This window comes from Puma concolor, chromosome F2 (assembly GCF_028749965.1).
Source record: "Puma concolor isolate L17-30 chromosome F2, mPumCon1.1.hap2, whole genome shotgun sequence".
Lineage (NCBI taxonomy): Eukaryota > Metazoa > Chordata > Mammalia > Carnivora > Felidae > Puma > Puma concolor.
The window spans coordinates 42,050,129-42,337,179 of record NC_141684.1 but is presented as its reverse complement, the minus strand read 5'-3'; the positions used below and the strand labels follow the sequence as shown (position 1 = coordinate 42,337,179).

The following is a 287,051-nucleotide window of genomic DNA, read 5'->3' as shown; positions in this document are numbered from 1 at the left end:
TGTTGTTGTAATATTAATACTATCTAATTAAGTTTATCATATCGGCATTTAGGAACTGCTATGTTGCAATAAGACGAGTCTTATGTTCAGTTAGGAATCGGACTCTTGAAAACAAGGAATACGTCACAGTCCTCAGAGGCAACACCATCCATCCTATTGGTTGAGACGCGTTTTGCACAGGTGTGCTGTGACAGGCAGCATTGTCCAATGAATGCCTTGTGGAGATGGATGACAGATATGACAGGATTCTCATGATGGAATTTCCCCCACTGGGAGTTGGAAATGGTGAGGTATGCCAGAGTTTTAGGGATTACAAAGAACAGAAACTGTCATGGTCATGGAAAGAAACAAATCTCCAGGAATCTGAGGATAGGAAACTCAGGGTAGGAACAAAACTGCTCAGAATCTCTAATTCTATACCCAGCAATAGGCCTGAAATGGATACTAAAAAAATCTTCAAGGTGAACCTGGCTGGCTCAGTCAGAAGAGCAGGTGACTCTTGGGACGACTGGGGGGCTCAGTCCGTTGAGGGTCCAACTTTGTTTCAGGTTATGATCTCGTGGTTCCTGAGGTTGAGCCCCGCATCAAGCTCTGTCAGCTCAGAGCCTGGAGACTGCTTCGGATTCTGTGTCTCCCTCTTTCTCTGCCCTTCCCCTGCTCTGCTCTGTCTCTGTCTGTCTGTCTGTCTCTCTCTCTCAAGAAATAAACATTAAAAACAAAAAAACAAAAAAAGAGCAGGCAACTCTTGATCTTAGGGCCATGAGTTTGAGCATCACGTTGGGTGTAGAGATTACTTAAATAAAGAAACTTTTAAAAAAATCTTCAAGCAGTTACCTACTCTTTCTCATTGGAGTTAAACTTGGTGTCTTATCTCTGCTTCTCTTTGTATGTCTGCTGCATTCAATTTTCTCTGTAGACCTGCTTCCTCTGATCAGAGATGACTGCTTCCGACCCCTCATCCTTATGATCTTCCAGGTTCAGTGCCAACTACAAGCTAGTGTTAGTCTCTGAGCCTCTTAGTGCATGCATTGAAGGCATGTGGCAACCGGCTGACCAGCCAATGGACGGCCTGCTTTTGGAGACTTGACTGTCCCTGGTTCTCCCAGGTGTTCTTGGGAGGGAACACCACTGGGACGGTCAGGGTCCCAGAAGTGACCTGCTTCTATTGTCAGCACAGAAGTCACCAAAAGAACAAGTGCCCTGCTCCTAGTTAGGGCCAAAATTTGCAAAAGGGACATGGCTCTTGGTGATAGCGCTGCTGGGTTGGAGTTATTCCAGCATGGAGGTTTCTAGTTCCCCATGACAGTCTGGTGGTTCCTCGTCCCCAGCCCTTTGTTTTTCTCTTGTAATGTAAGTTGCACACATGGTGTGCAGCTAATTGAAAGAGCTTGCCTCCGGACAGTAAGAATTGGGAGTTCACCGAGCGCATGGGCAGGCACACATCACAACTGGTTGCTACTCCTCTGTCTGCCACACGAAATCCTTTGCACCGTGTGGGCTTGGAGAAAGCACGAGTACTCTTCTTTCCTGCCTCACTGCTGACCTTGCCTCCAGACCAAGGATACGAGGTCACATGGCTCCCAAAGAAGCATATGAAGGAGTAGAGATTACTTAGAAAACACAAGAAAAGCCATACACAGAGAAGTATCTGAAGGAATTCTGGCAGTTCTGGTTTTGCTGGAATGACAAAGTGAATTATTTTTTTTTTGTAGAAGGTTCATTGTGGATTTTGTTGTTTATTGGGCACAGTGAACTTCAAGCTTGTTGAATGTGGCCGAGAATATTTTTCTTTTTTTCCCTTTTTTATTATTTTTTAATGTTTTTATTTATTTTTTTAATTTTTTAATGTTTATTTTACTTTTTGAGAGAGAGAGTGTGAGCAGGGGAGGGGAAGAGACAGAGTGAGGCACAGAATCTGAAGCAGGCTCCGGGCTCTGAGCTGTCAGCACAGAGCCCAATGCAGGGCTTGAACCCACAAACTGTGAGATCATGACCTAGGCCAAAGTTGGACACTTAAATGACTGAGCCACCCAGGTGCCCCAAACCCATTCCTTTTCTTAAGTGAATAGGGTCTACATTCAGTTATCCATTCAGCTAGAAATTTTGTAAGAGTATTACAAAGACAGAAGTTTATGACATGAACACTGCCTTCTAAGAGCTTTAAGTTCACTGCTGTTTGTAAAACATAGACCACAGCAGTGAATCATATCTTAGGAGCAATTAGTAAAGGTGTAGGTCAGATAAAGGAGAGATTAAGTAAAGGTTTATAGTTCTGGTTTATACTGTTTGCATGCATGTGAAATGTAGGTGCTACATGTTCAATCAAACTATTTATTTAGTAAGTATTTATTGGGTGCCTGTTATGTGCCAAGGACTGACCTAGGTAAACACTGCAACCACTCTCCTGCTCCTCCCTGCCCCACCTCCCAGGAGCTTAGAGTCTAGCAGGGAAGTTAGGCTGCTAATTAATTGCAAGAAGATGAGCCGAGGGCCAGAATGAGGACATGCAGTGTTATGGCAGCGTCTAATAGGGTGTCTACTTGGTCCAAAGTCCCTAGAGGAAATAAATAGAAGCGTAAGGAAGTAATTTTTGATAGCTAAAGGACTCATTATCTTTCTTTGGAGATGTGATTCAGTTAGATGTAGCCAGATAGCTTATGTAAGGAATAGATAACTTCCAAGCATAAGCCTCCAGTCATGTTTCTTTCTTTCACGCTGGGGAAGTATCAGGAAAAGGTGATCTAGTACAACCGGTAGATATGGACACTACCCCCAAAGGCCACAAGATGGCAGTGTAACCATTAACATAGTTCTTTACACAAACGAAACACTATATTTTAAAGTAACTTCTATGCCCAACGTGGGGCTTGAACTCTTGATCAGAGTTGTGTATTCTACGACTGAGCCAGCCAGATGCCCCACCCCCAAGATACTTATTGAATAAAGTTTTAAATTAGCTGCTCATATTGAATTGTAGTGCATTTGCTTTTTAAAAAATATTAAGTATGTGGGGCACCTGGGTGGCTCAGTCAGTAAAGCATCCGACTTCGGCTCAGGCTATGATCTCCCGGTCCATGAGTTCAAGCCCTTTGTCAGGCTCTGTACTGACAGCTCAGAGCCTGGAGCCTGCTTCGGATTCTATGTCTCCCTCTCTCTCTGCCCCTCCCCTGCTGATGATCTGTCTCTCTCTGTCTTTCAAAAATAAACAAACGTTAAAATTAAAAAAAAAAAAAGAAATGTTAAACATCTGAACTGAATTCAAATTGATTTTTACTGATGTGATTCTCAGATGATGTAAAAAACATCTTCATCTTTAGGTTGCATAATAGTAATAACATCTCTATGCATTTTTTTTTTCATTGCAGCTCTAGTTTCCTATGCTGTGTTGTCAGTGGCCCAAATTTCAGAAGGGAAGAGTTTGTGACCTACCTGAAGAATCAGAATGCTGGGAGGATGTAAGGGAAAATACTTTAAACTCTCCTAAAGAAGGAAGAGGAGACTATGACCAGGTACTGCAATTTATTACCAGCATAAAACAGAGACGCCTACTTGAATAATTGTTGAACACAGACAGCATATGAACCTTGCAAGGTGTTCTGTAATTACGTAATGATCATTGTAAAAATGTTTGCTAGAATTCCACTCATGCTTATGATATTACTAAGTCTGGAACCATTGAATTTGTGATTTTCCCTTATTCTAGCTAGAGTTAAGCATTCTGGCACCTTTCAGGCCCTTTGCTTAATTAATAATTAACTACAGGCTTCTCTTCCCATCCTCCTTTTACTTCCCATCTTCCTTCTCCAAGTAGAGATGGCAGCCCCCAGCACCCAAGCAACCGGAAGCAAATTGAGGGGTGCTGTTGCACAGGCAACATGCCTAATGCTAGGGTTTGTCCGGAAGGAGGGGAAGGAGGTGCTGGGATGTAGGATTTTCACTGTTAAAACTGGGGCAGGCCTGGCCAAATGAAGATAAGTTGGTATCTAAGGAAGCAGGGTGATACACAGAGGGGTTGTAGAGAGAGGGTGATGGAGAAAATGTGGTAAGATATTAACAACTGAGACATCTGGGCAAAGGGGGTGTAAGAGTTCTTTATATTGTTCTTGCAACTTTTTCGTAGGCTTATGACTATTTAAAAAACAAAAAAGTCAACAGCAAGATATCTTTTTGATGGAATGGTAAGTTTGGGCTCTGCGATCAGATAAAACAGGGACTCAAATCCCTATTTTACTACTAAATAGGTGTATGATACTGGGCAAGTCACTTAACTCCTCTGAGACACTGTTTTCTCATTTATAAGGTGGGCATAGTACTATTAATAGTACCTTTTTATTGTGTGGTTGTTATGAGGCTTAGATGAGATGGTGTGTGTGAGATACTTGGCACAGTGCCTGTTTCATAACTGATAAAGAGCCTTTATTTATGAGCTATGTCTATTGATATTTACCATATTAAAAACTAAAATTGAGAAATTAAAACAAAATTTAATTCTTGGGGCACCTGGGTGGCTCAGTCAGTTAAGTGTCTGACTTTGGCTCAGGTCATGATCTCACAGTTTGTGAGTTCAAGCCTTGCATTGGCCCTTGCGCTGACAACATGGAGCCTGCTTTGGATCCTCTGTCTTCCTCTGTCTCTGCCCCTCCCCTACTCTCACTCTCTCTCTCTCTCTCTCTCTCTCAAAAATAAAAATAAATATTTAAAAAATATATTTAATTCCTTTAAAAACCTCAGGGATCTAGGGATGAAGGCCAGGTTTAGGACACCCTGGAAACCCACACAATCCAAAATGGTGGCATGGCCCAATGGAGCTGGGGATCCTGAATTCATTAAAAATAAAAATCTGTTGGGGCACCTGGGTGGCTCAGTCAGTTAAGCGTCCAACTTCGGCTCAGGTCTGATCTCACCATTTTTGAGTTCCAGCCCACGTCAGGCTATGTGCTGACAGCTCACAGCCTGGAACCTGCTTCAAATTCTGTCTCCCTCTCTCTGGCACTCTGTGTCTCTTCTCTCTCAAAAATAAATAAACATTTTTTAAAAATTTAGATAAAAAAGTCTGTTGAATCATAATTTTGTACACCTGAAATTAACATAACAATGTGTGTTAACTACACTGGAATTAAAATAAATAAATAATGGATAATAAATAAAAATAATGAAAAAAACCATAAGCCTATTATATGTTGACATAAGTTTATACAAAATAACTTTATTTTCATTAAAAAATCTGGTAAGAAGATGGCTTTGTTTTACACTTTTGCTAATCTCTTTCTCATGTATAGAAATCAGTGGGCTCTTATATCTGCTTTTGTACCAAACTAGTACTATATGTCCTTTTGGTAGAAATATATGAAGAAAATCCAGCTTCACATAGATAGGTAGTTGAAAAAGGAATATTTTTGGGTGCCTGCCTGGTTTAGTTGGTAGAGCGTGCAACTCTTGACGGTGGGATCATGAGTTCGAGCCCCATGTTGAACACAGAACTTACTTAAAACTTTTTTTTTGAAAATGGACTCTCATTAAGAGTCTTTTCAGATAATTGTGTATTTTCTTCTTTGACACTACACCAAAACTCAAGAAAAGTGGTTTCTTGGCTTAGTCAGTTAAGCATCCAACTCTTGATTTTGGCTCAGGTCATGATCTCATGGTTTGTGGGTTTGAGCTGTCAGCCCAGAGCCTGCCTGGGATTCTCTCTCTTCCTCTCTCTGCCCCTCCTTGTATGTGTGTCTCTCTCAAATAAATAAACATTAAAAAAAAAAAAAAAAAGGTTAGTTGCAGTTTGGAATCTGCAATCATGTCAATTAACTTTTCAAACTGTGCTTATTGATTGTTGATGAGCCTGAATATTTCATTCAGTGTTTATCTGGGATTCATATATCTTCTTTTATAGATTGCATTTTCCTGACCTCAGCCCAGTTTTCTATTGGACTGGGTTTTTTTTTTTTTTTTTTTTTTTTTTTGGTCTTTTCTTAGAGAGGTATATATTTGGTGCATGGGGTAAGATTTCAGTCTCTGAGGTCATGCTGCTTAAATTCATGCTTAGCATCTGGCACTTAATAGCTATGCGACCTTGGGAACTGTTTTAAAAAATATCTCTGTGCCTGTTTTATCACCTGAAAAAGAAGATGATAATGAAACCCACCTCACAGGGCTTGAATAAGAGAATATGCATATTAGGGACTGAATGTTTGTGCTCCCGCCATTCATATGTTGAAATGTTGAAACTCTACCACCTAACCTGATGGTATTAGTAGGCAGGACCTTTATTTGGGAAATAATTAGGATTAGATGAGTTCATCGGATTGAGATGAGTGAGTGAGATTAGTGCCCTTCTGAGTGAGATTAGTGCCCTTCTGAAAGAACTTGCTCCCTTTCTGATTTGTCAACTGAGGATACCATGAGAAATTGGTAGTCTACACTCCAGAAGAGGGCTGTTACTGGAACTTAACCATATTGGCACCCTGATCTTGGACTCTGAGTCTCTAGAACTGTGAGAAATACATTTCTGTTGTTTACAAGCCATTCAGTTTATGGTATTTTGTTATAGCAGCCTGGATAGACTAAGACAATGCATAAATCAGTGTCCACATATAGTGAGTTCACAAATGAGCAGGTGATACTCTTAGATTTTTTTTTCCTATATACTAGTTATCTAAAATTCAGTACCCTCTGGACATTTCCATTCTGACACCCCACAAGTGATGCATATTCAAACATTTCCAACATGAATTGCAAACCTGTCCCTTAGCTATTCACTATACTGATAAAGGATCAAGACATAGGTAATCTACCCTTTTCACTGGAGTGGGGAACATGGGATCCATCCTTTCTCCCCTCATCTTTTTATGCCTAAGTGAGTAAAACACACCAAATCTTCCATGAAAATAACTCTTTAATCTCCCTATTGGTATCTTCTTAGTCTTCAGGCTTTTATTAGTCTCATACATGATTTCTTTAGAGGCTAGGACAGAATTGCAGGAGTTGGGGGGGAGTGACCCAGGGATGGCTTCTATAGTGAGAAGAGGGCAAGGCACAGGACCCAGGGAACACTAAAATGAAAGAGGAGACGCAGCACACAGCCCAGAAAGAGGACTGAGCAGGAAGAGAATAAGGCAATGATTGCCACTGAAGCATTTGGATTTACTTTCACTTAGGGAGGAGTTACTTCCATTTATTTTTCTTAAAACTTGTGAATGCCTTCCTTCTTCATTCTGGAAAAGACCATAAGTGATTGATCTTATCCTTGCTATCTATCCTATGGTGGAAGCAACCTGGGTACAACTGAAAGTTCATCAAAGCTGTAGTTTAGCCCCTTCTTTGTTGGGAAATCTTGGGCAAATGATAACTCTGAAACCTCAGTTTCTTCATTGGTTAAAAGGTGTGTAATGAGTTTGTTTATGGGAGAAAATTAGACTCGTGTATGAAAATAATTTGCAAAAACAGCACTATATGAGATCAGGTAATATTTATCAATGCTTCGCCAGGCCTTGTCTAAAAAGCTGAACTATATTAATTCATTTACCTGTATTATCTCAAGCTCCGCCTTGAATTTTCTTATCAATCCTAAGATAAAGCACAAATATGGAAACAAAGGTCCAGCGAGGTTAAATAGCTTAACCTAGAGTCCACACTCTTAGGGCGTGTGCACCATCTTTGAATACACTTTTTCCTCTTTTAATTGGTAATTAAAAACACACAAGAATATTACAAAATGGAGGTAAAAGTAAAATGGGGTTAACAATATCCCTAGCTGGTATATCAAAAGGATTAATTAGGCGCTAAATACTGAGAGATGATCCTGAAAAATAACAGAAAAGCTGGGCCATCATTCTCATCCTTCGAGGAAGGGGATTGGGGCGCAGGTGCCCAAGACAGCAGGGCGCCTCCGCCTAGAGGACCTAAGTGCAAAGAAATCTAGAAAATGGAAATAGGGAAATTAAAGCACCGAAGAAGACAAGCTTTGTCTGGATCACGTTTAAACATGTAGTGTTCGCTGTCTTTTATGAGGACATCGAGGTCCACTGTAATCCTAGATGAGACTGTTCCATTTTCTCGCTGAGAATCCCCAGGAAAAGGGGAAACTCCACCGGCGATCCAGCTTCTTTGCTAGACGTCTCCTATGGCAACCAGGACAAGGCGTTATTTACGGATTGGCCCCGCCCTCTTTCTCTACAAATCGAACAACGATTGGTCCGGAGGCGCGGCGCTGGCGCAGGGAGGCGGACTTAGGTCCCTCAGCTCAGGCTGGGCCCCGCCGCCATTTTGGGTTGTGTGGGTTTCCGAGACGCTCTGAGCTGGGCCTCGCCCGCGGAGGTTCCGCAAATCGCCGGCCAGTGGTACGCGTCCGAGTGTCAGGTTGGAGCCGGGAAGCGTCCCTGGGGGTACCGGCGGCGGGGGCAGGATGAGCGCGGAGGCGGCGGACCGGGAGGCAGCCACCTCCAGCCGGCCCTGCACCCCGCCGCAGACCTGCTGGTTCGAGTTCCTGCTAGAGGAGTCGCTGCTGGAGAAACATCTGCGCAAGCCCTGCCCGGGTAAGCGCGGCGCCTACACCCGGAGGGAAGCGGGACCCGTCCACCGGCACCTGGCTCGCCGGGCTCTCAGGACCCGCGCCTCCTCGGCCACATAGCTGGGGGGCCCAGGAGGCGCGAATTCGAGCCAAGCTCTGGCGGGGTTCCCTCGCTAAACATTAAGCATCCCAGTGCGGGGGCACCGCCGGGAAGGGTTTAAAAACGCAAAACAAAGGCCTTCCCGCTTCCCTCCCCTTGGTCCTTTTACCGTTTTGCGGTTTTAGCTCCTTTGAGGTGGTCTTGTGAGATTGAGTGTGTCGGGGAGGCTGGATCTGACACACCCCTACAGAACTCCGGGCTGTGATCAATTTAGAGACGGAGAGTAATTGCTGTTCTAGTGCTGATCCTGATGCTAATTTTTTATATTTTAGGTTCTTATTTAAATGTTTTGTTTCTCAACGAGGGGATTTTACCGACTCCTAATTATTTTTTTCCCCCAAGTTGGTCTATAAATTAAAAGGAGAAAACCTCCGAGAGCAGGGAATGTTACACATTTGTAACATGGTTGTTTAATGATGATCATGATTAATATCCCAATTAGTGGGTGCTGTTAGAGAAGGAGAGAAACGGCAGGCATTTCTGGAAAGAGGTACTGGTATGACCAGGTAAGTTTCTTGAATAGTATTTTGCTGATACAGTTCAAATCCAGATGTAGCTTGTTGAATCTATGTTAGCCTTAACTGATGGAGACAACTGTGGAGAAGTTAGTGGTTTCATTCAAGCAGTTTTACCACCTGTATGATGTTATGTTCTTTTAATTCTTTGCTTTTCATATTTATTGAATGTTCTGGGTGCCATGCTTAATACTTCACATCTGTTATCTCATTTAATTCGGTGTTCATAATCACAGGTAGGTGGTGGTATTCTCTATTTGCATTGATGGAAACAGGTGCAGAGAGGTAATTTGATGCAGGTCGCACTAATTGTTAAAACAGTAATTCCAAAGATGACATCTCTGTTCTCTTTCCTCTAATTGATATTGGTTATTTGCTAAACTGGAAATCTATAGTCATCATGTTCTTACTTCTAAAGTGTTTTCTTCTTCATGATTCTGTTAACCCTTTTTTCCTTACGTACCACCCTTCCTTCTTACTTACCACCCTTCCTGATCTTTCATGTAATCCCTAGGCACTCTTATAAATCATATTCCTTAGTCATCATAACTACACAGCTGTTGGGATTTTTTTTTTTGTGGCCAAAAGCCAGTATAGTGAAACCTTTCGCATCTTTCTAATTGAAAGTTAAAGTTAAATTTATTTTCTTTTAAACCCTAGATCCTGCACCAGTTCAACTTATTGTTCAGTTTTTGGAACAGGCTTCCAAACCTTCAGTAAATGAACAAAACCAGGTGCAGCCTCCACCTGATAACAAGAGAAATCGTATTTTAAAGCTACTTGCTCTTAAAGTTGCTGCACATCTGAAGTGGGACTTAGACATATTAGAGAAAAGGTATACAAGATTTAAAAGAAATTTATTTTGAAATACTATTTCGATTTTTTGTTTTATTTTTATATATGCTTTTCTGATACCAGCCCTTAAAATGCAACTTATATTTCTGTATGTTCCTGGTAATATATGCACCTGTTTTTCAAAAGGTATAAAAAAGTATTTGAATGTTACGTGAATTTAAATCACCTTTTCATTTTTTTTTTTTATTTGTTTATTTTTGAGAGAGAGCGCACAAGCAGGGGAGGCTCAGAGAGAGATGGAGTCAGAATCTGAAGCAGGCTCCAGGCTCCGAGCTGTCAGCACAGAGCCTGATGTGGGGCTCGATCCCATGACGCTGGGACCGTGACCTGAGCCAAAATCGAGTTGGATGCTCAACACACTGAGCCATCCAAGCACCCCCTCACAATTTTAAAAGAACTCCTTGTAAGGGCATCTGGGTGGCTCAGATGGTTAAGCATCTGACTCTTGATCTCAGCTCAGGTCTTGGTTTTAGGGTCATGAGTTCAAGCCCCACATTGGGCTCCACACTGGGCATGGAGCCTACTTAAAAAAACAAAAAAAAAAGTACCTTGTAAAATTCAGAAATCAGAAATAATACAGGAGGGAGACAAGTACTTTTAACGTTTTTGTGTAGTTTTTGAAGTTTTTCTCTCTATTTTTTAGAAGTACTCTTTATACCCACTGTGGGGTCCAAACTCCTAACCCTGAGATCGGTAGTTGGATGCTCTACTGACAGCCAGCCAGGCACCCTTCTTCCTATATTTTTAAACAAAGTTGTGATCATACCCTAACCTGTATACACTGTTGTGATTTCTTTGTTTCTTTTTTTCCCATATAACAGTAACATGAACATTTCCCCATTTTGTTTTTTGGAGATAATTCCATCATGTGGATAATTGATTAACTGTCTTCCATTGATGTTTAGTTTGTTTCTACTTTTTAATTTTAATAAATCACAGAGCCTTAAATACCTTCATCATTAAATTTCATCTGAGTTTTTGGTTACATCCTTAGTACAGATTATTAAATTGCTGACTCAGGTGGTATAAACATTTTTAAATCCCATGGTGTATACTGCCAGATTGCATTCCAAGAGAGTTGTACTAGTTCACGTTCTCACTGGTAGTGTTTAAACACTTTGTTTTCACCACCCTTCTCCAGATTAAAGAATTCTTTAATCTAAGGTGAGGCTATACATTAATAGACTTGAGGCCTGTCAAGAGGTAGTAATGTGGACCCAAAAAGTATGATGTATATGATGCAGTTGGAAATTGAACACTGGGATATTTGATAAGCAACTGAAAACTTTTTGTAAGGTATTTAAAAATTTTTTAATGTTTATTTTTGAGAAAGAATGTGTGTGTGGGGGGGAGGGGCAGATAGGACAGGATCTGAAGCTGGCTCTGTGCTGACAGCAGACAACCCGATGCAGGGCTTGAACGCATAAACCTTGAGATCATGACCTGAGCTGAAGTTGGATGCTTAACCAGCTGAGCCACCCAGATGCCCCGTAAGACTTTCTAAGTTTATTTTTACTTATTTCTTTGAGAGAGAGAACAAGCAGAGGAGAGAGAGAGAGAAAGGGACAGAGGATCTGAGGCAGGCTCTGTGCTGACAGCAGAGAGCCCTGTGTGGGGCTCGAACTCATAAACTGTGATATCATGATCTGTGCTGAAGTCAGAAGCTTAACTGAGCTACCCAGGCACCCCCAGCTGAAATATATTTAGATGTGAAATTAATACAGTGACTATATTGAGTTAATGTTTTAAAAGTTTTATTTAAGTAAACTCTACACCCAACGTGGGGCTCAAACTCACAACCCCAAGATCAAGTTGCATGCCCTTCTGACTGAGCCAGCCACGTGCCACTATTGAATTAATTTTTTGAGATCAATTCTGAAACACGGAAGAAATTATTTAATGTTAAAAATTTGCTTTATGATAGTATGGGAAGGGGAGGAAGTGAGCAAGAGTAGAGATGAAAGCATATTAGCCATCAGTCCATAATTGTTGAAACTAGATGATGGCACATGGGGGTTCATTATATTCTGACTGCTTTTGTGTATGTTTAAGTTGTTTTCATAAAGAAAATTTTAAAAACCTTTAAAAACATAGTATTTTTTTAAAGGTTCATTTGGAGGCAGAGAGGGAGCGAGAATCCCAAGCAGGCAATGCAGGGCTTGATCTCATGAACCATGCTTGAGATCATGACCTGAGCTGAAATCAGGAGTTGGATGCTTAACCAACTGAGCCACCCAGGCACCCCTGAAATTTAATATTTTCATACAAGTTGTTGAGACAGATTAATAAAATAGCCTCAGATTTAGTCCTTTAACAATGTATTTATTTTCAGTGAAAATACTGAGTTGTGTATTTTATGCTTCTTATGCAGATGTGTACCTTTTGTTTCTTTAAGTTTGTCTGTTCCAGTATTGAATATGCTGCTAAATGAACTGCTGTGCATCAGTAAAGTTCCTCCTGGGACAAAGCATGTGGATATGGATCTGGCCACTTTACCTCCGACCACTGCCATGGCTATCCTTCTCTACAATAGATGGTAAATTTTTTCATAGACCTCAAATGTGTTGGGCAGCCTGTGTGTAATTGCCCTCTGGCTTTCAGGGATGTGCTTTTAAGGGTCCCCTATACCCTGGAGAGCTCTTGGAGGATCTTGGAAACTGGGAGTCTGATGGTAGAGAAAATTATGACTGCATATATGAGAAAAGCATTCTGATAAAAATGTGGATGATTTATGAAGGTTTTATTACATATCGATTAAAAGTTCAGCTAATTTATAATAACAAATGTTCTAAGTAGTACTTAAAAAATAATTTAAGTGACATTTGCAATGTGTTAAATTTTCTTTTTCTTGTCTGTCCTTCAGGGCAATTAGGACAATTGTTCAAAGCAGTTTTCCTGTCAAGCAAGCCAAACCTGGACCTCCTCAGTTAAGTGTGTAAGTCGGCAGATGGGACCCTTGGTTGACACTTTTTGTCATCAGAATTAAAAAAATTTTATTTGCATGTTTTTAATAACCTCTGGTACCGAAGGAGTAGAGTTAGAGGAGGGCACAAGGCCTACGTGCAGGTAGGTTTGGGGAGTAAGAAGGGTGACAGAATCAGGCAGTGCTCTGGATATCTATAGTAGAGAGCTCTGGAAAAAGGAATGCATTGTGACTTGTGCCTTTCATCTTAGTGTTAATTCCCCTGCTCCAAAGTATTAAGATTTTTTTCATTTAATTAAATTTACATAAAGTTATATTTGTTCTGTATGTAGGGAAATTGTTTTAATATGTAAAATTAGTTTAGGATACGAAAAATTACCAGAGTTATCATCTGTGGAGTTTTAAACCTAATTCTTACAATTTTTTTTAATGTTTATTTTTGAGAGCGCACGGGCAGGGGAGGGGCAGAGACAGAGAAGGAGACGCAGAATTTGAAGTAGGCTCCAGGCTCTGAGCTTCAGCACAGAGTCTGACATGGGGCTCAAATCTGTGGACCATGAGGACGTGACCTGAGCCAAAGTTGGATGCTTAACCAACTGAGCCACTCAGGCACCCCTAAACCTAATTCTTAAATTCTAGGTTAGCAGCTTACCCAAATTTGGAGCTAGAGAGCATAGTTTCTAACTTGATAGAAATGAGCTTTTGCTGCCAATAAGGTTTAGTCTTAAATTGAGGGTTTTGTTTTTGTTTTTTCAACACAAAGCAAATGAAAAAATAATGGTAAATGAACATCATAATTGAGTTTTTGTTTTTTCAAGAGTGAAAAGAAGTAGTATTACCATTTTTGTTTAAATTCTGCCTCATTTTGAAGAATGATGCTCTAAAGTTTAGAATTTTTAGTCTTGAAAAATGTTAAATACTTCTCAATCTTTTCTCTTTTAGCATGAATCAGATGCAACAGGAGAAAGAACTAACAGAAAATATTTTGAAAGTAGTGAGTATCAGCATCAGTTACACATTTCTGGGGTGCATTCAGAGCATGTTCACATGCTTCCTCTAACCTTAGATATGCAAGAGTTGGCAGGGTCTGGAAGCAGTGATGTATAGGTTTTTATTGTTAGAACATAGTTTGGTAACAATTGTAAATCATACAGCTTTTCAGTGTAGTGCTTTACCACCAATTCTGTTGTCCAATTTTTATACTTTTAGCAGATAAGAGAAATCACAGTTACAGATGATATCTTCATATTTTTTCCCCGAAATTTTATAATTAACATAGATTTTATTTTTCTTTACAACAAAGACTTTATTTTATATTATGTTATTTTATTTTATGTTATTTTATTTTATTTTATATTATTTTATGTTCTGTTGTTTTATGTGATTTTATGTTATTTTACTTTATGTTATTTTATGTTATGTTTTATTTTACTTTATGTTATGTTTTATTTTATTTTACGTTATGTTATGTTATTTTATGTTATTTTATTTTATGTTATGTTATTTTATGTTATGTTATCTTGTGTTATGTTTTATTTTGTTATGTTTTATTTTGTTATGTTATTTTATTTTATTTTATGTTATGTTATTTTATGTTATTCTATTTTATGTTATTTTATTTTGTTATTTTATTTTTTTATTTTATGAAATTTATTGTCAAATTGGTTTCCATACAACACCCAGTGCTCATCCCAACAGGTGCCCTCCTCCATGCCCATCAGCCACTTTCCCCTCCCCCCCCCCCCCACATGTATTATATTTTAAAATTACTTTTGCAGGGGCGCCTGGGTGGCTCAGTTGGTTGAGTGTCCAACTTCGGCTCAGGTCATGATCTCCTGGTCTGTGAGTTCGAGCCCCGCATCAGGCTCTGCGCTAACAGCTCAGAACCTGGAGCCTGCTTCCGATTCTGTGTCTCCCTGTCTCTCTGCCCCTCCACCACGCGTCCTCTCTGTCTCTCAAAAACTAAATAAACATAAAAAAAAATTTTTAAAAATTACTTTGCAGTCACAAAAATACAGTAGTTATTGTTTAAAAGAATTTTTTTTAAGTTAACTTGTTTTGAGAGAGAAAGTGTGAGCAACGGAGGGGCAGAGAGGAGATAGAGAATCCCATGCAGGCTCCATGCTGTCAGCGCAGAGCCTCACACAGGGCTTGATCTCATAAACCCGGAAGATTATGACCTGAGCCAAAACCGGGAGTTGGACGCCCAACCGACTGAGACACCTAGGCACCCCATAGCAGTTATTATTATTATTTTTTTCAACGTTTATTTATTTTTGGGACAGAGACAGAGCATGAACGGGGGAGGGGCAGAGAGAGAGGGAGACACAGAATCGGAAACGGGCTCTAGGCTCTGAGCCATCAGCCCAGAGCCTGATGCGGGGCTCGAACTCACGGACCGCGAGATCGTGACCTGGCTGAAGTCGGACGCTTAACCGACTGCGCCACCCAGGCGCCCCTATAGCAGTTATTTTTTTAATGTAGTTAATATAAAAGTAGAAATGTGGGAGTTTCCATAATTTAAAAATAATCTCTGTAATTCCATGACACCTACAGTGCACCAGAAACACTGTGTAAAGTCTAAGGGCTGGGAGAGGAGAGAAACATTCTATATTTATATAAAGTTAATGTGCTGTAGTATTTTGAATGCTTATTTATATTTTTTGTGAGACATAGAGCAAGTGGAGGGGCAGAGAGAGAGGGAGAGAGCCTCTGTCAGCACAGAGCCTGATGCAGGGCTTGACTCAACAACCACGAGATCATGGCCTGAGCTATAATCAAGAGTCCAGGACCCTTAACCGACTGAGCCACCGAGGCGCCCCATTATGCTGTAGTATTTTGAATGTGGAGAAAAAAAACCCTGCATCATTTTATTTTTGTTACTAGTGCCTACTAAAACGGTGGGTGACACATTGATGCATATAAACATTTCTTGAATAAATCAGTGGAAGCAAATCTTTAGAGCACTTTTATCTTTTTTTGTAAAAAAAATAAATAAAAAGGTACTTTTTCTACTTTGTATTTTCTAATTTCTAAATAGGAACTTTTACTGTATTTTTAAAAATTTAACTATTTCAGCAGACTTAATTGCACTCTTGCTGTGTTAAATTTTTTTAATAGCTTAGTACACCAAGTTATTGAGTGTCCTGTGTATATATTTTGGTTAGTTTTCTGTGATGTTTGTATTTTAATAATTTGTTTATTGAATTTTTGTAGCTAAAAGAGCAAGCTTCTGATTCTATTTTGGTACTAGAGGCAGCCCTTAAATTAGACAAGGATCTTTATGTCCACACAATGAGAACACTAGATTTGTTGGCAATGGAGCCAGGCATGGTAAATGGAGAAACTGAGAGTTCTACTGCTGGATTGAAAATCAGAACTGAGGAGATGCAGTGCCAGGTACTTATTTCAGTATTCAATCAATGCATGGCAAAGTTTTAGAAAATCTTACATGAGGTCATTCTAGTATTTTTAATTAGAATTCCTCCCTTTGTCTTTTCGATTTTTGACTTAAGATGCTATTAAAATTTTGACTCATAATTAATTTGTAAATTTTATGACTTAACTTGAAATTTTCCTGAAAGAAATGGAAGGGAAATTCCATTTGATTTGTGGTCTCTGAGATAGTTTCCCAATTGTGTTTAAGAGACAGACTCTGAATACTGAGAATGCAGTGAGTATGTAAACAATTCTACAGTTCATTCATATTGTTAGATAATTAAACCAAAAAAAACCCTGAACCCCAAAACAAATACTATGCTAGACTTTGAAAAATGTTGGCCCCTAGAGAAAATAACTAGTTTTTCAAGGGTCTTCATTGAAGGTGGTTCTATAACTCTGGGCTCTAGTTCCTTTGAAAGCTTTCAGTTGATATTGTTGTGAGATACTGCGTATTTGTGTTGTCTTTTTCTCCGCTGGATTGTAAACTCTCTGAGATCTCTCTTTTTTAACGTGTATTTTGCATCTTCCTCACTTTTTAGCAGAGAACCTTAGGTATAACAAATTTTAAAATATTCAAAAACTGCGTAAAAAGGGCCACGAAAATAGTGTGTTTTATATTCTGTATTCTCTTCTTTGTGGGAGTTGGCGCGTCATCTTCTGTTTTTAAACAGGCAGTTCTTTTTTTAAGTAAATTAATTAATTAAATTCTGCCCCCAAAGTGGGGCTTGAGCTCACAACCCTGAGATCAAGAGTCACGTGTTCTACCGACTAAGCCAGCCAAGCACCCCTTGCGTGATTTCTTTTTTTTAAGTGTATTTATTTCTTTTGAGAGTGCACGTGTAGGAGAGGGGCAGGTGAGAGAAAGAGAATTCCAATCAGCTCTGCGCTGATAGCACAGATCCTGTTGTGGGGCTCAATTCCACGGACCGTGAATTCATGACTTGAGCCAGAATCAAGAGTAGGACGCTTAACTGACTGAGCCGTCCAGGCACCTGCTGATTTCTTCAGTCACTGTTTCCCATTCCTGAAATGGGCAGAAGTAGCTATGACAATGTGTAGGGAGGTGCCTTTTCAGATTAGCTGGTTGTAGAGTTTAAGATAATCATTTTTTCAGTACCTGATGAGATGGCAGTCACAGTTGGAATAGGAGTAATGAGGATTGACAATTGGGAACATCTTTAAATAGTAGTGAAACTTACATATAAGAGGGTTTATGGTACTATATTGTAGTCACAGAGTCTATTTAAAAATAATTGGTAATGTTTCTGATTTTCACGATCTAGTGGGTGATGCAATCTGAAAAACAAAACAGCTGTTAATAAAACATGTCAGTGTGCTAGGTAAACTATCAAATACTTTCTTAATTATATAGCTGACTCCTAATTCTGTGCCTTGAATGGCAAATTAGCAGCAATACTTATTTCCCAGCACGTTAATATTTAAAGCACATTCTTTACATTACTAAAATTTACCTGATTCTAAAGGAAAATCTTTAAATTCTTTTCCCAGTAAAAGCAAAAATATTTGCTGTCAGGGCAACTTTGTTATCAGGCTTTTTGTTTAACTTATTAACTACCTCTTAATTATAGAATTTAAACTTGTTTTATGTATTTATGTGGGGCTCAAACTCATACCCTGAGATCAGGAGTTACATGCTGTATGGAGCCAGCCGGGCATGCCTAGAATTTAAACTTGTTTTAATGGGGGTGCTTGGCTGGCTCAGTTGGTAAAGCATTTGACTCTTGATCTCAGAGTTGTAAGTTGGAGGCCCACTTTGGGTATAGAGATTTCTTAAAAAAGAAATCTGAAAAAAAAAAACACAAAAAAAACCCCTTGTTTTAATGTTAGTATAGTGATGCTTGAAAATACCTTTTTGGTATCTTGCACTGTCTGCCTGGAAAGGGGAATTACATGTAACTGTAATGTCTGTGTGTGTATAAATACCTGTATATCCTTTTTCTGTCTTTCTTTCTCTTTGTCTTTCTTTTCTTTCTTCCTTCCTTTCTTTCTTTTCTTTCTTTTGTTTCTCACCCTTTGATCCAGATGGGAGGAAGCACTCTAGAATGAAAATCAGCCACACATTTAATGTGGACTAAATAGTAAGAAGCAGTATCCTACAGGCTGAGAAGAATTCATCTTGATTAGCTCAAGAGGACAGAATATGTATATATGATACATATCAGTAAAGAGTAGTTCTGTGATGTGTATCAGACTTAGAGGTTAGAAGTTTGGAGGAGGAATAAGTATCTGTTTGCTAAGATTGGTTTGATGTAGATGGAAATAAGAGATAGGGAATGAAGTTTATTTCCAGGATCTGATAAGAATTGGGAATTGAGAAGACTGGTATGGTTGAAATAGAGGAGAATAGAGAGTTTTGAAGAGAGAAGTTAGTCCAGATTCTGAGATCGTTAAAGATTGGGCCCAAGGGGTTTGAACTTTATCTTACTTGGGATAATTTGAAGACTTTTTAAGAAAGATCTGTCAGCACTGTGTAGAATAAACTTTTGAGGCAGGATATTAGGAGCCTTAGGGATCTGGGTTCGAGCCTGGGCTCTGCCAGTACTTGGTTATATGCCTTTTAGCAGACATTGTCACTTCTGAGCCTTATTCCTGTCCATAAAATGTTCAAGTTGAATTAAACAATCTGGGTCCTTGAATTCTGCATTTAGTGAGTCTAGGCATTGATTGAAGAAGGTTCTTGAAGAAATACACAATTTTTTTTTTTTTAAATAGGCTCCACACCCATCATGGGGCTCAGACTCACGACCCTGAGATCAAGAGTCGCATGCCCTATCAACTGAGCCATCCAGGTGCCCCAGAAATTACAGATTCCATTAGTACTTTTTTAGTTGTTTTTTTCTATCCTTTCATTGTCATTAATTCAGATTTTTCTCAGTGTTCACTCTGGTCAGGCAGTTACTCTCCCCCACTTTGAAAGAAGCATAGATGATAGAGAATCCGTCGTGATGTTGAATAGCAGCAACAGTGACAGTAAAATCTAGTTGACAGGGGCAGCCCGAGCAAGAGTCTAGCTAGCTGCTGCTCTTGGCATGTAGTGCTGGTGGCTGCAGGTGATAAGAGTCCAGTGTTGAGATGACCGCAGCACTCACTAGGTCAGTTTTGGCTCTTATCTTGGCTGTTTGCATCCCTTGCCCTTTTGTTTCCAAAGGTCGATCCTTGGGCCAAGTAATTCTGTAGACCACCCTAAATCTTACCATTTAAATCTGTTTTCTCCTTAAATCAGTCCACTGGATTCTGTTTCTTGTGACTAAGAACATTGACTATTCCGTTGCTTGCTGAAATACAGTTTTTTTCCTGTATATGTACTAGCGTTTTGCTGAGATAAACATAATTTTGAGTTTTGTTAGCTTTTCAGTTCATGAAAATTTACTAAGCAAATTGGTATTCATTACCATTTTAGGTGTGTTATGATTTGGGTGCAGCATACTTCCAGCAAGGCTCTACAAATGCAGCTGTTTATGAAAATGCCAGAGAAAAATTTTTTAGAACCAAAGAACTAATTACAGAGGTAAATACAGTGATAACAGGCACGTAATATTTAGTTCTTAAAGAGTCTATATATGTTTTTGGGTTTAATTTTTCTGATGATTAAAAAAACAAATGTTCATTGTGGTACATTTGGCAAGTTTTAGAAAGTACTAAAAAGCATTTTGAAAATCTGTATTACTACTGCCTAGTAATTACCCCTTTTGCCATTTTAGCTTATTTTCTTCCAGGTTTCAGTCTTTGTTTTTCTACAGTTAAGGTTATATTAACTATATATACTATATTGTTATCATGCTTAAATCTTTGAATAGACATTTAAAGATCTTCATGTAGATGTGCTGTGATTTACTTCATTTCTCTAATGTTTGGGCATTTATGTTTACTGTTTTTATTTATCATAAAGCTATAATATTTCTGTCTCCAAGCGTAAGACTTTTTTTGGTTTTTAGATGCTTTCAAGTTAAATTCCTACACGTAGAATCATCATGTCAGTAAATTGTAATGTCAGTAATCATCATGTCAGTAATTTTGTAAAGGCTGTGAAACATAAAACCAAATTGCTTTCCAGGTACATTTCTCTCGGTACTCCGATCAGCAGTGAGGGTTTTTTTGTTTTTGTTTTTTTCCTCCAGTTGCTAATTTGGTGGGTGAAATACATGAACTTTAACACATTTACATTTCCTTAATTCCTGGTAAAGGTGAACTTTTCATATGTTTAATACTTGCATTTTTCTTCTTATGATTCTGACAACTGAATTTTAAAATATGTAACTAGGTTTTTGTTTGGTGCCTAGAAAAATTCCCACTTCAGTCTCTCCTCTTCAGAAAAATTGATTAAATGCTCAAGAGATTTGCTTTAAATCTATTCTAGATCTTTTGGGAATCCACATTTTACTTTGCCCAGGCAGCTCATCAGATTTGCTCTGTTCTTACATATTTTTAAATGTTTTAAGCTTGTTTTAAACAGTGTTCACTCTTTTTTAATGTCTAAATTGTTATACATACTTTGATGATGATGTTTACCTTTTGTATGTTGGCCTGAAGTCTGCAGACTTTTTGGTAAAGGACCAAATAGTAGATATTTTAGGCTTTGTGGGCTATATGCAGTTTATGTTGCATATTCTCATTTGTTACTGTGTTTTTTCCCCTTTACAACCTTAAGTATGATTCTCATCTCAAAGGCTGTATAAAAATAGGCCACAGGCCAAATGCCTGTGAACAATAGTTTGCTGACCCTTGCTCTAAACTTTCAACTTTTTCATTTTTTATGGTACTTCCAGCCCTGAATTTTCCATTACATTTTATTGTACTGTTAAAATGCATTGAATGGGTACTATACTATTGTTTTCTGTTACATTGATGGATAATGATGTATACCTCTTACTTTACAGATAGGTTCATTATCTCTTCATTGTACCATAGATGAGAAGCGGTTAGCGGGCTATTGTCAAGCGTGTGATGTTCTTGTACCTTCTTCTGATAGTACATCTCAACAGTTGACACCATATAGTCAAGTCCATATTTGTTTGAGATCTGGCAACTATCAGGTAAGATATCTGATAAGGAAGTAATAGGGTGATTGGAAAGCTTTGGAAGCCAGACAGAACTCATTTTAAATTCTGGCATCGCCATTTACCAGTTGTGTGATTTGGGGCATGTAAAACTGTCAGATTGGCCTATAAAATGGTAATAATTACCCCATGTCATAGGTCTTAGGAGAATCAAGTGACAAGTTATAAAGTCTAAGCAGTGCACTGTAGAGATGTTGAGTCATTATTGATCATTTTTCTTGAAGGTACAGAATTTGCCTGTGTTAAGTAAATTCTTCAAGAAACTGTAAGCAGGACTTTTAACTTTTAAAATTACAGGTAAAGAATTGTTAGTTTTATGGAGCCTTAAGTCTGGTGTCTGACTTGAAAGTGTGGCTTTTGTAGCCCAGCCTTATTAGCCACTGTAAGACTGGGGGTAAAAATGAGCAAAGTGGTATTTGTAGGTTTGAATGGTCTACTCTAGAGACTGCTTTACCAGTGAGCGTGGTTATTGTCTCGATTTTTACCCCATGGAAGACACTTAAATTAATCTGTTTATGTTCATTGCCTTCTGTGGATATATATTTTTAGGTTTGTAATGAAAATTACTGGGAATTAGAAATTGTACTTTTCAGGGGCACCTGGGTGGCTTAGTGAGTTAAGTGTTTGACTTCAGCTCAGGTCACGATCTCATGGTTCGTGAGTTTGAGCCTCATGTCGGGCTCTGTGCTGATAGCTCAGAGCCTGGAGCCTGCTTCAGATTCTATGTCTGTCTGTCTGTCTCTCTGTCTCTCTCTCTCTCTGCCCCTCCCCTGCTCACACTCTGTCTCTCTCTCTCTCTCAAAAATATATAAATATTAAAAAAATGTTTTTAATTTTTTTAAATGTTAAAAAAAAATTTGTAGTTTTGAAATCTTTATCAGAAAGCCTTCATGCTAGAAAATGAATAGTGCCTTCATGTTACTTCACTCAAAGTAGGAGTCATGAAATGACAAAGCTACAGCCTATCTTTCTTTATTTCTAAGAAAAAAAAAATTTTTTAATTTTTAAATATTTATTTATTTTTGAGAGAGAGAGAGTGAGTGGGGTAGGGGCAAAGAGAGAGGAAGACCCAGAATCCAAAGCAGGCTCCAGGCCCTGAGCTGTCAGCACAGTGCCCGATGAGGGTCTTGAACTCCCAAACCATGAGATCATGACCTGAGCTGAAGTTGGATGCTTAACCGACTGAGCCACCCAGGCGCCCCTTGAATTTCCTCTTATTGATTGATTCTTCACCTCTCATTTTTGGTCTGTGGTCTTCAATTTAAAAAGGCAGGGATGCGGGGCAGGTGAGATTTTTACCCTCAATCTTCATTTTAATATTTTAGAAAAGAGTTTTGTAGTAAGTTATTTTCATGATTTTCTTCAATATATATTTTCCATTGTAGAAAGACTTTTTTTTCTTTTTGGGAAGACTTTTAAAGTAAACAAGCTTTGCCATGATTTTTGAATTGGATACAATTTTATGTCTTGTGTTCTAGGATGTAGTGAAGATTTTTATTGAAGATAACTTAACCTTCAGTTTACCTGTCCAGTTCCGGCAGTCAGTACTAAGGGAACTCTTTCAGAAAGCTCAACAGGGGTAAGTAAGTAAATTGAAGAACTACCTTCTTATTTTTGAATAAAAGAGCAAATGCATTTCGGGTGTATAACAATAGACCTCCAAATCACCTGTAAATCTGTGACAGTACTTTCATCTTTGTTAGTATATGGGAAATTAACATAGCCAGAAGAGCCACTTTAATGTTCATCTGATCCTTAGTAAAAGCATTTGGGGGACAGAAATTAGTGGAATTTGATTCTATTACCTAATCTGTAGTTTAATTGTCCCTTGACAGATTAAAAACTTTCCTTTTCTGCGCTACCCTCCCACCCCGTGTGTGCCTGAATAACCTAAACTTTTACCTCTCAAGAATAAATAACTCATTCTAGTGAGTGATTTTGGTTTTGTGAAATGTACCTTACTTTTTTTTTTATTAAAGAGAATGTATTAGTAGATCTACTTTTGTATTCTACAGAAATGAAGCTCTAGATGAAATCTGTTTTAAAGTCTGTGCCTGTAACACAGTCCGTGATATATTGGAAGGTAGAACGATTAGTGTTCAATTTAACCAGCTATTTATTAGACCTAATAAAGAGAAAATAGACTTTCTTCTTGAGGTAAGACATTTTTTCCCTTTTTGATTTGTAATTTTGCTGTAGGCTTACCAGTGACCTCTTAGTTGCCAAATCTAGTGCCCTCTTTTCTGTCTTCATCTGACTTGCTAATAGTTGATACTGCTTACAGACTCTCCAACCTTCTCTTCTGCCAGAGCTCTTTGCTCGTTCTCTGTTACTGCGTTTTCCTTCATCCTTCATCAAGACCTCTTTTGCTCTCCCTTTAGTGTTTCTGTTTACAGTAGTTCTGTTTTTGGTGCACTCATCTTCTCATATCATTTTTTATTCTCATTTAAAGCTTCAGTCATCAGGGGCGCCTGGGTGGCTCAGTCAGTTGGGCACCCGACTTCGGCTCAGGTCATGATCTCACAGCTCATGAGTTCGAGCCTCGCATCGGGCTCTGTGCTGACAGCTGGGAGCTCGGAGCCTGGAGCCTGCTTCGGATTCTGTGTCCCTCTTTCTCTGCCCCTCCCCTACTCGCATTCTGTCTCAGTCTCTCTCAGAAATAAATAAACATTAAAGCTTCAGTCATCTGTTTATTGAACATTCCCAAATTATAATTCTGACCTCTCCTGTGAGCTCCAGAATCTGTGTTTCTGTTGGGTTTTTTGATGTCTGTCTTTAACTGTTTTAATATAAAAGATACTGAGAGAAATACATAAGCATAATTAATATCAGTTTCAAAAATACTATATTGTCAACATTCTAGAAGTCCTTTTTTTTTTTTTTTTTTTTTTAGGATTTTATTTTTAAATAATCACTATACCCAATGTGGGGGCTCGAACTTACATCCCTGAGACTAAGAGTCACATGTTCCACTGACTGAGCCAGTCAGGAAACCCTCTAGAAGTCCTTTTTTTTTTAATGCTCTTTACTAAACCCTCTCCATCTCTGCTTGAGAAAATCACTGTCCTGCCTTTTGTGATCATTTCCTTGTTTTTCTTTGTACTTGTATCACCTTTGCATCCTTAAGGAATATTCTTTGTTTTGAACTTGATATAAAAGCATACAAAATACTTTTTTAATTTTCCTTCACTAAACAGGTTTATGAGCTTTTTTCCCAAGTTGTATGCATTTATAGTTTGATTTTTTTCATTGTTGTGTTACAACATGACTATTGTGCAATTCATCCGTTCTTATGACATTTATGTTGTTTACATAATGTAAATGGCTATTTTGCTGCTTGGAACATTATGTATATCTTGGTGTACACATATATCAGATGTCTACAGAAAATATATCTCTAACATTACTTTGTAATATCAGTGTTTTTGTCGCCAGCATTCATTGGTCACCATCCTTGTCAACACTTGGTATTGTCAAATTTACCTATGAGGTCATTAAGATTTCAAATTCCATTTCTCTTATTACTAAGGAACTTAGCAGCATTTCTTTTACTTTTTGCTCATAATGAATTTTGTCTTTTGAGGAACCTGTTCCAAGTGAAATGCCTTGTTTTTTCTTTTGGATTGTCTGTTTTTGTCTTTTTTTGGTGCAAGTTCTTCATGTATTTTGTCCTTTACTGATTTTAAGTACTGCAGGTATCTTCTCTGAGTTTGACTTCTCTTTTAACTTTCTTTATATTGCTTTAAAAACTCTTAATTTTAGTATAATAAAATTTATCAGTCTTTCCCATAAAGGAAAAGATTAGTGAACTCTCTCTTGTTTAAGGAAGCTTCCTATCCTGTGGTCATGAAGATAGTGTTATATCTTCTAAAAGCTTTGTAGCTTAGCCTTCCTTTCACATTTAGGTCTTTAATCTACTTATCGTTGGTTTTTGTGTATCATGTGAAGTAGATGGTCTGGTGTTATTTTTTTCTCCTATGACTATCCATTTCTTCCAGCGCCAGTTTTTTTTGTTTTGTTTTGTTTTTTTTAAGTTTCTTTTTAAGAGAGAGTACGCACGTACATGGGTGAGGGGCAGAGAGGGAGAGAATCCCAAGCAGGCTTCGCACAGTCATCACACAGCCCGATGCAGACTTGATCTTGTGAACCTGAGCCAAAATCAAGAGTCAGACGCGTAAGCAACTGAGCCACCCAGGGGCCCGTCCAGTACCACTATTTTGAAAGGCTTTTTTTTCCCTACTGATCTGCAGTGCTTTACCTCTACGGAATGCCAGGTGTCAATGCATGTGTGGGCCTGTTACTGGGATCTATTCTGTACTACTTTTCTGTTTGTTCACAGGTCAGCATCCCTGTCATGATAACATTTAAACATAAGCCTTGTTTTTCAAAGTTGTATTGGTTTATGCTTATCCTTTGCGTTTTCTTTGCATAGACTCAAATTGTCAAGTTCCACAAATAAGCCTGTTGGATTTTTGTTTGAAGCTATGTAATGTTTAAAAACCAGTTTGAGAAAAGTTAATATCTTCATAGTATTGAGAATCCTGTGAACTGGTACAGTTCTTCATTTATTTAGACATTGCTTGATGTCCTTCAGAGCTTTAGAATTTTTTCCTTAGAAGTCTTTTTTGGTTTATGAACTTGAAAATGAAAGTAGTTTATGCATTGGCATAGAGGTAGAATTGAACTTTGTGTAATGATTTTGTTTCCAACTACTGTGCTAAACTTTTTTTTCTTTTTTAAGTTTATTTTCGAGAGAGCGAGTGAGAGCACAAGCAAGGGAGGGGCAGAGAGGTAGTATATTTTTCCTGATTAGTTTTAAGAGGTTTTATAAGAATTTGTCCACGTAAGGCAAACTATAAGAGACTCTTAAATACAGAGAACAAACTGAGGGTTGATGCGGGGGATAGGGGAGAGAGGAAAATGGGTGCTGGGCAGTGAGGAGAACCCTTGTTGGGATGAGCAAGTGCCAGTGGGTGTTGTAAGTGATGAACTACAGGAATCTACCCCAAAAACCAAGAGCACATGTTACACACTGTATGTTAGCTGTTTGACAATAAATTAAATTGAAAAGTAATAAAATCGGGGGGCCTGGGTGGCGCAGTGGGTTAAGCGTCCGACTTCAGCCAGGTCACGATCTCGCGGTCCGTGAGTTCGAGCCCCGCGTCGGGCTCTGGGCTGATGGCTCAGAGCCTGGAGCCTGTTTCAGATTCTGTGTCTCCCTCTCTCTCTGCCCCTCCCCCGTTCATGCTCTGTCTCTCTCTGTCCCAAAAATAAATAAACGTTGAAAAAAAAAAATTAAAAAAAAAAAAAAAGAAAAGTAATAAAATCAGAAGAAATGAAAAAAATAACTGATTAAAAAAAGAATTTGCACACTTAATCTAAATATTTAAGTTTATTAAGTTTTTTTTTAATGTTTACAGCATTCATAAAGATGTCCCCTATTTCATGTTCTAAGTAAAGAATTCAGCTTAATTAACATTTGTTCTATCGCTTATTAAAAGTAACACCTGGGGCGCCTGGGTGGCGCAGTCGGTTAAGCTCCCGACTTCAGCCAGGTCACGATCTCGCGGTCCGTGAGTTCGAGCCCCGCGTCGGGCTCTGGGCTGATGGCTCAGAGCCTGGAGCCTGTTTCCGATTCTGTGCCCCCTCTCTCTCTGCCCCTCCCCCGTTCATGCTCTGTCTCTCTCTGTCCCAAAAATAAATAAACGTTGAAAAAAAAAAAAAAAAAAAGTAACACCTATTCCCTTTGTTTCATGACATGTTTACAGTGCATCACTGTGTATGAATAAGTTGTTACGAAAGCATATTTGGGTATTACTTATTAATATTATTACTTATTAATATTATGATCATTAATATTAATTTATAGTGTGGAGCACAATTATTACAGTGTAAATATTTTATACATCAAGATGCTCAGATGTGATATATGCTATTAGGGTAACCTGTTCATTTGAACATAGTACTTTTACAATACTCTTCCTGAGTATGGTACTTTAAAAATTACAATTTTTTTTCCTTTTAATAACAGTTTCATTGAGGTATAGTTCACATATCATACTGTTTACCCATTTAAAGTGTACAATCCAGGGTGCCTAGGAGGTTCAGTCAGTTGAATTTCCAATTTTGTCTCAGCTCATAATCTCGTGGTTCGTGAGTTTGAGCCTCGCATTGGGCTCTGTGCTGATGGCTCAGAACCTGGAGCCTGCTTCAGATTCTGTGTCTCCCTTGGTCTCTCTCTGCCTTTCCCCCGTGTTCGTTTGTTCTCTCTCTCTCTCTCTCTCTCTCAAACATTAAAAAAATTGTTTTTAATTAAAAAAAAAAGTGTACAATCCAGTGATGTTTTAGTGTGTGCCTTGATTTGTACAGCCACCACCTCAGTCAGTTTTAGAACATTTTCATCCTCCCTCTTCTACCCCACAACAAAATCTCTTATCTGTTAGCAGTCGTCCCTCATTTTCTCCTAGTCCCTTAACCTCAGGCATCTACAGATCCACTTTTGTGTCTCTAGATTTGCCTGTTGCCTATGCTGGGCATTTCATATAAACAAAAATATAGGTGGTGTTTTGTTTTTGTTTTTGTTTTTGTTTTTGTTTTTGTTTTTTTTTTGCTGGCTCTTTACTAAATGTTTTCAAGGTTCATCCATGTTATAGCATGTATCAGTGCTTCATTTTTTATGACTGAATAATACTCCATTAAGTGGATATACTATTCATTGTTCATTTTGTGTATCCGTCAGTTGATGGGCTTTAGGGTTATTTCCACTCCTTGACTATTACGAATAATGCTGCTGTGAACATTCTAGGATTTATTTTTTTATGTTAACATGTTAGAGAATATTTGACAATTTCCTTAGGTTAGGGACTTTGATACTTATTGCTTTATTTTGGCTTCTTGTAAGTAATCTATGGGAGAAATCCTAATCTGATGAATAAACTCAGAATATTACGAGACTGTTATTTGTAAATAATATTTCCATGACTAGTTTTTGTCATTCTTTTCATTTCACTGGTTATTTTAAAACCTTGGTTACTCTTAATTGTTGGGTCTATGTACATTAGCCATTACGTATCATTCAGTTCTCTAAGATGAATCTTCTCTCACTTTTCTGACTGGAGCTGCTGCAGAGTTCATCACCTCATATAATTGGTTAGTGTACTTTATACATTCTGGGAGAACTCTATGCCAGGCTAGATAGCTGCTTTATTTCATAGAAATGACTGCAGTTGTTGAAATGATCACATTCCACTCCCTTTCCCCATGATGATTCTTAATTCACAGTCTCATCTTTTAAATTACTGAACTAAATCTGTGATTGATAGGTGGCTGAAGAAGGAATATTTGGTTGTTTTTAAATCGAAACTTTTCTAACTGTAGCGTGCATTTTTAAAAGTGCCAGTATTCAAATAAAAATTACTCAAATTCCTAGGTGTGTTCAAGATCAATAAATTTAGAAAAAGCTTCAGATTCTTTGAAAGGAAACATGGCTGCTTTTCTAAAGTAAGTGCCCTTTTCTCCTTAATTTGAATTTAGTCTTGTGAGAAAAATAACTTTTGTTACTTTTTGTGTTTGTCCTGCATGTCTTATAAAGAGGCAGTCATTTGAGAGCCAGTTAAGTTCAGATTTGTATAGTGACACAAAATTTAGAATTCTGTTACTCTTTTTGTGTATCGTGACATGGACATCACAATTTTAGGACCAAAAAATTTTTAAATCTGTTTCAAATATTGTTACATAGTTTATGAAATGGTAGCTTGTTAAATGGCTTATTAATAAAGATTCGTTAATATGATTGTTTTTCCCAAACTAAATTATAAACTTTTTTTGTTTTACACTATTTTTACTGATCTAGGAATGTGTGTCTGGGGTTGGAAGATCTGCAGTATGTTTTCATGATTTCTTCACATGAGCTTTTCATTACATTGTTGAAAGATGAAGAACGAAAGCTACTTGTTGATCAGATGAGGAAGAGATCCCCTAGAGTAAATCTGTGCATTAAACCTGTAACTTCATTTTATGATATCCCAGGTTAGCTCTCTAGTCTGCTAGCAAAAATGGCACATTTTGCACTTGTGTTATATTTGCCCCTCAGTGTATTTGAGGATGCCCTCTCATGTGTTTTAGTTTATATTTATGTCCATAATTAATTCAAAATTTACCAGTCTTCTGTAGTCCTATTTCTGTCTAAGCAGTGAAGTGCTGGGATGCTGCTCAGTCTGTGTTTAATGGAGATTGAGGCCTAGATATACAAAACTTTTAGTTGGTGAAAATAGACCAAGGTTCTATTGCTGATACATTCTTGGAGGTAGAATGAGAGCTGGGAGGGGTGCCTGGGTGGCTCAGTTGGTTAAACATCTGACTTCGGTTCAGGTCTTGATCTCGTGGTTTATGAGTTTGAGACCCTTGTCGGGCTCTGTGCTGACAGCTCAGCTTGGAGCCTGCTTCGGATTCTGTGTCTCCCTCTCTCTCTGGCCTTCCCCCCCCTTCTCAAAAATAAACATTAAATTTTTTTCAAAAATTAAAAACAATTAAGAGCTGGGAGGGGAGTCCTGAGACTCAGGGAAAGTACAGGCTTTCATGGATTTGAGCTTGCATCACTGATCTGCTGGCTAAGCTTCCACTTGGACGACATTGCCATTTGTTACCTTGTTTTTTTGATGATTTTTTTTTTTCCATTTTTGGTTTTATTTTACAAATACAAGTAGAAAACGTAGTGCTATTCATTAATAAGAAACACAATCTTTAGAGCTTAATATAAATGAGACCGAATTCAGTCAGTTTAACAAAACAGAATTGTAGCTGCTGTGAACCTCGCTACATTTAAACTGGTTGACCAGTTGTAAAGAAAAATGACATTAGACCTAAAATGCTGGGGATGGATTAATGAAGACTATCTGAAAGTTGAGTTGTAATTAGGGATTTTAATGATCTTTTTGGTTTCTCTGGGAAGTCAGTCCCTCCTTCTCTTCTTCTCCCTTTAAAAAACATTTTTAGTGTTTAATTTTTTTTTAATGTTTATTTTTGAGGAGGGGGAGGGAGACAGAGTGCAAGTGGGGGAGAGCCAGAGAGAGGGAGGTACAGAATCCAAAGCAGGCTCCAGGCTCCGAGTTTTCAGCACCAGTGTGGGGCTTGAACCCACAAACCATGAGATTATGACCTGAGCCGAAGTCAGGCGCTTAACCGACTGAGCCAGCCAGGCGCCCTCCCCACCCTTTTTAAAAAAAAATTTTTTTTTTTTAACGTTTAGTTATTTTTGAGAGCGAGCACGAGTGGGGGAGGGGCTGAGAGAATAATTTTTAAAATGAAAATATTTTTATACATGCTTTTGTTAACACATAATGTTTGAAAGTAGGAGACTATCTACATAAGTGAATTTTTCCATGTAGCCCACCTAGTTCTTTCTATAGCCAGTTACTGATTTTATTTTTTTTAAGTTTATTTATTTATTTTGAAAGAGTGTGAGTGAGCAGGGGAGGGGCAGAGGGAGGGAGAGAGAGAATCCCAAGCAGTCCCGCACTGTCAGCCTACAGCCTGATGCAAGGCTTGATTCCACAACCCTGGGATCATGGTCTGAGCTGAAATCAAGAATCAGACCCGTAACCAGCTGAGCCACCTAGGCGCCCCCCAGTTACTACTAATTTTTATCTTCGTTTATAGTGTCATCTTTATTGAATGCAGACCTAATACATATTGTTACATTTTTCTATGTGAGGATAAAATTAATATATAATTTATACTATATTGAATTCTCTATATTGAGTTCTCAAGATGAGAGTGGTATTTCACTTATAGATATAATACTTAAACACAGTTTGAACAAATTATTCTTATATTTGTAGGATTCCTTTGAATTGTCATTATTGAAACAAATCTTTCTTTCTTAGCCTCAGCAAGTGTCAACATTGGCCAGTTGGAGCATCAGCTGATATTGTCAGTGGATCCCTGGAGGATTCGACAGATTTTAATTGAATTACATGGTATGACTTCAGAGCGCCAGTTCTGGACAGTGTCTAACAAGGTTAGAAACGCTTTGTCAACAGCAGATAAGAAAGTTACTCTTTTTTTCTGATGTAATTTAATAGAAGAGTTATTCCCTGAACTTCTTAAGAATAAAGACCCCTATTTGTCAACAATATTAGGACCTTTACATGACAATAATTACACTTTGAACATCTATTGTTGGAGAAAATACAAAATGTCAAAAAGGATACTTTTAAATCCGTAACCTCTAAAAATAAGTTTGTTATATTGTCGTGGCATCTCCATATATTTTAAATACAGCTGTAAGTGTATGTATAAGGTATATTTACACAGTCTGTAGCTGCTACTTCCTATGTGTTTATAGAGTATTTTTGTTTTTATTAATGCCCTCTTGAAGTCTAAAGCCTAAAGGTTGGAACCGATTCATTAAAACTTTTTTATAGGGCATTTCTGGCTTTACCTGTTCATTTAAAAATTCCCAGCTAATGTATTTACCTGATTCTGAAGTTATGTATTTAAAACCTTTCCTGCATGCAAAGTGCGGATGAAGATAGCTTTTCGAACACCATTTCAGTGGAACGGAGCTAAAGCTACAGGGAAAGAGTCCGTGTATGCAGGAGAGAAGTATGGCGGTACTTCTAACTCACTGCGTACCGCTCTGCTGAAAGTGTAGGAGAAAAGCAGCCGGGCATTCATGTATATTTTATGGGATTTGAACACAAAACTGCAGTGAAATGAAAAATTTCTCTGAACGTTAGTGTTGGGCATCATTAGTGTTTTTTTTTTTTTTTTAAATTTTTTTTTTTTCAACGTTTTTTATTTATTTTTGGGACAGAGAGAGACAGAGCATGAACGGGGGAGGGGCAGAGAGAGAGGGAGACACAGAATCGGAAACAGGCTCCAGGCTCCGAGCCATCAGCCCAGAGCCTGACGCGGGGCCCGAACTCCCGGACCGCGAGATCGTGACCTGGCTGAAGTCGGACGCTTAACCGACTGCGCCACCCAGGCGCCCCATGGCATCATTAGTGTTGACATTGTTAGTGCTCATTTTATAGATGAAGTAGAATAGCATAGAGGGAGTTCTGATCTGAATGCCTGAGTTTGAATCCCAGCCTCTATACTTATTAGCTGTATAATCAATCTTGTGCAAGTTAACTTGACATCTGTGTGCTTCACTTTTCTTATCTGTAAAATGAGGTTAATAGTACCTACTTCATAGTGTTGTGGTGAGGATCACATAAGTTAATATATAGTCCTTGTGCTTTTTTTCCTTCTTTTTTCCTGTGGACTATCCTTTAGAAAGTTCCAACCCATTTAATTTATTACTGGCTTATAGTGAATATGTCTGTTTTGATTAACATTTCATTATAGCTGTCATTTTCCTTTTTCTATGAAAGTGATCTTTGCATGATTATTTTATTTTATTTTATTTTATTTTATTTTATTTTATTTTATTTTATTTTTAACGTTTATTTATTTTTGGGACAGAGAGAGACAGAGCGTGAATGGGGGAGGGGCAGAGAGAGAGGGAGACACAGAATCGTAAGCAGGCTCCAGGCTCTGAGCCATCAGCCCAGAGCCTGACGCGGGGCTTGAACTCACGGACCGTGAGATCGTGACCTGAGCCGAAGTCGGACGCTCAACCGACTGAGCCACCCAGGCGCCCCAATTTGCATGATTATTTTAAATGTGGTTGAAGATTATTGAAAGATTCTTCTCTAGATTTGGCTTTCTGTGTGTATTGTGTGCATGTGTATTTATATATTTTTATTTCTTCTAGTGGGAAGTACCTTCTGTTTATAGTGGGGTCATCCTGGGAATTAAAGACAATTTAACAAGAGATTTGGTTTACATTCTGTTGGCCAAAGGTTTACACTGCAGTACTGTTAAGGTGAGTAAAAGCATATGTCAATTACTGGTTAAAATATGCTTTATCAATTTTATCGTGAAACCCAGGAATCAGAATCTCCTATATTTTCCTTGATCTTAAAAATACAGCCCTAGGCCTAAAGGGTCTTTTCTCCCCGCTCTTAAAGGATATTGTAAAAGGTGTTTTGGTTCTTTTTCCTCTACCCTCACAACTGTACCAAAGTGGTTTTGGATATACAGATACTGCTCCATTCCTTGAGACCATGAAAAATTATTTAGTGTATCTTTTAGGATTAACTTAGTAAAATTGTGTTCCAGGCTGTAAGAACAAAACAAAATCCCTTAAGATTACTTTTGTAGTTTATTTTACACAAGGAGTTTGTAACCTGTTTGGGAAGTTGAGACCTAAGTGAAATGTTAAATGATATAAGATGGTAAAATTGCACGAGTAATAGTATAGTAAATTCTATAGGCAGGTTAATAGCATTTCCAAATTTAGTTCCAGCAGAAATCCTGCACTAAAGCCTGAAGCATGAATAAGTTAGCGAGGTAAAGGGGGGGATGGCACCATGTGGAAAAGCTCAAAGATAAGAAATAGGATGGTATACAAGGGGACCGGAAGCAGTAAGCTGATGTTAAGAGTATCATTTGGTATGTGAGGCTAGAAGGGGAAATAAGATGTAGCCTGTACAGACCCCGTGAGCATTGCTAAGGTGGTTGGTTTTTCTAGATGAGCACTCTTCCAGCTAGAAGTCAAGTGTGTAGACATCACAGTTTGTTTGGTTTTGTTAGATATAACTTATTGTCAAATTGGGATACATACAACACCCAGTGCTCATCCCAACAAGTGCTCTCCTCAGTGCCCATTAGACATTACAGTTTTAAGGGAAGCGGTATCCAGCCTTTTTTCTTGTCTTTCCTAAAATTGATCTGCCTGAAAAACTCTTTATGGTTCATGTGTCCTGTTGTTTTTCCTTTTCACATTCCGTTCTTTTTTCACAATTGCCCTTTTCTAGCTTACTTTAAAAAGGTGGAGGGAGGGGTGCTTGGGTGTCTCAGTCGGTTAAGCGTCTAACTCTTGATTTTGGCTCAGGTCATGACCTTGTCCTGACATGGAGCCCTATGTTGGCCCCGAACGGAGTGTGGAGCCTGCTTGGGATTCTATCTCTCTGCCCCTCCCTGCTCGCTCTTGCTCTCTCTCACATTCTCTCTCTTTTTCATTCTCTCTCATTCTCTCTCTTTTTCATTCTCTCTCTAAATATTTAAAAAAAAAAGGGGGGGGCCATATTTTAGCTTTAGAGTAAGTTTTGAAACCAAGTGCTGTCAAGGCTTCCTTTGCAAATGATTTTGGCTAGTCTAGGTCTTTTGCTTTCTTATTTATTTTTAAGATTTTATTTAAGTAAACTCTACACCAAATGTGGGGCTTAAATTTATAACCTTGAGATGAAGATTGGCATGTTCTACCAACTGAGCCAGCCAAGTGCCCCTCCCCTTGGCTTTTTTAATATAAATTTTAGAATCAGCTTTTCAGTATTTACTGGAGAAAAAAAAAAAAAGCCTGCTGGGATTTTGATTCAGATTGCAATGAATCTATAAATCAGTTTGGAGACAATTGATAACAATATTATGTCTTTCAGTCCATGAACTTGGTATAGGTCTTCATTTATTTAGGCCTCTATTTATTTATGTCCTTATCTTGTTAAGTTCGGTAATTTTCAGCATACAAATCTTGCATGTATTTTGTTAGATCTATCCCTAAAGGCATGTATATTTTAAAATAAAAATAATGTAGTTCATTATTCAAAAAGTATTTGCACTACACTTTAGCATCTCCTTAAACTCTTCCTAAAACAATGCTTTTTATTTATTGTTATTATTTTCTGAAGTTTATTTTGTGAGACAGCAGGAGAGTGCATGTGTACGGAGTTGGGGCAGAGAGAGAGAATTCCAAGCAAGTTCTGAGCTGCTGGCGAGGAGCCCGTTACGGGGCTTGATCCCATGAACCGTGAGATCATGAGCCAAAATCAAGAGATGGATGCTTAAATGACTGAACCACCCAGGCATCCCTCCAAAATTACTTCTAAGCTTAAAAATTTATATCAGGAAGTGAATATTATATAAAACTTTTTAAGAGGGCATTGAGCAAAGAACCTTTTGTAGATAGTGCTGTAAACCAGAGGTTCTCAAAGTCTGACCCCCCACACCAGCAGCATTGGTTATATTTGGGAACTTGTTAGAAACGCAAAATGTTGGACCGCACTTAGACCTACTGAATCAGAAACTGCAGATGGGGCACAGCAGTTTGTTTTAATAAGCCCTCCAGGTAATTTCTGATGCATGCTAAAGTTTGAGCACTATTTCTAGACCAGTACTGTCCAGTGGAAGTACCATGCAAGCCACATATGTAATTTATGATTTTCTTGTAGCCACATTTTTAGAAGTACAAAAGTGATTTTAATACATTTGAACCCACTATATCTAAACTATTATTTCAACAAATAAGCAATATAAAAATTGAGTTGTTTTTTTTTAAATGTGTGTGCTAGGTTTTCACTCAAAATCCAGTGTTTTATGCTCAGAGCACCTCCCAGTTTGGACTGGTCACAATTCACATGCTCAGTAGACACATGTAGCTCATGGCTACCATATTGGAATGTACAGCTCTAGACACTAGTGAGCTGTTGAAAAGTTTATAATGGGGCATGCCATTAGCCCCTTTTCTCCTTCCACCCCTAAAATAACTAACATTTATTGAGCATGGAGACTGTTCTGCAGTTTTCTTATATATTTATTCTTTGACTTATTGGTCACACACACAGCTGTGTAGAACGTGTTAGCTCAGTTTTATAGGTGAAAAATCAGAGACTCAGGTAATAAATTGAGGTCACACAGCTAGTAAGTGGCACAAGTATTAGAAAGGGTAGAAGCGAACAGACAGACGTTAAGGTAAAATCTAGAATTGATTGTTTCCTCATGTGCTGTGGAAGGCAAGAGGGAGAAAAGAATGGAGAGAGATGTTCAGATTTCTGCTTAGGTTTCTGCCAGCTTGCGAAAATGTAGAAAAACATTTTTGAAGGACTGATTATCCATTTTAAAATGTTTAGTTTGGGCCTGCAGTTGGAAACAGCCTGAAGCTTGGGAAATGGTCTGGGCTAGATATAGAGATTTGGGAGACATCAGAGATCACCCAGGGAGAATATACAGAGCCTAGGGGATACGACATTGTGTCCCAGAAACAGTGGCAGGATGCGTATGAGGACCAGACACAGGTGGAGTCGTGATAGCCAAGGGAATAGAGAGAATGTCAGGCACAAGGGAGTGGGCAGCACGGGGATGCAGCCCCTGGGTTCTGTAAGATAACTAAAGAGTGTTTAGTCAGTTGAACAGTTAGAAGGTCTTTGTTTAGTGGGAGATATTTCTTCATCGTGATGGGGGTAGGAGTAAAGGAGACAACTGTGGGGAGGGAGAGAGAACAAACAAAGACCGCTCTTCGGAAAAATTAGAAGCGGACATGTAAGAAAGGGATTGGATTGTAGTGAGTTTGATTTATTAGTCAATTATGTGGACTAAGGTCGTGTACAGAGATTTTAGAATGTAAAACCTTGTTGGGGCACCCAGGTGGCTCAGTCAGTGAAACGTCTGACTTTGGCTCAGGTCATCATCTCCCGATTTGTGGGTTCGAGCATTGGGCTTTGTGCTGACAGCTCAGAGCCTGGAGCCTACTTTAGATTCTGTGTCTCCCTGTGTCTCTGCCCCTCCCCATTCATGCTCTCTCTTTCAAAAATAAACATTAAAAAAATTTTCTAGAATGTAAAACCTTGTTGAAGAGTATAAGATCCAATTCTTAATAGACTAGGTATAGAAGGGTACTTGTCATGGAATCTGTATGGATTTTGTGTATATGTATGTATAGAAGATGTATAATTTATGTGTATTCTATATATGTATATAACATGTATGGCTCGTATGTATAAGATAGGCATATAGGTATATAATATACATTATGTATATGTAATATGTGTAGCTTATATAAAATGTATGTGATGTGTATATAATTATGTAAAAGTTTTTTGGTTTTACCATTTATATAAAACTTGTTTGATAATACAGCATATTTTTATGCTGTTTATTGGATTTTTTAAAAAATTATTTAAATTCAAATTAGTTAACATACCACTTATATCAGGAAGTGAATATTATATAAAACTTTTTAAGAGGGCATTGAGCAATGTCGTATCCCCTAGGCTCACGTATAGTATTGGTTTCAGGAGTAGAACCCAGTGATTCATCACTTCCATATAACCCCAGATGTTCATCCCAGCAAGTGCCTTCCTTAATCCCCATCACCCATTTAACCCATCCCCTGCCTACCTCCCTTCCAGCAACCTTCAATTTGTTCTCTGTATTTAAGAGTCTCGTATGGTTTGCCTCCCTCTCTGTTTTTATCTTATTTTTCCTTCGCTTCCCCTGTGTCATCTGTTTTGTTTCTTAAATTCCACGGATTTTTTTTAGACTACAAAAGAATTAAGTATTGGAATAAATCAGTGACACAGATGATAAAGAAAAAGATAATCTGGCCTCTTTCCAAGACATCCGGTGTTAACCATTTAAATTAATCCTCCTCCTCTTTGCTCCGTTCTCATAAAGATGCACATTTTTCGATTCCAGAGGAAAAGCAATCCAGTGATTTCTTTCTTTCTCTAGGACTTTTCCCACGCCAAACAGTTGTTTGCTGCTTGTTTGGAGTTGGTAACAGAGTTCTCGCCAAAACTCCGTCAGGTCATGCTGAATGAGATGCTGCTTTTGGATATTCATACGCATGAAGCTGGAACAGGGCAATCAGGAGAGAGACCTCCTTCTGATCTTATTAGTAGGGTGCGAGGATATCTGGAAATGAGGCTTCCTGGTAAGACTTTCACAAAGCCAAAGTTCAGAAATACAGTACTCAGGTAATTGTGGGGAAGAATCTAAAAAAAACATTTGCTTGACTTTTTGCCATCTATAAAAAAGTTACCTGTCTCCTAAAACAGAAATCTGACGTGGAGTTCACTTAAGAACATTGAGGATAATGTAGGAAACTATTCATTTCCAAGAATTTCCATAACAAAGTACCACAAGCTAAATGATGAAAACAGCAGAAATTTATTCTCTTATACTTTTGAAGGCCAGAGATCGGAAATCAAGGTGTCAGCATGGCCATGCTCCCTCTGAAGGCTCTGGAGAAGAAGCCTTCTAGCTTCAGGTGGCTCCCAGCAATCTTTTATTCACTCCCATCTCTGCCTCCTTTGTTACGTGGCCTTCTCAGGGAGTGAGAGTGTGAGTGTGTGTGTGTCTTACAAAGGCACCAGTTATTGGATTTAGGGTGTGTGCTAATTCAGTATGATTTCATTTTAACTAAGTAGATATGTGAAGGTCCTGTTGTCAAGTGAGGAAACTCTGAGGTCTTAGGTGGAAATGAATTTTGAGGGGACACTGTTCAACACATTACAAAATTATATTGCAGTTTTAAGATACTTTGTTAAAGAATCAAAATGTCATTGAAAGTACAGATTGAAAGTTTAATTCCTCATTACTATCATAGAAATAATCAGAATGGTTGCCACTGGGTCAGGAACTCAATTGTCACTTCAGGAACAAACCTTGTGTGTCCAGTTCTAAGTATAAATATGCCATTATGAAAAGGGCTTATCATAAAAATTATCTCTGTTGTATGTAAATCTTAAAGTAGTTTCTTAATTTTACATGTTTTAGAGCAATTAAATCATACTATACACATTTAAAGCTGTAAGCAGTAAAATTGAAGTGTAACGGAAGGTGCTAGTAATGTGTCAAAGCACAAATGGCCACTGGCCCTCTTGGGTCTTTTGGAGTAAGTTAATTGTTAATACATTCTGATTTCTAGCAGAAATTACAACCATGGGTCAGGATAAGGGAGGGGTGCAAAAAGGTGTTATCTGCCATCATCTCCTCCCTCTCTTTTTAGGGAAAAAAATTGTTCCCTGGTGATACTGGGCTGATTTTGATCAAATTAAATGCATACGCTCTGTAAAAGACAGAGGGTGTTAATGTGGCTTGGTCTGGCTCTACTATCAGGAACAGGAAGTGATCTTTTTGTGTGTGTGTGTGTTTATTTTTGAGAGAGCATGAGGGAGGGGGTGGGCACAGAGAGAGAGGGGGACAGAGGATCCAAAGCAGGCTCCATGTTTACAGCGACAAGCAGTCCTTTATGTGGGGCTCGAGCTCATGAACAATGAGATCATGACCTGAGCTGAAATTGGACGCTTAACACTGAGCCACCCAGGCATCCAAAGGAAGAGGAAGTGGTATTCATTGACAACAAATCCAACCTTCATTTATAAATAAGGGCTACTTCTTCTAAATTAATTATTTAGATTAATTATTCTAAAACCACTGATGTCTTTTGGGAGAAATTCCCTAACTTTTAATACTTTGTAACTTTGTGTTGAGACGCGTGTCTTAGTTATGTTCCTTGGATTTCAGCAAATTTGAATTCTAGGCCTGGTAGAGATAATGATGAATTGTATATTGCAGATGCTTAAAGGGAAGTTTAAGCTCCAAATCATTGCTTCTCAGGCTGTATCAGAATTCTCCCTATATTCTGATTTATCTTTAAGAATTGTTGCTGTACCCTCCCCCACTCATGCTCCCTCAAAAAATTAAAAAAGCGCACCTGGGGGCTCAGTTCGTTAAGTGTCTGATTTCAGCTCAAGTCATGATCTCATGGTTCATGGGATTGAACCCCCTATCAGGCTCCATGCTGGGTGTGGAGCCTGCTAACATTCTCTCTCTCCTTCTGCCCTTCCCCTGCACACGGGTGCAGTCGTTCTCTCTCTCTCTCAAAAAAAAAAAAAAAAAAAAATTAAGGGCGTCTAGGTGACTCAGTTGGTTAAGCTTCCAACACTTGGTTTCGGGTCAAGTCTGATCTCACGGTCATTGAGATCAAGCCCTGCATGGGACTCTGCGCTAGTAGCATGGAACCTACTTGGGATTCTGTCTCCCCTCTCTGCCCCTCCCCTGCTGATGCTCTCTCTCTCAAAATACACTTTATGGAAAAAAAAAAAAAAGATTTAAAAAAATTAAAATTAACAAAAAATCCAAACCATTGCTGTATTATTAATGGGGAATGTGGGTGAATAAATGAAGCCTTGGAGTCAAATGCTATGTGGTCTGCCTTTGGCAAAATGTAAAGAACTCAATGACATGCATGTGTCGGAGATACCAGTTTCACTTCTGTCTTTGTTCTTGAAGGTGATGCAAATAGTATATTTTGTTTTGCTGTGTTCCTATGCCTGTCTTTGTTGTTGCAAATCCTCTTTCGGGTAAGGTGAGATATAAACAAATAGCCATAGGCAGTTTTTTTTTTTCTTTTTTAGAAAGACTAAACAAAATATATTTACCTGAGAAGTTTAATAGCTCTCCCTATTTCAAGTGAACGTTGTTATTTAGCATTCTTTGGGATTTTTCTTTTTGCTGAAGTATGTTTAAACCTGAATATTATATACTTTGAGCTACAAAAATTTGCAACATATTTAATACTAAGGTATATTTATTTATTTCAAAAGAAACGATGTGCGAAACTTTTTTTATTTTTTTTTTTTGGTCCAAAAGTTCTGAGTGATTTTTTTTTTTTTTCTTCTCATTACTTTTTGCTTAAAATTGTTTCTGGGGTGTCTGGGTGGCTTAGTCGGTTAAGCAGCTGATTCTTGATTTCGGCCCAGGTCATGATCTCAAGGTTTGTGACTTTAAGCCCCACATCTGGCTCTTTGCTCACAGTGCTGGGTCCGCTTCGGATCCTTTGTCTCCCTCTCTCTGCTACTCCCCCATGCGTGCACGCGTGCGTTCTTTCTTTCACAAAAATAAATGTTAAAAAAATTGAAAACTAAAAATGTTTTTGGTACAGTAAATATTTTTTGAAAGTAAATGATTTCGTAGAATGCTTATTACATTTTAATCAGAAGAAATATTTAAAATGATACATTCACTCAGATTTGTTAGTTTTATTATATGGTATAGCTATTTCTGTGCTCTAAATGTGCTAAAAGTTTATACTGTACCATCGTACTTGTTTTGTGTGTTCTCTGCTCATTTGGGTTACAAATTTTATAGAGGACAGGTAATGCGGACTTCCACAAGAGAGTGTAAAGTATTCTTAGTAGGTGAGTTTGTTAATTAGTAAATAGTAGGGACCATGCAGTCTGTTGTTGGGAAAACTTAACTTTTTTAAAAAAATTTTTAACGTTTATTTATTTTTGAGAGAGAGAGAGTGGGGGAGGGCCACAGAGAGGGGAGACACAGAATCTGAAGCAGGCTCCCGGCTCTGAGCTGTCAGCACAAAATCCCACACAGGCCTCAAACTCTGACCTGAGGCAAAGTCAGATGCTTAACTGACTGAACCACACAGGCACCCCGAGAAACCTTAACTTTCTAAAGAAAAGTATAAAACATTAGAATTTTTCTGTTGTTTCATCTGTAACTGTTGTTTTTAATTTGTTCAACTGAAATCTGAGTACATGTTTGCTTTGTTCTGTTTTTTGTTTTTTTTTTTTTAATTTTTTTTTTTTTTCAACGTTTATTTATTTTTGGGACAGAGAGAGACAGAGCATGAACGGGGAAGGGGCAGAGAGAGAGGGAGACACAGAATCGGAAACAGGCTCCAGGCTCTGAGCCATCAGCCCAGAGCCCGACGCGGGGCTCGAACTCACGGACCGCGAGATCGTGACCTGGCTGAAGTCGGACGCTTAACCGACTGCGCCACCCAGGCGCCCCTGCTTTGTTCTGTTTTAATGTTATGATGGTAATTCCAACTATTTTCTTTGTCTTTTTAGATATTCCTCTTCGTCAAGTTATAGCTGAGGAATGTGTTGCTTTTATGTTAAACTGGAGGGAAAATGAATACCTTACACTGCAAGTTCCCGCATTTCTGCTTCAGAGTAATCCATATGTAAAGGTAATTTGTGTTTAATCTAAAAGGATTATTAGGATGAGATCATTGTACCTGTTTCTTTAGATCTATACTAAGGGAACTTGTCCAATTTCTATGATACAGTGGAAGATGGGACAAATGTTTGTTGGTGTGTGGTTAAAAGTATAGTTTTGAGATAATTTGGGTGCTTGGGTTTGCCCTCTGATATTTTTTTCAATATCCAGTAGTTCATGAGAATGCAAACAAAAATTAGTTAACAGACATTTTGGTATAACCGTAAGCTAGTGAGAGGTTAGTTCTCTTTTCTTGTTTTGATCAGTAAAATCAAACTCTAGTGTTAACCTCTGGCATACATGGGTGTACCTGCAAGTGAGGGGTGCACTTCCAGCTTTTTTCCATCTGAGCACCTGACCCTTCCTTAGAGCTTATTTCCTCCTCTCGATTTGTGCGTGGTCCTTGGTCATGTAAATGTTTGTTAGTAATTACACCCAAATGAAAGAATCCATTCAGTGAATTGGTGGTGAGTTGTTTAGTCACCTTTCTTAATTATATCTCTCTTGTGCAACTGAAAATGTTTCTGGATGGAGAAAATAAAAACAGAAACTTGAATTTTCCCCTAAGACTGTGTTTGTCATGTGTTAATATTATGTGTACCTGAACAAGCAGTGGACTTTTCTCCCTTTCTGGTCTTCAGTTAAAACAAAACAAAACAAACAAAAAACAAAAAAAACCATGTAGTGGTTTAACATTTCTTTGTGTGTACGTTTGGTTTTTCAGATTTCCTTATTGCTTGTATGCTTTATGTTTATCTCCTCTTACCTTTAGTACATAGTCTCTTCAGTCAGTGGTTATCTGAGAACTCTTGCAAGACTCCCTGTTTTACATTTGTCTTGGTTATTTGTTTTTTCCTCCTAATTTCCTATATGTCCTTTAAAAAACTGAGATCATTTCATTTCAGCCCTTTGAAGGTTTGCTGATTTCTTTTGTGTTTTTACTCCTTTTTGTCTTCTCTATAATTGTTCACAAAATTTATCCCATAACTTGAATCATCCTTCTCTTTGGAATTTTAGACATTGGATTAGATCTGTTTTTTCACTGAATTTTCTAAAATGTGAGTTCCTCCTATCTGGGATACTTGTCTGATTATGCCCAGTAGTCTTGGTCTTTGCTGAACCCTCAGATGAAAGAACCATTTCGTTCCAAGACAGTAATTTCCACTTAGGATTGTAGCTTGTTGTTCAGCATTAGGACCGTACAGTAGCTTTTCTTTGCTTTTCTCAGCAATGAATTCTGTGGAACTGTGCACCAGCAGGGCTGGGTGCGTGTTTCAGGGCCTGCAGTGTGGAAGGGTACGAGATACTGTGCTGGAAGTTGCCTGAACTTGGGCTGGGTTATGTCACTGCTTCCTGTAGCCCCCTGATCTCGCCCAAAAGGAGGAAAGATATGTGGTGACCTTGCTGAAGAGTCATTGAAGTGTTTCATCATCTTATCTGGTTAGGGTTTATGTGTCCCCTTTCCTAGTTTGGCCCTGTGCTCCCTTGTTTATGTCAGGGAAAAAGGAATCAGAGAAAGAGGTCTAGAGTAAGGGATCGTGTTTTGGAAATGCTATAATTTGGAGCAATTTCCAAACTTGGAATTTGGCGTGGAATACATATACATATGCATAGGGAAAAGTTTAGAAGGATGTTAACAGTTACCATCTCTGGATAGTGGAATAGTAGGTGGTTTTAATCAGCTTATTTTCCATTTTATTTTCTTACTTATTTGAATATTCTGTAATCACAAAAGGAAAGGGAAAAATCTTAAACATGTAGCTAAAATATGACCTTTTGAAATAACACAGAACTGTATAGTCTCCCCTTTGGATCAGGATAGGAGGCAGTGTAGCTAGCATATCGGAAAATGCACAGGATTTACGGAGCTCGGTGGTAATAGTAGTAATAGCATCAGATAAAGACCAAAGTTTGTAATGTAGCCTCCAAGGCCTTTTAAGGTGCAGGTGCTTCTTCCTCTGTTTGCTCTCTCTTCCTCCTTGTCCTGCTGTTCTGTGCTCGTGGTTCCACATTACTCACAGCTCTCTATGCAGGATGCTTTCTCTACTTCTGCACTTGAGCATGTGCTGTGAATCACTTCGCCGGGATGCCCTTCCCACTTGTGCCTGTTGGTGTGGTTTCTTGGAAGCTTAGCCTTATTTCTTTCTCTGCAAAGGAGTAAATCACTTTCTCCTTTGTTACCTTTGAACTGTGTTACTAAGTAGTCCTGCTACTTTTGGGGAGGCATATATTTTTGTTGCACTTACACTATGTAATAAGTTATTTTTCACTTGTCTTCTTATAGAACAGTGAGCTTCTTGAGGACAGTTACTTTTTATATTCTCAGTGCTTTATTTGATGTCCACACACAGTAGATGCTTAAGAGTGTTTGTGGAATTCAGTTGACTTCGAGGGGCCTAAGACTTTTTTCTTTCCTTTTCTTTTCTTTTTTTTAAAGTAATCTCTATACCCAGTGTGGGGCTCAAACTCAAGGACCCTGAGATCAAGTCATAGGTTTTTTTCTGAGCTGGCCAGATGCCCCTGGGGCCTAAAACTTCTGAAAATTCTTACTTTTAAGTAAATTAGTGCAGTGACCTCAACCAAGCATGTGATTCTTAACAACAGAAAATGAATGGAGACAAGGAGCTACTCTAGCCCTGTATTGCACTACAGTAAATAGCTGCATATATGGTGGTCTTAGTTGATGGAGCAGACTTGTATTCAATAGGCATGCAAGATGAAATGTTTTTTTTTTTTTAATTTTCTTGTGGTTTTTTTTTTTTAATGTTTATTTATTTTAGAGACAGAGAGAGCACCAATGGGGGAGGGGCAGAGAGAGCCGGAGACAGAATCTGAAGCAGGCTGCAGCTCTGAGCTGTCAGCACAGAAAACACATTCCCATAGCACAGCTAGGGTTTTCACATTGTTTTTACTACCTTTAGGAAGCACAAGTGTTATAAATTTTCTTAGGTGTGATCATGGAGTTATGGTTATGCAGGAGAATCTTCTAGCTCTTAGAAGATACATAGTAAAGTCTTTAGGGATGAAGTGTGGTGTCTGCGGCTTATTAGTTAACAAAGAGCATATGTAGGTATATAAAGTAAATACAGTAGAATATTCACAGTAAGTCCAATATACAGATATTACTGAATTCTTCAAGTTTTCCATGTTTGTAATTTTTTATTATAAAAAATAAGGAAAAGTATCAGTTTTCATCTTTGTCATAATACTGCTGCCTCCTTAAAGAAGTTACCTGAGGTGATGGGGACCTCCTTATGAATGTTTTCTAGGTCCAGTTAGGGATCTGGGCTTTCCTGATGGACTTGAAATGATCTTTGCCATTCACTGTTGAAAAGAGCAATGATGTATAAGAGTTAATATGAACAAAAGATAGAGGGGTCCTCTTTTGTTTGAATTTACAGAGAGAAACACTGAATTTGACATTAGCCTGTTTTTTTCCTCTGCATTTTGGGCGTTTTCTCTGCCTTTTGCTTTTAGCCCTTCCACTCTTTTATTTGTGTGTTCTTCCAGCATTTTTGGTCCTTTTGAAGTCGCCTTTATTCAGATCATTCACTTTCAGTAAGCTGTCCTTCCTTCCTTCTTCCTCACATCAGTAACTCCATCTCCAATTGCTCCCATTTTTTTTTAGAGAAAGGTGGTTCTACATCTTATTCCCTTATCCTGCCAACTTCAGTTTCCAGATTTCTCCCCTTATTTTTTCATTAAAAAAGAATTTTTTAAATTTATTTTTATTAAAAAAATTTTTTTTTACATTTATTTATTTTTGAGAGAGAGCACAAGTGGGAAAGGGGCAGAGAGAGAATAAGACACAGAATCGGAAGTAAGCTCCAGACTCTGAGCTGTCAGCACAGAGCCTGACGTGGGGCTTGAACTCACAGACTGTGAGATCATCACCCGAGCCCAAGTCAGATGCTTAACTGACTGAGCCACCCAGCTGCACCACCTCCCCCACCACAACTTTTTTTTAAATGATTACAGTGTGTGTAAAGTTAAAGCACTATTTTAATTGCACTTCTGGGCTTTTACCACAGTTAACATTGTGTGTGTATATATACTTCCCATTACATACACCACATACCCTGCCCCCTTCTTAAGTGGGATCATACTATTTACTAGCTAGGTGCCCCTCCCACACACACTCTTAATAAATCACATACCTCTTTGCATTGTCTCAGTTTTGTTCTTATTAGACTATACTTGTTTTTGCCCTGATTAGACTTTTATTGAAGGAAACAGTGAGCTTTATAATATGGCAGAACCAAAGCATCCTCTTCCCCAGTCAGATTCCAGTCTGTTAGACAGTGAACTCTAAATTCCTCCGTGGTTGAATGGAAGGTATAGCATAACATACGTGTTGGTATGTTTGGGTCACTATCCTTTCTTTAAGTGCACCTTAAAATAGAACTTACACGTATATTACAGATTATCTTTTGTGTATTTTCTGTTTTTCGTGTTACAGCTTGGACAGCTTTTAGCAGCTACATGCAAAGAACTTCCAGGCCCTAAAGAAAGTAGACGGACTGCTAAAGACCTTTGGGAAGTTGTTGTTCAGATCTGTAGTGTATCCAGTCAACACAAACGAGGAAATGATGGCAGAGTTAGTTTAATAAAGCAGAGGGAATCTACATTAGGTATAATGTATCGGTACGTTTCTATCAGTTTATTTTTTGTACTCAGTTTGTACTGTTTCAAGAACATCTACCATTATCCTTGTATATCCTAAAGATGGACAGTGTAAGAGTTCTCTGGTGCTGATCTCTGATGGACTAACATGGCCACCTTTGGAAATACCTCTTATTTATGTGTTATTTTAAGAGATTGTTAACCATTTAATATCTACTGGAGTTCAAAGTCGTTGATGTCTATGATTGCATAGTACTGAAGAAGTCATATGTGATTAAAACAGAAGAAATTGTATTAGGTTATTATGACAATAGAATGTTATACTCTTTCATGCATGCAGAATTGGAGAGTTAGGTGTAAACCTTCACCTATAATTTACTTTCTTTTTAATTTCTGATAGTAAATACGTACAAAATTTGTTTTTTGTAGGAGTGAACTACTTTCTTTTATCAAAAAATTACGGGTAAGTTTCATTAAAAGTTATCTAATTCTCATTTTTGTAAAATATGACCGAAAATATTGAGTGCTTAAATGCTGGTTGTTTAAGTGCTCTCTCTGTATGATGTGCTCATTATCTTCAGTGATCATTTCTGAAGATGGGATAGTCTGAATGGAGAGGTTTATTTTGCATTTATCTTAACATGTGTTAGTGAATAATTAGTTGTTTTTTTTTTTTTTTTTTAAGTTTGTTTTGAGAGAGACCGAGACTGCATGAGTGGGGGAGGGGCAGAGAGAGAGGGAGACAGAATCCCAAGCATGCTCTGCACTGTGAGAGCAGAGCCTGACACGGGGCTCAAACTCATGAAACAGTGAGATCATGACCTGAGCTGAAACCAAGAGTCAGACGCTTGACTGAGGCACCTAGGTGCCCCAAAGGAGGTATTTTTTTAATTTTAAGGAAGTTTTCATAATAGGGCAGGATGTGTGAAGCCTAGCCTTAATTTTTGATGATAGGATTAATGTTACACTTATTTACTGACATAACCTAGATTCCATCCTTTAAGTATTATTTTAAGGAATAAAAATTTGATTTTTTTAGAGCTAGCTGGAAGTACTAATTGGAAAGAGATGTATTTACTCAATTTCAAAAGTCATTTGAGGAGTTGAGCACCATAAGCCAGTCACCTAAATATGCTAATTTTTGTGTAAGTGTGTGCTGTGACTTCTTTCATGAGATTAAAAATAAAGTTGACCTGTAGTGTGCGCTTTAAACTAAAGCAGATGGTAGATTTCAAAAGTGAAAGAATCTTTTTTTAAATGTCTTTTTGAGAGAGTGAGTGCGTGTGCATGCTGGCTAAGTGGGGGAGAGGCAGAGAGGGAGACAGAATCTGAAGCAGGCTCTGTGCTGACAGCACAGAGCCTGATACAGGGCTCGAACTTCTGAACCGTGAGATCAAGACCTGAGCTGAAGTTGGACTTTTAACTGACTGAGCCACCCAGGCTCCCTAGAGTCTTTTGACAGAAAGTCTTTTGACTTTGTGGGGGAGCACCTGGAGGGGCTCGGTTGGTTAAGCATTTAACTTTGGCTCAGGTTCCGGAGCCTACTTCCAGATTCTGTGTCTCCCCCTCTCTCTGCCCCACTGCCGCTCACACTGTCTCTCTCAAAAATAAACATTAAAAAAAAAAAACAAAACCCTTGGTATCCCTGAGGTTGACAGGAGGAATGTTAAATATATATAATATTTAATGATTCTGTATTTTTTTCTCATAGGAACCTTTGGTTTTGACTATTATTTTATCACTCTTTGTGAAACTTCACAATGTTCGGGTCAGTATTTCATAATTTCATTAAAAAAATCTTCGAAAGAAATTTCCTTTAAAAAAAAATCAACTTAAAAATCACTTTTTTTTTTTTTTTTTTTTTTTTTTTTAGGAGGACATTGTGAACGATATTACAGCTGAACACATTTCTATTTGGCCATCCTCCATCCCGAAGTAAGAAGTATTATAGCTTGAATTTATTTTTTATGTATTTAGAGATCATCCTGATACAGATAATCTTGAATAATTTCACTAAAAGGCTGCAATCTATAAGGATTCTACAGCCAACTTCATTTCTCTGTTGCAGTAATTATTTCTTAAAAATGAATAAGGCATAACTCTAAGAGCTAAGGTACACCAGCCTTAAGTTGAACAAAAGATCCCTAAGTGGTCCTGATGACTTGTCAGTGGGTAGAGTTAGAGCATCGAGGTAAAAACGATCTTCTGTTAGGGTTCCTTCATCTTACCTCTTTTATAAATATCTATTTGAAAAGGGCATCAATAAAAAAAGTTTATTTTGAGAGATAGTGTGCATGTGGGGGAGGGACAGAGAGCAGGGAGAATCCCAAGCAGGCTCTGTGCTGTCAGCACAGGTCAGTGTGGAGCCTGATGCAGGATTGGTGAACTGTGAGGTCATGACTTGAGCCAAAACCAGGAGTCGGCTATTTAACCCAGGCGTCCCGAAAATGACTTCTTTATAATTATTCTTTGTAGGTCTCTTCTAACACTGTGACTGTCAGAGGGTCCCAACCCCTTTTAGTTACTAAGAAGTTCTTGGATACTTTAAGAAATATTCCCTCTTTCTTTCATCTCCTGAAAAGCACAGTAATATGGGGAGAAGAAAACGTTCTTTTTCTGGAAGAAGAAACCATTCACATATTTCTTTTCCTACACATAGCAACTTCTCATTCAAGAGTCCCATTTCTTCCCTCCTAAAAGTTATTTTTCCTATCCTCCCTACCCCCAATTTTTTTTTTTTTTTGACTTTGTGCCTGAAGGGCAGGACTAGGCCTTATTTTATTGCCCTTAGTGGCATCTTTGAAGAAGAAAAGATTTTAGTAGGTAGATAAGCAGGCAATAGAATGAGAGTAATTTGCTTTCATCTTAATCCTAGAGATTGAAAGCAGTTGTGCATCTCCTATAGAGGCTTGGAAGGTCAAAAGTGAGTGAGTGACCTCATATTGAGGCTTGTTTCCCAAAGGATCACCATGCTTCAGAAGCAAATGTGCATCCTAAATGACATTGTAACTGCAGATTTCTTTTTAAGATTTTATTTTTAAGTAATCTCTACACCCATGATGGGGCTCAAATTTACAAACGAGAAGAGTCACGTGCTCTACTGACAGGGCCAGCCAGGTTCTCGGACTGCAGGTTTTTCTGTAATATTTAGTATGTTACATAGCAGTCCAAAAATCAGATAGAGATCCTTCTGCCTAACTGATGGTTGGTAGCATCTCTGGGGTGTTGCTTCTTTATCCCAATGGTTGATTTTCAGTGTGTGTTTATAAATGAGGCAAAAGAATAGTTTACCATAGAGGCTCTGAGCTAGATTGGTGGAGTTTGAGTCCCAGCCTCTTCTTCACTTACCTGGTATCAAACCCTGTATAAGTTGCTTTCTTTGCTAGTTTCCTCATTTATTAAATGGATATAAGAAGAGTATCTACCTCAGATTTGTGAGGATTAAATAAAATAGTACGTTTCCAAGGTAGGTGTTTATAAGGACTGGCTTGTAATAGGCTTAACTGTTACCTTCGTGATAAAGTTACTTTAATGTAAGTTGACACAGAGAAAATGTGACTAAATGTTTGAAAAGAAAAAGTATCTCTCTCAGAGTTTTTATTAACTCTAAGAATAGTGTGAGAATGGTATGGATTGAGCATGACTATGTTAAGATCAGTTGTTTAATATGTAGATCGAATTCTTGTTAACATTTCATAAATTTCTATAAAATCACAAACCAGTTTAACTCATTTAGCTGTAAATGAATAATTGAGTATTTGCTAATAATACCACAGTTCTGTTCCTACTACACTGGGAACATTGGTGAATTATGGTTAGATCTAACTCTGGGCAACAGGAGGACTTTGTCCAAGTTCACCTTGTAAGCGACAGAGCTAGGACTTGAACCTTTTATGTGTCTGAATCCAGAGCATACGTTCTCTACCTCTATGCCTTACTGCTTCCGGGAGATAGGCACTATGAGCTTTGTTTCTTGTGTGCTGGGCTGGCTTTTATCCTTACAGCTCCATCCTCTAATTCTGTATCACAGGACTTCAGGTTTAACGAGGCTCACAGCGGCTGGCCCCGTTCCCTCCCCTCCTCTGCTTCTTTACAGGCACTTGAATATACTCAAGTGGTACACTTGCCACAGGTAGCCCCCGACCCTGTGAGGGCCAAGTGAAGCCTCTAATCCAGGGGACTTTGTTATTCTCACTAGGAGTCATAAGGTGGACTCGAGGCTGCATAGTATTGTTAGTATTCAGGCCCTTTAAGAGTGACATTTGGGGGGAAAAAAGGAAACAAAAATCAGATTTGTTTTCAACTTCTTATAAAAAGTGAAGCTTATCACACTTCATACTTCCTGGACTCAGCTGTTATAGTTTTAATAAACAGTACTTTTACTAATAATTGGCATTATATTTATGGTCACTTAAATTTTGGCTAACTCTTTTTGTTTTTAATAAATGTGCATGGAATTTGAAGTTGCAAAATAGAGATTAATGTTCGTTGTCTTTTTTTTTTTTTAAGCCTCCAGTCAGTGGACTTCGAAGCTGTGGCAATCACAGTGAAAGAGCTAGTTCGGTATGCCCTCAGTATAAGTCCAAACAACCATTCCTGGTTAATTATTCAGGCAGACATTTATTTTGGTAAGTGAGATGTATGGTTCTTTTGCATTTTGTTTTCGTAGCACTTTTAGAAGTGAAAATAAATACATATTTTTCCTAATAGTTATTAAACTGGTCTTGTTTTTGATGTCTATTCTTCCTAGATACATTGCTATACATTCATTTTCTGTATTGTGCCTTTGGTTCAGATACTTCGAATTTTTATGTTGACTACGTTTTTTTTTTAAGTTTATTTATTTTGAGAGAGTGTGTGTGTGTGTGTGTGTGTGAGTGAGTGGGGAAGGGGCAGTGCAGAGCCCAACACGGGGCTTGTTTCCACGAACCATGAGATGATGACCTGAGCCAAAATAGTCGAATGCTCCACCGACTGAGCCACCTAGGTGCCCCTGATAATTGCCAATTTTAATGCTCATTTTCATCCTGACCCTCCGAAGAATTTGCTAAGTTTGACAAGAAATCTGTGCTAAATTTTTGGCTCATCAGTTTTAGAAAGCAAGGAATATATTACTTCTTTTAAAGTAGTTTTAAAAAATGTGGTTTTTCTGTGTTGTCCCAGATAAGTGTTATCCCTAGCCCTGTGGTTTGAATCTGCTTTTGTCAACTCATGAAGTAATCATACCCTGCTCTTCACAAAAGAGTCCATGTTTGTCTTTCCGGCTGTTATGTCTAACGTTAGGTCATTCTCTATTATTTTCTGCTTCAGCAACAAACCAGTATTCGGCAGCTCTTCACTATTACCTACAGGCAGGAGCCGTGTGTTCTGATTTCTTCAATAAGGCTGTGCCTCCTGATGTTTATACAGACCAGGTAAGTTGTCTCATGGGCTCTCTTTCTTGTCTACCTTTACATGTTCCTTTTTCCCAGCCCCTTTTGGGTGAGCTGATTCATTTCCATATATGTGGTAAATTGAATGCTCTAGACCTGATTGCTCTCCATATTTCCAGTGCCCATAGATCATTGCTGCTTTGATTTCTCAAAACACCTAAAACTCAACCTGAGTTGAGTCCAAAACTGATTTCAGCATTTTACTTTACAGTCTCCCTCCTGATGCCCTTTTCTCACATACATGAAAACACACACACACACACACACGCACACGCCAAAATACCAAACGCCTTGTTCAGCCATTTAAGTTGACCAAGCCCAAATCCTCAGTATCCTCTTTTCTTTATTGATGGCTCCCACTGAAATCCATTCAGCCTTTAAGACATAGTGATTTTATCTCCTAAATCTCAAATTTATTTCATTTTCTTTTATACGTGTCGCTCTTTCCTGTTTTATGCCATCAATATCAGAATCTATTAAATGGTAGATTATAATACGTGGCTTTTAAATTAGATCTTAAATATTTTAGTAATGTGTTATTTTTAATTAAAAATTCTATTTTTCAGCGCATTTTTAGATTCACAGCAAAATTGAGCAAAAAGCGGAGTTTTCTATACCTGCTGTTCCCACATACGCACAATTTTCGCCACTGTTGCCATTCCACATCAGAGCAGTACATTGGTTACAACTGGTGTTAACTAGTTTTTGAAAATAATCAGGATTTGTTTTTGTAGGTAATAAAACGAATGATAAAATGCTGTTCTTTGCTGAATTGCCACACACAGGTTAGTTTATGATATGTTGGTTTATTTTCATGTATATTGGAATTTGCAGTAAATATAAAGCATTGGACTGGGAAATCGCCTTTATTTTCTTTACCATAATTGCTTAAGTTTACGGTATTTAAGAATTTGGCATATTAAATTTTTTTTTTTTTAAGTTTTTTAATTTATTTTGAGAGAGAAGCAGTGTGAGTAGGGGAGGGGCAGAGAGAATCCCAAGCCGCCTCCACACTGTCAGCCCAGAGCCCAGTGTGGGGCTCAAATTTATGAAACCATGAGATCATGACCAGAGAGCCAAAACCAAGAGTCGGATGCTTAACCAACAGAGCCACCCAGGCACCCCTTAATTTTTTTTCTAGGAAATTTTAACTAAAATGAAAGTATGAATTAGAAAACATTGGTCTTAGAACCTTCTAAATGGAAAAGAAGCATTTTTAAGGTGTGTGGGGTTTTTTTTTAATATTTAAGAGTCGATATGCATGTGAGTCACTAGGGAAATACAGATCAGCACCACATGAGGTACCACTTCACACTTGATGGAATGGCTGTAATTGAAAGACAGGCGCCTTGGTGGCTCAGTCAGTTAAGTATCCAACTCTTGATCTCAGCTCACGTCATGATATCATGGCTCGTGGGTTCAAGCCCCATGTCGCGCTCTGTGCTGATGGCACAGAGCCGGCTTGGGATTCTGTCTCTCCCTCTGCCCCTCCCCCACTCGTGCAGCCACGCTCTCTCTCTCTCTGAAGATAAACTTTAAAAAAATAGTAACAGTATTGGTGAAGGTGTGGAGAAATTGTAACCTTCATACGTTGCTGGTAGGAATATAAAATGGCATGGCCTGCCAAACAATTTGGCAGTTCCTCAAAAATTTAAGCATAAAATTACCATGTGACATAGACCTAACAGTTCCATCCCTAGGTTTGTAACTAAGAAAATTGAAAACATGTCCACAGAAAAATTTGCACACAAATGTTCACAGTAGTGTTACTCATCTTTTTTTTTTTTTTTTAATTTTTTTTTTTCAACGTTTATTTATTTTTGGGACAGAGAGAGAGCATGAACGGGGGAGGGGCAGAGAGAGAGGGAGACACAGAATCGGAAACAGGCTCCAGGCTCTGAGCCATCAGGCCAGAGCCCGACGCGGGGCTCGAACTCGCGGACCGCGAGATCGTGACCTGGCTGAAGTCGGACGCTTAACCGACTGCGCCACCCAGGCGCCCCTAGTGTTACTCATCTTAGCCAAAAAGTTGAAATAACCCAGATGTCCATCAGTTGAGGAATGGATAAATAAAATTTGGTAGATCCTACGGTGGAATATTATTTAGCCAGAGAAACAAATGAAGTGCCGATACATGCTACAACAGGGGTGAATCTTGGAAGTATTAGGTTGAGTGGAAAAAAGCCAGATACACATGGCCTTGTTATTATGATTTCATTCATATGAAATGTTCAGAATAGGCAAATCTATAATCAGAATGTAGATTAGCAGTTGCCAGAGACTGAGGGTGGAGAAATGGACTAGCTGTGACAGGTCTGATTGCAGGTTCTGTATGTCCTTGAAAGGCATTATGTAATTTTTGAATGGGCTTTTAAAATGAACAAAGCTCTAAAAATTTATGATTTAGATCATTGATTTAAAAATTGGGCAGACGGGCACCTGGGTAGCTCAGTCGGTTAAGCATCTGACTTTGACTCAGGTCGTGATCTCCTGGTGTGTGAGTTCAAGCCCTGTGTCGGGCTCTGTGCTGACAGCTCAGAGCGTGAAGCCTGCTTCAGATTGTCTCCCTTTCTCTTTGCTCCTTCCCCACTTGCAGTCTGTCTCTTTCCTCTCAAAAATAAACATTAAAAAAAATTTTTTTAAATGGGCAGATGCGTATGTAAAGGTTTTTGCAATTAAAATTAGATGGGATCCATAATTATGAGCTGATCTACTCAGTATGATCTGCAAGCCCTCTTTAGTGTGTTCTTGATGTAAGAATCATTAAAAATTGCCCTTCCCAGGGGCACTCAGTCAAAAGAGCCAAACCCATGCTGGGTGTACAGATTACTAAGAGAATTAAATAAACTTAAAAAAAAAAAAAATTAGGCCTCCCAAACCAGGAGAGTCCTTGTTGACACTGGTTACGTTAAATCATTTTCTTTGTTTATGTAGGTGGCAATTTTATGTCAGTTCCTCAGAGAAATTGACTACAAAACAGCCTTTAAATCATTGCAGGAACAAAACAGGTATGAATGATTTTTAAAATAAAACGAAGTTGAAATTTTTCTGCTTAATAAAGAGGAAGTAACTAAAATCTGTTTTTCAGTCATGATGCTATGGACTCCTACTATGACTACATATGGGACGTTACCATTTTGGAATACTTGACCTGTATCCTTCTATCAACATATGTGATATTAGGACAGTTCACTTCTGTAAATTAAAAAAGTACTGTAAATAAACAGTTGAGATTTTGTCATGGTATTTAATAATATCAGATTTATTCTTAACTGATTTGTTTAGATCTTCATCATAAAAGAGGAGAAACTGATAAAAGACAAATTGCGGTAAGTTATTTTATGCCTTTCTTCAGTAATACACTTAATTTCCCTGATTGTAAACCGTCGTTAAGATTTGGACCCCTCACCCCCCCAAAAAAGATTCTGTATGCCTAGTTACTGTCAGATTTTGGTTATCAGTGTTTACTTTTTAACAGACCTATTTTCATCTAGAGCTTTATCTCTCTTTTATTTTAAAATATTGGATCACGTCCTTTCTCTGCTCCAAGCTTTTATTTTTATTATTTTTTTTTTCAACGTTTATTTATTTTTGGGACAGAGAGAGAGCATGAACAGGGGAGGGGCAGAGAGAGAGGGAGACACAGAATCGGAAACAGGCTCCAGGCTCTGAGCCATCAGCCCAGAGCCTGACGCGGGGCTCGAACTCACGGACCGCGAGATCGTGACCTGGCTGAAGTCGGACGCTTAACCGACTGCGCCACCCAGGCGCCCCTGCTCCAAACTTTTGAATGGTTTCCTATCTCCTATAATCTCAAAGTCTTTATAATAGCTTACAAGCCTGCATATGACCTCTAGCTGTCCATCCGACTTTCTTGCTAACTTTTGCTACGCTATTAGCCCTACTGTTCTTTGAACATGCTGAAAACATTCACCACCTGAAGGGCCTTTGAAATTTTATTTTCCATAAACATTCTTTAACTTCCCTCAGGTCTCCTGGAATGTCATCTTAGTCTTCCACTCAGGTCATGATCTGGCAGTTCATGGGTTTGAGCCCCACGTTGGGCTCTGTGCCGATAGCTCAGAGTCTATGCTTCAGATTCTATGTCTCCCTCTCTCTCTCTGTCCCTCCCCTGCTCATGCTCGCTCGCTCTCTCAAAAATAAACAAATGTTTAAAAAGAAGAAATTAAAAAAAAAAAAGTCATCTTAGTGATCATTTCCTGACCATCTTCTAAAATAGCCATGTCTTTCTCTACCCTTTTTTCTCCAACACTTTTTCTCATTTCCCTTTTGAAAATGTCCTCCATTATACTTCTGATTTACATCTGACATACTATATATTTGCTAATTTATTGGCTGTTTCCCCACCAAAAACTTGGCTTTGTCATAGCTGATACCTAGAATGGTGCCTGGCACATTATAGATGCTCAGTAGTTACTGATAGATGAGTTATCTGTTTTTAAGTTTGACTTATAAGCCAAAGTATTCTAAAATTTTTTAGTGTTTATTTAGAGAGAGAGGGAGAGAAAGAATACCAAGCAGGCTCCACACTGTCAGTGCAGAGCCCAACACGGGGCTCAAACTCACAAACCATAAGATCATGACCTGAGCCAAAATCAAGAGTCAGGTGCTTAACGGACTGAGCCACCCAGGCACCCCAAAGCATTATAAATTTATGGCCATTTTTACTTGACTAATACTTGCTGCATCAGTATCACCACAGATAATTTTTCTTGTTGCTTTCGCTCATACTAACAAAATTATGTGCTATTGTATATCTTTTAAAGCTTTCTGCATGGACTAAGTTGTATGGGCATTATTTGCAGGGGGAAAATAATAGTATGTTTTTTTAAAAATCAAAAGGAAAAAGAACATGAAGCCAGCCTACTTGATTGGAGGCAAGTCATTCTCCATTGCAAGCTTATCCACAGCTGGTAGGCATACTGAAGTTGTCATGTCTCCAGTGCTATTTCCAGACCGTCTCTACTTGTATCATTTTAAGCCCTTTCTCCTTAAAAGTTTACACTTGTCTCTTTAGTAGGTCATCTAACCAAGCTACTGGTTATTCCTCCACATGCATCAAAATATACGTGATTATTTACCCAACATCCTTATCCATAGCTTTCCAAGTTTGATTGTTACCTTTACTTAGCATCAGCCACCCACACCCGTAGCCGTGTCTTATTGTCAGAATTGTTCTACCTAAGATCCATCTGCCGGTAATTTATCCTTCTCTTACTTCCTGGCTCCCATGTTCCTCATGATCAGTGAGATATTCAGGTTTGTGACCAATTTTTCCCCAGTCTGTCAGCCCCTTCCCAGCTTCCCTTCCTTCCCTACTCACTTTGAATATGGCAAATACCTATGTGTACACTATCAAGAGGTGCTGATTCTGCTGGTCTGAGATAAGGTCTTGGAATCCAAATTGTAAGTTTCCCAGCTAGTTCTGATTATGACAAACCAGGTTTGGGCACCCCTGCTTATCTATGACTGTCAAAACTACCCTTTGGTCAATATTTTCAGCATTTTGGGGCACCTGGCTGGCTCAGTTGGAGTGTGCTAATCTTGGGGTCGTGGGTTCGAGCCCCACATTGGGTGTAGAGATTACTTAAATAAGTAAAATGTGAAAAAAAAAATGTATATTCAGCATCTTTGCATTTTTGTCTTTCACTTCACCTGGAAAAATTCCAACCCTGAATCGGTTCAAAGATTTTGCTTTTTTCCCCGAGCCACTGAGTTTGGTTGGAAAAAATCCTGCCACCATATAAACTGTGGTGCCATTACCAAACCATGGTCTCAGAGCTTAGCTGGCTCCTTATCTCTTTTGTGTTATGGGCCAGCAGTCAGTGGTCTGCTTTCTTTTCAGGAACTATTTTAGACATTCCCTGTGTTCAGCCCCCTCTCCTTTCTCCCTGTTCCATACTTCCTTGCCTGTGTTTGGAATAGACCAGAAAAGACTATCAGCTCCTGTCCACATGGAGTTGTAGTTTTGGGAATTGTGGCCTTATAAGTACCAGCTTCAAATCCCTCTTTAAAATTCTACCTCTGTGCTCATTGTTAAGTGTACTCTTAGTAGGAGGTTATGTTACTTTTTTTTTTTTTTTTTAAGGAAATTTATTAAGGGAGGAAAGGGTATTTGGTTTTTTAAGTTACTTAAATTCAACTTAGTTAACATGCAATGTAATATTATCTTCAGGTGTATAATGAACTCATCACAGTAAGTGCACTCCTTAATCCCCATCTTTTTTACTCATCCCTCACCCACCTTTCCTCTGGTAGCCATCAGTTTGCTATAATTAGGAGTCTGTGTCTTGGTTTGCCTCTCTCTCTTTTCCCTATTTTCTCTCTGATCATTTGTTTTGTATCTTAAATTTCACATGTGAGGTATTTCGTATGGTATTTATCTTTGATTTATTTCACTAAGCATATTACTCTCTAGCTGCATCCACATCATTGCAAATGGCAAGATTTCATTCTTTATGGCTAATATTCCATGGTATTATACATATATATATATATATATACACACACACACACACACATATGTATATGTATATACACATACATACACACACACACACATATGCACACATACTACATCATCATTATCCATTCATCAGTCAGTGGACACTGGGCTGTTTCCTTAGTTGGGCTATTATAGATAATGCTGCTATAAACATAAACATAGAGGTACATATATTTTTTTTTCCCCAAATTTTTATTTGAATTCTAATTAACATACATGCAATATTGGTTTCAGGGGTAGAATTCAGTGATTCATCACTTATATACAACACCCAGCAAGGCTCTCCTTAATACCCATCACCCATCTAGCCCACCCCTCACCCACCTCCCTCCAGCAAACCTTAGTTTGTTCTCTGTTGTTAAGAGTCTGTTATGGTTGGGGTGCCTGGATGGCTTAGTTGGTTAAGCACCTGCCTCTTGATTTTGGCTCAAGTCATGATCTTGCAGCTCATGAGATTGAGCCCTACATCAGACTCTGTGTGGACAGTGTTGAGCCTGCTTGGGATTCTCTCTTTTGCTCTCTCTGCCCCTCCCCCCCCCCAAAATAAACTTAAAAAAAAAGAGAGTCTGTTATGGTTTCCCTCTTTTTTTTCTTCCCCTCCCTTATATTCATCTGTTTTTTTTAAATTCCACATATGAGTGAAATCCTGTTGCATTTTTCCTCTGATTTCACTTAGCATAATACAGTTTAGCTCTGTGTCGTTGCAAATAGCAAGATTTCATTCTTTTTGATGGCTGATTATTCCATTGTACGTATATATGTATATCTGTGTGTGTGTGTGCGCGCGCGTGCACGTGTATACACACACACACACACACACACACACACAGAGACACCATTATCTTTGTCCATTAGTCAATGGACATTTGGGCCCTCTCCATAGTTTGACTATTGTTGGTAATGTTACTCCTTGATGAAGGCAAGTTTTTAGGCTTTTGATTCAACCTGTTCAGTGACCTTTAATTAGTTGTCTCCTCTCCTGTATTGTCAGCCTCTCCCATAGCTTATAAACTATTTCATCCTTGACTGTACCTCTACTTCCCTTGTCCCTTCTCTGTCCAGTTCTGTGACGCTCTCGACCCATTGTAATTTGACTTCTGCTCTTATCACTCTTAACCGTTCTCTCAAGGATCACCAATATCAAAGTCAGTGGATGCTTTTCAGTCTTTATGGTGTTGACCTCTCACTTCTTAAAATTCTTTATTCCTTTGGCTTCCCTGACATTATTTTCTCTCAATTTTTTTCACTGACTCTTCTGCCTTTTCTTCTGTCCATTTCTTCATGAGCATCTCCCTCTGTCTCCCCCTTAATCTTGGTTTCCTCAGAGTTTAGTCCTTTGGTTATTTTCAGATTGCCCTACATTCTCCCTAGGTAGTCTCATCCACTCATGGGTTTAATTACTACCCACAGTGTACATTATTTCTCTCAAATCTCTGGCTCCAATTCCAACTTCTGTCTTATACTTTGGATTTTTATAGCCAGTCATCTTTGTGTTATTTTATCTGTTGGAAATCATTCTTTAGTCATATACCCTATGACTAGGTTTTTCCACATGCACTCCTTCATGTTGAAATGGTGTTGACAGTCTTTGTTGTTTAAAGAAGTTATAATAGGGTTTCTTTTTAGAAAATACATGATTTATTTGAGAGAGAATCCCCATAGGCTCCACATTGTCAGTGTGGAGCCCCAGGTGGGGTTGGAACTCCTGAACTGTGAGATAATGACCTGACACCAGGAGTTGGATACTTAACCATCTGAGCAATCCAGGCACCGCTGGGCTTCTTTCTTTTTTTATCTAAGGATGTAGATTGCCTTTTAATCTAAAGGTAATTCTAAGATCCTAAAATACATTCTAACAAAATGCTCTTTGGCAGATTATACTATAGATTTTTAGTAGGCTGAGGTATTCTAGTTATGAAAGAAATGAACCACTTTATATAGGCTGTCATAATGCTGAGCAACTACCTATTTTTGCATATTAAACAAGTAAAGCCTTTCCTGAAACATGAATTTTGATTTTTCAAACTATTTTGTAGGAGCCTCAATTAACTGTAAAAATGTGTTGGATGATATGTAGAGCTTATTTGCTGGTATTTTTAGTCAAATAAACTTACATGAATTAATGTTCCTATAGATAGTCTTTTCTTATCCACAGGGGATATGTTGTAAGACCCAGGTGGATGCCTGAAACCATAGGGAGTACTGAACCCTATATATAGATATTTATGTAATTATTAAAAATATTGCTACAAATGTTACAAATATTATTACAAATATCAAAATATTGTACTCCCTCTTCTTGGGATGATGTGAGGTGAATGATGTAGGCATTGTGGTAAAGCATTAGATTACTTTTGACTCTGAGACCTGTTAGGAGGAGGATCATCTTCTGGACCATGCTGGACTTCAGATAAGGGGGAACCTACTGTAATTCCATGAACAGTGGCTAGGCATTTGATCTTTAAGAGTGGCTCTGAGTCTGTCTTTGTTAATTTCTTCTACACCTCCCATCATTTACAGTTGACTTTGTTAGCATGTAGGTAGTTTTGTATTATGTATACTAGCAAGACTTTGTTTTTGACCACACCTGTAATAACATCACCTTTCTGTTTTGGAAGATCAAAGCCATCGGTCAGACAGAATTGAACGCAAGCAACCCAGAAGAAGTGTTACAGCTGGCAGCGCAGAGAAGGAAAAAAAAGTTTCTCCAAGCAATGGCAAAACTTTACTTTTAAACAGTTAGTTAAAAATTTTTAATTTTTATTTTTTAAACAATGGGCTAAAAATAAACAGTATTAGATTATATAATACATATTTACACATTTAGTGGTGTTTTCTTTTCAGACAAAATACTGAAACAATTTAAAAACAAAAACTGTACAGAAGACTTCATACCATAACCACAGCTTAAATTTATAATTTCTTCAAAAGGAGATTCATGTATCCAGTAAGAGAATAAACTAGCAATCTGGTATGCTTTGTTTTCTAACTAGACCCACTTTCGAGGTTGAAATTTCATTAAAAAACTAAAATATGTAGAAGTAGCTAGTCTATACACAGCAAGTTCTTATGTCAGGGTTTTGTTTTTAATAAATAATCTAGGAGTCAGTATACATTTACTACTTTTTCTGCCTTATGAAAACAGAAGTTTAGGCCAAGTGTTAAGCTTTATCACTTTGTCCTTAACTCAGTGTAGGAATTTAAAAACGACCTTAACAGTTTTGCAAACATAAATAAAGTCTTAGTCACACTAAATTAAGAAAAAATCCTTAGGGATGTCTTGGAGTTAGTAAAGTGACTTTCTCATATAAATAGGTTGAAAGCGTACTTTTTCACTTAAATTGTGATGTACAAAAAGTCATTATAAAGCAACCTCTGTGTCAAAGCCCAAAGTAGGAGCTACACATTTATCTTGTTTAAAATTTCTTTGGTATTCCCCCTGTTTAGACCACAGTTTAAACACCATGTTCATTTAAGCCTTACTGGTTAAAAAATGTTATGGCAAGGCAGATGAAATAAAAAACAGATTAAAGTTCACCTTTTGTAAAAATTCAAGTTTTATAATAGCTTGCTACAGCAGCTGTAGATAAATTAGTCACCTTATTACAAAACTAAATCTTTGTAAACAAGTTTAAATTTTATTTTCAAAAACCAAATTGCACTAGTCAAGACAATATGAATTTTGAGAATCTAAAAACTAGATTCAAAGTATTGTATTAATGTCGCCTTTAAGGTGGCGCACTTACCTAGTCTAAAACTCCAATGATAAAATTCTTAGTTTATCACAATAACACAGTAATACTGGATCAAAAAAAAAAAAAAAATTATGGCATAAAGCGTGGCTATCTTCTATCTAGTCACCTTGGGAATGAAGTCATCTTTGTAAACAAGTCCCGCTGTTTAAACAGCTAATGTAGGAATTTCTTCCTTAATGCCAATTTTAAGTGGTTTTTTAAAATCGAAGAATGGCAGTGAAACTTCTGAATTGGCTAGGACAGTCATAGCACTATTTTCCTGAAAACTTTAGTAGTTCAGTTCTAGGAAATTCTACCAATGGTCATTTCCAACTTGTTTGCTTAGTTAACCTTCGTTAGTATTTTCCTGGTGGTTTTTCAGTGCTCTTCGGTGGTGTCATAATGCCTCCACTGCACACTGGTGACAACTGTCCCCCCTTTTGAAAGGTGTTTACATAATTTACTTCATCCTATACATGTGAAGAAATCATGCAGAGATTAACAGGTAAGGTAAAGCACTGATAGAGTAAAACAAAGTCAAACCAGACTGGGATATTAATTTGAGACTACTTAGACCTCATGAAATGGTCTCTTTATGTCTTTGCAATCATGACTAGTCCTATTCTAGAGGTGCAACAGTTTGAACTGAATATAGCTGTATTTTTAAAAAACTCTTACTTGGACTACTGGCATTAATCTTGAGACATTCCACAAATTTTGCTGTGACATCAGTGTGCCCATTAGAGCTTTCTATCTTGTATCACTGCCCTAAAGTATTTCTAGTATCCTTATTAGTTTCAGTAACTTACTAGATATAAAATGAAAAGCCCCACAAGAAACATACCAGCATAGCCAGATAATTTGTATGTGTCTGGATATTGTGTCTGTCTTCCATAGAAATCTTCTTAAAAATCTTCAGCTTCACAGGACTAGTACTTTTTACTACACTGGCAAAAGGCACCATCCAGTCTACACATTCAGAAATGTTGTCCCATTCCAAACCTAGATAGAGGAAAGTTAGGAAAATGTGAAGGTTACAAGAGAAATTGTCAATATATTGGCTTGTCCTTCCGATTTTAAAGATAGTTTGAGAATGCTAATCTGCTTTAACTTCTTAGAATTGGATTTTGGCCTTCTAATAACTGTTCATAAGGTGACTTATTTTGTGGGAGAAAAAGACTTAGAGCTTCTTAACCCGTACCTTCTACATACGAAACTGAAGTTGTCAAAACCCAAAGAACTCTTAAAGCAGGGCAATGACCATGCTGACTGACTTCAAACGGATTTAAATTCCATTTGACCTTATTTTTTGTTTATGGATATATACTGAAGATGAGGAGGGACTTCTAACAAAAGAGAAGGTAATTGCTAACCTAATGTTTTCCATTAAAATTTTAAACTGTTTAATAGGAAGCTAAAGTTGATAAATTAATAGTCCCTTGTGAACATGTAAGAAGATAACAAAATATAGTGCCTTACCTGAGGCTTTCTTAACCACTTCAATAGAGGTAAAATGGCACAAGGCAGCGGCAGCCAGGATTCTGTACTGGAATTCTAATGAGTCGATGGCTAGAATACACAGATCTAAAAGCTAGCAAAGGAAAAAGCAAACGCACATGTAATTAGGAGGAGAAAGGATGAGTAATCAATGTTGCTACTAAAGATCAGTCAGCTATAATTTTAGAGTACTTATGATGTGGACCCATGTGCCAAGAATTGCTAAAACTACAGGGATCCAAAGATAATTTCCTTCAGAGTGGTGGCTCAAGCCAGGAAGTGAATAGACAAGGATTGTTATGATGCAGTGTGGTGTGTAGCAGTAGGAAAGGCACCTAATCCAGAGTGGGGAAGACCTGTGCTGCTTAAATCTTAAAAGACGCAGTAGCCACGAAGATTGGGAGGTAGAGAGTATTCTAGGTGTAGGGAATAGCATTTGCAAAGATAAATGAAATATTACTTTCCCTTGGAACCTCTAGTTCAGAACAAAGGAATTCCTTTCCTTCATTCCTTATTTTAAAAGGGAGAGGGGCGTAGGTAGAGAGGCACAGATTAGATCATAGATTAGCCTAGATTAGATCATAAAGGGTCTGTAAATTTAGTTCTGATTACTGAAATTATTGGAACATTTTAAATCAGGAAAGATACATTTTAAGAATGATCCTTTAGAAACATGTTCCTTTCTGTGTATCTGCTTTACTGTAATCTAAACAGTGAGATTATTTAAAAGGCAATATAATCTAGGTAATAAAGAGTATAGTAGAATTGTGTAAAAGGGCTAGATTTCAGAGGCTAAGGTAATACTGTCCATGGAATAAACAAATTATGTTTGCTCCCATTGTCCAGAAGGTAGAAACATGAGAAGAGTTAGAAATAAACAATGTAGAAATAGTAATTATTAGCTTATCAGATTTTTGTTCTCTATCAAAAAGGCATAGCTGCCTGTGATAATTTAGGATGCTGGCAATTCTGACAGAAAAAATAAGCCCTCATTAGAAAGTTTTACAAAATGAACCAATTCTAATTCAGTTTTAGTTCATAAGGTGTTTACTAGATTTAAAATACAAATTAAATTTCAACCTAGGTTATTTAAAACCCAACCCAAAATACCACAGTTCCTTCAGTTCCTTATGTAAGCTTTTCATATTCTACATAGAATTCGAACATAGATTTTTCTCACTTATATATGGTAGTACAGCAACCTTTAAGATACATACGAGAAGTAAGCAGGAAAGAACATTTGCTATGTTGGCCTACAAAAGCATAATTTGAAATTAGATTTTTTTTTTTTAATTTTTTTTTTTTTCAACGTTTATTTATTTTTGGGACAGAGAGAGACAGAGCATGAACGGGGGAGGGGCAGAGAGAGAGGGAGACACAGAATCGGAAACAGGCTCCAGGCTCTGAGCCATCAGCCCAGAGCCCGACGCGGGGCTCGAACTCACGCACCGCGAGATCGTGACCTGGCTGAAGTCGGACGCTTAACCGACTGCGCCACCCAGGCGCCCCGAAATTAGATTTTTTAAAAATGTTATAACTTATCTTAATTCTAATGTATAAAATAGGTACAGTGTGTTCAAATATGAGGATAAGATTATCATACAGAATAATTTCCTATCATACTAAAGACAGCTGGCTGCTAAATACCAAAAAGAGGTATTTAACACTCTAAACCCCTAAAGAATGAAGAGTACTCATAACACATTTAAACTGAAAGTTTAAAGTCTGTTCTCTAGAATTATTAAGCAATGTAAATACTGGGAACAGAATTTTATGCATCAGTTTTGTTCTAGTCAATTAAGGAGTGAATTTAATTCATTACGATTTTTCTTGTATAATTTATTTAAGACTGTAAATGCACTACAGTTACAATAAACATTAGCATATCTGCAGTGAAAATACCTGAGCTATTTGAATGAACTTTTCCTGAGAATACTGAGGTAGAAGAACTTTAGGAGCATCTTTAAGAGCATCAACTTGGAGGAAGAGATTTAGCCAGGAGATGACTGTTACAGGACAGAGTTCCCATTTTAAAGCCTGTTAATAGTATGAAAACACCTGTTAGTAAATGTAAGTATATATACACTGTAATATATAGCTAATTTACTAATAGTCCTTTAAAAGCTTTCTGCTTTAGGCCTATTTCTTCCTAGGAATTTTATTCTGACCCTTATTTTATTAAAAGTACTTGTAGATACTTCAAAATGTAAAGCTGCTTGTATTTTACAGTTTATTAATCTAGTTCCCTTTTTTATTCTCTATCTTAATCTCATTGAGCCTAATATTCATTCCTTCTTTTCTCATTTCTTGCAGCCCCTGGTCTTCCAAATCTATTCTCTACTTTATTGAAACTGCCATTTTAAAATTATATTCAGTGAACAAAACGAATTCCATTCAGATCTTCCAAAAACTGATCTAGACTTTTTCTTTCCATGATCTTTAATGGCTCCGGTCAAAATGTAAAAGTTCAAAACAAAAAAGGCAAATCTTAATGTATCATATCTTTTTCTTCATGAAGCTTTGGGACTTTACCATTTACAAGCAGTCTAAAGTAATTAGGGGAGAACAAGAGAGTATTGCAGAGAGTTCCGTCTTCTCTTTACATCCTCATACTGTGCTTCACGTCTGAATCTGAGTAAGTTTATTGTTAGAACAATATCAACATGCCAGCAAGGTCCCATTCTAATAGAGCTATCAATATGAATGTTTACAGACTGTAAGCATAATTTAGAAGACATAAATTTGTAATTTACAACACATAGTAAATGAAAATCATTGTGTTTTCTTGTGTGTCCTGTATACAAAGTTATGATGTCCAAATTTAATAACATACTTTCTAGTAGCTAACACTCAGCCTTTACTCTAATTCAGAGCCTGATTAAACACCTTTAGGGTTTTTTTCTCCACCATTTTGCTTAATAGCCCTTTTTGGCATATAGAAAGGAAAAAAGGCAGTGAAATAATTCTCATTCTCTGTTGGAAGAGGGGAACATCAGAATATTTGAGTGTCACTGTTGGAATTCATTGATACATACACATGGTATGGTAATTATACTTTTCAAAGCATTTCCTTAATCACTTTTAAAGCAGTATATTCTCATTATAGAAAACTTGAAAGACACAGAAAAATGGTCTACAGGTTAAGTAAATTCTCCCCCCCCACCCCCATTTATCCATACCATTGTCAATATATTGATGCATTATTAACCTCTTTGAACTGGATCTTAATGCTGAATGAAATCTGTTTTGACTACTTACAGTGTGTTGAGATTCAGTAGTTAACTGTTAAGTTACTAAAACTGCAACTAGAATCACTTAATACCTTTAATATAATAAGTTCCATTCTTAAGATATCCTCTTCACTGCAGGCACCATCAGTGACATAAGCAAACTCTTGGAGCTTAGGAGCATAGATTTCCTTTAAAATGGATTTAAAAAAAACATTAGGTGTAGTTGAGACCGAGATTAAAACAAAAAGAATTCTACAGAAACCACTTAACAGGCTTTGTTTTTAAGGATAGCTTCGTAAAGTGATTTTAAATCTTAGTAATGATATGTTTCTCAGATGTAGGAGGTGAAATTAGCCAACTACATTGAAACTTATTTTCATAGGCTTGATCGTGAATTTCAGTTAATAAACAACTAGAATATTTTAACCAGCCATTTCAGTTAAAAAATAAGAAGCCAAACTTGTTTTAAGCAAAATTGCGTAGTATATTGGCCAGACCAGAACAAGACTCTTAATGAGGTCTAAAAACTACTGAAAACCATTCCTTTACCCTAGTATAAAAGTATGGTACGTCAACATTGTGCAGTTTCGCTGACAAGTCGGTCTGAACAGTCCAGAGAACAAATAGAATGATCAGAGTAGAAGAGAGGCCTGGTACAGATGAGAACAGGCTAAAAATCAAGATTTCAGTCTAGAAAGCTACCTGAAACACACAGTTGAATTCCAGAGAAGGGTAGACTAAATATAAAGTTATTCACCAAATTTGGCAGGATTGGGAGATAGCCCTTAAAGCTCAGAACAAAAATAAGGAAGAAAAAAATAAATTCAAGGAAATTAAGGCATGTTTCACAGTCCTCCTCCTGCCCTCAAGATGATAAAGGTTTCAAAAATCTCGAAAGAAATTATGATAATCCAAAATATATTGTTTAAGAAAACCAGATGGAGATTGTGTGAAGGAAAACCTCAGGCAAGAAAAGAGCTGCTTTCTATCCTGGCACCGCCAGCAGACACAGATAGAGACCATTATTCTAACCCAGCAGAGCTATTTATTTCATTTGATTGGTCAGTTTTCAAAGACCATTCTATTGAATCCAAGTGCCATAACTATGTATTGGGACCACACTGGTATATTTTGTTTGGCAGAATGAGACATGGACTATTTGCCTACATTACATTTCCGGAATCTAAACCAGACACTTAGAATAGGCTCAGATACTACAAAAGGAAGTATATTTATCCCTCCATACAAATCAAGAATGTTCAAAAAATGTTTTAGGGGAAAAATAAATCCACTTATCTTAGAGTTCATATCCAAAGTTGTAGGGATTGATGTGATGTAAAAAGAGTTTAAGGTAAATCTATCTGTGGATAAACTTTGAGAACTTACCTCAAGTTTGGAAGCAATGAATAATGAGGTAATTCCAATGAGCTGAAGCATATTTTTATTTATATCCTTTTGTGTCAACATAAATCTGTCAAAAAAGTCTTGTGCGAGGTAAAATGTTTCTCTATGAAGTGTGTATACTTCACATACCTAGAGAAGGATCCAAATATTTACATCATCATTTGATGAATTTCTTCAAATTAGAAAGATCCTAACATACCAGTCTTTAGAATACTTTTTTTTTTAAATGTTTATTTTAGTGGTTGGGGGGAGCGGGTAGGAGTGGAGTGGGGGGGGGGGGGTGGGTAGAAAGAGAATCCCAAGCAGGCTCTGTGTTGTCAGCGCCAGAGCCTGATGCAGGGCTCGAACTCACAAAGTGTGAAATCAGGACCTGAGCCAAAATCCAGAGTCGGAGGCTTAACGGACTGAGCCACCCAGGTGCCCCTGAAATTTTAAGCCCAACTTTGTTTTTTAGGATACCAAAGCTGAGATTGGGCAAGGGTGAGGAGGGAGACAGATGTTAACATGTACTAATAGGATAAAAAGAATCTATTACCATCCTCATTTACTAGTTTTATTGTTTTTTTTTTTTTTTTTTTGCCCATATGGACTTTATTCCCAGATTCATTTACACTTTTACTGACTATGAGCAAACTTTTGTATTAATTTCCTGTTTATTGCTGATAAATGGGTAAGTTCTCATGCTTAGTTTATATTTTTAATTCTAACAGCCCTAAATGATGGTCTTCACTGTTCTAGGCAGACCTTTAACGACAAAATAACTGTTCCCTTTAATATTTTAACTTTTTTCCATGTTTTACTGCATTGGCTAAGAATTTTTATAGACAAAAACTGGATGAACAACATTGGTGACATATAAAGTCTTGATCACATCCCTTGTTTCTGACTGTACTGGGAATTTCCCAAATGTTTCACTACTGCTCTTAATAATAAACAATGTCTGTCATTTCCACACTTATTACAGGCAAAGCTTTAAATTCTCAAAATAACTCCAGAAAGTGACCATTATCCCCATTTTGAGGATGAGAAAACAGGGATAGAAATACAGGAGGGTTTTGTTATTGTTTTTAATGTTCATTTATTTTGAGAAGGAGCACGTAGGTGTACGAGCAGGGGAGGGGCAGAGAGAGGGATCCCAAGCAGGCTTCAGGCTGTCAGTGCAGAGCCGATGCGGGGCTCGATCTCACAAACCATGAGATCATGACCTGAGCTGAAGTTAGGAGTCAGATACATAACTGACTGAGCCACTCAGGAGTCCTGAAATACAGGAGTTCTAATAATGTGTTTAGGAAATCTCTTAGTTTACTACATATTTTGAAATGAGGAATAGAAACTGAATTTCAAAAAATGTCTTTCACATCTATTGAGACTTGATGATTTTTTTTCCTTTAAACTATTATGGTAACATTTAACCTATTTTTATGTTTCTAGACTGAAAAGATATACTAAGAAAAAGAATTTAATGCTCTACTCTGTTTATTCTACCCAGTTTTGCATATAATCCTATTTAAGGGAAAATAGCAATAAATTTGGACAGTCCAATCCAATTCGGATTGGATAAAAAGTCAATGTAACAAAAAGGAAAAAAATTAAAAATCTGTATGATTGTGTTTAGGTTGTTTCCATGATCACTAGGTACTCCCAAAAGTCAAAACCCAATCACCTCCTTGTACCCATATGATTGAAATATAATCTTGTCTTCCAGTCAGAGTAAGAGATAGATAACCTGACTGCAAAGAACACCATTTTATAGTCCTTTTTAAAAAACTTTTCTGATAGCTTCTGAGATTTACTCTCGCGTTGTTGCACCAAAAAGCCTAGTATTTCTCCCTTAGAATGCCTCATTTCTATCTTAAACACAGGGAGACTACAGAACAAATATCCAAGGGCTGGAGGAAAATAGGTTTGTTATCAACACAAGTAAATTCTTGGAATTATTATCCAAAGAATGGGAATGGGCCTAAACGAGAACGTTTTGGGCATAGATCTTTAGGGACTTCAAAATCACTGTAATTCCTTTAGATTAATGGTACAGTGTATTTCTGAAAGGAATAAAAGTATATAATAAAGGGAAACAATTGAGCGTAGAGGGCTTGGTACTTCTGGATATTTAAAGCCTCCTTATTTAGGACTTAGAAATCAAGATCCCAAGTCATAATTTGGATTTTGGTGATGCAGAAAAGGACTTCTGAGGGCCCTGAAGCCTAGTCCTGGTTCTTCACTTTGTATAGCAGAATGTAAAACCTTGTCAATTATATATTCTGTTCATCTTGATTATCCTCAGCACCTAGTGCCTGGTACACAGCAATACTAACAGGTACCAGGAATTCCTAATTGGGTTTGGGTTATATGGGGTGTAGTGGCTGTGTTAGGATTTTACTCTCACAAAGTAGACATTTGCCATTTTGGTACCATCAACTACAGTAAGGACCCCCAAAAATATTTGCTGCTGGCCATGAATAATATACCAAGGGCACCTGAAAAGCACATTTACATCTTAAATATTTTTCCATCCTACAGAGACAAAGGTATTAATGGAACATACCTCTAAAAGCCAGTCTAGAAGTATTGACCTCATCTGTGGTTCCAGGTCAGAATGCAGAACTTCAAAATGTTTGTCATGAACATATCTAGTCTCTTTTTTTAGCATGTTTAGCCAAACATCATTTGAGCATCCCCAACTATGGAAAGGGGTAGAAAAGAATCACTATGTGACCTACATAATATACAACATAAATTTTCAGACACTGAAATCCAACTTTCAATTAGAACTTGAAAGGAGCTCTTTAGAAACCAGTTCTTTAGCATGAAAAAACAGAGGCTTGAAATTATACAGCAAGAACTTAGACTAGACTTCAAGAGTACTTTCCCCAGAGCAACACTGAAATTTTAAATATTTAAGCATATAATCCCAGTAGAGACAAATCTCATCATCTCCAAACAGATCATCAATAGTAGAATCACCTAAAGTGGTGGTAGTTGGCAGAGTATAGTGAAGGGGCAGGTTGGCAAATTTAAATGTCTTAGTCCACTAATTTGCATATAGAGCCAAATAATACTACACTATGTGCTTTGTATAAGCTGTACCTCTTAGTCCTATTCATTAACTAAAAACATATAGACCTTACTAAGCTTGGTAGGAAGTAAATACGGTTGATACATCAAATGAAAATGTCGTATGTTAAAATGCTTCCATCTTAATTTAGAAAAATCATTTAAACTCCATTTAAAAGGTGTTCAGCTCCCCTCTCCCACTCATGCTCTGTCTCGCTCCAAGCTCTCAAAATAAATGTTAAAAAAAGTTTTTTTTTTTTTAGTGGGGGGGGGCGCACCTGGGTGGCTCAGTTGGTTAAGTGACTGACTGCGGCTCAGGTCATGATCTCACAGTTTGTGAGTTCGAGCCCCGCATCAGGCTCTGTGCTGACAGCTCAGAGCCTGGAGCCTACTTCAGATTCTGTGTCTCCCCTTCTCCCTACCCCTCCCCTGCTCATGCTGTGTCTGTCTCTCAATAAATAAACGTCACAGAAATTTTTGTTGTTGTTTTTAAAAAAAAGGGTGCCTGGGTGGCTTGGTCAATTAGGCGACCGACTTCGGTTCAGGTCATGATCTCACAGTCCAGGAGTTCGAGTTCCGTGACAGGCTCTGTGCTGACAGCTCAGAGCCAGGAGCCTGCTTCGGATTCTGTGTCCCCCCCCCCCCCCCCCCCCCCCCCCCCCCCCCGTCTCTGCCTGCCCCTCCCCCACTTGTGCTCTGTCTTCTGTGTCTCAAAAATAAATGTTAAAAAAATTTTTTTAAAGGTGTTCAGCTCCTCTAATGAGGCTTGCGGTATTGAAAGAAATGAAAATAAATTCAAAAAATCAGTATTTTAAATACCCATATCCTTTGTGAACAGCAAAGTATTCTCAAAATAATACATGCATAAATATCAGAGCAATTTTTGTATGTTTTTATAGTGAAGGCAAAATAGGACTCAAAATAGTACAATATATTAAATTAGTACAATTTTAATTGACATTAAATTCAAAAAAAATATTCTTACCTTAAATCAGGCAAAGGTGAAGGATTAATAAAAAGATTTTTAAATCTGTAATTTGTAAATCTGGAGAAGTCACTTGTTCCTAATTCTTTGTGGGGTGTTTCAATGATTATACAAGGACTGATCCCTCCAGATAATACAGGTGGCCAACAATTCTGTCATTAAAGAAAAATTTGTGCAATAGAAAATCACCTTTTTGTCTTGGATCTTTCATAAATAGAAGCTAATATCTCTAAACCGACTATAGTTCTTCCCAAACACCATCGTTAACATTGCTGATAATCTAGTTGACATTTTATAAATAAGCCATACAGCTCCTACTGATCTTCAAACAGTTTAACAGGTGGGGTGTTTTAGAGAACAATATAATTCTGAAAATACAAGACATTCGGCATTGGGGGAGGAGAGGAATAAAAATTCATCTGTGGTCACATCACTTTCAAGATTAAAAAACTGAAGTTCTTCCCTTTTTACAATAGTAGCAAGGGCACCTTGTTTTATAAAAAGCTCCTCCCTCATCCCTACCCCCCAACCCTTTAAGCCTGCTCCCATCCTTCAGAGTACTATAAGGCAAAACCTTAAAAATGGAATCAACCAAAGTCAATTACTTTAATATTTAAAGGACCTTTTCCCCAACCAATGCTGGTTTCAAAGAGAACCACGTCTCTAGTGTTCTCTGTACCACACACAGAATAGGTAGCAAAGGGCTGGGTGCCAGTCTGTCAGTGACTTCACATCCTATTTATGCCCAAAGGAGCAGCTATTAGGACCCTCCACTAGCCAGAGAGGGAACAAAGAGCAGTACATTGGACAGATTAGGCGGGCCCTGGTGCACCAGGCGATTCCAAGAGGGAGGGATTTACAAAGAGGAACCAGCTGCTTCAAGGCAAACTTATTCTGCAGCTGTAGTAGGATTTAGGCACATGCAAACCACCTAAAGATCAGCACCTTCCTGCTGACCTCGGGTCATTCAGAGTAAGAGTGTCAGAGGTATCTTTCTGTTGCACAGCAATAACGCAATTCAATTTTTATTTGTCCTGCATTCGTTTCACCCAACTCCCCCCCCCCCCCCCAGTCCAGTTCTGCATTACCCTAATCTCATACTGATGTCTCTTGGTGACCTCCTCTTTTCTTTTTTTGACATCCTGGAAAATAGAAAAGACCACTGTTAAACTAAAGTCCCAGCAAAGAAGTTCTTCTCTCCTCCCTCTCCCCTTAACTCACCTGGGCTGTTTTTCTCTTCTTGGCCTGAATTATCTGGGCTTCTGGAGGGGAATCCGTCTGGCTGGGCTGGGGTTGCTGCTGCTGCTTAGCTTGTAAACGGCTACTACAGTGAATTTTTTAAAAGGAAGTTTTATAAGTCAAGAGTTTCAAACGCAGCAGCTAACTTTTAAACACATCTCCAAGACAATGTTACCTGCGTCTTGACATTCTCTTCTTTCAGGTGTGTGAAAGCTCTGGAGAGGAGAGAGGAAAAATGAGAGTCAAATATATTGTCACCCATATTCTCCCAGGTGCCAGTCAGATGCTCATTCAGGGGTTGCAGCTGGGTCCTTCAGGAGGTGGCCTGAGTCATTTCACCGTGCTGTCTTACGCACTACAATGGTTACTTCACGGGATTAATTTTGGACACATGCCTGCGTCTCAACTGAACGTACAGTCGGGACGCGAGTGTCTTTGAGAATTTACAAAGCACCCCCAGCAAGGAGGGAGATCTCCCCCAAATGGGTCTTTTCTGCGCCCTCCATCCTCTCTCCCGTAACCCCTAGAGGGGCCTGGGCAGCGCCCCCACGTCCCCCCCTTCCATCCCGGACAAGCAGCGGAGAGAGAGGGGGTTGTGGAGGCGAAACGCTGTGGAGAAGCCGGTTCCGCGCCAATTTGGAGAGCGGCGGTGGCGGGGAAGCAGGGGGAGGAGGGAACTGAGACTTGTGTCACGTCCTTCAGTCTCCTTTCCCTCCTTCCCAGCCCCACTGGGCCCTGCCTGTCGCTTGGAGGGGCACTGGGACCCCGACTCCAGATAAGGGCTGGGAGCGAAGGAAAGAGAGTTAAAGAAAGGGGAAAACTGGGCTGGTCGGGGAGGTTTTCTCTCCGCGAAGGGGACCCAGACCCCGATCCTCTATCGCGCGGTAGAGCTCCCCTAACCAGGGTGGGAGGGAGAAGCCCCTGCAATGAGGGTATTTTCCTTGGCCTCCCCTTCGGGCAGCCCTCCACCCCCGCCACTTCCCCGGCCCCCTGCCAAAGATCCTGACAGGAACGGAACGCGGGGAGCCATCCTCCCGACCCCCCAGCCGCCTAATTCTCAGCCTTCCCATATTTCCTCCCGCAGGCTCCCGCCCGCGGGAAGAATCGGCCCTGGGGGCTTTCTCTCCTCCCTCACTCCTCCCTACGCCCAGCAGCTCCTCACCGCTAGACCCGCTACCGCTCCTCTCTCAGCTGGCGCCGGCGCCAACCCAATATATAGGCCAGGCCGGGCCCGCCCCGCACGCATGCGCCTCAGACTGACACCTCCGGACTGCGCGCTCCCCTCTCCCGCGCGCCCGCCCCGCAGGCCCGCGCGCCGCGCCCTGCTCTCAGTCCGCGCCCGCCCACCCCGAGAGGCCAGGGCCCGCTAGCCTAGGCCCTCAGTTCGCGTTCACCTGCTCTCCACTTCACCTGCCTGCGATGCCTGGCGGCGGGAGGGAGTCTCTGAGAGGCCCCTCCTCCAAGGTTCGGCTCCCCACCGCCCTGCTTCCGCGTCTCCCGCCAGTAGTTTCCAGTTCCCTCCCGCCCTCAACTCCCGGATCCCTTCGGTGTCGGGCAGCGGCTCAATCCCGGCTTACGACCAGGTGGAGGCGACATGGGTGAGCACAGAGTAGCCAGGAAGTGGCCATCCTGTGGTGCTCTGGGGCTGTCCCGCTAAGTGCTCAAGGAACCCGGTTATTGCGGATGAGACGCCGGGACCAGCAGGACCCGCCCCTGAGGGAGGAGCGCCACTTTGGCTGCCGAACTGGCCAATGGGAGGCGAGGACGGCAGCACAACGTGGAGAGGCTGCAGAATGTAAACACAGCCGGGCGCACTGCTAGCCACGTGTGTCTCCGCGCAGCCCGTCGGGTCTGGGACCACCGGGGCCAGCCGTGGCACCCCAGGAAAGCCAAACTCAGGGATGTCTGTCTTGCACTTTGCTCCAGCCCGCCGACGGAGGAGGTTCGTATCAACCCTGTTTTCCCGCTCCCTGCTCCGCCAACCCGGTTGCCTCCCGGGGGTGGGTCTCTCTGCACTCCGCCGCCCTGCCTCTGCCAGGCGGATTCCCACTGCGAAGTCCCCGCGCGCAGGAAACGCTCGCGCTAGGCTTCACCCTCCCTTCCTGTCTACCGGACCTGCAGTTCCGGGGTTCCCCAAAAGTAAAATGTGTCTCAAGAGCAGGGCCGGGGCGGGATTCCACCCCACAGCTCTCTGGGTCTGACCGGGAAAACTGCCCCACCACGTGCCCGCCCGGGGCCCGCCCGGCCGGCCCCGCCCCGCCGCCGCCAGCGCGCCCTGCGGAGCCCGCGCGAGTTGCCCGCGCGGGAGGGAGCCGCTCGCCTCCGTACTATAATGGCAGGAGGCGGGCCCGACGCGTTTCGTTCTCTTCCCACCTACCCCCTTGGCTAAACCTGGGGGAACCCTCGTTGTCCTTATTACCGCCCCGCTCCATCGCGACCCAAGACTGGACATCTCCCAGCAGGACATGCCATTGATACTTCGCAAACAGGTTTTGCGGCGGGAGCAGTGGGGCGGGGACGCCTACGGGAACAAAGACCCCCGCGGTGGAGGAGCCGAGCGCAGGCTCCCTGGAACTCGCGGCAGCTCGGGCCGGACGCTGAGCGACCAGGTTGGGTGCTTTGCCCTGGCCCGGCCCGAGCCGCCGGCGTAGGGCGGGGGAGACCCAGGTGCCGAGGCTGGCGCTGCGGCGCGGCCCAGGCGGGAGCCCTTCCCGAGATGCACCAGGAGGCGGCGGCCGGGACCGACCCGGGACCCCTCCCGCACCCCCGCCCCGCGCCCTTTGTGCCGCTCCGCCTGTTCCGCGGAGCGTGGAAATAACGGCTGCTCTGCGGGGTTTTGGGCCCGCAAGGCCAACTCTTTTTCACGCTTTCCTTTTGGGTTCTTACTCATGCGACAGCCTTGGGACCCCGGCAAAGTAATTCTTTTTCTCCCGTCTTTATGCCTGAGGAAATAGTAAGAGTCTTTCTTGCCTCAGGTGCCATAGAATTAGGAGAGGCCCAGAATCTTGTCAGTGCCCAGAAGCTTGATACCATTTATAATGCTTCTGATGGCGCTCTCGTTAGGGGAGGAGTTGCCTCCCTTTCGCAGTCACCTCAAAACACTTTCGGTGTAAAGCTTAGAGATAGTAAGAAAGGGGAGGTCTTCCAACAAGTGTGTTACCTTGACATACGAAAACTGGTGTGGCCTAAATGAATGAATTTGATAAAATGTACAGAAAACTAGGTACATCGATTAATATTTGTAGGATTAACTTTGGTGTATGTATTGTATGCTCAACACTAGGCTAATTAATATATTACCTGTAAACAAGACTGTAATTAGAAGTGTACTTTGGTCAGTGCCCTTGACTAGGAAGTGAATAGAGTGCAGTCATAGTAAAGGAGAAATTAGAAGCCATCTCAAGACTGCTTTGTCTGGAAACCAACAGGGTGAATTCTGCCATGTTACAAGTACGTGACCAATAGTTAAGTGGGATTAAAAAGAACGTGAGTTTACCTTTCAGATGGATCCAGATTCCAGCCCTGCTCTGTTGCAAGTTACTGAATTCCTCTGAGCATGGATTTTCTCTGGAAAAGATAGAAGGCACCCATTTCAAGGCTCTTTTTAAAGGTTACGTTTGATAATGTATTAGAGACCCTCTCTTGTGTATGTAACTGTCACAGAGCACATGCTCAGTGCTCTTTGCTCACCTGTCCACCTCCCTTACTCGTTTACACCTGAAGAAATTGAGTTTGAAGGCTCCTGAATAACACAGAAAGCTGAATTATAAAATTGCTGTTTCCCAGAGTTTTGTTCATATAGTTGTCCTTTTAGGTAGTTACTTTAGACATCGTCTTTTTTTTTTTTTTTTTTTTTAGTTTTATTAATTAACTTAATCTCTACACTCAAGGGGGGCTTGAACTCAGGACCCTGAGATCAAGAGTCCCACACTCTTCTGACTGAGTCAGCCAGGCCCCATAGACATCATCTTTCAATATGTTATCTTGTTTATCAATATGTTATCTTGTTTCATATTTTTACACATTCCTTTAGCTCCCTCTTTTCCCAGTGACCCTAGTTTTGTTTTGTTTTTTTTTAATTTTTTTTTTCAACGTTTATTTATTTTTTTGGGGGGGGACAGAGAGAGACAGAGCATGAATGGGGGAGGGGCAGAGAGAGAGGGAGACACAGAATCGGAAACAGGCTCCAGGCTCTGAGCCATCAGCCCAGAGCCCGACGCGGGGCTCGAACTCACGGACCGCGAGATCGTGACCTGGCTGAAGTCGGACGCTTAACCAACTGCGCCACCCAGGCGCCCCATAGTTTTAAAATTCACTTTGAAGTATATGAAATTCTTTCATACATACATGTAATAATTTTAGAAATTTTGGCATTTTCTAAAGTATTTTCCCCCATGGTTCATGCAAAGTTAAAATACCATAGTAAATAAACTAGTGGCCTCTACAGTGCTTTCATTTTCAGGAAAAAACAGGGAGAAAACAAAGGTTTTTAGAAGCACAGGTTTAAAAAAATCAGGCCCAGCCCACTTATTTCTTGCTTCTATGCCTTTCTTTGCCGTACCTTCTGTGAAACCTTCCCAAATCCCTGTCTCTGTGCTCTTCAGTTCTGCTCACCTCACAGGACAATAATTACCTATGAAAATGTCTTTTATCTCCAACTAGTCCTTGAATTTTGTTTTGTTCATCTTTTTCTAGCATCTACCCAGCAGTTCAGAGGCATACAAAGAGGACCTTGGTAAATACTGAATTGAGTTATGCATAGGATATCCCATTATAGAACTTTAATTCTCTAAGGCTAGAGTGATGGATGGTAGAATTGTTCCCAATGAATAATAAGGTTTTTAAAAAATTAATCAACTCTTTTTTAGAAGTTTTTAGATTCAGGGGCACCTGGGTGGCTTGGTGGGTTAAGTGTATGACTTCATGATCTGGTATCTGTGAGAGTAGACAAAGAGAGCCTGGCTCTGTGAGAGCTGCCGTTGGCTACCCGCTAGAGGTCTGGGGGGAGAAGAGAGGCATCTTAAGGTGTGGAAGCTAGAGCCCTTTAGAGATGGTTGGTTCAGGTGTGCAAGATTTGTGATACTCCACAGTGCAGAGAAAGAACAGGGATAAACAGGGCAGTATTAGAAATCCAGAAGCTCTAGGTTGAGGTTGAAGTTGGCAGGTGGATGCAGGGTGGATCAGCCTGCTCGGGGCCAGACACTGTTCCTGTTAACTACTGGGGAACATGACAATTAAGAAATCGCCCCTATCTGTAAGAGCTCACATATCTACTGGGGTGGGGGACAGAATAAATGTGTAGCAAATAATTATCATTAAGCAATATAGAAAAGAAAAAAACAGAATATGACAGAGGAGACTATTAAGCTGTAGGAGGTAGGAAGTGATCTGGGAAGGACTCAGGAGGTGACATTTTATCCTTTCAGTAATTCAACAAACACTAGGACACAGTAGTGAAGCAAAAATTACTGCCCCCTTGGAGCTTAATTCTAGTTGTGTGTGCGTGTGGGCAGGGGTGGGGGAATAGAAAACAAACAGGTAGCAGTAATAAGAAGTAAGAAAAATAAAAACAGCATAAGGGATGTGATGTGAGTTGCTACATTAGATACAAGTTCAGTGAACACTTTTTGGTGTGACATTTGATCTGAGACCTGTGAAGTGAGAGAACCAGCCATGCAGGTAAGGAGGAAGAACATTCCAGGCAGGGGAACAGGAAGTCCAGGAGACCTTGGCTTATTTAATGGACAAGGAAGTGAGTATGGCTGGAAATGTAGTGAGAGAGGGAGGAAAGGCAGCATTTTAAATGCTCCCATTTAAAAATGACCCATGGGACTGCTGTGTGGAGAAGAGACGCCAGCAGGGAGAGGAGTGAGTGGACTGGAGTGACCCAGGTGAGAGCTAGTGACACCTTGGAACAGGCTAGGGTGGCAAGGTGATGAAAGGTGGGTGCATTCAGGATGTATATTGAAAGTATAGCAGAAAGGATGTAGTGATGGATTTGATGAATGGGACAGGGACAGCTCAAGGGTGAACAGCTAGCTGAGTGACTGTCATTTACTGGTGCTGGGCTGGGTAGATGAAGGGAGGAGCAGTTTTAGGGCAGGATGAAATCAGGAGTTGGTTTTGGACAGGTTAAATGTTAAAATTTTCCCCTGCATTTTATTATGAAATTTAAAAATATCCATTAAAGTTGAAAGGAATTTATAATGAATAGCCATATGCCCACCACCCAAATCCCATCAATATTTTTGCTGCGCTTACTTTATCACAGATTCTTTCCGTCTGTCCATACCTCTATCCATCTATTATTCCACCTTATTTTTTCATGCATTTCCAACAAAACTGGAGATATCAGTATACTTCCCCTCAAATACTTTACTATGCATACATAGCATTAGCAGAATTCAATATTTGTTTAGTTTTGAGATAAAACTTACTGTCAATGAAGAGTACAAATGCTAACTATACATTCTTAATGGATACACTTGTGTTACACAAACTCCTGTCAAGTTATAAAACATTACCATCATCCTCCGGAAGCTTCCTTTCCCTGGCAATGCCCATTTCCACCTACCACCATTAGGGAGCCAGTGTTGTGATTTTTTTCCACCATAGATTGGTTTTACTAGTTCTGTAATAGAACTTCGTGTTATATATAAATTGTATTATATGTGTATAAATACATACACATATGGAATCACACATATATATTAATTTTTTTTAATTTACACCCAAATTAGTTAGCATATAGTACAACAATGACTTCAGGAGTAGATTCCTTAGTTCCCCTTACCCATTTAGCCCATCCCCCCTCCCACAACCCCTCCAGCAACCCTCAGTTTGTTCTCCATATTTATGAGTCTCTTCTGTTTTGTCCCCGTTTTTATATTATTTTTGTTTCCCTTCCCTTACGCTCATCTATTTTGTCTCTTAAAGTCCTCATATGAGTGAAGTCATATGATTTTTGTCTTTCTCTAATTTCACTTAGCATAATACCCTCCAGTTCCATCCACGTAGTTGCAAATGGCAAGATTTCATTCTTTTTGATTGCTGACTAATAGTCCATTGCATGTATGTACCACGTCTTCTTTATCCATTCATCCATCGATGGACATTTGGGCTCTTTCCATACTTTGGCTATTGTTGATAGTGCTGCTATAAACATGGGGGTGCATGTGTCCCTTGGAAAAAGCACATCTGTATCCCGTGGGTAAATGCCTAGTGCAATTGCTGGCTCGTAGGGTAGCTCTATTTTTAGTTTTTTGAGGAACCTCCAGATTGTTTTCCAGAGTGGCCGCACTGGCTTGCATTCCCAACACATATATATTCTTGTGTGACTCCTTTCATTTAACACGTTTTTGACTTTCATCCATGCTACTGCATATATCATTACTTTCTTTTTATTGCTGAGTAGTATTCCACTGTGTCTATACACCCGTTTATTTTTTATTTTTTGGCTGTTACAAATAAAGGTGCTGTGAACATTCTTGTTGTGAACACTTTTTTGTGGACAAACATATTCATTCCTTTTGGGTATATACCTAAGATTGGAATTTTGGGGTCATAGAGTAGGTATATATTTTAGTTTTATTTAAAAAACAAAAATAATGGGGTGCCTGAGTGACTCGGTTAAGCATCTGACTCTTGATTTCGGCTCAGGTCATGATCCCAGTGTCATGGGATCAAGTCCCATGCTTAAGATTCTCTTTCTCTCCCTCTGCCCCTCTCCCCTGCTTGTGCTTTCTCTCAAAATAAAATATAAAATAAATAAAATAACCAACTTGTGATGAGTACTGGTGTTGTATGTAACTGTTGAATCAATTCTACACCTGAAATATTACACAGTATGTTAACTAGCTGGAATTTAAATAAAAACTTGAAAAAAACAAAAACGAAACCTGTCAGACCTTTTTTGAAAGGTCCATCTACAAATGAATGGGTAAATACATTGTGGTATAGTCCTATTATGGAATACCGTGTTGTAGTTAAAATGAAGTAGAACCACATGTATCAACATGGATAAGTTTCAAAAATATAATGTTTGGGAAAAAAGTAAATTGTAACATTCGGTATGATACCATTTATATAAAGTTCAAAAGCATATGAAACAAATATTACATATAGTTATTGGTACATACTTAGAATAGCATAAAAGCATATTTTGCAAAAATAATCATTGATTTTTACTATCCAAAGGTAATAGTACCTTGGGATGGGGCAGGAAGATGAACGGGATCATATCAATCTCTGTACTTTCTGGTTCTCTGATTTCTAACTTTGTCTAAGGAGCTTCTCCTGAAGTATTTATCTCATTTACTCCTCCACCCCTGGCCTGTACTTCTGTACTAGTTAAGATTGGGCAGAATCAGGATTCAGGAAACAGGAGCTGCTCACTCGGCTTCTGAGCCCCCTCTGGTGGCAGCGTGGTGCTGGAGGGGCCCCAGGAGGCCCCAGCAGGCCCCAGCAGGGCAGGTCCTGGCTGAGGCCGCCCCTGACCTGCCCGCTACCACAGCCTCCAGATGACTTCCAGCCCTTCCTTCCCACCTACTTCCTAAACTTAGGTCTGTGATCTGGCCCAAGCTCTCCACCCAACCCCAAGTACAAACCCTCTTAAAATTGAGCTGTATCTTAAAATGTTTTGTTCCATTCGGGTTTTTTTTTTCTTCAGGGACTCTCAGTTTACATTTGTGCGATTTCCTTTGTCTTCTCTATCATGCCTTCTCTAATGATTTTATTTATTTCTGTTTTATCTTCTTCACTTTTCTTTGTTTTCCAGTGTCCTTTAGCTTGATGCCTCTTCTCTCGTGTTTCTTGTAATGTGGTTTCTGAAACGTTGTGTTTTTCTTATTTTCTAAATCTACCAGTTCCTGTTTCAAGTCTTCCTGTTGTCTGTGGCCCTCTACTGCCCGACCATCCCTTCCTTGAGTTATTTCTGCCCCTCAGCTTCTTGCATGGCCACAGCCTGGTTACATGTTTTAAATGTTATAATAGGATATTGGTTAAATTTTTCTTCTGCTTTTTGGCAACATTTTTCTGATGAGTTTTCATAGTCTGCGGGAAAGTTTTGCTACTCCCTTTCAGATTTTTTTCTGACAGTACCTTTGTACAGATGTTTTTTCTTACGGTGCCTCTGACTGGATGTTGAGTTACAACTTTTTATCATTTATTTTTACATGCGTTGGATTTTTCAAAACCAGCGATTTGCAAGAGAATGCTGGTGCCTGGAGTGAGGAAGCCTTCCTCCACAGGCTGTCTTCGTTTCTCAGCTCAAGGGCTCCCTCCGGTGTTCCCACAGAGATGTCCACTTTCTTTACTACATGGTGCCTCTGTAGCTGGGCTTCCTCTTTATTTAGGATCCCAGCCTGGCTCAGGAGGCCTCCTACGACTGGCTCCTTCCCCTGATGGAGCCCCTGACAACGAGGGCCCTGCCCTTCCGGCCAGCACGCTCCTCGCTCTTTCCTAACTTGCACCTGTGAGCCCTCCAGGCACTTGATTTTTTTCTTCCTCCTCCTTCCTTGTCCTGCTCATGGCAGTTCCCAGCCAGACTGGGTCCTCTCCTCCTGGGGTTGAATTTTCACTGCGGATTGCTGGGACCTGCACCACCCCGACCTCCATGCGGTTTCTGGTCTTCCCTGTGGCACAGCTGGCAAACCACACATTGTAGTTCACTCTGCTGGTTCAGGGGTGACGCCACACACAATATGAAGTTTGGGACCTTTCTCACTTCCTCATTTCTCTGAAGATGTAAGTTTGTAGAGGAGTTTCACACCTTCATGCTTGTTGCTGAATGGTTTTCAGGAGAATTGCAAAGACTCTGAACAAAGCTGTCAACATGCCCCTGTCAGGCTGCTCTGGAGCCGATGGGCAAGCATTCAGAGCCCTCCACAGTCTGGTTGTCCTCCCAGCTCTCTGGTGTGACCACTGCTCCGGCCAAACTGGTCTACCTACCATCCCGGGAACTCATCGTGCAAATTTCTTTCTCTGTGTTCCTGCTTTTTCCATGGCTGCAGTGTTCCCTTCAGGGGCCTCTGTATGGTAGCTGTTGTTTTGGTGACTCTGCCAGCATGCATTTCTCCCTCTCCCTTTCTTCTGCTATCAGAACCTACCCACGGTCCACCAACAGGGATAGGTGCACAATACGAGCTTGTTAATCATGGTGTCCCTTCCGTGGGCAACAGTTGTTTCAGGGAGAGTTGAATGGTCCAAGCAGGGCCAGAGTCCCTCCCTGAATTTTCCTTCCCTGAGAGCCAGCTGATCTCTTGCTCCAAGGTCACTGTATCAAGCAGTGTTCATTTGGAGGAACACCCCATCGGCAGTATGAAAGGCTGTGGTGACAGTAGAGCAGAGAGAGAGAGTTTTCTTAAGTCCTGGATCCACTCTGAGGTTCCTAATAACATAAACCAGTCTATTACAGTCTATTACAGGTTAGCATAAGAAACTGAGTCAGTTTTATCACGTGCAACTGAAAGCACCTTTGTTAACTATCATCCTGGTGCTTTTACCTATTTTAACACACAACACACTGTTTAGTAATTATAATTGCATGGTTATTGTATTTGTCCGTATCCCCCACTGTAAGCCCTTTATTACAGGACCCACACTTGTTCACCGTTGGGTGCCCAGTACCTAGCATTGTGCCTGGCCAGCATTTGGCAGTCAATAGATATTCAACTGAAATTACATTTCTGCCTTTCTTAATTCCTCCCATCACTCAAAGTCTTAGAGTCCAAGTCATTTGTGGAGCCTTCCACATCAAGTGAGAGAATCCATGTAAAATGTCCAGCACTGTGTGCAGCACTGATGTGTGAGCAAGCTCTCATCAGAGCTGCATCCTTCTTGCCCCTAATTCCTTGAGTCGGAAGTAATATCTCCCTCCCTTACCTCATTTAATCCAGTGCTTATATCGGAGTTATTTGCATTTTTCTTTTAAATTTTCAAATATTATAAATGCCAAGAAGCAAGGACCTGGCACAGTGCCTCATACAAAAGAATCTCCAGTTGTAGAATATCCAGCTGAATGCATAATGATCAATACTTTAGAGGTGACATAGAAGCTGGTGGTCTGTTATTAGCTATGGGAGTCCTCATGTTAAGTGAGCCACGGGGTAGATCCAGAGGAACCTGAAAAAAGGGGAAAGCTGAATCATGCGTTTGCAGAATGTATGGATGAATGCTGTTTAAAAATCTAAGCTGTGACAACTGACCATGGCTGAAAAATAGCTGTGATTATTCCCTATCCCCAACATCTCACTACTTGGTAAAGACTGTTAACTTGTCCAAACTGAATACTTGGAATTAGAAATGAGGCACAAGGGAAGTGTAAGTCAGAGTTCATAATGCCTTCAGTTCCGATAAGGGGAAACTGAATGTTGCCAAGAGGCTGGAAGCTCTGGGTCCAGAACTAGGTTTCCTACCTCTCACAATTGGCCTCATACCTTTCTTTGGCTGTATATTCCATATGTGGTTAGTATAGTCTGACCAGTTAAACCTTCTGATAGAATGTAAACTCCAAAAGGCCAGGGACTTGGTCTGTGTTTTTCAGTGTTCAGTCTCCCAATACCTGAAACAGTGTCCGATCACTATGGGGCCGTAGGAGGAACTCTGTTGAATTCGTCTCTCTACTGGAGACATTTACTGGCTATATACTGGATACAGCTTTTTTTTTACCTTTTATGTACCTTGCTGAAATATTTATGTGCACAGATTGCCTTATCTGATCCAGATGTTAAAAGAACTTTCACATCCAAGTCCCGTGATGTCAGTGAATTCCAGTATCTTATTCACTAAGGTAACTCTAGTGCCCCAAACACTCTGTCAGTATTTATGGAATGAATGATTTAAGTATTTGTTGAGTGAAGCTTAAATTGAGCAAAGAAACAGAAGTGAGTGGCTCAGATTTAGTAAGAACACTATACTACATTTGTCTGAACAGTGTTAGAGTTTACAAATGCTCTCATAAATACCCCCTCATTTGAGTCTTGCAACAGTCCTTGAAGCTTTATTTGGTAAGTTTTATAGATGAGCAAAAAGGCTCAGAGGAATCAAAGGGATTGTCTAAGATGGCATAGCTTGCAGGTTGGAACTGAACCCAAGACTTGACTCCAAGTTTTCTGATCGTTCTGCTTTTTCATGGAGACCAATAGAAGGTGAGACAAGGGTAATAGAAAACAACATTTTATAATTGGAACTGTAGAATCTTGGAAATGGAAGTGGCCTTGTACATCAACATTTCCGAACTCATCCCTCATTTTTCAAGATAGGAAAGTAAGATTCAGAGAGGTCCTGTGATGTATCCAAAGGGACACCTCCAGCTGAAGAAGGAATTACACCTTAGCTGGCTCCTCCCCTTACTGCCTCTGGTTTGTCCTCAGGTTTCACTCTCAGCTGGAGAGAATGGATGGAGCTTGCAGGAGGCCAAGCTGCCCTCTGCTTCCCTCCATCAGAGCCCCTGGAAGCCTTTGGAACTCCAGCCCCTCTGGAAGCCTCCAGCTCTGACAGGAGTGTGGCCCTGGCTGAAGGTTCTTCTGTCTCCCTCTTTCTGTCATTTCTTTTTCCTTCTTTCTTAATTACCTTGCAGGTGAAGGGTGAGAATTGTGGAAGAGGCATCTAGCCAAGGTTCCCTGCTCCCTCCCCTGGTTTTGATAAAGGTTGCCGAGAGTTAGTAAAAGTAACCTCATTTCACTCTCCATTTATTTACTGGCTTTGAACTGTTCACAACTCCTAACCTAACCTAGTTTTGTTTTTCTTTCTTTCTCTGATGCCCTCTGCTGTAGACCTTGCATCCTGAGGGTTTGCGTTGCCTGGAATCTAATGGAATCTTGCCTCTGTCCAGTAGGAGTGACTTTACCAGGCCTTAGAGAAGATAATTCCATTGATTGGCCTTGTATGTCACTCTTTATGAGTGAGAACCTGACAAACAAGAGCACAAGCCTCAATCTTACCAGTAATCAGAGAAATGCAATGAAATGCCATTTTTCAATACGCCCAAAAAAAAAAAAAAAGATAATATTTTGTGCTGGCAAGAGGGTGAGAAAATGAGCACTCAGATATTGCTGCTGCAAACATGAATTGCTGTATCTTTTGGGAATGCAGCCTACTATCTATGAAAAAAAAATAACAGAGATTACATTCAGCAGTGTTATTTTTGTTCATTCATCCTGTGGAAATCAATGTTCCAGTTTGTAAGGTCATGTGTTCAAGAAAGTTTACCACAGCATTATTTATAATGGCAAAAGTCTAAACACAATTTGAATTTCTGTTAGGAAGTGTGGTTTATCTGTAGTACAGAATATGTCGTGCAATTATTTTTTAAAAACGGAATTAGGCTTCCTTGTGTGGACTAAGAAAGCTGTGTTATCATGTGAGTATAGTAGTAATAGTTGCAGACTAATATTAATGAAATGGTCTTACATTTTGGGGAAAATAAATCTTCATACGTGTGTCTACATGATTACATGAGTATGGAGAAAGAAGTGACAGGATACCATCTCAGCTAGACTTGTTACAACAAACATGCATTGATACTGTGATTTTTTTTTTTAAAATAAAGTGAAAAAATATGAGAGAATGAGTTTGAGAGATAGAAACTAGATTATAACCCATCTGTCTATCCCTTACAACTTGTGAGAGGTTTGGTCAGTTACCTAACCTCAGTCCTCATCTGTAAAAAGGAAATAATATCTACCTCAGAGTGTTTGATTAATGGACGTATACAAAGCATGTCTCACATTGTAATCCTTCTGTTTCTTTTTCCTTCTACACGAGCAGTTTGGAGTAGAATATTAGAACACACATAAAATGTGTTGGCAATGTTACCAGGCTGTATTATCCCAATGTTCTCAACTTGACATGGGCTTACCAAAGAGGTGGATTAGTGCTTCTCTGGGAAAAAATATCCAGGTGATAATCTCTCTTTCCCTCCTTAATCCTTAAACAAAATAAGAGTAATGCATGATGTTGCCTTGGCCCTCTGGGGGTTATTTACCTGGAACCTCAGTCAGTAACCCAGGTGAGAAGTAGGAAGGGGTGAAGGCCTCTGAATAGCCAAAACAGATGTTCTAAAGTTCAAGCTCTTACTGGATCATTCATTCTTATTTTAGACACCCCAATAAGCTTTTCAAGCCCTAACACATTAGTGAGGACGCTATGACAGGCAGCACCCTGAAAGCAGCCAGGAGGGACAGCTGGTCTGAGCCCAGGGGTGCCTGGAAGATACAAGGACTGTGCAAGCTGGATGGTCTGGAGCCAGGCCCTGTTTTCACAATGCATAACTTATCTTCATGGTGGTGAAGCTGAATTATTAGGGAGAAATTAATTCATGCTTTACATAATATTTTTAAAATTCTTCATTTACTTAAATAATCTCTATACCCACCATGGGGCTCAAACTCATGACCCAGAGATCAAGAGTTGCATGCTCTTCCTGCTGAGCCAGCCAGGCACTCCTCATCCTTTGTATAATCTTATAAATGCCCTAATTAGTGTGTAATGCAGTCCAGAAGTATTACCACCAGAGATGATTAAACTTTTTCAGCTTTGCTGCTTAAAAGGTAAGTTTTGGGGGTGTCTGGGTGGCTCAGTTGGTTGAGTGTCCGACTTCAGCTCAGGTCATGATCTCATGGTTTGTGGGTTCGAGCCCCACATCGGTCTCTGTGCTGACAGCTCAGAGCCTGGAACCCACTTGTGCTCTGTCTCTCCCTGTCTCTCAAAAATAAATGTAAAAAAATAAAAAGTTTTGGTTTCCTATTAGTGACAGAATATAACAGAGGTCTTTATACTGTGAGGGCAAGATAGAAAGCTGCATAGTCAAGAGTGACAGGCATTAGAGATTGTTCAAAAAGGATATTGACCTGGAATAATGGAATGATTTCCTACAAATGAGTTATTTGCTTTTTTGCTAAAATACGGTCCACAATCTATAATCCAAAATCCTTGGGACCTGGGGGGTTTTGGAACTCAAAATTTTTCAGATCTCTTGAAAGGTAGCATGTATATAACATTGTATGTTATATAATAGCCCCAGCAGGGTTTAACTCAGCAAATCATAATCAAACATACTAATACTTCTACAGTGAAACATCCATTAGGACAAATAGTATGTAGTTTATTTAAATAATAATAAACCAGTAAATGAAACAGTGGGATAAAAAGATTGTAAATACTCTAATGTTATTTTTTTTTTAATTTTTTTTCAACGTTTATTTATTTTTGGGACAGAGAGAGACAGAGCATGAACGGGGGAGGGGCAGAGAGAGAGAGGGAGACACAGAATCAGAAACAGGCTCCAGGCTCTGAGCCATCAGCCCAGAGCCGGACGCGGGGCTCGAACTCACGGACCGCGAGATCGTGACCTGGCTGAAGTCGGACGCTTAACCGACTGCGCCACCCAGGCGCCCCAAATGTTATTTTTTTTTAATTGTTTAATGTTTATTCATTTTTGAGACAGAGAGAGAGACTGAGCATAAGTGGGGGAGAAACAGAGCACACAGAATCCAAAGCAGGCTCCAGGCTCTGAGCTGTCAGCACAGAGCCCGACGTGGGGCTGAAACTCATGAACCGCAAGATCGTGACCTGAGCTGAAGTTGGGTGCTTAACCGACTGAGGCACTCAGGCGCTCCTAACACTCTTATTTCTAAGAAAACATTTTATAAGTCTTTTAAATATGCCAGTTCAGATTCAGCTAAATATGCCTGCACATGTGCAAACCATGAACATCTATTACCTCTGGTTGTCTGAGCATCCAGAGGAGAGGAACCTCAGTGCCTATTGCTGGCAGCAGGCTAAAAGGAGCTGGGTTACCGATGACATCAGGAGCTGGATCAAGGGAAGCACTCTAACAGGGGCTTCTTTAAAGACTTCTCCCCATGTCAGATGGTTAATTAATTTAGGTTTCCATTTAAGCAGTTCCTCATTAATTACAAAAACCAACATAAACTCACGATCATTGATAAATGTGCATGGTTCAAGGTCAACTACTAACACACCACACATTTTCACCATATCATTTAGGTATTTTTTCCCACCTGTTTACGATTTCATGTTCATCATCACCATTATCCTCATGATTACCTGTATTTAACATTTTTTTAGTGTTTATTTTTGAGAGAGAGAATGCAAGCAGGGGAGGAGCAGAGAGAGAGAGGAACAGAGGATCTGAAGCAGGCTCTGCACTGACAGCAGTGAGCCCAATGTGGGGCTCAAACTCACGATCCGCGCGATCATGACCCGAGCCAAAGTCTGATGGTTTACCGACTAAGCCACCCAGGCGCCCATGATCATCTACATTTAAAACCGTTTCACACACCCGTTAGGTTGGCTACCATTAAAAAAACAGGTATTGGTGACGATGTAGAGAAATCCGAGCCCTTGTGCACTGTTGGTGGGAATGTTAAAATGATGTAGTCACTGTGGAAAATAGGATGACATTTTCTCAAGAAGACAGAATCACCACATGGTCAACAGTTCCATACAGTCAGATTTCTGGGTACTCAGAAGAATTGAAAGCAGGGTCTCGGATATATATGCACCCATTTTCATAGCAGCATTATTCACGATATCTAAAATATGGAAGCAACCCAAGTGTCCATTGACAAATTGATAAGCGAAATGTAGAACATACAATGGAATGTTAATTAGCCTTAAAAAAGAAGGAAGTCCTGCAATATGCTACCACATGGATGAGCCTTGGGGACACTATGCAAAGTGAAGCAGGCTAGTCACAATAAAGATAAATGCTGTATGATTCCGCTTATAGAAGGTACTTCAAGTAGTCAAAATAAAAAACAGAAATTTTAATAGTGGTTGCCGGGGGTGGGGGGTGGGGGGGGAGGGAAGAATAGGGAGTTACTGTTTCTAGGTATAGAGTTTCCATTTTACAAGATGAAAAGAGTAATGGTGAAGCTTAGTGGCAAAGGTTGCACAACAATGTGAACGTATTTAATACCAATGAACTGTGCACTCAGAAATGGTTAAGATGGTAAATATTACATGGCATTTTTTTAATGTTTTCTTTACTTTTTGAGAGGTGTGAGCAGGGGAAGGGAAAAGAGAAAGGGACAGAAGATCCAAAGCAGGCTCTGCACGGACAGCAGAGAGCTCGATGTGGGATTTGAACTCCCAAACTGTGAGATCATGACCTGAGCTGAAGTCGGACACTCAACAGACTGAGCCACCCAGGCACTCCAATTTTATGTGTATTTTGCCACAATTATAAAAACCTTTGTGCACACAAAGTCTTCAAAAACACTTCAGCAATTTTCTCACTCAAGACGTACAACAGGAGGACCGTTCGCAATGAGGAACATTCTTTGATGTCAGCCTAATACTTTTAGCTGAGCTGACAAACTTTTGGCATAAGGTGGTCTTCTCATTAGTGATATGAAATCCTTCAAAGTTTTTATAGATTTGGTTTCAAACATCACCCTAAGCCAAAGTCCATGCCAAGCATTTTCGAAAATAAATTTCTATTTTTGAAGTAATCTTAGATTTACAGACAAGTTGCAAAGACAGCACAGAGTCCCGTGTGTTTGGCACCCATCTTCTGCTAACATTAAATAACCATGGCACATTTGTCAAAACTAAGAAATTAGAGGTGCCTGGCTAGCTCTGTCAGAAGAGCTTGCCACTCTTAAGTTTGGTGTTGTGAGTTTGAGCCCCATATTGGGTGTACTTAAAAATAAAATATTAAAAAAAATAAATAAAAATAAAGTTTACTCAGATTCACTAGTTAACATTTTTTAAAAAGCTAAGAAATTAATAATGACAGTACTATTTACTAACGTCCACATTTTATCAGATTTCACCAGTTTTCCGCTAATGGCTTTTTTTTTTTTTTTTTTTTTTTTCCTGTTCTGGGATCCCATCCAGGACATTTCACTACATTTAATCATCGTGTCTCCTTTGCCTCATCAAGTCTATGGCACTTTCTCAGTCTTTCCTTGTTTTCCACAACCTTGAAACTTTTGAGGAGTGCTGGTCACATATTTTATAAAATGTCCCTCGATTTGAGTCTGTTTTTATGTTTCTCATAATCAGTGTGTGGTTATACATCATATCAATGCCAAGCGTTAAAAAAAATTTTTTTTGATGTTTATTTATTTTTGAGAGAGACAGAGTGTGTGAGTGGGCGAGGGGCAGAGAGAGAGGGAGACACAAAATCCGAAGCCAGCTCCAGGCTACTAGGTGTCAGCATAGAGCCAGACATAGGGCTCAAACTCACGAACTGCGAGATCATGACCTGAGACGAAGTCAGATGCCCAACTGACTCAGCCACCCAGGAGCCCCATCAATGCCAAGCATTAAAAAAATAATAATTATTATTTTTTTTACTGTTTATTTTTGAGCGAGAGAGAGAGAGAGACGGAGCGTGAGTGGGGGAGGGGCAGAGAGAGTGAGGGAGACACAGAATCTGAAACAGGCTTCAGGGTCTGAGCTGTCAGCACAGAGTCCGACACCAAGCTTGAACTTGGGAATAACAAGATCATGACCTGAGCCAAAGTCGGATGCCTAACTGACTGAGCCACCCAGGTGCCCCTAGCATTTTTAATAGTAATTTATCAACATCATTCCATGCTTTAGTTAACTGTATTAATGGCATCCCGAAGGCAGGAATGCCCCAGCCCCAGGAAGTCTTTTTATTTCCTTTTTTAAGATTTTATTTTTAGGTAATCTCTACACCCAACATGGGGCTTGAACTCACAACCCCAAGATTAAGAGTCACACGCCTCCGCCCACTAGCCAGCCAGGCACCCCTTCCAAGAAGTCTTTGACTCCGAGGCCCTTATTAACTGCAGCAAGCAAGCACCTAAGACAGTTTTAATGTTTTAGGTGCTTTTGCTTCATCACAGAGGATACGATTGCACATCAGCATCACGAGAAGTTATGGCAGTTGTGGGGAGCACCTCTGTAGGAACAGTAAAACCTCACAGGCCTTCCTGACCAGCCTGCCTTCAGGAAGTCCCACTCCTGCCATACAGTCATTATTGACCAGTGGGAGGATTTCTCTGGTTACCGTGTTTGTTTGCATAGAAAAGCCCAGGGAAATTATATACACCTTTTGAATATTTTGCCTGTTGCTCTTTCTCATTCACTGGTCACCCGCCAGTGTTATTGAGGTTTTTCCAGGAATGCAGCTTCGGGAAAGAGCTGTTTCATCAGCATTGTCCGTTTTCTCAAGAAAAATGTTTTACTCAGATAGGATTTTATCAGATTCATTAATATAATTTTCCGATGCTTCCTGATCATTAGAAGCTTCTCCCAGCTGACTTGCAGATTATTTTACACAACGATGCCTCTTCAAGTTCTGTAGCTACCTTGATGAATGTTCAGACGCACCTTCAAGGTGCAGTTCCTCAGGGTATGTTCTAGCTGTATTCTAGTTACATATTCACTTTCACTCAAGCAAAACGTGGTCAAGATCTTAAATTCTGGGGGGGCAGCTGGCTGGCTCACTCGTTAGAGCATGTGGCTCTTGATCTCGGGGTTGTGAGTTCGAGCCCCACATTGGGGGTAGAGATTACTTTTAAAAAATCTTACATTTTTGTCCTATGCAATGTTTTCTTATTTTTATTGATTCTTGTTCATCCATCAGTATAAAACTTAGCTTCTGTTTCTTCAGCTCATATGTAGTAATGACTCTAGTCCATTATCTTTAGTAAAATGCCTCACAAACACATCAGGATCAAGCTTCTGTAATAACTTCACTCTCTGTGCTATTGTGAATGAGAGGTGCTTCTTTTCTTCTTTTTGTCTTCTCACTATTACCAGAAAGGTGTCTTTGACTCTGATGTTTCATGGTTACCAAAGAACAACAACAAAAAAAAGGCAACAGAATATCAGCACTCAGCAGATATTTTGAGAGGGATGTTGTGACAGCTGAGTCTTTGGTCAGTTCAAGCCTGTTTTGCTGCAAAATAAGTTTTGGTGCCAAACTTATGGGATAACTTTTGGTTTTAAGAGCTTTTCAGATCATAATTTCAGATAAGGAATTGGGGGCCTAATTTTTTTGCAGAGAATTTTTTATGCAGTGGAAGAAATACAGTTTCCTGATATATGAAGAAATGCTTCCTGAGCACTGAGGACAGGGACTCCTAATTTTTTTAACCAGAGACCCCTTTAGTCTTGGAACAATGTATACATAATGGTCAAAGGTTCTGATTGCTGTGGATAACCAGCCTAATCACACTGAAAGGTGTGGAAGAAACATTTTGACTGGCATACCAACTCAGGTTATACAGAAAATATATTGGCTTTATATCGTAGTTTAAATTTTTTTAATGTTTATTTATTTTTGACAGACAGAGTGTGAGTGGGGGAGGGATAGAGACAGAGGGAGACACAGAATCCGAAGCAGCTCCAGGCTCTGAGCTGTCAGCACAGAGCCCGACGCAGGGCTTGCACTCATGAACCGTGAGATCATGACCTGAGCCAAAGTCGGATGCTTAACCGACTGAGCCACCCAGGTGCCCCTGTATTATAGTTTAAATATATATTGAACATAACACACATTCCTTTTTACTAATCTTGCCAGAAGTCCGAGGGTGTTAGGCTGCAAACTTCCACATATGTGTCAGGCTCTGCACTCAGAAATAAACATATGGCCCTTACTGGTGCCTGGGTGGCTCAGTCAGTTAAGCGTCTGACTCTTGATTTCAGCTCAGGTCATGATCTTATGGTTCATGGGATCGAGCCCCCCATCGAGCTCTGTGCTGGTGGCATGGAGCATGCTTGGGATTCCTTCTCGCCGTCTCTCTCTGCCCCTCCCCTACTCTCTCTTTCTAGATAGATAGATAGATAGATAGATCTCTCTCTGAAAATAAATAAACATTAAAAAAAAAAAAGGAAAGAAATGTATGGCCCTTAAAAGTACAAAAGTGAGTAACATGAGAACTCACACATACAAAGGTGAGTCATTAGGTGTCCATGGTTCAGGACTTACAATTTAGAATGAGACCTGAATAGAACCCAGGTCATGTCATCATAGGGCAAAACGCAAGTAGAGATAAAAGGGGGACTTGAGAGCAGTGAGTGATGAAGAGTTTGCCCAGAAGAAGCAGGGAAGACCTGTCGGAAGTGACGCCAGTACTAGACCTTGTAGGATAAGGGGGATGTGGGGGATCCCCCTCCCCTGACACCTGTCAGTAATACATCTAATTCAGCTGCAATAAAGACAGTTTCCCATTCTGCCTTGCAGCGAGGGGAGGCCACTGACTGAATTTGAGTTAGTGCAATGTAAGCAGAAATGGGGTATATAACTTAGGCAGTGAGGCATGAAAGTGTGGCTGGTCTGAAGGTCACAAAATAGCAGAGGGAAGTAGCAAGATCGGTATAAAAAGAAGAAATAAAGCCTTGTGCAATTACTTAGAGCCTGATGCAATGCTTTTCTCTCTGTGATTTCTCAATAGCAATTCAACACTGAATCTGAGGTGGTCCTAACACAACAAACAACACAGAGGCAAGCCAGACCCTTGTCCCGTGAGATCAGTACCACTCAACAACTAGAAACTTCCTTAATAGAACCATTGTCCACTAGTCCACCCGCCCAAGGGGAGGGCCAGTGCCCTGCCTCATAAATGGCCCAGTCCCTTTTCTATCCCACTGTCATCCTGTCGGCCACTTAGGTTTTACTTAGTATTTACATGTAAAAGAATTACTACAGAATAGGCCCAATTTCAGCTTACTCTACCTATTAAACAAGAACAGCCACAAAGAATGGACGCAGGAGACAGATCACTGGACAGTGTAGTATCAGCTTATAAATTCCTGTGGTAAAACTTAACCCCACTACAATAATCTAAGGATTGCAATCCTCTGGTGTCTACCTTTTCCAGAGTATCCCGTATGAGAGCGGCAGAGGCATTTACTAACATCTTTGCCTTAGCCGCACATCCTCTGGTACTTTAACACCCTTCCTGGAACACCCTTCCTGGAACTTCAGCTACAGCAGAGGCGTTGCTATGGTATACAACAGGAACCCACATCTCCCAGTTTCCAGATTAGTGTATTTTCCTCCAATATAACAACTGAGAGAAGTAAAAGTAAGCTCTGTCAAAATTTGACAATGAAATGTATAACGCTTTTGGTCTGAAATGGATTATTTTTGTGTAATGACAAGATGGTTGAATTATAAGTATATTGACAATGGCACCCGCCCCCAAACTGGCTCTAAAATAGAAAATGCAAAAGGGTTGTCTGGGTAGCTCAGTTGGCTGAGTGTCTGATTCTTGATTTCAGCTCTGGTCATGATCCCAGGGTCATGGGATCAAGCCCTGCATCAGGCTCCACACTGGGTGTGGGGCCTGCTTGGGATTCTCTCTCTGCCCCTCTCCCTGCTCATGCGCTCTCTCTCTCTCTCTCTCTCTGAAAAATAATAACAAATAAGAAAAAAGAAACTGCAAGGATAAAAAGGAAAAGAAAATGCAAAAAAAAAAAGTAAATAAATAAGTAAAGGAAAAGAAAATGCAACCACTAAGAATCTCTAAGAAAAAATTTAATGTATCAACACTATAGAGATTTTAGAAAACATCAATAAGTGTAAAAATTCTACTTAAAAAGTAGGGCAAAAATTCAGTTGCAACATAAAAGGAGGTCATCCACTTTTTGTCAAATCTTCCCCTAAATTTTATAACCTGTGTTAATGGTTTACCAATCCAATTTTATAGCAAGGGTATACGAAATAATTCTTAAGTTTATTCACTTTTCTTTAAGAATATACATCAATTTTGGGGTGCCTGGGTGGCTCAGTCGGTTAGGCGTCCGATTTTGGCTCGGGTCATGATGTCTCAGTTCCTTGAGTTCGAGCCCTGTGTCAGGCTCTGTGCTGAAAGCTCAGAGCCTGGAGCCTGCTTTGCATTCGGTGTCTCCCTCTCTGTTCCTCCCCCGCATGCACTCTGTTTCTCTCTCTCTCTCTCTCTCAAACATAAATAAATATTAAAAAAAAAAAAAAGAATATACATCAATCTTGTTCTCATGTTTGCTACTTAAGTACAAGGTATCAATACCAGCCTCTCTGTGCTAATAGCAATCCCGTTACCCCCCCCCCCCCCCCCCCCGGGAATTTCTGCAGCACTCTGGGGCTGCAAATGGACATTCTCTAGCACATGTTGCCAAACGCTTTCTTTGTCAAATGTTTTAGGATCAGCAAAGCTGTCTCTTTGTTTCTTTTCAGTTGTTTTTTAGTTGCAAGGCTTTCTAACTTGCTCTGGATTACTGGATAAATATCTGTAATCTTTCTTTCCCCCCCCCCCCCCCCAGAAAAAATATTGCCTGACCTGTAAAACTCAAGAACTTCTAAGCATGTTGGACTCCCCTCCTGATCACTGCCATCAACACGATCCAGGCTCATCTGGGAGAAGCCACTCTTCTTCGTGTTCCCTGGAGCCCAGGCTTGGTTTGAAGCAGGTAACCCTGGCCTGGGCCTCCCAGGATTTCCGAGGCAGTGGTGACAGGGTAGGTCCTGGGAGGCTGGCTGAGAAAGAAGTTGTCCGGGGAAGCCACCACAACAGACTCTATTAGTGTTATTTTAGAGGCTTGGTTTATCACAGATAAAGCCTGGTCAGCTCTTTAATTACCAATCCATTTTTCACCTTTGTAAACTTCTCTAGAGGCTATTTTTAGCCTATGAGATAGCTGTATAAAATATCACTTCATTGATTTCTGTATGATGATTTACTCTTGAATATAGTTTTCGAATGTTTCTTTGACACGAATAAATTTATTCCTGTAATTCATTGTTCAGAGCACCCCACATGGAGGTTGGTAGAGTGTATCCTTTTTCTGTCCCCAGGTCTGCCCGAACTAAAAAGCCTCCTTTTCCTATCCTCTTCACCCCCACCTCTATTACACACAGTTCTGTCCTCACAGGACCCCCAACACCCTCCTCTCCAACGCATACTCCACATTTTGCCCCAGGGGGGTGTTCAGTAAATGCCGATCAACTGATAACATCCATCTCCCTTTTCATTCCTTATATTTGGATAGGAGATTAATTTTAATTTAGTTAAACATTAAATTTTATGCAAAACCACCAGGCCAGGGTGTATTGAAGCAACTTTAGGACATATTCTCTTCAGGTAAATCATTCAACATCAAAAAAAAAAAAAAAAAAACAAGAAAAAAAAGTTCAAAGTTTTATTCCTCTTATAGGAAACAAACCCCTCACTTCTTGTAGGAATCCCTTTGGTTCCTATCCCTTTGAATATGTAGTTTTTAGCTTATAGAACTTGAAAATAAAATATCACCCCACTAGATGCACCAGCATAATCATTTGAATAAAAGCATTTAAAATACCCATCACTTTCCTCCTTATCAAATGTACCCCATAATTACTGATTGTTGCTTATTCTCAAGTAAGAAATCGAGTACTTGGGAATGTCATTTGTTTGGTGTAGTCGCCATGATTTGCTCTATCATTTTCAGAGAGACCAGGCATTCATATCTTTGAGTCCACCCACTGCTTTTGTCTATACTTAGTCCATCCCAGCAGCAGAGAGGATCCTGTAAGACCTTTCAAGAGTGATGTCCCCTCTTCCCAATCCACCAGGCCCCCCGACCGGTGCGGAACAGTACTCGGTCTCCCACAGGCCAATGTTCTGCTTCTGCAGACATCCTGAGTTCCAGGTGGTTTGTATTATCTGAGTTCATTATCCACAATCAACACTATAAACCAGTCAAGTTAGCAACAAAGTCTAAAATACAGCAGTGAATTTAAAAATAAAATATAGTAGAGAAACATTCAGAAATCTATACTTGGAGCAATATATTAGGACCAAAATTTCTAAATAAAATGGAGCTGATCCATCCATGGAGATGACAGATATGTAGATAGATATTTTTTTAATATACAATTTCTTATAGCCTTACTCACTTTGGCAGGTCACACTCCAAGCTTAGAGGAGGTAGCCAAGCAAGAAGGATGAATCTTAATAGTCCCAGTTTCAAATGAAAACGTGAGTTAAGGTCTTGTTGAGGATCTGCTAAGTGCAAGACACTGGCGATGCTCCAGTGAGTGACCACCACCTGTGGCTAAGCTCCAAGAACCCCTAAGTGAAGCAGGATTACATGTGTTCGGAGAGATCAGCGTGCTGCCCAGAGAAGGGCCTCATTGCATCGGGTCTCATTGCATCTAAGATACCATGAATTGTAAGAAAGCCCGTTTTATGTGTCACTAAGAAAGAACAAACAGTCACTTATGCTATGGCATGCCACTGACTGTGGGACACATGTGGATTATCACAGGTGTTAAAGTGAGAATCAATGTGCATCTAAAAAGTGGTGGAACACGGAAGTTTCCACAACAAGGGGAATGGAAGGAAAGAAATGTAGACAATTCAGAGGGAATACAATATACCTAGCAGGAAAAACAGGTTTTTAAAAAACTCTTTTTTTAAAAAAATGTTTATTTTGAGAATGAGAGAGAGAGGGAGAGAGAGACTCCTAAGCAGGCTCCCTGTTAGGGCAGAGCCTGACACGGGGCTCAAAGTCATGAACCATGAAATCAGGACCTGAGACGGAATCAAGAGTCGGACGCTTAGCCAACCGAGCCCCGCAGGCACCCAAGGAGAAGCAGATTTAAACAAGAGCAGCAGATAAAAATTTTGGAGCACATAACACCAGATGTTAGGACATTGCAAGTCAAATTTAATGAGCTCCAAGCACCCCTTCTACTGGCTTGTGAGAGAGCCCCTTGTGTCCCTCTCCCCGGATCAGGCAAGAATGCCAGAAGATGGTACAATAAAAGGGGGGGGGGGCAGCTGGAGCTGGATTCCACTGTGGCTGCCGTCACTGCCAGGCAGCCCCGCGTTGCAGGATCTCCAGTGCCCTTCCAGCTCTCAGAGAGCTGTTGCCTCAAGGGCTGGGTTTTACACTGAACAGCCTCTGCCAGCAACCCACAGCAACCCCCCATTTGGGGTACCACACTCAGCGGGGGCTGAACCTCCATAAACAGAGGTCTTTCACTCCTGTCCCTGCTCATGGTCTCAGCCACGCTCCTGGGCTCCCAGCACTCACCTCTACCCATTCTCTAGGGCATACCCAGCTTAATCCTGGTCAGTGAGGCTGAACTAAAAGCTCTTTGATTGCTCTACTAGGAGCCAAGAGGGCATAAAGAGAACCCAACCCAAATCAGTTTAAGCAAAAAGAGAAATCTTACTCACCTATACAATAGTCCAAAGGTAGAGCTTGATCAAGGCAGTAGGGTATATCACCAAGCAGGGACGTCTCTCCTTCCCTTCTTCACTTCCTCCACACGGGCTCTGCCCCCAAGAGCCTTCCCGTTTCTGGGCTGAGAGCATGGTTGTAGTTCTAGGTTCAGGTGTTCCTTGACTGAAGTCAGGTGGAAATGGGCCTCAGACTCTCTCTCTCTGCAGGCTCAAAAAGAATCTCAAATGCATCTCATTAGCTTTGGGTAGCTCACAATCCTATCCATGGGCTCACCGCTGTGGCCAAGGGGAGTGCATTTCTGCCAGGGCAGGCCTCATTCATACGCTTACTCCCAGATCTGGGAACGTTCAGGCCATCTGTAACTAATGTGGATCATGGCAGGAAGAATAGAGGATCCCTAGATGAAAATAGGGATGCTACCATCAGAAGGAAAATGGTTGGGAATTTCCACAAAACAACCCATCTCTGCTTCACTCGATGTTTTCCCTACTAGACGTATTCTTCCTCTTGATAACATCCTCCAGTGGTGTGATGATGGCTGCAGTAAGGGAAGGGTGCCACAGGAGCCCACGCAGGCTTCTCCCTTGCCTTTGTCAGAGAGAAGACACAATCATCTGCTGAGAGATCAGGACAGCTTTGGGTTTGAGTGGTCTCTCAAAGTGTGTTCCCTGGACCCACAGCAGCAGCCACACCTAGGAACTTGCTAGAAATACACATACTGGGGCCCCAACCCAGAATTACTGATTACACACTTTGGAGGTGGGACCCCGTGATCTGTGTTTGAACAAGCCCTCTAGGTCATCTTTTTTTCCCTCCAAGTTTTTATTTAAGTTCCAGTTAACATACAGTGTAGTATTAGTTTCAGGTGTAGATTTTTTTTTAATTTTTTAAAATTTTTTATTTTTTTTAATGTTTTATTTTTATTTTTGAGACAGGGAGAGACAGAGCATGAACAGGGGAGGGTCAGAGAGAGGGAGACACAGAATCCGAAACAAGCTCCAGGCTCTGAGCTGTCAGCACAGAGCCTGACACGGGGCTCGAACTCACGGACCGCGAGATCATGACCTGAGCCGAAGTCGGCCGCTTAACCGACTGAGCCACCCATGCGCCCCTGTAGAATTTTTTAAAATAATTTTTTAAGTTTATTTATTTAATCTCTACACTCAACATCGGGCTCGCACTCACGACGCATGCTCTTCCGACTGAGCCAGCTAGGTGCCTGTCAGGTGTAGAATTTAGTGATTCACCCCTTATATATAACACCTGGTGCTCATCACAGCAAGCACACTCCTTAATCCCCACCCACCACTTATTTAGCTCATCCCCTGCCCCTACCTCCCCTCGGGTAACCATCACTTTGTTTTGTATAGTTAAGTCTTTTTCGGTTTTCCACTCTTTACCCCCACCATGTTCGTTTCTTTTGTTTCTTAAATTTCACACGTGAGTGAAATCATATGGTATTTGTCTTTCTCTTGACTGACTTATTTTGCCTATCATTAGACTCTCTAGCTCCACCACATTGTTGCAAATGGCAAGATTTCATTCCTTTTTATGGCTGAGTACTATTCCATTGTATATATATACCACGTCTTCTTTATCCATTCATCAGTCCATGGACACTGGGGCTGTTTCCATAATTTGGCTATTGTAGATAATGCTACTATAAACACAGGGGTGCATGTATCCCTTCAAATTCGTATTTTTGTATCCTTTGGGTAAATACCTAGTAGTGCAATTGCTGGATCATAGGGTAGTTCTATTTTTAATATTTTTTTAATGTTTATTTATTTTTGAAACAGAGAGAGACAGAGCATGAATGGGGGAGGGGCAGAGAGAGAGGGAGACACAGAATCCGAAGCAGGCTCCAGGCTCCAAGCTGTCAGCACAGAGCCCGACTCGGGGCTCGAACTCACAGACCGTGAGATCATGACCTGAGCCGAAGTTGGACGCTCAACCGACTGAACCACCCAGGTGCCCCTATTTTTAGTTTTTTGAGGAACTTTTATACTGTTTTCCAGAGTGCCTGAAGAGCCCTTCTGTAATTCTGATGCTCACTCAAATTTCAGAACTGTTTGGTTAGAGCTTTGCTACTCAAAATGTGGCCCATGAACTCACAGCATGGACATCACTTGGGATCTTATTAGAAATGCAGCATCTCTGGGTGCTTGGGTGGCTCAGTCGGTTAGGTGTCTGACTTTGGCTGTGGTCAAGATCTCATTGTTCATGAGTTCCAGCCCCACGTCTGATTCTGTGCTGACAGCTCAGAGCTTGAAGCCTGCTTCTGATTCTGTGTGTGTCTCTCTCTGGCTCTCTCTCATTCAGGCTTTGTCTCTCTCTCAAAAATAAATAAGCATTAAAAAAAAAAAAAAAAAAAAAAAGAAATGCAACATCTCTGGCCCCACCCTAGACCTACTGGATCTGAATCTGCATCCTTACTAAGATTGCCCAGATGGTTCGTTTGCACATTAAAGTTTGATAGCATTGGACTTGGGGGCTCGAAGAGAGTAGAGAAAGGGAAGTGCATAGAGTTGATCAGAGGCATGCAGAATGGCCAAAGAATGGCACTGGAGCTTGTATACCCTAAGCATCTCATGGTCCTGCTCCCCACAATTGTGTGATTTTGTACAGTAGCTCTTGAGCAGCTCGATCATAGGAACAAAGTCCTAGACTGAGGTTGACATGAAGTCATGTCATGAAGTCATGACATGAAGTCATGTTAGAAAGATAAGAGATTCAGTTGAGCATGTAGTTGTGGGAATGGCCAAATGGTGCAGAAAGAGGTGTAGACTGAATGGGGGGATGGTGGCCACAGAAAAAGTGGGTGGGAGCCTGAATATTTCTAGTAACTTGAAGCAAGTAAAGTGGGAGAAACAGCTACATGGAGGAGTAGTGGTACTGGGTTGACTGAGGAAGGATCTGCCCCCATGGTCTCTGGGTCACTGGCAGTTGGCTTTCTTTGTGGCGGTAGAATTCATAGCAGCTGTCTCTTTCAAAACCAGCAGCAAACTGCTTCAAGTCCATGACCCCTAGAGTCTCTTTCAAAGAATTTGCCTGATTGGTCAGTCCCATCGATGAGAATCTCTTTTTTGATCTTGAAGTCCACTGATTAAGGCTGTGATTACATCTGCAAAATCCCTACCTTTGCCATAGAATGTAACCTAATCTAGGAGCAACATCCCCTTTGTCATATTCTACTGGTGGGAAGCAACAGGTTCAGCCCTCACTGAAAGGGAAGGGATTGGTTGTAGAAGCTGTAACTTACACAGGTCGTCTTAGGTGGGTGTCCACCACAGACTGTGAGAAACCCGGCTCTCATTTTCTATCATACATTCACTGTTCAGTCCTGGTATACACATAAAATAATGACATAATTGCTATGTCTCACTGCTATGTCTGTGAGAAATAGATCTACTAATTAGAGCAGGGTATTTGTGCAGTTTTGTCCCAGCTTTACATACCTGGTCAAAATACTGACTTCCTGTTGCTTAGTTCTCCCCCGCCCCTTTCCTTTCAGTGTGGTTATGTACTCATTTCTAATAGGTTCAATTGCCCTTGCTTCACTTTTGGGGTTCTTCCTCTCCTCCAAACACCCTGGTTGATTTTCATTTTTTATTGGGAGGTATTGGAAGCATTTCTATGGGTTTTTTTTTTTTTTTATAGCATTTCTATGGTTCTAAAAGCTGAAGTTGTACAAACGGGGATGCTCAGAGAAATGAGGCACTCCCTCATCCTCAGTGATCCACCTCCTCCCTTGTGTCCAACTCTTTTTTACCCATCCTCTGTAGGTGACCAGTCTCTTTAGCTTCTGGCTTATTCTTCCAATATTCCGCACAAATAGATATGTGTGTGTTTTCTTACATTCTTTCTTACATGAAGGGTAACTTACTATACTCTTTTGCACTTTGCTTTTTTTTTTTTCATTTAAAAGTCTCAGAAATCAATCCAAATCAGTTCGTAGAGGTTATCCTCATTTTTTTTTTGGATTGATATGCATAGACCTCCATTGTGTGGATGTGTCATAATTTTTCCTTCTATTTTTAGCACTTAATATTTATTTTATTTATTTATTTATCTATGTACAAGTTAGTTAATATACAGTGTAGTCTTGACTTCAGGAGAACCCAGTGATTCATCTCTTACATATGATACCCAGTGCTCATCCTGAAAAGTGCACTCCTTAATGCCCATCATTCATTTAACCCATCCCTCCACACATCTCCTCTCCACCAACCCCTCAGTCTGTTCCCTGTATTTAAGAGTCTCTTATGGTTTGGCCCGTCTCTGTTTTTGTCTTATTTTTCCATTCCTTCCCCTATATTTATCTATTGAGTTTCTCAAATTCCACATACAAGTGGAATCATAGGATAACTGTCTTTCTCTGACTTATTTTGCTTAGCTAATACCCAATTCCATCCACGTGTTGCAAATGGCAAGATTTCATTCTTTTTCATTGCCAGGTAGTATTCCATTGCATATATGTGTCACATCTTTTTAATCCATTCATCAGTTGATGGACATTTGGGCTCTTTCCATAATTTGGCTATTGTTGATAGTGCTGCTATAAACATTGAGGTACATGTGCCCCTTTGAATCAGCATTTTTGTATCCTCTGGATAAATTCCTCCTAGCGCAATTGCTGAGTCATAGGGTAGTTCTATTTTTAATTTTTTGAGGAACCTCCATACTGTTTTCCAGAGTGGCTGCACCAGTTTGCATTCCCACCAATAGTGCAAAAGGGTTCCCCTTTCTCCACATCCTCTCCAACATCTGTTGTTTCCTGAGTTACTTTTAGCCATTCTGACTGTTGTAAGGTGGTAGCTCATTGTCATTTTGATTTGTATTTCCCTGATGAGTGATGTTGAGCATCTTTTTATGTGTCTGTTTGCCATCTGGATGTCTTCTTGGGAAAAGTGTCTATTCATGTCTTTTGCCCATTTCTCCACTAGATTATTTGTTTTGGAGTGTTGAGCTTGGTAAGTTCTTTATACATTTTGGATACTAACTCTTTATCTGATAGGTCATTTATGAATATCTTCTCCCATTCTGTCGGTTGCCTTTTAGTTTTGTTGTTTCCTTTTCTGCTCTTTTTGTCTTGATGAGGTCCCAATAGCTCATTTTTGCTTTCATTTCCTTTGCCTCTGGAGACATGTCAGGTAAGAGGTTGCTGCCTGTTTTCTCCTCTAGGATTTTGATGGTTTCCTGCCTCACATTTAGGTCTTTTCATCCATTTTGAATTTATTTTTGTGTATGATGTAAGAAAGCGGTCCAGTTTCATTCTTCTGCACGCTGCTGTCCAGTTCTCTCAGAACCATTTGCTAAAGAGACCTTTTTCCATTGGATATTCTTTCTTGCTTTGTTGAAGATAGTTGGCCATATATTTGTGGGTCCATTTCTGGGTTCTCTATTCTATTCCATTGATCTTTGTGTCTATTTTGGTGCCAGTATCACAATGTTCTGATTACAGCTTTATAATACAGATTAAAGTTCAGGATTGTGATGCTTCCAGCTTTGGTTTTCTTTTTCAGCATTACTTTGGCTATTTGGGGTCCTTTGTGTTTCCATACAATTTTTAGGATTGTTTGTTCTAGCTCCGTGAAGAATGCTAGTGGCTTTTTTTGATAGGGATCGCATTGAATGTGTAGATTGGTTTGGATAGTATTGACATTGTAACAATATTTTTTTCTTCCAATCCATGAACATGGAATATTTTTCCATTTCTTTGTGTCTTCTTCAATTTCTTTCATAAGATTTCTATAGTTTTCAGTGTACAGACCTTTTACCTCTTTGGTTAGGTTTATTCCTAGGTGTTGATGATTTTTGGTGTGCCATAATATTTTCAATCATTCTCCCCTGTATAAGGATTTAGGTGGTTTTCAAGATGCTGCATTCACAGACAATGCTGAAATGAATAACCTTCTGGTAAGTACAAAGGAACTAGATAATCTTTTTTATTTTTTAATGTTTATTTTGAGAGAGAGAGAGAGAGAGAAAGGGAGGGGGAGAGGCAGAGAAGGAGAGAGAAAATCCCAAGCAGGCTCTGCGCTGTCAGCATAGAGCCCGACTTGGGGCTCCATCTCATGATCATGACCTGAGCCAAAATCAAGAGTCAGATGCTTAAACGACTGAACCACCCAGGCACCCCAGGAGCTAGATAATCTTAAGCCACATGTCAAACTGAAACTTTGACATGCCCATCCCCACAAAACACCTTCACTTCTAACTTACCTTACAGACTCCATGTAGTCACTGCCTTTGAGATGTGATGGAGCTGCTAGATACCTCAGTCACTCCTTTACCTTGTTAAGTAGGCCTGGCAAACACTTCTCAGCAATGACTACTCACCTGCTGTTCCAGGGCTGGGTCTTTCATTTCAAGATGCTCTTTCCACCTTTGGGGTGACCCCTTTTCATTCCCAGTCGCAATCTTTACCTCTCAGCTCAGAGTCTCAGAAATGATAAAGATCTGTCTTGAAATAGGCTAGTTCTAGAATGAAGAGCTTCCTCAAGGATTCATTAACATGGGAGATATTCTTTGGGTTGTCTGAATGTTTACTGGCCTCATTAAACTAGAGCTCCACAATAAGGGTATTAATGGACACCAGGAACGTTCATATTGCCCTAAAATGTTTGCATAAGCTTGTGTCTGTATTTAACTGGGAAAGAGCCATTGAGAATTCGCCAACCTAGCTTTACAAAGGCTAAGAACTAGTGTATTAAATTCTGTATTAAATTCTCTATTTGGGGACACCTGGGTGGCTCAGTCAGTTGAGCATCTGACTTCAGCTCAGGTCATGATCTCACGGTTTGTGGGTTCGAGCCCCGTGTGGGGCTCTATGCTGACAGTTTGGAGCCTGGAGCCTGCTTTGGATTCTGTGTCTCCCTCTCTCTCTGCCCCTCCCCTGCTCACGCTCTGTCTCTCTCTCTCAAAATAAATCAACATTAAAAAATTTTTTTTTAATCTGTATTTTTTTTTTTTTTTTTTTAGACACAGATTGGTCGGAAGGAAAGGTACTGGCTGGAAGTCATTCTCAAATTCATGTTCACTTAAATGTTCATGCATTTCAGGTGAAAAATTTTAACATACTAATTTTATACAAGTTTCAAAAACAGTATTTAAAGTGAATAGTAAACATATATTCTGGGCAAGTAAAACTAAACAGCAAGTAATTTCATTCAGTTGTATCTAGTTTTAAGGCTGATGACCATAAAGATAAGAGAATCAGACGAATGTGAAGTTAAAGAACATTTTATTTACTGACAGATTAAAAACCACAACTCCAAGTAGTGCAAAACGCACCACTGAACTCAATTACAAAGAACTGATGTTAATACACAATGTTTAAGCAATGCTACACTTATTTTTGGCAAAGTGCTGTATTGTTTAGTCTGTGTATAAAACTGACCATCTATGAACCAATCAGTATAAAAAATTCTATAAAAACAAATTTAGACAGTGGCTCAAGAAAACAAGCTGCCATTTATGCATAGATGATGTACAGTATATAATCGAACCAAATGTCCCTTTTGAGTTTTCAAGTTGAAAAAAATTTGTGTTTAGGAATACATCAAGAAGGCACATAGTACAATCTACAATACTCTTCAGTCTCTATAACTGATGCCCTGTCTTTGAAAAGCAAATGTGTTCACAATTTTACTTGAGACAAAAAAACCAAGCCACTCAAAAAAATAATAACAACACACAATTATTGATTAAAATTCCAAACTTCTGGAGGAAAATGCAACCAAAAAGCAAGCAAAAACCACTCATACACATCAAGCTTAGATACACACACACATCTAGCTCCCCAAGTACTGATTTGGTTTTTAGAAGTCCATCTAGAAAACAAATACTAAAACTTCAGGCAAATACAGAGCAAAATGGGGCATTTAACAATTATACAATTAAAAAAATATGTTGTAAGGAAAATTCTAAACGATATATAAAACATCCACTGAAGCTGCCTTCCTTTGAATAGTAACCTCTCCTCCCCCATAAAGGATACTGTTGCAAAGAGAAAGAAATATCCTTATCTGTATGCTTTCCGGTCCCTCTTTCTCCACCCAAAACCACTGTAATTGGTGTCATATTTCAAGTGAAACTGGTACATGGCAAGGCTGACACCACCGAATTAGGTAGGTTTCCTAAATAAAGCATTTCATATAAAATTTTCAGCATTAAAATAAGTAGATAAGGATGCCATTGATAATGCATCAACATGGCTGATGACAGTGAAGCCATCCATGAGAACAGCTCAACTTTTAAAAGAATTTAGCCAGCATGAATGGGCATTATAAAAATGAAGATAGTTTTAAGGTAACATTACAAACATGCTAGTGTCTCCAGTACAAGGAGCAGTCTCTTAACCGATTCTAAAAACAAAGATACTTGGAAACTCTTAAACTTTCTCCACTAACCTATTTAAACTTAAATGTTTGTCTTCTAGTTGGAGTCCTTCATTTTTTTGTTTGTTTGTTTACAATTCAAAGAAAAACAGGATAAGAAAGACACTATTTTTTGTTCTTTTTTTCTCAAGATATAAAAAAGACAATATATTTCCTTGAAGAAGAGGATAGTGAAAACACTTAGATTCAATGAAGATGTAAAGATAACAAACCAGTGTACTACACAGATTTGAGAAGGAAAAACAACAGGCGATGCTGAACGCCCTCTCAAGTTTTCAGTAAACTGTGTTCTCACTAGAATCAAAGCACTGATAAAACAGAGAAGGTATGTAAACAGGAACAGCCTGCATGGGAACTGGGAAAATGTACAGGAAATTAATGTAGAAACAGCTCGCTGGAGTAGAAAGTCAAAAATCCAATCACTGTGAACCTTTCTGTAAAAAAAATCCCCCACCTGCCCGGCCATATAAATGCATTGCCACAGAAGATAAATAATGCAGGGTTAATCTTCAACTCACAGTGCAATACATAATTAGTGGAGAAAGAAAAAGTAACAAAACATAGAATACACATTATAAAATGTTTTATTAATGAAAACACAAACTTTGAGAAACACGGTGCGTTATAAAAACTAAGGGACTCATCCATGAAGCACTCCTTGTGTACCACACATTCCAGACTTTTTCCAAGTAACGTTCTATATATTATCAGTTTAGAAGTAGAGCACTAAATTCAGAGGGGTCTTATTTCTCACTGCTTGAATTTTTAAGAAATATGCACTGAAGCACATTTATGTAAACCACTAATATTTACAAGAGCAAAAATAATAATTAACTTATAATAAATTGCATTTTGGCCATGTTTCAAGGAATACTTAACAGGTCAACATCATCCTGGTACCACACGTAGTAGATGCCTAACAAACCCCTAATGACCAAGAACTTCAAATGAATTACGTAACCACTTTCTTCCATTCTAACATGTGCCAATTTAAGACAGAAAACGTAGATACTGATACAAAAACCACAGTATGATAGGACAGATGGCATGATAACCCTAAAAAAAATCCCAAGCTTGAAAGTATTTGTTTTCCAGGTATAAACCATAAAAAACTAGGTCCAGAGAAGGCCAGAAAAAAAGTCAATAACTGACAGAGATGTAGATGTATTTCAGGTATCAGGAAATTTGAAAAATAACAGTAAAAAAAAAAAAAAAAGAAAGAAAAGAAAAGACCCTAGCTATGTTATACACAAATCTGTTCATGCTGCCAAACAAATTCTCATGGCTGAACTTCTGTAGCTTGTGAGGTACTAACAACTTGCATGTAATACATGAAAAAAGAGACCCCCACGTAATCAGAGGCTTATATCCAGAAAACATTTAGCTGGTCTATTTTCAAGTTACCAACATATGGCCCTAGAGACAGACACGATGTAAAACATACACACCTTCATGAAAACTCTACCTCACCTCTCAACTCTCGTAAACACAAATAGTAACAAAATAACTTCTAGCTCAGTTTGACAAAACTTTACAGACTTGGCCCCTAATTAGAAAACAAATAAATAAAGGGGTGGTTCAAATGGAAAGGGAATAAGGAAAGCATGGGGTCTAGACTCTTGTTCTAAAGAGACATTCCTGGCACTTCGTCACAGCCAGTGGAAGAACCACCTACCGCCACCATCTGACGATGCTGTGTGACCTCTTCCGCCTCCAAACTTCCCAGCCCTGGTCAGAAAAGAGCTCAGCTCTTCACTTGAAAAGTCTCCCATAGTTCCCTGCATCCAGCTGCTACAGGGTTATTAGAAAATATAATACTTCACATAACTATATGCTGCTTTTTCCCTTGAAAACCTTGTATAGACATGTATTCACTTAATTAGGGTTGCAGAGGCATTGGAAAAATAAGCTCTTTGACCACAAAGGTGATACTACTGTTTGTCAGTAGAATGTGCTTTGGATTGTCTATGTTTAGTTTAGTTTGAGAGGAAATTGGTGAATGTGGATGGCTCAGCAAAACCCATCACAATCGCTAAAAAAATAAAGTGACCGGCTAGAGGTAAGATAGATTTTCTCTAAATGATAAATAACTGGCCTCCATGTGACTCGAGCCCTGAACCCTGGCCTCATTAGCACCAACACTCTGAAGAACAGTTGTGGCCCCACCCCCACCATCAGATTCAGTAGAGAGGCCCCTGGAATTTCACACAAGGTTCAGTCGTGGACAGCCCACTTCCATCAGTACACAGTGCGCACAACGACCATGAGGGAGGTAAATACTACTACTCCCCCGTAGGTGGAGGAAACAGAGGCCAAAGTGGTTAAAGATTCTGCCTGAAGCCCGAGTTAGGGGGAAAAAAAAAAAAAAAAAGAGAACTCAAGGAAGCCAACCCGTCACTCTTCATCTAGATGCTAGGAAAAGTTGTCACCAGGAATTCCTTCTCAGCCTCGCTTGCCACTCAGCAGGGCAGGCTCCACGGCAGATGATCCGTCACCGTATCAGAAATACAAAGCCTACCTCTTTTTCCTTGGACAGTTATAAATAAGAAGTCACTAAAGTGCCTGGACAGGTACTTCTGAATTTACAGCTGATGTGAAGTGCCAAGTGGGCAGAGCCGGCAGGAAAGAATCCACACAAGTCAAATGGTGGACTAATGGGGTAGGTGGAGACATACATTTTCCCAAACACAATTTCACAGATCTGACGGATCCCCTCTGCATGTGAGACAGCGCTTCTGTCCCACGATCCTTGTAATGTCTCTGTACCACGTCACACAGTCACATCGGAATTACTGAAAGCACTGTTCACTAACACTTAATGTACCTGAATTCCAAAATGAACTGTATGGCTAATCTGGAAAAAAAAAAAAAAACCTGTACACACAAATATATCAAGTTTTCTTTCAAGAGAAAGTTCAGCCATAATTCCATTATATCCATGGCAACTATCACCTGTTAATGCTCATGTTAGTGTGTAAAAATGTATTCGCTATATACAGAAAAGATTATCAAGTACTGGTCAATAAAGTGTATGGCTGACCCTGAGAATAAATTTTTGCTTACTCGAAATATTGATTAATACAAAATAAAATGAAATTGAAAGATGCCTATCCTCATACTTGGGAAGAAATGTCTTTAGAATGCTAACTCATATACACCTTAATAGATTTAAAGACATCCCAAAACACCAAACACTGTAACTGTATTGATATGTTTCCAAAAATATTCTGAAAGAATTTACAAAAAAGTAAATGTTAAAAGCAAGGCATTATGTGATACACAGCATGTAAATCTGGTTTTCAAGATAGTGTCTAAACACATTGATAAAACTATGTGATTGGTCATCAGTTGGCTGAAACAGCATCTTCATTGTCCGTACACACACATCCACACACATATGCACAAACCAAGAGAAACCAATCAACCTTGAAATTCTTAGTAATTGTACTGACGTGGGCAGGGCTGATGGACGGCCCAGCCACTGTGCTTGACTTGCTTAGAGTGGCAGTCCCTGGTAAGATTTTGGCGACGAAGGCTATTTCTGTTTAAAGACTGTCTCTCACTATGTTCTTTTATCCACTGGGAAGGGCGAAAGCTCTTGGGTTGTTCCAGAAAAGCTGTATGAGCAGCAAGAGCTGCAACATAGCAGTGAATGTGCTGCCCCATCTCATCCTGAGCTTCCACTCTGAAACAGAAAAACACGAGGATGCATTCAGTAACAGAGTACGTTATTCATGAACTTGAAGAAGTTACTTAGTGATTCAATTTGCCACAGTGATTTGTGGTTGAAAGAGATCTTACTGTCTGATGGCTGACAGACAAGTTTATATTTTGTGACCACAATGACTGATAATGTTAGAAAGGAGAAGCCACCTTTTCACAGAAATATGCCATATAATCCACAGCGGGGGTTGGGGGGGATTAAGTAGACTGTCTTTTAAAAAGTGCTTTACATTTTGAGTGAATTTCAATTATGCAGCATTAGATAAGTTTTTCTGTGAGGAGAACTAACATTTACTGCATATCTGTATTTGCAAATATAACGTATTTAATTCTCGACATAATCTTAAAAGGAAAACCTATTAATTCTCAAATTTTACTAATCAGGAAGCTGAGGCTCAACAACGATAAGGTCACAACTACTACCTCATACAACCAAGATTCTAATACAGGTCTTACTCCAAAGACTGTTATGAAGCAGGTTGACACTGGTGAACTATGCTAATTGCACCTTCACACGTTTTCTGTCTCTAAGTAACGGTTCCAGGAAATAAGCTGCAGATCTCTATGTAATAGAAATATGCATAGAAAATTCTACTCATTTAACATTTTTATAGATAAAAAGCTACCTGCTTACTATAAAATTTATATCACAACAGGGCACAGTTTGGAATGGCATTTGCATAGAAATGTTACAAAGACCTGAGGAGAACATATCTTAAAATCCGGCTACAAACCATGTGGTTATTATCTGTCTTATATATTAAAAGCTAATTTAATAGGATAGATGTAAACTAAATTAACACATAACATGAAGAGTTTTAAGAGTTTTAGGGTTATTTTACACAACACGGGCAGTTATAAATTGTGGCTATAATCACTAGAGGAAAATGCTATTATTTTTTAAAGATTTTTTAAAAAATAGTAGAATTAAAGGGGGTCACATTAAGAAACTAATAGAAAGAAGTTAATACAAAGACAGCAGTTTTTAAAAGGTGGGCATTTTGAGTTCTTAACCTTCCTGTTCACACTGATAACACATATCACACAGTCTCAAAGGGAATATACTTACTCTGTGCCAGTGAGTCTTATAAGCAGCTTTTCCTGGCCCTACAAATGTTAAATGGTGAACTATTAAATCACTAGTAAGATTTAAAATGCTACTTAATTTTACTGTTAGGACATGGTGCATTTTCTATATTAAAACTGGCTTACTATGGGTCATTAAAGGCACATGTATTACTTGAGATTATGATAGCACATAAACCTTCATAAACAATACTTATAAAGGTCAAAATGCAATAAAACACACACTCTGAAGCCCATCTACTGTAATTATTAAGCACCTTATTCTTACATGCTTTATGTAATGCTTTATGGTAATATTCCCAAGGATAGACAGGATGGAAGCAATCTAACTTCTGAAAGACATGATTTGTTTCCTGCTCAGAAAATACAGATATTTACTACATAGCCATCCTAATGTTGGTAACACCTGATCTATCTTGATTTAGTGGGCTTTTGTAAATAAGAATTTGAAATCCAGAAATAAAGATGTTAAAAACATTTAGTTTTTATAAAACTAAGATAGTTTGCAGTACTTTCCTATGTTAAGAAAGAATTCATATAAAGTTAAGGGTATTCTTTTGATCCTATATATATGGAAAAGCACGTATTTATTTAACTTTCTTACATGTTATACCAAAACATATAACAAGATATAAAAACAAACAAGATACAGACAATGAACATAATGACTGCATCAAAACCTCAAACACATAACCATATGCAGCGCATGGTCTTGGACTGGATGCTTGTCTGGGCAAACTAGGTGAAATATTCTGGGCTCTGGTGCAGAAAACAGAGTATAGTTTGGGTAGTAGATGAAATGAAATTTTACTGGGAAAAAAAAGGTAGAGACCATTGCCTAAAGAAGCAGATTACACAACTATATACGAGTATATACAACTTGATCCCTTTAGGTTAAAAATGTGTGTGTGTGTGTGTGTGCACACGTGTACAAACTTGTGGGCATATAGAGAAAAAACCACCTGGAAGGATACACTCTAGGGTGTTAACAGTATCCATCTCTAGGTAGTACAAGTGTCTTTTTAAATTTTTTAACTTTTACATATTTGCATTTTCTAACTTCCTGCAATGCATATGTACTGCTTCTGTAATAATGTTATTTATAAAGTGCTGTATATACATACACACATGCTTTAAACACTGAGAAGTACACAAATCCCAGTAAGTTTATAGTGACTATTAATCATGGGAAACTCTTGAGTCCAATTCCACAGAGGTGAGATCAGAACCAGGTGGGAAGGATTTCTAAGAACTGAAGAAATTAATTTGAATAGACTATATGGCAATTTAATCAATACCATGTCTAAAAAATCTTATTTTAAATTTTTGTTGAAATGCCTGAGACACTGATCTCTTGATAAACTTACAGCATTGAACAAAGTGCCAGTTAAAGTAACATTTCCCATCAAAGATCTTACCCAGTATAAAGCCTGGGTAACTATATAAGCAAATTATTTTTCAATTTGGTAAAGGATATGTTTATCCTCATAGAAGATGACGAGATTATCTACAATATTAAGACTTATGAGTGCAGCAAACTCTGGTAAAGTTAAATTAATGAGCTGCCTGGGTTTTGTTTATTATCTGGCAAACAGGAAATAGTAGAAGATATATACAATGATCCAGTTAGTCAAGGTAGAGCCTGGACAATCTAAAAAGAGGCCCTTTGGATTACAGGACTAACTACAGGAACATTCTGAGCTGCTCCAAAGATTCCAATTCACCTGTAGCCTTGACAGGTATTTAGGGAATTAAGTCGGTACCAACATCACCAAAACATCGTAATACCACAGGCACAGCCCACTACCATGCATCATGACTAGCCAGAATTCGAGCTGATTAACAAGGCCATAGACTTTATTTTAGCAGGTGGGAGCAATCTTGAAAATGCTCGCTGGATAAAGGTGACAGTATTTCTGTAAGTTTGCTTGGGAACATATCAATCTTTACTGGCAAGGTACTCTCTCCCTGAACCTTTCCAAGCCCTCAACCCATCTGCCATTCAAACAGAGCCTTTCAGACCCCTTGAACTCCACACAACAAAAAAGTATTGTTTGGGTATGAAGCCTTTCCTCTGTAAGACAGAAAACTCATACTTGAGATCTGCCAGGTTTTTGAGGTTAAGTGCCATTTGATGCAACCCAGCTAAGACCACTTGGAAGAAAATAAGAGTTTTATTTTAAGATATACTATTCTTGTTGAATTTGATACACCAAATAACTCAGTGTATAAAGTGCCAGAGTTATATTCTAAGACACTTAGCAGAAATGCTAGTCTTTTCTTTCTGGTCACCAGCAGAGTATTGGGGTGTGTGTGTGTGTGTGTGTGTGTATTTAATGTTTATTTATTTTTGAGAGACAGAGACAGACAGTGGAGGGGTGGGGGCAGAGAGAGAAGGAGACACAGAATCTGAAGGAGGCTCCAGGCTCTGAGCTGTCAGCACAGAGCCCGACGCGGGGCTCGAACTCACAGACTGTGAGATCATGACCTGAGCCGAAGTCGGCCGGCCACTTAACCGACTGAGCCACCCAGCCGCCCCAACCAGCAGAGTACTATAAATCAACAGTTCTGCATTATATAATTGGGGCTGTGTTCTAATGAATTTTTTTGAAAATGTAAAATGAACACTTTTTTTTATACCATCCACTACCTTGTGCACTATAGACATGCCTTCATAAATCTCTAATATTACTCTGCATCTTCTAAAAAATTAGCTTCAAGTTGTAGTAGAAACAAATAAAATGCATGCCAAACAGACTGCCCATGGACAGAATAAAATACAGTTGGCCCCTGAGCAACTCAGGGGTGAGGGGCACCAGCCCCTGTGCAGTTCAAAATCTATGTACAACTTTGGACTCCCCAAAAACTTAACTGCGAACAGCCTACTGCTGACTGGGAAGCTTACCAATAACATTAACAGCCAATTAACACATATTTTGCATGTTATATGTATTACCTGCTGTGTGCTTACAATAAAGTAAGCCAGAGAAAAGAAAATGTTAAGAAAACCATAAGGAACAGAAAATACATTTACAGTACTGTACTGTGTTCATAAAAAAAAAAAAAAAAAAGAAAAAAAAAGAAAAAAAAAAAGAAAAACAACTCTGTGTATAAGTACACCCATGCGGTTCAAACCCACGTTGTACAAGGGTCAGCTGCACTTACAACGTACCTGGGGCTACTTGGGTTATGAAATTCATCAGCCCCACAGCTGGCCTCACTGACAGCAGGGCAGGAGTTATGCACAGCATAGACAGACATGCTGGGATGTTCGATGAGAAGGTTTTCCATAGGACTGGTTTCCACCTTGAGAGTGGTTAATCCACCTGCAGTAAAACATGGGGGAGGGGTGATAAACCAGCTCTCCTCCATCGGACAGGACTCAAATTGGAGGAAGCAGGAATCGCTTGTATCAGCCAAGCACTCAAGAGATGCAGGTAAACAGGAAAAGACTGAAGGGTGCTCAGTAGGTGACTCTTCACTGATGTCTTCTTCTTCATCTTCTGCTGCTGAGAAACCAGTGCAAGTGTCTACATCACAGTCCACATACGTTGGTGAAGTCCCACGGAAGGACGGGCATCACAATGACAGCAGATTGAGAGCACAGAAAAAGAAGAGATGATACTGTTAGCTGATGTTCACGTTTCTCCTTTCATTTAGGTCAGACACAAAAGCATTTACATTCACTCAATGATTATGAAAGAACTTCTGAGCACCTAGTGTGTGTGTATGTGTGGTGTATCACTGCATCAGATGTATTACGGTGGCTTTGCAGGAGACGATTTTTCTATCCTGCTAAAGTAAACATGATGAGCAATGTGGGTTACAAGGATTTCCTATTAAAGTGCATCTGATCTGAGCAGGGTATGAGAGTTGCAAAACTGGAAGATCTGACGTCAATCAATTTCACCGACTGATTATCTGGCACAGGATGTTTCCTGCAATTATTTTAGACAAATTCTTGCTTATTTACTTTAAAGGCTTAAAAACCTTCAGAGTTACTGGTTTACTTCTGGAAAAACTAAGATGCAAGAGTTTCCATTTTTGCTGTGATGATTAACCACTGAGAATACCTTACCTATGAAGTCAACAAGAATCCATTCATCATCTTCTTTCTCACTAAATTCTGGTTCTTGATTGGAAGAAGTATTGACTTCACCCACAAACATTTTATTCAGTCTCTGAAACATCGTTAAGGCAAGATTGAGACTTTGGCGGGATGTCTTTATAGCTGAGATTTCAAAACACTGTCTTCAGTCAGCCTGATGGCACGACAGGAGATTAAAGTGCACGAGGTGCTTATTCAACTTAGGTGGGAAGCAAGAATCATTATCCCTAAAATAAAACAGGAAAAGAAGGTTATTTCAAATCAGTATATATTTATATAATATGTGTGTGTGGTTTTCAAAGCATGTGCCCACACACACACGTGCACACCCCTCTAGAAGAAAGCTCATGCCTTAGTCTACAATTACAGCCATTCCCTTCCGGCAGGCATCAAATACAAGAAATGCAGTACCTTTCATCTATCAACCATTATGAATTGAGTTCTCAATGCAACCTGTGAACATCTTACATGTGAAATGAAAGGCTCTTTTCCACATCTGTGCTTTTATAAGGGATCAATCTGAATTATGTATTTCAAGGTGACATACTCCTTTCCTGTAAGAAGAGAAAAACTAGATACTAACGGTCTTGCTAGATGATATTCAACTGCCCCGAAGCTGCCAGAGGAAGGCTGCAGCAGGACCAGATGTCTGCCATGTTTCCCTGGCTCGTTTTCTCTTCTGTTCTGTTCTTCTACAGGGCTGCAAGCAGACCCAATTCCATTTAAAATCAGTAGGTACAGCATGATTTGGCCTTCAAAACAATTTCTACAGCTGGCACAGGGAAATTTATACCGTAGAAAACTGAGGACGACAGCAACTAGAACTGGAAACCATTCACCGCGTGGTGGCAAGCAGGAAGGTGTTGTAGTCAGTGTGCCTGGCTTCAAATGCCGTCTCTGCTGCTTACTCTCTGCGCGAGTTAGGAAGTTACACTATTTCAGCTGGCAATAGTTCTACCTCATGGAGTTCTGTGAATTCTAAATGAGGAACTCCAGGCTTGTCTGATCTTATTCCAGAAATCCAGATTTATATATCCATTTCTCCCTGGTTACTTGATAGGCATATCAATCCTAACACATACCAAAGAGAACTTTTAATTATTTCCCCACAAACTTACACTGTCCTTCTTTCTCTTCTCAGCAAGGAGAAGCAGCAGCACCCAGCGGTTACCCTTGACTCCTTCCACTCCCTACCCAACCCCTCAACCAAATTCTCACCAAGTCCTGTTGACTCTAGCTGAGCACGTGCCTCAAATCTGCCCACTTCTTGCCACCACTTTTATCCTAGTTGAAACCAATCTGGTGTCCCTTTGGACTTTGCCAATCACCACCTCCTAGATGGTCTCCCTGACCCCACTCTTGTGAAATGAGATAATGCAGGCAACCTACTTAGCAAGGCACTTGGCACAAATTCTCAGTCAGTGTCAACTATTATTCTACAAATATTTACTGAGTACGTATCATGCATCAAGCAGAGTGCTAAGCACAGGGGAAGACAGGTAATGTGATGAATGCCATGGAAAAAGTACTGAGTGTTCCTCAGATCTACACAGGTAGACGTCAGGAAGGATTCCTGCAGTAAATTACTTTGATCTGGAGTGGTTGAGAAGATCAAGAATGGAGGAAGGGGGAGAAGGAACACCAGAAACCTGCAGATGAGTGAGAATGTGGCACCTTCTGTATGGCTGAAGATCCAGATGTACAGGTGTGCGAGTGCGCTAGGGGTGCTAAGCAGGAAACAGATCCTGTAGGACCATGTAAGCCAGAAATGAAAAGTCAAGGATGACCCAGGTTTATGGCTTGGCCAACTGGGGAGATGGTGGGACCATTTAGTGGAAGAGGCATACTGCAGAAGGCGTAGGCTGGGCATCTTGGACATGCTGAATTTGGGAATCTGCAAGTCAAGAACCTGGAGATGTCTAGTAGACTGCTGGATATAGGGCTCTGGAGTTCAAGGGCATGGTCTCAGCTGGGGGCACTGATTTGGGAGTTGTCAACAAAAGGGAGTGACAGAAACCATGAGTAGATGAGACCATCCAGGGATAGTGAAAAGCATCTTCCTAAATGATACTCTTTCTCACCAGCATCAGCCTTGAATCTAACTTCAGACTCTTGACATTTCACTTTCTTTTATTTATTTATTTATTTATTTTGAGAGAGAGAGAGACAGAAGGCGAGCACACACACAAGCATGTGTATGCACACGAGTGGGGGAGGGGCAGAGAGCAAGGAGACAGAATCTTAAGTAGGCTCCACTCTCAGTACAGAGTCTGATGCGGGGCTTGATATCACGACTCTGAAATCATGACCTGAGCCAAAATCAAGAGCTGGATGCTCAAGCAAAGGAGCCACCCAGGCGCCACGACCCTTCACTTTCAAACAATCATCATTTTTAGCAGTACATGTAGTTACAATCCGTATTTGATGAGATTCTTGGTTGAATGCTTTATGTGCAAATGGGAGTGCTACAACTGTTTGGCATGCTACTACGAATGTGTAATACTACGAGTGTGTGTTCAAATAAATGACATCTGAGCACTGTTGTGGTCACAATCCATCATCATCAGCCATTCATTATTAAAAGAGAGTCAACAGGAAATGTTACTTGCATAACCAGTCTTCCTGAAAGCCTTCTGGAAAGCAGCAGGGCCAAACCATGAAGGCTGGAGCTCTAGTACAGAATTCAAATTCAGCTTTATGTTCCATGTAAAAGAAATTAGGAGAAAAGTGGGCTTGTGTAGTCTGCTGGACCTCCTGTAGTGTAGGTGATGAGCTACCACAAGTTCTGACGTATGTAAAGGTTTTGAGCACGTTAAGCGAGGAGGGAAAAAAAGAGACTTAAAAAATCCCCCCTTATCTTAAATTACAAAGGCATACCTTGGTCCCAGGTACAATTCTGTGTGTGCTGAAATAGTTGAGAGAATAATCCCAATTCTCCAGAGTATAGGGCTGACTGCAGGCCCTGCATCAGCTAGGAAGGTAGAGCTGCTAGGCAGGAAGCAGAGCACCTCACAAGAAAACCCTTGCTCGTCCTGAATGAGCACCTTGTCCCCCAAGAGCGATGCCACACCAGGGTAACTTAACAGGGCCCAGGCCAGTTAGGTGGCAGCGAGAAGGCAGAGAACAATGCTGGGGCCACTGTGGTCGGGCAGCTAGCTGCAGGTTCCTGACTGCAAATTGCGCTCCTCTAGCTCCAGCTCCAAACCCATGTGATGGAAGCCAGCTTACGCCTGGAACATATACAATTCTGCCACAGGAAAGGTGTCTCTGGAGGAACTTTCCACAGGGCAGCACAAGTCAATCTTCTTTTGGTTTCCTGAAGTAGTGGCTGCCTTAAGATATCCCCTATTTCCTGCAAGAGCAACCATCCGTGGGTGGGCAGAGTATTCAGGAGCCCAGCCAGGCAAGGGAAGAGCTCATTCTCATCTGTCCTGAGTCAGAGCTGGTATTTACATGACACACCTTTTGAAGCCTGAGGGCAGGACACAGAGTCGTCTTAGGGAAGGAGTGCTGGCCTGGGCCCCAGCAGTAGGGGGTTCTGGCTTTCCCCCTACCACAGGTGGCTCAGACTAAACAATTTAGCCCTCCTGAGCCTCAGTCTTACCACTGGAAAAATGGATCACATCTTTACTCTCTCCACAGACCTCTAGCACAATGAAGAAATGGGGTTGGGCTAACTATGCAAAGTTCCTTTACCCTGCTTTCTGTAGGTGTCACAAAGGACAAGGAGCTGTTGGGAGAGACCCCAACATGCTAGAACGGTTCATGAGGTGGCTGCAAGGCACCCTGGGTGGATGAACACTTGAAATATGACTTGTATGACCAAAAAACTGAATTTCAAATTTTATTTAATTTTAACCCATTTAAAATTCAAATTTGGAAGTTGACAATTGAGCTATTTTTGGAAAAATTTCAAGTATGTTCAGAACAATTGATTAAGCATGTCCAATGAAATTTTTATATGTGAATTAAGATGTGATATAGATTAAAATATATACCAGAGTATATTTAAATTTTTTTTAAATCTTTATTTATTTTTGAGAGAGAGACAGAGTGTGAGCAGGGGAGGAGCAGAGAGAGAGGGAGGCACAGAATCAGAAGCAGGCTCCAGGCCCTGCGCTGTCAGCACAGAGCCCGATGTGGGGCTCAAACTCACGAACCGTGAGATCATGACCTGAGCCAAAGTTGGATGCTCAACCGACTGAGCCACCCAGGTGCCCCTACCAGAGTATATTTTAAAGACTTAATACCCCCTCAAAAAGAACGTAAGATAGCTCAATAATTTAAACAGGGTGCGTAGGTGGCTCAGCTGGTTAAGCAGCCAACTCTTGTTTTTTGGCTCAGGTTCTCACAGTTTGTGAGTTGAAGCCCCACATAGGGTCTGCACAGATAGCATGGAGCCTGCTTGGGATTCTCTCTTTCCCCCCTCTCTCTGCCCCTCCCCCTCCCTCTACTCTCAAAATAAAGAAATATTTTTAAAAATTTAAACATACATGTAATTCACATTACATATTATACTGGACAATGCAGTTCTAGAAAAATCTCTCCAGAATCTTGAGAGCCTATCCTGCTGATGACCCAGGGACCGTCCCTCTCCAGTCACTGCTATTCTTCACCTTGGCTCCTGCCCAGGAATGGAGGCTCTTGATGGGCCTGTTTCTATGTGAAGCCGTAAGTCAAAGCAGAACTTCAGACTTCAGTCCTCACTACATGTCACAGACTTTTAAAAAAATTTTAAGTTTTTAAAAGGTAAACCCCCAACATGGGGCTCAAACTCATCCTGAGATCCAGTTGGATGCTCTACTGGACTGCAGCCAGCCAGTCACCCCTGTTGTGGACTTGTTGATATTTACAACTCTAGGGCAATGGATAAAACTAAAATGAAAATTCCAGAAAAAGAAGGTGTCCTAAGAGGACAAATTTACAGATAAAATTCTGGAATTCAGCAAAGAGGGAGGGGCAAAGAAGACTGGTAAGGTAGTACTGCTGTTTGAGGCATGTGCAAGCTTTCCACACCATAACTAACCAACATCAGCCAACCTGCCAGGGCAGTTTCATCCCAGTGGAGAAAAGAAACAAAGTATCTGGGCACCAGCATTTTAAGAAGGCAGCTTTGTCCCTGTCACACACACACACACGTCTTTTTCCTTATAAAATTAACTACATTATAGGAAGTTTGGAAAATAAAGAAGGAAAACAATTATTCCACTGCCTTGTTACAATCACTGTTGGTGTATTATGCATTTCCTTCTAGCTTCTTCTACACATAAGGTTTCTTTTTACCATAAAGTCTAGTGAAGACACAATGCTGTTTCCTGCTTTGTTACTTAACATTTTATCATTGTTTTTCATATTATTACATGAGTTAGAAATGCTCAGTGGGCAGAAAGGTGGTTTAATACCTTTAAGTTTAATACTTAAGAGGAAGAGCATTCTAGTTCGAGAACTCAGAAAAGGCGTTGCTAGTCTAGAAGAGCTTGTTAGTATAATTTATCTTATTTTTGAGACAGGCAAACAACCAACAGGCAGTGTGGCTCTGGAGTTACCCTGCTGTGTATGAAATCTTGGCTATGCTACTTGCAACTTGTATGAAGTTAAGATATTTAGTAACCTTTTGGTGCCTCAGTTTTTTCATCCCTAAAATGGAGAAGATAGTGCCAATGTGAGGATTAAGTGTGTATCCCTTAGAATAGAGCCTGCCACATAGCAGGCAGCCAGTAAGTATTAACTCAGAATATGAAATATAACTTGGAATATTTAACTCCATTCCATGCCAGCTGTGTGACTGTAAGCCATTTAGCATCTTTGGGTCAGAATGCCTTTATCTACAAAATGTTTATATAATAATTACAGCTACAATCTACTGAATACTTGTGATATATAACAGTGAGTTGAGGTACTTATTTGTCACATTTTACTAATAAGGAAACTAGGCTCAGAAATTAAGTAAGTTGCTTGAGAGTGATAGAGCTGGTCAGGTGTGGAGCCAGCAATGGAGCATAAGTCTGTGTGGTTCCAAGTGTCTTGCTTTTCCCTGCACATCATTTTGCTCAGGCTCCTTCCAGCCTCAACTCCGGCTCTATGAATTTCAGAGAACAGTGCTTTTCAGTTGGTTTTGGCTGCCAGTAGGCGGCTCCAAAAACAACATTTTTAAATTAAAAAAAAAAAAACAAAAAAAAAACAACCCACAACTTTGATGATCTAACTTCGAACTATGTGTACAGTTGTGGCTTCTTGACAGTTTCGAAATATCAGGTGGCTGAACTAACACGTCTTCACTGAAAAGCAGCCTCAAAATGATTTTTCTCTTTATATCCCACCCTCCCTATTTTAGAAAGATAAATACGCTCATTCAATTTAAAATTGATTTTCAGCTGCAGAAAAACCAAGCCAAGAAAGCTGCCCTTGCTTGCTCCACTCCTACTCCGCCTATTCGACTGGTCAGAGGGAGCTTTTCCTCTCAGGGACCCACCACTGTCTGCCCTGAAGGCTGAATGCCAGGGGACAAAGACAGCAATAAGCGGTAACTCCTAGCCCGTTAACCTCAAATTTTGAAAGTAGGACCATTCCCAAGAGAAACAGGAGGGAACAACTGAGTGAGCAAGCAAGCATTCACAGGAAAGAACAAAAGAAGGGATGAAAAAACAAAAGAGACCTTGGTCATAGAAATTAATGAGGTCTTGGTTCCAGATAGGAGCTCTTAAAAATTATGCTGCACATTCAGAATTATAGTGGCCGTGACTTAAAAATCAAAAGCTTCCCAGGGATTTTCACATCTGCAATGAAAAATGTATTTCAATTACCACGCAAATGATTTCAGGATCTGGGGGTACCTCATTATTACGACTGTTCAATGACCCTATGGGTCACTTTCTCCTCCCCTTTTCGGAAACTACTCTGCATTCAGAAAAGGCTCTTTTAGCAACAAATGCCCAAGTTCTTGGAAGTTACAGATGGAAAGGGGCTCTTCCTTAACCCACTCCAATTTGGAATTGGCACAGAAGATGACGAAAGAGGTAATTGCGAAATACAATACAAAATGAGGAATGCCCACATATAAATTCATCTGCAACTTTGAAAGAGAAAACACCGTTTCCTTTTAATTGGCTGTGTGGCCTCGAGTAAAATAACAACCTCTCTGGGCCTCGGGTTTCCTATCCACAAGATAATAAAGCCTACTTCAGAGGGTCTCTGCGAGGAGCAACGGAGATAATGCACGTAAAGCCCTCGATGTCGTATCTGGCACAGAGTAAGGTCCCAATCGGCGTCAGCGACCAAAACGATTAGGATTTTACTCCTGACGGGCAAGTACAGTGTCCTTTCCACAGGTGCAATCTCATAGTGATGTGTAAGATCAGGCAGGGTCAGGGGACATGCGGCGGACAGGCGGACACCTGGGACACTTAGGCGCTGGTCGCCGGGCAAGAAAGGGGGGTTCCCCGGCGCCGCAGGACCCTTGGTGCTGCCGGGAGCGAGCCGGTGCCGCGAGGGCTGGCGGAAGAGGCGAGGAGCGCAGGGCCGCCGGGCCAGCGGAGCGGGGCGCCGAGGTCGCTCCTCCCGCAGCCCCCGACGCCAGTCCAACGGCCGAGTGCTGGAGCAGGAGGAGGAGGAGGAGGAGGAGGAGTAAGGGGAGGAGGAGGTCCCGCCGCGGCCAAGAAAACAGGCCAAGCTCGCGGGAGGAGACAGAAACTGAACACCCACCCGCCGCCCAGCGCCGGGCTCGTCCGCCTCCGCCCGCACCCGGGGCCTCGGGCCGGCCGCCGCCAGGGGAGGAGGCGGGAGGCGCGGAGGGTGCCCGGCCCGAGGCCCGCGGGACGGCGGGAGAGAGCGGCCCGGGGCGCCGGCCCCGCCCGCACTTACGTGGGCCCCACGGGCAGCGGGGACCGGCGGCGAGGGAAGCGGGCGCGCCGCTCGGAGGGGACCGGCGCGCACGGGCGCGGGGCTCTGCTGAGGTAGCTGCGGCTCCCCGGCCGGCGGGCGCGGAGCGCGGGGCGCGGGGCAGGTCCGGCGGTCGTGGTGCTGAGCGGCTGGCCGCCGGCCGCCCGTCTCGCTCCTTTTGTTGTTGTGCAGCGCTCGGAACAGCTGATCGGCCGCTGCGCCCGCCCGTCGGGCCCGCCCGCCCGGCCGCCCCGCCCCGGGGCCGCGCCAGGCCCGATCCCACCAATCGGCGGCGCGGGGGGCCCGGGGCCGCCCTGCGAGAGGTTGTCACTAACGCACGTGACCTGGCGCCGAGCCGGGCGACGCTCTCAAGTTAGAAACAAGCCCGGGCAACAAAAGCCGAGGGGCGAGAAGAGGGGCGAGCGGAAGGGAGGGCGAGAAGGGTGTGAGGGGGTGGGTGCCGGCACTGGGGCCACTGGGAGGGGAGGGGAGGCCAGGCGGGCCTGGGGGCGAACAGCAATGGGAACTCGCGGGAGTGTGAGGAGAACGGGAAAGGTGAGAGGAAGAGCCCGACCCCAGTGGCCCGTCTGCCCCAGTAAGGGGGCAGGGGCCAAGGGGTTGGGGCACTGAGGGACACAGCAGTTTTTGCTGTGAGCAGAAAAAAAAAGAAAAAAAAAAAGGCGTTGAGAGTGATGGAGGCCAGAGACCCCAAGAGGCCTGTTCAGGCCAATATAGGGGTAAAGCCTTAGACATGGCTCTGCAAAGGCAGCTCCAGGCCCGCTTCTTGGCCTTCTTGGGAAGGAAAGTCTGGCTCTAGGTACAGGGGATGCTGGCCCCCTTAGCCTCCTTTTTGAGCCAGGCCCCAGCACCCTGTGGTGACTGACACTGGGAGCTGACCGAACTTGCCTGCAGGCTCAGGATTCAACCTGCAGGCAGGCAGAGCAGAAGAGGCCATGAGACCAAACCTGAAGGCAGTGAGGTCAGTGATCTGGCCGGGCTTCTGCTCCAGCAGACTTGAAGAACCCTGGAGGGAGGAGAGCGTGGAGAGCTGCTTCTTCCCTAGGCTCTGCATCCACGCTCGCCAGTGACCCACGGAAGCTCTGACCTCTTACTGTTGTCACACCTGCATACCGTTGGCATTCACATGGGGCCTACCTGCTCACCGGTTATTTATAGTGAGAAGAGAATGAAAGGGTGAGCTGACAGATGCTTTTCAAATCAAAGTTCTGTATGCAGATGGATGGATTAACTGTGTCTGGCAGAGACAAGGGAGTCATGTTGATGCATCTCTTCTCTCCTGGTTCCTGTTTGGACTGAGATGCAATTCTCTGACCCAGGGCGAAATTTATAGCAACTGCTCACAGGTATAATCATACAGTGTCTGAAGGGCTCTCACCCTTCTGACTGTCACAAGAATCCTGGTTTTAAAGGATGTAACTCAAAGTTCAGGGGATTTTCTGATACCCAGAAGTAATAACAAAAATAAGGTGGCCATTTGAACTTTCCTCAGGAGGTAGACTGAGGCTGTAACTTGGATTGGACAATCTCATGGAATTGAGTATGCTTTAGATTTTAGGTTTTGGCAAATCAGGCTCACCCCAATATTTTCTAATATCATTGCTATCTTTGGAGCTCCATAAATTCTTGCTCCTTCTTAGGAATCCATGAAGAGACCATCTCCCCATTCAGAATAAAGGCACGATAATTCTAAAGGTCTAATTCGTAATTTGAGACCTACCTTTTCCAATCTGATAAGGTTTATCACTGTTAAAGAAAAAATGTGAAAGCATACAATACTTTGTTATGATGGAGAAAACAATGTGAGGTAGATGATGCTTCCAAAGACGGTCACAACAATATTTCTTGCATCATGAAGTGGAGACTGTTTTTGTTCCCCTTGAATCTGGGCTGGACCTGTGACTGCCTTGACCAATAGAATGTGGCAGACATAATGTTTCTAGCATGTCTAAGACCAGACACTAAGCAAACCTGACAACCTCTGCTTTGCATTCTGGGGAAAGCCTGCTACCGCATAAGAAGAGAACACCATGCTGCGAGGAAACTCAAGCTAGTTATGTGGAGAGGCCACATGGAAAGAGAGACATGCCTGGCCAGCCCCTAGATTATTTAGCTCATGGTACCTGAGATCCCAGACATAGGGGTGAAAAAGCCCTCTAGGAAGTTCCAACTCCAGCAGACGCCACAGGGAACAACGATGAGCCATCCTCACTGAGCCCTGTCAAACTGCAGAATCACAAACAAATAAATGACTGTTGTTTTAAGGCACTAAATGTTGGCATGGTTTTACAAGCAGCAATAGATAACCAAAATGCAAAGCTAAACAATAGGAAGGCCCCTGGCAGACAGATCAACCTTCTCTAAACTCCACAAAGTAGAATTTGGGGGATAAAAAAAAACTTCTTATCTCAGGGATCATTTGCTTTCTGTTTACCCTCTCACTGATTTGTAATCTCCCCACCCGGTGCTTGTTTATCCCAGTAGCGTACCAAGGGGGTGAGAGAGGGGTTGTGGGAGAAGTCTGCCCCTATGAGGGAGAAGTATTCTATCCCTGTACATTGTTTGGAACTGTTGGAGCATGAAAATAATAAAAAGCAAACTGACTTTTACTTAGTTTTATTATTGTTTGAAAAATTTCTACAGACAAGCACACACACAGAAATTTTCTGCTTACTGTCTGCACCAGGAGTGGATTGCTCCCACTGACTCCCTCCTCGGGTATGCCACTGGTTTACATAGATGCATGCGGTCAGGCTCAGGAGTAATGTCATCTCCACAACATAGAGCTGTCTGAATACAACCAAACTGTCAAATCACACAGCTGCACACCAGCTTCTCGTCTGTCTGCTGACAAAGACCCAGCCAGGTTCCCTGCCTGGGCAGACCCAGTGAATCCAACCATCCTTTAATAGGCAGGATAATTCTCAGCAGGTTGCTATAGTACCCACGTCCAGGCTGACTCCCTGCTGTGGGGGTGACCCTTTCCCCATCTGTCAGAGTCCTCCTGTCTGTTTTCCATGGAGCTCAATACACTCCCTTATCTACCCCAACAAAAGGGATTCAACCTCAAGTTTTGTTGTGAAGAACCACGGGGCAGGGCCACATTTATGCCAACGTCCAGAAACAATACAGTTAATGCCCCTGCCTCCTGCTTACAAAGGCAGGCTGTAGCCATTGCCCTGCCAGTTGCTTCAAGGCTGCTAAAGAATGTTGCTTCCTATCAAGCCACAGATGGAGAACCCCACTGGGTGGCTACTCAGGGCAAGCTCAGAACAATAAAGCAACAAGTCGCCCAGTCTATACTGAGGAGGGTCTGAAAGTGAAGTCCGCTCAGGCAATTTACAATCGGTCCATCAGCAAATGCAGCCTGTTGGGCTTGTATCATCCATCCAGCATGCTGTCAAGTGTCTGGGAAAGACAGAAGAGTTTTTGTTTAATTGCATTTTAGAAGAGCAATCACTTGGAATTCCAGTGAAATCTGTTCTAAGAGAAGAAAAGAAAGGGTCTCTCATGGTCTCCAGAAAGCCTGAAACAGAAGGAAGCCAGAGGTTTGGTGCTCCACTTTCTGAAATAAAAAACAGAAAACAAATCTAACTGGGATGCCCTTACCATCTCAGGAAGAAGTCAGAAATGATACCAGGGCCATAGGTGTTAACAGCTTTCCAAGCCCCTGGAACCTTATAACTCTTGCATATTCATTTTTTTTAACCCTATGTCCTACCGATGTTCACATGGTGATTAGAAACAAAATCCTCAAAATGAAAAGAGCCTGTGTTCTGGCTGAGGCACCAGAAAGGAGAAGGGGGGTGGGCCTAGCCCATTCAGCAGCCAGTATTTGGGGAGAAGAGCCCTTGGGGCTGTGGTGGCATAGGCTGGATTATGAGTGATCGATGACAATCTCCCAGACGCACAGTGCTCTCTCCAGTTCCTCTAAAGTCCTGAATTTAAAGGCTTCTTAGTTTTTAGGTGAATGCACAAATAAGTACTCAATTATTTTAAACTGTATTAAAACTTAGCTGCAGAGCAGAAAGGGAATCATCCTTATGATGATTATCCTTAATCATATCCTTAATACATATGGCCTGGATACATGATACAGAATGTCCCTGTATACACCATCCCAGCCCTAGGGAGCCGCAAAGCCCTAGGGACCAGTTGCGTGGGGTAGACCCAACCGGGTGAAAGGGCAGTTGCAGTGGCTACCTGTGTGAGTGCAGGTCAGGTCTTCTACAACTCCTGCTGCCAAAGCTAACTCTTCACTCACATGCCTACTTCTGGGTCACTGCCCAACTGTTGCCATGTGCCAGAGGCAGCCCGGGGTGGGGTCTGTAGCCATGAATTGCTCTATTATGGGGACACCTTGAGTAGAATGTGTCTTTCTGCTCTTCTTAAAAGGATGATGCAGATAATATGATTGGTACTTACATAAGCTATACACCACTTACATAGTCTTCCTATTTAAGGAAACTTGTTTTTGAGTTATTCTTTTTGCTGGAATTAACTACCTTAAATATCTACTACATTTTGCAAGATTAATTTATGTTCTTAAATGTCCAGATTGTTCATGACTTTGGCAAAAGACCTAAGCATGTTGATAATCTGAGGCAGGAGGGTTTTTGGTTTCTGTTCTTTTGGGGCCTCTTCTGCTTTAGTCCTCTTTGGTAGGAGTAGCCATTTCTTTCCCTTTGTAGCTCAGGAAGAGGGAACACATAAATATATAGACCTGTAGTGGTTAAGCCCCATCCACCCATTCATTCAGGTCTCTTGTATTCACAGAATCCATTCATTCCTCCAATAATTATTTAATGAGCACCTAGTTTATGCCAGGCACCAGAGACTCAGTAGTGAACAAAACAAAGTCTCAGCCATCAAGAAGTTTCCACCTAGTGGAAGAGAAACAATAAGCAAGTAAATATATAATGTAGTGAGTGCTGCAAAGAAAAACAAAGCTGGGTAAAGGGTTAGAGAGGCTGGTGGGGACATAGGATGGTCAGGCAGGCTTCTTTGATGAGGTAGCACTTGAGCAGCCAGAACAGGAGGGCAGACATGAGGGGAAAGAGTAGCCTAGGCAGCCAGAAGAGCCACCGCAAAGGCTGGAGGCAGAAGAGTTTTTGTGCTCGAGGAACAGCACTGTTCTTGAACGAAACAGTGTCAACTGAGAATTGGGTGTGATCTGGTATCTGTTGGTTACCTGAGCAGACCCACAGATCTATGAGAACTTTAAATTCCTTTGCAGTCTTTTGGGTTTCTGCAACACTTCCAGAAAGGCACATAGGTCCCTAGGAAGTAACTTTTCATGTTTACCATAGCATGGAACTAAATTTCAGAGCCCGGAGAACAGGAGTCATGGAACGGGCCTCAGGTAATCAATTACATTGCATGCTGGGAAGGCAAAACCACTTTGGAGCATGTGGTAAGCAAGAGGAGGAAACTGGGGGGTTCCTGCTCCGTATGGGGACATTACTTACCTTCTGAGTCCCTCAGTGTCAACTGGAAGAGCAGGAAAAAAACACCAACTTGGAGAGACAATGAAATCAGTAAAGTGTCTGGGACATTAGGTGTTCGATAAATATTTGTTTTCACCAGCACACAGACCTTTTTCTAAGGACTTTATTGTAAGGGTTTTGTTTCTAATCACCTTGTGGAAATAGGATTTTTTTTTTTAAAGGAAAAATCTAAAGCTTAAAAGCTTTAATAGCTTCTCAGAACGTGAGCCTAAAAAAACCCAACAAGGTTAAGGACAAAATGCTCTCATCTTTAATAAGTCTATACAAGCAAGCCACAGAGGTCTAGACCCATGTTTGAATTTGTCCCTACTTAACCTGCATTTTGTATTATCTGAACGTTTAAAGCCACAGTTTGGAAAATAAGCCCTTCCCCAACACACACCGATACCCCTGAGTTACTTTACCTGCTCAAACACAAGTGCAACTGAAACCAATCAAGCCTGGAGGCCATACCGTCCATAATTAAGAATAGCATTTAAAGTGAGAAGCAGCTGTTTCTCATGGTTAAGAGTGCTAGTTTTGGAATCAGACCTTAGTGCAAGCTCTGTGACCTTGGATTTGACCTCTCTTAGCCTTAGTTTTTTCATTTGCAAGTGGAGATAAGATTGTCTCTACTAGGTGGTCCTGAGGATTAAATGAGATCATGCATATAAAGCATTTAATATAATGCTTGACACTATAGTATGAGGTTATTAAAATGTTATAAGGGTAACCTGAGAGTACTGAGTTCTACAACCTTTAGGAGAGTGATATGTGAGACAGTGGGTCGAGAAGGTGAATTTTGAGCCAAGCCCTGAATGATGTAAAGGAGTAAGTAAGCTCTGTGAGGCTCTATCCAGTGACTAATAGTAGAGGCAGAAGGAACAGTAAGTGTGTGCATAGAGGGCCAGCAGTGTGGCTGGAGGGTGGTGAGGGAGGAGGGCAGTGGAAGATGAGGTCAGAAAGGTCATGAGGAAACGTGCAAGCAGGGACGAGAAGTTTGGATTTCATTCTAAATGTGATGGGCCATTAGAGTTTCAGACATGTTGAGTTTGAGATGCTCTTTGGAAATCTAGGGGGCAATTGCATATTCTTGTGGGCAATTGCATATTTGAGCACAGAGCTAAAGGCACAGGTAGGGGCTGGTAACATAAATGTGTGACTTACCAGCTTTTAAATAATATTTAAAGCCACAGAATTGGATGGAATGACCAGAGAGAGGATCTAAACAGAGAAGAGGGCTGAGGCCTGGGCCTAGGGCTCTGATATTTAGAAGAAAGAAGGATAAGGAATATTAGCGGAGAAGACTGAGAAGTAGCAGCTGATTAGGTGAGAGAAAAATTAAAGTGAGGTAACCTGGAATCTAAGTGCCAAAAATGCCTTTAGAAAGGAAATTGGGACTGAGTGTGGAGAAGCCAAATATGATTAAGGACAGTCAAATGGTCTCTGGCTCTGGCAAGATGGTGGTCAGTGGTGCTAAGAGTATCAATTTGCTACGGCTACCATAACACAGTGCTGCAGAAGAGTGACTTAAACACCAGGTATTTATTTTCTCACGGTTCTGGAAGCTGGAAGTCCAAGATCAAGGTGTTGAAGGATTGGTTTCTCCTGAGGCCTCTTTCTGTGACTTGCAGATGGCTGCCTTCTCCCTGTGTCCTTGCATGGACTTCCTTCTGTGTTGTCTGCGTCCTAGTTTCTTCTGGTAAAGATGGCAGTCAGATTGGGATTGGGCCCAATCAGACTGTCTTGGTTTAACCTAAACCTCTTTAAAGGCCTTGTCTACAAATATAATCACCTTCTGAGGTGCTGAGGGCTAGGGCTTCCACATATTAATTTTGGGGTTGCGGGGGGAGTCACACACAATTCAGCCTGTACACTAAGCAATTCTTCTTTTTTTAAATTATTTTATATAATAGCATGAGCAGGGTACGGAGGCAGAGGGAGAGAGAGAGAATCTTTTTTTTAAAGTTTATTTGAGAGAGAGAGAAGGAGAGAGGGAGGGAGAGAGAGAGAGAGGGAGAGAGAGGGAGAGAGAGAATCCCAAGTAGGCTCCATGCTGTGAGTGCAGAGCCTGACGTGGGGCTCAGTCTCACGAACCACTTCATGACCTGAGCCGAAATTAAGAGTGGGCACTTAAGGGACTGAGCCACCCAGGTGCCCTGAGAGAGAGAGAGAATCTTAATCAGGCTGAACTCTCACACGGAGCCTGATCCAGGGCTGGATCCCACCACTCTCGGGATCATGACCTGAGCCAAAATCAAGAGTCAGACAGTCAACCAACCGAGCCACCCAGGTGCCCCTAAGCAATTCTTTTTTAGGAATTTTGTTGTGAAGGAGAACAGAACAAAGGATTAAGGTGGAACTAAAAACATTCTCTCCAAATGGGGAGACAGGGAGGTTTTGTATTTATTTTGGATTTTTACTACGGGAGAAGTTCCAGTCGCTGGTATTGCTGGTGAGAACGGCACGATAGAGAATCTGAGACTGTGGCTGCAGGAGAGAGGGGGTTATTTCAGAAGCAAAGTTCTTGAATACCAGAGAAGGGATGGGATCAAAAGGTGTTAAATGACTTATCCAGGTCACTAACTTGTGAAGGGTAGGGCTTGCACTTGATCCCAAGGATCTTAACCCCAAAACACACTGTCCCACTGACTACATTTCAATACCTGTTCTTGGGAGCAGCAATAACCAGAACAATCCCCTAGGAAGGAAGGAGAGTAACACAACAAAGGAAACGTGTTCACATATGGAATTATAGCTGTCCTGGCCACCTATTACCACTTGCAGGGGTGAGGGAGGTTGTGAGGGGTTCACAGAAGGGGAAGGAGGAGAAATGGGTGAGGCTCTATTTGACTGATTGATGAACGAAAACACCCTCAGGAAGTCCAGTCCCCAAAGTGGTTGGATATTTCTGATCTGTGCCCTGGAATTGGCCTATTTATCTGGACTAAGCTTGGCTTCAGGTCACCACCAGTTTCAGACAGTTACATCATCAGCTTTCCATATGCAGATTGCTACCCTCTTTCACCAGAGCCAAGAAGCATGTGGCTTTGTGATTTTGCTTCTACAAACTCTCTTATCATAGCACTTGCATGCTGGAGCCCAGATGTTAAACAAATCAATCAGTAAATAAACCTTGGCCTCACATTTTGTACGGACAAATTTAACACACACACACACACACACACACACACACACACACACACCACACAGTGTCTCTTAGTGGCTGCAAAGCCTCCCAGTCACAGGATCTCTGCCTGTAAACACTTCATTCTCTTTTGCTTCCTTCCTTCCTTCCTTCCTTCCTTCCTTCCTTCCTTCCTTCCTTCCTTTTCTTCCTTCCTTTCCTTTCTCTTTCTTTCTTCTTTCTTTCTTTCTTTCTTTCTTTCTTTCTTTCTTTCTTTCTTTCTTTCTTTCTTTCTTTCTTTCTTTCCTTTCTTTCTTTCTTTCTTTCTTTCTTTCTTTCTTTCTTTCTTTCTTTCTTTTCTTTCTTTCTTCTTCTTTATTGAGCTACAACTCACCTGTTACAGAATCCACCCATTTGTAGTGTACAAGTCCTTGTCTTTCAGTGTATGTTTTTTGTTTTGTCAACACTTTATTCTTGACACTGTGGATTTCACTTCAGCGGACAGGTCAATCTCCCGCTGTTGGGATGGCTCTGCTATTTCAGTCACAGCAAGAACCCAACCTAAGGAGTTTATCTGAAGGCAAATGTCACTCTGTGACTTCCCTGGGGCCTAGTGAGCAGCTGATGAACCATCCCAATTCACCAATGAAATACAGTGTTGGTTGCATGGGTGACTGCTGTGGAATGAATAAACATGGAACTGAATGAGCAGGTTTTCCTACAGTGAGGGATGGACAATCTACTTGGTGCTCAGACAATGGCATCTCAGTATTTTTAATCCAAATGGTAGAACACCAAATCCCTTACATTTGTCTCATATCTTCTTACCAACCCTTTCCCTTAAATACTCCATCTCATTATCCTCCAAAGTGTTTGTTTTGAAACCACGAATGTCCTCTTTCCTCTCATGGAAACCACCTGTAGCAGCAACAACTGGGGCTGATGCAAACATTTGTTTTTGATAACAGTGTATTTTGAACGTCTGTGGTTTCAATTTCTATTTTCGTCCTTTACTGTCATAATTTTTTGATCTCTTCATACTTTGTACAGATAGTTTTGCTTTTCCCAGGCTTTTCTACTCTGCTGAATACATCAGTTACATAAACTGAACTCAGAACTTCTAAATTTCCAAAATCAGTACCGTTGTCCCATGACTTACATTTTTCAGTATGTTTTCATCTGCAATATTTATTTTATTTTTTAAAGTTTTTTTTTTTTTTTTTTTTTTTTGAGAGAGAGAGAGGGGAGGGACACGAGCAGGGAGGGGCAGAGAGAGAGGGAGAGAGAGAATCTCAAACAGGTTCTGTACCATTAGTGCAGAGCCCGATGCCGGGCTCCAGTTCACAGACCATGAGATCATGACCTGAGCTGAAATCAAGAGTCAGATGTTTAACTGACAGAACCACCCAGGTGCCCCTCATCTGCAATATTTAAATTGGTCTTCACAACAATTCAGTGAATAAAGTTGGGACAACCTTTATTATTCCCATTTTATAGATCAGAAAACTGTGGTTTCCTGGCTGGCCTGTAGCAAAAATTATATTTAAAAAATGGGCGAGGCACCTGGGTGGCTCAGTCGTTTAAGTGTCTGACTTCGGCTCAGGTCATGATCTGACAGTTTGTGAGTTTGAGCTCCAAATCAAGCTCTCTGCTGTCAGCATGGAGCCTGCGTCTTTGGATCCTCTGTCCCTCTATCTTTGCCCCTCCCCTGCTCACTTGCTCTCTCTCTAAAATAAATAAACATTAAAAAGAAAAAAAGGGCAATTTCAATTCCAGTCTAGGACTTTTTCCTTACCATACAACTGGCCATAATATAGGACTAGGGTTCTCCAACTTCAGCTGAATCGGAATCATTCAGAGGCTCATTACAGCACAGAATGCTGGGCTCCACCTCCAGCATTTGTGAGTCCATAGGCCTGGGGTTGGGCCCAAGGATGTTCTCATTCACACCCTTGCTCCTCCACTTTCTCCCTTGCCTACCCCTCCCTTCTCAGTTTTCCTTGCAGCTTGGGGTGGTCATGTGACACAGTTCTGGACAATAAGATATAAGCAGAAGTTTTCTGGGAAAACCTGTGTTTTCCTGATGCAAAGGGTTATACTTGGCTCTTCACCCTTCCTAATTCTTCCTGCTTAGAACTGATATGTGATGCTCAGAGGTAAAGTAGTCATCTTAGGACCAACACATTAAAACCAGCAGGATAGGGATGCTGGGTGGCTCAGTCAGTTAAGCGTCTGACTCTTGATTTCGGCTCAGGTCATGATGTCACAGTTTGTGAGTTTGAGCCCTGAGTCAGGCTCTGTGCTCCGTGCTGAGAACACTGAGCCTTCTTGAGATTCTCTCTCTCCCTCTCTCTGCCCCTCCCCTGCTCTCTCTCTCTCAAAATAAATAAATAAACTTAAAAAAAAAAAACCCAGCAGGATAGAAAGATATGAAGCAGCTTTGTGTCTGACAGTTCTGAGTTGCTTACCTATAGACTTGTTTCTGTGTGAGAAAAATAAATCTCTACTTAGGCCACTGTAGTCAGGTTCTCTGTTACTTGCAGCCAGATGCATCCCTACCCAATACAGGATACAGAGGAACAGGATAGAATGGTGCATGAGAGTCTAGGGGACGGCATGAGAAATGACGTTTAACAAGCATTTGTGAGGCCTTGTTCTTCAGCTGACACTGTGCCAGGTGAATGAGACATGGTTCCTATCCCCAAAGTGTTCATACTCCAGGTGAAAAAGCCACAGGGTAAATACATGTATAATAATACATTGTGACAAGCACAGAGGTATGAGCAAGATGCTGTGAAACCCAGAGAAAGAACGCTGCCTAGGGAGGTCAGGGGAGGCTCCCAGGAGGTGACATTTGAGCAAAGCCCTGAAGGATAAGTAAAGTTCTGCCAGGTAGAGAAGAGAAAAAAAGCTTTCTGGGCTTGTGTCCCTTCTCACCCCTATCCTTCAGGGCCAGAGGCTGGCCTAGCTGGGTGGGGGCATGCTGGAACAAGCTGCTGGCAGAGTCAATAGCTCTGCAGGAAGCTCAAAGTCCAAAGGACCAGGAGGGAAGTTGTGAGGGTTGGCCAAAACCCCTGACAGCAGGTCTAGGGAGCCAGAAATCTGGGGCAGAAAGACAAGAGCAAGAGATCACAGGGCAAGTGGGGAGGGGCAGGGCAGGAGCCCAAGAAGATGGGTCAAGGCTTGCTTCTCAAGGAAGTAAGAAATTCTGAGCACTAAATACCCCATTTCATTTCTTATCATTCAGCTTCATTTCAGCCCCAGGCCCTATCTTATTAGGCTTGTATGAAATTAATCTTAGTCCTTCCTGGGGCTTCCCCCCACACCCACGGCTGTGCTAAAATCCTGGTGTGCTATTCAGCCTGCAGGGCCCTGCACCACTGTCTCAATGACACAAAACCCTGGCTGTAGAATCCCTTCTCCTTGGTGTATCATGGGTAATCCCACCAAGTGCCTGCTATACCTTTTGGTGCATCTAGAAAGCAGGGCACAGGTTCCCTGATGCTGGTGGGTCCCAGAGACCTCTTTCCTCTCCCCAGGCCCAGGCATCTCATCTTGGTTTTAGGGAAATACCTCCCTCTGGCCCTGCTTCCTCCAGGGGCACACTCTCACCTATTCAGCTCAGTGGGCTTAGGGCTTGGGAAATGCAAGCCAGGAGGGCAGTGTCTCCAGGCCAACTCTGCTGTCCACCTGCCTAACCTCCCCTGAGACTAAGAACAGATTCTTTTAGAATGGGTGGAGGAAAAGGGGGAAGCGCAGGGAGTAACGTTTTAAACTTTCGAACTGTTATTGGGCCACCTATTGATGGTGACGGTGTGGCTTAAAGGATCAAGGGTGGAACATACACATCCCAAAAGCTGTGAAGACAGAGTCAGGAAATGGCCTAATATGTCTGGAGAATGGTGAGTTCCTGGGGAGAGAGGAGCAAGAAGCTGAATGGGATGCGATGGGACAGCCTCGGATGACCATTTCTTGAATCTGGATTTTATTCTGTAGGCAACAAAATTCAGGAGAGGTCCATAAGCTATGCAGAGACAAGATCCTGTTTTGTTTTGTGTTTTGTTTCCCAAAGGGACAACTCTGATAGAAAGGTGGAAGATTACGTTGTGAAGAGCCTATGGTTGGCCATAGAAAGAAGCCAGGTAAGGGCTGGTAAGAGTAACACTGGAGATAGAAGAGCACGATCACAGTTGTAGGATAAAGTCAACAGAATCTGGTCACTGATTGGCTATGAGGGAAGGATGGGGACCAACAGAAGCTGAAGAAGATTCTGAGATTTCTATCTTGGGAGAATGGGTAGTTGGTGAAGACATGTACCTGAAGGTAAGAAGAAGAGAATGGACATGGGTAGGGGGTGGAGATGGGTGACAGGAAGGAGAGAATTAAAGGTATTTAGGGCTGGTTATATGACAAGCACTGTTTTACATATATTTGTTTCAAAAAAACCCTATGAAGTAGTATTACTATGTTCATTTCACAGGTAAGAAAACTAAGGCTCAGAGATGCCGTTGCTCACTCCAGGTTACTCAGAGTTGTGGAGTCAGGATTGGAAAACATATCTACCTGACACCACAATCCATGCGATCCCCCCAATGCTTCTAAAGTGCCATCCAGTGGCGATATCAGGAGTCACTTGTGACTCTGGGTCTGGAGTCTGGAAAACTGGCAGGAGGCACAGGCATCAGTTTGGGAGTCTTTATTACATAGAAGTCATGGAGATTCTTGAAGTCATGGGAGCAGATGAGGTCAGCTGGTAAAGGTGTGTGCATGAAAAGAGAAGACAAGGACAGATTCTGGGGAAGTTCATATTTAAGGGCTATGTCAGCTATGCTATGGAGAACAGAAAAAACAAGATTAGGATTTGTATTTCTCTCATCACAGAAGTTCTGAGGTGGGGTTCTCAGGGTTAGTATGTTGGCTTCATTAGAGACATAGGCCCTCTCTTTTCTTCCACCATATTTAGTGTGTGTGTGTTTCATCCTCAAATTTGCTTCAATCATAAAATGGCCACATCAGGTCCCACCATCACATTTCAGGCAGCAGGAGAGCGGAAGAGGACAGCCAAGTGAGCCTCTTTTAAGAATGTCTTTCCAGAAGACCCACCCCATAATGTTTGCTTACACTAGCCAGAACTCAGTCACATGCCCTATCTTCAAAGGAGGCTGGGAAATGTAGTTCTTTAGCTAGGCCTCTTATTCCTTTAACCAAATCACGTTCTCTTGATAGAGATGAAGGGAGAATGGAAACTGCATACACAACTGTAATCTCTGCCATTAAGGGGGTAGGCAGAGGAAAGAAAAAAATAAAGAATATTTTGGGGCAGGGGAGAGAATGATGCTATAAAAACTGTAATAGTTAGGATGCTTTTCATTTCAAAGAATTGAGAACTCAGCCCAAGCTAGTTTAAACTTTGCTCAAGTAACCAAAAAATTTCCCAGGTAGGCCAGGTGTGTTCCCTGGGTCTCTGACTCTGCGAATGTATTTTCTTGGCTCTGCCCCCTCTGTATTGGCCTTGCATTCAGGATGGCTTAACAAATGGTAATTAAATGGCTGAAGTAGTTTCTGGTACTCACATAGGCATACCTCACTGTCCTGAGCAAAACAGACCATCTTCCCAGCACAACTGAAACTCATTCATTCATTCAGAAAAATCCCAAGTAACTACTGTGTGCCTTTTCTAGATGTCGGGGATAATGTGAATAAAACAAATAGTAATCCTGCTCCATTGGATCTTGTTTAGTCAGCTACTGCTGTGTGACACATTTCTCCAAAACCCAGGGCTTAAAACAAACATTTATTATTATTATATAAATAATATTTATTATTATTATGTTTATGTGGATCAGGAATTTGGGCATGACTTGGGGACTCTGGGTGCCTCTGACTTGAAGTCTCACATAAGGCCATAGTCATCTCAAGGTCTGCTAGAAGAGGATCTATTTCCCAGCTCACTCAATGTAGTTGTTAGCCTCATGTCTTCCTGGCTGTTGGCCAGAGACATCAACTCATTGCAATGTGGGCCTTTCCAATGGGCTAGAGGTCAAGAAGCAGGATAGCAGTTAGTCTTTTGTAACTTAATCTTAGAAGTGATGTCCAATCACTTTTTCCACATTCTGTTTGTTTTGAAATAAGTCACTAAGTTCAGCTCACACTCAAGGGGAGGGGATTATCTAAGGGCAGGCATACGGGGAGGTCAGGATCATGGGAAACCACTTTAAGGTTTCTACCATAGAGCTATATTCTAGTCAGTGGAGAGAGACAATAAACAATATATATATCATATGTAAGTGACAACAAGCGCAATGGAGAAAAATAAAGCAGAGTAAAGGAAGGCCTCTTTCATGAGATGACATTTGAGTAGAGACTGAAGTAGACGAGGCAGCAAGGGTATCTGTGGAAGAGCATTTCAGGTAGAGTGCAGAACAGGTGCAAACTTCCTGAGACAGGAGCATGCTTGGTTATCTTGACTGAATCATACAACCAAGTTGGCTGGAGTGGAGTAAGCAAGGGAGAAAATAGTCAAAAAGGTGAGGTGGGAGACAGATTATGTGCCGACTTACGGGATGTGGTAAAGACTTTATTGGAAGGTTCCAAGCCGTGCTGTGACACCTTTTAAAAGGCTGTGGTATGGGGAACAGATGGTGAAAGGACCAAGAGAGAAAGCAGGAAGACCAGTTGAGATTCTACTGCAGTAGCCCAGGTGACAGATCTTGGATTGGGTGGAAGTGAAAAGTGATTGGATTCCAGATACATTTGATAAGATTTTCTAATAGACTGGAGATTTAGGGTATGACAGAGTGGAGTCAAAGATAACTCCAAAGTTTTTAGTGTATCTATAAGGTTGAAGTTGCCTTTTGCTGGGATAGGGAGGACAAGTCTAGGAGAGTAAATCAAAGATTTGACTTTGGTCTTGTGGCCACGTGTGAAGTTTGAGATGCCTGTTATATATCCTAGTAGAGATGGTGCCGAGGAAGTTGGGAGTATGGAGTTGAGGGGTGAGGTCCCGGTCGGCAATGGAAATTTGGGAGTCACCAGCATGGAGTTGGCATTTATAGCCAAGACTAAATGAGATTAATCACCTGGGGAATAAGACTTAATGAACAAGAGGAGACATCTCTCAGAACCTTTGGAAATGGGAGGATTAGGAGGATTAGGAGGATAAGGAGGGTCTGGTGAAGGGGACTGAGAAGGAGCAGCCCATGAGAAACAGCAGATGATGCTAGGGAGGTAAAATCAACAGGGTCCACCTTGGAGGTCACGGGGAGAGGTGCTCTCCACCTTCCAGATGCTTCCAGGTCACGTGGGGGCCATAAGATTTCAAAGGTCGTAGAAGATCATTGGTGAATTTACAGAGAACAGCTTGCAAAGAGTCTTAGACTCAACAGCTGGATGATGGTGGATTTTGGAAAATAGTGGAGTTTAAAAAAGCAACCTGGGTATGAGCTTCTCTTCCAAGAATTTCTTCTTTTTTAAAAGTTTATTTATGTATATTGAGATAGAGATAGATAGAGTGGGGGAGGGACAGAAAGAGGGGGAGGGAGAGAATCCCAACCAGGTTCTGCACTGTTAGCATGGAGCCTGACATGGGGCTCAAACCCATGAACCATGAGATCATGACCTGAGCCAAAGTCAAGAGTTTGATGCTCATCTGACAGAGCCACCCATATGACCCTCTTTCAAGAATTTCAATGTGAGAAACAATAGAAGTACAGGGGAAAAGCACTTATTAAGTTATACAAAGTAGAAAATCTCTATATCAATAAACAAACACTATAGCATTAAAACCCAGGCCACAGAAAGAGGGAAATTGTTTTCAGAAAATATGAAAAGGTTTAGAATCTTTAAAATGGAAAAAAAACTTGGGGCACCTGGGTGGTTCAGTCGGTTGAGTGGCCAGCTCTTGATTTCGGCTCAGGTCATGATCTCACAGTTCATGAGATCGAGTACTGCATCAGGCTTTGTGCTGCTGGCACAGAGCCTGCTTGGGATTCTCTCTCTTCTTCTCCCTCTGCCCCTCCCCCGCCATTCGTGCTCTCTCTGTCTCTGTGTCTCTTAAAATAAATTAATAAACTTAAAAAATTTTTTTTAAATGGAAAAAAACTCATGCAAATCGGTAAGAAGAACATTAAGACCCTAATAGGCAAATGGACAAAGGACACAAACAGACAATTCACAAAGGAGGAACTATAGCTAGTAAACAAAGATAGAGAAAAATGTCTGGCACCATTAGCAAGGAAAGAAATACAGACTGAAACCACAAGATGACGTGTTTTAAACTATCAAATTAGCAAAAGCTGTTTATTCCCTTTAACCCGGCAATTCCAGTTTAGAGAATCCTAAGAAACTAAGCCACACTGCAGATGAAAGAGCTGGCCACAGTTTTATTTACAACAGTAAGAGGAAATAATCCAAATGCTGAACACCAAAAAATGGCTTAGAAAATTTTGGTACTTTCACACAAATGTTAATATTAATCACATGCACACCACATGCACACACACACAAAAATGGGAAGAATTTATGGTAACACAGTATCTTAGTGCATTTGGGTTGCTGTAAGAAAATACCAGAGACTAGGCTGTTTAAAAAAATTTTTTAACGTTTATTTATTTTTGAGAGAGAGAGAGGGAGACACAGAATCTGAAGCAGGCTCCAGGCTCTGAGCTGTCAGCACAGAACCTGATGCGGGGCTCGAACTCACGAATCGAACCGCAAGATCATGACCTGAGCCAAAGCTGGATGCAAGTTGGACGCGTAACTGACTGAGCCACCCAGGCGCCCCAAGACTAGGTTGTTTATAAACAACGGAAATTTATTTCTTACAGTTCTGGAGGCTGGAAGTCCAAGATCAGGATGCCAGCATGGTCGGGTAAGGGTCCTCTTCAAGTCGCACACTTGTGATATCTTCACATTGTAAAAGAGGGAAGCAAGCTGTCTGGGGATTCTTTTATAAGAACACTAATCCCATTTATGAAGGCTCCACCCTCATGGCCTACTGACCAAAGGCCCCACCTCCTAATACTACCACCTAGAGCATCAAGTTTTCAACATGTAAATCTGGGGTGGGAGGCTCAATTATTCAGATGATAGCACACAGGAAAATGCCTGTATCACATTAATTGAAAGCAAAAAGTAGGATTGCAAATTGTACATACTTTATATTCTCACCCCTGGGAAAAACATTTATAGAAGAAAGGAGACCTATCAAAATGTTCCCTCCAGGTCTCTCGGGAAGACTGGCTACCTTTCTTTCTTTGTTGTCCTCTGTGCTGGCTTCCACGTGTCAAGTCCTGGGATTACAAAGATAATTCAGAAATTTCTGCCCTTGAGGAGTCTGCATCTAACCAAAACTTAAAAAACAAACAAACTGTTCTTTGGGAGTAAATAATAAAGTCTCAAAAGGTATGAACATTAATTGGGATCCCAAAATATCAGAGCAAAAATGAGCCACCAAGTGAACACCAGCCACATAGCTGGGCCTTCGGGGGCCCTGCCTAGACCTGCAGCCCTAGGGTCCAAGTGATCGGGTGCTGGGTGGGCAGTCGTAGCTGTCAGTTGAGTTCTTCTTGGAGACCCCAGCGCTGGAGTTGACGTGGCCCTGACCCCCAAAGGATTGAGAGTCAAGGAATAGCTAATGGAATTGGAGGATAGAGCTGAAGCTTCCAAACAATACGTGTTATCTAATTTCCTGGAACAGGTTTGGCGCAATCTTGCCTCCACAGGCCTTTGCTCAAAAGCACTTGGGCAATAACGTATGGGTCATTGTTGTCCTTTCCTTTCCTCTGCGGTTGCTTCTCTATCCTACTGATTTGGCAAAGACTGGTTTTGGAGGTTCTTGCTGTGATGTCAGGGTCAGGCTGGTGGGAATGCTTCTGTTTTCAGGGTTCTCATGGATGAAGAGCGCAGACAGCCATAACTTCTATTTCTCTAGTCCTTTATGTGTATTTCACATATGTTTTTAAAAATTCTGACTCACCTGAAAATTGAAGAATGGTGTTGTTAGTTGTGAAACCAACCAGCTATTATTTATTTTCTGGCAAGTGTCACCTCAACCTTGCTTCCCCCACATATCAAATTGCAGCCATTTGACAAATGCTAAATAAGAAAAATAGTGGCTCTGATAGCATCAGGGAGAAAGCTCTACTGGAAAGCTGTTTTCTGAAAAGATGAAAGAGGTTATTTTTCAAAATGATTAAGTGATTTTTAGTCAATAGCATGCAAGACAGATTTAGAGAACAGAGACGTGATCTTTAAAATTGATCATAAAGGTCAAGCTAAAGGAAAATGAGCTTCTAATTACAAAAATAAGTACATTTAAAAAATTCAATTCTCAAGAGGAATTCTCAGGAATTGCCATTGTAATTAGGATTGCACTGTTTAAAGACAAACTGGGTTCAAATCCTGGCTTTGCCACTACCAGCTGTGTGACCTTGATTGAGCAAGTTACTTAATTTCTCTGTGTCATCGTTTTTTCCTCATCTGTGAAATGGGGACAATTATAGGACCTACCTTATAAAGTTGCTATGAGAACTAAATGGGTTAGCATTCATTTTTTTTAATGTTTATTTATTTATTTTGAGAGAGAGAAAGAGAGTGTGCACTCACACAAGAGGGAGAGGAAGAGGGAGAATCCCAAACAGGCTCCAGGCTTTCAGCACCGAGTCTGATATGGGGCTTGATCTCACGAACTATGAGATCATCACCTGAGCTGAAATCAAGAGTTGGGTGCTCAACCGACTGAGCCACCCAGGTGCCCCAAATGGATTAGTATTCATAAACAGCTCTGAGCAGCACCTGGTATATGATACCTGCTATATATGTTGCTTGTTAAACAAAAATATTAATAAAATAAAAGTAACTGCTGATTTTTTCTTGCTATCACTTGTTAATAAGGCAATCATCAGAAGTAAAAACTAGCATGTAAAATAGTTCTGTGACAAAATACTGAAGTATTCATTTATGTTTCCTCTTTCTCTAGGCATCCTTCTCTCCCCCTTTCAAGCAGGGAGCCAGGCTCGCTCACGCCTGTGGCTTGAGGGATTCTTGTGGGCTGGGAAGTCCATGGGCGCCTGAACCCAGTAGCTCTTCCATTCTTTAAGGAAAGCCTAAGCCCAGTGAAGTGACAGATGATGCTGAGTGTTCCTGGAGAGGTGGAGGTGAGTGAGGAATGTGGGTGCAGGAAGACATTTCCTGGAGGAGCCCTATGAGCTAGCATGCCCCTGCAGGGCCCCAAGTGGTGGCATCCCCTCAGAGGGATGGCTGTGCTGTGCTGCAAGGAAGGCACACCCTTCCTCCCATGCCTCGTGGCCCAGATAACCTTTTCAACAAATGTTGCTAGAACAATTAGAAATCACAGACCAAAACCAAAAAAGAAACCCCCAAATCTTGGCCTATGTCTCACACCTTACACAAAAATTAACTCATGGACTTAAATGTGAAACTACAACACTTTTAGAAAAGAACATAAGGAGAAAAATCTCAGAATCTAGGATTCTCTGACTTGCACCAAAACTATCATCTGTAAAGGGAAAAATGGTTAAACCAAACTTCATCAAAATTACAAACTTGCTCTGAGAAAGACCCTGTTAAAAGAATAAAAAGAGAAGCTACAACACAGGAGCAAATATTTGCAAATCACATATTCCACAAAGGACCAGTATCTAGAATATAAAAGAACTCTCAAAACTCAACAATAAAAAGTAAATCGTATTATAAAATGGGTAAAATGAAGAAACACTTCACCAAAGAGGAATACAGATGGCAAAGAAACACATGAAAAGATGTTCAACATCATTAGCCATTATGGAAATGCAAATTAAAGCCACAGTGAAATATTGGGGCACCTGGGTGGCTCAGTGGGTTAAGCATCCAACTTCGGCTCAGGTCATGATCTTGCAGTTTGTGGGTTTGAGCCCCCCATCGGGCTCTGTGCTGACAGCTCAGAGCCTGGAGCTTGCTTCGGATTCTGTGTCTCCCTCTCTCTGTCCCTCCCCTGCTTGTGCTTTGTCTCTCTCTTTTTCTCAAAGATAAATAAGCATTAAAAAAAATTAAAAAGGGGCACCTGGGTGGCGCAGTCGGTTAAGCGTCCGACTTCAGCCAGGTCATGATCTCGTGGTCCGTGGGTTCGAGCCCCGCGTCAGGCTCTGGGCTGATGGCTCAGAGCCTGGAGCCTGTTTCCGATTCTGTGTCTCCCTCTCTCTCTGCCCCTCCCCCGTTCATGCTCTGTCTCTCTCTGTCCCAAAAATAAATAAACGTTGAAAAAGAAAATTAAAAAAAAAAATAAAAAAAAATTAAAAAAAAAACCCAGTGAAATATTATGTACACCTATCAGAATGACTAAACAAACAAACAAACAAACAAAAATAGTGACAATAACAAATTCTGATGAGGATGCAGAGAAACTGGGCCACTCATACATTCCTGGTAGGAATGTAAAATGGCACAACGACTCTGAAAACTAGTTTGGCCATTTCTTTTAAAACTAAACATGTAACTATCACATGACTCAGCAATTGCACTCCCAAGCATTTAGAGAAATGAAGACTCATAGTCACACAGAAACCCACACATGAATGTTTACAGGAGATTTATTTGTAATAGCCCAGACGTCTTTCAATGTGTGAATGTTTAAACAAACTGTGGTGCATGGAAAACTACTCAGTAGCAAAAGGGAACAAACTATTGATAAAAGCAATGACCTGGGGCACCTGGGTGGCTCAGTGAGTTAAGCGTCCAACTTCATTCAGCTCAGGTCACGATCTCATGGTTTGTGAGTTCGAGATCTGCGTCGGGCTTTCTGCTGTCAGCACAGAACCTGCTTCGGATCCTTTGTCTCCTTTTCTCTCTGCCCCTCCACTCTCTCCTGCTCTCTTTCTCTCTCTCAAAAATAAGCACTTAGAAAAATTAAGAAAATAAATAAAATCAATGACCTGGATGAATCTCCAGAGAATTATGCTGAGTGAAAAAAAGCTAACCCCAAAGTTACATACTGTATCATTCCATTTATACATTCTTGAAATGACAAGAATGAAATTATGGACAAGAAGAACACATTAGAGGTTGCTGGGGGCCTCTGCTGGGGCCAGAGGTGGGTGTGGCTATGAAAAAAGCAGCAAGAGGGATCCTTGCAGCAATGGAAATGTTCTGTATCTTGACTCTTTCAAAGTCAATATCCCAGTTCTGATCCTGTACTAGAGTTTTGAAAGATGCTATACCATTGGGGGAAACCGATAAAGGATACCGGAGATCTCTCTGTATTACTTCCTATAATTGCATATGAATCTACAGTTATCTCAAAATAAAAAGTTTAATTAAAAAATCTTTGCAAGGAGTGTCTTGATATACTTCCAAATAGAAGTCTCATGCAGATTAATATTTCATCAGCAAGATCCCAGCCCAAGATCCTTCAGAGGCAAGTTTATCGGTGGATGGAACTATCTTTTTCAGAGGGTCTTTGTAGACTGAAAGTGCTAATGGTCCCTCCCAAACTAAATTCACTCCCTTTATTGTGGATAAAATTAAATCCAGTGTATATAAAAACATCTGGAGAAAGTTGTATAAATCCAGATATTTTTACATCCCTAAAAATAGATATCCATAGGGCATTATAACTATGTGAAACATATGTGCATAGCAAGAGCACATGCTTATAAATAGTTTGGAGAATATTACAGATCTCACCTGTGTGTTTCAGCTCTCAGGTCCTAGAGAGAGAACAGCTTCCGGTTAGTAACTGAGACTTGATTGTAGGGATTCCTTCAGAAGGGCAGAATGACTGACCATCTGTTGAGTACCTCCCCTGTGCTAGGGGCTTTACATTATCTAGTTTAATCTCTAGCCCTATGCTAGGAGGTGGGCGATATTATCACCAGAACAGGTACTGAGTCTCTGAATGCCCCAGTGAAGACATTTGCCTCAAGCATTGACCTGAAATTGAAACCCAAGGCATTCAAGGTCCCAAACGAGTAAGTGGCAGCCAGGAAGTCAAACCCAGGTTTGTTTCCAAAACTCTAGCTCCTCACTGCTGTCTTTCTGGCCTTCCAAATTTACTGTGTGGGGTGCTTGCCAGCCCCACCTGTGTCATGCAAATGCTAAATTGTCCGTAGGATAGAGCAAGCCTTTCTCTGCCCGCCCTGATGCTGCTGGGGCCAGCAGAGACAGAGAGGGGGGATGGGTGGGATGGAGGGTCCCCTTTCATCCACATGCTGCAGGTGGCTTTCTTGAGTCTATTTTCCCCGTTAAAGCTGTCCTAATTGATCATTTTTGCCAGATTTTATCTTCCTAGGAGGGAGGTGTGGGAGGAGAAAAGAGTAGATGAAGGCACAGTGAGATGTCTACTGAACTATTCCTTCATTCAAGGCTTCCCCATTTGTACCCTCACTGAAAGTTCCAGGTGTGCCTCCCAGGCCCTGAGTTTGAATCCCACCAAGGCTCAGGCAAAGGGGAGCCAAGGCAGTTTCACAGAACTCCTGTGACCTGCAGCTGCTGGTCTCCCAGAAACTTTTTTGTTGCTCGTGTTTGCTAGAGTTTTATATGGTGCTCTTTTGACTATATTTACAGGATCTAAGATTGGGAATAGAGAAAGAGAGGGAGGGAGGGCTTGGGGGAGGAAAGAGGCAGAACGAATGCTGGGACATGGCTCATCTGAAGGGACTGCCTTCAGGTCATTTCCAGTCAGATATTCAGGTTATTAATTTTTTTCTGTCTACAATTTTATTTTATTTTATTTTCAGCATCATTAGCTGATTCTTTCTTAGGATCATGTGTTGTTGTTTTATAGCCTTCTGTTTTCTTTTTTTAATGTTGAGTTTTGAGAGAGAGAGAGAGAGAGGGATAGAACACAAGTGGGGGAGGGGCTGAGAGAGAGGGAGACAGAGGATCTAAAGTGGGCTCTGTGCTGAGAACAGACAGCCCAATGAGGGGCTTGAACTCACAAACCACGAGATCATGACCTGAGCCCAAGTTGGACGCTTAACCGACTGAGCCACCCAGGCGCCCTAAGCCTTCTGTTTTCATTTCATGAATGTGATTCCCTACTGGATAGCTGAAATCAACCTTGCCTGCACACTGGAATCACCTGGAAACTTTAAAAATACTGATGCTTGAGTCCCAAGAAATTCTGACTTAACTGGGGATTAGTGAAGTCTAGGGAGCAGTTAAATGTGGTCTGGGGAGCAGTGGGTATCTTGATCTGCAAAAGCTCCCGGGCTATTCCAGAATGGAGACTGAGAACTGTGTCTCTGAGGATCTGAAATCCCTAATTTTCACATCCTCATTGTTCTGGTATCTGTGTTTTCTCAAGTGCAAGGTCCTCCTTTTGTGGAGGTTTCTGTCTCTTTTGGATGGTGCTGGCCTTTTTCAGAGGCTGGGTGAGCTCACCTGCTACCTGGACTGTATCTCTGCCTCCACCCTGAGTCCGCTGTGGCCTGGATATGTTAATGCCCATGTGGAGGTTCCGGGATGGGGGGCCTCAGCTCCTCACATGGTTTCCCATCTCCCCTTCCTTAAGGAATGCTGCTCAGCCATTATGGAGAGGGGCCTTTCTTACTTCCAGGAGTGGCTATATTGTTTTTACTTTTCTCCCTCCGTCCCTTCCTTCCTTTTCGTATCTTTAAAATTTCTTCTCAGGGTCTTATAAGGAGGTAGAGATTTCAGCATGAGTTTAGGTCACATTCTTAAACCTGATGATTTTACTTTTTAACTTTACACACTTCTGTGTTATTTGAATTTTCCCCCCACAAACATATTACTTTTGTAATAATCTTTTGAAATATATTTTTAAAATATTTATTTATGTATTTTGAGAAAGAGAGAGGGAGAGAGCTCGGGCAAGCATGGGGGTGGGGGGCAGAGAGAGAGGGAGAGAGAGAGAGTCCTAAGCAGGCCCTGCTGCTGTCAGCTCAGAGCCCAACATGGGGCTCGATCCCATGAACTGTGAGATCATGACCTGAGCCAAAATCAAGAGTCGGACACTCAACCGACCGAGCCACCTTAAAATATTAGGTGCTCCTTAAAATATTTTTATAAAAAGGTGCTCCTTAAAATATTTTTATAAAAAGTTATTACACTCATAAAGTCTATGTAATAATCTGGAAAGATGTTCATGATATAATGCTAAGGAGAAAAGTAGAAATATGTGTAGGAGGATGACAACAATGTAAAACAAGGTTTTTTGACAAAAACCAAACTTTATCCATGGAAAACAGACTGGGATGAAATATATATATATATACATATATATATATATATATATACATATATATATATATATACATATATATATATATATATATATATATATATATATATATATATTTATTTATTTATTTATTTTATAATGCTGGGGAAGTCGAACTACTCATGTTGAAGGAGTTTAGTCCACTGAAGAAATTGCCCATGTTAAGAAATGGTTTGTGAGAGATACCCAAGCTCAAAGAAGCTGACTGGGGTACCTGAGGAAGGTGTGCCTGTGGTTATTGTCAGAAGAAAACTAACATTGTCACCTGATACCTTAACTGTATTGGGCATGAAGCCATAGTTTAGTTGATCTTTGTTTACCTCTATTCCCATTTTTTTCAGCAAGAGTGCCTTTTATTGGTTTGGGCATCCATCCTTCCATAGCCCATGAAGTGTCTGGGGCTCCACCTTTGCCTCAAGAGGAATAGCACATGATCTAAGCCCATGCCAATCAGCATTTCACATTCCTCTTGCCTCATGATTGGTTCAAAGGTGAGCAAGTAATTTAAGCGAGTTAAATTGAAGCCACTGTAAAGAGGCTCCTTTTCTTTCATGTTGTACTTGGACCTTGTGGCTGCAGCAACTGTAGCTGTAGCCATCTTGCTTCCACGTGGAGCCTGAGAATTACACAGTACATGGAAAGCAGCAAACCATCTGGCCCAATCTGGCCATGGTGAGGCCAGGTCTTCTGCAACTTAGATTTTCAGTAAGCCAGGTGAGTTGGGCTCTTAGATGCTTATAATCAAGATAGTTTTACAAACTGTGCTTATGGAGATTTGTTTTAAATTTTTTTTTTTAACATTTATTTTTGAGACAGGGAGAGACAGAGCATGAATGGGGGAGGGTCAGAGAGAGAGGGAGACACAGAATGTGAAACAGGCTCCAGGCTCTGAGCTGTCAGCACAGAGCCCGACGCAGGGCTCGAACTCATGGACCACGAGATCATGACCTGAGCTGAAGTCGGATGCTTAACCGACTGAGCCACCCAGGCACCCCTATGGAGATTTGTTTTAAAAGGAAGACTAGAAAATAAGAATTGTTACCTTTTATTCAGTGCTTTCTTAAGAGAGTTGATAAGAGCTCTGTTTCTTGACCTCCACCCCTATTGGTTGGACAGATGTATCCCTCCCATGCAGAAACAGTCATTTGTTTGCTTAACCTAGCATGATGAAAATATTGCCGCATGGCATCCCACTCCTATTTCTGATTCCAGATTTACCCAACTATCTTCTGACCTGTGATTTAGTCCCTTGACTGGGTTGATATTCAGGTAGGTACCCTCCCGTTGTCCATGAACATACTAGCATTACATGTGCTTGGTCAGCCTCCTATGAATTTGGTTAAGCAAGTAGTTGTTAGAGTTTGCATAAACTGGAAACCTTGAGATTCTGGCTGCAAAGCTGAGAAGAGTCCCAACTCACTGGTGACCCACCGTAATACAGAGAAGCCAACCAACTTAAGACTCATTATATCTCTAACTTTAACAGGCTCATTCACATCAAGAGAAGATTCATAAAGGCAGAGTGTGAACATTCAGTCTTGTGGTTCTGACAACACTAGTCGGCTCCGGGACATAGCACACCTGGATTTCCTGGCACTGCTTTCAATATAATCTTGGGCAGGTCACCATCTCCCTCAGCCTCTGTTTTGATTCTCCTACTATAAAGTGGAGATAATAACAATTTTCTCATGGGGTTGTTGCAAGAACTAAGTAGAAGAATACACATGAAGCCTGAGCACAATAAAAGCTACTTAGCAGCGGATTTTACAGGAAGCTAATGAATCTTCATAATCTGCAGGCCAGGCAGTCTGCATCCAAAGGGTGTCCAGGGCCCAGGGTTTATTCATTCCACCTGGTTCCCTGAACTTAGCTGGGCTGAGGAATCACCAGAAGGTTCTTATTAAAGTGGAAATTCCATGGCTCACCTCAGAGCTACCAAATTAGGCTCTCTAGAGGAAGGACTTGGGACTCTATTCTTGGTATTCTTCCCAAATGAGTTTGGTGAGTAGGTAGATAATTGCTCTTCAACTTGTGGCCTCTGGTATAGTAAGAGTTCAATACAAGTTGGCTAAGATTGTAATAATTGTTTTCATTACAATAGAGACCTCAATCTTGGGTTTCACAGAGGAAGCAGAATTTAAACTAAGCCGTGGAGGACAGACAGAACTTTGTAAAAAGGGAACAAGGGAGGAAGCTCTGCTGTGTATATCTTCTACAAAAAAATGTGATAAAATGCAACCTCTGTAGTTCCTTTCATATGAACTGAAAGACACATTTACTGAGATCACATAAAGAGTAAAGTTGTTATCTCACCTAAAAGAATTTTGGTTAATTTTGCCTTTGGTTAACTATTGTTGCCAAAATTTGGTGTCAGCTGAGTCAAAGGTCTTTTCTTTTTTTTTTCTTTTCCTTTTCTTTTCTTTCCTTCTTCCTCTCCTTTTTCTTTTCTTTCCCTTCTTTCTTTCTTCTTTCTTTCTCTTTCTTTCTTTCTCTTTCTTTCTTTCTTTCTTTCTTTCTCTCTCTCTCTCTCTCTCTCTTTCTTTCTTTCTTTCTTTCTTTCTTTCCTTCTCCCTTCTCCTCTTCCCTTATATGAAAGCTCTCTAGCTTACTTAAGCAAATGTGAAACCATCGCACTTGGAACCCACCTGACAAAGACCCAACATGGCCACAGAAGTATCTAATCAAAAGAAAAAAGTACATATCAACAATAAAGAACATTTTAAAAATGTTTATTTTGAGAGAGAGAGCATGCAAGACAGGGAGGATGAACAGGGGAGGGGCAGAGAGAGAGAGGGAGAGCGGGAGAGAGAATCCCAAGCAGACTCCTCGCTGTCAGCACAGAGCCCGACATGGGGCTCGATCTTACAAACCATGCGATCATGACCTGAGCTGAAGTCGGACACTTAACTGACTGAGCCACCCAAGTGCCCCTCAACAGTGAGAACTTTTAACATCATTGACGAGCTGGCACATGTTCATACTCTGCATTGGCACTTTTTTCCCAAAAGTAAATGGAAGAATAAAGCTTCATGACTCATTGAATCTGGGGAAGGAAAGAAGAAAACCCTACCAAAAAGACTGCAGATTTTGTGTCTGAATTGAATGGAAACTAATTTCCCATGTGTAATATTTGAATATCTACTATACTTTCTACTAAATACATAACCATAAGCTTCAAAGGTTCTGAAACATGGAGAACCAATTAGTTTTTAATTTTACTTTTGGAAATTCTAAACATACACAAATGTAGAGTAGTGTAATGAATTCCCGTGCACCTACCATCCAACTTGAACAACTATTGACATGTTACTAATTTTGAGAAGCAGGTTAAAAATCGATAAAGACCAGTGCTTATAAGTTAAAGAATTTGAAAGGGTGAAAACAGTCACTCCAATAATTTGGGAGAGGAAAACAACTGCTTTTAGGTCAATTTCCTAAATAATTTGGGCAAGAAATATTTTTATAGTTAAAGCACAGTGTAAAACAGAAAAACACAATGTAAAACTTTTAGTGTGGCTCCTTTGTGCAATATCACTTCACTCAAATCCCCTCAAATACTATAATATGAAGAGAAACTTGTTTTCTATTAAATTTGCTTCTTCAGCTCAGAAGGCAAAACAGTTCAATTCAATTCGCCAGAATTGTTGAACCTTTGTAGACCCTTTGCTAGACCTTGTGTTGGGGAATTTCCCCATGCTATGGGAGACCAGAGGAAAGAGTTGCAAAGAATGACCAATTATTTGGAAGGTTTTACTGAGACAGTGGTGTTTGAGTGGCATCTTCAAGAGTGGACTCTATGTCTAAAAGCAGATGGGGAAGGAGACAGAAGCCCAGGCTGAGGGAACTGAATGTGCAAAAGATGGGAGGCAGAAAGGCATAGGGTGAATTTGAGGGTGTGGTACATTACAGACTTTGTGATGAAAAGACCATTTAAGAACTGGAATAATCTTAAAGGTGACATCATGGAGTAAAGCATTGGTTATGTCTGCTGATAGACCTGACTGGTCACCTACTACCTTGGCTGACAGTGCTGGTTGCCAACCCAAGAGCCATTCCCATCGTGTTTTCCTTGCTGGTAGAGCTGCCTCCCTCTCTAAAGGCTAAAAATTAACCAGCCTCTCTTGCAGCTAGGGGATGGCCACGTGATCCAACTCTGGCAAAAGAAACCTGAAAGGAAATCTGCAGGTGGACTTCTGGAAAGAGTTTTCTCCCTAATAAAAAAAAGACTCTAAAGCAAAAACTTCTTTTTGCCTTTGAACACAGTTACATGACACTGAGTTTTAAAGCTATGGCAGCCATCTTGTGTCCAGAAGCCACAAGTTCAGGATGAACGCCAAGACGGTAAGGATGGCAGAGGAAGAAGATGGAAAGTGACTCAGACCTCAAAGACATCATTATGTTATTCTACATGTGCCACCCTATGTTTGGAACTCTATGTTGTATGAAATAATACATTTTCCTTATTGTTTAAGCCATTTTGATTTGCCTCGCCCCTGGGTTAACATCAGCCCAGAAGACAGAAAAGAAGTTACTCTCCTACTTAGATTATTTCTCCTTATTACAGGGTTTTCTTACTTTTAAAATTTGTTTAGAATATACAAGTATATGTAGAGAGCAAGAACAATTCTTCTGTAGTTTTGAAAAACCTAGTACCAAGCCAAATCATGCATGACAAATAAAAGGGCTTATGGGAAGAACAGAGTTAAGAACAGGCACTCAAAATCTTATGAAGTTTGTAAGCAGAGCCCTAATAAAAATAACCATCCTAATAAATATCCTGGCACACTTCACTCTCCATTCGCATTTGCAACCAAACACATGGCCTTTCTTTGCAGCCTGTATCCTGGCACCCCTGTTTCCTCCTTAGAGATGAGGGTCCTTAAAGGCATTTGCTTCCAAAACGATGCTCATCACCATAATTAAAAATACAATCTAGTTTTCTTGGGGCTCAATTGGTTAGACGTCCAACTCTTGATTTCAGCTCAGGTCAAGATCTTGGGGTTTGTGGGTTCAAGGCCCGTGTTGGGCTCTGTGCTGACTGCACAGAACCTGCTGGGGATTCTCTCTCTCCCTCTCTCTGTTCCTCCTCTGCTTGCTTGCTCTCTCTCTCTCTCTCTCAAAATAAATTTAAAAACTTATAAAAAATACAATTTAACTTTCTTGAATCACTTTATTTAAACATAAGAAGGGTCTTCATAATTTGCCATCTGCACTGCCAACTTCCCCAGACGGCTTCAGGCAGTGGAAAATGCAGAGGTTCTTGAAGCCACAAAACCAGCCCCTATAACCACTCAAGGAAGGCACTGATGTGGGATTTTCAGCTCTTTCCTTGGGGTCCTCAAATATGATGAACACTTCCTCTTCGTGAGGTTTGCCCTGATCATTTCAAAATACTAACATACTGGAAAAGTTGTGTATGAACCAACTGCATTTCTGTGTCATGTTGATATTCACCTGTCACATGTGAGCCAGTATCATTAAAAGAACACCTGTGTGGTTAAAATGGTAAATCTTATGTATATTTTACCACAATTAAGAAAAGATGCTGGGGCGCCTGGTGGCTTAGTTGGTTAAGCATCTGGCTCAGGTTCATGGGATCAAGCCCTGCGCCAAGCTCTATGCTGACAGAAAGAAGTCTGCTTGGGATTTTGTCTTGGCCTCTCTCTTTGTCCTTCTGCTTGCATGCATGCACACTCTCTCTCTCAAAAAAAAAAAAAAAAAAAAAAAAGACTAACTGGGCACATGAAACAGACAAATTGAGGACTGGAAAGAACTCTCATTTATGTGGTGGTGTCTCTCAACATTTACTTTGTTAATCGTTAAAACTGACAAACTAACGGGGCGCCTGGGTGGCGCAGTCGGTTGAGCGTCGACTTCAGCCAGGTCACGATCTCACGGTCCATGAGTTCGAGCCCCGCGTCGGGCTCTGGGCTGATGGCTCAGAGCCTGGAGCCTGTTTCTGATTCTGTGTCTCCCTCTCTCTCTGCCCCTCCCCCGTTCATGCTCTGTCTCTCTCTGTCCCAAAAATAAATAAACGTTGAAAAAAAAAAAAATTAAAAAAAAAAACTGACAAACTAAAAAAAAAAAAAAAAAAGGAACTCCATTGTGAACAGATGGTGCTCCTAACACTCCTGTACCCATCACTCAGCTTCAGAAATTAAACTCCTGATACCATTGAGTTCCTTTGCCTTTCCCTGAAAGCACTGCTTCTTTGTTACCTAGGAGTAACAACTATCTAGGATGGTGTTTACATTCTGATGTATTTCTTTACTGTATTTCTAAATTTGGATATATCCCTGGGGACATATAGTTTTGAAATTTTAAGCCAATGTAATCATACTATATGCAGTATTCTTCAACTTGTACTGGTTATTCTCGGTTTGTTCGCCCTTACAGATGAACAAGCAAATCAGAGATGCATTCTTCCTAGTACTGTATTAATATGCCTTGGTGTTTTGCTCCTAGTCTCTTTCAGAAATTATAGTAGGACATTGTGAGATAATAAAAACTATACACTGGTGTCTGCTCTTGGTTCCTGACACAGGGCTCCTGAAATCCTTGCAATTTCCTGGGTGATAGGAGTGTCTTTTATTCTAAGAAGGCAACCCTGGGTGCCTCCAGGTTGAGGGCTGGTCACCAGAAACACCGAGCCATGATTAGAAGTTTGGAATTTTCAGCTCTGCTCCCCTCCCCCATTCTTTTGAAAAGGGAGAAGGGCTGAAAACAGAGTTAATGACTCATCATGCCTACGGTGATGAAGCCTCCAAAAAAATCCCAATAGTACTGGGGGTGGGGGTGGGGTTCAGAGAGGTTCCAGGCTGGTGAACACATCCATCCCGGGAGGATGATTTTGCACCACAACTCCATGGAGACAAAAGTTCCTGTGCACAGGATCCTCCCAGATCTTGCCTTATGTATCTCTTTATCTGGCTGTTCATCTGTATACTTTATCATATCCCTCAATAAACTCGTAAATGTAAGGGTTTCCCTGAGTTCTGTGAGCTGCTCTAGCAAATTAACCAACCCCAAGGAGGGGGTCACTGGAACCTCCTATCAATAGTCAGTAGTTCAGAAGCACAGGTAATAACCTGGGCTTAACAACTGGCATCTGAAATGAGGGTGTGTCTCTGGCTAGATAGTGTCAGGATTGAGTCAAATTGTAAGACATCCAGCTGGTGCTGGAGACTTGCTTGTTGTTTTGGGGGAACCCCTCCCCCCACACATTTGGTGACCAGAAGTGTCAGAAATGAAGTGTTTTGTGTGAGTAGTAAAAGAAACACTCAGGAGACAGACTGAACTGAGGGTTCCCCCCCTCCCACAACAGGAGGGAAAGACCAGGTTTTTCATTTTAGACATACACTCACTCCTCTCCCTTGGAGCTTCCTGCCCTGAAGGAGGTCTGCTGTCCAAGAGCTGATTTCTGGGTCTCGTTATGTCTCCAGCCACGCCAGGACAGAGCAAACCATTAGAATAGGAGGTGCACTGGAATTAGAATATGTTTAGAATTAGTTCTTAGCACACAAATATTCATAAGAGGAGCAGCAGTCACTATTGACTGGAATAGTTCCCGGCTGGCAGATGTACCCAGATTTAAGCTGGCTAGCTAACTGAGTCCTGGAATAGGAAACCCCAAGAGAGGAAAGCTGGAGACAGAGGGGAAATGAGAGATGAACTGCAAAAAACTCACTGGGCTTGAAACATCAATTTGGTATTCTGCACAGTAAATTCTGACATTTTCTTGTTTATATCAGCCTCCTTCTCTTAGCCTGGCTTACTATGCTGGTATTTAATTGTGATGTTTCTGAGTTAATTTATTCAACGTTATTAGCCTTACTATATGCTATAGACTGGATATTTGTGTCCCCCCCAAATTCATATGTTGAAATCCTAATCCCTAATATGATGGCTTTTGGAGATGGTGCCTTTGGAATGTGATTAGGTCATGAAGATGAAACCCTCATGAATGGGATCAGTGCCCTCACAAAAGAGACCCCAGAGAGCTCTCTTGCCCTATCATCTGCTGTCTGAGGACACAGTGAGAAGATGGCCGTCTATGAACCAGGGAGTGAGTCCTCACCAGACGCTCAATCTGTCAGCACCTTGATCTTGGACTTCTCTGACTCCAGAACAGTGAGAAATTTCTGTTGTTTATAAACCACCCAGTCTATGATGTTCTTTATAGCAGCCTGAACAGATTTTCACAGTGTTGTGATTAATGTATTGAGACTGTTCTCCTAGTAGGTCCAGGTTAGAATCTATGCACTGTTTCACTTGCATATACAGTATATTGATTTTTATATCATAGAGCGTTGGTTGACAGTTTACAGAAGACTCACATTACTATATGTTACAGTAAAGTTATCTGGAGAGAATACAAAAAATGATTTTGGCTTACCATTAGAGAAACCATTTGTAAAACTCATGTAAAGCTTATCAAGGAGTCTGGATTGGTTTTGTTTTACACTATATGGGATGAAGAAATGTCAGTGGAGCTCATTAAGGCCAGATGCTCTGGCCAGCTACTGAAAAACAGAAGTTGGCTACTCTTGGAATTTGATCTAAAGCTGGACAGATTTGCTTTGTTATAGGGTCTCAAGTTGTTTTCTTTTAAAATTGAATAAAATCGGGGCGCCTGGGTGGCTCAGTCGGTTGGGCGGCCGACCTCAGCTCAGGTCATGATCTCGCGGTCCATGAGTTGGAGCCCCGCGTCGGGCTCTGTGCTGACAGCTCAGAGCCTGGAGCCTGTTTCAGATTCTGTGTCTCCCTCTCTCTGACCCTCCCCTGTTCATGCTCTGTTTCTCTCTGTCTCAAAAATAAATAAATAAATAAATAAATAAATAAACGTTAAAATTGAATAAAATCTCCATATACAGAAATAATTATTATAATGTAGTAGCCTCCACTACAATATCTCCCCACCAAGTGCCTCATCTAAGTGTATAAAACTATTGGGTAGACAAGAGTAATTGGGATGAATTTCTTAACATTTGCGTATGTGGCCTGTGGATTCTGGAGCCTGTGCCTTGGCGACTGAAGTTGAATGATGATGGCTGTTGACCTCTGATGTACTTCTTTTTAATCAGGAACTTTTTTTCTCAGTCTTAGCTCTCACGGGCCCATTCTAATGACCTATGGCTTGTTCAGACAACAACATAAAAGAGAGACATAGAATCAGAGAAAGGGACAGGGGCAAGAGTGAGAACTATGTTCGGCAAAGGACCATTTTTTTATTGACTTTTCTTTTTTCCCTGGAAATTGGGAAAAGCCTGTAAAAGGCAATAGCAAATAGTGAGGAGGCTGCTGAGGTGATGGTCCTAGAATCTATGTTGCATTTCTTAGCTTCATTCCCTATTGCACAATCTGATTGATAAATATGTTTTAGATAGAAATGAACATGCACTTTTAAGTTATGGGACCTAGTGGATTTTCTGGAATGAGCACTGGATTGGGAGCCAGGAAACCTGGCTTTGAACGATCCAATTATCTGCATTAGTTTCCTCACATATAAAATGAAATACTCCAAAGTATAAAATGAAGTGAAATACACCATCTATTAATTAATGGATAAATAAAATATGAAATATCAACATAGTGGAATATCATTCAGCCATAAAAGGGAATAAAGTACTGACACATGCTACAACATGCATGGGCCATGAAAACATGATGCTAGGTGAGAGAAGCAAGACACAAAAGGTCATATTTTATGATTCCTTTTTAAGAATATGTAGAATAGACAAATCCATACAGATAGGAAGCAGATTAGAGGTTGCAAGGGGTTAAGGATAGGAGGAAATGGGGTGTGATTATTTAATGGGTACAGGAGTTCTGGAATAATGAAAAAGTTTTGAAACTACAGAGAGGTGTTGTTTATACAATACTGTGAAAACCCTAAATGTTACTGACTTTATTATTTTTTTTTAATGTTTTTATTTATTTTTGAGACAGAGAGACAGAGCATGAGCAGGGAAGGGGCAGAGAGAGAGGGAGACACAGAATCTGAAGCAGGCTCCAGGCTCTGAGCTATCAGCACAGAGCCCGACGCGGGGCTCGAACTCATAGACTGTGAGATCATGACCTGAGCTGAAGTCAGACGCTTAACCGACTGAGCCACCCAGGCACCCCTAAATGTTACTGACTTTAAAGTGTACTAAATGTACACTTTAAAATGGCTAATGATGAGGTGCCTGGGTGGCTCAGTTGGTTAAAGTGTCCAACTTGGGCTCAGGTCATAATCTCACAATTCAGATTTGAGCCCTGCATAGGGGTTTCTGCTTTCAGCACAGAGCCTGCTTCTCCCTCTCTCTCTGCCCCTCCCCGGCTTGTTCTCTCTCTCTCAAAAATACATAAACATTACAAAAATAAAAGCCACTGAATTGCATACTTGAAATGTTAAGTTGTATGGTATGTGAATTATGTCTCAATAAGGCTGTTATTTAAAGGAAGGAAGGAAGGAAGGAAGGAAGGAAGGAAGGAAGGAAGGAAGGAAGGAAGGAAGGAAGGAGGAAGGAAGGAAGGAAGGAAGGAAGGAAGGAAGGAAGGAAAGAAAGAAAGAAAGAAAGAAAGAAAGAAAGAAAGAAAGAAAGAAATTTCCACCCAGCTCAAATATGTGGTGAGGCTCAAATGAGTTGTTTTCCAAATAAGAAAGGTATTTCAAACTATATAATGGTGATTATTTTTAGACTTCACTACTTCCTTCAGCTGGAAGCTGATAGGCTAAGGGCTCTCCAGTGACAACTGGCACTCGTGCAGATCGAGAGACAGAGCTCTGGCTCTGAAGCCTGAAGATCAGGTGAGAGGGAGCAGTTTGAAGTTTGGGAGTGGTGAGGGAGAGAACTACAGCTGGACCATAACCTCCTTGAGGTCAGGGATTGCTTCTCTGTCTTGTTCTGTTGCAAGCGCAGTGCTTAATACGACGTCTGGCTCAATACATACGAATGAATGAGAAAATGAGCAATGAATGAGTAAGTAGTGAAATTAATGAACTGAGGGTCCCTGAATGAAAACAGTGAGATACTGCCTAGCCAATAAACCATTTCACCAGCCAACACATTCAGATGTTTGCTTTGATGCTGACAGTGGATTGGGGGGGGGGGGTGCATCTGGGTGTCATACTTAATCCATTACCAAGGGAGTGCTAAGTCTCTTTCAAGTGTTGCAGATCACAGTGGTTCTTATTTCCCCTTAAGACCACAAAGAAGGAAAGTTTTACCCTACATTGACTTTAGCAGTGTCATAGCTAAGATTGCTTCATCTTCTATTAGTTGTCATGAGCCAAGGAGAGGCTGGTCTCCAGAACAAAAGCACCACAAGATGTGGTCTAGTCATGCTGGGAGTACCAAAGGCCTGTGGGCCAAGCCCGGATGTCAGCTTTGCTGCAAGACAAAGGCAAAGTATTCATAAGGTAGTTTGGAACTAGGGCAACAATTTTGTGCGGTCCTTGCATTGTAAGTCACTGCAGTGGGGACAGGAGTCACCTCAGGAAGAAGCGACTATTCTATTATTCCATCTTTATCAGAGAACTGAGACATGGAGAACCCTCCACTTTCTACTATGGGTTCTGAAGGTTCCCCTCTTTTTCACTAAACTTGAAAAAAAATCCTTGCCATTCAGAGAGTTCTAATTAGAACCCCCCTGAAGGACCACTCAGGTCTTACACATAAATAACAACCATGAATATGTAACCAATGGACTTCAGGATGTGAACTACTCAGAGTAAGAGCTACTTCATTCAAGGCTTGGATATTTCCATTTAGAAAAGGATTCTGGCCTAAGAGAGATTTCCTTATGACATGGAAAAAAGGACACAATTAGTTAAGAAAAGATCTAGAACACTCAGTATAACTTAACTGGGAGCCAAAACCTTCTTGTCGTTGGATGAACTCCAGACTTTTCCATTTATGCTCAGACAGTAAGTCCTTTCTACCCAGAAGACTTGTAGCAGTGATAGCAGAAGTCTTAACCAGGAAGGGACTTTTCTTCACCTTTTATTTCCCTTCCTTTATCTCCAGGCTTTCTTGGACCACATGTACAGGAGCTAAACAGCACAAATGCAAAACTTCAAAAGCTTCAAAAAAATTATTTGCCTAAGGGAACCGTATATACCACATAAAGTAGATCATCTTTCCATCCCCTCCTCCACTTATTGCTTCCAAACCAGACATCTAAAAAGCCAGGAAGCCAACAAAGGAACAAATAAACAAACACAAACCACCAGTAAAACCAGCCCCTCTAATAAAAAAACATCTCCCAATCTCTAGCCCCTTGTATTTGCATAAACATGTTAAAATATGTTTGGCTATTACTTTTGATTATTCTGCCTTTGATGTCATTTTCAACGTTTATTTATTTTTGGGACAGAGAGAGACAGAGCATGAACGGGGGAGGGGCAGAGAGAGAGGGAGACACAGAATCGGAAACAGGCTCCAGGCTCTGAGCCATCAGCCCAGAGCCTGACGTGGGGCTCGAACTCACGGACCGCGAGATCGTGACCTGGCTGAAGTCGGACGCTTAACCGACTGCGCCACCCAGGCGCCCCTCCTTTGATGTCATTTATTTTAGATCATAAATCTGAAGACCAGGGGCCTGTGTTTATTTGGGGAACAGTTTGAACGATGTTACAGCATGGACTTTGGAGCCAGGCAGAGCTAGACTGGAATCAGGCTCCTTGTTTACCAGCTGCCTAAACTGATAAACAAGGCAAGTGACTTAGTTTTTCTAATCTTCATCTGTAAAATGGGGATAATACTTGCCTTAGATTTGTTATAAGGATCTAATAACATTGTATATAAATGGGAAAATAATCTAGGATGATCCTCTGTCCCTATCTACACCCTTCTCTCCAGGTAACCAATTCTATTTGCTTCTTATCCCTTTAGTGTTTATTTATGCAAATATAAGCAAATTTAAAAATACATATATTATTTGTATACTTATAAATGTATTCTTCTTTTGCCTACTTACTTACATAAAAGGAGCATACAACTGTTCTGTATGTTATTTTTTTCACTTAATCTACCTTGGAAATCTTTCCATATCAGTACAAGAAGAGCTTCCTCATTTTTTAACAGCAGGATAAGATTCCATTGTGTGTCTGTAGCACAGTTTATTTAACTGTCCCTTATTGGAAGACACTTGGATTATTTCCGACTTCCTATCATAAAGCTGTAGTGAATATCCTTGTACATAGTGCCATTTTGTATGGGTGTGTGTAAAGGATTTATGCATTTGTAATGTTTTTTAAACAAGTTTATTAAAGTGTAGTTAACTGCATTTATAATTTTGATTTCTTTTTTATTGCCAAATCGCCCTCCAAAGGGGTTCTTCCATTTTGCACTCCCCAGCAATGTATAAGAATGTGCACTAAACTCCTGGAAGTCTGTACTTCCAAAAGGTAGGGGTAGAGGGCCCAGAGAGGACTTCATTTTCTTTCTTTAAAAATTATATGGGAGAGGGGCACCTGGGTTGCTCAGTTAAATATTCAGGCTCTACACTTGGTGTGGAGTCAGCTTAAGATTCTCTCTCTCTCTCTTTCTCTCTCTCCCTCTACCCCTCCCTAGCTCATGTGCCTGCATGTGCACTCTCTCGAAAAAAAAAAAAAAATTAAAATGATTATATGTTAAGAAAAAATTTACATGTAGATATATCCTTAATGTAAAACATATCAAGCAGTAGAAATATATGGTAAAAATGTAAAATTCTCCTTGGTGAATTTCTTCCCTGCTACCCATCTCAGCCCCTCTCACACTGCAAACTATTTGGTGTGTCAGTTACCAATTTTCAAATCCGATGGCCATTTCCCAGCCCTCATCCTTCTTGAGATTTCCAAAGATCTCTTGCCAAGATTCTCTTTTTCTTTGGCTTCTGTGACACAAACATTCTTCTAGTTCCCTCATATTTCTCTGATCCTTTATCATTTTCTCTGGCTTCTCTTTCTTCTCTTGCCTTGAAAAACAGGCTTAATAACACGTAATATTTATTTAATGCCAATGATGCACAAGAACAACAGAATTCCAGACCACAAGGAACATAAGGTCTTGGAGGGTGTGGCAGATTGTCGGATAAGCTATAGCCGCAACAATTCTTCCGGTCTAAGTGCACTAGTCTGCTGGGCCTACTGTAACAAAATACCACAGATCAGGGGGCTTAAACAGAAATTTATTTTCTCACAGTTCTGGAGGCCAGAAGTCCAAGATCAAGGTATCAGCAGGGTTGGTTTCTTCTGAGGCCCCTCTCCTTGGCTTGTAGATGGCTGTCTTCATGTTCACATGGCATTTGTCCTTCTATGTGTATCTGTGTCCTAATCCCCTCCTCTTACAAAGACAACAATTATATTGGGTGGTGCTCACCTTACTGGAAAGGACAGCAAAATGACCTTGGAAAGGAGCATGCTAGTTGGTATGAACTGATCCTGCTGTGCTCCCCCAAATTCGTATGTTGAAATCCTAACCCCCAGAACCTCAGGATGTAACTGTATTTGGAGACAGGGTCTTTAAAGGGGTAATTAAGTTAAAATGAGGTTTTCAGGGTGGGCCCTAATCTAATATGACTGGTGTCCTTATAAGGGAAGGAGGTTAGGACACTGGCACACACAAAGGGAAGATGATGGGGAAACACAGGTAGGAGAAGATGGCCACCCACACACCAAAGAGAGGGGCTTCAGAAGAAGCCAAGCCCACTGACACCCTGATCTTGGACTGCTGGCTGCAGAGCTGTGAGCAAATAAACATCCATTGTGTAAGCCACCTGGTCTGGGGTACTTTGTTATGGAAGCCATAGCAAATGAATATAGAGGATCATGCCATTTGCTTTGCAATAAGTCTGGAAGATAACTTGTTTCAGAAAAGAGTGTGTGTTTGAGAACATTAATCCGAAAAGGCCCATCTCAGGGCTCCCCATGTGGAGTCCATCCTCCATGCTGAGGAGAGGAACCGGATGCAGCACGAGGGAGCAAGTTCCCTGCTGCTTTTGCACACAGCTCTGGGGCAGGCCCTGACCTGGGGCCAGGGTCACCCCTGCCAGGATTTCAGCAGGCACTTCAACAAAACAGAAAGCGAGAGAGAGGGAAGGAGGAAATGCAAGAGACAGGTTTGTAATGTAATGTAAAAGGGAAAACTATCTTTTCTTCCACAACAGGTATGCTTGGAACACCTCAATGATACTCCTAAAGTAGGATGTATTTTGACTCAGAATCCTTTCAGTGACTTTAACAGAGGATGTTTTGCTAGGTTTTAAGAAGTATGCAGATCTCCACAGTCGTTCTTGTTATAACATGTAGAGTAGCTGGCTCTCAATTAGTTGTTTTATTAAAAGGATTCACAGGGTTACCTATTATTAGTGTATATTATTTTTCTCAATGCTTCAGACACTTGGGCATTTATTTTGCTGTTGTCATAGAAACCCAGGTCTGTAATAAGCAGCTCTTTTAATTCTCATAATTAGCCTTATATAAAGGAATATTTTAATGAGGTGAAGAATTTGGAGAGCCCCATCAGAGGAATGCAGGAAGAAGAACCCTATTCTCCAAATGCTTACAAAATTAGCTTAGATTTTCCTTTGTTACCATTGCCTTCTTTGACAATTGCTGAGTGTTCATTAGTCAGGCTTTCCTAAGGACCTGTGGTTTTCCATAAAGGTTGGAGGTTTGCTTATTTCTGGGCAACTGTAATCCCATTCACCCCAGTCTCCCCCTTACACCCAGGCTGTCCTGGTTAGACGGAGAGGCAACTTCTCCTTTTTGCTGTAAATCAGAAAAAGTCTAGGTTTATCTTTAAGTGTCACAGACGATACAGGCTTTTTTTTTTTTTTAAATCAGTCAAGAAAAAATAATTATGCCTTTCTACATGTGGGATATTTGGAAGCCATGAATCTTGTCTTTTTTTTTAAATCTTGTCTTTCTTATATTCACTGCTTATAAAAGTATTTTGGAGGAATATTTATTAATTTTCATGACAGGTAACCCATGCACATAGCACAAAAATCAAGAGGCAGAGAGTGAAATAGTGTCCTTTCTATGCCTGTCCCCAGGTGGCAACCACTGTTACTTAGTTTCCTTTGTATTCTTCCAAAGCTACTCTCTGCCACCAAACACACACACACACACACACACACACACACACACACACACACACACACTGGCAGCATGTTATCCACACTGTATGGCATCTTGCTTTTTCACTTTCTGCTGAAAAATTTGGATGCTCCAGTTTGGATGCTATTCTATTTTATTACATAAAGAACTGCTTTGTTCTTTATAAAGGCTTTGCCCTGTAATTATTTGACAGTCATGTACTGAGTGCTACAGCCATTGTGTGGGGCCCTGGCATATGAGGTAAGGACCATGAAGTCCCCATTCTCAGGAACCCACACTAGTAGAAGAGGTGACTACCTGTCTAGTGAGCAGCAGTGAAGAATCAGGTGGAAGGGGAGGGGGAAACACCTGGTAGGGAGTCTGGATCTGCTCAGAAGGATCACAGGGGTTCACAGGAGAGGCTTCAGCGGCATCTTGAAGAGAAAGCCAGGGGCCCACAGGTAGACAAGGAGAGCAAGTACGTTTCAGGTAAAGGAAACAAGAAGTACCAGGTCCTCTAGAGCAGAAACTGGCATGACATTTTAGGGAACTGAAAGTGGTTTGTTATGGCTGGGGAGCAGGGTGTGTGTATAAATTAGACCTGACCAGTGGCTCTCCAACTTTTTGACTGCAACTCAGAGTTAAGAAATACATTTTACATCACCACACAGCATGTGCAAAACGGAAACAAAATTTCATGAAACAATATCCTCATTAAATGTACTGTTTTTTTTTTCCTACTGAATTCTATTCTTTTTTTTTTTTTTTTTTTTTTTTTTTTTTTAATGCCAGCTGTGATTCACTGCACTAATTTCACAAACCACTAATAGACACTATCTGCAAGTTGGGAAACTATGGACTATAGTGTCTAAAGACTCTGATTGTTGACTAAACAGCCTTTCCCTAATTTATATGACTGTGAACACTTTTTAAATTAGAATAGAATGACAAGAGTAAAGAAGCTTATTTGGAAATTCATTTGGCACCTACAGCATCTTAGACATTGTGCTATGTGCTAGAGGTATAGGGTCAAGGCAAAATAACATGGTCTCTACCCTCACAGAACCAAAATTTGGTCTCACAGATGAATTATGTGCTGCAATAACTTAAAAATGTGCATTTTAGTGTAACAGTAAAACATGCCTATTATAAAGAAAAATTCCAACTATGTAATAGTTGGAATAGTTAATCCCCTTTTCTTACAAGAAAAAAAAATCCTTAGGTGTGATATTGCCACTGTGACTATAAAATGTCATATTTTGAGATGTATAATGAAGTATTTTGGGGTGAAATGACATTTAATGTCTAGGATTCACTTTAAAATATCCTAGCCAAACCAAGAGGGAGATAGGAAACAAGACGGCAAAATATGATGCTTATTGGAGTTAGGTGAAAGATTCATGGGGGATTTTTTTGGGGGGGGTTATTTATTTATTTTGAGAGAGATAGAGTACAAGCAGGGGAGGGGCAGAGACAGAGAGAGAGAGAGAATCTCAAGCAGGCTGTCAGCGCAGAGCCTGAAGCGGGGGCTCAAAGCCACAAAAGTAAGATCATGACCTGAGCTGAAATCAAGAATCAGAGGCTTAACTGAGCCACTCAGGTGCCCATGGAGGATTATTATACTTGACTTTTGTGTATGGTGGGAAATTTTCACAATAGAGCCTATAAAAAAAAGAAAAATATGACATGATGTAGAATGTGGTTTATAACTCAGGTTTGGTGTTTTATACTAAATGCTAATATGTGTTCATTTTTCTTTTTATTTAGATATAAGTAAATTTTTCAGTAAATATAAGTAAATGCACCAAAGGGATGATGGAGTCCCAACAAACCATTCAAAGCACTAAGCTCTTCCTTCACAAAGTGCCCAAGAAGCTTCTTCTAAAGAGCAAGCTTGTGTCTACAGAGCACAAAGTAAAGCAAAATCATATAATCATGTGATGACAGGGAGTAGGGTGCACAATTCAGATAATTCAGTCTTTCCATGTATATTCTGACCTGAATTGTTCAGTTTGGCTGTTTCAAAACTTACAGTGCTTTAATAATTGTACATTCTTGGGGTGCCTGGGTGACTCAGTTAAGCATCAGGCTCTTGATTTTGATCTCAGGGTTCGTGAGTTTAAGCCCCACATCATGTTCTGCGCTGACAGTGCAGAGACTGCTTGGGATTCTCTCTCCCCTGTCTCTCTCTCCCTACCCTGTTTGCTCTCTCTCTCAAAATAGATAAATAAACTTAAAATTTTTTTTAAAAAAGAAAAAAAAATCCTCTGACCTTTTTGTGCATAAAGTTTCTGTATTTATTTCACTAGGGTAGAAGGACTAAATTTCCGGTTGGTTGAATCTCTGACCCATTGGGAACTGTTTTGGGGGAGTGTGACTTAGTTTCCCAGAGTTTGGTCACCCTTCTATGATGGTTAATTTTATCAACTTGATTTGGCTAAGGGAGACCCAGACAGCTGGTAAAACATTATTTCTGAGTGTGCCTGTGAGGGTGTCTCTGGAAGAGATTAGCATTTGAATCAGTAGACTGAGTAAAGAAGGTCACCCTTGCCAATGAGGTGGGGATCCTCCAGTCTACACTGAGGGTGTAGAGGAATAAGAATGGAATAAGGCAGAGAAAGAATAAATTTGCTCTCTCAACTTGAGCTGAGACATTTCTCTTTTCCTGCCCCTCAGATATTGGTGCTCCTGGTTGTTGGATTTCTGCCTCACCCGGGACCAACACCATCATTCCCCCCTATCCCCAGCCCCCATTCTCAGGCCTTTGGACTCAGACAGAACTATATTGCCAGCTTTCCTGGCTCTCCAGCTTACAGATCAGGCTCCATAATCACAGGAGCCAATTCCTAGGATAAATCTCCTCCTAATATCCTATGGCACAAGGCATTCCTGGTTCCGTTTCTCTGGAGAACTCTTGACTAATACGCCTATCTTGAACAATAGGTCCAATCAAATTTCTGATCAAATGCAGAAAAGTTGAGGCCCTGAGCCTCTGGTGCTTCACCCTGGTAATGCCACTTTGTGACGACACCCTGCTGAGCAGCCAGCCGGCTGGTCTCTCCAGATCGTAACTGCAACAAGGAGAGCTTTCAGGTGACTGAGGACACCGAACAATGCTCTTACTGCTGAGGTGACATAATCACTTTGGGCATATTTGTCAGATGCCTTTTGCCTGATTCTCCCAAGGCTATCCAGAGATTAGACTAAGATTCCAAGATTCTGGCATAGACTTCTGCTTCAATTTGGCTGTCCAGCTGGACTCTTAAACCTCTGAAGGAGCTGAAGAGAAAACTGTGAGGAAGTTGGATATGATCACACCTGAGGGAGAAGGTTTGATTTAAGTTGCTCACCATTCATCCAACAGATATTCCCTTCCCAGAGTGTCTGCAGATTGAAAGCTTCAGGGTGGTGGTGCATGGGGGCCACGGAGTTGAATGAAGTTCCGCCACCATATTTAAGATAGAGCCGGAATAGTTGGAACAATGTAAGCTTCATCAGTGTTCTCTGGAGAAGCAGGGCATTAAATTAAGTTAATCAATTAAGTTATTTAATTTTTTAAAATATAATTTATTGTCAAATTGGCTTACATACAACACCCAGTGCTCATCCCAACAAGTGCCCTCTCAATGCCCATCACCCATTTTCCCCTCTCCCCCACTCTCCCATCCACCCTCAGTTTGTTCTCTGTATTTATGAGTCTCTTGTGGTTTGCCTTCCTCCCTCTCTGTTTGTAACTATGTTTTCCACTTCCCTTCCCCCATGGTCTTCTGCTAAGTTTCTCAAGATCTACGTATGAGTGAAAACATGATATGTGTCCTTTTCTGACTGACTTATTTCACTCAGCATAATACCTTTCAATTCCATCCATGTTGCTGCAAATGGCATGATTTCATTCTTTCTCATTGCCAAGTAGTATTCCATTGTATATATAAACCTCATCTTTATCCATTCATCAATTGATGGACATTTAGGCTCTTTCCATAATTTGGTTATTGTTGAAAGTGTTGCTATAAATATTGGGGTACATGTGCCCCTGTGAATCAGCACTCCTGTATCCCTTGGGTAAATTCCTAGTAGTGCTATTGTTGGGTCATAGGGTAGTTCTATTTTTAATCTTTTGAGGAACCTCCACACTGTTTTCCAGAGCAGCTGCACCAGTTTGCATTCCCACCAACAGTGCAAGAGGGTTCCCGTTTCTCCACATCCTCGCCAGCATGTGTTGTTTCCTGAGTTGTTAATTTTAGCCACTCTGACTGGTGTGAGGTGGCATCTCCGTGTGGCTTTGATTTGTATTTTGAAGCAGGGCATTTTATAGCAATTGTGTTTATCTAGGGTTACACATATACGGGGAATCAGATTAACTTACTTGTATTTAATTGGAAAGAAATTTGGAGACAGTGAAAAGAGGATTTACTGACTCCTATGGTTGCTAATGTATATTTGTGGAAATGCCGTGTTTGACTTTATTTGTGAGTGGTTTTATATTTCCAGTATATTTGGTTCCTGATCTACTTATAAAATGTTTCTGAGCCTGTTCTGCATTCTTCTAACACTTCCTGATAAAAATATCTTTTGCTCTCAGTCTAGAGCTTTGTTTCTCCGGAAGGATATATGTTACTTTCTTTCTTCTCTATTCATTTTCTATTCAGGTCAAGGCAATTCCCATTATTTGTTGAACATGTGCTGCGAGTGCCTCAGAGCAGAAACTGAGTCTCACTGTCTTTCTTTTTCCCTCTGTGCACATGGGAGAGCAATGAAGAAGAGTTAACTTTTATTGAGCACTTACTACACAGACTTAAGCCCTGCATCCAGTGTATTTATTATCTGGGAGGGAGAGATGGCCAAGAATGCAAACAGCCAAAATAAGAAGGAAAGTCTATAACAGGCCACTAGGAGTCACAGTTAGAGTTCTGAGAAGGATCCTATTTGGTCTGAAGGTTTAGTAAAATTTTTAGAGATGGATATGAAATTGAATTGGGCCTGGAATGATTGTTAGGATTTCAATGTTTCTTTCACATTATTGGTCACCCTTCATGCAAGGTGCTGGGATTCAAAGTCTATGTCTAGCTGAGGACTCATTGAGACTCTTTTGGGAGCAAGTAAACAAAATCAGCTCATGCAGGCTTAAGCAAAAAAGGCACTTGAATGGCTGGTACAATTGTGAGTTCCAGGAAAGAAGGTGACATCAGGTGGCATCAGTCAAATAATGTGATCCCTGCCTGGGTTTCCGTCCCCCCCAGCCCCCCATTTCAATTGGCTTCCTTTATGTGGAAGTGGTTAGAAGTCAAGGTGTGGAAACTGGCCACAGACAACTTCTGGATGACATCATCTCAGCCAGTAGACCTAAGAGAGAGAGATCTTTTCACTTTCCACGTACATGATCCTGAGAAAAGATGCTGATTGGCCTGGTTTGGGTCATGTGCCCACAACTATAGCCTGATGGTCCTGGAGCCGCACTGGGAGTCATGCCAGATCCAGATGAGTGAAGAAAGGGCAATTATCTAACTGCACGGTGGATCTGTTGCCAAAAAAAGAGAGGGGCCATGGTAGAAGGGATGTTGGGCAGATGAGTACAGCAGATACCCTTGACAAATGTAAACAAAAAAGTTAGAATAAAATGTGGCAAGGGCTGTAATAGACATGTGCATTAAGTACCATAAGAATGCTGCTAAAGGAGTGTGATTTATGTCATGGAAGAGGACATTCCTGAGGGAGTAAAATACATAAGCAGTGGACAGAGGTAAGAAAGCAATGGAGAACTTATAGTCCAATTTGGTTCACTATTGGGTAGGTCTACCAAGAGGAACAGAAGGGACAGAAGATGATGGGGGAGGTTTTGGGAATATGTCTGAAGTGGGACACATTTGGACCCCACTGGGGAAGGCTTTTAATGCGAGCTCAGTCTTTACTTAAGTTGGTGGATTCAAAGGGAGGGACGTGATTGAAATTGTACTTCAAAAATGCTCCCCTGATAAGTGTGGGTGGCATACGGTAATGCTCTCCACTTCCTAACCCCTCACCCTGCTGGCCACACCTCCCCCACCTTCAGAGCCCTGGGCCCCCTGGTAACTTCCCATGGCTTTTGCCTCTTCAGCCTTCAACTCTCCTGCACCTTCAATTTTGTACCATCTGGGGAAACCCTAACTCAGAGCAGGCCCCTCCTTCCATGCTCTCTCTAAATCTGACTCCGGTAGCTGAGCAGTGCTGGAGAAAGTCACCTATCACTGCAAGACAACCCACCTTCACTCCTCATTCCCTTTCCCACATGCTGACTTCAAACCTTCTCCACTCTTTTCAACTTCTCTCCTTCAGTCTCACCCCCCCTGCTGCCCCCAGCTGGTGGATCTCACCTTCTACTTCACAAGAGAAGTGAATCCCCAATCGCCCTCATCTCTCCTTCTCTTCCTTTTGCTTTTTAGGGGCAGTTCCTCTTCCTGTCTCAGCCCAGCCACTGAACCCATGCTTTGGACTCTGCTGCTCTGCCTCAAGCAAGTTGCCCTTAGACGATCCCTTCATTCTTCTGTGATCAGTATCTTCCCCATCAACATCAAACATATTCAATTCTCTCATCTTATCAAACTTCTTGACGGACTTAGCTACAACCACCCACATTTCCTCCTCTTTTTACTTACTCCTCAACCCACCCTGTCTGACTTCTACTACCATATTTCCATTGATCAGTTCTTGCTAAGGGGATCAGTTCACTTATTCACCTTTAACATTCTTAATTAACTACTTTCTCCTTTGATAAACTTTCTTTTCCTTGACTCCATGAGGCCACACTCTCTTGCTCTAGTCATTATTATTTTTTTGTGGTAAAACATACATAACATAAAACTTGTGTTTTTAACCATTTTTAAATATACAATTCCGTGTCATTAACAACATTCACCATGTTGTGCAACCATCACCACTATCTCTTTCCAAAACTTTATCACCCTGAACAGAAACTCTGTTCCCATTAATACATAGCTTCCCATCTCTCCCTTCCCCAAACCCTGCTAGCTCCTATGAACTCGCCTATTTTAGATACCTCATGTGGGGGCGCCTGGGTGGCTCAGTCAGTTAAGCGGCCGACTTCGGCTCAGGTCATGGTCTCGCGGTCCATGAGTTTGAGCCCCGCGTCGGGCTCTGTGCTGACAGCTCAGAGCCTGGAGCCTGTTTCAGATTCTGTGTCTCCCTCTCTCTGACCCTCCCCTGTTCATGCTCTGTCTCTCCCTGTCTCAAAAATAAATAAAACGTTAAAAAAAAATTAAAAGAAAATAGATACCTCATGTAAGTGGAATCATATAATTTGTCCTTTTGTGTTTGGCTTATTTCACCTATAATGTTTCCAAGACTCATTCATTTTTAGCACGTAAGAACTTTCTTTCTTTTTATGACTGAATAACATTCCACTGTATAGGTATACTACATCTGTTGATATACCTTTTGGCTTTTGTGAATAATGTTACAATGAACATTGGCATACAAGTATCTGTTTGAGTCCTTGTTTTCAATTAATTTGGACATATACCTAAGAGTGAAATTGCTGGGTCATATGGTAATTATATGTTTAGCTTTTTGAGGAAACCCCATACTGTATTCCACAGTGGCTATGCCATTTTCTGATCCCACCAGCAATATATGAGGGGTCCAATTTCTCCACATCCTCACCAACACATTATTTTACATTCTATAAATTATGGTCATTATATTAGTTTGCTCAGTCTGCCATAACAGAATGCCACAAATAGGTGCCTTAAACAACATACATTTCTTTTCTCACAGTTCTCAAGGCTAGAGGTCCAAGATCAAGATGCCAGTAGGGCTGGTTTCTGATTAGGTCTCTCTTCCTGGCTTGCAGACAGCAACTTCTCACTGTGTCCTCACATGGCTTTTTTTCTGTGCATATGCAAGTAGCGAGAAGGTGTCTCTTTCTCTTCTTATAAGGACATCACTGCTATTGGATTAGGGCCCCACTCTTAGTACTTCATTTAACTTGAATTACCTCCTTACAGGCCCCATCTCCAAATACTGTAACATTGGGGGTTAGGGCTCCAACATACAATTTGGGTGGGGAAACACAAATCAGTCCCTAACAGTCATCCTAATAGGTGTGAGGTAATATTTCATTGTGGTTTCTCTAGACATTTTTTTTTTATCTCCTTTGATGATTCAACTTTGATGAATCTCGTTTTAATGTTGTAGGTGTCAAGGCCTGTCAAGACTTGTCCAGAAGCCCTCTCCTCTTCTCATCCCATACTCTCTCTCTAGGCCGTTTTGTTTTCCCTTATGATTTCAGTTACATGCCAATGAGTCCTAATTTTAAAATGGAGGGGCGCCTGTGTGGCTCAGTGGGTTGAGCATCTGACTCAATTTTGGCTCAAGTCATGATCCCAGGGTCTTGGGATTGAGCCCCTACATTCATTATTCATTTCTACACTGAGCATGGAGCCTGCTTGAGATTCTCTCTCTCTCTCTCTCTGCCCCTCCCCACCACTGGTGTGGTCTCTCTAAAATCAAAAAGAAGAAGAAGAAGAAGAAGAAGAAGAAGAAGAAGAAGAAATCTCTTCTGAATTCCAGATTTCTATTATCAACACTATTCAATATTGGGATGCTTTATGTGTTGTCTATGTGTAAATAAACTTTTGTAGTGCTTACTATGTGCCAGGCACCATTTTAAGTGCTTTAGGTTCAGCTCATTTTCTCCTCATGACAACCGTATGAGAAAGGTCATATTATTCCTAGTTACAGGTGAGGGGGCTGTGGCTAACAGATTTACATTAATGTGAGTGTGCTCCCGTAGCTGGTAAGGAGCACAGCCTAGCTTCAAACCCAGGCAGATGGCTTCATAGTCCATGCTTAACTACCTTGTGATGCTGTTTCTCAAATAGCCCCTTAAACTCAGCTTGTCCAGGGTCAAAGTTCTGATTTTCCTTCCTGTATTAGTTTCCTAGAGCTACAATCACAAAGTACCACCAACTGGGTGGCTTAAAAAAACAGAGATTTGTTGTCTCCCAGTTTTGCAGGCTACAAGTCTGAGGTCTAGGTGTTGGCAGGGCTGGCTCCTGCTGAGGGCAATGAGGAATATTCTGTGTCATGCCTCTCTCCTGGCCTCTGGTAGCACAGGTATGCCTTGAACTATAGATGGTGTTCTCCCTGTGTCTCACATGGTCTTCTCTCTGTGCTTGTCTCTTTCCAAAATCCACCCCCCCCCCCCACCTTTCAAAAGGTTATTTGAGAGAGAGAGAGAGAAAGAGAGCAGGGGAGGAACAGGAAGAGAGGGAGACAGAGAGAATCCCAAGCAGGCTCTGTGCTCTGTGTAGAGCCTGAAATGGGGCTTGGTCTCAAGACCATGAGATTGTGACCTGAGCCAAAATCAAGAGTTGGACGCTTAACTGACTGAGCCACCTAGGCGCTCCCCAAATTCTCCTTTTAGTAAGGACAGCAGTCATTTTGGATTAGGACCCACACTAATGTTAACTTGGTTACCTCTGTAAAGACCCTATTTCCAAATAAGGTCACATGCTGAGATACTGGCAGTTAAGATTTTAACATACCTTTTCTGAGAGGACACAGTTCAACAGATAACATTCCCCAAACCTGGCCTACCATGTTTTCCTAGCTCAGTGAATACCTTAATCATTTGTTCAAGTCAGAAACCTAGGAGTCATCCTGGCACTTCACTCTCCTTCCCCCCCTGCCCCACCATGTCCAATGCACTGCCAAGTTCCGTTATGGCTCCTAAGTCACTCTTCATATCTTCACTGCCCTCCATCTCCATTGCCACCATGATAGGTCGTGCTCTCATTCTCTCTCACCTGGACTTCCACAATAGCCTAGAAGTGGTTTCTACCCACCCTCCAATTCAATCTCTATGTTGTAGCCAGAGTGATCTTCCAAACCAGTTCTGGCATCTGACTGTATCCACCCATCCTCATTCCCTTCCTGAATTAAAATGCTTTGTTGGCTTCCCACTTGCTGTTAGGATATAACCAAAATCCTTAACCTGGCCCATGAAGCCTCCCATGACCTGCCCTGGCTGCCCTCCCTCGCTCCATGCAGGCCACAATTCCCCTTCCTGTGCTTCTCTTTGCTTCTGGAGGAGCCTGGCTCCCTCCCACCACTGGCACTTCACCCTTCCATATTCTGTGCTTAAATGCTCTCTCCAGCCATTTCTCTCCTGTTTCTAATATTCTTGATCTCTCAGCTCCTGTCCTTTTCTCTGGGAAAACTTCCCTGGCTCTCAAAGTTGGTTCAATTTCCTTTATTATACTCTCTTATTGACCTGTGTTCCTTTTCTTCACTGCTTTTCCTTCTGTTTGAATTAGGCTCATTCTCAGTGGCCTTCACCAAACTGTCAGCTCCACGAAGAAAAGACCTGTTCTGTTCACTACTGTAGGCACTGCGCCTGTCGTGGACTACACACATTCAGTACGTATTTGCTGAGCAAATGAATAGATAGAGAGCTGCTTATTCTTCATTTGCCCTTACCCAATCCATTCCCTACTTCTCTGTACAGGGAGGCTGACACTTGCAGATTGCAGATCTGATTCTGTTTGGCCGTCTGGCTTCGGAGTTGGAGCAGAGCATGGCTCTAATAGATCACAATGGCAGAAGAAGAGAGACGTTTCCCAGCTGCTTCCTTCCATGGTTGTAGCTCCTAAGGGGCAGGCAGCTCTGGAATATTTTGGCCCTAGACATGGTTGTAGTTTCCCACTGCTACTAGTTTCTGGATGTCTCCCTATTGCTTAAAAGAATTCTTTACCTTGCCCACAACTCTGTGAGTAGATCTCCCGTGACCTGGCTAATAACATAGAAAGACCAGTTAAAAGACTACTGTCCAGGCAGTGAGGGCCCGTACCAGATACTCAGAAGAGAAATATGGGGAGAAGTATATAATAAATGAATCCTATACAGTTTAGTAACTGATTCCATGTATGAACTGCATGCTCTCTGGGGCCAGGAATTGTATTTCATTCATTCTTTAACCCCAATGCCTAGCTCTTAGTACATGCTCAATAAATAGTGGTGGAATGATTGTTTGGAAGGGTCAACAAAGGTTTAAGCCTGTGTGATTTCCCTTAAAGAAAGGGGAAATCAAGTCAACTTACAAGCAGTAAAGTAACAGTAAGAATGACACAGAAAGATACTGTAGAAATAGAATCATTTTTAGGGTCAGATGGATCTAAAGTCCAATTTTCCCACCCAACCTCGGGCAAATGACTTGACATCTCTTTTTGAGGTCAGTTTCCTACTTTGTAAAATGGGAGTAAAATTCTCCAACTCATAGAGCTGCTATGAGGAATACTTGAGATTATATATTCAGAGCATACACCCACCCTGAGTGAGACCCTCACCAAGCTAGACATCTTGAGGTGTGACACAGAGACCCAAAGACATCAGGGACATTCAGAGGGTTTCTCTTGAAGTATATTTCAGGTCACCATGAAACAAACCATTAGTTGTGGCTGTTATGCTCCTTCCTGGAATACCACTGCAGATTTTAAAATCTTCCTCAACCTGCCCGCTGTGGAATCCTAGAAAGTTACAGCTTGTGCCATTGTTCCTCAGTAGCTTGCATTTTAGCTCTTAGAACTCTGGGCTCTTCAGAGTGGGGCTGACGCTATGAGCCTTCCTCCTTTTATTGTGCTTTTACCTTAGGTACTTGTGTTAACACCAGTGGGAATACATTAACTCTGTAGCAGAGCTAACTCTGTAGCAGACTCAAACCTTCCTTTCACCTTTGGTGCCCTTTATATCTTTTTCTCCTCTATTCTTCTCTGAATTCCCTTGGTCAAACCAATGCTATGGGTCTCAAAGATATAATTTCCCAACTGGACAGCTGCCTTCATATTTTAGTCTGTTAAGAGGTCTCAAAATGGTTGTTTCTATTACTCTGTACTGAATTTGCTGAAAGAACCATAAATGCTTCCCCAGGAGACAATGCAGTTATGGGGATTGGGCAAACAAGAAGTTCCCTTTCAGAATATTTGTAATTCAGATAATGACCTCTGTTGACCTGCTGCCCAGGATTAACCTTCCCTTCTAAGTCATGACAGTTGACTTTCTTATCATTCTAGTTGTCACTCCTTTCTCCTTTAAGACATCTCTGTAAGACCTGTCTTTCAAAGCACCTCTATCTGTCAAGTTTTATTTCAGCATTCCAAGCCTCAGGTGTCCAAGAACACTGGTTCATCATGCAGGCTACTCTGGTTGAATATTCATAGCTTCACACACGTGCTATTTCTATAAGTTTACCAAAGCAAGATAGTGACTTCATGCAGAGAAAGTATGCTTTAAGGTGCAGATATTATATATCTGAAATATGTATTAACACGTGGAAATAGTAAGATTGAAATACCCCTTAAAATTCACAAAATCCAATATAGAGGCAAAAAAAAAAAAACCAACAAAAAAATGTTGCAATGAGTTTTCATTTGAAGCATACAATTCATTCTTTCCTGTAACCTCCTTTTCTGGATTTCTTAGTCTATAGTTTCTTAGGTTTATATGCAAATACTCTTGCTTAAAAAAAAAAAAAAGAAAATACTCTTGCTACCTCATGGAAATATTTGCATTCTAACCAAATAATTTCAGAACTTTTCAAAGGCTGAAGATCCGTTGCCTCCATTATTTTTGAGGTTCCTAGTATAGTACATTTTTTTAAATGAGGTTTGAAAATTACTGTGTTTTGAATGTTTACATTTTTAATAATCAATGCCTTTAATACAAAAAAAAATTGCAATACAAAACAGTTGTGCTAGTCAGAAGAAAATTTAAAGATTTAATTTTTAGAAGCTACTTTTAAAAGTTTGTTTGTTTGTTTGTTTGTTTATTTATTTATTTATTTATTTATTTATTTTTGAGAGAGAGATTATTTATTTATTTATTTATTTATTTATTTATTTTTGAGAGAGAGAGAGAGAGCAAGCTCATGAGGGGCTAAGAGAGTAGAGAGAGAGAATCCCAAGCAGGGTCCAGGCCAATTCAGGGCTTGATCTCATGAACCATGAGATCATGACCTGAGCTGAAATCAAGAATCAGATGCTTAACTGACTGAGACACGCAGGCACCCCAAGATTTACTTTTTAAAATCTATAGTACACTAAAGGTGATATAGTTTAGTCAGGGATCTCAATTTTAAATTTGGATGAGGCTGTCTTATCTCAATCCCATCAGCATATTTTTGTGTAATCTCTTTTGGAGGTAATGTCAAAAGCCTAAATGCAAGCCCCTTTATAAATGTAAGGACTGGGCCAGATAGCTTTCCAGCTCTGTGCCCGCTTCTTCTCCTCTTCCCTTCCCTCACCATAAACTGAGAATATTTAATCAATAATGGGGAAAGTACATTATTATTTAGTAATACATAGCGAATTAAAGATGATGATCATCAGGTCTTATCCATTACCAGTTGTGTAAAGAAAAACCTTGAATAATCCTAGCTTGGGAAGTGTAACAAAGGGCAAATTCTAAGACCAGTTTCTCCCCCAGATGCTGAAGCCTAGGCTTTTCTTTCTTTCTTTCTTTCTTTCTTTCTTTCTTTCTTTCTTTCTTTCTTTCTTTTATTGAGAGAGAGGGGGAGCAAGTGAGTGAGGGAGGTGGGGTGGGGGAGGTGGGTAGAGAGAGAGAATCCCACAAGGGGTAGAGAGAGAGAGGGAGAGAGAAGTGGGGCTCACCCGAAGCAGGGCGCGTGTTCACCCGATGCGGGCCTTGAACTCACAAACTGTGAGATCAGGACTTGAGCCAAAGTCAGATGCTTAACTGGGTGAGCCACCCAGGTACCCAAAGCTTAGGCTTTTCTTAGCTACTTTTATAGTATTGGTTTGATAAATCTTGTTTAGATCACAAGCTCCTTACAAGGAACTCTATTTATCCTGAGCTGTTACTAAAAACAGTAATTAATGTTATTGGGTAGTTCCCATTTAAACTGTTCAAGATTTTTTTTAAAGTTTATTTTTATTTATTTTGGGAGAGAGAAAGAGAGCAGTCACACATGCAAGAGAGCTGGAGGGAGGCAGAGAGAGAATCCCAAGCTGGCTCTGCACTGTCAGCCCAGAGCCTGACTCAGGGCTCCATCTCATGAACTGGGAGATCATGACCTGAGCCAAGATCAAGAGTTGGCCACTTAACTGACTGAGCCACCCAGGCACCACTCAACTGTTTAAGATTTAAACAATTGTCCATTTATGATATGGGCTACACTAACACACATACATATTATAAATGTGGAAATATTCTGAACTCTGTGCTTGTGAACACAGATGCTATCACTGTTAGCCAACATATAATACATACATACAAGGACACATAAGTAAATACTGTTCACTCAAATGACTGCCTTTAATTTGGAAACACTCTGTCTCAATTTTAGTAGCATAGGAAAGACACTCAACCATCTGTGTGTAATTTGTAGCTGAAATTACCCTTTCCTGTAGATGAGTTGGCTGTTTCATGGTATAGTTGGAAAACTATAGAAACCAGGTATAGTTGGACTTAGATCCTTAGCCATCTTGTCCAGGGAACTACTGGGTCAGTGGGGCATGGGAGAGAGAGGGTGGGTGGTGCAGGAGAGACCCTCAAAGCAGCAGCAGAGAAAGGTCTAGGGACCAGAGTCATCCTAAGAGGCTAAGAAATCTCACTGTAACCTCATCTGCTCCAGGCCAGCTGGGGCAGAAAGTGGATAAATGAAGGTCAAGCAGCCTGGGTCTGAAGTTGAGCTTCTCCTTTTTGTAAAGGAGAAAGAGCCAAGTGGAGATGTAATTTCAGCAGAGATCACACAAGAGGGCAGAGAACCGAGCATTTAGAGAATAAAAGGAATTGATATGTATTATTTCTCTATTACACACCCAGAAAAATCATTTTGAGTGCCAACTTCCCCTTAAACATATTTAAAAGCTTATTAAACAAGTAATAACTATTTATTAATGTTATTTTAAAACATTTTATGCATTTTTAAAGTAATTTTTCTTCTTAACAAAGAATGATCCTCCCCACAAAACACACTGTATTGAGTTAATATGACTGCAAATTCCCCAGCACATAGAATAGACCAGAAAGGCGAAGTGGTCTTATGCATTGCTTTTCTGAAAAAGAAAACAGAATTGTCCTGTTTTTGTTTTTAATGTTTATTTCTTTTTGAGAGAGAGAGAGAAAGAGAGAGAGGGGGAGAGAGAGAACAGGGGAGGGGCAGTGAGAGAGGGAGATACAGAATCCAAAGCAGGCTCTAAGCTCTGAGTTGTTAGCAGAGAGCCAAATGCGGGACTCGAACTCACAGACTGTGAGATCATGACCTGAACTGAAGTTAGGACACTTAACTGACTGAGCCACCAGGAGCCCCTGGAATTGTCTTTTTAAGAAATACAATTGAGGGGGGGGGCCTGGGTGGCTCAGTCAGTTAAGAGTCCAGCTTCGGTTCAGGTCACGATCTCAGGGTTTGTGGGTTCGAGCCCCATATCAGGCTCTATCTATGCTGACAGCTCAGAGCCTACTTGGGATTCTCTCTTTCTCCTTCTTTCTCTGCCCCTCCCCCACTCACACTTTCTCCTTCAAAATAAATAAATAAACTTAAAAAAAAAGGAGATACAATTGGTAAGTTGAAAACAATGAAAAGGAAAATATATCCATTAGAAAAAAGAGACCCTAATGATTGAACTTCTTGTTCTCCTTTAATAAATGCTAGTTTCTCTAGGTGGGTGTTACCACCTAGAATGACAGTAATCCTGAATAATGCAAACACAGGTATAATTATTTGGAACATCAACTGTTTTAACTAAGATGGCTGCAAAGTTGTTTTGTGTTGTTTGTTGTCTGCTTTTGTAACTGGAGATCTAGATTATAATTTTCAAGGGCTCTATGGATAAATGCTCCAATGTAAAGTGAGGGACTTTAACTGGAACACACTTTAAGATCTTTTCTTATTCTAAAACTAGGATTCTACTTTCATAAAATTTAGAAAGTTTTGTAGCAATATTTGTAGGTAATTTCCCCCCAGAATTTCTTTCATTTCTCTTTGACAACAAAAAAATGAAAAGGAATATGTTCCTGAGGGAATCTGCGACTGTTTGCTCAGACAAAATCAGCCATCATTCAAGGTTACACAGTGATTGTGTGGTAGAGAACAGATTGGCAATTATTTGGTTTTAAATTCTGAACTTGAAATTAAAATGAGAAAAAGTTCCATTAAGTGTCTTAAAAACCCCCACTGGTGTGAGTCCGTCTACAGTTGCAAATGAGGGTCTTTAGCTGTGCCAAGTGGGCTCTCCAGGGAGCAGGTGCTGAGATGGGGAAGGGGTGGAAAAGGCTTCTGGGGGAGTAAAAGGTGAAGACAAAGGGGAGGCAAGCCAGCTTGGGCAGGGGGAGCCCTCCAACCCAGGCCAACTTGACAAAGGCTTTGCCAAAATCAGAGATGCTCAAAGCACAGCTTACATGGTAAAGAGCCCTTTATCTGGCGAAAAGATCCAGCTCTTGTACAGGGCTTGCCTCAGGCATTGCTGGGGACTTCCCTGGGAAGAGCAGAACCCCTCCATACCCCCCTCCAAAAACAAAAACCAAAAACACCAAAAGAACAAAAAAACAAACCTACAGCAGATCCTGAAGGAGGTATAAGCTGGAGGCTATCAGTCAACCTATGCGGCTCCCAGCTGGTGGGGAGGCGGGGGTAGAGAGGGATACCAGTGCCCTGTGCTGGGTGAGCCTCCCCTCACTCTCAAACCCCTCAAATCTCGCCCATTTCCCTGACTGGCATCTTCTCCCTTACCCTAGAAGTCCAGTTTCTTCTCACTTTTTAAAAAATTTTTGTTTAATGTTTATTCGAGGGACAAAGAGCTTGTGGGAGAAGGGCAGAGAGAGAGACACACACAGAATCTAAAGCAGGCTGCAGCACCTCCCGAGCTGTCAGCACAGAGCCCCACGCAGGGCTCAAACCCACAAACCATGAGATCACGACCTGACCCGAAGTTGGACGCGCAACCGACTTAGCCACCCAGGCGACACTCTTCTCACTTTTTTTTTCCACAGAGCAGTTAGTACGATAAAAATAATTCTTCTTTCCTAGTGAGAGGAGTCAACTTTTATATTCAAAGAGGCTTACCTACTACCTGGTCTTTCCCCTGGCTATAAATATGAAATATAAAGCTGCTCCCTTAATATGAGAAAGTGGTTGTGGCAAATTCTTGCTCTAAATAGGACTTTCTCCTTTATTTTTTTTAAATGTTTATTTTTGAGAGAAAGGCAGGGGAGGGGCAGGGAGGGAGGGAGACAGAGAATCCGAAACAGGCTCCAGGCTCTGAGCTGTCAGCACACAGCCCCATGTGGGGCTCAAACTCACAAACCGCGAGATCATGACCTGAGCCAAAGTCAGATGCTCAACTGACTGAGCCACCCAAGCACCCCAGGATTTTGTCCTTCTTCTATTATTATTGTTTTTACCAGTTATTTATTCTTGAGAGACAGAAAGAGACAGAGCACAAGGGGGGCGGGAGGGGCAGAGCAAGAGGGAGACACAGAATCTGAAGCAGGCTCCAGGCTCTGAGCTGTCAGCACAGAGCCCGATGCGGGGCTTGAACCCACAAACCACGAGATCCTGACATGAGCTGAAGTTGGATACTTAACTGTCTGAGCCACCAAGGTGCCCCTCTCCTTCTTATTATAAACACAAACAACTAAGGATGGCAAAAACAGAGAGTGACATTTGGGAGCAAAAGCTGACAGGTTTACTGCCCTGGATACACTCCCGCCCTTCTGACTTCTTGCCTTCTCAGCTTTGGGGCTTAATGGTTTACCTACACCAGAGACTGATTTAGGGTAGGAGTGGTAGAAGCTGAAGAATCATTTTCTTAAATATTCACAACTAAATCCCTAAAACAGCATTTTGAGGAATCTGACTACATCCCTTGCCTCTACATGCCATTTGATAAATGTTGATTGTGCTATTTAATTAATTCTGTAGAGAACAGGAATTTTACTCCATAAATTCAAAAGTACAAGAAATAGCATATTCTTGATTTTTTAAAAACCAAATGGGCACCCCGTGTCTTCCCTATATTGAAATTTGGGAGTTTTATTGATATGTATCATTTTGAGGGATTCTTTTATAGGATAGATTCTTAAACATGGGATTTTTAGGACAGAAGGTCAATATATTTCAAATCTGAACATACAGTTCCATATACTGCCCCACACCCAGAAGTATGAAAGTTCCTGATTATCTACACCCTCACCAGCCTGGAAGTTATCAATCTGTTCAACTTTTGCCAAGCAGATGGGCAAAAATTCAATTTTGTTATTATTTTAATTTGCATTTCCCTGGCTACTGGTAATAGTGAGCAACTTTATTTATTTATTTATTTATTTATTATTTTTTTTTTAATTTTTTTTTTCAACGTTTGTTTATTTTTGGGACAGAGAGAGACAGAGCATGAATGGGGGAGGGGGCAGAGAGAGAGGGAGACACAGAATCGGAAACAGGCTCCAGGCTCTGAGCCATCAGCCCAGCGCCTGACGCGGGGCTCGAACTCACGGACCGTGAGATCGTGACCTGGCTGAAGTCGGACGCTTAACCGACTGCGCCACCCAGGCGCCCCATGAGCAACTTTTTTTAAAGTCTATTTATTTATTTATTGAGAGAGAGAGAGAGAGAGAGAGAGAGAATGATGAATCCTAGGCAAGTTCTGCACTGCCAGCACAGAGCCTGATGTGGGGTTTGAACCATGAGCCATGAGATCATGACCTGAGCTGAAATCAAGAATCAGAGGTCCAACCGAATGAGCCCTCCGGGATCCCCCAGGATGGAGCAGCTTGTAACGTCTCTATGGCACCTGCACTTCCTTTGGTCCACTGGCTCATTTGTCTTCTTACTGATTTATAAAAGCCTTATGTAAGTAAGGGCTCTTAACTCTCTTTTGTGTAGTATGCGACAAATATTTTATTTTACCACTTGTCTTTTGACTGTCTATGGGCTAGCAAAGACAGAGCCTCCTGCCCCTCAGCTCACAGTCCAAAGGGGGCATCAGATGAAAGATGGATAATAATAAGACCACTTGATAAAGTTATATACAGATAATTCATCACAATAAATGCCACAGGGGGCACTCCTAATATCTTCAGCAGGCAAAACTTGTTTTCATGTTAAAAAAATGCTTTTTAATGTGTAATGAACACAAGGTAACTCCATTGATGGCCACTGGCATACTTTTGTCATGAAGTCAGGCATAAAGATCACTACTTTAAGATTTTGCAAGAACTTGACCACTTTTAACCTCATTCAACTTCTACCACTTCTCACATGTCCTCTCTCAACCTACCACCCCCAAATTCCATTCTTCCTCCAAGTGTTTCTATCCAGTCTTCTATTTTCAAAGTAATGGTATTTGTTAGTCTGTAATAGAGATTTTGGATAGATCTCCAGTGAGTCTTAGACTCTGAATATGCACATCAAAGAAACTGGAGAAGCCTTAGTGTCTTCAAATACTTGACTTTGCAAAGAGAAGTTTCAGACTTTAATATTTTTAAATTGGAGAATCTATTTTCTTGTTTAGTATTCACTTGTTTACCAAATATTAGATTGCATACCTTCTATATGCTTAGGCACTGTTTTAAATAGTGTGGATGTAACATTATATCCACATGTTCATGGAGTTTACATCTTAGTTGGGTGAGAGAGAGACATTAAATGATAAAAATAGGGGCACCTGGGTGGCTCAGTTGGTTAAGTGTCTGACTCTTGATCTCAGCTCAGGTCATGGTCTCACGGTTCGTGGGATTGAGCCCTGTGCCGGGCTCTGCGCTGACAGCATAGAGTCTGCTTGGGATTTTTTCTCTCCTTCTCTCTGTCCCTCCCTCACTCTCTTTCAAAATCAATAAATAAACTTAAAAAATGGTAACATAAGTTTATGTCAATGGTGATACATACTATAAAGAAGAATAAGACAAGAAGAGTGGTATGAGTTGAGCTGTGTCCCCCCAAAAGATGCTGAACTCCCAGTACCTGTGAATGTGACCTTATTTGCAAATCAGATCTTTGCAGATGATCAAGTCATGATAAGGCCATTAGTGTGGGCCCTAATCCAATAACAAGCGTCCTTATGAAAGGGGAAATTTGACACAGAGAGACATGTACAAAGGGGGAACACGGCATGAAGATGAAGGCACAGATCTGGATTATGCTTCTACATGCCAAGGAACATCAAAGATTGCCAGCAAACCACCAGAAGCTAGGAGTGGGACATGGAATAGGTTCTCCCTCATGGTCTTCAGAAGAAACTGACTCTGGGGTACCTGGGTGGCTCAGTCAGGTAAGTGACTGACTTTAGCACAGGTCATGATCTTGCAGTCCATGAGTTTGAGCCCCATGTCAGGCTCTGTGTTGACAGCTCAGAGCCTGGAGCCTGCTTCGGATTTTGTGTGTGTCTCTCTCTCTGCCCCTCCCTGGTTCATGCTCTGTCTCTGTCTCTCTCTCTAAAAAATAAATAAACATTTTTAAAAAATAAAAAAAAAAAAGAACAAACTGACTCTATCAACACTTTAAACTCAGACTTCTAGCTTCCAGAACTGTGACACAATAAATTTCTATTGTATAAGACTTTTAGATTGTATTTTGTTATGACTGCCCTAGGAAACTAATACCAACAGGGATATTCAGATTTTAGATGGGGTGATGAGGGAAGTTTCCATATGAAAAGAGAACAGAATACGGTCAAGAAGGTAACTGGGAGAAGCATAGACCAGACAGAGGGAAGAACAGGTGCAAATACTCTCTGGTGGGAGCACATGAGTGGCAAGTGTAAGGACCACCAAGGTCAGGTTTCCTGATGCATTGTGAGCAAAGGGAAGGAAAGGGGGAGGTTAGAGATAAGGTCAGACCACATAGGGACCAACTGTCCATGTGTGGACAGTCGTCTTCTTCCCTGGGAAAGAAGAGAAGCCATTAGAGGGCTGTGGGCAGAAAAATGCCATCATCGTTGTCAAAAGCAGCACATTCAGTTTTCTGTTAAGGAGAAAACAAATTCCAAGTTCCTGATTTATGGTTTCGCTTATGCATCTGTTTTAGCCAGGACTCCTGGGGTTGCAAGTGACACAGAATCAACTCAAACTCTCCTAAGCAATGGAGGGAAGTTATTAGCTCATATAACCAAAAAGCTCATGAGTAATTTAGGCAGAGCTGTGGATAAAACCTGTCTCATCAATAATCTGTCTCCTTTTCTACTTCTTTCAATTCTCCTTTCCTCTGTGTTGACTTTATTTGCAGGTAGGCTTTTATTATGTGGCAAAAGAACCGCTAGAGGCTCTAGACTTTCATGCTTCTTAGTATTAGAAATCTCAGGAGAGATTCTTTCTCTCCTACCATTCAAACAACCCCTCAAAGAGTGCCGTTGGCTTCCTTGGGTCATGAGCCTTGTCCTACAATAATCAGTGGTGGTTTCTAGAGATAGTTCTCTGACTAGCCTAAATCACATGTCCACTTCTGTGGCAAGGAAGCAGACACACAGATTGTACTATCTAGGTAGATGAGGTACATTTACCAAAAGAAAGAGTTATGTCAGGGCCACAAAGTTGTACAGCTTCAGAACTCTTATTCCTGTTCGAGTCTATGAATGGGACTCACTGCAGCGTACAATCCCTGAGAGAGCATACATGGTGGTCCCTGGTTCTCTAACCTAAGGAATGGGGAAAGGAAGCTGTACATGCAAAAATAACGGGCATCCCCTGTTAGATGTAGAAGGCAGAAGTCATGAGCATCCACTGATGTAGTCCATACGGGTCAACATTCCAGGAAGAGAGCAGGATGGAGAGGAGAAAGAACAGATCTCACTGGAAAGGTCAAAAGGTATTTTGCCAGAAGTCTCTACAGGATTTCTACCAACCTCCAGGTATTTAGCTGGTATTGTGCTACCTAGATTGATCCGTTCTTCTTGACCATATTTCATAATTCATAGATGCTGGATATGTATTAAAATATGCCAAAGTGCCTATCTGCTGATTCATGGGATACCCTGACAACTAGACAAGTTGTGTCAATTCCTGCTTTTCTAGTTTCAGAGTTATTTGCTGCTTTATTCCCCCTCTCCAGTCAACTCCTAAAAATGTACAGTCCAATTATACATACTTGGAACAACTCCCTAATTAAGTAATGAGATCCTTAAAGAAAGGCACTTTTGTCATACTGCTATCACCTCTATTACTCATCTTGGTTTTTAAAAATCTTCTAGAAATTTTGAAATACGAAAAACACCATGGAGAAAAAGATAATGTCTTTCCATATATCCACCACCCTGATTTAGAAAATGTTAATATTTTGGGGCATCTGGGTGGCTCAGTCAGCTGGGTGTCCGACTTCGGCTCAGGTCATGATCTTGCGGTTGGTGGGTTCGAGCCCCGTGTTGGGCTCTGTGCTGGTGGCTCGGAGCCTGGAGCCTGCTTCACATTCTGTGTTTCCCTCTCTCTCTGCTCCTCTCCCTCTCGCACTCTGTCTCTCTCTGTCTCTCAAAAATGAATAAATGTCAAAAAAATTTTAAATAATTTAATATTGTGACATTTGTTAAATAAAATATCACAGATAGAGTGTAAGCCTTCTTGTCACTTCTCATTACCTCCTATTCATTCATTCATTAATGCCGTCATTCATTACTTTCATTTTTAAAAAGATTTATTGAGGGTGCCTGGGTGGCCCAGATGGCTGAGCATCTGACTTCAGCTCATAGGTCAGGTCATAGTCTCACGGTTTGTGAGTTCAAGTCCCACATCGGGCTTGCTGCTGTCAGTGTGGAGCCTGCTTTGGATCCTCTGTCCACCCCCCCTGCGCCTCTTCCACTCTCACTCTCTCTCTCAAAAATAAACATTTTAAAAAATAAAATAAATAAAATGAAAAGATTTATTGAACAACTATATACTATGTTATAACACCATGGGATAAAAACAAATAAGATTGAGACCTACTTCCTTTCCTCAAGGTTCTCCCAATCTAGTAATGATATCCCCCAAATGGTTGATAGTCTATTTTTAGTAGGTGGGTGTGAACATATAAAAGGGGGATGGACTAAAGAAATGACAGCTTCTGCATTGAAAAATTGACAATATAAGACCACAGTGGAAACCAAAGAGTGAGATGGATAAAATTCCAATTGCATTAACATAGTGACCACTTTGCCTCTTGTTTCTGATAGAATTGTATGGTAAATGCTCTTTTAGCAAATGAAAAACCTGCCACCAAATAGTTATTTGACCCTGGTCAATTTTTATTACAGTTTTTGGTGCCTAGTCCATACTGAGCATAGAGACAGTATTAAAAGCTCAAAAAAAAATCAATAGATAACTTTCAGGCCTAAAATTGTATAATTTTATACATTTCAAAAATTGTAACTGAGGAGAAAGAACTAAATACACTACACTGAAAAGCGTAATACAAATTCTTCTTATTCATAATTGACAATAAGTTCTCTAAAATCAGGTAACTGTAAGGCTTGCCTATTAAATGAGTAGTGGAAACTTTTCACAAGGGAAACTACTCTTTCAAGCTTGAATTTCTTCATATTCTGCCATTCTGCTGGGTCTGGTTTGCCTGGGTCTGCAATCGGGAAGACTGCAAGCCTATGTAGTGTCTTGGTGCAAATTAGGAAGTACCCCTTCTGGGCTCAGACAGCCCTGCCAGCTAGTGCCTCTGTGTGAAAAACTAGGCTCCCTTTCCGTAGAGACAGCCCCAAACCAGTCCACACCAGCCCCACTCACCACCTTGGCCCAGCATGTTTGTGCACTGCACACTTTGTACAACCAGGTGCCTTGTTTCCAGTGCCAAAAGACATGGCTTTCAGCACACTACACTGAACACCTCCCAAGGCCGGGCACTTGGCCAGGCACTGGAAATAAAAGGGGGAGTAAGACAGAGTCTACCTTTGGTGTCTGGGAAGAGGGCCAAATAAACAGATCACCACAATAAGACCTAGTACAGTGATCAAGGAGAAACATAAACAGGATCACAAATGAAGGAACCACTCCTTCTTCTTGGATGGGGCTGTGATCAAGGAAAACTCAGAAAGGAAGAGGCTTCTGCATTGGGGTTCATAGAATGAGTAGACGTTCATGAGGTGGGAAAAGAGCATTAGGACACTGATGACAAGGATAAGATTGAGAGTCTCTTCCTGCACCCCTGCTTTCTCAGGAAAGCACAGGGCTGCAGCTTTATCACTTTGACCTAGATTTTGGGTCCCACCATTTTTGTTGGGTTTGTCTATGTCTCTTTTTGTCACTGAAGTGATCCAGACAAGCTTAGCAGTGAGGCTTGTATAAACAGTGTAAAAAACAGTGTTCATTTGCCAGGACTGTCCCTCCACATAGTTCTCTTGGGAGTCTGCAAAGGCAGGAGGTGGCTGGTCAAAGGCCAGGGATTTGGGAACATGGCCAAATGGCCTCCTTGAAGATATAGCACACAAGGACATTCCAGGAAGAGGGAGCAGTATAATACCACAGTATTTTGTTTGCCAGATGGAAATATCCTAGTGACAAACATATTTAATTTGGCTGCAGGTGTGACCCATGATTATGCAATAGAATTGTGGATCAGCTAGAATGTAATTTTTCAAAGACCTAGACTGCTTATTTCCCTAGAAGGATCAGTTACTTTTGCCCAGAAAAGCTGTTCTAAGCCCACAGACTACATTTCTAACTCTAATGAACCTTTCCCCCTGTTGGCCTGTGCTACTGGTTGCTAGAAGAATCAGGAGGAAGCATGTGTAGAGCATAGCTCCACAGAAGCCACTGTGACTCTCAGAAAAACAACTAGGTGTGTGTCCTGGCAGGAAGTTAGAGAGGGCTTCTCTGGGTCATTAAGGGAGAGTGGTCATATGCAGTCATCAGACTGATTGTATAGGGTGGGGGCATCAGAGGCCATCACCTTTATTTCTTCCCCTATGGTAGGGACTCTGATGTTGCTGTGATGTACTAAAACGACAGTGTCCCCTGAACCTGTTTGTGGAGTTCAAGGAGGACTAGAAGCTTCACTGAGCACTGTTCTGCACAATAAGGATATCAACAACAAACCTGCTGACTGTGTTTTTACTGATTAGTTCCAAACTAGCTATTCCAGGCCACACACTCATAAACTAGGTTCTCCTTTGATGACCCCTGTGTTGAAATAAAAGGAGGTGGTGAGTTTTGCAGCACCAGCCCTCAGGAACTGCCTGAGAGCCCTCATTGCAACAATCTGATAACAGCAAAGAGCACTGAGAAATACCTCCCCGCCCATGTTTTCCATCCTCCAGTGCTCCAAACATTCTTTCTGAGGCTCTCACTGACTAGGGAATGGAAAACCTTAGCCCATACTAGTACCTAGGTAAGAGTCATCAATGAGAACAAGAGACAAACTCAAAAACACTTTGTAAACAAAAGAACATTCCTACAAAGTAGGCAGGCACATTAAAATATGGCATGTTAAAAAAAAATAATAACCAGACCAAGGATATGTTGGCCTGTATTTAAGGACCCTGCAAAAGGGGATCACATGTCAATGAATATCACTGAGAAAGTATCATAAAGACTTCACATTCTTCAGCTTAGGAATGTGAAAAAGATAACCCCATTCCAACAGTTGCATATGCCAAAACTACAGGAACCATCATTTATTTCTCTTCTCTCCACTACGTTTCCCCATCAGTCTGTCAGCAAGTCAATCTCCAAATTATATATTGATCTGTCCACTTCTTTTTATGTCCTCTACCATCATCCCAGTCCAAGCCACAATAATCTCTTGCCCAGACAACCTCAATATCCCACCTACTGGTTTTTCTATACTCACTTTGGCTCCCCTCCACCTCTGATTTCAGTATGGGAACGTCTTTCTGAGCATAAACTAATGGAAGAAATTAAGAAAGTAAGAATTATATATATTTGACAACAAAGAAAGCTTAAAATCTTGAATGTTAAAAAACATCACCACACAAAGCCCTTAGCAGAAGTGAGAAGGTTGGGGCAAAGAAAAAATTTACTTTTTACTATATTATCACTTATTACTATACTTACTATATTATTTCTGTATTATTTAATTCATTCAGTGAGTATGTATTTTAAAACTTCTTTTTTTTTAATGTTTATTCATTTTGAGAGAGAGAGAGAGAGACAGTGTGAGCAGGGAAGGGGCAGGGAGAGAGGGAGACAGAATCTGAAGTAGGCTCCAGGCTCTGAGCTGTCAGCACAGAGTCCAATGTGGGGCTCAAACCCATGAATGGCGAGATCATGACCTGAGCAGAAGCTGGACGCTCAACCGACTGAGCAACCCAGACGCCCCTCAGTGAGTATGTGTTTTAAAATAAAAAAAAAAATTGACACAAAAAACCATATTATAAATAACAAAAAATAAACAAAGTGTTAAAGTAGTTGACACAAATATTAGACTTAATAGATTTGAGAGCCTTATTATATAAAAGCTCATACAGATCAAAAAGAAAAACATTAAGACCATCAGCATTAAAATGGGTAAGGAAAAAAAATTATACTTTGAAATAAACTACTAGGTTTTTAACAAAAAAAACAATGAGTAAGGATGTTGACAATAAATCACTAGAAATCAAATACAAATACGTAGTAAACAAAAAATGTCCTACTTCACTGATGATTAAATAAATGAAAAATAAAAGTGAGATATCACTTTTGACATGCTAACATAGGAAGACTGTTAAAAAATTTAATAAATCTGGGGCACCTGGGTGGCTCAGTTGGTTGAGCGTCCGACTTCAACTCAGATCACGATCTCATGGTTCATGAGTTCAAGTTCCGCATCTGGCTCAAGTGCTGTCAGTGCAGACCCCACTTGGGATCCTCTGTCCCCACTCTCCCCTGTGCCCCTCCCCTGTCTCTCTCTCTCAAAAATAAATAAAAATAAATAAATTAAATAAAATAAAGTTCACAGCTCTGTCTTAAAGTTCTTAAAAAGAATTAATAAATCTATCACTTTCATCCACATTTTGTGGGAAGACATAATTTCTTTGGTAAGAATTGTGACAATGTCAGACGTCTCAAAAGTTCACAGCCTTTGACTAGTGATTTTACTTCTAGGAATTTATCACAAGGTAATAATCACAGATATGGACAGAGATTCAACTACAGTGGTTCATCTAAGAATTATTTATAAAATCAAAAATTGGGGAAAACATAAGGATCAAATAACAAGAGCACAGTTAAGTCAATGGTGTTATCAGTAAGATAAGTAATAACATTGTCATCAAAAATGTTTATGAAGGCTCAATATAATAAAAATACCTATTTTTGTAAGTTAGATATAAATTTAACATAATTAAAAAAATAACTTTAGAATTTTTTTAATAGAAAAACTGATCCTAAAGTTCAAATGGAAAAATAAATAAGAATGGCCAGGAAAATACTGGCAAGGGAAAAAAAAACAATGAGAAAGAACCAGTATTACCAGATATATATGAAAACATATTTTAAACTTGCAATAGGTAAGAGAGTACAGTGCTAGAATACTAATAGACAAATGGAACAGTATACACAGAAAACACATACATTAGTTCATTCCATGAAAGAGGAAGCATCTCAAGTCAAAGGGGGAAAGGGTGGACTGATGAATAAATGATGAACTAGATAGTTGGATCCATGCTTTGCAACATTTATTTCCTCCAAAACAAACAAACAAAAATCCAAGAAAGAAAAAAACTAAAAGTTAAAAGTATAGAAGTACTAGAAGAAAACAAACAATAATTTAAAAAAATTTAATGGGAAGGTCTTTATAATGATGATTCAAAATCCAGAAGCATTGAAAGTAAATATTGATAAAGTCTGACTAAATAAAAATATATTACAAAATTTCTACATGGGAAGATTTTACAAGAAAAGTCAAAGCCACAACAAACTGGGAAAAAAAGTTGTGATCTATGTCCCAGACATAGGACTAATCTCCCTCATGTACACAGAGCTCCTACAAAGCAATACAGAAGGCCTGTAACCTATAGAAAAGTGAGCAAAGCTTATGAAAAGACAGTCTACAGGATATGATATAAGAATAATTCTAAAACTATGAAAAAATGCTCATCTCCCCTTTGAATAATAGAAATGTAAATTAAAATTATACTGAAATACTACTTTTTAACTTATCCAATTGGCAAAAATGTCAAAACTTTCGAGAGAACTGGGTTCTCTCACATCTAGTAGGAGTGCAAAATGCCATAAACCTTATCAAGGGAACTTAGCAGCATCTATCAAAAACACAATTTTGACCCAGAAATTGTACTTCTGGGAATTGATTTATGCATTAGCATACAAAAGTAATGTACAAAGCTAATAATTTCAGTGCCAGTTGTCACAGGAAATGAATAGAAAAAAAACAAGTGTCTCCCACTAGAAGACCGGTTAAATTAACCAGTATGTACCTATAAAAAATTGGTGAAACTCACTATGACCTTCTATGGAAATACCTATAAGAGAAATTATGCTAATGTCATAATGTGAACAATATACTATCTTTTATATGAAAAGGTGGGGAGACAGTAGAATCTATGTTCATATTTGTATATATGTATGTAAATAAAGGAAATGACACTGTATTAGTATTCATGGCCATATAATGAATTATCCTAAACCTTAACGGGCTAAAACAACTGATATTTAATACCTCAGGGTTGGGGCGCCTGGGTGGCGCAGTCGGTTAAGCGTCCGACTTCAGCCAGGTCACGATCTCGCGGTCCGTGAGTTCGAGCCCCGCGTCGGGCTCTGGGCTGATGGCTCAGAGCCTGGAGCCTGTTTCCGATTCTGTGTCTCCCTCTCTCTCTGACCCTCCCCCGTTCATGCTCTGTCTCTCTCTGTCCCAAAAATAAATAAACGTTGAAAAAAAAAAATTAAAAAAAAAAAAATACCTCAGGGTTTCTGAGGGCCAAGGATCAGGAAGCTGCTTTGCCGGGTGGCTCTGGGGAGCTGGGGCACAGGGTCTGTCATGCAGTTGCAGTGAAGTTGTCAGGGTTGCAGTTCATCCGAAGGGGCTGGAACATCCACTTTTAATTTTCTTTTTTTAATGTTTAATTTTTGAGAGAGAGAGAGACAGCGCGCATGAGTGGGGGAGGGGCAGAGAGAGAGACACACACACACACAGAATCTGAAGCAGGTTACAGGCTCCAGGCTCCACACCGTCAGCACTGAACCCGTCACTGGGCTTGAACTCACAAACTCCGAGATCATGCCCTGAGCCAAAGTCGGACGCTTAACCTACTGAGCCACCCAGGTGCCCCAAAACTAAACAGATGCTTCAATACAGAGAACAAACTGGTGGTTGCCAGAGGAGAGGTTGGTGGGGGTAATGGGTGAAATATATAAAGGGGATTAAGAGGTACAAACTTCTGTATAAAATAAATGAATATAGAGATGAAAAGTACAGCACAGGAAATATAATCAGTAATATTGTAATAACGTTGTATGGTGACAGATGACGACTATACTTACCGTGCTGGGCACTGAGTAATGTACAGAGTTGTTGAATCACTATATTGTAGAACTGAACTAATATAACACTGTATGTTAACTGTGCTTAAAAACAAAAACAAAACCCAACCAGCTCAGCTTCAAGGGGGTGGGGAATAGACCACCTCTGATGAGAGTAGCTGCAAAAAATCTGTGGCCATATTTAACACAGGAATATATTACTTATTCCAAAAGAATAAAAATGTTTATAAGTAAACCTTAATGATATGGGAAAATTCATGTTATACTGTGATAAGCAGAGAGCAAAACTGTATACAACTTATGATTTATATCTCTACCACCATTGTCTCCTGGCTTCCCTGCTGCTTCCCTGACTACTCTATTTTTAGTATTTTTTCCTGTCTCCACTAGAGATAATGGCTCAACTCAAAATGCTTAAATAGTAAGGAATATGGATTCTTTCACATAACAGAAAGTTAGGAGGAAGGCAGCTCCAATGGCCGAAAACGCATCTACTGCTAATGTCAGCAGGGCTCCAGGGCCAGGTCAGCATTTCAGCTAGATGCTCCACGCTAGTTTCCCTCATGGCTGCATGATGGCTGCTTCAGTCACGAGCATCACATTCAAAACTGACAACATCCAGAGGAAGAAGAGGTATGTATCTTCCTTGTGTCTCTCTGACCCCTCATCTCTTCATTTTGAAAAATTTTAAATGTACAGAAAAGTTGAGAGTGGTACAATGGCGACCCATATACACTCTACCTAGATTCAACAACTGATGACATTTGCCACACGGCACAATTGCTTAACCTCCCACCTTCACTCTTTTTCCTGTATCATTTGACAGTAAGTTGCAGACATCATGACACTGCACACCTACATGATTCAGCCTGTATTTCCTAAGAATATATATGTCTCCTAAAGATCCACAACAACAGCATACTTAAGACAAATTAACAATAACTCCCTAATATCACTTAATATACAGTCTATGTTCAAATTTCCTCATTAGTCCCTAAAATGTATTTTATAGCTTATCTTTTTCAAACCAGAATCCAATCAAGTTGCATACACTGCATTTGGTTTTATATTTCTTTGGTCTTTTTTTTTTTTTTTAAGTTTATTTATTTTTGAGAGAGAAGAGAGAGAGACAGAGTGCAAGCAGGTGAGGGGCAGAGAGAGGGGGAGACACAGAATCTGAAGCAGGCTCCAGGCTCTGAGCTGTCAGCACAGAGTTTGATGCGGGGCTCGAACCCACGAACAGTGAGATCATGGCCTGAGCTGAAGTCGGACACTTAACTGACTGAGCTGCCCAGGTGCCGTGATATTTCTTTGGTCTTTTTAAATTTAGAACATTCCCCCAATTCATTTCTCATGACATTGTGTTTTTCTTTTGAATTATTCTGATATATTTCCTCATGATGCCATTTATCTTGTTCCTCTTATCTTTATATTTCTTGTGAACTTCAAAATTATATTTAGAAGCTTAATATGATTTCTGTTAAACCTTTTTGGCAATAATATTTCATAAGTGAAATTGTATATTGTACCTTTATTACTGAGGCAAATTTCTCAGAAGCCCCACAGTAGACTTTTTCTTAAGTGTCATTGACCAGAGCAGGGAAACATGCACTGGCCTGGACCAATCACTGGTGATGGGAGTGGAAATACCGTGCTTAGGTTCTTTTGTAAGATGTACGTCTGTGGGCTGAGGATGGTACCTGGCTCTTCTAAGGGAGGAAGGGGAATACATGTACAAAAAGGGTTCTGCCAGGTGGAGGAAGCAGGAAGCATCCTTTCTCTGACACCTTCTGTGCATCAGCAAGTTCCACTGGTGCTACCTTCACCACGTGATATTCACCCACTTTTCTCCATCTCCACTGCCACACCTGTCCACATCCCCAACAACACTGGCCCAAGCTCCAAGCAGAAGCTCCTAACCAGTCCTCCTGCTTCCAGTCTATTCTCCAAATACGCACCAGAGCTGTCTTCTAAAATCTGAGTTTTTGGATTAGGCCAAACCCCTGCTTTAATCCCTCCAGGGCCTTCCTTGTGCACTTAAAATCCTCAGTTCTCAACTTGGCCTACAAAAGATCACAGCACCAAGGTTCCTGCTTACCTCTCCATTTTCACGTGGTCCACCCTCCTGCACATTCGGTAAATGCCAGCTACAAGGCTTTCACTCTTTGAACGCGCCGGACCCTTTACTGATTTGGGGCTTGTGCACATGCAGTTTTCTTTTGTGGAACACTACCCCCACCTCCATGCACACACACACTCTTCGCCTGGTAGCAGAATGCAGTAGTTGTTATGGGCTCGAATTGTGTTTCCCCCAAATTCATATGTTGAAGTCCTAACGAACCTCCAGTACCTCAGAATGTAACTGTTATTTAGAGATAAAGTTTTCAAAGACACAATTAAAGTAAAATAAGGTCATTAGGGTGGGCCCTAATCCAATGACTGGTGTCCTTATAAAAGATAATATGAGGACACAGATATAGAGGAAAGAGCATGTGAAAACACAGGGAGAAAGTGACCATCTACAAGTCAAGAAGAGAAGCCTCAGAAGAAATCAACCCTGCTGATACTTTGATCTTGGACATCTAGCCTCTAGAATTGTAAGAAAATAAATTTCTGTTGTTTAAGCCACCTGGTCTATGGTACTTCATTGCAGCTGCCCTAGCAAACTAACACAGCAGGTAAGCAGGTAGACTGGAGCAACCTTCCCAGATGTAAATCCTGACTCTGCCAAATACTAGCTGTGTAATTTTGGGCAACTTACTTAACATTTTCATGTTTTGGTTTCCTTTTCCATAAAATGGGGATGACAACAATAGCACCAACACAGTGGGAGCCATCCAGTCTTCCCTAGACTGAGGGGTTTCCCGGGATACAGGACTTTCAGGGCTAAAACCTGAACAGTCCCCCTGAACTGAGCATGGTTGTTGTGAGACAGAATTAATATGGGCAGCATACTAGAAGAATGCCCAACACGTGGTAAGCACTCAATAAGTAATAGGTTTGGCACTATTATTATTATTATTTATCATATTTCAGATCTCTGTTTAACTGCACTTTCTCAGAGATACTTTTCCTGACTCCATAATCTGGATTAGGACTCGCTATTAAATTTTTTCATAGTATAAAGTTCATTTTTTTTTTGTTAGTGGTACCCCAATATCCATTCTCCTCATTTTCAGTAATAATAGGACCCGTGATTTCTAACTGGGCACATGGCTGCCTGGAATAAAAACTACTTCTTCCCAGCTTCCCTTGTAGAAAACTAAATTCTGACTAATGCGATATGAGCAGATGTGATACATGCAAATTCTGGCTTGTACCCTTAAAGCAGGAGATTCTTAACCCAAGGAAGTTGGGTTAACCCACAGAATTCATGGAGTCTGTAAACTGGAATGGGAAAAAAATTACATCTGTATTTTCATGAATGGCTAATGGAAATTTAGCATTTGCTTCAATTAGGAATACAGGCAACAAAGCATAAAAGTATTAGCAGTAACTATGATCTTGTCACCAAATGAAATCACAGATGTTTTCATATCACATAATAGTTTTGTAAATATCTAATATATCATGTTCATCACCACTACGAAATTTGAAATTAGACTCACTGCAAGTCTTATTAGTTAATGCTTAATGAAGCACATGCATTGCTATATGCCACGGCATAGAAATGACTTCTTTAAAAAAATTTTTTTTAACACTTATTTATTATTGAGAGACAGAGAGAGTGAGCAGGGAAGGGGTAGAGACAGCGGGGAGACACAGAATCTAAAGTAGGCTCCAGGCTCTGAGCTGTCAGCACAGAGCCCGACGCAGGGCTTGAACTCACGATCTGTGAGATCGTGGCCTGAGCCAAAGTCAGTCACCTAACCAACTGAGCCACCCGGGCGCCCCAGAAATGACTTCTTATTTATTTAATTTATTTAATTTGAGAGAGAGAGACAGCGAACACTCCCTCTCAGAGGGAGAGGGAAAGAGAGAGAGAGAATCTTAGGCAGTTTCCACACTCAGCACGGGGCCTGACATGGGGTTCGACCCCACAACCTGAGCTGAAATCAAGAGTCAGATGCTCAACCAACTGAGCCACCCCCCCCCCTCCGCCAAACCAAATGACTACTCTCTTAAAGAGAAGGGCATCTTGCCCCTTCTGCTTTCACTCTTGCTGCTGGCTGCCATGTGGAACTAGCAGTGGGCCATCCTGGACGTACAGGTGAAGGCTCCACTCCTCAGATGGTAGAATGAGCAGACTGCAAGAGCCTGGGGCTCAGCGATCTTGGAATCTCCAGGCAACCTGAGACTGCTTGCACCCAAACTGCCAGAGGACTCAATGTCTACTTTGTCTGCAGCACTATTATTTTGTGTCTTAATTTGAGCAGCTGAACTCATAACCTCATTAACACAATAGCAGTTATCACATTTTGTAATTATATATTTATTTGTGATGACTTTTTGTGTAACTGTCTTTACTACTAAAGAATAAAGCTCAGGGCGCCTGGGTGGCTCAGTCGGTTGGGCGTCTGGCTTCAGCTCAGGTCATGATCTCGCGGTCCGTGAGTTCGAGCCCCGCGTCGGACTCTGTGCTGACTGCTCAGAGCCTGGAGCCTGTTTCAGATTCTGTGTTTCCCTCTCTCTCTGACCCTCCCCCATTCATGCTCTGTCTCTCTCTGTCTCAAAAATAAATAAACGTTAAAAAAAATTAAAAAAAAAAAGAATAAAGCTCTTTGAGGACATGGAACATGTCTATTTGCTTACCCTAGAATCCTGGTTCCTGGTACAGTGTAGGAATGTAATAGACTTTCAATAAATGCTTTAGAATGAATGAAATAATAGCATAATAAATGTTTATGACCATGTTTGGCTATTCAAATAATATTATAGAGACAATATATAAAAACAAGCAAAAAGCCTATTAACAGAGAAAAGGTTAGATCTAATACCAAAATGTAAACAGTAACTGTTTGAATTATTGGTTTTAGCATGATTTTTCCCCCTACATTTGCCTATATTTTCCATATTTCCTTTAATCATATATATATGTATAGCATTAAAGAATATGTGTGTATGTATAATTAAAGAATATAAAGTATATACATATATATAATTAAAAGAAGTCTAAAACATATAGGCAAATGTGTGTGTGTATATATATATATATATATATATATATATATATATAATGAAAAACATGTAACAAAACAAAATGGACCAAGAAGTCAGTTGATCCCTGAGGGCCTTGGAGAAGGAGGAGAAAGTGTGTGGAGTATTTTTATCCTGGGAGATTTAACCAGCTGTGGTCTGGTGTAGACCTTCCCAGACCATTTAGATGCTCAAGGTGTCATGTAAAAGCCAAAATACCAGACTGACTTTTAACAGAAGGAATGAAACTCACTTCTTGGCAGAGGCCATGAAAAAAATGAGAGGGGGAGAAATATTATGGGACAATAAGGCATAGCTCTTTAAAAATATAGCAATCAACCACAGGACAATCTTTATTGAGCTAAAGCTTGGAAAGAAATGTTATTATATTTCATCCATAATTACACAGATGGAACATCTCACCATGGAGAGTCATATATTCAGAAAGGATATAGTGAGCAACTGTCACAGCTAAAGGCCAAGTTAACAAATTGTGCCTCTGTGGTTATTTACTTATAAAAGTCAATTTTGGAGTTAAGCACTGAGCTTTTGCCTTGATTGCAACCTTGACTGAATGAAAGTGTATGCCTATTTCAAATATATTCGTTTTGATATCAAGTAATTAGACTAAGGAAATATTTTATGTGCTCATAACTCTAAAAAATTAATTTCAATGGGCACCTGGGTGGCTCAGTTGGTTGAGCGTCTGACTCTTGGTTTTGGCTTAGGTCATGATCTCATGGGTTTGTGGGTTTGAACCCTCCGTTGGGCTCTGCTCTGACAGTGCAGAGCCTGCTTGAGATTTTCTGTCTCCCTCTCTCTCTGCCCCTCCCCTGCTTGCTCTCTCTCTCTCTCTCTCTCAAAAGAAATAAACTTAAAAAAAACATTAATTTCAAGATTAGCAAGTAATAGATGTTCTTATAAATGTTAGTTGGTGACAGTGTGTTATCCACAGCATAATTTTAAAAGTCCTTAATTTTTCCTCTACTTCCATTAATTGGAATTCTGCCTTAAAAGTTTATGTATCTATAGGCTCATAACACTTTTAGTATGCATGACTTTGATTTGCATTAATTTGTGATTACTAGAAATGGTATTTTTCAATACAGATTGATTGGCCTGGAGGTGAGAAAACTAAATATGTCCATCAGACAGATATGAAACTGGGTAATGGAAATAAAATAGAAGATAAGTTAATAATAGCTAATGGTAGCTGTTAAAGAATAGTTTTTAACAAAACTGTAGAAACATGACTCTCATATAGCTATAAAATGAAGACATGTCAAAAATTTCATTTAAAGAGTGCCTGGCTGGCTCAGTCAGTAGAGCATGTGACTCTTGATCTTGGGGTTGTAAGTTTGAGCCCTATGTTGGGTGTAGAGATTACTTAACAAATAAAATATTAAAAAAAAATTTCATTTAACTCATTAGTTAGTGTGGGAACCAGTAAGACATTGCAATCAATTCAAAGAAATAATCAAAGTACCAGACTATATGGGCAGTCAGGAATGCTTAAGTAAATCTGCTTAACACATACGAAACTGGTCAATATCCATAGAATAATAATCAACTGAAACTCCTACGAACATAATTTGTATGTTTATGGACAAGAATAATGTGCACTGTTGTCAATATTCTGTAACTTAGAGAAATGTAAAATAGCTCAAAGATGATGAAAGGCACCAAGAACTCTTAGACTCAAATAACCTGAACAATGTCTAGCTTACCACTGAGACACAATCGTTTTGCTCCTTTTAAACTCTTTTGTTTTTTAATTTTTAAATTATATTTTAGAGAAAGAGAGAGTGTGGGAGCTGGGGAAAGGGGCAGAGGGAGAGAGAATCCCAAGCAGGCTCCAAGCTCAGCATGGAGTCTGATGCAGGGTTCGATATCACGACCCTGGGATCATGACCTGAGCTGAAATCAAGAATTGGCCACTCAACCAGCTGAGTCACCCAGGTGCCCCTAAAAAGTCTTTCTTAATGTTTTCCGTACATAGCTGACTTGTGTTGAGTGCTGTTTACGGGCGAGACACTGCCTAGGTGCCTTAAATACATCAGCTCATTTAATTTGTACAAGAACCTTATGAAGTAGGTTTTATTATTATTTCCATTTCCTAGGGCAAGTATCTGAGGCACAAGAAAAGGTAAATCTGTCACCAAAGGTCACAGAGATAGTAGGAAGTGGGACCAGGATCTGAATCCAGGTTTTGTATCAGCTACAAAACCAAGTATGTGAGTAAGTAAAGGAAAAGAAATTGATGGACCTGATCAGTCACATTACATTAGATATAGAAGAGGGAAGACAGAAGGATGACTCCACAGTACTTTCCCTGGTTGTGAGAAGGGAATTACTGTCCAGTTAAATAAAGAGACTAAAAAGGGGAGTTAGTGGACTTTGAAGTCATGGCAAGATGTCCAGATGGAAAATTCCAGCTGGGCAGGAGATCAGAACTAGAAATGTAGATGCATGATTTTTTTTTTTTTCTTTTACATATCAGGCTTAAATTGCGGTATCAAAAACACTAATAGTGTGTGTCTGTCAGAGCTAAAGAGAGAGAAGAGAACATTATGAAGGAGGGACTGAGGTCCTGCATAGGCTGCAGAGGCAGTCTTGGAAGTAAAACCAAAGCAGGGTTAATTGGAGAGAGTTGGTAGGAACATGCAACAGGGTACACTCCTTTGGTTTTAAGGAGAAACATTAAACTGGAGTCACAAATGCAAATAGTCAGGGTTGAGGCTGAAAAGTAAATAGAGGGCGTATATCACGGAAGGGCTTTATCCAATGAGTAGTAAAGGCTGTCAAGCAAGCAAGGATCATGATCGGATGTACACTTTTTTTTTTTATGTTATGTTTATTTATTTTTGAGAGAGCGAGATAGAGTGAGAGCAGGGGAGGGGCAGAGAGAGGGAGACAAAAATCCGAAGCAGGCTCCAGACTCTTAGCTGTCAGCACAGAGCCCAACGTTGGGGCTCGAACTCAGGACGGTGAGATCATGATCTGAGCCGAAGTCGGACGCTCAACCGACTGAGTCACCCAGGCACCCCCGGATGTACACTTTAGAAAGAACCAGCCTGGCTACTGCATGAATAGACCGGGCAAATCTGGCAGGCGGGAGGTATCACTGGGATCCAGATGTAGGCGGAGATGGATGGCTTGGACCAGGTCAGGTCATGGTAACTAGACCCAGCTTTAATATTTGAGAGACTGCGGGTAAGAGTACCAAAGGAGGCTCACATACTATGTGAATACTGAAAAGTTATAAATTAAGCTAGTAAACTGTCAAATAAAATATTCTCTATCCTCCTACCTTGATAAATACATCTTCAGAAGGACCCGGAAGGAAGGAGGAGAGACAGCGTGGGGTCCGCCGATTTCGGCGGGGCTTTTCTGGAACCCACAAAGCAGAAGAGCGCGGCGGCGACGACCCAGATGCAGAGGAGCACAGCGACACCTGGCTCCCTTCCGAGCGGCGTCCCCAGGCCGTCAGCCCGCCGTTGAGAAGTGGGCGGGTGGACCTGAGGAGGCGTGGCGGGGTCGGAGGGCACGCGGCGTCGGTGTCATGGCGGCCTCCGTGCTGGGTTCCACCTGCGGCCCGCTGCGGCTCGGCGTTACCGGCCTGTGCCGCCGCCGGCCGCCCCGGGGCCTGTGGGCTCGTGCGCGGCGGCTCCCGGGGCTCGCGGGGTCCGGGCGGAGCGTGGCCGCGGCCAGCGGATCGGGCGCTTCGGGCACCGACCGCTATTGCATGGAGCTGCTGCGGTGAGCGAGCCCGGCCTGCGCTGGCAGGTGGTCCGGGAGTGGCCCGGAGGGACCCGGGTGGGCGCGGCGGGACTCGGTGCTGGCCGGGGCGAGCCGGTTGGCGGGGACTGAGGCCACCGGAAATTTCGCGCAGGCCACGAAATCGTGGCAAAACTTCTCGTCTGTCACCTTGACTGAACCTTAATTTTTACCTAAACCTACTGCATGCACAGCTTTGTAAAAGTTTGACGGACGACTAGTAATTTTTACCTAAGTGAGTTCTTCTGTGTCAGGCACTATGCAAAGTACAAGTAGTTTACTTAATCTTCTTTACAGATTGTGATGCACAAATGTAGACCTACCGTTTAGGGTTATGAGGATTAACGCATTTAGAACAGTGCCTGGCACAAAGCAAGGGCACAGTTAGTACAGTATAAGCCATTATTATCTTATTTAATGGATGAAGATACGAAGGTTTAGAGAGATAAGGGAATTTACCAGAGGTTGAGTAGAATAGTCTCATAAAGTTAGGGCCTAATGACAATTTTGTTCAGCCTTGATAACACCGGAAGGACTTGGCGCATGGCAGTTGCTGTTAATCATGCGCGGAATCATTAGAAGAATCAGGTCACCAGGTGACCTAGTGAGTCTGGGCAGGGGCCAGTTTTGGAATTATGCCTGACTGCAAAGATCAATGGCTTAGCCTCTGGTGCCCTTCTGCTGCCTTTGACTTATAACCTTGGTGAAAAGCTCAAAAAAGTACCTGGTCTGAAGAACTTCTGGGAAATGCTAGAATAATTAAGCTACCTTGGATTTGACTGGACTAGTAAATCCAAATTTTTTATATTCAATTTTAGCAAAATGTAGCATAACAACAGAATTCTCATGCATTTCAGCATTTTGTTTTGTTTTTAATCACTTTTTAAAATAATGTTTCTGCCCTATTTGTGGATTACTTACAGGGGAAACAAGATAACAATAGTGGAAATCAGAGCAATAAGCCAAAATTCCTAAAAAGTTACACACATTTTTATATATTTTAAAGTATAATTTTTTGATAAGAAACACAAGTTATCAAAATGTATACCGCCCATATCCACTTACTTGTTCAGGGTAATTTTTGACACCAGGAGCGTCCTAACTTCTCTATCCAGAGGTGAATAATCACTCTTCCTAATTTCTTATGTATTACTATATAGAAGTAATAGTATCATCACTATGTTATAGTATATGTATACATAGTTATTATACTATTCTTTTAGTAATAGTTTTATGGGTATCACATGACAGTTTTCTCAAATATGTATTCACAAATGGGCAGATACTTTGTCTATGTAGATATTTGGGTGGAATGGAGCCTTCTGACTGGTGATTTATTAAAAAGCCTGGATTTCACAGGCATACTTCATCTGCATTTATTAATCCTAGGTTCAGCATTTGGGAAAGTTGCATTAAAATTCAGCTATTTGCTCTTTTGTAAATTTCTACTCCTACGTTATAGCCTGGTTATGAGGGTTAAATGCGATGACGTATGTAAAAATGCTGCACATAACAAACGCACAATAGTAGTTTCATTCAAAAACAAAATGAAACTTGAAAGGAAGACTGCACTTTCTGGCTTCAGATTGTCCATTAATCTTTGAAAAATTTGGCCTCTGAAATTATTCATGCGAGGTTGTTTTGGACATGTATCTTATGCAAGGCTTCCAAATATTGGAAAAGATACCAGGCCAGAAATTCGGGTTAGCCATCCAGAGCTCTGCTAGGAATCTAGGTTCCTGGGAATATCTCAAACCTAATTTACATAGGCATCTTGGGGCTTGTTTCTGAGGAACCCCAAGGCTGCCTCAGACTTTGGAATTAGTGCTATAAAGGGGTAAGGAGATGTTAGTGAAGATGTCTGACAGTGCACCTGTTTTCCATCCTCCCTCCACCTCATTGGAGAACCACTTTTTTGTGCTTCAGTGGCACAGGTCCATGGAAATAGCACAGCAGTCCTGACAGCAGATATGCTTATTTATCATATGTCTGTCTCTCCCTACCAGACTGAGGTCTATACCTATCTTCAGTGTCTAGACAGTGCTGGCGCATAGCGGGCCCTGAATAAATGTTGCAATTAGTGAATGAATGAAACGCCCTATTGCTGTATAAAACTGTCATAGTGTGGCATTTCTATCTGAAAGAGTTCAATAATTAGACCTTGGTTGGCTACTTAAGATATCCTTGTATACCAGTAGTCAGTATTTATAACACTGATCCTGAGTGATGAAAAAATGGTTAAGTAATCAGTATATCTTGCTCAATATAAAGAAGTTGGTAATATTGTTAGAAAAATTTCCAACCAAAATTAAACACACACACACACACACAACACAGAACACAACAACTTTACAGAGAAACCCTTATTTGTGTAGAGTATCTTATTTCCCAAAGGTTGTTACCATACTAGTATATCTTCATTTTTCATTTCCCTGTAAGAAACCTGATGTACTTCACATATTGGTTATTTTTTAGGAGATATGAAACAGGTAGGTTATCAAGCCTCATTTTGGAAATTAGGAAATAGATGTGGCAGATATCACTTTTGTCAGCTAATTGGATAGAAATTAAGATTGTAATCTTGATTGCTATTCAGTGTTTTCTCTGTTTCATATTAATTGCCGAGTGTTTTAAACACTTTTGACGTTCAGAGACTTTTAATATTAAAATTTAATTTTAGGGGTGCCTGGGTGGCTTGGTCGGTTAAGCGTCCGACTTCGGCTCAGGTCATGATCTCACGGTCCGTGGGTTCGAACCCTGCGTCGGGCTCTGTGCTGACAGCTCAGAGCCTGGAGCCTGTTTCTGATTCTGTGTCTCCCTCTCTCTGACCCTCCCCTGTCATGCTCTGTCTCTCTCTGTCTCAAAAATAAATAAACATTAAAAAAAATTTTTTTAAATAAATAAATAAATAAAATTTAATTTTAAAACATATCTATATGTATTTAAAAGTATAAATTAGGGGCACCTGGGTGGCTCAGTCAGTCGAGTGTCCGCCTTCAGCTCAGGTCATGATCTTGCAGTGTGTGAGTTCAAGCTCCGCATCAGGCTTGCTACTTTCAGTGCTTAGCCTGCTTTGGATCTTCTGTCCCCACCTCTCTCTGTCCCTACCCCACTTGTGCCCTCTCTTTCAAAAATAAATAAAACATTAAAAAAAAAATTAAAGTATAAATTAGAGAGCTGTTTTGCCCACACTGTCCATTTTGTAGCTGAAACCACTCATGGTGAGATTTTTTAGTAGAGCTGTTTTGTGATAGCAGGGTCACTTGTTGTGATCCCTTCCTTTTGTTTACGTGGAAGTTGGAGGAAATTGTGAAGGGTGTGGCTAGAAGAGGTTTAAATTCTGTTAGGAAGATAACAAAAAGTGAACCAGTTGAAATCTGGGAGTAGTCTAAATTTCAGCACCTAAACTCCATGGAATCAAGTTGGACCTAACTTTATTTAGTTTACTGTTTTATAGGAAATAATGTTATAATAAAGTTCCAATGTATTCTAGTGAAAGTAGCCTTGTCAATAGGCAGTCATCCTATGATGTATATATAATAAGGACTATGCTGTTTTAAACTTTTTATTTTGAAGTAGTTTCATTACTTTTTTATTTATTTTTTTTTAATTTTTTTTTTTCGACGTTTATTTATTTTTGGGACAGAGAGAGAGCATGAACGGGCGAGGGGCAGAGAGAGAGGGAGACACAGAATTGGAAACAGGCTCCAGGCTCTGAGCCATCAGCCCAGAGCCCGACGCGGGGCTCGAACTCACGGACCGCGAGATCGTGACCTGGCTGAAGTCGGATGCTTAACCGACTGCGCCACCCAGGCGCCCCAACTTTTTTAAAAAATTTATTTATTTTGAGAAAGAGGGAGAGAGAGTGGGGGAGGGGCAGAGAGAGGAAGAGAGAGAATCCCAAGCAAGTCCTGTGCTGTCAGGGCAGAGCACCATCCCTCTCTGAGCTTGATCCCATGAAGGCGAGAGCGTAACCTGAGCTGAAATCAAAAGAGTCAGACACTCAACTGATGGGAGCCACCCAGGCGCCCCTGAAGTAATTTCAAATTGACATAGAAATTACAGAAATAGTACACAGAGATCCAGTATACTGTTCATCCAGATTACCTCATTGTTAACATTCTGAACATTTCAGAATAAGGTGTGGACATGATGTCCCATTACCTCCCCTTAATATTTTGGTGTGCCTGCCTGCCTGCCTGCCTGCCTTCCTTCCTTCCTTCCTTCCTTCCTTCCTTCCTTCCTTCCTTCCCTCCCTCCCTCCTTCCTTCCCTCCTTCCTTCTTTCCTCCCTCCCTTCCTTTCTTTTTCTTTCTTTCTTAAGTTTATTTATTTTGAGAGAGAGAGAGAGCCAGAGCATGAATGGGGGAGGGGCAGAGAGAGAGAGGGAGAGAATCCCAAGCTGGTTCTGCTCTGTTAGCACAGAGCTTGACGTGGGGCTCAAACTGACGAACTGTGGGATCATGACCTGAGCCCATAAAATGCTTAACCAGATGCTTAACCGACTGAGCCACACAGGTGCCCCTAGTGTGTATTTCTTAACCCAGGGTTCCTCTCCCATATAATTATAGTACAATCAACAAAATCAGGATATTAAAATTGATCCAATTTACTGTCAAATCCACAGACTCCATTCAAATTTTGCTGATTATTCAATTATGTCTTTCATGTATCTAGGATCATATGCTACATTTAGTTGTCAAATCTCTTTACTCTTTTCTAGGCTGAAACAATTTCCCAGTCTTTCCTTATTTTTCATGAGTGTGACATTTTTTTGAAGAGAGCAGGCCAGTTACTGTGTAGAATCTCTCTCAGTTTGGGTTTATTTAATGTTTCCTTATGATTTATACCTTTTTGGCAGGAATATTACAGGAATATGCTGTGCTTTTCTCACTATCATTTCAGGAAGCACATGATGTTGATTACCTTATTTCTGTGGTGTGAACCTTTTATTACTTGGTTGAGAGGGTATCTTCTGGGTTTCTCCCATGTAAATTTAGTTAATGAGAATATTAGTGTATATTGGGCTCGGAGATTACACTGTGTCTCTATGTGAATATGGATAGTTAGCATTTACCTACATGTATCTGTCTACTTTCTCTTGTTTAAAAACAAGGAAAAAAAAGGGGCAACTGGGTGGCTTAGTCGGTGAAGCGTTGGACTTCAGCTCAGGTCATGATCTTGTGGTTCATGGGTTGGAACCCCGCATTGGGCTCTGTGCTGACAGCTCAGAGCCTGGAGCCTGCTTCGGATCCTGTGTCTCCCTCTCTGTCTGCTCCTCCCCCACTCGTACTCTGTCTCTCAAAAAATCAATAAACATTAAAAAAAAATAAAGAAAGAAAAAAAACTTTAAAAATGGGGTTATAGAAGGTCAGCAAAGGGTGGGTTTGAGATTTTGGGTGGGTTTAAGTGGGCATTTTGGCAACATGGCTTCTCCTTTGGCATGTTTAACTATGATGTTTAACAGACATCCTTGCAGTTGAAGACACTTTTATTTTTATTTTTTATTTTCTTTTTAAGATTTATTTCTTTTTGAGAGACAGAGAGAGACAGAGCACAAATGGGAGAGGGGCAGAGAGAGAGGGAGACACAGAAGTCAGAGCAGGCTCCAGGCTCTGAGCTGTAAGCACAGAGCTGACGCGGGGCTCAAACTCATAGACTGTGAGATCATGACCTGAGCCAAAGTCGGATGCTTAAACGACTGAGCCACCCAGGCGCCCCTGAAGACACTTTTAAAATAAAATTCTCTCCTAATGATGTCTTGAGCCCTGCCACTCGATGGGAATCAGCAGAACCTGGAGGATCGTATTTGGAATTGACATTCTCTATTGTCATTTTGTTCCTGTTTATTTTTAAATTTCTTTTTGTTTCACTGGAAAGGAATGATGATGCTCAGTTTTAAAAGGTAAAAGTGTACAAGTTGCTTTGTTACAATACAACTAAATGTGTACACAAAGGAAAAGAAAGAATGTTAATTGGTAATACGTGTTTTGTGAGGAGATACTTCACAGCATATGTAAATATTCTATCAAACTTTTACCCATTTAACATTTTAAGACCTTTATTGATGATTTTTGTCTGACTCAATTACTTTGTTGTCAAATGATGACTTAAAAAATATTTCATCATGTCTTCTAGACTTATCAGTTGGCATTGTATGGTTGTCAGGTTTTTCCCTTCCCTTCCTATTCATTCATACATTTATTTATATTGGTATGGGCTTATGGTGTTCTATTACAATGTTACTATCATTATTTTTTTGATGCTCAGATTGACTCAGACTTGGCAAATGGGAACTTTGTCAGGCCAGTTTCTTTTTCTTTCTAATTATTTTTAAAATCAATTAATTAAATTTTTTTTAATTTTTTTATTTTTGAGAGAGAGAGAGAGAGACCATGAGCGGGGTGGGGGAGAGGGGCAGAGGGAGACAGAGAATCTCAAGCAGGCCCCATGTTTACTGCAGAGCCGGATGGACGCAGGGCTTGATCCTGTGATCCTGGGATTATAACATGAGCCAAAATCAAGATTTGGACGCTCAACCGACTGAGCCACACAGGTACCCCTGTCAGGCCAGTTTCTTTGTTGTTTTGACAAGTCCCTCTACTCTGAACGTTTCATTACTTTCTGCTCAAGATGTCTCTAGCCTATCTGGTATTTTTCCTGCCCCAGCCCTGGACTTAGTCATTCCTCCAATGAGCCCTCGTTTCTTTCAGTAGAGAATGGTATTTAGAAACCAAAGGTCTGGGGGCGCCTGGGTGGCGCAGTCGGTTAAGCGTCCGACTTCAGCCAGGTCACGATCTCGCGGTCCGTGAGTTCGAGCCCCGCGTCGGGCTCTGGGCTGATGGCTCAGAGCCTGGAGCCTGTTTCCGATTCTGTGTCTCCCTCTCTCTCTGCCCCTCCCCCGTTCATGCTCTGTCTCTCTCTGTCCCAAAAATAAATAAACGTTGAAAAAAAAAAATTTAAAAAAAAAAAAACAACCAAAGGTCTAGGTGTTAGGTGTGTTCACTGATACTGGGGGCTTAGGAGATATCATTGCTTCCACGTTCTCTCAGCAGATGCTGCTAGGAAACATAAATATACACACACACCCACACTCCTATATTATTTTCTGTTTTTGTGTCTTATCTGTGTCTTTATCTGTGTATTAAAGAGGTGCCTGGGTCGTTCAGTTGGTTAAGTGTCTGACTCTTGATTTTGGCTCAGGTAATGATCTCATGGTTTGTGAAACTGAGCCCCTTTTTGGGCTCTGTCCTGCCCATGTGGAGCCTGCATGGTATTCTCTCTCTCTCTCTTCCTCTCTCTCTGCCCCTCCCCTGCATGTGTGCACTCTTTCTCTCAAAATAAATAAATAAACTTAAAACAAACAAACAAACTGTGAGTTCATACCATTACTTGCTGGGATTACTTTCTTGAGTAGTCCACCTCAGTAGCTCATTTGAATTCTTACCAAAACCAAAGTGACTTGGAGACAATTAAAATTATAAGTACTATAGGGGCACCTGGGTAGCTCAGTTGGTTGGGCATCTGGCTTCAGCTCAGGTCATGATCTCCCAGTTTGTGAGTTTGAGCCCCGTGTCAGTCTCTGTGCTGACAGCTCAGAGCCTGGAGCCTGTTTCAGATTATGTGTCTCCTCCTCTCTCTGCTCCTCTCCCACTCGTGCTCTGTCTCTCTCACTCTCTTTCAAAAATAAATAACACATTAAAATTTAAAAAAAATTATAAGTACTACATAAGTAAAAATAATAGAGATTATTTCTTTTTAACTGGTCTGGGATTGGGGGCAGATACATTTTTGTAATTATAAAGAAATAAGTAAGAAATTTCAGGCCTATTTTTTTTTTAATTTTTTTAACGTTTTTATTTTTTTTTGAGACAGAGAGAGACAGAGCATGAACGGGTGAGGGTCAGAGAGAGAGGGAGACACAGAATCTGAAACAGGCTCCAGGGTCGGAGCGGTCAGCATAGAGCCCGACGTGGGGCTCGAACTCACAAACTGTGAGATCGTGACCTGAGCCGAAGCCGGACTAATTCTGGTCAGCGTTTTTTTTTGTGTGTACAGTTTAGAACGTTAAAAGTAAGGGTCTTTTTTTTTTGCCTATTTGTTATAGGAAACGAGACTACGAAGGCTATTTGTGCTCCCTGCTGCTCCCTGCAGACTCCAGAAGCTCTGCCTTTGCACTGAGGGCCTTCAATGTGGAACTGGCTCAGGCTGGTATTAAATACCTTCAAAAATTATTTGCAAAAATGGTGAAAATATTTAATGCTGAACAATAAAGAAATATAGTTATAATTTATATGCTGGATGTGTTTTAGTTCTCCGCTGGTGATTTCTTTGTCCTTCTTCTAGTTAGGCTTATCAATTAAATTCCAAAAATAAACTAGCTAACAAACTTAACGATTCTGGAACTACCATTCTGGAATTTTAATTTCTTTTATCTAAGGTTATTATAAAACTATGCAATTAACATTTATGTTTGTCTGTTAGTTGAGTAGGTTAATCACAGTCTCACTGTTTATAGCAGTTTTCAAAGCACTTTTTAAATGACGTTTTAGCTTTAACGTGAAGTAGGCAATAGAAGTAATTATAGCAAACCCAGGTCTTAGATCATACTAACTCGCTTTTGTCTAAAAAATTACAAAGGAAGGAAAGAGCCTTCTTTTTCTTAGAATGAAAGATCATGGGCTGACGTAACATGAATTGGAGGATGGAAATGTGGGAGTTGAAGTGGTATGGCTTTGGTCTTCTCAGTAAATTAGATGGAGGGCTCAGACATTAAGAGTGAGGGAGCAGGGGAGGGTTTGAAATCTCAAAGAAAGTGCAAATTTTGGCAGGGCTTCTCCAGTGGATAGGATAGGAAGTGAGCTAGGAAGGAATGAAAGGATGTGAGTAGAGCACTGAGGCACAACTGAGGTGAGACACTGAATCTGCAGACAGTCTGATAGATTCTGGCTGTATTTTTGTTGGTGTCTTCTAGATGTCATGAGTCCATTTTTTTTTTACCTCATCCTTTTTCAGGCATAAACTGAACATCTGCATCTTCAGCACAGTGTAGCAGTAAAGAGTCCCCATTGTGATCTTCCATTATTGCTTTACAGTGATTAAAATTCCATTTTTAATGAACAAACCATTAGGGTTCTCCCTGAATTGTCTGTCACCTTGTAGGAGTGTTTCGCTGCTGCTTTACACACAGTCTTGTTCGTCCGTTCGTTCATTCATTCATTCAATAAGTATTTGATTATCTCAGATATGCTAGGTACTGTTTTAGATCCTGGAGTATAACACTGAATAAAACATATAAAGCCCATGTACTCAAGGAACAAAACAAGTACTGTGTAATGTATCAGATAGAAGCAAGTACTATGGAAAAAAAAATTAAGGGGGATGGGGAAGGCTTGGTGTTGCAGGGGCTCTGATTTTACAGTGGTCAGGAAAAACCTGAGAAGGTAGCATTCGAGCAAAAATTTGAAGGAGGCAAGGGAGTAAGGTATGTGAGCAAAGACTATTCTACACAGAAGGAACAGGAAGTACAAAGGCTCTGAGGTGCAAATGTACCTGATAAAAGGCCAGTGTCATATAGCAGATGAGGGAGGAAGGGCATGGGAGGTTAGGTTAGAGGTATCTGGGCCCGAAAGGCAAGGTCTTGGAGACCAGTGCAGTCACTTTGGCTTTTACTCGGAGATGGGAAACCATTGGAAGGTTCTGAGCAGAAAAGGACATCAAAGCTTGGTCACATTTTTAAAAGATTACTCTTGATATTTATTGAGAATAGACCATATACCACCAGGATCTGAATACTAAACATTACTGAAACCCACCCACCACCAAGACCATTAACAAAAATAACTTTTCATGTGGAAATAATTGCACACACACAAAGGTAAGAATAGTACAAAAAATACCCATAGACCCTTTCGTTAGTATTCTGCCACACATGCTTTGTCGTTTTGTCTATATATTTCATTCTATGAATCATTTTAGAGTATCTTCACTACCCATGGCCCTTATCCCTTTAATCTTGAGCATGTATTTCACAAGTGAGAATATTCTCTTATGTAACCATAGTAATCAATTTGAGTAAATTTGGTGTTGATACAATGTTTAATCTGTCTGGTTTCCAATTTTGTCAAATGATCCAATAATGTCCTTTATGGCATTTTTTCCCCTTCTGTACAGGAGCCAATCTAGGATCATGTATTGCATTAATTTTCATATCTCTAACCTCCTTTAATTTGGAACATTTTCACAGCCTTTGTCTTTTATGACATTGACATTTTTAAAATAATACTTTTCCTTTTATTTTTTTATTCTTAAAATACTATTAAAAATTAGAATGTTTCTCATTTGGAGTTGTTTTGTTTTTTTTGTCGTATTATGCATTCCTAGTCTAATACTACTAAGTGATGTATGTCCTTTTCAGCAAATCATAAGGAGGTATGAAATGTCCATCTGTCTCTTATTGGTGATACTAATTTTGGTCACAGTCAAAATATTAATATTTTTTCCTTGTTAAATGTGAGTAGACATTTTAAGACCATGGTCCTCATCAGAATTTACCTCCTAGATAGTCAACAGGTACATGAAAAGTTGCTCAGTACAACTAACATCAGGGAAATGTAAATCAAAACCACAGCAAGATATCACCTCACACATGTTAGAATGACTGGAATCAAAAACACAAGAGATAACAAGCGTTGGCAAGGATGTGGAGAAAAGGGGACCCTTGTACACTGTTGGTAAGAATGTGAGCTGGTGCAGTCACCATGGAAAATAGTAAGGAGATTCTTCAAAAAATTAAAAATAGAACTACCCTATGACCCAGCAATTCCACTTCTGGATATTTATCTGAAGAAAATGAAAACACTGACTTGAAAAGATATCTGCACCCCCTTGTTCGCTGCAGCATTATTTACAGTAGCCAAGATACAGAAGCAACCTAAGTATCCGTTGATAGGTGAATGGATAAAGAAAATGTGTAAATATACAATAGAACATTTTTCAGCCATAAAAAAGAAGGAAATCTTGCCATCTGTGACAAGTTGGATGGACTTTGAGGGCATTATGCTAAATAAGTCAGACAAATATATGATCTTACTCATATGTGGAATCTAAAAAACAAAAAAATCCCCAAAATTCATAGATAGATTAGACTGGTGGTTGCAGAGATAGGGTGTGGGTGTAAGAGAAATGGGTGAAGGTGATCAAAAAGTATAAACTTCCAGTTATAAGTAAGTCATGAGGCTGTAATATATAGCATGGTGACTATATTATATATTTGAAAGTTGCTAAGAGAGTAGATCTTAAAAGGTCTCATCACAAGAAGAAAAGGATTAGTAACTGCATATGGTAATGGAGACTTACTGTGGTGATCATCCACAATTCATATATCAAGTTATGTTGTACACCTGAAACTAGTATATGTCAATTCTGTCTTGAAAAAAAGCTTACCTCCTAGATTTAGCATGCATTGGTTACTCCTGCCTGAATCTAACAAGGCCATTCTTAATCAGTAGTGGGGAGATGGTATAATAATTTTCTTTTTAAAAATTACTTTGTGAATGAATGAATTTATTTAAATGGACATACAGTAAAAGTCACTTTTTGTGGTGTACAGTTCTATAGGTTTTGAAACATGCGTAGAGTCATGCGTTCACCATTGTGGTCATGAAAAAAGAACAATTCCATCAACCCAAAAAATTCCCTCATGTGCCCCTTCGTAGTCAACCACTCCCCTCCCCCATAATCTTTTGCAAGTCCTTCTGGTTCCGTTATGAGTTCTGAGTGTGCACAGCATAAGATACACTACTTTTTTTTCTTTTTTAGAGGTTGCGAGTGAGGGAGAGGGATCAGATGAGGGAGGGGTGTAGAGGGAGAGAGAGAGGGAGAGAAAGAGAGAATACATAAGCAGGCTCCACGCTCAGCATGGAGCCCAATGTGGGGCTTGATCCTGGGATCATGACCTGAGCCAAAATCAAGAATCAGACGCTCAGCTGACTGAGCCAGCCAGGCGCCCCTAAACTACCACTTTTTTGAGCCATAATTTCTCTATTTGTAAATGGGTATATTGGTAATGACCCTGTGGGTATGTAGTGAGGACTGAGATCAGATAATCTCTGGGACAGTACCTAGCAAAGGGCCTGGCACTCGTAGACATTTGGTAAATGTTACTTCCTTCACTGCTTCCTCTAGAAAGCCCCTGGCCCTATTTCCTAGGTTCATCTCCAGACTTACACATAATTTTACCATCACTAATCTAATGAAGATTGTTTTTCTTCTCTTATGCTTACTTTTAAAAACGTTTTTATTATGGAAAATCTTTGAATATATATAGAATTGGAGAATGTAGTATAGTAAACTTCCATAAACCCATCACCCAGCTTCACCTGTTACTAGCTCATGGCCAATCTTGATTTTTCATCTCTCTCCCCACCTACCCCATCCTCACCTCCAAGTTATTTTGAAGTAAGTCTCAGATAAATTTTTCCATCTGTAAATATTGCCATATGTATCTCTAAAAGATAACTCATTTAAAAAATAACTACAAAACCATTGTCCAACATTAAAAATTTAGTAATTCCTTAGTATCATTAAACATCTAGTGTTCAGATTTTTCCTAGTTGTCTCTTTCTCTTCAAATCAGGATTCAGATAAAGTCCACATACTGCAACTGGTTCATCTATCAAATTTCTTTTAATCTAATTGTCCGCCCCCCACTCTTTTTCTTGGCAATTTATTTCTAGAAGATGATCTCCTATTTTTGTTTTTGTTTTTTTTTTTTTTTTCAACGTTTATTTATTTTGGGACAGAGAGAGACAGAGCATGAACGGGGGAGGGGCAGAGAGAGAGGGAGACACAGAATCGGAAACAGGCTCCAGGCTCTGAGCCATCAGCCCAGAGCCCGACGCGGGGCTCGAACTCACGGACCGCGAGATGGTGACCTGGCTGAAGTCGGACGCTTAACCGACTGCGCCACCCAGGCGCCCCGATGATCTGCTATTTTTGAATGCAGACCTTGAAAATATTGGAAGTAGTTTGCAGTTTTATTTAGGAACCTCTTAATGACAAGAATTTGATTGATATATAACTTCAAGGAAAAATTAAAACAAATATACAGAGTTAAACTTCGTTTTTGGCTGAATCATGTGGTTATGCAGTCACAAATACTGATTTTGAGACTGTGAAGGAAGAGTGCATTTATTAAGGTTTTTGAATGCTGTTTACAGGTTAAGGACTCAGTCTCTGAGAAAACAATTGGACTGATGCGAATGGAGTTTTGGAGAAAAACCGTGGACGACATATACAGTGACAACCCACCCCAGCAGCCTGTGGCCATCGAGCTGTGGAAGGTAAAAGCAAAATGCTACTTTAAAAAAAAATTTTTTTTTAACGTATATTCATTTTTTGAGAGACAGAGACAGAGTGTGAGTGTGGGAGGGGCAGAGAGAGAGAGGGAGACACAAAATCTGAAGCAGGCTCCAGGCTCTGTGCTGTCAGCACAGAACCCGGTGTGGGGCTCGAACTCACGGACCATGAGATCATGACCTGAGACGAAGTCAGACACTTAACCAACTGAGCCACCCAGGAGCCCCACAAAATGCTACCTTTAATTTGTAAGTGTTATTTGCGCATACTTAAAAACAAATTTTTTTTAATGTTTATTTATATTTGAGAGAGAGACAGAACACGTTTGGGGAAGGGGCAGAGAGATGAGACAGAATCTGAAGCAGGCTCCAGGGTCTTAGCTGCAAGCTGTCAGCACAGAGCCCAACGTGGGTCTTGAACTCATGAGCAGTGAGATCATGACCTGAGCCGAAGTCAGACGCTTAACCGACTGAGCCACCCAGGCACCCCTTGAGCATACTTTTTGATGCATACAATTTGGCTAGTGGCTATGGGGAATCTATCCTGAAAAAATCTTAGGCTCATGTAATGTTCAAAGCTGTTAGTTTTGATAGGAATTTTAAATCATCTGCTAATAACCTGCACAGATCTTTACTGAATTTATTAAAGGAAAAAAAAAAAGAATCTGGTCCCTTTGTGTTACCAACTACTTATTTGTTTTCCACATATTTGGTTGTAGAAATTAAACACCATACATTTTAGAAAATGTTTTATTTATTTTTAAGAGAGAGAGCACGAATGGGGAAGGGATGGGGGTTGGGGGGCAGAAGATCCAAGGCAGGCTCTGAGCTGTCAGGACAGAGCCTGATGTGGGGCTCAAACCCATGAACTGTGAGATCATGACCAGAGCTGAAGTTAGATGTTCAACTACTGATCCACCCAGGCACCCCAAACCCCATACATTTTGAAGCAGTGGCAGGTTAATTGTTCTATCTGCCCAGCAGCTCCTTATTCTAGTGCTCCAATCCATTCCGTGGGCTGTAGAAAAACGCATACTGATCTTTTGTGAAGGGAGACTTGCGATCACCATTGTCCAGACACAAATGTAAAACTGCCTTGTTGCATATTCATTGATGAATTTTAAGTATTAGAGAATGGAAACTTATGGGCTGGAGAATTATTCGGACAGCTAGATGTATACAGTGAATAGTTTCACATTAAAGCAGTTATATGGATCCCTCATTCATAAACAGCCACGCAGAGTTCTGAAATGTGCTGCACCATGACTGGTGGAAGGGAATTAGGTGCTTTTTGTCACTGATCTGTGTCCCCACTGTAGTGTGATGAGTGCTAAAAGACAGGTTCTGTAACGGAGCCATGGACAGGCCTGACAGGGGTGCCCCTCTTCTCAGGTCTGCACACCAGCAGAGGCAGGCCCCGTTCCTGGGCCCCCGACCGACTTCCAGAGCCCCAGTAAGGATGGAAAAAGGCAGGCCCTCCCAAGTCTGGGACTGAGAAGAAAAAGTGGATGGGAAGCAGTGAGTATTAGATTAGTTGTTTATCTCTGTTTACCTCACTTTAAGAACCTCAACCTTGGGGACTCCATTTAGAGAAAAATTTTCTCTAAAATCTAGAAAAACTCTTCTTTTACACTCAGACATCCCCGCAGTGGGGGTTTATGCTAAGGCTTGCATCCTTAGAGATTCCTTCAAGACAAATTTATCTTGTCTTGGCCTCTCTCAAAAAAAAAAAAAAACAGAAGACCCATCTGAATTGTAGAATGTTTACACATGTGCCAATTGATCCGATTTTAATAGCTCTTTAAATGTTGATGATTGCTGTTGACCAGCTTTCTGATATGACCAGTGTTGAAGGTTAATATGAATATTTGAAAGAAGCAGGTGGTGGTCATAGCAGATGTCTTGATTGCATGTTTACCCTTCCACACTCTGCTGGAGCACATGCTTTTTGCACACTGTCCAGTAAAACTTTTCATTGGTTCTTTAGAGAGCATCAGGTTCTTTTAGAAGATTAAGTGGGGAAAGAGTGACAGTGTATTGTGTAGGGAGAACTCTTCTGCCAGTGATTCATTAGTGCTTTTAGGATGCAAGATAATTGCATATCTATAATTACATGTGTATTTCATATGGTTTTCTCCATTTCTCTGTGTATTAATGTTAGTTGCAAGCTTGAACTTATGTTTATAGCCAAGGTTTTTATTCTGTTTGGCTTCTGTTTTAAAAATTGTTGATACTTTATTCAGCAGATTTTCAGCTGCTTATTAAATCCTTGTTTTTTTTTTTTTTAAATTAAAAAAAATTTTTTTTTCAACCTTTATTTTTTTTCGGACAGAGAGAGACAGAGCATGAACGGGGGAGGGGCAGAGAGAGAGGGAGACACAGAATCGGAAACAGGCTCCAGGCTCTGAGCCATCAGCCCAGAGCCCGACGTGGGGCTCGAACTCACGGACCACGAGATCGTGACCTGGCTGAAGTCGGACGCTCAACCGACTGTGCCACCCAGGCGCCCCAAATCTTTGTTTTTTTTTTTTTACCTTGATCTCTGATTTCCTTCAGAATCAGACAGAAGAATTATATTTTATGGTCAAGGAACTATAGCTGTTATGGTTTCAGCCTTGAGTAAACAAAAATCTGACTTTCTGTGGTTAAATATGTATTTAGTACTTTTATGTGCCAGGAATGGTACTTGATGGTGGTTACAAAGATCAAACATGCCTTGCCCCACTCAGACATGTACAAAATAGAACAAGATCAGGACTCTGTAATGACTGAGGAATCCCAAGCTGATTCCTGGGACTGGGGAGAGGCCTGCAGGGAGTCCTGCCATGTAATAGCAGCAGTGCTGAGAGCTTTGCAAGCAACACCGTGCAGCTCCTTTAGCTTCTGTTAGTTCCTGGAAGGCAGAATGGGCCCTGTTCTCTGTGCTTCCAGTTAGTATCATTAGTCATTAGTATCAATGATGTCTTAGAGTTTAGATGGAGTATAGGATATTCCTGAGACTTTGTTTCACTACCATATTTATTTTTTCTTCCCTTTTAAAAAGATTTATGTATTTTGAGAGAGAGAGAGAGAAAGAGGGCAGGGGAGGGGCAGAGAGAGAGAGGGAGAGAGAATCCCAAGCGTGTGGAGCCTCATGCTGGCTCAAACTCCTGAACTGTGAGATCATGATCTGAGCTGAAATCAAGAGTTGGGCACTTAACTGACTGAGCCATCCAGGTGCCCCTGCCATATTTATTTTTTATGAAAATATATCTTACTTATTGTTGACTTGGCAAGAAAACAATGTTTTTAAAACTTATTTGGAAATAATTTCAAACTTTCAGAAAGGTTGCAAAATTTAAAACGGTACAAAGAACACTTGCATAATCTACATCCAGATTCACCTGTTGTTAACATTTTTATCTTGTTAATGATTTGTGCAGTGCCCACATACAAGTTCATGTGTGCTCTGTGTGTGTGTGCATTTTCACACTTATAATTTTTATCTGAATCACTTGAGTTTAAGTTCTATAATTCATGGCCCTTCATCCCTAAATACTTTAAGTATTTCCTAAGAATAGGGATATTCTCTGATGTTATCTGAATAGCTACTAACTTTTGTAAATTTAACTTTGATGTAACATTTTTATATAATTTTCCATTTATATTCCACTTTTGTCAGTTTCCCCAGTAATGTCCACAATAGTATTTTCCCCTCGAGTATAGGATCCAGTCTAGGATCATGTATTAGTTGTCACGTCTCTTTCTCCTGCTTTAATCTGGAACATTTCTGTAGCTTCTATCTTCTATGACATTGATTGATTTTTTTTTTTTTTTAATTTTTTTTTTTTCAACGTTTATTTTTGGGACAGAGAGAGACAGAGCATGAACGGGGGAGGGTCAGAGAGAGAGGGAGACACAGAATCGGAAACAGGCTCCAGGCTCTGAGCCATCAGCCCAGAGCCCGACGCGGGGCTCGAACTCACGGACCGCGAGATCGTGACCTGGCTGAAGTCGGACGCTTAACCGACTGCGCCACCCAGGCGCCCCAATTGATTTTTTTTTTTAAAGTTCATTTTTATTTATTTTGAGAAAGATACAGAGAGCAAGCGGGGGAGGGACAGAGAGAGAGAAGGAGACAGAATCCCAACCAGGCTCCATGCTTTCAGTGCAAAGCATGATGCAGTGCTGGAACTCATGCACTGTGAGATTATAACCTGAGCCAAAATCAAGAGTTAGACACTTGGAGCGTCTGGGTGGCTCAGTCAATTAAGTGTCCGACTTCACCTCAGGTCATGATCTCACCATTCGTGAGTTTGAGCCCTGCATCAGGCTCTGTGCTGACAGCTCAGAGCCTGGAGCCTACTTTGGATTCTGTGTCTCCCTCTCTCTCTACCCTCCCCCCGATCATGCTCTGTCTGCCTCTCTCTCTCTCAAGAATAAACATTAAAAAAAAATTTTTTTTAATTATCAAAAAAAAAAAAAAAAAAAGAATAGGACATTTAACCAATTGAGCCACCCAGGTGCCCTGTCATTGACAGTTTTGAAGAGTATAGCCTCCTTCCCCTGCTTTTTTAGAACATTCCTCATTTGGGAATTGTCTGATGTTTTCTCATGACTAATTCAGTTTATACATGTTTGGCCAGAATACTGCAAAGGTGATATGTTCTTCTTAGGGTATCACATCTGTTGGCACACTTTGTCCATCTGTTCTTTGTTAGCACTGTTTTCATCACCTGGTCAAGATGTTGCTTGGGTTCCCAGTCTGTAATTATAATTCCTCTTATAAATTAGTCAACTTTGACTATGCACATATCCTGCTCCATGTCAGTTTCTTCCTAAACTTAGCATTCATTGATGGTTCTTGTCTGATTCAGTCTTTATTTGTTATGATTGCAAAAAGGTAATTTCCAGACTCTAGCACTCGGTCAACATTACTTGGCATTCTAATATAAGGAAGAGCTCTTAATCTCTTGTATTTGTTTATTGATTATTGCTATGAACTCATGAATTCCTGTTTTTTTCCAGTATTTTATAATTCATTACTATATATGATTATTTTGATGTTCAAGTTGTCCCAGACTTGGATAGTGGGAGTCTTATCAAACTGGGTCCTATGTCCTTATGACATGCATCCTCATCACTTTTTGGGACACTTTGTATTTTCTGGCACAGTAAAATATTCTAGGATCACCTTGAATCTCCCCTGCCTCTGTTTCTCCAGAGCCCCGTTTCCTTCGGGGGGAGTGGAACTGGAGACCAAGATCTGGGCACTAGGTGTGCTTTTTCCTACTGGAATCTCTATTTGCTAAGATAAAACTGTACCCTACAGATTATTTTCTTTGGACTTTTAGTTACTCTTTTCGTGTGGAGAAGTGGTTATTTTCACTAAGTAAAATTTTTGTCCTATGGAAAAAAGTTTGTGTGTAATAAATAAGCATAGAAGTCAAGATGAATCACATAACAGAAGCTTGTTATTTAATTCTTGTTTTGTTTTTATTTTTAAAGTGTGTTTTTATTTTTAAATTATTAGTTAAATTACTAATAGCATAAGAAAAAAAGTCTAGTGGAAATGTTTTGGACGTATTATCTATACTTGGAAATGTTTTGAAATGTTTTCTAGGGACATTTTCTTTTCCCCTGATACTTTAACATAGCTATCTGGTGATAGTTATTACAAGTTTCCTTACCTAGTTTTGTATTTGGTTTGTTCATTTTCAGGTCTGCTGAAGTCATTTCTAGTACTTTCTAAAAATTAACAACACTCTTGTTTTTTTCAGGCTGTCAAAAGACATAATCTGACTAAAAGATGGCTTATGAAAATCATTGATGAAAGAGTAAGTTGAAATTGCTCAAGTTGTAAGTGTTTTCTTCCTTTTTATCTGTAAGCTAATTCCTCAGGGAGGAAATTTTTTAATATGTGTATTACATTCTGGAGGAAGGAGATTTTAGAGAACTGTCATTGTATCCATTCTCTATCATTACATGCGCTCATTTCAGCCCCCTGCCCCTGCACCCTGAGTCAGAGAGGCAAACACAGGCACCTAGGCAGAGACAGGTATGCGCACCCTACCCCCACTCTACTATTTTGTTTGATTTTTAAATGGAAATGTTTGGACTTATACAAAAGTAGAGAGAATAGTGTAATATACTTTCATGTATTTGTTACCCAGCTTTAATTAGTTATAAATACATATCCAATCTTGTTTCATCTATATTCTACCAACTCTTCTCATTAAATGCCACTGGATTATTTTATTTTATTTTTTTTAAATTTTTTTCAACGTTTATTTATTTTTGGGACAGAGAGAGACAGAGCATGAACAGGGGAGGGGCAGAGAGAGAGGGAGACACAGAATCGGAAACAGGCTCCAGGCTCTGAGCCATCAGCCCAGAGCCCGACGCGGGGCTGGAACTCACGGACCGCGAGATCGTGACCTGGCTGAAATCGGACGCTTAACCGACTGCGCCACCCAGGCGCCCCTGGATTATTTTATTTTATTATTATTTTTTTGCCACTGGATTATTTTAAAATAAACCAGCATATTATTAGCTTGCAAATATATATTGTATCTTGAAAAGATTTTTAAAAATGCTTTTAGAAAACATACCCACAATAAATGATCATACCTTAAAAAAATTACAGATAATTCCTTAATATCATCAAAACTTGAGTACTCATACACATACCTTTATGTACATGCAATATTTGGATCTCTGTCCAGATAGTTGAGGGAATAGGAAAGTCTGATGGTTCTATTCTAGTGAATGGAATGCTATACTATGTTCTAAGACCTGAGTTCTACTTCCAACCAAGCATACAAATTACTCTCTGGCCTGGGCTAATTTATGTAATCTTTCTGACACATGGTTGGCTCAGTGTCCTCATTGGCCTGATATTTATCACATACTGTTGTCATGAAAATGTGAGTTCACTTAGTTTATTTGGATACAGCCTATTAATAATCATAGGCTATAGTAATTACAAACCAAAACAGGAGATAACGACTTGAGCATTTAAAAGAAATAGTTGTTGGGCCACCTGGGTGGCTCAGTCAGTTAAGCGTCCAACTGCGGCTCAGGTCATAATCTCGTGGTTCACAGGTTCAAGCCCCACATCAGGCTCTGTGCTGACAGCTCAGAGCCTGGAGCCTGCTTTGTGGATTCTGTCTCCCTCTCTCTCTCTGCCCCTCCCCTGCTCATACTCTGTCTCTCTCTCAAAAATAGATAAAGCCTTTAAAAGTAAATAAATAAAAGAAATAGTTGTTGGCCTACAGAGTTAACTAGCACTAAGAAGATCTATTTTTCAGGTGTTTTCTGTTTTTATGAGGTAAAGACAATTAGAAAATTCAAGACAGAGATAACTTTTTGGTTTAATGGAAAATAACATTTGGCATTTGTAGGGAGGGATATTTAAGAGTAAAAGACTAGGCTCAAGTCTCCCACATTGATCTTTAGATTTAGTGCAATTCCTATAAAAACTCCAGCTGCCTTGTTGCAGAAATTAACAAGCTGATCCTGAAATCCATATGGAAACACCAGAGACCCAGAATCGCTAAAGCAATCCTGCTAAAAAAGAAAGCTCCAAAGTTATAGTAATCAAACTGTGGATTATTGGCACAGCATCGGCATATAGATCAATGGAACAGAATTGAAAGTCCAGAAATAAACCCATAAATTTATAGTTGATTTTTTTGATAGGGGTGTGAAGATAATCCAATGGGTAAAGAATAGCCTTTTCAACAAATAACATCAGGACGACTAGATATCTGCATGCAAAGAATGAATTTGGATTCCTATCTAACACCTATCTAATACCATATGCAAAAACTAACTCAAAATAGGTCAAACACCTAAATGTAAGAGTTAAAACTGTAAAACACTTAGGAGAAAACATAGATATAAATCTTTGTGACTTCAGGTTAGGCAGTGATTTCTTAGATACGATATCAAAAGGATAAGCAATAAAAGAAAAAGCAGGTAATTGAACTTAAACAAAATTAAAAATTTCAAGAAAGTGATGGGGCGCCTGGGTGGCGCAGTCGGTTAAGCGTCTGACTTCAGCCAGGTCACGATCTCGCGGTCCGTGAGTTCGAGCTCCGCGTCAGGCTCTGGGCTGATGGCTCAGAGCCTGGAGCCTGTTTCCGATTCTGTGTCTCCCTCTCTCTCTGCCCCTCCCCCGTTCATGCTCTGTCTCTCTCTATCCCAAAAATAAATAAACGTTGAAAAAAATTTCAAGAAAGTGAGAAAGCAGTCCATGGAATTGGAGAAAGTATTTGGAAGATATATATATATATATATATATATATATATATATATATATACACACATACATATATATATATATATATATATATGTATATATATGATAAGGAATAAGTACCTAGAATATGTAAAAAAAAACTCTTAAAACTCAACAATAAAAAGACAAATCACCCAATTTAAAAATGGGGAAAGGATTTGAGTTAACATTTCTGCAAGGGAGATCTACCTATGACCAGTAAGCACCTAAAAGGATGCTCAACATCTTTTCATTATGGAAATGTGAATCAAAACCAGAATAAATTACTCCTTTACACTCATCAGGATGGCTACAATAAAAATATGAACAATAATGAGTGTTGGTGAGGATATAGATAAATTAGAAACTTTCATACGTTGCTGATGGGAATGTGAAATGGTATAGCTGCTTTGAAAAAAATTTGGCAGTTCTTCAGAAAGTTAAACATAGAGTTACCAAAGACCCAGCAGTATCACTCCTATATTTATACCCAAGAAATGAAAACATGTGTCTGCACAAAATCTGTAACAAATGTTCACAGCAGCATTATTCATAGTAGTCCAAAAGTGGGAACAACCCATAGTCTACCAATGAGTGAATAAAAACATAGTGTGGTATATCCATACAATGGAATATTATTAATACTTTCTCCAGTTAAAAAGAATCAGGTACTGATATGTGCTCCAACATGGATGACCCTTAAAAATGTGCTAACTGAAAGAAGCCAGATACAAAAAACTACATATTGTATCACTGCATTTTTATAATGTCCTGAGCAAACAAATCCATGGAGACAGAAGGTAGGTGAGTGGTTTGTTGGGGGATGAGAGAAGGGAGAAGTGGGAAGTGACTGCTTAATGGATACAGGGTTTCTCTTTGAGGCGGGAAAACAGTGTGAGATTAGATAGTGGTGATGGTTGTACAACTTGGTGAATATACTGAAAACCACTGAATTGTACATTTTAAAAGGGTACATTTTACAGTATGTGAATTATTACTCAATTTTTAAAAAATGTAAAGATTGGACATAATTTTTTTCACCTGGGATCATTGCTAGTGCCATTTTCTTCTGATTAAAAAATAAAGAGGAAGGGGTATATTTCCTTGGCAGTAGGGTCTTTGTGGATGTATTATTATAAAAGTGGCTAGATGTTCTTAGCCTGAGATTTACATTTTTTGGTTTCTGGAATATAATGTGATCAGGTAAAGTAATCACCCCCGTTACTTTATGGAGCTTGGTTTCTTTGGGGTGGGGCCTGGTTATGATCTTTCCTTTTCTACACACCTTTTCTTTATTAAAAACATGGGCTTAACAGTTAAAATGTATAGATTTGAATCCTATCCCCACCATTTACTAGCTATGTGACCTGTGGCTCCATTTCCTCATCTGCAACATGGAAAAAGCATTAATTCTTTATTTGGGGGGAGGGGGGAGGTTTCCAGGATTAAAAAGATAATGTCTAAAGTGCTTAAGTCAGAGCTCAGTTAAGTCAGTGTCTCATGATTCCTTGGGCTTTTGAAGGAATTAAAAATTAAGCTAACCCCATGTCTGGGGTGATTTGTGCATTGAGATTATTCCCAAGGTATTCTTTTGAGGGGTGATTTGTAATTACTGAATGTGTAGGACTTTAATATTTTAATTTTATTTTAACCTTATTGTGTACTAAACAATATATACTAATTATTTTTATTCTTTATTAATTCTTCAGGGCAAAAAATGGTGCTTTTCTTTATAAAATATTGATAATTCATCAAACTTTATTTGCCTTTTGTTTGACTATAGGAAAAAAATTTGGATGACAAACCATATCGTAATATCCAGGAACTGGAAAACTATGCTGAAAACACTCAGAGCTCTCTTCTTTATTTAACACTAGAAATATTGGGTAAGTCTTTTTTTCCAGTTTTATAATTCTGTTTTCAAAGAAAATACCTCTCAGACTTCACTCTTTCATAATCTGACAGTCTAATTGGTTTAACACGAAGGTTTTCTTCACACCATCTGTAAAGGAATGGTTTTTTGTTTGTTTTTCTTTAGCAAAAAGGGGAATATATATATCTTTCTTTGGAGTGCAGACTAATCAAAATACTCAGGCTCTCATAAAAGTACTTTAGCTACCTCATGGGAATGCTGTAATCAATAATCTGGTAATTACAGGTGATTTTTCTTTTCCAAGTGTCTCCTACAATTTGGAAGACCTGGGGCCTGACTCTTCCTTCCCTGTCAATAAAACTTCCCCGTGTAAGAAAAAATAAAAAGTAGAAAATATAAAACTGCGTTTCTCAAAGTTCTTGCAAGACTTTTCTTTCTCTGTCCTCTTAAAAATAAATAAAACAAACAAATTTAGATGATCCTTTTCCTCATCTACTTTGTTTTAAGTTGGTGAGGTCTTATTGTAATGAGGAGATTGTTTGGATCAAGGACAATACCCTCTCTTTTGAAGAAGGTAATATATCTTTATGTCACCCTAAGGGAGTAACACAAGTCCCTATTGAGATTCCCAGGCTCATTCCGCCTGTATGCCCGGTGACATGTTTGCCAACACAATGAAAGGAGGGAGCAAAGAGCAGACGGTTTGTCAAGCGTATGCTTAAAATGAGGTCATATGGAAATTGCATTGAGGAGAAGAAATGGAAGACTTGTAATGTTTTTCCAAGATAGCTGATTAAAATTCCAAATGTGTTCTCAGTGTTCTGTAGTCTGAGGAAAACACTTTCATTTAAAAGTTGAGGTTCAGAAACCTGTTCAGTGGTAAACAGTCAGCTTGTCTTTGTGACCAGTTTTGCTCACATAAGTCTTGTTTTTCAGATATAACACACAAGATAAACACCTACTTTTACATGTTTAGGTGATTTCTCCAAGCTGCCTCTATTGATTTGTTGTGCATGTAAGCCATGTTGCTTCATTTCTAAAATCCTAGGTGTAAAGGATCTTCATGCAGATCATGCCGCGAGTCACATTGGAAAAGCGCAGGGCATTGTCACTTGCTTGAGAGCAACGCCCTATCATGGTAGCAGAAGAAGAGTGTTCCTTCCCATGGAAATTTGTATGCTGGTAAGGCTGTTACTTGTTTCCTCTAATAATTTACTTCAGGAACATGGGGAGGGACATTATCTCTTGGTTCTTTGCTTCATCTGCTCAAGTAACTGCTTTGAAATGAATGCTAATTGCTTTTTTGCCCCAGTTATCACATCAGAATTTTATCAGTCGGGCACCTGAGATCAGTGGTGGGTCCATATGTTTCCTTGCTTGTATAATTTTGTTCTACCCGCAACTGTTGTTAATTAACATCTTGTCGCATATTCTTCTAGGAGTGTGTGTGTATGTGTGTCTGTAGGTGCAGACACAAGTGTGTGTACATGTATTTTCAAAAACAAAATAAACATTGTACTGTAGATTCTATTCTGTCACCTGTTGTTCTTGAACTAAGGTAAAGTGTGCTTTTAGATTCCTAACGTAATGTGTATTTTCCCACACAGCATGGCGTTTCACAAGAGGATTTTCTACGGCAGAACCAAGCTAAAAATGTGAGAGATGTAATATATGACATTGCCAGCCAGGCACACTTGCACCTAAAGCATGTAAGTAGGCTCTCTGCCAAATTATTTAGGAAACTACTATTTCTAGATGTGGCTGTTCCTCGAGCATAGTTAGGGTTCCTGGTCTTTACTCCATTTCTCATTGAAATCCCAGTAGATTTATCTCAGGCACTCTTGAAAACTTTCTCCAGTTTTTTATGGTCCCCCTGTCTCCCTCTCAGCAGATGAACACATCCTTTACCGAGCAAGCCCAGCCTCGGCTTCCTCGGTGAGCTCCTTTGTGCTCTGTGCACCCACCAGCTCTCACTCTCAGGGGACAGACTGTCTTTGCCCTGCCAGGGCTGATGGCTCCTCTCCCAGGAGCTCATGTCCTCAATGTCCGCAGCTGGCCTGATAACTCACCCCTTTTCTAGGCAGCCTTCGGATATTCTGTGGCACATTTCCCCCCTCCCGGTTAAACTTTAGTGAGTAAGTGGCTACATTCATTGCTACCTCAAGGCCAGCAGGACCATGGCACCGTTCGTTGTGCTATCATTTCACTTCCATCCTGCCTATTCTAATAATAGGCATCACCAAATAATCTCCTTATTGCCACATTAGGGGGCACTTAAAACTCTCATTCATGCTCTTTCTGCTATTGACATCATAGACGTTTTTGCTCCTTGAAACTTTCTTTTCTTTTTTTTTAATTTACATCCAAGTTAGTTTTTTTTTTTAAATTTATTTTTTAATGTTTATTTATTTTTGAGACAGAGAGAGACAGAGCATGAACGGGGGAGGGTCAGAGAGAGAGGGAGACACAGAAGCCGAAACAGGCTCCAGGCTCTGAGCTGTCAGCACAGGCCCGATGCGGGGCTCAAACTCACGGACTGTGAGATCATGACCTGAGCCGAGGTCGGACGCTCAACTGACTGAGCCACCCAGGCGCCACTACATCCAAGTTAGTTAGCATGTAGTGCAATAATGATTTCAGGAGGAGAATCAGGTGATTCATCCCCTGGTGTTATATAACACCACCTTGAAACCTTCTACTACTATCTTCTTCCCTTGGTTCTCTGACTTAGCCTCTAAACTGGTTCCTGATTTCTCCTGCATGTCACTTTAGGTGTTTTCCTAACAGTTAGTTCTTCATCTCTTCTCAATCTGTACCTTGTCTTCTGTTGACTCCCCCACAGTTCTTTTTTTTAAAGATTTTATTTATTTATTTTTAATTTTTTTTTAAGTTTATTTATTTTGAGACAGGGGAGGGGCAGAGAGAGAGGGAGAGAGAAAATCCCAAACAGGCTCTGCATTCTCAGCACAGAGCCCAATGCGGGGCTTGAACTCATGAACTGTGAGATCAGACCTGAGTCAAAATCAAGAGTCAGCCACTTAACTGACTGAGCCACCCAGGCAACCCTTTAAGATTTTATTTTTAAGTAACCTCTACACCTGATGTGGGGCTTGAACTCACAACCCTGACATCAAGTCTCATGCTCCAATAACTGAGACAGCCAGGTGCCCCCTTCTCCCCTTTCTTGAAACTATGTCCTTCATCTGAATCATGCTATTCCTTCCTGATTCTCCTAGAACCATTTCTTCATTTTAGTGTCTCCTGAAAACTTGGTGGAAACTTTGTATCTCCCTGATTCTCATGATGCTCTTTCTCCCTGGTTCTTCTTGTGAACCTTTTTCTTTTCCGTTTGTTTGTTTGTTTTCTGAGCCTCAGTGGATCCTAAAGACCTTGTCATTTACCTGCAAACCTCAGGTCCCTTGTACTTGCTGTTTTTCTGCTTGGAAGATGTTCTTCACCCCCAACTCCTCCACTCCCAACCTCATAGGCGGCATCAAATATCACCTTATCAGAAAGATTCTTCCTGGCTACCTTATCTAAAATAACAGCCTCCTTTTCCATCCCCTCAGTCCCTTTACCTGGCCTCGCACTTCTCACTGCCTGACACAGAATGTAAGTGACTTTGGTTCTATGCTGCATTCTTCAACATCTAAAGTGCGTGGTACATCACAGGCACTCAGTAAATTTTTGTGAAATATTAAATAGGTAATCAGATTGTAAGCTTTTTGAGGGCCAAGATTCTATATTAATCTTTTTCTGAATTTTCTGAAGCATAGTTCTCTACCACAATGGAGGTATAGGTAAAATACATGGAACTTTAGATGAGAAATCACTTAAAACTAGCAGAGTTTTAGATAAGGTCTGAGAATACAACGGAATCATAAATGCAGGAATGCCCTGAGTTGGAACCTGACTAGTCCCAGTTGATGGACACTTAAGGCATCTGAAAAATACAGATTCCCAGGCCTTACCCCCTGGTGATACAGTAAACCTGGGATGGGGCCAGGAATTAAAATTTCCAAATGATTTTAAACACTAGGTTTGAAAACTACTGGTTTGTAGGTTATGTGAAATAGGATCCTGGAAAACAGGCTTGGAAGGGTGGACTGAAGGAAGATAATAGAGTTCGGGAAGATTTGAGAGGCACTGGAGCACAGTGGATGACAGTGCAGACTCTGGAACCAGAATCTGACTTTCAGTCCTAGCTCTGCCATTTCCTGATCACATGATCTTCACCTCTGCCCCTCACTTTCCTCCTCTGGGAAAGAGGGTCATATTAGGGCTGAACTCAAAGAGCTGTGATTTGGATAAATGAGTTAATGTGTGTAAGACTTTATAACCATGCCTGGCATATCATAAGTGACATGTGAGTGGGCTCCCTTCATCATCGCCACCATCAAGTAGAGCAGTGACAGTAGTGTTGCACATTAGAGAACCTGGCCAGCAGTGTTTGAGACAAATTTGGGGGGTGGGAGATCATTTAGGAGGCTTACTTAGGAGAGAGAGAAAGAAGGTCTGACTTAGGGTAAATGTTTAGATATGTTTATATAGATTTATACACACACACAACAGAGGAGGAATCAACTAGACTTGACAGATTGGGTGGTAGCAGGATCGGGAAGAGGGAAGGCTGCACAGAGTTCAGGTTTAGGTGATGATGGTGCCATTCAGAGACTACTGTGAAAAGCAGCGGTGTGCTGGTGCTAACCAGGAGCCTCTGGGCCAGCTGTTGGACATCTCTGAATTTAAGGGGATTTGAGGCCACCTAGGGAGATGGGCTATTGAGGACTGCAGGATTGGGACTTTGAAGGGAGGTCAGAACTGGAGATAAAGATTGGGGAGTCATCCACATAGAAAGCCTCTGGTTAAAGTTCTAAGTGTGGGTGGTGTTGCCCGAGGAGAAAGTACATCTAGACATGAGGACCAAGGGCAGGACCCAAGGCCCACCTCCACTTCTCAGGTAGAAGGGAAAAAAGGGCCAGTTACTAAGAAGAAGGGAAAGGAGCTAATGGCCAAAGAAGTACGTGCACTGAGAGTCAGTGTCTTGGAAACCAAAGGAGGAGAAAATTCTAAGAAAGGGGAATATTAAAGTTTTGCATGCTACAGAGAGGTTGAAAAGATGGGTATGGCAGTTAGTAAATTTTGGGTGATCTTGAAAAGAGCAATTTTAGTAGATGGTTGAGGGTAAGACCAGAGTGCAGGGGGTTAAGATGTCAGGAGGTAGAGGCAGTATCTGACCATGTAAACGAAGACCCGCAGACAAGAGTGGGCTTGGTGAGCGCAGGATGATGGGCATCAACGTGAGTGGATCAGGGCTTCATGGTCCAGGGTAGTAGGGAGTCAGGCGGGATAGAAGAGGTTGGAGCCAAGATGTAGAAGCCCTGGGATTCCAAAATGAAGAGATAAGACTTGGTGTATCAAGGGGTTAAGTTAAAGAAAGTAAAAATTAAAATAAATTTTTAAAAATGTTAAACAGAAAGTAAAATAATTCATTTGGCAGCCTGTATAAACTGAATTAAAGGTCGAGAACCAGGCAGGAAGATCAGTTAGGAGGCTCTTACATTCGTGTAACCAGGAGATACTGACGATCGAAGCTAGGGAGGTGCAGGGACTTCTTAATGCAAGTATTTCCTCACTCACCCCTCACCACAGAGCTGGAGGGCCAAAGTTGTGGGTGTTATTAGGCAGCTGGAAAAGGCCAAAGCCAATCCGTAAGAAAGAATGAGATTCTTATTAAAGTACCTTTTCCAGAGTCTTTTAGGCTTAGGAGATTAATTTTAATTGGCAGGAGAGCTATTTTCTGACCTTTCAGAGAAGCCCTAGCTGTGTTGTTAAACTTCTGGTATTGCTTTGTGTTCACTTTCAGAGGGAGAGTGTTTATCTCCAGAAATATTTATGTTTGAAACCGGTTTCCTTTTGTCTTCCTTTGTAGGCTAGGTCCTTCCACAAAAGTGTTCCTGTGAAAGCATTTCCTGCTTTTCTTCAGACGGTAAGTGGATTAACAGAGAAGGCTGGTTAATTACTGAAGCAGATGTGTACGATCTCTTTTTCTGTTTTATAAAGTTCCCAATGAAGTTCTTTAGTTTGGAGTCTTTGTGTTTGCTTCCCTCCCTTAATGGTGGGTTTTGTGAGTTACGTTCAGTTTTTGATTACGGTCATGCCTGTAGTTCGCAGAGGCGGGTGAGTGGAGTCCTCAGACTCCGTAGGTCTATACAGGTGTGTGCGCGCGCGCGTGCACACACACACACACACACACACACACACACACACACCACTAGCCAGACTTTCCCTTTGAACCAAATCCTAATTTGTGAATGTCCAGTTGAGCTCTAATTATGAGGTCACGTTTCACCTGTATTTAATGGAATCTTCTCCTAGTTGTAAAAACTAAATTCTCAGAATGGAGACTTAGACAATATAAAAATAATAAAAGAAAATAACAATCACCTATCATTCTGGGACCCAGACATAACCACTATTTATTCTGTTTTTTTTTTTTAATGAATTTCTGTATATAGTTGAAATCACACTTTACATGTCATTGTCTTACTTATCAAGCGTCTAGCCACATCATTAAATATATTTGTAACTACAATATTTAATGGCTATATAATATTCTATCATATGTTTGTACCTTGACTTCATTAACTATTCCTTAAATTGGATATTATAAACTATTAAAAATGAACATAGAATTCTTAGAGATGGAAAGTTGATCATAAAATATTAACTATGACTTAATGTTACAGAACATTATGAATAATGTGAGCTCTTTTTTCTAAAAAAAAAAAGACAGCATGTGTAAGTACATCAAAATATCTTCAAAGTTTTTTTCTTTCCTTCTCTTTAAAATTTTTTTTCATTTTTTTCTTTTTTCTTTTTTTTTTTTTTTTTGAGAGAGAGAGAGAGAGAGAGCACGCATGAGCAGGAAGGGGCACAAAGAGGGGGAGACAGAGGAGCTGATAGCAGTGAGCCTGATGTGGGGCTTGAACTCATGAACCGTGAGATCATGACCTGAGCCGGTCAGATGCTCAACTGACTGAACCACCCAGGCATCCCTCTTTTAAAAATTTTAATGCTACAAATGAATCTGATATATCTATATATGTATGCATGTGTTATAAAGCCTAACATCACAAATACCCATGAACTCACCACTCAACCGAGGAGCTAGAATGTCACCACTAAATCCCACTCATGTGTTTTCCCCCATCTCATCCCCCTGCCTCTGCCTGCCTCCTCCAAGTAGCTGTCCTGAATTTTGAATTTATTAACCTTTTTCTTCTATTCCACCAAGGATTTTCCCCATTTTATATATTCCTAAACAATACATTGTTTAGTTTTATTTTTGAGCTTTATAAAAATGGATCATACCTGTTTATGTCTTCTAGGTCACACGCGCGCGCGCACACACACACGCACACACACTCATCCATATTACTTCATCTAGCTATAGTACACTCATTTCACTGCAGTATATTTAATTTTGTGAATAGTATACCTTTTTTTTTTTTTTTTTTTGGTCAGAGACCTAGATTGTTTCCAGGTTTTTTGCTAATATAACACAAAGCAGCTGTGCACATTCATGCACATATCTCCTGTTATATACAAGTTTAGGGTTTAAAAAGTAGATGCTGAGTTTGTACGTATCCTCATCTGTCTTTAAGTGTATAGAAAAAAAGTCTGGGAGAAAATACAATCCTTCTTGTTGTCTTTTGGCTCATAGTCCAGAGAATCCACAGCAGGATCTCTGTTGGATCATGCAGGGTGTACTGCAGACATTAGGGGGAGCTGTGCATGTGGACCTAGAGGGCAAGAGGTGCCTCTTAGGAGTTTGTGCAAAACCAAGTGGATTCTCTGTTAAATAAATAAATATTTAATAAAATAAATTTTATTGAAATAAGATTAAAAGGTACAGATTAATAAAAATAACTGAAAACCATAAAATAAAGAGCACTGTGTTCCATCCTGTTCCTCAATCCTCATGAAAGCTGTATCGAGTTTTATGTGACGGGGGAGGCATGGGGTGATATTTATAGGGACCTGTGATGGTTCTCCCAGGTTGCAAATTGTTTTCTAGCAAGAACATGGAGACCCATTAAATTTTTCCACAAAATAAATTTATAAATGAACAACTTGAGCTCCTCATTTCTGTGGGAGTGGGGTGGAGTGATGGCATTCACTGTCCTTGACTGAAACACCCCTTTTGTTTTCTACAGAATCTAGTAATAAGACCTGACAAACAGTAATTTCTCTAATCTTTTACACATTTCTGCCATAACCGTATAAATTATGATCAGAATTGGCTTGGTATTTCTAGTACTAGCTCTTTGATCCTGTTTTACTGGCCTAATAGAAACTTCTTAGAAGATGCCTTTGGGGCATCTGGGTGGCTCACTTGGTTAAGCATCTGACTCTTGGGTTTCAGCTCAGGTCATGATCTTTTTTTTTTTTCTTTTAATTTTTTTTAATCTTTATTTACTTTTGAGAGCAAGAGACAGAGTGTGAGCCAGGGAGGAACAGAGAGAGAGGGAGACACAGAACCCGAAGCAGGCTTCAGACTCTGAGCTGTCAGCACAGAACCTGACACGGGGCTTCAACTCACAGAGCATGAGGTCATGACTGAGCTGAAGTCTGATGCTTAACCGATGAGCATCAGAGCCACCCAGGTGCCCCATTTTCTTTTAAAAACTTAATTATTCTATGATCTAATGACCATTATTCTCCTTTTCCAGGTTGCCCTGGAGGACTATTTAAAGAAAATTCAACAGGTGGATTTTGACATATTCCACCCATCTTTACAGCAGAAGAATACACTACTACCATTATCTTTGTATGTTCAGTCATGGAGAAAAAGATATTAAAATAATTTTATGGCATTGATCTTTACTTTTATTAGTTTTACAGAAGTATACTAGTTACGGTTCTTGTTTACAAATAACAGGAGATGTTTACTTAAGAATTTTTAGGATGGGTGTGTGCAGCTCACAGGCTTGATGAGATGTTGCTGGGGGACCAGAGTGCCACAACACTGCCCAGGCTCTGCCACAGGCACCAGGGCTGTCACCAGCAGCCCAGACAGTGTCGGTGTCTGCTGTGCTCTTGTCAGGTCGGAGCCCCCAGGAGGGAGTGTGGTTTGAGCTGTACTGATGCTGCAGGCCGTGTTCAGCCACCAGGGGGCAGGAGAGTTAACGTCTCCTCCCTGCCTCACCGCTGGAGAAGAGCACAGGGGCTCAAGGAGCACCCAGCTTGCGTGTGGAGCAGCCACAACTCGAGGGGCCAGTACAGCTGGGGGTCATGAAGAGCGAAGTTAATATTCGAGGAGTGTCAATCACTATCGTGAGGGCTTTATCTCCCTAACATTTCGTCTTTACGACTCTGAAAATTTACCATGATAAAAGAACTTCTTTAAGGTAAGCTAGCTGGCTGTCAAGAGCTAGAACCCGGGGCGCCTGGGTGGCGCAGTCGGTTAAGCGTCCGCTTCAGCCAGGTCATGATCTCGCGGTCCTTGAGTTCGAGCCCCGCGTCAGGCTCTGGGCTGATGGCTCAGAGCCTGGAGCCTGTTTCTGATTCTGTGTCTCCCTCTCTCTCTGCCCCTCCCCCGTTCATGCTCTGTCTCTCTCTGTCCCAAAAAAATAAACGTTGAAAAAAAAAAGAGCTAGAACCCTAATTTGACTTTAAAAAGCTGACTTGAAAGTTTCACTGTTTTTTTTAACCCCGCTGCTTTACAATCTGTCCCTCAGCGTTATGACCAAAACTTCATTAACAAAATGTGTATTAATGTAAAGTATATTACCAAAATTGTATTGAGCATTCATAAAGGGGATACTACATTTTTAAAAACTAGTATACTAGCTAAGCTACTAGTATAAGCTCTGGCTGTATACTTTCATCCATGTTCTCATTTGATTTTGAAAAAGAGAACTAAGGATTTTTGGGGGGTAATTAAAAAATATTAATCATAAAATATATACTAACTACAAAAAATGTAGTTGTGTGCACTTGCTGGTCATTGGAAGATCTGGACTCTGAGTCTCTGACTGCAAGGCCAGGGTTATGCCACAGTTTCCTTTTCCCGCCCTTTCAGTGGTCCTGTCTCCTGCCCACTCACACCTCTGGTGTTCCGTCCCTCCATCTCATCTCTAAACCTTCGGTTGGAATTAGTGCCTACTTCCATTGTGAATCAGTGATGGCTTAAAATACTACATTTTTGCAAAAAAAACTCAAACCGAGAGCTGCTTGAGGGCAAGACTACATTGTTTTATTCATCGTGGGGTCCCACAGCACCCAGAATGGCTTCTGATATAGAGTACGTAGAGAATAACAAGTGTGTGTCTGTGTGAACATGCAAGGTGGTTGTATGTGTGAGTATACTCTTGACAGTGATGCTGAAGGAATATCCTTATAGTTTGATTCTGTGACTTTAGAGCCTTGTAGCTTATCTACAAGCGGCTAGTACAAGGAAATGGGACACGTTCCTCTTGGGATTCGGAATGGCCCAGAGCTGAAGAGTTCATCAGAGCCATTCTTTGTTAGGAAGCATTGCCTGTGGGTCTTCCCAGGTCAAATCTGGCAGCAATCGTCTACTAAGCATCTTGGTTCCTGTCTAAGGGTCTTAAAAAGAAGGGTTTAAACACGCAAGTGGATTACTGGATTCCTTATTGGCTCAGAAACCAATTTACTATTAGGTAAATAATTTCTTTTTTTTTTTTTTTTTAATTTTTTTTTTTTTCAACGTTTGTTTATTTTTGGGACAGAGAGAGACAGAGCATGAACGGGGGAGGGTCAGAGAGAGAGGGAGACACAGAATCGGAAACAGTCTCCAGGCTCTGAGCCATCAGCCCAGAGCCTGACGCGGGGCTCGAACTCACGGACCGCGAGATCGTGACCTGGCTGAAGTCGGACGCTCAACCAACTGCGCCACCCAGGCGCCCCTAGGTAAATAATTTCAAAATACTCTCTAAGCCATTTTAAATTTGATGCTTAGAAATTTGGATGAACTCAAGTTTGCAGTCTCCTGGAGATTAAAGTGGGGTCTTACTCCGTGACATTTACCGTACTATTAACTTCATGGCAGAAAAGACACTCCCTTAGATGGTGCCAACATTGTTTTTCACTTTTCAAATTTCTGGGATTGTTTTTTATTAGAGCATTGTAAAGGAGTCCGATACGTTTTCAAACGATGTAAGATGTATTTTGGTATTGAACAGGTGGAGAGCAACAGATGACCAATGTTAAGTATAAATTACAGATTAATTTCAATGTAGGTAAAGTTGCACATCGTCATAAAATACATTCTGAGTAGTTCCCACTCAACTGGCAGGACTCTTCCTCTCTTTTTGATTAAATGTCTCCTTTTGACAAAATTAAATTACTCTTGAGAAACGTAACAGCAGCTAACACTCAGTGGAGCCCGAATTTGAACAGACGAAAGCTCTGTACCATTATGCATTAATCTTTACAGAGTTACTTCTCTGTATTTATTTTCCAAAGGATAAAACTGCCTCAGAGATGTTCAGTTCGAGGTCACATAGCCATTATAACTAGAGCTGGATGTCAAACCCACATTAGTTCATTGCCAAAGCCCACAACCCATGTATTTTTACCATTCTTGAGACTGTAAAATAAACGGCCAAGTTTAAAAGCTCCAGGGCACGACTTTTTCAAAAAGGAGTATTATTGTATGTATTTTAGGTACAGATTAGGTTAAAAAGTACGGTTACATAAATTCCAACTACAAATTAGGTGAGAGAAATAAATAGGCAACTGGAATAGATACTAAGTGCTGGCCATGGGGTCTGTACAGGAGAGACACGTTGCCACTTTGGAGGTCAAAAAGGTCTTCCAGAGAAGGTAGCATGTGACAGTGTCAGGAAGGTTGGGTAGGACCCAGAGTTTGGGGAGGGGTGTAGCTGTAGGGAGGTCCTGGCTGAGGCGGCAGTGGGAACAAAGGCCAGGAGGCAAAACGGATAGCCTGTGTGAAGACCCAATATTTTGGCTTTAACTTAAGTAAAAAAGAACAGAATGTAATGTCCAGAGTTCTCAGAAAAGTCTGTGAATAAAATGTGGCCACATCCTCTGGTCCAGTGAGACATTCTGAATGAAGATCAAAGAGTTGTGAGTTTATATTTTGCCTGTTTCACCAAATCCCTACGTGCCCTAGGATCTGTTTTAGCTCTTATAAATAGGATTTCTCTGAAGACACTGGCCTAATAACCTTGTCCAGAAAGATCCACAAAGTTGTAAACATTATGCAGACAGTTATTGAAAACAAAACATTATCCCGTTTGTACCTGTAAGGAGGACTGAGCGAGAAACCACTAACACCCAGAACTGAGAAGGGTAATGGCAGTGGGTTGGAAGGAGCGGGGAGGAGCTGGGGAGTGAGGGAAGAATCCATTAAGTAACTGGCACTTCAACAAGGCCTGCTTTCTCCTCTGAGAAACATATTTCTTGGCTACCTAAAAAGGTATTTCTAAAAAATTCAGACCCTTCAGATCAGAAAGAGGGTGATAAGCAGGGAATGTCATTACACTTATGGAACAATGGATAGATGGATGTGAATTTTTCCATCAAATCGGTATATACCAGGTAAAGGGGTTTGTTCAGTAAAAGGGATATTTGGCACATTAAATATGTAACTCATCTGTAGTATAAGCTGAGTAAAGACATTTTAAAAGTTTAGATACAGAGTAGTATGGTGTTTTCAAGCACTTCTTATAAGAGTGTGGGCTTCTTCTAAGAGTGTGGACTGCCTGGGTTCAAAACCCAGGTCCACCACCCTGATAGCTGTGTAACTGCAGCGAGTTACATGAACTCCAGTGTCTCAGTTGCTCCATTTATAAAATGGGCAAAATTATATCTATCTCAACAGTTGTTATGAGGAGTGAATGAATTAATACACGTAAAGTGCCTGGAACAATGACTTAGATGTTCTAAATAAACATTAAATGATGTGTCCGTAATACACAGAAGTCACACACCGGCAGCCTGAACCAAATGAGGCCAGCAGGCAGGGCCTCTGAAAAAGAACAAGACACTGAATGCCTTTGGGCTGAATGTGTACTCTGCATCCGGCCTCAGGCCCCAGGACAGGGGTCTCCCACCCAGCCCTACTCCTGTGTCGGTGTTACTTGCCTGCTCTCTAAGCAGTCGTGCTTGCCGGAGAATTTGTGGGTGGTGGATTAATAACAAGGGAACGCCAATCTGAGGCTGGCTTCACAAGCAGGCCCACTTTCTCCCCCAACCATATGGTAACTGTTGTTGGTGCATCTGTCCCTCGCTCAAAGTTCTCTGAGTGCAAGACAATGTTTTATTCATCTCTGTGTCCCCAGAACCTCCCATAAACCCTAGAGCCGCTCCATGCACCTTTGTATCTGAATGAACATGCTGTGGCATAGGGGTGATGGGCACTGAGGGGATGTGAACACGATGGGGCTCGTATGTGCAGGCCGAACTGGGGGTGCGTGTCAAGGGCGTGGGTGCTGCGTGGTACACAATGGCATTCAAGAAACAAGGCTGATGGGCACCGTGCAAAGCAGGGTGTGAGTGAGGAAGGAAAGATAAAGAAATTACAGACACACTCAGGTGTCTGGATTTTAAGAACGGGCACGAAATTTGAAAATAAATACTTCGCAAATGGTCCATAATACATGTATTTTGTGTATATGCACACGGATATTAATGCAGTATTACTGGTGTAATCATTTCTTGGATAAGGAGTACCTTTGAGTCAAATATGAGATACAGTGTCTTTATTCTTAGTTGATAAGTCTGAGGGGACCTTTGATTACCTGTACAAATACTGTTTTCCTCTGAGTCACCCTTTTCTCATTAAACAGTCCTGTTTGGTGTACTGTGCACTTTCCCTTTTTATTTTTAATCACGATTAATCTTCCCAGCTGCTTAGTTATATAATAATATCCTGTGTGTTTAAAACACAGGCCTACAGGTTGAATTTCTCAGACAGCAAGTTAGAACCACAGGATCTCTTTTACGGGTGCTACAAAGATTTTTTAGGAAGTCGACGTTAACGATTTGAGGAGCTATTTCACCCTCTTATATTAATTCCTTGCTGCAGTGGTTTTATCCTATATTAATCGTGTAGGTTGACAAACGAGTTGAGAAAGTTCTCATTTCAATGAATGAACATAAAGACACTTCCTCCATTCCTTGTGAGCTCCTCCATATGGCTGTTAGAAATCTGTTTCAGTCCTGGTTTGGAAGAATGTATAATGTACTCTTTCCTGAGACAGATTTTTTTCCCCCTGAGATTTTTTTTTTTTTGATAACTAATGTGTTTGTTATTTTACACAAGTAATGTACGTGTGTTCACTGCAGAAATATTGGGAAAAAATAAATACAAAAATATAAAGGAAAAATATTTTTAAATTCAACTATAATTTTACCAGGTAAGAGATGACTACCATTAACATTTTGGTCTATGTTCTTCCAACTTCTTCCTTGGCATACAAAATATACAAAATTGGTATCTTCTGTGTGTTGTTTTTAGTCTGCATTTTAGTTTAGTAATGCAAAGTAATATAGTGTAAAAAGATATTAGAAAAATATTCTTAATTTTTATTCTACAGAACATTAGTGGGAGTATGTTTTCTTTCTTATTTTGCAATGATAATCTAAGTTGCACCTAGGGCCCTCAGCCTCCTGAGGTCAACCTTCCCTTTTTTAAAAAAGCTTTCTTTTTAACATTTTTATCTTTTTATTTTTTTAAATATTTATTTTTTGAGAGAGCACCAGTGGGGGAGGGGCAGAGAGAGGGAGACAGAGTGACAGGATGACAGCAGCAAGCCTGATGTGGGGCTCAAACCCATGAGCCACAAGATCATGACCTGAGCTGAAGTCGGATGCTCAACTGACTGAGCCACCCAGGTGCCCTTTAAATTTTTATTTTAGAAAGAGAGAGTGAGCAGGGGAGAGAGAGAGAGACAGAGTGAGAGAGAGAGGATGTTAAGCAAGCTCCACACAGCGTGGAGCCCGATGAAGGGCTCGGATCCCACAACCCTGGGATCATGACCTGAGCCTAAATCAAGAGTTGGACATTCTGGGGCACCTGGGTGGCTCAATCAGTTGAGCGTCCAACTCTTGATTTTGGTGGTTCATGAGTTCGAGCCCCGCATGGGCACTGTGAGTGCAGAACCTGCTTGGGATTCTCTGTCTCCCTTTCTCTCTGCCCCTACCCTGCTTATGCTCTCTCTCTTTCAAAATAAATAAACTTAAAAAAAAAAAAAAAGAAGAGTTGGATGCTCACCCAACTGAGACACCTAGGTGCCCTTCAACCTTTCCTTTAATAACCAAATAAAGTGGTATAGGACATCCCATGGGATGTTCCTTGAAAAGCCAGCATAGTAAACTTTGTCAATATTTGTAAGATTTCCAGGCTAGAATGGAACACAGGATTTCTATACTTCTATCACTTCTCCATACAGTTTCATTTGCCTTTCAATTTCTTTCCGTATTTTTAAAACAATTTCTTTTAATATTTTTGTGTTTTGATATTTTCACATTTTAAGCCACATGAAATGAATTTGAGGCAAGATGTGAAATGTGGATCTACAGACAGTTGCCCGATTGAACCAATGCCATCAGCCATGCTAAGCATATACTCAATATCCAAGTTGAATCTGAAGCGTAATTTAAATAATTTAGAGGAGGTCACTTTTTATTTTTTTTTTAACATTTATTTATTTTTGGGACAGAGAGACACAGAGCATGAACGGGGGAGGGGCAGAGAGAGAGGGAGACACAGAATCGGAAACAGGCTCCAGGCTCTGAGCCATCAGCCCAGAGCCCGACGCGGGGCTCGAACTCACGGACCGTGAGATCATGACCTGGCTGAAGTCGGATGCTTAACCGACTGCGCCACCCAGGTGCCCTGAGGAGGTCACTTTTTAAAGGAATGTTCTAACTTTGTTAAAAATAAAAGATGCTTTGAGAATTGGGCAGTCACTCTCAACACATTACACAGTTCTAAATCTCCTTGACTATTTTCTTTTTTTCTTGTGGTTTTGGACAGGTACAAAGTAAAACAGGATTTTCATTTTGTTTCCTGACGAGTTAGCTCAGTGGTGAGCCATTGTAAGAGAAGTGGCATGCTGGGTGCCGGGCTTGACCAAGGAATGTGAGACAGATTAACAATAATTTAGCTCTATCCAAACGAATGTTCACTTAAGTAAAATTTCATGATTCATTTAGTGTGGATGGAGCTGGTGCCCATGAGGACCATTTTCCCCACTCAAGGCATCGTCTCCTTCTGTGGGAGTGGGACCAGTTTCCATTACTGGTTATGTGAGGAGATGCTTGTGGGATCTGTTATTTCTGTGATGTTTAGTGTCTCATATAGATGGAGCCCCCGCCCAGTTGTTCAGCTCACCTTTTAAACTAGTTCTGGGGGCACGAGTTCTTATTCTCTCCAGCTTTTTCATGAGCGGGCCTCTGTGTGTGTGTGGTGGTGGGGGGGGGGGGGGGAACGGGGATGGTGAGCAGATGACACTTGTGTTGCCTGAATGTCAGAGGCAAAATTACACCAGTAAGTGCCTACAATGTGTGGGCTCTGAAGGAAAAACCCAGCTGGGTCCTGGTGAGAACTGGAGGTGAAAGACACTTATTTTGCTCCCGCCAGAGGAAGACTTACTATTGCAACTAATCGCCAGTGCAGCTACAGTGGTCCTGGCTCATGGGATGTTCCTAGAAAATACACCTAGGAGGATGGAGAAGCAAGAAGGAAGAGGAAATTGAGGCAGGCATGGATCTGAGGGATGACTGCTTCCTGGAAAGGCTGCTCTCTTGTCCTGACCACGGAGCAGTCCACTGAGAGGCCTGGGCCTGGTTCTGCAGTTGTCCAGAATGCCCAGCGCACGGAGAGGTTGTTTTCTGGGGCAAAGGGCACTTTCTTGTCACTGGTAAATTTTCTCCCGTAATTAAATGGAAAAAAAAAAAAAGCGTCTGGTTCTTCCTCCATCTTTTTCCCTCTTTGTTCAAGGGAGAAAGGAGAAGCATCCTTGTCTTGATTTTTAAATTTTTCAATCTTGGTGCAAACTCCCCAGATGGGAGGTTTTTTTGTTTGTTTGTTTGTTTTCCCCAGTGACATTTCTGGGATATAACTCATTAGATATGTGGTAGCAACTTAAATCACTATTTACGTTGACATGGCACTTCCTGGTGGGAGTTTTATCTTCCCTGAACCAAGGAAACCACACTAGGGAGAAGAGAATGTGGTTAAATGTTAAGTGTGACCCTATCTTAGGGATAGACCTCTTAATTCTGATTGTGAACATCAGCAATTTCTTCATGCACATCACTGAGTACATCCAGTGGTTCCAACTCCTCATTGTCTACACCTGGAATGAGTTGCCCAGGGAGTTAAAAAAAAAAAAAAGATTTGTTAGTCACTCAGCAAACTGGATGCTCTGTTAGGGGCTGGGGAAGCAAGGATATCTATGGTGCCACAGCACCCCTTGTCATGCCAACAGTTTGGTTTTATGAGCCTTCCAGCAAATTCTTCCCTTTTGCTTATGCAAGTTTGAGAGTTGAATTTCTTTCACTCATAACCACAATAGCTTGGCCAGCTGAGGGGCTGAGAGCCTGAAGGAATGAGATATATGTGCCATATCCTTTGCTGAGTTAAGAGGCACAACCGTCATCTTGCAGCTATATGACAGTGGGGACCAAGTGTGTGCTTATGAGTCTGTTTGCACGCACAGAGATAAATGACAAACTTTCATCATAGCTACTGTACATGCACTTTAGTTAAGGTAGGAAATTGCCTATAGATGTTGAATGTACCTAGTATTAGGAAAGAGAAGTTGGGCTAAATAGGGGAGCTTCCAGTAGAGCAACATTTTGGCCAATCATTTTTTAAAACATCTGTGAATGTGGAAACATCTTTGGAAATCCAGATTTTCATCATTTTGGTTTTCTTAGAGTGCCTCCCCTGTCTTGGGTTGCTGCCCCCTATTTGGGAGAGGAAGAAAGGAGTTATCAGTTGTGGCAGATAAGATTCAGTCAGTATCAATTCATAATGAAAATGAAATAAATTTTATTTTATTTATTTTTTTTTTTAATTTTTTTTTTCAACGTTTATTTATTTTTGGGACAGAGAGAGACAGAGCATGAACGGGGGAGGGGCAGAGAGAGAGGGAGACACAGAATCAGAAACAGGCTCCAGGCTCTGAGCCATCAGCCCAGAGCCCGATGCGGGGCTCGAACTCACGGACCGCGAGATTGCGACCTGGCTGAAGTCGGACGCTTAACCGACTGCGCCACCCAGGCGCCCCATAAATTTTATTTTAAATCTTTGCTTTTGATGAACTAACTCCAATATAAACACAATGTGTATATCTAAATATTTAAAGGGCCAATAGGTCTGATTAACGGACTTTTTAAAATTGTGAGCTTTGGTCATGACCCTATCTTGGCATGTATTCCATGGGCAACTGAAAAGACTATGTATTTTGCTGTTGTTGGGTGAAGTGTTCCACAAACGTCAATTAAATCCTGTTACTTGATGATGTTTTATAACCTTGCTGATCCTGTCTAGCTGTTCCGTCAGCTGTAGAGAGAGGCATGTTGGATTCTCCACCTATAACTGTGGATTTGTCTACTTCTCCTTTTCATTCTATTACCTTTCGCTTTACATATTTTGTAGCTGTTTGGTGCCTCCATCATATTTAAGATTGCTATATCTCCTTGGTGGATTTAATCCTTTTGTCACTACATAATATGCCTATCACTGGTAAATTTCTTCACTCTGAAGTGTACTTTATTGATATTATAATAGCCACTCCTGTTTTGATTAATGTTTGCATGTTTTTTTTTCTATCTTTTTACTTTCAACCTACCTATATTGTTATATTTAAGTGAGTTTCTTGTAGACAGCATTCAGTTGGGTCATATTTTCTAATCCATTCTGCCAATCTCTTTCAATTGATGGATTTAGATTATTTACGTTTTTGAATTATTTTTATTTATTTATTGAAGTATAGTTGATATACAATGTTATATTAGTTTCAGGTGTACAGCATAGTGATTTGATAATTCTATACATTATGCTATGCTCACCAGGATAAATGTAGTTACCATCTGTCACCATACAATGTTATTACAATATTATTGCCTATATTCCCTATGCTGTAGCTTTCATCCCTGTGACTTATTTATTTTATAATTGCAAGTTTGTACCTTTAATCCCCTTCACCTATTTTGCCCCCTGGCTCCAACTCCTTCCCCTCTGGAAACTACCAGTTTGTTCTCTGTATTTATGATTCTGTTTCTGTTTGTTTTGTTTTTTAGATTCCACACAGAAGTGAAACTGTATGGTATTTGTCTTTGTCCTGTCTTATTTGATTTAGCATAATACCATCTAGGTCTATCCATGTTGTTGCAACTGGCAAGATCTCATCCTTTTTATGGCTAGTTCTCCATTGTATGTATATACCACATCTTCTTATCCATTCATCTAGTGATAAATACTTGGGTTGCTTCCATATCTTGGCTATTGTAAATAATGCTGCCATAAACACTGGAGTTCATATGTCTTTTTGAATTAGTGTTTTTGTTTTCTTCAGGTAAATACCTACTAGGAAAATTACTAGATCATAGGGTATTATATTTTTAATTTTTTGAGGAATCTCCATAGCTTAAATCCTTTTACATCTTTTTGCCTTCCCCTGCTTATAAATGCTTTTAAATATTTCCTCTATATACATTTAGAGGCACAAGAGACAGTGTTATAATTTTTGCTTTAACCATTAAACATAATTCAGAAGCTTAAGAGGAGAAGGAAATGTATTTACTCATAACTTTTACTTTCTGTTGTTCTTTCTCTCTTTGTGATATTCTGAGACTCCTTCCTTTTTCATTTCCTTTTTGTTTGGAGAACTTCCTTTAGCCATTCTCTTAAGATAAGTCTGCTGATGACAAATTCATTTAGTTTTTCTTCAGCTGATAATGTCTTGATTTTCCCATTTTCTTTCTTTCTTTCTTTCTTTCTTTCTTTCTTTCTTTCTTTCTTTCTTTCTTTTTCTTTTCTTTTCTTTTCTTTTCTTTTCTTTTCTTTTCTTTTCTTTTCTTTTCTTTTCTTTTCTTTTCTCCCTTTCTCCCTTTCTCCCTTTCCTCCTTCCCTTTCCTCCTTCCCTTCCCTTCCCTTTCCTTTCTTTTTAAGTAGGTTCCATGCCCAGTGTGGAGCTCATTGCAGGACTTGAACTCACAACCCTGAGATCAAGACGTGAGCTGAGATCAAGAGACAGATACTTAACCAACTGAGTCACTTAAGCACCCCTCCCTGCATTCTTGAATGATATTTTCACTGGACATAGAATTCTGGGTTGTCAGTTTTTTCACTTCAGCACTTGCAAACTGTACCATTTCCTTCTGGCCTCCATGGTTTCTGATGGGAAATCTGCTATCCTCCAAATTGTTTTTGTTTTGTATAAGGTATTGCTTCTGACTGCTTTCAAGATTCTTTTGTCTTAGTTTTTTAAAAAATCAGCTCTAAATTTAATTATACTCAGCAGGCATAAAATTATATTGAAACAAATAGAAGTACAAACACTATATTCAGTTTTGAGAAATTTGACGTGGTATGGATTTCTTTGGTTTATCCTGTTTCTGATTTGCTTACATCTTGAATCTGTAGGTTTCTGTCTTTTGCCAAATTTGGAAAGTTTTCAGCCATTATTTCTACAAGTATTTTTTCAGCTTTGCTCTCTTTTTCCTCTCCCACTGGGATTTGGATGACACAAATATTAGACTTTTTTGTTATGGGCCCACAGGTCCCTGAGCCTCCGTTGTTGTTTTTTTTCTTTTCTTTCTTCTCTTCCTTTCTTCCTTCCTTTCTTCTTTTTTTTTTTTTCTTTCCAGTCTGTTTTCTTTCTTATTCATATTGGGCAATTTCTATTGCTGTATATTCCAGTTCATAGATTTTATTTTTCTCTGGTCCCTGAATCCTGCTATTGAGCCCGACCACTGAGTTAACTTTAGTTACTGTATTTTTTAGTCCTTAAGTTTCCATTTGGTTCTTCTTTATATCTTCTTATTTCTGTACTGAGACTATATTTCCTTACTCAGACTTTCAATTTTTTCACATTCCAAGCATGTCTGTAATTGGCTTTTTAAGACGGCTTTTTTAGAACCTTTGTCAGGTAATTCTAACATCTCTGTCATTTTAGTGTTGGCATATATTGATTTTTTTTCTTCTGAGAGTTTTCTAATATTTGGTATATGAGTGGTTTTCAATTGAAAAGTTGGGCATTTTGGATATTATGAGAGTCTGGATCCTACTTAAACCTGTGTTTTAACTGGCTTAAAAAAATTTTTTTTTAATGTTTATTTATTTTTGAGAGAGAGAAAGAGAGCATGAGCAGAGCAGGGGAACAGAGAAAGGGAGACATAGAATCCGAAGCATCTCCAGGCTCTGAGCTGTCAGCACACAGCCTGCTTTGGATCATGACCTGAGCCAAAGTCGGGCGCCCAACCAACCGAGCCACCCAGGCACCCCTTAACTGGCTTTTCTGATGCCAATCTGGCAGAGGAAGAGAGGAGCACTGCCTTGTTACTGCCAAGGTCAGAGAGGAGTCCACATTCACCACTTGATCTGAGTTCACACTGTTAGGGGCTCCTAGTTACTTCTGGGCAGCGATGGGAGTTCTAGATCCCACTGGGCATCCACTCATACATACCACCCTGGCTGGGAGGGGCAGAAGTGCCTTGTTACCGCTGACACCACAGGAAGGTGGCCTAATTATCCCTGGGCAGTGGCGAAAGTCCTAACTCTCCACTAGGCCTCCTTTGACACCACTCCAGCAGGGAGGGGGAGGAGTCCCTTGTTACTGCTGTCTGTGGGTGGAGTTCAGATTCCCCATGTGGTCTCCACTGACACTGTGGTGGCAAGGGCCTTGTTACTGTCATGTGAGGATAAAAGTCCCAGCTGTCTATGGCCTTCTCTGATAGCACCTCAGCGTGTGTGTGTGTGTGTGTTGCAGTTGGAGCCCTTTGATATAGCTTGGTGAAGCAGGAAGTCTAGGCTCCTGATCCCCCTTTTGCTGCTGTGGGTGAGAGTGGGGCCACTGTTCTTCCTGTGGTTTTTAGCTGGAGTAAGTAGTTACTGTCTAAAAGGTTTTTGTCTTGTTAGGCTGCCCCTTTCCTGGACTTCTGCTTAGAAAGAATAGGCCTGTGTTGGGGAGTTTTTGTTTGCTCCTGTTGGCACTTCTAGGTTGCCAGCTTCTTAAAGCTAGAAGTCTGTGTATATGAAGCTAAAAGAAAACTCGGAGGACTCATTGCCAGGTTGTGCCTTGGATCCCACAGTCTCTGGTCTGGTTGTCTTCTCTCCACCTTTCAGAGTCTTCTCTTTTTTTTGAGAGAGAGAGATAGAGAGAGATGGTGCAAGTGAGGGGCAGAGAGAGAGGGAGAGGGTGGTGTGGCAGGGGGAGAGATATTGAGAGAGAGAGAGAGAGAGAGAGAGAGAGAAATGGGGCTCACCCAATGTGGGACTTGAACTCACGAACTGAACCGTGAGATCATGACCTGAGTCAAAGTCAGATGCTTAACGACTGAGCCACCCAGGCACCCTCAGAGTCTTCTTATGTCTTATAAATAATGTCCAATGTTTTTAGTTGTACTTAGTGGGAGCATTAGGAAACAGCACATCTAACTCCATCTTCCTGGAAGTGGAAGCCAAGACATAATTTAAAAATATTAGTTGGCTTCATGTTTTGGGAATTGTCCAGAGATCTATTTCCCATGGTATGCTAACCTCCCCCGCCAGAATAGTGTCTGGCATACGGTAGGAGCTTCATAACATTCAGTGACTGAATCGCCACTTTACCTATGAGAAAATTTAAGGAATTAAATAATCTCTCCGAGGTTTCAAGGCTGGCTAGTAAATAGGAAGAATGGAGATTTGAACTAGGGCATTCTGATTCCAAAGCCCAGGCTCTCAGATGCATCACTAGGGCACTTGTGAAATTCAAGGCCCCTTTTGTTCTCTTAGGACAAAGGACAAGTGAGAGGGAGCCTCCACTTGAGACAGCAACAAAGTGACAACATGACACTTTTCTAGTGAATTAACAATGTCCTTGCATTTACAAGAAAATGTCCAGTGCTGTCATCTCTTTTTCCTTCCATTCGCTGCCAAATTTCCTGTCTAGTGTCCCAATTACTCCTTAAGTCCCGTGCAAATGGGATTCCACTGCAATTTCTCTCCTGCGGCTACCCTTTCTTTTCAGCCCCCAAACCAAAAGCCACAGTGTCTTCCCAATTCTCACCCTTTTAAATCTTTCTGCGGCGCTTCCTAACGCTGCTCACCACTTCCTGAACTGTACCCGTAGTCTTGGCTCTCATGGACCTCTACTTTCTGGGGTCACCGTTATCCTGCTGCTTGCTATCTGTCTCCTCCTTCGGCCCCATCCTTTCAATGGCAGTCTCATCCTCAAACTGCTTACCCAAGTCCATGGCCTCAACAAGACTGGCAAATTCACTCACTCACTCACTCACTCATTCCTTTCTTCAGTGTTCATTTATTGGGCACCTGCTGAGTAGCAGCCACTGTTCTAGAGCAGGGAACAAGGTAAGGTGCCCATTCTCGGGGAACTTATAATCTAGAGGAAGATACAGAGTGTAACAAAGAGCAACAAGTCATGGACTTGTCACGGACTTAGTTATGGAGCTAGATGCCATTTCAACAATACTAATCAAACCTGTAAACTTTTGTGTGCATCACCACAATGACTTATTAGATTCTAAAATTACTGAGGGTAAGAATTGTGTTATTTCCGTAAGACCAATGCTACCACCTTATATTTATTTATACTATGGTTTGCTTTAAAGATGTGCTTTCACATAACTGGTGATTTTAAAACTCCTTTGAATTATTAAATATTTTTTTCTAAGAACCTTATTTACAAATACTTCAAAGCGGTTTAGTGTGTGCTTGATGTTACACAATGACTTTGAAACCTGTCCAGCCACAGCCACATACCAGCCACAGTGTCTGGGGCAGACTTCACTTCTCTGCACCTTGTTTATTCTTGTCCCAGAAGCTCCTTAACTCGTGAACCTCATACCCACACAATGACTCAGTTCAAGGCAGGTGTCTTGAGGGTCCTCTGTATCCTAAGGAGGGGAGGGCCTTTTTTTTCTTTTTTTTTTTTTGAGAGACACTTAATATAGAACAAGAACGTGGCTCTAGAACCAGGCAGCTTGAATTTATGCGCTGGCTCCTTCACGTCCTAGTGTTTGACCCCCAGCAAGTTATTTAACCTCTCTGTGCCTCAATGTTTTCATCCATAAAATGGGGTAATGATAGTGCCTACTTCCTAGAACTGTTATGAAGATTAAATGAGTTAACACTGGCACTTAGTAAGTGCTACATGCATGTTGGCCATTTTAATCTATCCATATACGTACCTATATCACTTTGAGAGAAAACTGGGTCGCTATATTTTATCTGTTGGTATCTTACAGACATTAAGGTTTGAATCTTGGACTTTTATATCTTGGATGCCTAAATGATTTCAGGTTATCAAACAAGTAATTTTAAGAGAGGAAATACATTTTTGTCTCTTTCAACTTCAAAGAATGAGCTTCTAAAAATAAGTGCTGAGTTTCTACTTTAGATTATGAAAAAAAGATATATATACACGTACACATATAGACATATATACACATATCTATATATAAACAAAAAAAAGCACATAAAAATCCATGAATTCAGAAGCTATATTTAAAATAAATAGGCCAGATGGCAGGTAATTAAGATACACTAAAACTGTTAATGTCGCACATAAGGATTAAAATGTATCAACAATCAGAGCTGGGCAGAGAATTTCTGGTGTCATAATTTGCTTCTATAGCACTTTGCTGTGTAATTCACCTGCAATTAAAAGCAGAAAAAGCCTCTCCCACTCTTCTCCTTTTCTCAGGTCTATGATTTGGAAGCATGTTTCCCATGACTTTTTCCCCCTCTAATCACTCTCCCTATATTATTTGTCTAAATCAGAGGGAGAAAATAACAAAGCAACAAGCAGTAAAAAGCAATTTCTATTACAGGGAAACAAAACTGGTGATAATCCAGATCCCTTAGAAGTGAAATCTACCTGGGTGCCTGGGTGGCTCAGGAGGTTAAGCGTCCGACTTGGCTCAGGTCATGATCTCGCAGTGTGTGAGTTCGAGCCCCGCGTCGGGCTCTGTGCTGACAGCTCAGAGCCTGGAGCCTGCTTCCGATTCTGGGTCTCCCTCTCTTTCTGCCCCTCCCCTGCTCATGCTCTGTCTCTCTCTGTCTCAAAAATAAATAAAAACATTTTTTAAAAAATTAAAAAAAAAAAGAAGTGAAATCTACACTCTGTGGTCAGTAAAACCAACTTGCTTTGCATCTGTTAGCACCCTATGGTCATTTGAAAGCCTAAGGCAAACTTCACCAGCACAGAGCCCCCATTAGTCAGCCAGCATCACGGTCTCCCATGCACACCACCACAGGTTGTCCTGGGGGCTCCGGGCCTGCAGGGGAATTCAAGAGGTTGGCCATTCACCAAGGCGGACCCAATGGCCTTTGCAGCTTCTCCACGAGAGCTTCAAGAGTCCTGCATCCTGTTCAGTGGGCACAGGGAAAATGGCTCCCGTCCTAAAACAGCCAGCCTGGCTCCATTTGGCTGTAAGTAGTTCCTGGCAGAATTCCTGCCAGGAATGAGTTTGGATGGTTGGTGGAGAGGTATCCCTCCTACTTTCAGAGGTGGTGACTGGGTGGCCTGTGGGAATCTTAAGGGAAGTGGGCTAAAGCCCTTCCTGGTCCCTGGGCTTGGCTCCAGCAAAGCCCAGAGGCACCTCAGAGCCAGCTGTGACTAATGCCAGCCTTACTCCCGGGCCTTGTTTGAGGCTGAGGAATGAGCTATATTGGCAGTGAGTTTGGTGCCAGTCACGAGGGGTTTTCTTGCTCCTCACATCCGCTTCTTTCAAGTCTTCTTTCATTCAGCACAGACTGGTTTTATCTTCAAGGGAAAGGAGTAACAAAAGATGCCGGTTTCCACCTCAGCAATTTTTAACGCCTCTTCCCCAGAAGTTAATCTTTGTATGAATCTCTACACCAGCACAATGCCTTCTCAACGCTCAATAAAATGATAGTTTCCTTTCCTTGCATATGTCCTGCCTTCCCCATCCTGGCCATTTGCTAAGACCCAGGGCCTTCCTGCTGGGCTGCCCCCACTTTGCAGCCCCACCTGGACCTGCCCAGGGCTGCTCCCCCGGCTAGAACCCTCTCAACCCTCATCAGAACTGAACTATCCTTTGTCCCACTCCCTAAACAGCTTAATTTTCATGTTGAAGCCACGGTATCCTTTATAGTAATCTGTATTTTATAGTACATTTTGAGAGCCATTGGGTATCTGTTAGTACTGAGTTAACCTTGTGGCAGAGGCCTTCGATGCCAAATAAAGCTGTGATTGATGCTGAGATTTTGGAAGTGTCTGGGCAGTTGGAAAAGGGGAGCTCAGTGGACTGTGCTTCTCAGCTCACAGGTTTCTACTATTAGGGCTCAGAAGCCCTGACCAGCATTTCCTTTTAAAGAGAGACCTTTGTGATGGGTCCAACCTCTTGCCAGAACTTTCCAAGACAAAGAACTTGATGCTCCTGGCTCTGCAGCAAGGCAGAGCAAAACAGCCAAATGGGCATTACCGGGACACAGGTGACCACGCTGTCTTGATCCACCAGCCTGAGACCAGGCGTGTCTGCCCAGTAGTGGCCTGTGCTGCAGGATGGGGTGTCCACAGGTTCTACCATGGAAGGCCCCAGAACAAGGGTGACTACAAATAACCTTCACAGGCAGCAAGAAAGCGGTACACGGCAGTGAGGACAGTGGGTAGGAGGCACTCGGAAGAAGAGCCCAGTCCCAAGTAGTGAGGAAAAGCATGGTCTTGCACACGCACCCCAGGCTGTGTTTCTGTACTTCTAGAGAACAACCCTGTTTCCTCCTGTTTTCTCCTCCCAGACTGCCAGAGCCCCTAAGAGGAGAGAGGTGGGGCCCCTAGAGGAGAAGCCAGCGGCTGCTTTCTATGGAAGGTGAGGAGGGGTGAGCAATGCCCCTGCTCCCATGGGCAGCTCCGAGGTGCAGACACCAGCGTGGTCCCAGAAGAGCCCCCAGGTGTGAGCTGGCCATCCCACTTCAGCCTTGTTCTACCTGCTCTGTCACCTCTCCTGCCCAGGAGAGTCTCTTTCTCTGCCCGCCCCTTCCATGTTGCCCTTTCTCGGAGCCCTCTCCTTACACTCCTTTTTGCTGATTCCATCTACAGGCATGGCTCTCTCTAACACCTTCTCTGGGCATCTTTTGTATAACATTTAAAATAAAAAAATGGGTCTGAATCTGATCTGGGCTTCCAATTTCTAGGTCATACAGGAGACAGAGGAACATGTTAAAGCATACCAAGAGCATGGAAAACTCTATGGGCAAAGAATTCCATTTCTTCAAAAATAAAGGGAGAAGATGGGGGGCGGGGGAGAGAATCCACATAGTAAAAGAGACTTAAAAGCCTATCAAACAATCCCAATCTACGGTCTAAAATGAATTCTGATTCAAATAAACTGTTTTTTTTTTTTAATGGAAATTTGAACCTGACTTGATATTAATAATATATTACTCAATTGGTAAGGCATAATAATGGTATTGTGCTTATGTTTCTTAAAAAAGAATCCTTATCTTTTGAAATTCATACTGAAATATTTATTTCGAAAGATATGATGTCTGGAATTTGCTTCAAAACCAGTGCAGGGAGAAGTGGGTGCAGGTTGGGAGAAAACGAGATGGACCATGATGTCATCATTGTCAAGGCTGGCTGATGGGAACACGGGTGCTCATTATGTTCTTTCTACTTTTGCTTATTTTTTAAGTTCTCTATAATAAGAAGTTAAAAAATAGAAAGAAAAAAGGAAGAAAAGGCTATGTTCCAGCTAATTAGTCTCAAACATTGCCAGGGCTACATACAAGTATGTGAAGATAACCTGAGAAGATTTTTGTTACTGACTTGTGTGACTTTTCTGGTGCCCTCTGACCCCTAACTGGGTTGATCTTTGACCTGTTTTTTTTGTTTTGTTTTGTTTTTGAGAGAGAGAGGGTGCAAGTGAGCTAGGGGCAGAGAGAGAGAGAGAGAGAGAGAGAGAGAATGAATCCCAGGAGGAGCTGAGAAAGAGGGAGGCGGGGGGAGAGAGAGAAAGTGGGGCTCACCCAAAGTGGGGCTAGTGCTCACTCAATGTGGGACTCGAACTCACAAACTGTGAGATTGTGACCTGAGCCAAAGTCAGATGCTTAATGACTCAGCCACCCAGGCACCCCGTCCAAATTCCCCATTTCTATTAATGGTTGAGTACTTCCTCTGCTGCTATCACAGACTAGAGCCAGACTATTGAGCCATCTTCAACTCCCCACTCTTCTCTCTGTATATCCATTTAGTCAGCAGGTTCCATGGATTCTTCCTTCACAGTGTCCCTCAGACTCATCTCTTCCTTTTCACTCTTATAGTGATCTTCCAATCCCAGGTGTGGGTTCTTTCTGTCCTGTGTGCCTTTACTTTCTCACGAGCTCCTGTCCTTAGTGTCATCCTTCCAGCCATCTCATTACCCTTGGCCATTAGAGAGTGCCATTAGATCAAGAGCCTCAGGTTTAGTCTGAAGCCAAAAGAGGGGGAATCGTGATGTAGGCATTGCAAGGTGCCTGACAATCTCAAAGGAGTCTCGTTCAAAGGAACCTGGAATGATGTTTATCAGGCAACCAACAAAAAGGGCTCCACACCTCAAAGAGTCTAATGTGTAAAACATTATTTCTCAATACATCCTTCACCAATTGTTGATACGTCCATAATACCGCAGACCTGGTTGATCATCTAGCAGAATTCAAGGTCAAAAGGATTCCATTCAAGTGGGTCAACAGACAAATGAAAGAACTCATATGACAGAAGGAAGATCCAGAGATTTCTGCTAATTTCTCTAGTATGCCTTATAGTAGAGCAATAATACATCAGGTTTTCTAAACCAAGGACATAAGATTTGACACATCATTTTCAGATTTGTTCATTCATTCATACGAAATTTGTACAAAAGTGTACAAAAATCATATTGTTATCTACTTAAAAATCATCTTTATTGAGGAAAACTTACATTTAATGAAATTGGAACTGTCCAGGAAAATTCAGGCTATGGGGTCACCAGGGCCAAACAGCCTCAAAATGCTTGAAAATAAAACTAATTTCTTTGAGGCTCCCAAAGAGACCTTTATTATCAGCCTAGATTAGCACCCCCTTCTTTTGAGGAGGGATTTTCTCCTTCCTAGGTCAATCATAAGCATCTCTTGGGGCAGGGGTGGGTAAATGAACCAGTGTTTCCCTAGAATTTTCTAATTGGTTCTGGTAAGGAAGGGTCCTCTGTCTTCTTTGGAGGAAATTAAGGATGTAGCCATTTAGGTTGTGGGTCTTGTGCAGCCAGCCAGCCTGAAAGAATGAAGCCAACATAAGAGAGATTTGAAGGACTGGAGTTCTTGGTTCCAAGCATGACTGAGGCCAGCTGCATCCCTACCTCTCTAGTTACTTGGGCTTAGAAAGCGTTTGGTTTTAACTGGTAGCTTTAGTCTTTTGTTTTTGTTTTTAATCAATTACCATAAGAGAATCTCTGACAAACAATCAGTGATAGCGTGAGCAGGGCAAGGTAACCACGTGAAATCAAAACAATAAAAGAAGAGAGCCACTTGCTGGGGTCTCCTGGAAGGCAGTAGAAAGACTTCAACTCTTGGGGCGCCTGGGTGGCTTGGTCGGTTAAGCATCCGACTTCGGCTCAGGTCATGATCTCACGGTCCGTGAGTTCGAGCCCCGCGTCGGGCTCTGTGCTGACAGCTCAGAGTCTGGAGCCTGTTTCGGATTCTGTGTCTCCCTCTCTCTCCGCCCCTCCCCTGTTCATGCTCTGTCTCTCTCTGTCTCAAAAATAAATAAACGTTAAAAAAAAAAAAAGACTTCAACTCTTTAAAAGTTTTAAGCAATGGTAGTGATTGACACCTCCTAGAAAATGACCTTGTCATGTCATAAAAGGAGCTGCTGATTTTATTTGAGAGAGAGAGAATGAGTGTGCATGTAAGTGGGGGAAGGACAGAGAGAGAGAGAGAGAATCCCAAGCAGGCTCCATGCTCAGGGGCTCAGCATGGAGCCCAACACTGGGTTCAATCCCACGACCCTGGGATCATGACCTGAGCCAAAATCAGGAGTTGGACGCTCAACTGACTAAGCCACCCAGGTACCTCTAAAGAAGTCCATTTTATTTTATTAAAATTTTTTTTAATGTTTATTTATTTTTGAGAGAGAGAGAGACAGAAAGACAACATGAGCAGGGGAGGGGCAAAGAGAGAGAGAGGGAAGCACAGAATCTGAGGCAGACTTCAGGTTCTGAGCTGTCAGCACAGAGCCCAACATGGGGCTCGAACCCACAAACTTTGAGATCATGACCTGAGCCACAGTCGGACGCCTAACTGACTGAGCCACCCAGGTGCCCCTAAAGGATTTGATTTTCAAATGAGGCCTCAGTGATACTGTTACCTAATGTTACATCATGAGAAAGATCAACCTTTGACCAGAAAGAAGCAGGTTCCCCCTCCCTCCCCTGCATAATTCACAATTTTCTCAAATTCTTAATAAAAGTTGCATATCTTTAGGCAGAAGCTGCCTAATGCCAGATTTTTCACTAACATTAAAATGCCATTTGCCTCAAGTTCTTCCTCTGCTCAAGACTTCTCAGGGCAGCTATGTTGGTTGCAGGGTAATTTCCAGATGCCTCAGTTGGGCACTCAGGGCTTCCAGAAATGGGCCTGACCTTCAACTTCATTTCCTACAGCTCAACAAAATAAACATCTTATACTGACCGTGCTATTCTCTGCATCCCTTCACGCTGGTCATGCTCACGCCTTTCCGCAGCGTGGTTTAAGCTACTGACTCTGAAACCGGTCTGTGGTGCTTTGTTATGGCTGCCCTAGCCAACGACAGAGAGGGCTAACATCCGGGGAGGAAGCAGGGCAGCAGGTACAACAGAGACTGGCAAGCACTATGCCAGGAGGGGAACTTTCCACCTCAGCTGTGGGGAACTTTCTCAGGGGGAGTTACTCTGGGTTGTAAAGCTCTTGAGAAGTGCTTGCCTTTCCCAAGGAGCCCAGGGGCAGTGGTCTTCCTGTGTATTTCACCTTCCTACTTCCACCCCATACAACCAGGTTAAGCACCTTGGAGCCTGTGTCAAGTGCATGCCTGACCCAGGGAGATGAACTTCAGACAGTGGGCCACTGAGCAAGCCCATCTCCCTTAGCAGGGGGAGCCGGTGGGGTGGGGGGAGGAAGCCGAGAGCTACTAAAGGAGACCACAATGGCCACTCATAAAACAAACTGGTGAGGCGCAGAAGAGGTCAGAATAAGCAGTCAGGCAGGCAGAAGGAGCCAGGGGAGAGAACGAGAAGTGGAGGCAGGAGCCATAGGTGCGTGGGGGGGCTCTCTGAGCAGCAGGGAGCTATGAGGGTTTCTGCTGGGACCGGTTCCCCTGAGGCAGGCACCTCCCCTGCTGCCACGGAGCCTATTAGCGTCTTCATCTCCCAGGAATGGACGGGAGAGGACTTCCTGTGAGGCTAATTACTTTTAAGACATGGGTCCCTTTTCATGACCTTCCCAGATTCAGCACACTGAAGGAACTAGCTGGAGGATCAGAGAGGGGAGGCAGCGGCCAGGCCATCTGACTCACCAGGCCCTTCCCACCCCTTCCTGTGCCTTCCCTCTGCCTGGTAGGCATTTCCTTCCTGTCCCATCCTTTGCAGGGAGCATCACCTCCCCTGGGTGATCTTCCCAGACCTGGGGCAGCACACATCTTCCCTTGTACCTTGGTGTGTCCCAATTGCGACTATTTTGATAATCTGATTAATTATTAGTAATCAGTTAATTGTTGTAGAGCATAAGCTCTGGGGGCACAGAGTCCACTTTTGCACTTAGTATCCCCAGGACTTAGCACAGTGCCTGGTACACGTAGGTTCTCAGTACATATTCATTGAGTGAAGGACCGATAGGTACTCATTATGCACATAAGGAAAGATGAGGCGATTTGCTTAAAGTCACACATCCAACAAGTGACCTGAGGAGAAAGTCAGATGGATGTGATGTAACCAGCACTTGGGTGTCACAGACTATCAGTCTGGAGTTCTCCCTTGTCCAGCAAGAGAGCAGACACAGAACTGAATACGAGAAAGGCTAATGTCTGGGAGGAGACAAGAGCCCCGAACAGGTGTTTTGTCTCTGTATTTATTGAGCTCACAAGATATTACCCACATGGTGAACGAAAGAAAACAAGATCTTACACACATGGTGAATGTGAAGAAAACAAGATCTTACACACATGATGAATGTGGAGAAAACAATCCGACAGTAATCATAACTTGTATGCGTAAGAAGCAAAGGGTCTGGGGGGGGCAAGTGGATTTGTAATCAAAGTACAATAGTATATTGGTGTCAGATGGAAAGTAATTTCCTGCAGATGATATTACAAGTTACTTGTGATTCCATTACAATATCTCACTACCTAACCTTGGGCACTTTCCCCTGTGGTGGTGGCTTTCCACCCTAAGCTTTTTTTCTGATCCATTTATGTAAGTAGAACCCATTTCCCCACACTTAGGCAAACACACAGGCACACACATTCCCCTAAACCCCCCAAACCCTGCTGCGGACCTTTTCTCAAAAGAATAGAATACATTATGATTAATTCACTGACCGATGGGGGCAGAGAAACCAATTCTTGTAAATGCACTTGGGTGCCTATCGTGGGAGTGAGCTTTTATAACCAAACTTCCACAGAAATAGAATTTGAGAGAGTACTGGGGAACAGAGGGAATATATTTAGAGGCTGTTTTCCTTTTACAGATCTTATTTTTTTTTTAATTTTTTAAATCTTTTATTTATTTTTGAGACAGAGAGAGACACAGCATAAGCAGGGGAGGTGCAGAGAGAGAGAGAGAGAGGGAGACACAGAATCCGAAGCAGGCAGGCTCCGCACAGAACCCGATGCCCGCATCGAACCCACAAACCGTGAAATCATGACCTGAGCCAAAATTGGACACTTAACCAACTGAGCCACCCAGGCGCCCCTACAGATCTTATTTTAAATATAGTATATACGCTCAGGTCCAACTAATTTTGGTTTAGATCTACTTGATCTCTACACTAAAAACTGCACTGCTTGGTCCTGAATCACACTTGACAAATTACAATACCATCTGACAACTCCATAGTAGCATTTTGGCCAAAGACAGATTTCTGACAGCCCCTAGTAACTGGGATCAGATTTGCAGCACAAAAGCCTATTAGCTGTCACATGAAAATTGGACAGAGATCTGCTATTTTGGTAAACTAATGCCTGCCTTCAGGATCATCCAGGGTCCACTTGACCCATAAAATTCCCTTAGATTGTGTGATTCTAAGAATGAGAAAAACGTTAGATTTTGATCTGAGTTCAAAAACTTTCACCACTCAAAAGGAATCTGGGGCTATCTTTTCACATGCCTTTTCATTCCATACTTTATAAAAGACCTGAAGAATGAGAAAAATCCTATGAGCCCTGGCTCAGAGAATAGCAAGAGAACTAGACACTGTCACTAAGGTGATGGAAAGCTTCATCCAGAAGGTTCATAAAATCAGACAGGCAGTGGTTGGGAATGGAACCCTCTAGATGCCATACAGGCCTCTCAAGGTAGAACACAGGTCATCTTTGAAGAGTATTGTACCTGCATTCCTATAGACCTCTTTAGAATCTTCAACATTATTAAAAAGATTTGAGGTGGGGTGCCTGGGTGGCGCAGTCGGTTAAGCGTCCGACTTCAGCCAGGTCACGATCTCGCGGTCCGTGAGTTCGAGCCCCGCGTCGGGCTCTGGGCTGATGGCTCAGAGCCTGGAGCCTGTTTCTGATTCTGTGTCTCCCTCTCTCTCTGCCCCTCCCCCGTTCATGCTCTGTCTCTCTCTGTCCCAAAAAAATAAATAAACGTTAAAAAAAAAAATTAAAAAAAAAAAAAAAAGATTTGAGGGACAAACATGGAAATCAAGAGATTAGGTAATTTATCTAATACCCCTGTATCTGGTTCTACAGGCTCTGCAGATTGGGGCTGGAACCTGTTTTCTTGGCATAATTTTGAGTAAATTAGCTCTTGGTTTAGAAATGGATAACACACCCTGATCATAATCTATTCTACTACTACCTGTCTGTGTTGCAGTATTCAAATGTGTGACCTCCAGAGATCAGAAGCTAGTGCATAGCCATTGCCCTATCACATGAGCAACAGTTGATTGGGCAACAGAAGGAATGAGAAGCTTCCTTTCATCTGACTATAGGTTATGTTCTCTGAACTGCCTTTAGATCAACCCAGATTATGGGGAAGATCTGGATTTCACAGAATACTGTCCTATGGACTGACATTGTCTGCTCTCAGCCAAAATGGGACTGAAAGAGAAACACCTGACTGATACTTAACAGTAAAAACCAGCTCAAATCGAAAAAGAAAAAAAGCAGCCCTACCTTTAACCATGCTGGGAGGACAGACGGATAAGGCCAGCTGCAAAATAAACAGAAAATATTTTTCTGTCAAGGCTGTAAAATGCCTCAATAACCCTCTCTGAGTGCTAATTGATTCATATCAATGACGCCCCCAGACCTACCTTGCTATTTACCTTTATCATCGTGGATAGCCCACTGCTCAGCCACAAACAACACTCAATTCTCAGTTAATCTCAGCTTCTCCTAATGCTGCCTGAGAACCAGCAGTCAATCTGGAAGTGGCCCCTTCTCTTACACTCTCCTCAGAATCCTGAGGAAAGATGCTTCCCTCCTTCCTGTGGTCCTCTGGAGCGCCCTTCCTCACTGCAATCAGGTCAATACACCCTAACGTCCAGCCACAAGGAAGTCCATGGCTGTAAGGTGGTCACGACCATCGCCTGAGGGAGGGGTGTGCTATCTTCTGGGTGAACAGATGGTCGTTTTGGGGGGTTACCAGGGGCCAAATTTCATGCTTACACCTTCCCCTTTCTCCTTTCTACATTGTTTTTTCCTGTTTCTGGCTGCTTCTTACACATTTGTCGGAGTCCATATTTCTGCTATCCAGACGCTTCATCCCCATATCTGATACTTGGTACTTTTTTTTTTTCTTTCTTGTTGTCAGACACTCTGTTCCCTTTTATATTTCCCCTAGACCTTTTCTTCATTCTATCATTTGGCTATGACAATTGCACCTTTCTGGCTGCTGTATCATTTCTCAGCTTTTGTGTCCTTGACCTATGCCTTTCATTTAAACTTCTGTGCAGCCATATGACTGCTTGCTGTTTAAAACCTTTCGTTGGCTTTCACCTTAAGTGTTTTTATTTTAAAACTTTTTAAAAAATGTTTTATTTATTTTTGACAGAGAGAGAGAGAGCATGAGCAGGGGAGGGGCAGAGAGAGAGGGAGGCACAGAATCCAAGCAGGCTCCAGGCTCTGAGCCGTCAGCCCAGAGCCTGACGCGGGGCTTGAACTCACAGGCTGCGAGATCATGACCGGAGCCGAAATCGGACGCTCAACTGACTCAGCCACCCAGGCTCCCCAAGTGTTTTTAAAACATTTAAAAAACATTGCCTACCATTCTGTACTTCCTTGAAAACAGATCCAAATATCCTTCCCTTGTCCTTTTATTTTACTTTGCATTTCTTTGTAACACACAGTCGCCAAGTGCTGGGTAACGCTGACCACCCCCCCCCCCCCCCCCCGCCCCGGCCTTTGAGGCCCCCATTTCCACTCTTACCACAGTATCCGCAGTGAGGCAGCGTCTTCCGATTTGGATTTCACAACCTCCAATCTTTCTTGCACATTCGGTTCAGGGCCGGGGAGTGGCACACACCCGATTACAACAAAACGCCATTTCTCAAGACTCCCCTCCAGCTAACTGTGGAAAGTCCAGCCTCGCCCCGGGGCGTTGGGAGACGAAGGCCGAAGGCCAACGCTCACCAGCCCTCCCTCCCTCCCTCCCACCGCAGGGCGGAGTATCTCGTCCGCACGCGGGGTCTTATGGCAGGTGCCTGCACTTGCCACGCGCAGCGCCCCCTGCGGTCCTCCCTGCTGCAGGAGCCCTAGAGTCCAGGGCGCCCACCTGGCTTGACGGCCTCTACCCGCTGTGATCACTCTCTCACCTCTACTGCAGACTGGCTGATCCTGGACCCCTAGAGCCCTGCCAGGACTGGAGGGAGACAGGCATGTACATTAGATGGCGTCCCAATGTGACGCCTCGCCCATGCTAGGTTCTTTCTAGATTCCCTCCGGAAAATGGAAGTGAAAGGTTCAAAGTCGTTACCTTCCCCCAAGTGGTGCAAGAGCTGAATATTCTTCTATTGTACACTGTCTGACTGGTTCTGCTTCTTTCTACCCCGACTTCACTCAGTTCCCACCCCCACAACACCACCCCCCCCGCGTAAGTCTCCCACACGTTGTAAACCCACCAGGATGGGTCTGCAGTGGTAGCTCCTCTCTGCCAACTCCCCTTGTTCACAGTGCGCTGGAGATTCTGGCTCTACTACTCACACAGTGACCTAAGGCGTTGGCTTCAGAAATCGGGCATAAGGTTATTTTCAGCCACACTACCTTCCTAAAGATCCCTCTGAAATTCCCTTCCGGTGCCACTTTATTTAGAAGAAATGTACATAGGTTATCAACTATTTAGGAGAGAAAGGAAGGGGGAGTTGTCAATATTCTTACTTTTCATATTTGATAACAGAATTTTTCCCTCTACAATTTATATCTCCAACCATCCTCTTAAACCTCAGAGCTTTAGTGCTTTTTTCCTGGATGGAAGCAGTCGTTCTCAGAAAGTTCCAGCATGGCCGTGCCCCACTTGCTCCCTCAAACCCCGGTGGTACCCTTCCATGGGAAAAGTGGGATGTGGCACAACCGGCAATGGGCACCTGTCTTCCAAGCTGGTGGTAGTTCCTATCTTGGGGGTGGGGCAAGGTTAGTCAGCTCACAGCCTGGGGATCATTTGCGCTTGTTGAGTTCAGTGTGGGGTCAGCTGGGCTCAGAATAAGCTTCTCTATCGTGTGTGCTTTTTGTGAAAATATTTTGAAAAATATTCTTCTTCTTTTTTAAAGTTTATTGATTTGCTTTTGAGAGGGAGAGAGCAAGCAGGGGAGGGGCAAAGAGAGAGGGAGAGAGAATCCCAAGCAGGCTTCATACTGTCAGCACAGAACTGGATGCAGGGCTCGAACCCACAAACCGTGAGATCATGACCTGAGCTGAAACCAAGAGTCAGACGCTTAACTGACTGAGCCACCTAGGTGCCCTGAAAAATACTATTCTTCTTCTTCTTTTTTTTTAACATTTTATTTTATTTTTGTGTGTGTGAGAGAGAGAATACGAGCAGGGAGGGGCAGAGAGAGAGGGAGACACAGAATCTGAAGCACAGAGCCGGACGTGGAGCTTGCACTCACAAACCATGAGATCATGACCTGAGCCGAAGTGGGACACTCAACCAACTCAGCCACCCAGGCACCCCTGAAAAATACTATTCTTAATTAACTTCACAATAGTGAGGACTGTGTTTTGTGTTTAAATACTGGCCGCCACTTATTATACTATTGTGCAGTTTACTGTACTTTCCTACTGGTTGGGCAGGTCTGCCTCCCTGGTCCCCACGACGATGGGCTCTTCCCAGCCCTTCCTCTGGGATGTCTTCCCCTACCTCCTGTGTCCCGGGCACAGTGTGAGGGCTCCAGGACCTTGTGCCTCAGCAGGTGTCACCTTCTGATTGGTGTGGGAAGCTCTTGTTAGGTATTTCAGATCACACGCGAGTCTACCCACCGGGCCCCCCCTTTCCCAAATAACCCATTGTGGTGGGGGAGAACCCCCTGCACAGGAAGCAGCCCTCTCTGTATCACATTGGAGTTTTCCATCTAGAGGCCCCATCTCTAGAATTTCTCATTCCTCGCCTACTTAAGTAGCATGGTTGTACCCGATACTCAAGTGTTATGATGTTAATATCCTTCTTCTCCTGCTCTGCCTTTATCTCATGTTCTACTGGTTTCTCTGGTTCTATGCTTCAACATCTCTTTCCTGGGAGACTTGACATTTCTACAGTGAACCTCTTATTCTTATCCCATCTCACCTTTCCCTTGTTAATTCCCCTGGGTGGTCTACTCTCCCTCCTTTTCCTCCTCTGCTGGCTTGAGACAAACTTGAATCACGGTCCTTTCGTTTCCTCTTAAGAGCAATCTTCTCCCACTTACTATTTCTTGCTGCTGCTCTTGTTTATTGCTTACTGTCATGAAAGTCATCTGTTCCATCCTCCCAACACCCACACCAAGCTGAGATCTATCTTCTATGTTTTCTCCTGGAAGCTTTTCCAGGAAAACTCCCCATTCTCTTACATACCCCCCCTCCCCGAAATTCTTCCCTTCATTCTTTCAGACAAATGAAAATAAATCATTTGTTCCTCTTCCCCTTTCTTTCATATGCCCTTCAGTCAAGCCTGACTCTGCCCACCTCCTTCTAATTTTGTCATGCTCTTGAGCAATTTGCCTAACTGTATGTTAGCTGTAAACAACTGGTCTTATTTATCTTTCATGCTTCTACTTTCTCACTTACATCTAGACCAGTGTTCCCAACGTCACATTGCACCCAAGAGTTTTGAATCACACCTGTGTGTCTTCTACTGTGTCTAAATGGAATTATCTAGCATGTGGTTAACCTCAAATTCCTCTTTGACATAGTTTTTTTTTTTCAGTATATGAAACTTATTGTCAAATTGGTTTCCGTACAACACCCAGTACTCATCCCAAAAGGTGCCCTCCTCAATACCCATCACCCACCCTCCCCTCCCTCCCACCCCCCATCAACCCTCAGTTTGGTCTCCGTTTTTAAGAGTCTCTTATGCTTTGGCTCTTTCCCACTCTAACCTCTTTTTTTTTTTTTTTTCCTTCCCCTCCCCCATGGGTTTCTGTTAAGTTTCTCAGGATCCACATAAGAGTGAAAACATATGGTATCTGTCTTTCTCTGTATGGCTTATTTCACTTAGCATCACACTCTCCAGTTCCATCCACGTTGCTACAAAGGGCCATATTTCATTCTTTCTCATTGCCACGTAGTACTCCATTGTGTATATAAACCACAACTTCTTTATCCGTTCGTCAGTTGATGGACATTTAGGGTCTTTCCATAATTTGGCTATTGTTGAGAGTGCTGCTATAAACATTGGGGTCCAAGTGCCCCTATGCATCAGTACTCCTGTATCCCTTGGGTAAATTCCTAGCAGTGCTACTGCTGGGTCATAGGGTAGGTCTATTTTTAATTTTCTTTGACATAGTTTGATTCTGTACTAATCATCTCCAGGCTAGACCCCAAGCTTGGTCAAACACCTTTTATTAGGCTCATAAGGTCTTTTAAAGTAAAAAACTCTCCTACATCCATCCTTATGTGTAGAAATAATATCCAAAATACAACTGATCCTTGAACAACATGGGTTTGAATGCATGGGTCCACTTATATGTAAATTTTTTTCAATAAATATATGGGAAATGTTTTTGAAGATTTGTGAAAATTTAGAGAAAGTTACAAACTGTGTAGCCTAGAAATATCGAAGAAAATTAAGTATGTCATGATTGTATAAAATATGTATAGATTCTAGGCTGTTTTATCACTACCATAAAATATACACAAATGTCTTATAAAAAGTTAAAACTTATGAAAATTTATGCACACAAACACCGATTGTACATGTTGCTATTCGCAGTTGAGAAAATATAAACAAACGTAAAGATGTGGTATTAAATCATAATTGCATAAAATTACTGTGCTACTGCAATAATTTCATAGCCACCTCCGGTTGCTGCTGTTGCACTGAGCTCCAGTGTGAGTACCCGTTTAAAAAGTCATGTGAGGGGCGCCTGGGTGGCGCAGTCGGTTAAGCGTCCGACTTCAGCCAGGTCACGATCTCGCGGTCCGGGAGTTCAAGCCCCGCCTCAGGCTCTGGGCTGATGGCTCGGAGCCTGGAGCCTGTTTCCGATTCTGTGTCTCCCTCTCTCTCTGTCCCTCCCCCGTTCATGCTCTGTCTCTCTCTGTCCCAAAAATAAATAAACGTTGAAAAAAAAAATTAAAAAAAAAAAAAAAAAAAAGTCATGTGAGGGGCGCCTGGGTGGCGCAGTCGGTTAAGCGTCCGACTTCAGCCAGGTCACGATCTCGCGGTCTGTGAGTTCGAGCCCCGCGTCGGGCTCTGGGCTGATGGCTCAGAGCCTGGAGCCTGTTTCTGATTCTGTGTCTCCCTCTCTCTCTGCCCCTCCCCCGTTCATGCTCTGTCTCTCTCTGTCCCCAAAAAATAAATAAACGTTAAAAAAAAAAAAATAAAAAGTCATGTGATGCTGAAGAAGAAGTTTCTTTCCAGTGATTGTGTATCACTGTAAACACTGAACTCTCATGGTTCCCACATATTTTTCATCATGTGAGGACAGTACCATAAACCTGGAATAACATCCTGAGACCCATGTGAAGTGCCACTAGTGATGCCGCAAGTGCTCCCAAGAAGCAGAGAAAAGTTGTGACATTACAAGAGGAAGTTGAATTGCAAGGTACGTACCATAGACTAAGGTCTGCACCCTGCAGTTGCCCACCATTTCAAGATAAATGAATCCAGCATCAGGATCATTGTAAAAAAAGAGAAGGAAATTCATGAAGTTGTTGCTGCAGCTATGCCAGCAGGTGCAAAAACCTTGCACTCTTTGCAAAATACTGTTTTATTTTATATATTGAAAATGCAGCTTTCATGTGGGTGCAGGATTGCTAGAAGAAAGGCACACCTATGGACTCTAATATGATTCGAGAAAAAGCAAAGTCATTATATGACAACTTAAAGCAAAAGAAAGGTGGAAGATCTAAAGTTGGAGAATTTAGTAAAGTAAAGGATGGTTTGATAATTTAGAAAGAGGTTTGGCTTAAAAAATGTCAAGATAACAGTAGAAGCAGTTTCTGATGACCGAGAGGCAACAGATGACATCCCAGACACCAATAAGAAAACTGTTGAGGACAAAAGACACATGAAAAGATGCTCAATATAACTAATCATCAGGGAAATGTAAATTAAAATCACTATTACCTTACACCTGTTGGAATGTCTAATATCAAAAAGACAAGAAATAACAAATGTTGGCGAGAATGTGGAGAAGGTAACACTTGTGCACTGTTGGGAATGTAAATTGGTGTAGCCACTGTGGACAACAGTAGGGAAATTCCTAAAAAAAAAATAAAAATAGAAATACCATATGATCCAGTAATTCCACTACTGGTATTTACCCAAAGAAAATGAAAACACTAACTCAAAAAGATAATGCACCTCTGTGTTTATTGCAGCATTATTTACAATAGCCAAGATATGGAAGCAACCTAAATGTTTACTGATAGTGAATGGATAAGGAGATGTGGCATATTATATATATATAATATATATTTATATTTATAAATATAAATTTATTTATATATATTTATATATATTTATATGTAAATATATATTTATATATAAATAAATACATATATAAAATAGAGTATAACTTGGTTATAGAAAAGAATGAGATCTTGCCATTTTGAGAACATGGATGGACCTAGAGAGTATTATGCTAAGTGAAATATCTTAAATACCATATGATTTCACTTACAGGTAGAATCTAAAAACCAAACAAACATTTAAAAAAGCAGAAACAAGGGCACCTGGGTGGCTCAGTCAGTTAAGCATCTGACTTCAGCTCAGGTCATGATCTCATGGTTTGTGAGTTTGAGCCCTGAGTTGGGCTCTGTACCGACAGCCCCTTTCTTTCTGTCCCTCCTCCACTCATGCTTGTGCTCTCTCTCTCTCTTAAAATGAGTAAATATTTAAAAAAGAAAAATATATAAACTTAAAAAGACAAGACAAGACAAGACAAGACAAGACAAGAAAAGGGCGCCTGGGTGGCTCAGTCAGTTGAGCACCTGACTCTTTACTTCAGCTCAGGTCATGATCCCAGGGTTGTGGGATGGAGCCCCGCATCAGGCTCCATGCTGAGTGTGGAGCCTGCTTGGGATCCTCTCTCTCCCTCTGCCCCTCTACCCATACACCCCACCCCTCCCTGCTCTCTATGTAAAATAAAATAAACAAAACAAAAAAGAAAGAAAGAAAAAGAAAAGAAAAGAAAAGAAAAGAAAAGAAAAGAAAAGAAAAGAAAAGAAAAGAAAAGAAAAAGAAAATCACTGAGGAGAATCAGGATATCTACCTGAAAAAATTTTAATGCAGGTCAAAGTACCCTATTCTGGGGGGAAAAATGCCACAAAGGACATTTATTAGTAAAGAAGAGAAGCGAGCACCAGGATTTAAGGCAGGAAGGGATAGGCAAATGCAAATGTAGTTTATGGGTTTATGATCAGGACTGCCCTTATTTATAAAGTTGCTAACCCCTAAGCCTTGAAGGAAAGAGATAAAACACAAGCTATCAGGTATTTGGTTGTACAACAAGAAGGCATGACAACGAGAAACACTTTTCTGTATTTATTCCATCAATGCTTTGTCCCTGAAGTCAGGAAGTACCCTGTCAATAAGGGACTGCCTTCTAAAGTTGTTTTGATATTGGACAAATGCTCTGACTGCCTAGAACTCCATGAGTTCAAAAGTGAAGGTGTTTACTTGTCCCCAAATATAACGTTTCTAATTCAGCCTTTAGATCAGGGAGTCGTGAGGACCTTTAAAGCTTATTACACATGGTACTCTGTGGAAAAGATTGTCAACACTACAGAGGAGAACCCCAACAGACAGAACAGCATGAAAGTTTGGAAGAGTTACACCACTGAAGATACTGTTGTTACAGAAAAAGCTATGTAAGCCATCTAGCCTGAAACAATAAATTCCTGCTGCAGAAAACTGTGTCTAGATGTTGTGCATGACTTCACAGGATTTACAGCAGAACCAATCATGGAAATCATGAAAGAGATTGTGGATATAGCAAAAAAAAAAAAAAAAAAAAAGGTGGAAAGTGAAAGGTGTCAAGATATGAATCTTGGAGAAATTCAAGAGCTAACAGACACCACACCAGAGGAACTAACAGAAGAACACCCAATGGAGATGAGTTAGTCCAAACCAGGGCCAGATGATGAGGAAGAAGACGTACAAGAAGCAATGCCAGAAAACAAACTGACATTAGACAAACTTGTGGAAGGGTTCTGGTTATTCAAGACTGCTCTTGACTTCTGTTATGACACGGACCCTTCTGAGACATGGGCACTGAAACAAAAGCAAATGGTGGAAGAAGGATTGGTACCATATAGAAATATTTTTAGAGAAATAAGAAAAGTGAGAAAGTCAGGAACTATGATGTATTTCCATAAAGTTCCACTCAGTGTGCCTGCCTCACCTGCCTCTACTTCCACGTCTGCCACGCCTTGTGTCTCTGCCACCCCTGGGAGAGCAAGACCAACCCCTATTCCTCCTCAGCCTATGTGAAGACGAGGAGGATGAAGACCGTGATGATGATCCACTTCCACTTACTGAATAGTAAATAATCATCATGCTGTATAGCTGAAAAACCTATCTGTTGTGTATGTGTGTGTCTTTGTGTGAAAACCCGATAACTGTCCAGCAAGAACTGTATGAGACATTTTGGTGCCATCATCATCATCACGCCTAAGTATTCATTGTGGAGAACATCGTGTGCCAGACTTGTATGGAAGTAGATAGCTTATCCTCACATAGGCATGAAGTGAGTGATAGTTAATAGAAAATAAGTAATATGTTAGTTATCTTACTGTTTTATAACCTTGCTTTCAGAGAATTACATTGCCATACAGTGTGCCTCTCTCATAATTGGAGAAACTACACATCAGCCTGTTATCACAGGCAAGTGGTTTTTTAAAAATGTAACAATGCTTCTAATACTGTATTATAAATATGATGGTAATGTCGTATGCCGTAAAACGTTTGTAACCATTCATTAGTATATAAACTAGGCTACTGTGAAGCAATCCTACTGATTACAGTGGGATACCATAGAGCAATCATATTGCTGCTTCTTCACTATCAATACATGAATTGTTGTGTTTGTAAATAAGAATTTCTTTTTCATATTATCTTTTCATTTTTGATGCCCAGTGTTAACAATAATAATAGCTACAGTGTTTTGTATCATATGAGACAATATTGACATAGGTAATGACAGATGATTCATCTTGTAAACAGAAAATATAAACTTATGGTATTGATAAATATGGTACAGTACTGCAAATGCATTTTCTCTTCCTTATGCCTTTCTTAATAATTTCCTTTCCTCTAGCTTCCCTTGTTGTAAGAATAGAGTATAAAATACTTATACAAAATATTTGTTACTTGACTTTATTTTATCCATGAGTCTTTTGGTCAACAGTAGGCTGTTAGTAAAGTTTTTGGGGAGTAAAAAGTTATACAAAGATGTCCCACCACGTGGGGATCGGCACCCCATCCTCTGTGTTTGTTGTTCAAGGGTCAACCATATATTAATTTACACCTTCTAGTCTAGACTCTACAACTTGCTTTGGTTGGAATTAAGATAATTTGGCATTTCAGCAACTGGCCAAGTGAAAACTGCTTTTAATATTTGCCATCGATTCTTTCTGGTTTTAATACCTTAAAAGCTACTACAAAATATTCTAAGTCACAAGAGGTATTTCTAAACCATTAGATGTAAAACGTCAAACTATCACTGTAAACTTGATGTTACACTGATGCTTCTCTATAATGGAATCTAAATCTTAGGAAATCATTAACAATTTTATAAGTCATTTGTTTATACATCAGATATGCTTTTTCACTCCTTTATTCATGCAAAGCAACAAGGAAAAACCTGACTTTTATTAGCACAGCTTTTAGTTTCTCTACTGGCAGATTTAGATAAAATAGCCCTGAGAACTGCTTTTAAAAGATAGAAGCCTATAAAATTGAGAGTCATTACACTCCAAAATATGCTTTATTATACCAAGTTAAAAATAAACTGGTTTCAAGAAAAGCCAGCTACTCAAAAATATAATCTTTTAACCTCACTGCCCTTGCTATAGCAGTTTGCTCTCCTTCTTCTATTTCTTGACACACTGCTCTGTATAATTACGTTCATTTATTTCGCAACATTCCGTTTGTACATGCGAATACCAAAGTTTCTATTTACATATTTTATTTTTCTGAAACACACCATCGTGTATCATATTGGCTCAAATGCGCAAACGTAGGATTGTAGGTAACAGTGGCCACTTATTTTTCCTAACACAGAAATACATTTTAAAGTAATTTCTAGAGAACTGAGTGCTTCAAATCCACTTCAAGCCCTTTCACTAAAACTCTCTCACAATTTAATAAATTTCATTCATGAAGTCCTCATCCAGACTGAGGTCTAAGTCTCCTACCTCAAGTTTACTCTAGGTCAGGGTCCTACCACTGTTAAAGCAAGTTGATTTGCGATTTACTTGTAAGTTATTATTTTTTTAATGTTTTTATTTATTTTTGAGACAGAGAGAGACAAAACATGAGCAGGGGAGGGGCAGAGACAGAGGGAAACACAGAATCTGAAGCAGGCTCCAGGCTCTGAGCTGTCAGCGCAGAGCCCGACGTGGGGCTTGAACTCATAGTGTGCGATCATGCCCTGAGCCAAAGTCGGAAGCTCAACCGACTGAGCCACCCAGGCGCCCCAGATTTACTTGTAAGTTAAACTAAAGCTCTGAAAATAACTTTATGCCTTTACTTTTTAATCATCATTAAATAAGAACAAGTGGGAACCAAGTTATCTTGGGAAACCTAACACTTGGGTGTTCTGACAAATGTCAACTGACAATGGTTTCCAAATCCCCTGGGGTCTTAGGGTGAAGTTAGGATGAGTGAGGGGCGGGCCTGGTTCCTGGTTTCCAACCCTGCCTCCGGACCTCTCATCTTATTTGTATACGCTACCAGTGAGTTCACTTTGCCTGCTTGCTCTTTTTTCTCTCCTCCACCTCCCTTTCTTTGTTAGGAGTTACATAATGTGCAGTCCTTCCCTTCTCCATCTGCACAATTCAGTCCTACAGACGTTAGGTGGGCCAGAACAAAGCAGGGGTCTGTGCAAAGGAGCAGCTGGTGTGGGGTGTCAGAGACTAGAGGAGGGTGTGTGGAGGGGGTGTGATGGGTGGGGGAGGGCAGATAGCCTGGTGCAAGGAGTCAGAGCCCAAAGACAGCAATGTGTCCACATGGGGGGAGCAGCTTGGCCTGGTGGTTGGAACCTGAGCAGAATGAGAGGGTATCCTTCCATGGGAGCAGCATAGTTCTCTATCCCAAGCATGGTGAAAAGGTCATTCACACAGGAGGAAGCCTGGGGGCCTGGTGTCAAAGCTCAAGCAGGGTGAGGAGGGTGCTCAGGTATGAGGAAGTCAGAGACCTCACAGGGTGAAGTGTCCTTGTGTGCGGATGGCTCAGAGTGGGATGTCAGAGATAGGCAGGGTGATGAGAGTATCCCCACAGAAAAGGGGTCCACTAATGAGGACTGGAACCCAAGTGTGGAGGGTATCCTTATGTGAGGGCAGCCTAGAATGAGGTGTTAGAGAACAATCAGGATGAAGACATCCACAGAAGGGTGGAAGTGGGGAGGCCCAGCATGGGGTATTAGAGCCTAAGTGGGATAAGGGGGGCATCCATGATAGGAAAAGCCTGGTATGAAGCATCAGAACCTGAATGGGGTTAGAGGTATCCATATGAGAGGTAGCAGTGGTGATGAGAGATAGGTTACATACAGGGAGACTGATCAAATAATTTAAATATACTAAAGCTAATGAGAACCAGTCTTTTACTCTCAGAGAAGAGAGAAACCCTATAGTGTTGTTATATTTGGAGTATCAGTATGAAATCATAATTTCAACAGAGATAGGTAGAAATCTAGATTTCTATCTACACACACACACACACATCTAGATTTCTATCTACGCACACACATACACGTTCCCTAGATTTGTCTCCTAAACGGGCCTGGGGGTGGTACTCTTCCCAAAGCAACAGGCACACCTACTGCCCAGACCTTGGCTTTAAAGCACTCTCCACTAAAAGACACAACAGCTCTTTGGAGAAATGGCCAATTCCTGGGTTGGGGCAGGGAAAATTCAAGATGAGTCTAGAACATACTATTGTAGCAAAAACGTAAAGGACTCAAATAATGATTTGTCAGTAGACCACAGGAGCCAACTTGCCACTGACCAAATTTAGGGACAACAGGAGCATCAAAATAAATTCTGATAATAAAGGGTAATGAAGTATGGTTCCTGGGCCAGCAGCAACAGCAGCACCTGGAAACTGGTCTGAAATGCAAATTTTCAGGTCCTACTCTGACCTACAAAATCAGGAACTCTGGAGATGAGAGTCTAGCAGTCTATGTTTTCACAAGCCCTCCAAGGCATTCTCATACACTCAAGTTTGAGAACCACTGAACTAAGAAACCATGAGTCCATTAAAGAAATGAACAAAATGAAAGTTTGATGAGGAATATAATTTCTACAGTCTCCAAAGTGTAACTTCACAAAATACTTATCAGAAAAAGTGACTTTATAATGAAAAAGTCTAGCATATACCACCCAATGAAGTGATCAAAGTGAACATAAGTAATGGGACAAATTGAAATTGAGCACACCTGACATGATGAGGAAACACAGCTTCTGTGATACTCCTGCTACACAGATGCGTAACTGAATTTAATAATAAGGAATTATCAGACAAACTTCCACTGAGGGTCATCCTAAAGATCACTGGTTCATCATCTTTAGAAATATCAAGGTCATGAAAATCATGAGAATCGTGAGTTTAAACAACTCATTCTTTTCCACAGTAGTAGACACATTAAAAGTGCTCAATACATGTTTATGAGGTACAAAGTTTGCCTTAAGTAGCTCTGGAATTTTGGTTTCTTCAAGTCATCAAAATATTCCTATAAAATATATAAAAAATTTAAACTTAACAGTTTTACCCTATTACTTTCACAATAGTTTATCTTAAGTCATAATAGTTTATCTTGGGGTGCTTGGGTGGCTCAGTTGGTTAAGCCTCCAGCTCTTGGTCTTGGCTCAGTTCACAATCTCATGGTTCATGAGTTCAAGCCCCCAGTCAGGCTCTGTGCTGGCAGGGAAGAGCCTGCTAGGGATTCTCTTTTCCTGTCTCTGCCCTGCTAGCTCATGCTCTCTCGCTCTTAAAAAAACCACACACACACACACACACACACACACACACAGCCCAAAAAAACAAAAAACAAAAAAACTTAGTTTATCTTGAGACATTCTGATAGTAATTGGAGTACAAAGCCAAATATATTTTTTTTTTTAATTTTTTTTTTTTTCAACGTTTATTTATTTTTGGGACAGAGAGAGACAGAGCATGAACGGGGGAGGGGCAGAGAGAGAGGGAGACACAGAATCGGAAACAGGTTCCAGGCTCTGAGCCATCAGCCCAGAGCCTGACGCGGGGCTCGAACTCACGGACCGCGAGATCGTGACCTGGCTGAAGTCGGACGCTTAACCGACTGCGCCACCCAGGCGCCCCTACAAAGCCAAATATATTTTAAGGCAGCTCCAAATAACAATAAACCATGTCATCAGCATATGGAATATTTTTCTGAGTCTGCCCGCAATACATCCAAAAGGTTTTACCCTACTGGCTTGAAACAGAAGGCTGATAGAACGCACTGCTGTTTCACTTGCCTGGAAATTTGCTAATGAATGATTTAATTTACTAGGAAATCATTTCCAACTCTAATTTTGGAGGTAATATTAAGGATATGTTCTGGGTATCAATAACCAAGAGTCCTAATCAGACTCAGAGTTAAAAGAAAACACTGGAGTAAATCTTCATGATCTTATGTTAGGCAATGACACCAGAAGCACAATCAATAAAAGAAAAAAATTGATAAACTGGACTTCATTAAACTCTTGTGCTTCAAACAATACCATCAAGAAAGTGAAAAGACAACTTACAGAATGGGAGAAAACATTTGTAAATGGTGCTTTTGATGAGAGTATCGTATTCAGATTACATAAATAACTCCTACAACTCACTGATAACAACCTAGAACAAAGGATGTAATAGACACTTCTAAGAAGACATGCAAATAGCCAATAAGCACATGAAAAGATCCACACCGTCATTAACCCTTAGGAAAATGTAAATGAAAACCAGAGAGACTTCACATGCTGTAATCAGAGACAGCAGGTGTTGGGAAAGAGGAACCCTCCTGTACTGCTAATGGGAAAGTAAAATGGTGCAACCACTTTGGAAAAGTTTGGCAATGCCTCAAAAAGTTAAACATAGAGGTAACATATAACCCAGCAGTTCCATTTTGAGGTATATACTCAAGAGAAAGGAACACAGGTCAACACAAAAACCTGAACACAAAATGTTCACAGCAACATTATTCATAATAGCCCCAAAGTGGAAACAACCCAAATGTCAACTGATGAATAAATACAGGACATACATATCATAGACTATTATCCGGCAATACAAAGGAAGAAGTACTCATGCTTGATACATGAAGGAAACTTAAAAACATAAAACGTGAAAGAAACCAGTCACCAAAGACCAAATAATGTATGATTTCATTTGTGAAATGTCTAGATAAGGCACATCTACAGAGATAGAAAGTGGATTAGTGGCTGCTTAGGGTCAGGGGATTGGGGAAGAAACAAGGAGAGACTGCTAACGGTGCAGCACTTCTTTTTTATGGTGATGAAAATGTTCTGGAAATAGTGGCATGGTTTTAGAGAATATACCAAAAGCCACTGACATTTATACTTTAAATCAGTTAATTGTGTGGTGTGTGAATTATATCTCAAAGCTGCTAAAAATAAAGAATAGTAAAGTATGTATTTTCTTTAAACACTAAGATAACAGGAGTATACAAAGTCTGATTAAAGTGGTACTTACTGCTACTTTGTTCTTGAAAAAAACTACTAGAGAATACTGCAATCATTTTAACTAGTATAAATAATGTAACAATAACAATTTGGATGCTGTATTTATACCTACAAATATGCTTTACTAAAAGTAGAAACTAATGCAGTGTGACAATTCTGTATTTGATAAATTTCAAATCAAATGTTAGCAATATTTTCAACCAACTTCCTCTAGTCTTCAATTCTTGATAAATTAAAATGACAGGGTTATCATGCCAACCAATTGTATATATGAGTATACTGTTGTAAAAATTTTCAATTAGTGCAGATGCCAAGTATAACGTAATTTTTAAGAAATTTGACTTGATATTTAAGAGAATGCCACTGATAATAACCTTTACAAAAATGTACCTTTAAAGTTTAGAATGGGGCGCCTGGGTGGCGCAGTCGGTTAAGCGTCCGACTTCAGCCAGGTCACGATCTTGCGGTCCGGGAGTTCGAGCCCCGCGTCAGGCTCTGGGCTGATGGCTCCGAGCCTGGAGCCTGTTTCCGATTCTGTGTCTCCCTCTCTCTCTGCCCCTCCCCCGTTCATGCTCTGTCTCTCTCTGTCCAAAAATAAATAAACGTTGAAAAAAAAAAAAAAAAAGTTTAGAATACCCAACATTAAATCTATGGAGCCTGACAGAACAGATAATTAATAAATGATCTAAAATAAAGTTATATTTTTTATTTGAGAGAGCAAGCACACGTACAAGTGAGGGAAAGGCAGAGAGTGGGAGAGAGAGAATCCCAAGCAGGCTCCACCCTGTCAGCCTGCAGCCACACAGAATCCTATAAATTGTGTGTGAGATCATGATCTGGGCCCAAATCAGGGTCAGACGCTCAACCAACTGGGCCACCCAGGTGCCCCAAGGCTTTCTTTCAAAACTAAGTTATTTTAGGGGTACCCGAGTGGCCCTTGATTTTTGGCCCAGGTTATGATCTCATGGTTCCAGGGTTCGAGCACTTTGTCGGGCTGAGTGTGGGGCCTGCCTGAGATTCTCTCACTCCCGCTCTTCCTCTGCTCCTCTCCCCTGCTGGCGCACAATCTAAAAATAAGAATTAAAACAAATAAAAAATAAAGCCTTAAAATTACCATCAATAAATTTCATGCATTTTAATCCTAGACTTCACTCTTTTTATTTATCTTGTAAAATGTATAGCAATCTAATACGTGTGGATGTGCAAATCATTGCTATTATATGCTTTAAAGATACAACAAGTATTTGAGAACAAAATTAGCCTATCTGAGAGAAAAGAGTGTGGCTAAAGTACTAGAACCTTTCAAGAATCATTAGGTATACAATTGAATACTTATAATTGAATATTAAAATTCAATATAAGAATTTCAGCATGAAGGTAATAAAGATATAGAAACAAAATGACTTTAACTATGGACATTTTATGTACTGTAATAAGGTGTATTCAATTTAATATTTTTGGTTGACATCTATGGAATCTTGCTTCCTTTACATCAAAAGTTACCAATTTGGTTAATGTACTGTAGGTAAAGTCCAAGTAAATTTTATTCAAGAGGAATGGCATGAGAAATAGGCACCAAAGATTTACAGAAGCTTTAAACATTACAGAACAAATTCTGGAAGGAAATACATCTTGGATTCCATTTTGCATGTAAACTCTATTAAAAGGAGGGAAATTCTGTTTACTGCTGTCCCAAGTGCTTAGAACAATGCCTGGCACATAAAAAGTACCCCACAGCTACTGAAAGAGGTAAAATATGCAGAATATCATTACCTTAGAAAGGGAGAAAAATCTTCAAGTCACAGTATGCAAGAAACAGAGAGTTAAGTTGTAAAATATTTTTTATTGTAAAAACAGAGTCAACAAAGGTTGACAATGCAAATGTCATCCCAGATTTCCCCTTGGTTCTTGAATTTGCTGGGTTCCTATGTACCAGAAAGTCTCCATTAGCACTTCTCAGGCTTCATGGTCTTTTTGAGATATGTTGATTAATTATACTGCAATTATACTGTATATATTGCTTGGAAACAAATGTCCATATGATATTAAAACAAACAAAAAAAACTGTTGTGGCTTTGTTTCACATTTCCTACAGGGAAATCTATGTATCTCAGATGCTTTCACAATCTAACAGTAAAGTTAGTGCCTTAACCAAACCCAAAAATTCTCCGTCACATTACTGAATCAAACAGTCATGACATCTGCAATATATCCAGATTTAAATATTTAAAAACACAGAAGTTTGGAATTTAAAATAAACTTTAGGCTGATTTCTTCATATTTGAAAGACTGTAGTTATTTGCAGCATACAAATGGAGAGAATAGTGCAAAATGCATCAAGTTTTATATGATAAATATACTTTCAACCTAAATGGCTGCCTCAAAAGCAAAAAGTGAAAAATTACTAATTCTCAAAAGCAATCTAGGCTGACTCAATGAAGTTTACAATTTAGAAAGATCAACTGCTACTCTATTTCTATAGACTGCAAAATGATTTCAGAAACAGATTAACATATAATTGTTTTACAAAAATAGAAGTATCATTTGGGACTTTACAAAACTTTATAAAATATAACACTATATTTGCAAATTCAAGATAGTTTCACACTGAAATAGACAATACTTCCACCAATATAAGTCTAGTCAAACTTAACTGGTCCGTCTTCATCATTCTTACACATTATTTCTTCCAAGTCTTCAACCCAAGTAGATCTATGCTCTATCGTGGGATTTTTTTTTTTTTAAAGAGATTGTTTAATTTCAAAAGTTTTGTAAGATTTTTCATTCTAGAAATAATGTTAAAGCAGATGAATTTATACCTACAAATATGCTTTACTAAAAGTAGAAACTAATGCAGTGTGACAATTTCAAATCAAATCCCTAAGAATGACAACCTATTAATTTAAAATATATATTTGACAATTTGGTACCTATAAAACATAAAAATATAATCACAACTATTTTATGGAAAAATATTCATATAGAATGAAGAAGCTCTAAATTTAGTTATTTTTAGCTTGCAGATGAGAAGTATTTTCTAATTATACCCATTCATAAATACTCATTTTATCACCTCAAAGAGCACCAGTGTATTTTCAAAACAAACTAAAAGTGAGAAGGTAGGGGCTTATTTCATTTAACAGTGCTATTATGATAAGGCACCACTTGGTATACGAAAAAGCCGAACAAAGTATTTTCAAATCACGTTTTTTTGTTACTGGTGTCTTAACCATTACATAGAATGGTTAGGAAAAAAGCTAATAATATTAGCTAACTGCGTTATACAACTTTTTCCATCATTTTTTGCTTTTAGTATTTCCATATAACAGAACATATAGTAAACATCAATGTAATACATGATCTGTTAAAAAAAAATCTTTTCTCAACCTTCCAACAAAATAATCTAAAATTAAACAAGAATAAGAAACCAAAAATTTATCTGGTAGATTTGCAAAAGTCTATCCCTGTAGAAGAGCGGGGAGTTGGGTGGGGGTGGGGGGACAAAATGACAGGACCTATTTTCTATAGAATATATCGAGGCACATAGGTTAAAAGATTCTCAGGCAAATTCACGGCTAGAGCAAAACTGAGAGAAAGCTCAGAATTCTATGTTCTCCCAGAGCTGATTTCTCAGGTAGTCACACCCAATTAAATATTTCAAAATATGTCCTTAGTCACTGCTATCATCATCATCATCATCATCAGATACATCATTTAAAGGAGACTTCAATGATTGACTGTAAGAGTCTGATCTAGTAGGCTGGCACGTGGCCATGTCCCCGGTGGAAAGCAGGTCATAGCAGAAGTCACAAATCCGCACAGGCTTAGAGGACTGGCTTGGAAGAAGAAATCTCTTTTCAGAGCAGGGCCCACAGACAACAAAACCACATTTGCGGCAATGGTGACGACGATTAACAGGTGTGAATTTTGCTTTCTGACAACGCATACATACAGTTGCCTCAGAGTCAGGAACCCAGACAGCAGCATGTTCATTACTGGGTGTCTTCCCACTTTTGGAGAGTAAGTCAGTAACACATTTATTTATGTGATTCATCCATTCTGATTTCTCAGTGGCAGTGGCAGCATAAACTGCAAATGATTTAGTTGGTGTCTTGATAAGCCATCCATTCCTTAAGTCTCCCTCATCTTTGATGGAATCAATAGTGACATTTTCCAGGGGAATAATATGTTGTTTGTTATATTTTTTCTTCTGGATGACAATATTGCCATATACAAGAATATCATTAAATAAGAAAAACTGTCTTGCTTTGGGCTTTTTTCTGCACAACTTAGTCAATACTCCTTCTCCAATAAGAACCCTTCCTGGTATAGTTAAGGGTTGACCAGCTGCTCCAAAACAGTTTTCTACTATATTTATACGTCTAGTATTTGCTTCACTGTTTGCCAAGCGATCCACCATCTTCTGCTAGTAGCCTTTGGGGGGAAAAAAAAAAAAAGAAGAAAAAATTAGCACACAGAAATTGGAAATTCATGTAAGTTAAAGATTATATAACCTAAATTTAACAAATCCATACTTTTACTTATAGGCAAAATACTCCAACAAAATTGTTTCCCTCTAAGAAAATCACAAAGCATACAAAAAAGGTTAACCATCTCAATATAGCACAATACTACTGACTTAGGTACTTATAAAAAGCATAAACTTCTTACAGACATAAAGGATAAGCAACTGGATGATAAATAGAAGTCCTCTCTGCAAAATAATAATCCCAGTCCCATGAAATTTAATCTCAGAGGGGTTCTGAAGAAGAGGACCAAATTCTGTAAAAACTAAGAGAAATTAATTAAGCTATTACCATTGAGCTAAGGCCTTATTCCTCTCATCTGGATTACCAGACTGTCTCCTGATGTGTCTCCTTGCCTTTGGTCTTGCCCCATAAATCAATCTTCAGGCAGTGATTTCTCAAATGCAAATCTCACCATGTCATTATTCAAAAGAACTCCCTTTGATCTACAAAATGCAGAATTTTTAGCATAGCATATAAGGCTGTTCATTATCTTGTTCTTGCTTACCCTCTTAGACTCATCAGAAGTCACTCTTCACCTCAAACTTCTTCTAAGAATATCCTACTATTTACAGTCCATTTCATCACATGTACCTTCTCTTATGCTGTCGTATATCCTTTAATACTTACTACTCACAGCTAACTCTTACTGATCCTTCAAGACTCAGTTTAGGTTATATCTAATTCAGGAGTCTCCCTTAAACTCTATTAGACTAAATACATTCCTCTATGCTCTTTACATTCCATGTACCTTTTGGTTTCATTCTTACCAAAGGATGAAATCTGTCTCCTTCAAAGGCTGCAATGGAACCTAAAAGACAGAGGCTATCTGATCTTTATCTCCGAAAATGACACCCTCCAGCACAGCAAAGGTGCTCAAAAATGTTGACAAGAACATTTTGGTATTTCATATTAATCTAATCTTAAATGACCATAGATTTAATCTCTAGATCCAATACTGACTTCATTCAAGTCCTTGAGTTGTGCCCTATTTCAAACTTACTAACCTAATACTACCATCACCAAGTCATATTAAAGAGGAGCATTTAAAGTTTAAAGATTAAGAACACAGTCTAATTTCCAGTATTCAGTTCATAAACTGACGATACTGTACTCCTTTTTTGGTCTCCATTACAAAGATTCTGATTATTCCTGAATTTGTCTCTCCTCCAATTTTCGGTCCTTATAAAGCTCTCTTGCCCTCCACAAGGGTAGGCTCTGCCCTTAAAGTTGTTCCAAAGAATTTATATGATAATGCATGGCTCCAAACTGTGAGGACTTCTTTTTCTAATTGCAGCAAATGTGCCAACCAATTAAAGGTCTACTGTTCTATGCACAGTGCGTCACAGGAGAGGAAATAAAAACACCTCATTAACACTAAAAGAGTCTCAATCTCATTCATAATTCAAGGATATACAACATTAGGATATTTTTTACTAATCCGATTAACACAAATTTTTTAAATTTCCTAAGATGAAGTACTACTGAGGATACAGGGAAACAGGCATTCTTGTACACTACAGAAAATATGTATACTCACTGATCTAAGTATTTTATCAAAAGAAATTCCAGTCGAGTGCATAAACATATGTGCAAGTATATCCAACATAGCACTGTTTGTAACACACACAAAAAAGTTGGAGAAGCTCCAAATGTCCACAAGAGAAACTGGCTGAACAATTTATGATACACCCATAATAATATGCTAAGTATATGTTAATAATGAGATAGGTCTAAACATAGTGATATGGGAAAATGCTCAAGATATTTAGGTGGGGAAAGAGTTGAATGTCATAATCTCATTTGTTTCAAATATATACTGTGTTTCATCAAATCTAAGATACTATAAGACACATCCTCATTTTATGTGCCACTGAAAATGAAAATGCTGACAATTACATCATGGCATAGCCCTGATTATATGACACCCCAAATTGAGACATCAGTAAAACATGTTCATCTTTACACACAGTGAAATATGGTTTAACATATAATCATAGGCACTTATAAATATGTAAGCACACACATAGAAAATAAAACTAGAAAACTATATAATGTCAACAATGGTTACTTATCTCTAAGAAGTACAATTATAGATAATTTTCATACTTTACACTATCTTCAAACATTCAACAAGTATTTATTTTGTTAATCACTGATCTAGGTACAGGAGAAAAAATAATACACAACACATGCAATGTCCTTGCTCAAGGCTTACATCCTAGCTGGTGAGAAGGGAAACAGAAAACAAAATCGAGAACCAAGTTGTAAATTAATGTACTGATTTTTTAAAGTGATTTTTTTTTTTTAATTTTTTTTTTTTCAACATTTATTTATTTTTCGGACAGAGAGAGACAGAGCATGAACGGGGGAGGGGCAGAGAGAGAGGGAGACACAGAATCGGAAACAGGCTCCAGGCTCCGAGCCATCAGCCCAGAGCCTGACGCGGGGCTCGAACTCACGGACCGCGAGATCGTGACCTGGCTGAAGTCGGACGCTCAACTGACTGCGCCACCCAGGCGCCCCTTTTTAAAGTGGTTTTTAAAAAAATGTTTATTTTTGAGAAAGACAAAGACAGCGTGAGCAGGGAAGGGTAAAAGAGAGAGGGAGACAAAGTAGGCTCCAGTCTCCATGCTGTCAGCAGAGAGCCCAACGCAGGGCTTGAACTCACCAACCATGAGATCATGACCTGAGCTGAAGTCGGATGCTTAACCGGCTGAGCCACCCAGGAACCCCTTAAAGTGATTTTTGAAAAAACAACTAAGAAGCTACTCAGACTAGATGGTCAGGGAAGGCCTTTCTAAAGTGGTATTCTTTCAGCTGATAAGGAGGAACTAGATACACAGACATGAGGCGTGGAGATAGAGAAGTATATTTCAAGCAAAAGAAGTAACTGAAGGTCCTAAGGCAGAAGAGACTGGTGCTTTTAGAGAACTGAAAGTATCTATTTATTCCCATCTAAATCAACTGCAGATTTTACCTCTTTGGACATACAGATATTAATCAGCTCAAATGCAGTGCAAACAGGTTTCCTATTATTGCTACTACTGGAATTAATACCATCCAAATTTGTGCAATACTTTTTACATTCATTATTTTCTGACTTTAATGGTCTCAAATTCCTGTGAAGTAATTAAACAAGTTTTTACATCTTCCAAAGAAGCATCTAATAATATTTGCTGAAATGTGAGCTGAAGGAGAAACTAAGGCACAAAGACAGACATTCAATAATGTCTAAGGCAAAACAGCCTGGAAGTTATTCTACTCATTGGGAGTCCAAGCACCCAGCTGAGCATTGCATGCCTTACTGTATATCCTACTCAGGGCAACCTTACAATAGAAATGCACTATTAGCTCCATTTTATAGATGGGTAAACAGATATAAAGGAGTTAAGAATGCTGTCCAAGGCTGTCACAGAACTGGGGCTCCATTGTGTTTCCTCTGTGCTGTTACCAGTATATTATGGTACACTAATTATTCCTTAAGGCTCCATTGATTCTACAAGAATTAAGAAAGCTATTGCTAACCTTTGGACCTTCACTGCAAACCCTAAAAAAAAGAAAGAAAAGAATACCAACTGGAGAAAAAATAACCTGAAAGGACAAGTCATCATACTTTATTTAGCCAGTCTCCTGAATGGATCATTCTTCAAATTTTACAATTTTAAGCCTGAATCTCTGTTCATAAATCTTGCCCCATTTAAGAATGAAGAAACAAAAGAGATGTTTGGGCATCATTAATTGATATTTGGCTAGAACAAATAGCTTTCAAAGTTTGACAGTGACCCACATAAAAAATACATTTCATACTGCAGGATTACAAATACATACTCATAATTCTTCCAACTATAAATAATGTATTCTGTTATCTTCATTTATTTTAATGATAGTTGCAGGCCCACTTGATTGAGTTCACTAATGGATTGTGACCTATATTTGAACAACAATGAACATAAAGATCTCTCCATTATCCCTGTTGGTCCTAAAATATTTCTGTATGGACATGAAGAAGGACATGAAGAAGGGAAGCACTGAGCTAAAAAACCCAGGAATACACAAATGCCCTGTGTGCACAAGCACACACACAATACAGAAGTAGTTGGGTATCCAGCAGGGACAGCACATAGAGGGATGGGAGAATAGGGGGAAGTCACCAAAGGCAAAATCAAAGTACCACTTTTAGCTGGATTACTGCTAGGTACCCCAAAGCAAGGTTCTTTGGTAAACTGGATTAGGGTACTACCCTTTCACTCAGGGCCTAAACAGGGCCTCTGCCTTCCCCCAAAGGCCAAATTCAAATTTACCAAGAGCACAATGAGGTGCCTCAAGCAGTAAGAACTCTTAAAGACTTTTGTGAGAATATAGAATGTAAGATTACTCAGCCAGCCAAGGAAGGAGTCCTTTGCATAACT

At 40.8% G+C, this 287,051-nt stretch overlaps 5 protein-coding genes and 5 long non-coding RNA genes across 32 annotated transcripts in view; 5 read left to right on the top strand and 5 right to left on the bottom strand.

Moving 5' to 3' along the window:
• Positions 1-8,235: 8,235 nt before the first annotated feature.
• On the top strand, positions 8,236-61,715 carry INTS8 (integrator complex subunit 8). Of its 4 annotated transcripts, none has more exons than XM_086695302.1 (27): positions 8,236-8,528; positions 9,839-10,013; positions 12,405-12,569; positions 12,897-12,968; positions 13,899-13,950; positions 16,173-16,355; positions 19,819-19,926; positions 21,296-21,451; positions 22,954-23,054; positions 23,491-23,632; positions 28,905-28,975; positions 29,328-29,503; positions 31,360-31,493; positions 33,237-33,347; positions 38,030-38,231; positions 42,172-42,293; positions 46,782-46,966; positions 47,375-47,408; positions 48,657-48,713; positions 48,819-48,880; positions 51,455-51,573; positions 52,256-52,359; positions 53,112-53,162; positions 55,312-55,385; positions 55,466-55,530; positions 55,663-55,706; positions 61,522-61,715. In XM_086695302.1, the coding sequence occupies exons 1-27, from the start codon at positions 8,399-8,401 to the stop codon at positions 61,636-61,638; spliced, it is 3,012 nt and encodes a 1,003-aa protein (XP_086551428.1). In that variant the 5' UTR covers positions 8,236-8,398; the 3' UTR covers positions 61,639-61,715. The 4 variants fall into 4 exon arrangements, with proteins under 4 accessions (XP_086551428.1, XP_086551430.1, XP_086551429.1 ...); XM_025922688.2 differs by having other exon boundaries at positions 8,237-8,528; positions 12,429-12,569; XM_086695304.1 differs by lacking the exon at positions 16,173-16,355.
• A 33-nt stretch (positions 61,716-61,748) lies between these two features.
• On the bottom strand, positions 61,749-77,618 carry CCNE2 (cyclin E2). 5 transcript variants are annotated; one of them, XM_086695307.1, is made up of 12 exons: positions 77,543-77,618; positions 74,222-74,261; positions 74,029-74,131; positions 73,896-73,949; positions 72,808-72,959; positions 71,314-71,449; positions 68,751-68,897; positions 67,457-67,552; positions 66,037-66,171; positions 64,117-64,228; positions 63,482-63,639; positions 61,749-63,107 (listed from the first exon to the last, which is right to left on the bottom strand). In XM_086695307.1, the coding sequence occupies exons 2-12, from the start codon at positions 74,233-74,235 to the stop codon at positions 62,994-62,996; spliced, it is 1,221 nt and encodes a 406-aa protein (XP_086551433.1). In that variant the 5' UTR covers positions 74,236-74,261; positions 77,543-77,618; the 3' UTR covers positions 61,749-62,993. The 5 variants fall into 5 exon arrangements, with proteins under 5 accessions (XP_086551433.1, XP_086551432.1, XP_086551435.1 ...); XM_086695306.1 differs by lacking the exon at positions 77,543-77,618 and adding an exon at positions 75,457-75,589; XM_086695309.1 differs by lacking the exon at positions 77,543-77,618 and adding an exon at positions 75,457-75,589 and having other exon boundaries at positions 74,029-74,128.
• Positions 75,671-87,765, top strand: LOC147571985 (uncharacterized). The gene is made up of 2 exons (XR_015246699.1): positions 75,671-75,988; positions 86,418-87,765. It is a non-coding gene; the product is annotated as an uncharacterized LOC147571985 (long non-coding RNA).
• LOC147571986 (uncharacterized) lies at positions 76,544-77,833 on the top strand. Of its 2 annotated transcripts, none has more exons than XR_015246698.1 (2): positions 76,544-76,655; positions 77,550-77,833. It is a non-coding gene; the product is annotated as an uncharacterized LOC147571986 (long non-coding RNA). The 2 variants fall into 2 exon arrangements; XR_015246697.1 differs by lacking the exon at positions 76,544-76,655 and adding an exon at positions 76,672-76,961.
• A 19,667-nt stretch (positions 87,766-107,432) lies between the features above and the next one.
• Positions 107,433-122,629, bottom strand: TP53INP1 (tumor protein p53 inducible nuclear protein 1). Of its 2 annotated transcripts, XM_086695176.1 has the most exons (4): positions 117,493-121,553; positions 116,587-116,944; positions 113,398-113,435; positions 112,152-112,290 (listed from the first exon to the last, which is right to left on the bottom strand). In XM_086695176.1, exons 1-3 carry the CDS (start codon positions 117,602-117,604, stop codon positions 113,414-113,416), a joined length of 492 nt encoding a protein of 163 aa, XP_086551302.1. In that variant the 5' UTR covers positions 117,605-121,553; the 3' UTR covers positions 112,152-112,290; positions 113,398-113,413. The 2 variants fall into 2 exon arrangements, with proteins under 2 accessions (XP_025778268.1, XP_086551302.1); XM_025922483.2 differs by lacking the exon at positions 113,398-113,435 and having other exon boundaries at positions 107,433-112,290; positions 117,493-122,629.
• A 5,389-nt stretch (positions 122,630-128,018) lies between these two features.
• Positions 128,019-204,405, bottom strand: LOC147571984 (uncharacterized). Of its 4 annotated transcripts, XR_015246612.1 has the most exons (8): positions 204,202-204,405; positions 195,176-195,321; positions 192,106-192,159; positions 169,688-169,841; positions 157,627-157,750; positions 147,712-147,734; positions 146,730-146,924; positions 142,387-144,007 (listed from the first exon to the last, which is right to left on the bottom strand). It is a non-coding gene; the product is annotated as an uncharacterized LOC147571984 (long non-coding RNA). The 4 variants fall into 4 exon arrangements; XR_015246610.1 differs by lacking the exons at positions 146,730-146,924; positions 147,712-147,734; positions 157,627-157,750 and adding exons at positions 128,019-128,826; positions 134,426-134,708 and having other exon boundaries at positions 142,855-144,007; XR_015246611.1 differs by lacking the exons at positions 146,730-146,924; positions 147,712-147,734; positions 157,627-157,750 and adding exons at positions 131,001-132,603; positions 134,426-134,708 and having other exon boundaries at positions 142,855-144,007.
• A 19-nt stretch (positions 204,406-204,424) lies between these two features.
• NDUFAF6 (NADH:ubiquinone oxidoreductase complex assembly factor 6) lies at positions 204,425-237,037 on the top strand. Of its 6 annotated transcripts, none has more exons than XM_086695170.1 (10): positions 204,425-204,650; positions 212,775-212,874; positions 217,888-218,010; positions 219,418-219,543; positions 223,785-223,841; positions 228,069-228,171; positions 229,207-229,340; positions 229,766-229,867; positions 234,091-234,147; positions 236,894-237,037. In XM_086695170.1, the coding sequence occupies exons 1-10, from the start codon at positions 204,454-204,456 to the stop codon at positions 237,020-237,022; spliced, it is 1,128 nt and encodes a 375-aa protein (XP_086551296.1). In that variant the 5' UTR covers positions 204,425-204,453; the 3' UTR covers positions 237,023-237,037. The 6 variants fall into 6 exon arrangements, with proteins under 6 accessions (XP_086551296.1, XP_086551297.1, XP_086551298.1 ...); XM_086695172.1 differs by having other exon boundaries at positions 204,511-204,650; positions 212,775-212,878; XM_086695173.1 differs by having other exon boundaries at positions 204,560-204,677; positions 212,775-212,878.
• Positions 207,584-212,764, top strand: LOC147571983 (uncharacterized). The gene is made up of 3 exons (XR_015246616.1): positions 207,584-208,246; positions 208,482-211,406; positions 211,651-212,764. It is a non-coding gene; the product is annotated as an uncharacterized LOC147571983 (long non-coding RNA).
• Positions 237,038-237,879: 842 nt separating the features above from the next.
• Positions 237,880-264,594, bottom strand: LOC112859248 (uncharacterized). Of its 2 annotated transcripts, none has more exons than XR_015246614.1 (3): positions 263,982-264,594; positions 262,727-262,763; positions 237,880-238,772 (listed from the first exon to the last, which is right to left on the bottom strand). It is a non-coding gene; the product is annotated as an uncharacterized LOC112859248 (long non-coding RNA). The 2 variants fall into 2 exon arrangements; XR_015246615.1 differs by lacking the exon at positions 237,880-238,772 and adding an exon at positions 252,245-257,638.
• Positions 264,595-279,936: 15,342 nt separating this feature from the next.
• PLEKHF2 (pleckstrin homology and FYVE domain containing 2) overlaps positions 279,937-287,051 on the bottom strand; it is a 29,104-nt gene continuing 21,989 nt past the window's right edge. For 4 of the 5 annotated variants that reach the window (XM_086695916.1, XM_025922689.2, XM_025922690.2 and 1 more), the window contains exon 2: positions 279,937-282,547. In XM_086695916.1, coding sequence (XP_086552042.1) covers positions 281,784-282,533 — 750 coding nt within the window. In that variant the 5' untranslated portion in view covers positions 282,534-282,547 and the 3' untranslated portion in view covers positions 279,937-281,783. Of the gene's footprint in view, positions 282,548-282,930; positions 283,086-287,051 lie in introns of those variants that run through there. The other variant, XM_086695918.1, reaches the window with a different exon arrangement.

Bases quoted from the DNA above. Each gene is read 5' to 3' on its own strand.
- INTS8 (XM_086695302.1), top strand. From the start codon at position 8,399: ATGAGCGCGGAGGCGGCGGACCGGGAGGCAGCCACCTCCAGCCGGCCC. The intron at 13,951-16,172 runs GTGAGTATCAGC...GAATTTTTGTAG, and splicing joins CAGAAAATATTTTGAAAGTA to CTAAAAGAGCAAGCTTCTGA. The intron at 52,360-53,111 runs GTAAGTTGTCTC...TTGTTTTTGTAG, and splicing joins CTGATGTTTATACAGACCAG to GTAATAAAACGAATGATAAA.
- CCNE2 (XM_086695307.1), bottom strand. The intron at 71,450-72,807 runs GTAAGAATATTT...CCCTTTCCATAG, and splicing joins TCACCTTTGCCTGATTTAAG to TTGGGGATGCTCAAATGATG. The intron at 63,640-64,116 runs GTAAGGCACTAT...TCCTCTATCTAG, and splicing joins AGTGGTTAAGAAAGCCTCAG to GTTTGGAATGGGACAACATT.
- TP53INP1 (XM_025922483.2), bottom strand. From the start codon at position 117,604: ATGTTTCAGAGACTGAATAAAATGTTTGTGGGTGAAGTCAATACTTCT. The intron at 116,945-117,492 runs GTAAGGTATTCT...ACTGTGATGTAG, and splicing joins GATTCTTGTTGACTTCATAG to ACACTTGCACTGGTTTCTCA. The intron at 112,291-116,586 runs GTACGTTGTAAG...TTTCTGTTTCAG, and splicing joins CATAACCCAAGTAGCCCCAG to AGTGGAAGCTCAGGATGAGA.
- NDUFAF6 (XM_086695170.1), top strand. From the start codon at position 204,454: ATGGCGGCCTCCGTGCTGGGTTCCACCTGCGGCCCGCTGCGGCTCGGC. The intron at 223,842-228,068 runs GTAAGTTGAAAT...GTTTGACTATAG, and splicing joins TGAAAATCATTGATGAAAGA to GAAAAAAATTTGGATGACAA. The intron at 229,868-234,090 runs GTAAGTAGGCTC...CTTCCTTTGTAG, and splicing joins CACACTTGCACCTAAAGCAT to GCTAGGTCCTTCCACAAAAG.